Source organism: Anthonomus grandis, chromosome 5 (genome assembly GCF_022605725.1).
Source record: "Anthonomus grandis grandis chromosome 5, icAntGran1.3, whole genome shotgun sequence".
NCBI lineage: Eukaryota > Metazoa > Arthropoda > Insecta > Coleoptera > Curculionidae > Anthonomus > Anthonomus grandis.
The window spans coordinates 14,718,322-15,006,679 of record NC_065550.1 but is presented as its reverse complement, the minus strand read 5'-3'; the positions used below and the strand labels follow the sequence as shown (position 1 = coordinate 15,006,679).

At 32.3% G+C, this 288,358-nt stretch overlaps 2 long non-coding RNA genes across 2 annotated transcripts; one reads left to right on the top strand and one right to left on the bottom strand.

Annotated features, from left to right (window-relative positions):
- Positions 1 to 76,972: 76,972 nt before the first annotated feature.
- Positions 76,973 to 268,749, bottom strand: LOC126736900 (uncharacterized). Its single transcript, XR_007660818.1, has 3 exons — positions 268,516 to 268,749; positions 191,352 to 191,485; positions 76,973 to 77,185 (listed from the first exon to the last, which is right to left on the bottom strand). It is a non-coding gene; the product is annotated as an uncharacterized LOC126736900 (long non-coding RNA).
- On the top strand, positions 180,905 to 188,615 carry LOC126736901 (uncharacterized). The gene is made up of 4 exons (XR_007660819.1): positions 180,905 to 181,098; positions 181,165 to 181,266; positions 184,154 to 184,307; positions 188,431 to 188,615. It is a non-coding gene; the product is annotated as an uncharacterized LOC126736901 (long non-coding RNA).
- Positions 268,750 to 288,358: the final 19,609 nt, after the last annotated feature.

Here is a 288,358-nt window from a genome sequence, read left to right as displayed (position 1 = left end):
TTAAGCAGAAGTTGGTTTAGATAGCGCGTATTAAATATATTTTTTTATGGTTATCATGTTTGTTATTTTTTTTGTTTTTTGTTGATGTTAATGTTTTATTGCTGATATTATATTAATTGTTATCCTCGTTGTTTGCTAAAAAATTTTAAGATTTTTCATTTAAAGATTAAAATGAATAATCATTTAAAAGGAAAGCATTTGAATGGTCAGGCGCGAGAAGTAATCAGAAATGTCTATAGAGTTTGCGATAAAGAGGCTTCTACAAATTGTTTTAAATTACCTTTAAAACGGAAATTAAGCCGAGCTTCCATGTACAGTCCTACAACCGAGAGAACCGTAACAACGGCTGAGGGGGCAGAGGCGAATTGTGTAAGAAATTCGGCTGCCTCAGTGGCGGTTATTCGTGGTCCTCGTTTATTTTTAATTTAATAATATTATTTTTTTAATTAGAATAAATATGATAAATTCATGTAAAACAGTTAAAAATGGACTAATAATTTACACAATGATTAAGTAAAAATAATATGAAACTTATAATAAGGTTATACAAGAAGTTCGTTTTTAAATTAAATATTTATAAAGTTTAAATCGCATATTAAGAGTCAAAAATTGTATCTAGTAAAATTATATTTATAATTAAGGATATATCATATACAATTGTACACTATCGCCAATAAGTATCAACCAAAGAACTAATAGTGCATTTGGAAACTTCAATTAATTACTCAGTTGACGTATTTTGTCGATTTATTCCATAAAGTTTTTTCTGTGTGGTTTTAGGTAAAAATGACTGATTCCATTCGAAAGAGCGGTAAAAAATACAGTCCAGTCGCGATAATATCAATTAAATAAAACATACCTCCTGAAAATATTAAATATTTGTAAATTTGTCACGAATTTGGTTTCGGATTAATAATTTTTGCTGATAAATTTAAATTTGAATTTATATTCGAATTAAATAATTTAAGTAAAATTTCACTGTGTTTCCTTTACCATTTTCAGTCATAAAAAGAGAATATTTAAGGCAGTATTTGGCCTATTCACTGAGTTGTAACAATTAACATTTTAAATCAACAAATTACCAGACCGTAATATAAAAAAGAACTAGCCATTTTTTCCCTATGGATTTTATTTTTTAAAGTAAAAATTAGCTGTCCTATTTTTGTCACTCTTGACTAGTTTTCTAGTTTTGCCAAGTAAATCTAGAACCCTGACATGTGTGTGCCACATTAATAAAGATTAACTCTGTCCACCACACATCCCATATGTACTAGCAATAGGTTTTAACCCGGTTCTTGGTCGACGTTTTCTAAAAAATTAAATGAAATCATATATTGAACAAAAATTAAATAAATCATAATGCAAATAAATACCTAAGGCTTGTATATAATTTTCTGTGTCGCTGTCAGAAGAATCGTCATCACTATCATCGTTACCACCAGCATTCGTAATAATAAGTTGTTCGACTTCCTCCATTATTTGATTAGTCTCCCAGAATTTATTTTTAATCTCCATGACATGTTTGCAACAGTTTGCCCAGTGTAAAGGAGTTATAGACTCAATTCCGTCCTGGACTAACTGTGCCAAATTTTTCATTGCCAAATCACCCGTTGTATTGTGAGATCGAATATAATTTTTTAGTTGCGTCCAAACCAATTCGATCGGATTTAATTCGCACATGTATGGAGGTGTGCGAGGAGCAACATGCCCATGGGTCCGAATTATTCGGTCCACCCACAACATAGTTTTTTTCATCACTGGGGGGCTTGTTTCGTTGAATTATTTCAAATAATTCCCATTTTCGTGCAGCTGAGTCGTGTTGAATTGCTTAAATGAATAATAATTAATTTACAAAAAAAGTCGTATGTAATTTCAGCACAAAATATAATATTTATGGAATTTAAAAATTACCATTCTTAGTGAGCCATTCTGTCATGTCCTTTTTAATAGATGATTTGGTTGGTACTTTGTTTTCTTGAACTGAGTGGTAGGGTGCATTGTCCAGTATAATTACCGAATTTTGAGGAATATTCGGCAACAATTTTTCTTCTAACCACTTAGTAAAATTGGCTTTATTCATTTGGCCATGATAGTCGCCACTAGCTTGACCCGCTTTAAAAACAAGACCAGCGTTGGGTAAAAAGCCACTTTGAGATCCGGCGTGAACAATTACTAATCGACCTGAAAATAGAAGTAAGAAGGAGAAAAACATCTAACTTTTAAATAAAATAAAATAATAACTTTTAAATAAAATTATTTGCCGCTGATTCATATTTATTCAAATTTAACTTTATATCGTAAGTTGTGATAAGAAGCAGTAAATAGGGAGAATTAAAAATATTCTTTTTAAAAATTTTATTTTACTTTGAAAATTATGGAGAAATAAAAAAAATTAACAGTATTCTGAATACGTTTCAGTACAATTTTTAAAATGAGCATACAAATATGCTTACCATTTGCTCTTATGTTGCTAACAACCCCAAAAACGTCATTGCTTTGCCAACATTTTCCGAAAGATAAGTCATTATCCACCCATGTTTCGTCAAGGTACACAATATTTCTTCCTTCTTCCCTATATTTTCTAATTGCTCTTATATATTTATAGCGCCAATGAAGAATAGCAGGTCGCTCCACCAAGATTTTTCTTTTATTTTGAGCCTTTCTAAAGTAAAATCCTTCGGCCTTTCTCAAGGTTTCTCAAGGTTTCTCTGCTATACGGGAAATTCATAATTTCTCGTAACTTAATAAGCAATTTATTAATAGTGGGAACCATCTTAAGCTGTAAATAAAAATTGTTGATTGAGCGTCTTATAATTGGAAAGTCGTCAAAATCCCTTAAGAGACAGATTCGAGATTTTTTATTAGGTGGGGAAGATAGCATCTGATCTGGGTGTTCTGCTGTCGTTTCATATCTTCTTTATGAATTTGACTTACTCTATCTTTAGAGACTCCAGTATACACAGCAACTCAATCAATCTTTCTTTTAAGAGGCAATTTAAATGGGTTGGCTAGAGCTTCTTCACTGCAAACCCTATAAACATTTGCTATTATCTCTCTAGATTGACCGCTTAATGCCTGTCTATGTAAGAATTGGTTTCTTTCCATAATGAATAATTGAAAGTAAAATAAAAATTACTTTAAAACTCTAGAAATAAATATACCATTTTACTTATAAAAATCGTATTTGGTAGCTTAATCTATACTTACTTTATTTTCCGCTAAATGCGTAATCAAGGAAAATAAAATATCTAATGTCTTTAACAAAAAAAAAAACAACTCACAATAACCAATAATAGAAAAAAAATCGCAAATAACAAGAACAAAAACAATAACAATAACAAGAGCAACAACAACAAATAACAGTTAAATATAATCGCAAATTAATAAACGCCGAAATCGCAAAATCGTCCAAAATCTCTACGCGCGCCTATGGCAAGATAGCCAGACAAGGAGTCTTTAAACCTAAAATATAGAAATGTATCGCGTGCCAAACAACCATTGTAGGTCACGTGTATGGCTGGACGAATCAGGAGACAGATACGAAACGTCGCCGCTCGGGGCCCGCCTCCATTGCGCACCTACAAGATCATCTTTACGGTCTGTTGCCAGCTGAGACCAGTGGTGCCAGATCTACCGTTTTTGAGGTAGATCTACCGTTTTAGCGTTTTGTCTACCGCTCTACCGCAAAACATAAAATATCTACCGTTTTTTGTACGGTCTTAAAAAATGAGTAACTATACAAAATTATAAAAGTATACTCTTAATTTTTTAATAGGAAAACGAAGAATGTAAATTCAAACTTTATTTTTAACAACCCGTGTAAACTTCATGTTTAACAAGCCGAAAATGCAATAAGTGCCAATACTGATCACTCTACCTGATTGGTCGGCCGTGACTGTAGCGGGGATTCACAAGAGCATTAGTTTGCTGTGTTTGTCGACACTTGTTAATATTGTCGAATTAAGTTAGATTTATGCCGTTTATTTACTTACTGTATTTTAATTAGAGATATTCGATGTGTTAACAGAGATTAGTGCAAAGTTATTAGTGACCTTTTTTAATATAATATATCTATTAATAAGCATTACAAAAAACTGAACTTTTAGAATAATCAGGTAAGCGATTATTTGTAAATTTATTATAAGGAATTTTCAATGTAGTCTTGAATAATTAGTTGTAGTTCGGATGAAGAAAATAAAGGCACCTCATCAAAAAATATTAAAAAGCGAAAATATAACCAGCAGTATAAGAAGGAATGGCAAATTGAGTTTAAAAACTGGTTAGTGCCTAGTGCAAATAAAAATGAGGGGTATTGTACAATATGTAATAAAAGTAATAATGTAAGTTCAGGAAAATTACAGTTAGTAAGGCACCAAGATAGTGAGGCGCATAGAAAAAAGTGTAGGGCGGTTGATTCTACTAGTCAGGCAACATTAACATCATTTATTGCTCAAAGCAAAAATAAAACCACAATAGACACGGCAACCAAGAAAGCAGATTTATATATTTCGGCATTTATATCTGAGCATAACTTACCGTTTAAGCTGACCGAACATATTCTTTCTCTTTTAAAAAACATTTGCACGGACTCGGAAATACCAAAAAATATAAAATGCAGCCGAACTAAGACAACAGCTTTGATAAAAAATGTCATAGGCGTATCCAGTTTTGAAGAAACATGCAGGATTTTAAGAACTGTAAAGTTTTCGCTGATTATTGACGAATCGACTGATTTAAGCACCACCAAACATTTGGCAATGGTTGGTAAATATTTTTATGAAAATAGGTGAGTTTTTTTAGGAAATATTAGAGATTTCTGACATATATAACAATAATATAATATATTATAATATATTATATTTTTATAATATATTTTTTAGGGTTCATGATAGATTTCTAACACTCGTTCCAATGAAAAATGCAGCAGCTTCGGATATATACGGAGAAATTGTGAATTTCTTTAAAAAGAATAATATTCCCCATTTAGAAAATCTCATAGGATTTGGTTCGGACGGTGCAAGTGTTATGGTAGGCCAACAAAATTCGGTTGTAACAAGACTAAAGAATGATATTCCCAACATTTTTTTAATGAAATGTATATGTCCCAGCTTCAATTTGTGTTCCTTCTATGCCTGTCTAAAACTTCCAAGAGCTACGGAGGATTGTGTACGTCATATTTACAATTATGTATGTAATAGTCCTAAACGAGTTGAAACTCTTAAGGAAATTGAGAAGTTCACTCATACTAAAATTCACAAGATTTTACATCCGTCCCAAACGCGCTGGTTGTCCTTAGAATCTGTAGTGTGTAGAATAATTGAGCAATATAATGCTTTGAAATTATATTTTGTCGATGCCATTGCAAGTGATAAACTTCAAGCGGCCGAAAATATTTATCACAAATTAGACGATCCCTTAACATTAGCATTTCTGTTGTTTTTGGAACATGTTTTGCCATTATTTAATAGCCTTAATAAGGAAATGCAGTCTGCTGAGCCTAAATTATACAATTTGCACACACGTATGTGTGATACTTAGAGAACCATTTTAGATTTTTTTATTAAAAAGGAAGTTTTAAATCAATATTCTATTGAAAAAATTAATGTTAAAAATCCAAACAATTTCAAACCTTTAGAAAACATTTAGGGGCTAAACTTATACAATATCTCTTGTCAAACAAATTATCTGTAGAGCAAAAACATATATTGCAAACCCGATGTTTAGATTTTTATATAGAAGCAGCCCAGCAGATTTTAAAAAGGTATGACTTTGGTAATGATATATTAAAAGCTATGGATCTTATAAATCCAAAAATAATATCTAAGGGTGAAAAAGAGTCAATTGTTCCCTTAGCTCAATATTTTCGGAATTTAATTTCAAATTCGGAACTTCAAAAACTTGATATTGAGTGGAGACTTCTTAGAAACTCTCAGTTGGCCAGAGAGCATAAAGATGAAGATTCAATAACAAGTTTTTGGTTCAAAGTTCATAGTGAAAAATATGCAGATGGTACATGTGTATATCCATTACTTTGTTCTTTTGCGTTTAAAATTCTTAGCTTGCCGCATTCCTCAGTGAATGTGAAAAAAATTTTCTCGCATATAAATTTGTTAAAAACAAAGCAAAGAAATACATTACCTACCAGTTCCATTATTGGACTATTGCACTCAAAGCAGTATATTGAGAATGAATGTTTTAATTTAAACATAACACCAGACTTGATGAGGCTTCACAATAGCCAAATGTACAAAAAATCAGACACATTATCTGATTCGCATTCAGAATAGTAATAAATATAATAATTATTATCTTAGAAATACATATTTTTTTAGATTAGAATAATATTTGTTTGCGGTTTGCGGATCTATTTGCTTTTGGCGTTTTTCAGTCCACTTTGTTTTTTTTAAGATTTAATAAAAACAAAATTAGTAAAATGGCCTTTTCATGCATTTCCTTTCCTCGCGAACTTATAATACGTCAGAATATATTTTCTACCGTTTCCTAATTCAAATCTACCGCTTTTTCGCCACTCGACTACCGCTTTTCCAATTATACATCTGGCACCACTGGCTGAGAAACTTTTTCGGGTAATGAAAGAATTATGATGCTGGTGATTTTCGCCTTCGCTGCATAAATCATGTAGATTACGTATGAGTATTAAGTATAATTATACAGACTGCGTGTTTTGGTGAAATGTTATAAAATATGTAATTTTAAGTAAGAAAAAAGTAATAATAAATATATAAGACATATTAGTATAATAAATTATGAGAAGAAGTGGTAACGTTGCAAAAACGAAAATATTTTTTTGCCGCATTCTTTCCGCGAGGGTTCTTTGAGTGGTAGCACCGTATACTGGGGTTAGTGAAAGTTCGATAAAAAGAATTAGAAAAGAAGTTGAACAGCGTAATATAAATAATCCCAATAGAATGTTACTATCTTCCGGTAACCACCGCATCCGCTCATCTGTTCTCACGAATTTTGAAGTAGACGTTGTTGTGATTAGGAGAATAGTACAAAAATTTTATGTAAAGCTAAAACAAGTCCCAACTTTAAAAAAAATTAAAAATCAACTAAATGCCGATGGTGCCCATTTTCCTTTCTCTACAGAAACACTTCGAAAAATTTTAAAGGCTAATGGATTTTTTTGGCGAAACTGTCAAAATAAAAGGAAAATATTAATGGAAAAACCACACATTTTGCATTGGAGGTACAAATATATCCATGCTATTAGGAAATATCGCCAAGAGAACCGCAATATTATTTATATGGATAGAAACGTGGGTGGATAACGATCTGACCGTAGGAAAATGTTGGCAAAGTTCTGATATATTTGGAGTTCCGAGTAAGTTGGAGTTCAACTGGTAAGTTGGTGAACATAACTTTAATTATGATGAAAAAATAACTTTGTGATGCTAAAATATGTTTATTTTATACATTTATTTACAGGGCGTCTTATTGTTGTACATGCGGGATCAAACAATGGATTTTTGGAAAATGCTTCTTTAGTATTTAAAGCGGGACAAACCTCTGGTGATTATCATGGCCAAATGAACCAAACTAATTTTACCAAATGGCTTACAGAAAAGCTGCTACCTAATACACCTGCAAACAGCATAATCGTTTAAGATAATGCCTCATATCCCTCGGTGCAAAAAGACCCCTACGAAATCTTCGCTTAAGCAGCATATGATTGATTGGTTATCTAAAAAAGGTAAATATCTTTAGTTACCTATTGCATACTGTAAAAAATACATATTATAATGATGTATTGCATACGCATGCGCATTTCTAAATATTGCTTCTAAGATATTTTAATTTTCGGTTTTACGTTTTACGTACAGAAATTAATTCAGACTTTATTTCACTCGCTTTTCTGAAAAATTAGCAAAACTTGTTTAAGAGAAAAAGGTACGGTTATTTCTTAATTATTTAACTCATGAGACTGCCGAACTACTTTTATACTGCTCTGTATAAAACTAGTTCGGCAGTCTCACTGTCATAATTTTATTTAATTTTGTACAAAAATTGTTTTTTTTAGGAATGACTCATGATCCGTCGGCAAGAAAATATGAGCTTTATGATTTGGTACAAATGCATAAGCCTCCTAATGACCAAAAAAATTATGTCATTGATAATATAATACGGCAACATGGGCATACGCCGTTAAGGACACCACCATATATGTGTGAGCTTAACCCAATTGAACTGGCTTGGGCTCAAGTTAAGCGCCATATACGATGTCGAAATACCTCTGGAGACCTGAGCCTCACTAAATTAAGGGAAGAATTGGATGATGCGATAAATTCTGTCACCCGTTCGGATTGGGAAAAATTTTGCCAACACGTTATCCACATCGAGGAGCAATATTGGCAGACAGACTATATGATGGAGGAAATTGAACTAATGGTTATAACTTTAGACAATCAAGTGATAGCGACCTTGAAACTGATAATGATACTGATGGTAGTGACAGTGAAACTGAATGATAAAAACAGCATATTTTGTATATTAGATATATATATTTTTAGGGTCAAATTAAAGTTTATTTTCACTTAATTCTGCGTTAATACATTTTTTTAAATAAAAAAATTTAAATATTATAATTAGTAAAGTATCTTTCTTTTTGATCTAACATTATTTTAAATTTGTCTCTATTTTTAAAAATTGCATCCCACAAATAACGAAACTGTAAGAAAATCATTACTTATATGAATTATTTAAAGGATAGGCTTGTAACTCGTAAATAGATTTCGGATTTTTATACAGGGTGTTTGGAAGGTCGATGCAAACTCTTGGAGAGATATTAGGGCAGCTCATTTAGAGTCTTTTAAACCAAAAATACCTTAGTACAAATTCTTATTGTTTTCGAGATATTTGAGACTTGCATATGAAATATTTGATCATAAATAATTAATTAAATAAAAACACTCGAAAACCGTATGACTTTTTACTAAGGTATTTTCGCGTTAAAAAACTCTAAATGACCTCGCATATTATATCCCCAGGACAATGCATCAACCTTGCAAACACCCTGTATATGATCAAAAATAACAATCGAAAATCTCAAATATCTTGAACACGGTAAGACTTTGCACTTGTTAAATTATGCATGTAATAATTTATTAACATCAATTTGTATGAAAAATCTATAAAACAAAAATAAATTACATCTATTATTTTGTTCGTGTAAAATCATATCGCACGCCACTGAACACACGCGGAACGAGCGGAGTTACCTCCCGTCTCACCTACGCCCCGCAGCTCATTTAATATTTGTCAAGCTGTACTAACACTAACAATAGTGTGCCACATATCACCAATTGCACAAATGGAAATAAAACATTGTTTTTCTTTAATACATTTATTATTTAATTTTCATGGAAAAAAAAAATTACTTAAAATGATATATATAATATCAAATAATTTATTATAACAGACATTATATAAATTAGAATTAATCTAAATGTTTAAAAGTATTCTGTTAGCACTGAACTACCCTAATTTTAAAAAGATCAGAAAAGGTTGTCAAATTGTTTGTGTTATTTTCTCATCATACATCTAAATTGTAAAGGCATTCCTATTAGGTCAATAATATCCCTATTTTACTAACTCAAACATCGATTCAATAAAGGATGAATTATCCTTGTTTAATATGTACTTTTATCTGTTTACTAAAGAAAAATTAAACAGATGTTAAAATTATTTAAATTATAATTTAAATATTCATTTTTAAAATTAATTAAAAATTCTATAGCAGAGGATTATCGAAAGAAACAATATATCCATTTAAAAAACAAAATAAGCTCTTTGAAAGTGAAAACAACTTCTTAGTATAAACCTATATCACTTACAGTATATATTTGTTGGGCTCTTATAATTCTAACAATACATCTTGGAACTACAATATTAATAAAAACTTAATTCAAGGACATAATAAAATAAAGAGAAACTCCTAAAAAAACACAAGCTGTAAGAAAAACATTAATTCTGATCCATTCCAGGTGCTCAGGTCTCTATACCTATATCTCGTCTCATTGAACACAGGAAGTGGTATGATACGAGCATGAAATAAAATAAAAAAAATAGGCAGTGCAAACGTTACGAATCAATTTACTAAATGATTCATGAGAAAAAAAGACAAAATAAATGTTTAAATAAATATGTATTGAAGTGTAAAGCCAGGGGTATCAGCATTATTAAAATTTGTAGAGAACTGATCAGAAGAAATTCTATAGCTCAAAGTGTTAATAATATTTACATTGCATATCCCTCTCCATGTTTTTCTTGTAATATGAACTGAAGCAAATTAAAAAAATCTTTTATTACTGTTTCTCAGAAACATTTAAAATATACATACTCTTACATCAAGGTCAGGAAAATTTCAATCAATTTTTAATTGTTGAATAGAAAATGAGAGGCCAGACATTTTGTAATATGTATTTATAATGATCAAGTTAAAAATTAAATACTTGAAAAGTGAAACTTCTTCATTGAAATCAACTGAATTTGATTTTATTAAAGACTAAAGATTGACAACACAAAAACATAATAGTAATAAATAAAATCAGATTTTCTTACCAGAAACCTGGAATTGCTTGCCGCAAATTAATTAAAACACTACTCCCAATATTGAAAGAGAACTTTTTAGAAAAAAAAGTCATAAATTTAAAATAACATCCTTAAAACAAATAGCAAACCCAACCCACCCTATCATTCATTGAAATGAAAAACAAACCAAATCAAATGGTATGACAATGACAAATGATGTTCTATCAGTCAATGTCAACAACTGTCTGGCTCTGGCAGCTCCCTGTCGATTTTGCCAAGCAAGATTACCGACGTACAATTCCGATTTTCAACCTACAAGCTTCATACATGTGAATCAGACTCTAAAATTTATTGTTTCTTTTGAGAGAAGCACATTAAAATAACAAAGTTCAAAATTAAAATGGGAAGATACGCAAAGTCGTGTTTGATTATGGGTTTAAGCTCGCTTAGTTCAAAAATTTGTTATGCACCGTATGAAAAGAATCGTTTAAGCTTTCGATTACAAGATCCATGGAAGAGGAAGGTTTAGTACCGCGATTAACTGGTTTTCTAACCTAACTTATGTTTTGTTGTGGTTTCCCGGTTTGTTCTCAGTTTGCTCGAATTGAAAATATTGTTAATAAAATTGGTGGCATACCGCATGTCCTTTTAGTTTACTGTCTACCGATATCGTGGAAAATGCAAGTTGATGAGGCAATCTGTTTCTGGGTTTTGTATCGGAGGCTGAAACGTCGACGTCGACGAAGGGAAAGAAGATATTGGGTGCATCCAATTTTAAGCGAGAGAATCACTTTAAGTCTATATACTATCTTATATCCAAAGCTGAGATAAGATATAAAGATAATTTTTTCAACTATTTCAGGATGTCGGTCCCGTCATTTAACTATTTAATGAGCATTATTGAAAACGACTTAAAGGGTAGTGATATTGCTATACGATACTGCATATCGCCGAAAGAAAAAGCCATTATGAAGTTAAGGTAAGCTATTAATTAAATAAATGTAATAATACAGTGAATAAGGTATACTCTTATTATAAATGAAAAACATTTTTACACTTGTTTGTTAAGTACTGTTTTCATCGTTATTAAACAAATCCAGTTCTTGAGTTTCTGCACTAGATAGTGGTGATGGAGTATTTTGTGAATTTGTATTTGTAGTATCTGTCTGAGTATATATCGTATATCCATACTGAGAATGAGGATGATACTCATAGTGCCGCACGGAATTCTGTTGTGCAATTAATCTGTTGTTTCTAGACAACAGATTAACAACAAATCAGTCATCTAGAACTAGATGACTGATTTGTTGAATACGAAATATCATATTGAGATGCGCTGAATTGCGAAATTGAAGACAGTAGCTGCTGGCGTTCCTGGGGTTGTCCATTGTATTGATTGTATGAAGTATGAAGTAGATGGCTGTTTTGTTGACGTAGAAAAATCGTAAATAGAAGATAGTGGAAATATACATCACGTAAATTCCTCCATTTCTTCTGTAGTGTTGATCCTGAAAAAGAAATGATAATTATTATTTTATTGCAGCTATCTGTTAAGTGGCTGTTTGTTAGCTGAATTGCAGTATGGTTATAAAATTGGAAAGTCTACATTATCGGGTGCAATTCAACAAGTGGGCAAGGTGATATGGGAGAAGTTAAAAGCAGTTGTCATGAATGCACCAAGTAAAGAAAAATTGATACAAATAGCTGAAGAATTTGAACCAAAATCTTATTTTCCTAACTGCTTCGATGCATTGGACGGAAAGCATATTCGATTAATCCAGCTTCCAAACTCTGGATCTATGTACTATAATTTTAAACATTTTTTTCTTTGGTGCTAATGGCTTTATGTGTCGCTAACTACTGCTTTATATGGGTCGACGTTGAAGCCTATGGTAAAGATAGTGACTTAGGAATTTTCAAAGAAAGCACCTTATACAAAAAACTCACTGAAAAATCGTTAAATATTCCTGAACCCAAATCGATAACAAATAACTTCTCTAATAAGTAACCGTATGCAATAGTGGCAGATGAAGCTTTTACATTGATGGAAAATGTAATGAGGCCGTATGGTGGCAAAATGCTGCCACACGCAAAAAAAATATATAATTACAGTTTATCGTTTGCTCGATATATAATTACAGTTTATCGTATGCAATAGTGGCAGATGAAGCTTTTACATTGATGGAAAATGTAATGAGGCCGTATGGTGGCAAAATGCTGCCACACGTAAAAAATATATATAATTACAGTTTATCGTTTGCTCGAAGATATGTTAAATGCACGTTTGAATTTATGTGCAACAAATGGCGAATTTTGCACTGACCCATAGATGTTAAATTTGACTTTGCTGAAAACATTGATAAAGCTATTTGTATCTTGCACAACTTTGTCAGAATTAAAGATGGTATCACACACGAGGATACAGTTCATGCTACACCATTGTTCATAATGAATAGGTCAGACTGAGCGCGCAGTTCGAGACGCAGATAAAGTTACTGCATTTACACTGCATTTACACATAACTTTGTAAATGATGGAAAGCTAGACTGGCAGGATGGAATGGTCTAAACGATATTGCTTCTGTAATAATACTGAAAGTAAAAATAAACTTATGTTCTTCTTACCTTAATTCTTTTTCTTTTCTTCAGTGTCATCACCATTGCAAAAGATCAAAACTAATTGCTCCCAAGCCCGTTTCTTCAGTATTTTATTAGAATATTCCTTCGAATTCAAGTTAGTGATCTTTTTTGTACTTTATCGATAAACAAGTCGGTGTTGATATCATCGTCCATTTTGCAGCTTCGTAGGTCTTACTGGTTCTAATCATGCTAATCAACTAAACACATCTATGCCTGATTGTTGTACGTCAATGATACTATATAAAACCACATTTTAGAAAATTCTTCTCTGTATATCAAGCAAATCACATCCAAACTCCTCCAAACTCCTTCTTTGTATCCTTTGATGTTTCGAATCTATTCCCAAGTATTCCTCCCGATGAATGCTTATCCCATATACGAGATTTATTGTTCTTAAATTCTAATCTACCTACCTATACTATCCTAGAAATTGGTTCCCTTATAGATATCGTTTTAAAAAACTTCTTCAAAATTAATGAAAAGTTCTATTCTCAGAAGACAGGTTTGGCCATGGGTTCTAACTTGTCACCTTTTCTGGCAGAAGTTCTCATGTTTTTTATTGAGAGAAAATATCAGAAAGCAACTTATATAAAAGTTTTATCACATGTTGAATTAGGTGCGTGGACGATGTTTTCACTATTTTTACCGGTTCTGAAAAAAGATCTACAAGATTTTTTAAAACATCTTAATTCCGTTCATAGGTGCATTAAATTTACCTATGAAAAAGAAAGTGAGGATCGTCTACCCTTTTTAGATTTTTCTTCTAACCATCCTTTCAACCCAAAAATTCGCAGCATTTAATTCACTTTTTTATAGACTTTTTAAGATTCCTCTTTCTTCAAATGACTTTCAAAAAGAATTAAAAACTATATTTCAAATTTCCAAAAACGACGGATATCCTGACAATATTATTAAAAAAAATTATTTTAAACACCTCAATAAATCGCTAAATAAAAAACTTTCATGAATTATGTGTATGCTATCATACTTCTAATAATTTATCTAAGCACCTGGGTAACATCAAAGATAATATTTCTGCAACCCACAGACCAGGGGTTTACAGACTCAAATGTTCTCATCCTGACTGTAATGTGTGCTACATTGGACAAAGCGGAAGGAGAATTGAAACTAGAGTAAAATAACATACCAAACTAATAGAAAATAACATAAATAAGTTTATTAATAATACTTCTTCACCTTTCGTCAACCATATCATCGAGGCTAGACATAGGTTCGTACCGAATGCAGACACAGAAGTTCTTCATGTTTGTCAGAAAGGCTTGAGGTTGGACCTTTTAAAGATCCTCGAAATTAATAAAGCCATAAAATCACCAGATTTTGTTTGTGTCAATGAAAGTTTGATAGCAATCTATTATTTAACTCCTTAAGTACACACAACCTTCCGACTTCCAATAAATAAATAATATCCTTCTTAAGAAATACTGATCATTCACGCCTTTCCCTCCCCTTACTTCTTAATTTACCTCTTTTCCTAAATAACCTCTGCTCCCTGCGCTGCTATGGTACTCTGTCGACGTTCAATAATAATTTGAGCTTATTCGCCTTTATCGTTATTAATTTATCTTTCACTTATCTTTTATTCAAGAATAAAAACAGAAACAACCTGGTCTAGTAAACGCAATTTTAACTACGTTTACTAGATGTCGCGCCTTTTACTATTTGGTAATTTTATTATCATAAGTATTGTTTTTGATTTAAACATCACAGCTATGTAGTGTAAGGTAAGGTTTTTTAACTTTGACTTTTATTTATAATTTCATTAATTTTTGTTGTGCCTTTTAATCTTGACTTACTGTCTGTTATTTAAAAGTGTTTCTCTTAAAAGAAAAATAAATTTTAGAGTCTGATGATGATGAGTGAACTCATCTAAATCCATGACAAACTCTTGACAAAAATATTGGCATTTTCATTTATGGAGAAAAGTCTTTCCGCCCTTCCCAACCCGCTATATCTAAATATCTTATTATTTTATTCTATTGTAATTTAGGGTGAAAAGAGTTGAAAGTTTGTAAAACAGTTTGCACTTCATTACTTGGGACACAAGTGTGGCACACACACACATGTGGAAGGGAACTTTAAAAGGCATTTGTGACAAATATTTATTGAGTAGTTCCGCCATGATTATATCGGCACAAATTGAAGATAGAGAATTACCCATTCGTGAGCCAAAAATTTGTTACCCTTAAAATTAAAATAATTACCTTCAATGGTGAAATTTGAAGAACTGAAGAAATTGATCTATTGTCAGATTGTAATGTGATTGCAATTTTGACCAACGCGTTTTATAAGTTGTATAGTTTAGACTTGGCAAAAACATAAAAAAATGTTGGGTCACAAAAAATACAAATATATAATTCGTTAATGAAATTTGTGTAGGGTTTTTGAACATTATAATTGTTATTTATAATTACTTTCCATGTTTTTTTGTCTATATCCTATTTAACTAAATATTATTAATATTGTTTTATTAATTTCAACCTCAGATTTTTTCTTACATTTTATTTATTTATAGATAGTAAAGGTAAAAATATTATCAGTTCATTCCACAATACCATTGGTTTCATACCTTACGTTTTTTTGAGTTAATATTCTCAATTTCGGCTAGTGACAGGTCTTTTAACCGGTCACTGGCACTTAAGAAGCCATCTCCATACTATCGGTATTGCGGACAACCCGGAATGCCGATGGTGCTGTGAGGAGGATGAAACCGTTGACCATGTAGTCGGGGAGTGCCCAGCACTCACGCGCGACAGGCTCAAATACTTGGGTAACACTTTCAGTGTACCGAGCGACTTTAAGTCGCTATATTTGTGTTCTGTGCTTTAAGTCCTTCAGACCAGAGAGCCTTATCGGTTTCTTTAAGGCCGTTGGGCTCTGGTAACCCCCGGTGGGGCATGAAGGGTCCATCAGGAGACCTATATGCACAACTGCCTTGGCAGCCCACTGTTTCGTCAATTCAATTCTCAATTTTTAAAATATTTCATTATTTCAGGTAGAAAAAATGCTTTTTGTAAATTAATTCCACCACCTTAATTATTACTGTGCAAGATGTAAGAGAGTTTTTCTAATATTATGTAGACCACTCTAATTAAAAGCGATGATAGTTTACTCTTGCTCTGCTTGCAGTATTTGTTGTTTTGTTTATGAAGATTATATTGAATATAAATAAAATGAAGTATAAATTGTTCAATTTTCTCTTCATTTTATAATAATGATTTTTCATATTAATTATCATTTATAGCACATTAATATTTACCTGAATCTTAGTTTAAGCTTTAAGGGTGTCTTATTTAAATTAACTTACTGACAAACTAATGGTTTCCAATAAACCAATTTTAGCCTTTATGCTCTTAATAACTTTGAATTTAGATATAGATAATATTTTTTCTAATAATATAATTGATGCATTAATGTTGCTCTCTCACGTACCTACAAAAGGTAATAAGATTTTTTACTTATCATTTTATTCCTCATAGGTAATATTAATTTGAAAGCTTCATTAATCACCTATGTTTTACAACTACTTTTCTATTAAGTAAGATTGATGTGCCAATAGAATATTAAAATTGAAGTTGAATTAGTTATTAAACATTTCTTTGTGTATATCAGTTAAAAGTATTTCTTATCAGATTTCAGAAACCAACAATAGTCAACTATTTTATTTAACTAATTGATATTGTTTTAATTATGTCATATTTAAAAGAATTAATATATTAATATTTTTTTATGATATTAATTCTGAATAATAAAAAAAGTAAATTTAATAGAACATTATTAGACTTTGTTTTAAAGCCCTTCATCCAGTATTAAACCTTTTAAAGTATAATATGTATGCATATCCATAGTTAATGTTGTAATTAATAACTGTTTATACTTAAAGCTCATTTTCATTAAATTACCTGTTAAATCGTCTGTTTGATTCTCGGTTTGTTATTTATTAAATAAACACTTGTTAATTACTTAGTCATGCATCCTAATTTGACTTGAATGCATTTTGCAATAAATTTGCCCTGTCTGAATTAACAAAATATTTAATTTAATCTATATTTGAATTTAATGGAAAATTTGTTCTTAAGGTTTTTATTAAAATCTAAATTGTGTTATCTCATATTTACTATCTATTTATCGATATTATATAAAAAAAGAATATATATTAAAATGGAACAATTTACATTTATTTTCTTTTATTTTCTTATTCAAATCAGTGTATACTAAGTGTACAGGGTGTCCCATTTTGGGAACCGCCCTTGTATCTCCGTTTTCCTGAAATGTTGTGCTTGTTAAACACCCAGAAAGGTCGGTATGCAACCTTTAATTCCTGTAAAAATTAAAAATCATGTTAAATTATTATGGAAACTATCCGAATTTTCACGGAGAATAGCCATGGTTTTTAAATGCCTTTCTGATCAAAATGTATCATATGTTTAGGTAACTACTGATTCCAGTAATAATTCCAAATTTAACAGCGAGTCTTGAGTTTTATGCAGGGCTTACTAATATTTCTCATTAAGAAAATTCTCCAAGGAAACTAATTTTAACACTCTCTATTACAACAAAATTATAAAAAACCACAAGTTGAAACTGTATAAGATGAAAATTAATCAGGAGTAACATAAAAATGATTCATTCAAAATGAATCTTTCATTGTCTCACTTCCGTGACAATGAAAGATTGTATTACTTAGGCTCCAATTTACTAGAAATTATCGTTTCATGTACCTTTTTTTTTAATGGAAAAGTTAATAAACAAAACTGTCGGTATTGGTCTGACGAAATCCCTCAGTTTAGAAGACATACATAGTACCCAGAAAAAATAAATGTTTAGGTTGCTATTTTAGGAGATACTGTGATAAGTCTGCTATTTATTATTATTAATTTAATTTATTCGCACCGAACTGCCCTAACAACAGGCTTCCTAAATATAAGAATCCTAGTAATCATTGAATACAGAGCAATTACATTGAAACTTGAATTGTTTATATTGCTGTTTGGAGAACTATAGATTTATTTATTATTTAAAAATATTACTGTTAGAAATAATGTCTTATTTAATATCAGCATGCTTTTAATTGTCATGCTACTCAATAACTGCCAAATTAGTTTTAATTTTGAACCACCTTATTGAAATAACTTTTCCATGAATCGATCATAGGATTAAAAAAATCTTTTAAACGTTCCCTTTCTCATTTATTATTTTTGTAAAGGGGCCCCAGAAACTCAATTTTTAAACGAAATTAATTGGCCTTCAATAGTATTGTTCACGTGTCACTGCGTTTTCCTGAAATCTTTTGTGATATAATTAATAGCGATTGTAAATTTAAGTTTGTGTATGCCCTGTTGTAGACAGTATATTGGAGTGAATAAGGTACAAATTTCTTGTTTTTATTATAACTGATTATAATCAAAATTATTATTAATAATTTTGAATTATAATCCCTAAATATATATATTATTTGAGTCGCCCAGGAGCAGAGTGGCCCAAGTGAAAAAATTACATATTTTAGATAGACCCGTATTCGTAGATATCGTATTATTATTTACAAATTAAAAGTAGCCCAATTGACCTTTCTCTAATATTCACTAGATGGCGCTCTTAGTACACTTGGGCCGGCACACTGGATTTACATAACATGTAGCAGTAAAGTGGCCTAAGTGACAGTTGGTCTAGCAGTTGGGCCAATTTGACTTTTCAAAAGTTGTCGTTTTCGTTGTCAGTGTTTTTCTATTTTGTCGAGTGTAAACGGGAAATACATATTTTATTATAACAATTTTTGCAAATCTGTTGATGTGCTAGCACAGGTAAGTTATAAATATTAAGTTTACGTATGGCATGCATGAAATAAGCTAAGGATAATATTTAAAAAAAAAACATAACCTGAAAATAAAAACAAATTACAGGGAGTGACTTGGCTTCGGCTTATCATAACCATAATAATTATAACCATAAGTTATAAGATAATTTTCATTTGTTTCAGGGGAGAATGTCAGATATTTCTAGCATAGCCGAACCCAGTGAATTTGATATAGACTCTGGTTCGGATTTTCACCCGCCAACGGATGACGAGTCCGAAAGTGATTCTGGAGAGTCGATTCAGAACATTGCACCTAATGCCAACATCATGGAGGAAAAATGCCAACATCATGGAGGAAAAAAAAGGTAGAAAAAGAAAGACAAAACATGAAGGTTGGAAAAGGCAAAAAAGTAAAGTTGCAAGAAACTCCGGAAAATCTTATCTTAACTAAAGGGGAAACGAAGTTACAGAAAACACTTTTTTTAACAGAGAATGCAATTGTTCCAGACAATGCCACTTGTTACTAAGTATCCAAGAGAGAAAACGCATCTTCGAGAATTTTTACAGTTTATCAAACTTCAATTTACAGACATCTTATATCAATGGCCAAGTAACAGTATCTAATAAGGGTCGTTTCGCGCATTCTCAAGACCCAAACAAACGTAGTAAGACACGTATTTATAAACTGCCCAGAGAAACTGGAGATGAAGTTATTGTCTGTAAACTTTTTTTTTTAAATGCTTTGAAGGTTTCAGATGGTCGCTTGACCAGAGCTCTAACTAACTAAATACCGAGGGGTGGCGAGCATACTACACCGCCTATAGATAGAAGAGGTAAGCATCCCCCCAAAAACAAAACTAATCAGGTGGATATTAATAATGTTAAACATTTTGTTAACAAATGTGCCAAGTATAAATCGCACTACAGCAGGGTTAAAGATCTAAACCGGGAATATCTTTCACCAGTTTTAAACAAAAGCAAATTATACAACTTGTATTTACAAAGTGATGAGTGTGAACAGAAAGTGTCAAAATTTGTGTTTTCAAAAAATTTTTAACGAAGAGTTTAATCTTCATTTCCGGTATCCTGCAACTGACACGTGCAAAAAATGTGATTCTATGAAGGTAAAAATAAATAGTTTAAATAGCGAAGATAAAAGAAAAGTGGAAATGGAGAAAGAAATTCATTTACGCAAGGCAGAAGCAGCTCGAAATGGAATGCGAGAAGATCCAAAACAAGATCCAAATTCCACAACGATCATTGCATTTGATCTTATGAAGACATTACCTACGCCTAATATTTCTACAGGGGTAGTCTACTACAAGAGGCAGTTATGGACATATTGTTTAGGTATCCATAACCTAACTACAAACCAGGCACACATGTACCTCTGGCATGAGGGAATTGCATCACGTGGACCTTAAGAAATAGGCTCATGTATCATGCATTATGTCAAAAATTATGTACAAACTCCCAATTTAATTATGTACACCGACCAGTGCAGAGGCCAGAATAGAAACATAAAAATAGCTAAATTTGTGCGTACATGACTTATTCTGATAACTTCAGTTCAAAAGTTATCGATCATAAATTTCTTGTGTCCGACCAAGATTTTGGCCTGATTGAAAAGCAAAAACGCTACTTCCAAGACATTTTTTTGCTAGATGATTGGATTAAAGTAATTTTAAGTGCCAAAAAGACCAATAAATTTAAAGTAGTAAAGATGACAAGTGGTGACTTTAGAAGTACAGTGAATTTGGAAAAACTTTTAACCAATCGAAAAAAAGGAGAAGAAAATGTAAGTCTTTAGCCATTCGACTAAAATTTAAATCCGAGGAACCTTTTAATATTTATTTCAAATATTCTAATAATGATGCCGCTCTTTTCTACAATGTGAATGTCACTAAAAAACGCACAGAGCTTTAACAGATGAGACAGGATGCCTTCCAGCTAGATGTTTTGTATCCCAGAGGCCGACCTATCGAAAAATTGAAGTATAAAGACCTTCAAGGACTTCTGTGCTATATACCCCCAATCGCCCAAGAATTTTATAATAATTTGACAACCAGTGAGAATGCTGTTGATGAAGATATTGCGACAAGAACAAGACGTTGAGGCTCAAGTGCTTTAATTTGTTTTTTTTTTTAATAATTTTAAAGGGCAGAGTAGCTGGTTTTTTTTACAGAAAAACAATGTTTTTTGAAATTATTTTGTTCCAATATAATGTTATGTGCCATATTATTATTATTAAAATTGTAAACTTATAATAAATAAATCTTTTACGATACAAATTTCCGTTTGACTTTTTATAAAAAAATTTTATGTCAATTATCTCAAAACTCCTTTTTTGCACTTGGGCCACTCTGCTCCTGAGCGGCTCATTTAAAGTGTTAATACACGTCGTAACCGCAGCTTCAATAAGTTGATAAACTCAATATAGCTACGTTTAAAAGTAAGAAAAAAATTTGGTTTTTATATAATTGCCTGTGTTCATCACATATTCAAAAGGTCAGTTGTAATAGCCGGGTACTAAGGGCAAGTAAAACAAAGAAGATTCCCCATCTAAAACTGTTTATTGAATGAATTGAAAAATATTTCCATACAAAAGCAATTGAACAGCGTCACAGTTACCTAATTAGACACGAGCCGCGATATAGCTTATTTTGCAAATAGCTGCTATACTAGGTCGATTAATTATTGCAACCAACTATTAATGTTTATAATAAATAAAATGTAACCTACTTTGCTTTTAAAGAATTTGCCTAATAATATACATAATTCCTTTACACAGTTAATTGAAATATTTAGGTTTAATATTGGATCAATTTTTAAGTTAGACAGAACATATTACAGAAACTGCTAAAACTATTCAAAAAATGTATCAAAGTTTTATCAACCGAGAAATATATTAAACAAAAAGTTACTAATAACTTCGAACCTGTATTACGAATACTGTGTTGCGTCCCCATATTAGGGACACTTTGACAATAATGCGTCTTCAATCCTTAAAATATGTTAAAATATGATAGCTAAGATTGTGTATAAAAAAGACTCCTGAAACTCTATTGATTTACTTTATAAAAAGACAAAAATCATCAAAAACATCCAAAGCCTATATATTTATAACTCCTTGATCTATTTTCCAAAAATTAGATTTTCCATAAATCATCGCCGAACGATAACACTATCACAAAACAATATATCTTACAAATGAAAATGCTAGAATTCCTTTGTTCTAAAACTCTAATCTTCAAAGAAATATAAATATAATTGCTTTTTTGCACTTAAGCTCTATAATATCATTTCTATTAAAATAAGGCAACTGAGCATAATTAAAAACAAATTTAAAAACACTATTACACAAATTATCAAGCCTTTCACTCTGTGCTCTTATAGTTTTCTTACTAGGTTAGCTGATCAATTTTACTTTTCTCCTTTGTGTTTTTCAGCTTTTTATCTGGCGTGTCCCTCTCTCTCTTTCGGTTATTCATTTCCATTAACTTATTACGTAACGTACATACCTTAACTAGTGTAGAATTAGATTTCCTTATATTTTTCTTTTTAGGTTGAAATTTAAGATTATTTATGAAATATACAGAGTTATTGCATTAGACTATGTCTAGGGTGTATTTTGTAAACTTATTTCAATGCAAATATTAAATAAAGTCAATGCTAACATTAAGATACATATTAGGGTCCCTTAAGTACAGGGTATTCAGCTCTATATGAGACATCAGGTTAAATTTTCGTCTAAATCTACAGTAGGAACATAGGCAGAATATATATATTATTATAGAGTCTACTTGTACAGTGTACTTTGTAGTTACTATATAATGTATAATAACCAATATTTTATGATCATTTGTTAATTTGCCTACTTTGTTAACTTTTACATTTGATTTGATATAACTTAAATTATGGCAATTTCAATATTTTGATTCTACTTTATCTGATTTTGAATACAAATTCCAATTTTTTGGTGCTCTCCAGATGTATTATCTAAATCCAAAAATTAATTTCTATGTCTATGAAATATTAATCTGTCACGATATTTATTGCTTCCTTATAAACTCATGACTGACTTTGTATAACTTAATATATAAAATTGAGTAAAATCCGAGCTTGTACCTGGTTGTCATGGTTTAGACCTGTTGCCACCTATATATTGACTTGGTAAAAAATTGAGTTATCTATCTAATCTCTAAAAGGGTTTGTTCAAGATAATAAGGCTCAATTGTTTGAATCTGATGTTGAAGACGCCACTACGGGTAAACATCGTTTTAATAATATAAAAGATTCGGTACGATCATATTTAATTTAAAAATGCCTGAGCTTTCCTAGTATGGCAGAAAAGCCCAGAGTGATCGCTCTAGCAAACCTTTTTTTGTATAACAGATATAGGAGAGTTCAGTTTTATTACATTTTCGTACATAGTAAATTTGATTTTTATAAATATTCTTATATCCTAACGGCGTATTTCTTCTTGCAAGAATTTGAAAGCCCTTTTAAGATCTGTGGTCCGTCAGCATACCCGATACTCTAATATACTAAATTAGGGATTCTATTACCCCTTTTAGGCGTTATATCAGTGATGCAGGGTTTCAAACTAAAGCTACACAAAATCAAATCAAAATGATGATAACTTGGAAACCATGTTGACTGGAATATGCAATATCTGGAGACTATCTAGATTGGCGTCCATAAGTTTTTTATATTAATGCAAGTTAATCTTCTGTATAGGACAAGATTTACAGTGATGAAAAATAGTTTTAAGATGTACAAGCAAGTTTCTAATGTACAGGAAACTACAGGAAACTTAGGCTTTCGGAAAGTTTTGTTTTCGTTAGGTAGAGGTTCAAATCGGTTTTTGCAAAGATTTTATTAATATTTGCGCCATGTCTTTGTATGCTATTTATTTTCTAAAAGAATGAAGGTAAACGTAAGAATGGCTTTCCTTAATATAGAAAAATAAATAGATGATCAAATTACGCGTTTCGACTATAATATGTTGTAAAAATGTTCCTTTGTTCGCTATATCTAGAACAAATATTGAATTCAAAGGCGTCATTGAAAATATTAAAGTTAATCTATGAATCTTTAATCATCGCATTAAAATAAAGAAATTAATAAGTCAGTGCTTTGCTATTTCCATAGGTGTCATTTCGTTCAAGTGCAAACCGGACTTTAAAAAAACTTCAGTACTCGTAAATATCACTTTCATGTTAATCACGGATAAGTGGCCATATCTATGCTATATCTGTCAAAGATAACTTACTACAATGATCAAAATAGAAAAAGAATCACTAACATAATATTATTATTAATATAATTCTACTTATACCTAATTAATTACTAAATTAAAATTTATAAATTTATGTTTACTTGTAGTAGACATACAATTTTTAGAAGGCCCAAAACATAAAAATCTTATTTATGCCCTTTCATTATATTTAATAAAAAAGAGGATAATTTAGAAATTAAAGAACTTTCCTTTTATTATTCTAGACTTCTATCAGTATTCATATTAACTTATACAAGTCGTGCACAAGAAACGTAGGCTTTTAACTAATTTATTAGTATAAGGATATCTTTATGATCCAGTATAATTTTTATAATTAATTTCACTAGGAGTGATGACCGCACAGAAGTACATGAACGAAGTCTTTCTTCTATTCACTGAAAATATTATCCCATCTGTTAAAATATGATAATATACTATAGGCGTCATATTCAAATTATGGATTGGCCAGCGAGACGACCGGAATTAAATCCCATTAATGGAATTTTGGAGATTTTCAAGAAGTTATTAAGATCGTGAGAGAAATGGAAACTAGTCAATAAGAAGCTATTCGGAATGTCAATGAAAGCATGCATAAACCTTGGAGCAGAAGGCGAAAAAGAGGACCTCTTATATGATTTTAGTTTTGTTTTAAAACCATTCTTGTTATTACCATCATTAAAACAATAAGTAAGATTTTTCCACATTTATTAGATTTTTTTAACTAGAAAATTACACATAAATAATTAAACGTAATTGCGCAGAAAAGCATTAGATGATATATAAAATGAACTATTGTAATGAAAAGCGTTTTTTATTATTAGCTTTTATATAAGAAAAAATAAGGCTTGTATAGCAACAAAATTAAAGGAAAACTTGATATATAATATATTTTTATAAAAGCACTACAATAAATACAGTCTAAACTAATTAATATAAATCTAAAACAATTAATGCTTAGGTAAGAATCATTTTTGATCAAATTTTTACTTTATCCATGGTATTTATTCATTTTGGTTTAACATTAAGGTGGCATAAGAGTATGCTGCTTTTAGAGTCTAAAAAATATATTTATTAATACTTTTATTAGCCTAAAAAATAAATGTTTATTTAATTTTTAAGTTATTTTTTGTGCATCCGGAGCGGACTGGTATCCTTTGGCCTTAATGACAAAGTGATTCCATAGCGTCTTAAAATAGTCAAAAATCATTAAGTTTTTTATCATTTTTACTATAGTTATTAATGCTGAGTTTTTGCACTTTTTCCTTAAAAAAACTAAGCAGCAATATTAAAAAGAAATTGAAAAGCGTCTTTAATGATATATTACTTGGCTCCTATTATATGGCTTTATCACATTTGTGAGATCTTTTTATGCTTTTTACGACAAAAGTTACCCCTCAGAACAAACTTGATGCATTTTTTGATTATGTCAATAACTATGCCGACCTGTATAAAGTGCCTAAAATATCCTTTTCGCTTTTAGATTTTTACTCGTTGGTTTGTATCATAAAATGTACAAGTTCAAGTACAGGTACAGTAAAATTTCTTGGAGAATATGATGAAACTTTTCAGACAACTTTTTATTTTATTTTTAGAGCTCCCCTTAGATCTTAACATAAACACATTAGTAAAACTCAACTCAACAATTTAAAAAATTAAATAAATAATCTTTTGTATGCATTTTAGCAAATCGTATATAGTTGTTTATTACATTTTAAAACGGCATGTCAATGCTTTTGTTTTTATGTCTTCAGTTTTCATTCTGATATTTAGAAGTTCGGTGGGAGACTTATTATAGTCGTTTTTCTTTCTCCCTCCCTTTTATTCTATGGTATTCCTGAATGCTTCCTGAATATTTTTTCCTTGGTTCACCGGGACATTTAACAGTATTTGTAACCTTAATGCTGGGAACAATAGCGTTTTTTGGAACAAGCCTTCTTTACCGAAATGCACGTTTGAGTACCAACTTCACATTTTAACAGAATTGTGGCATTTGAATCGTCATTGATGTCAACTTGTTGATTTGTTTGTGTACCAATTGTTTCAAGAATTTCATTTAGCAAGATTAAAAAAGGCATTAACTATTCTACCTGTATAGAACCTAGATTCTTTGGAATTTTCCAAGTTTTTCTCTAGCTTAGCGAATCTCTCAGCATGACCTAAATTACTTGGCGGATTACGTTTGTAAGCATCAGGGAAGATTTTAGGATTATAAGCATTTTTACGGGGATCTTCTGATTTTTCCCCCCTCAAAATGCAAGCTGCATATGATGGAAGTTTTTGATGGTTGCCACGCTTTACCATTGACACTAAAAGTCATACTTGTAGAGGAAAGCTCTGTGCACAGTTGAAAAAAAAATTGACGCACCTCTGTCGACGTACAACATGAACCCAACTTTGACGGCGATTTATTTCCCATGAATACGAAGGAAACCTATAGTAACTAATTCCAGGGATGGAATATCCACGTGACGTGCACCCAACGACATACAGTGGCGAAGCGTGAAATTTTTTTTCGGGTAGACAAACAATAAAAATCGTTAATTAGTAAAAAATGTGTATTCAATATTATTTACTTTAATGAAATAGGGAATGAAAGCGCATGAAATATTAACTCAGAGAGAAAAATTATGCAGTGAAAAAATAATAATAGATAGAATAAAAATAAATACTACTTACAAAATACACAACTAAAATACAATTGCTAATATCGAACAGTCGTTCATAAATAACAACTAAAATATCCACTAAAAAAACCCTTTTCTAAATTTCTATACACCCAAAAATAAATATACTACTAATTATTAAATTACAATAGTACGCGTCCGCGCCAAATGCAATTCATCAAAATTAAGTTTCATCAAAATTTTTCATTTCAAAACAAAACAAAACAAAACTGAATATCTATTGTAGCCGACCAGATCAAGCGTGTCCGTAAACAATATAACCTTCAATAGCATTATAAAATAGCTGGTCGACTTCGATAGACAAAAGCTCGAATGTCTTTCCCGCGCGTAAATTTCGCAGACGTAATAGGCTGAATTCTGATGCGGCCGGACCTCTGTCGCCTGCTTGATGCATTTTTGGTTCGATTAGATGCTCCGAATTTCGGAAGACAAATATCAATGTGTCTTCTGTAGAGATCCGTGATTCTAATTGGATTTTAACACAATTTGATTTTAGAGGATTTATTATATAATTGGAAAATTATTAACTAACAATTAGAAAAGCATGATAAACATAAAACATGACATGACATGACAAGTGATAACTCCTGACAAGACAGATCAATGATCAATGATACATGACATAATTACATTTTGACATTAAAGCCGAGTTCACATAATGCACAACGGAAACAACTGCACTTATGATAAATAATAAAAGAATTGTATTTATCAACATCTTCCTGGGGCTCGTATACATTAACTGAGTGTCAGCCCTGTATTTTTACTTTCATCGGTGCGGCAGGCGGGGCGCGCCTTCGGATTAATCATGTTTAGATACTATATAATAATAGTAAGGAGAGCGACTACGTCCTGTGTTATTTTTTTTTAATTTTAATTCAGCAGTTACATGAAATAATTACTGGATAATTTTGGGTAGACAGTGTCTACCTTGTCTACTCGTACGCTTCGCCACTGACGACATAACAATTCGTTCCACAGTTTTTTTTCCCGGATATTGTTTGACAATAGGATTAGGATTGCATACAATCGCAGTATTTGCTTGCTCGTATTTAACGCAACAGCTGAGCGGAGTCGATTGACTCGAGCTGTTGACGTTGTGTGCCGCGCAGCGTCGCTACTAGAGGTGCTTTTGTAGGGATTTGGCATTTTGAATCATCACTATCTTTTTCCGGAGTATGTTCTCTGTCTCTCGAGGGAAAAAAAAGGTTGGCAACAGTGACAATGTCAGATGTTTATTTTAATTGAGTCAGGCTGTGAATAGTGATAACATTGAGGCTGTATGTTCCTGAAGGGCGATAATAAGTAACTAGCAGTTTTGCATAATTTAGGTTTAAATTCAATGTTTTCATCATATAGCTTATAATTGAGCAATAATAATTTAGTTAGGCAATATTTCTTTTAAGAACAATATATGCAAAAGATCACCCTGGGCCAGACCCATTTGGACTACATTATATTAGGCAATATTTCTAAATATATGATAAATAGGACCACGCCTAGGTTATAAAAAACCGCTTGGAGAGGCCAAAAAATATCCTGTGTGGCGCAGTCCTTGAAAAAATTACATTAAATTTACGCGGGTTAAAAATATATATACCGGGTGATTATGTACCAGGAAAAACGGAACACTTAATAACTATTTTCATTTTCGAGATAAACAAATGAAATTTGCTTACCTTTTCACGTATCAAGTTATTTTCCATCACTTTCGGTTTAACCGGAAGTGATGGAAGTGATAAAAAGTTGCGCAACCAAGTGCCTATAAATAATCGGTATTCTACTTCTTTGGAATTCGGAACAACGAATATGGCAACGGATTCACGGAAAAAAGTGCATTTTATAAAATCCTTTATATCTTGTTTATTATAAGGGATGCATAATGAAATTTTCAGGGTGGGGGTAAGAAATGGGCGTGAATCTGAATATCCATACCCACTATGTTGAAGGCCGCAGCCAATTTTTTCTTCTTATGGCCATCTTGATTTTTGCATTTTTAAATTCCCATTTAGAAATGGTCTTCAACCCTATATAACATGTTAACATGTTTGCCCTTTTATGCCAATGTATTTTGTAAACAAATAGTGGTCCTAGATTACCTGTTACCTTATTTTCAAATTCACGCTCATTTCTTACCTTCACCCTGAAAATTTAGTTATTGTAATTTTTATAATAAAAAAGATGTAATTCGCCTGCCTGTGTAGTGTGCCAAAAATATTTACTTGGATTAAGCTAAAAGCATAAAACTTTTTTCCTGCTAATGTTCTTTTTATGGTCCCAAGAACGAACGAATATTAAACTGAAAAAGTCCATAACCCTCCTATAGACAGACAATAGAATTTTATTGCTTCTAAAGTAATACAATATACAGATCGTGTTATCGTGAGCTACGTATTACCCAAAATAATGGCAACACCGCTTGGTTGCGGCTTGCAGGCGGCGGAATTTTTCGTTTTTATTTTTTGAACCGGGAGTCAGCAGACCAGTTTGCTGTGTTACTGCACGTTGCATTAATAATTTTTGAGCGTTATTTTCGTGTTTTTCCCTATGGCTGTTTATACCCCTTCCGAAAGAGTTCAACTAATTAAATTCAAATTCAAAATAAATTTATTTATCATGAAGGTAAATAAATAATCATATACAAAATTGTAGCATAATAATAATAACAACAAATGTTGTACAACCTACCAAATACATGATAAATAGGACCATGCTTCGATTATAGAGAACCGTTTATATAGGTTCATCATAAGATAGAACCTGTGTGGCATAGCCCTTCAAAAACCTTAAAAGTAAAAAGTAAAAAAAAAGATTTTCTTAATTAATCGAGACATGCATGTGTTGAGTATCATATTTAAGTATTTAAGTAAGGCGAAGCAGGCGGGGGTTCTGGATATGCAGGAAAGGTAAATTAATTAATATTTATAACAATAATAAGTAGACAGCAATAGAAGATCGAGCGGCTCAGCTCTTTTAATTTTTATTGTAGATTAAGTATTGTTTTTTTAAGAATCAAGCAGTTTATTACGAATATATTTTTTATATGCAGTAAACGGAAAACTTTTGCAACTAGCCGGAAGTCTATTCCAAAGTTAAGAGGCGACAAAAACAAAAGATTTTTGAAAATTTGCTGTTCTATGTTGTGGTATTCTAAATAAATTTATAAATCTAGTATTATGCTCATGAAGAAAATTTGTAAAATTGTTAGCTAAATATAATGGCTCCCTAGTTTTTATAACTCTATATACAAAGGAGTAGAGAAAAACGTATACAACAATTCTGAAGTTTTTGTATTGAGTAAGCGGAGTCTTCAGTCAATGAATCCGAATATACCACATCACAACAATCAAATAAGGAAAAAACAAGTGTGTTACATAAAAAATATTTAGTTTTAGGAGGTAAATGATTTTTTAAGCCGTAAAGTTGTCTTAAGCGCATGTATGCAATTTTGAGCTTATTCTTTATATGTGTTTGAAATGAAATACCGTTATCAATGCATACTTTTAAGTTTTTGACCTCTCGTACTACTGGTAGCTGCTCATTACGAATTTTTGCATTTAAAGTTGTTGCTGCATTAAGGGCGTTCTTTCCACCACCCAGAAAAATTACACATGATTTAGACGAATTTAATTTCAAATTATGGTCGCAGGAAAAGTTATCTATATTTTCTAAATCCTTATTAAATTGTTCTTCTATTAAGGGTAGAGTTTCACGTGAAAATGAAGTATACAGCTGGGAATCGTCAGGATATTGTTGTAACATTGAGTACTTTATGCAGGATTTCATATCTGCAACATACAATGAAAAAAGCAACGGCCCCAAAATAGAACCCTGGGGAACACCGGTAGATACAGGATAATAACTTGATTTTTCAGTTGTAGAAGCCTTGTTGATTACTACGCAATTCGCTCTATTATTAAGATATGACTTAAAGAAATCAATCGCGTTATTCGAAAAACCAAAATAATAAAGCTTTGCTAATAACATTTCGTGGTTTAAATGGTTTTATGGAGGCAATTCGGCAGTACAATGTAGAGATTTGTTTTCAGTGACATTTGAGAATAGACCGATTCCTTGTGCAAAAACGGTTTTAAATGTGGTTACAAATTTTGAGACATCTTTTTGTCTTTAAGATTGTAAAAAATGCTACACAAAACGTCAAGAACCACCTGTTGAAGTAGTCCAGGATATAGAACGGCGGGAAGAAATGGTTTGCAGTACCCTAGAACTTGATTCTAGAGAGAGGAACTGGGAATGAGCAATAAAACTGTTGCTCGTATCTGGAAAAAATATGGGTACAAATGTTTCAAGTATTCAAAAACTCAGGAAATATTTCCTGAAGACCAGTGGCGAAGAATGGAATTTTGTGAAACCATGATGGAAAAGGCAAATGAAAACGAATATTTTTAAAAAAATATTTTGTTTTCTGATGAATCTTCTTTTTCTTTACATGGCAAACACAATCCTTCTATTGTTCATTATTGGGCTCAGAAAAACGAGCACAGAAGTTTTCAGTTTCGTACCCAGTATCCTCAGAAATTGAATGTTTGGGCAGGTATTTTGGGCGACAATGTTATAGGGCCATTTTTTATTGATGGCACTTTAAACGCCCAAAAGTACCTTGAGTTGCTGCAAAACCAAGTTCTTCCTGCTATTCAAATCCTATCTGATGTAGACCTGGGATCGGTTTATTTTCAGCAAGATGGCTGTCCTGCTCATAACGCGGCTAGGGTAAAAGAATTGTTAACAAATACTTTTCCTAACCGCCTTATTAGTGGGACTGGCGATATTAAATGGCATCCTAGATCTCCAGATTTGTCTTTAAATGACTTTTATCTGTGGTGTTACCTTAAGCAGACCATTTACAAGCATGAATTTAGTAGGCCAACAAATTTAGAGGAGTTGCGAAATAAAATTGTCGAAGGTGCCAATTCCATTTTACCTGAAACTCTTTTAGAGGTGCGAAATAGCTTTTACGATAGGTTGAGTTTTTGTTTAGCGAAAGAAGGCGGTTTATTTGAGCCTTTTATTTAAAAAATGATATGTTGTTAAGTTTGTTTATTAGAGTTTTATTTCTGATTTTTTATTATCAGAGTTTTTCAGAGATATTTTATTTTTTATTAAATAACGCTTTAATTTTCATTATGCAAAATACAGCATATTAAACATTTTAAGATTACAATTCTATGCGGATTTCACACATTGTCATGTCTGTAAAACCCGCATTAGAATAAATATTGAAAATGCCTGGATTTTCGCGTAATATTTTGGGACATTTTGTCGCTAAACCACCTAGTTCCCACGAAAGTCAGATGTTTACTAATCCTGTCCTCGGGCCGGCCGGAGCGGTGCTCTGTCGCAGGCACTCGTACACGCGCGACGTTGCAAAATTTCGCCTCTATGCGGTTTCTTATAAGTAACGAACGAAAACACGATCTGTATACTTATAGCAATAGAGTACAGGCATTACAAGGAAAAATATCTTTCAACAAAAACAAAATTAAGAAATCTGCTGAATCATAAAGCACCGTTTACAAAAATTACAGTTATAAAATAGGTAGCGAGGCAGAATTACTTAATATAAAAAACTAAAAATAGTAACGTAAAAAAATTGCTATAGTTATAACCTATATAAACTAATCACTAATCTAATTATACAACAATATATAATTACATAAACCAAAATCATATTATGCGCATTACAAGAAAAATAAAATACTAATTATTGATTATAGAACCTTTAGTTAAGAGAAAAATAATACAACTTAGGCACTAGCCCCAATAATCAGTCCCTAATACAAAAAGAAAGTACAACAGGTTTAACTTTTTGAGGTATTCTATTGTTTAAAAAGCATATAAAGTTGTGCATACTAAATACAACCTCATCATAAGAAATTAGACCCTGACGAAGAGGGGCGCACTCAAAAAATATGTGCTGAAAGGTCTGCTTTACAGAGTAAGAAAATCTATCAAAAGTAGCCTTAAAAAATTGCAAAGGCAATTTGCAGTCCGGACTTGGCAAAGAAACTTTAAATACTTAAAAGAAATTCTCTTAAACTGTAAATATTTTTTCGGCTTTTGAACGTTTCAAAAACAGCTAATTAAGAGAGGAAATGCTAAAGCAGATGCAAATTCAAGGCCTTTTTGAACACAAACCTGTTTAAATTTATCCAACAACAAGACCTTTTTCTTCTTTAGATAAATTTTTTACTTGCTATAACCCTCTTATTATACTAAGTCTTCTATTTACAAATTCGTTCAATAAGGGCAATAATTTCTTACTTATGAAAAATTAAATTAAAATAAACAATTGCTTTATACAGGGTTTTTCATTAAGGGTTGCTAAGTATTATATATCTATATCTTACCTATGATTAATCCATGAGCTTTGGAGAAAAAAATCGGTTAAAGGGGAGAGGCCGTGCCTTGAAAAATCAATTAGGTTGGGTTTGTTTTGTTTATGTTGCCGTTTTCCCAATTATGTATTTTTCAATTCGTTAAACTTTTACTACTAATACTTTAATTTACTTATTAAAATTTGCAAATCATTTTATCGTTGTAAGGTACGTGTATGCAAAAATATATTTGAACAATGATTTGATTTTTTTTTATGGAAAATAGATGAAAGATGGAACTTTGATTCACTTCCACTAACAAGGGTAACCTTTTATGAAACTTATCGATAATGAACAAGAGTGCCTTTCCTTTAGTTTAAGGTTCAAGCTATGCATATTTATTATCTCTGTCTTTAACAAACAGGGTGCTAAAAATTGAAGCATTATAATGTACAGTATAGTCCGCCCCTGGTAAATGTGTTTCTTAGAAGTACATCAAAGTTTTTCAAGAAAAACCGATTTTCAGCGACGCGGTCATCTTTAAGGGGCCGTAGGGAGGGCCTATAGGCAATTTTTTTATAAGAAAGTTTAATTTTTTTTTAACCTGAATCCGAGAAATTTCCCGCATTTTACCAGTAACTTAAGTAATATGTATATTACTTGTTGAGCGTGGTGAAAAAACCACGTAATCGACAATTACATAAATATTAGAAATACCGGGTTGGGTTAAAAGTATGCTCTTGCTAGACTGCCGGAAATCCGTTGTCATGCAGAATAAAAAATAACTGTTAAACCTAGATATGCAATGTGTTCGCTCGCAATTTGTTCATCTAATGTACATATTTAACTAAACATCATTCGGGTGAATCGTTATGAACTTTAGTCTCGTAGTCGACGTTTAAAGGTTAAATGTATTGTCTCACAAATATATTATGTGAGAAATTCCAATTAATAATATATTGATAATTTAATTTTATTAATTCACTTATTTTTCTGTATAAACATAATATTTGCAATCTGTTTGGATTAAACATGTAACAACTAAACAAAATAGGAAGTAGTTATCATAGCGTAGTTAAATAGATAAAGTAGAATATTAAAAATCCTTCGTAATATTTTTGACGATAAGATTTATAAGTCATTATTTTGGATATTGGTCATTTAGATAGGAATCTAGAGTAGCAAAGTGGAGTCATAAAAACACTACAATTTTTGCATGACAAGTTTTGTTAAATATATGTTATTATGCCTATTAGTCCATATCAAACGATAAAATATAGCTAGTAACTTAAATTTAATAAAAATTAAAAAAAAATCTGAATATTAAGTGCTAATATAACTACAGTATTTTCCTTATTAAAGTCTTATTGCAATGCCAAAAGCGAAAAAAAAGCTTTAGAAATATAATTTTATTTTAATTCTACCGTTTTCTTGCCTTGTAAGAGATTTTTTAAATATGCTTGGTTCTTTTCATATTTCATATACATTTCTAAACGACTCTTCGCAAAAATCCATGCCTTTAATTGCCTTTTATTTTCTATGCAAAAGTTTATGGTGATTTAAGTGTATCCGAAAGTAATAATACCTTTTTTGCGCAATAGTTATTTAACCAGAGAAAAACAAACCACCTTTTTGGTTGTTTTTTATTTTTTTTTTTTTTCTTTTTGTTTTGTTTTTGGTTGTTTTTCAAACCACCTTTTTGTTTGGTGGTTTGTTTTTCTCTGATTTAACTATTCTTATTGTTTTGAGTCGCTTTAAAGCTAAAATATAACTCAAAATCTGCCAAGAATCAGAAATCCAATCCAATATATTTTTTTCTAACTTATATTTAAAACAAAAACCGTCTTTTTTCTTAAGCATAGCAATTACGCTCTCTCGCAGCCTGAGTTAGAAACTTAAAAAATATTTTTAGCAATTTTTTTTTGGCAACTTTTACCTACAATTTATTGCTTAGAGATTCTGGATTATTTCATAATTTAGCAGTAAATATTCCAGAATCTTGGGAAAAAACTGCCAACTATTCTTCCAACTTCAAATCAAGATGTACTTTTACGGCGGAAAATAATTGACGTTGCTGGCCGGTTTTTCTGAAGAAGCAAGGAATAAGTAGGGTTAAGGCCTACCCCAAATTCATTATATTACTATACGTAAAAGAATGAATTTGCGAATTTTTCGACCTTTGAACCTTTATTTGGACCAAGAAGGAAATTTTAAATCCAACTAACGAGGACTCTGGCATTATAGTCGCAATCGGGTGGATGAATAGAATCATTAATCGGTACTTGGTCAAAATAGGTTACTTATTAAAGAGACTGGGATAGTTTTCTTTATTTATTCCTGCTGGCTTATCCTGCGGCCATCCGGTAAAGGAGAGTCTTCTGCTCGAATACTGAATAAATTTGATCGCCCGCCAGGAACCGAAGTTGCCGGACAGGACTACCTCAAGGAACTGCTTAGAAGAATGAATTTTATTTATAGTCAAAATCGGAGTTTTATTCAAGATTCCAGCGCATGAAGGACGTATATGATGCCAATGTCAAAGACCAGATGTAGAATAATGGTATCGTTTTTTGGCTTTATGACCCAAAGAGACGAAAAGATCTGTCACCAAAATTTCAAATGTCCTAGGATGGGTACACACGCAATTTTGGAAGTCATCAACGATGTTCTTTACTGGATACACAAACCGTAGCGTAGTGAAAAAAACCTTAACCGACTAGCTCCTTATTGTGAAGACCACGAAGACCCTGAGCTGCAGTAAATCCAACCAGATTTCAGTCCGATTTCATATTCGATGAATTCATGATGCTTTATTAAATTAATGGTCGAAAAAGTCGCTACCGCATCACCTTTGACCTGCAGTCAGACCTTTTTACTACTCCAACTGAGTATAGTCTAGTACAGTGTCTGGAGGGAGAGCCACTGTTTCCCGCAGAAAGTTTGCAAAAATTCAAGAGTTGCGGCGGTCTAACCCCAGAGGCACTTAAAATAACTGTTGAAGATTATCAAAGAGGCGCCATATCAGGACTGGGCCGAGTCTAGAGTTTTTGCCGCCCGGGTGTAAGAACCAAATTTGCCGCCTGATCAGCAGTTTTGGAAAACGTGTATAAGAATACATCGCAAATTAGGGAAAATTAATAAAAACCCAATTTTGAACATTTAAATTATAAAAATATAATTATTAAGTCAACGAATAGATACATAATTACCTACAATATAAATATGAGCTTATACAACAAATTATGTACATAAATATAATTTGGTATAACCAAAATATAAAAATTTTTCATCCAGGTATTTTACGAAAAATAAAGTAAAATAAAGAAAAAAGAAATACAACACAAGTTTTGAAAATGATCGCTTGCAGTAGCGGCAGTCGTTGGCATAGTTAAAAATATTCTAAGAGCAACAAATAAATTAGGAATTATGCCTTTTGGGTCCTTAGCAATGAGAGAAGCTAACACTTCTTTGGCCTACATATTATTTTTATTAGTAATATAAATAGACAATAAATCAATCTCATTATAAAGATCTATTGCATTTATATTTAAATTTTTTGTTTCCGGGTAAGTTAGTTTACTTTTTAAATTGGTACAATATTTTATTATTTCCTCTTTAGAAAAGACACTTAAGTTATTTACAAAACCAAAAGATTCAACAGGTGTTTCTAAATCTTGAAATCTCTCATCTAATTTTGAGATGGCAATATCAAGAATATAAAAATACAAATTTAATTTAAAATGTAATTCTGGAGATTGAGATGGCTCATCTTATGGTCATATTCATAAAAAGACTTTTTTCTTCTTGGTCGAACTGTATGAACTACAGGAAATGATATTTCTGCATTCATTTCTTGACCTATTTTTTTAGATTCATTAAGCAAATTTATAAACCTATTGTCGAATTTCATGTCTGTTAAAAATATTTTAATCCATTTAACATTTGTATATCTTCTGGTAAAATATTGTCAGATTTTTACATGATTTTGTTAACTACATTTATTTTTCATAAAATATTGTACCAGATGAAAGAATATATAAATTTAAATGATTTAATTTTATTAATCAGAGAACTTGCAGTATTCCTTGTGTCACTATCTCTAGCTGTATCATCATTATAAAGGGCGATAATAAAGGCATCATAAACTTTTTCCAATTTATACCTCAGTCTTTACGATATCAATTCGATTCTCCCCCGGGTATCAAAGAGCGGTTTTATCGTTAAGGTACTTTTTTTAAAAGAATATTCCATCGATATGTTGATGCTAAAAAAAAGACAGAATAATAATACTAAAAAAAGCTGAATATAGTAAAAAAATTGGGCACTTCAAGCGAGCTTTTTGCTGCATCATTAACGACTAAATTAAGGCTGTATGCCACACAAGGGACAATAATACAATTAATATCTAAGATTTTTTTTGTAGGTCATTGTGTTTGCCTTTATTGGTACCATTGTTATAACCCTGGCCTCGCATATAGGCAATATTAACAGATTCCTTTAAAAAATTTAATATGAAATCAGTTAAACCATGACCAGTAGTGTTGGTAACTTCGCAGAATCCTAAAAAATGTTCTTGAACATCTACAGTCTTAGAAAGATCATCAACAACAATAAATCTAACAACAATTGTGATTTTTTCTTGATGACTAATGTCAGGTGTGCAATCAAGGATAATTGAAAAATATTTGCACATTTTTAAGGATTCAATTATATTTTTCTAACTAAGTTCCGCATAAATTCGATAAAAAATAGAGGCATGATTTTTTGAGAAAACGCTTGGACCCGTCGATTTTTATTTTAAGTTGCGCATTATTTCACATAAATTTTTGTGTACAGCGTGGAACAAAAAGAAAAGATATGACGTCATTGATAATTTTTTTAAATGGAATGCTATGTTTTTTATTGCATTTATGAATTATTAAAACTCAACTGTTTCCGAAATATTTACATTTAAATAACAAGAAAACAAATAAGTACATCTATTTACAAATTAAGGTAAAATCGAGGATAAAAATAATGTTATAAACACTGCCAATTGTTTCTATTTCCACGGTTGCACTTGTAAAGAATCTCCATTTTCGAATGTCACTGTCAGTTCGAAAATTAATAGTTTTCATCAGAATAAATTATGGCTAATTTAACGAAAACCCAACGAATTGAAATTTTGATGATGCTAGGGTACGGGGATTAAAAAAATAAACGTTCTGCTCTCCGTCGAAGAAAATCCAAACAATGCAACTACACAAATTTCAGTTGATAATAATATAGCCGAAACGTCAGTAAGACGCATCTTAAGAGCAAATGAATACCACCCTTATAAAATTAGACTAATACACGAATCAAATGAGGACGATGCCCTACACCCAGACGAACAAGACCGGGAGTGACCGGCCAGGTCACCAGACCTAAATCCCTGCGACTATTTTCTATGGGGGGTACCTAAAAAGTAAAGCCAAACAACGTAGAAGATTTGAAAAATAGAATTAGATATGAAATTAGACGTATATCACCCGAAATAATTGATAGTGTTTTACATGAGTTTGTAAACCGTGTTGCTTTCTGCCAAGAAGTAAATGGGGATCGGTTTGAACACTTGATACATTAATAGGAGTTTTCACAGTTTATAACATTTTATCCTCCATTTTATCTTAATTTGTAAATAGACGTACTTACTTGCTTTCTTGTTGGTTAAATGAAAATATTTCTGAAACAGTTGAGTTTTGAGATAATGTGTTATACGAAACTTGCTTGGAATTTCGTCTATATTTCATAAATACAATAAAAAATATAGCATTCCGTTTAAAAAAATGACCGATGACGTCATATCTTTTTTTTTTGTTCCACCCTGTATACAAAAATTTATGTGAAATAATGCGCAACTTAAAATAAAAATCGACGAGTCCGAGCGTTTTTTCAAAAAATCATGTCTCTAATTTTTATCGAATTTATGCGGAACTTTAGGCGGCCACTGTATAATTTTTTTTTAAATTTTTTCATTTATTTTTTAATTGTACTGAATTGTACTATGTCTAAAATTATTAGTCTAACAGTATCTGTCAGTACTGCTGGCTGGATGCTAGATTTATGTTGGATCTTTAAATTGCTCGCCACTTACATCAATATCTGCTGTTTCGGTTTGCACCCGGTCCAGTGTAATATTTTCGGCGGTCGATTTATTTTGGCCCTGTTCTTCTGCATCGTTTTCACTTAATTTAAAAGGTTTATTAATTTACACTTAATTTAAAAAAATCTAAGGCTTGGCTTGTTGAAGGTTGACTCATCGTGGATATAAACAAAATTTTTTAGTGAGCCAGCTATTCGCTTGTCATCTTTCTCTTTTTCTATCCTTCTTTTTCGATATGGTCAACTTTCTTTCTTTCTACCATCACCCATCTAAATCAGTAAATAACAGTTAATAATATAATAATATAATTTGAAGGAAAATAAAGACCGGAAGTTTTGATGCAAAAAAAATTAATCAGTAAAAAGTGCAAAATACTACTTTAACTTTTTATAATGTATTATGTAGGTAATAAAAAGCTATTTGGAATTAACTTACCATTCACAATACACTGATAACAGTAATAATATAATATATAATTGAAGTAATCTTTTAAAAAATTACAATAAGAGGCAACTTGTAATTAAATTTGCAACTATCTTTCGGTAAAACTTACTCGCATGAAAGAAAACACAGAAAACACGTATAGATTTCGGCTCGAAATATTAATTCCCCAATAATTTCGAGAAACCCCCGAAAATATCGGGCATGTAATAGCATCGGTCACCGCCAGCCACGCACAATTTTGGTACGATTGGTTTTATTTTACTAATGTATATTATACACCACAGCGAAAGGCCGCACTATCTTCTTAATAGCAACTATTTGGTCAGTTTTTTTTGCACTTTGCTTCTTGGCGTTTTGATTTTTTTGATATTTATATTTTTGGGTAAGGATAAATTTTGCCACTCCAAGCGAGCTCCGCCTGGGTGCCACGCACTCCTTACTAAGGATGTGCGATACGATACGATTTTCTCGAGTACCGGTATTTTTTCTTCCGATACTCGATATTTTGTATCGGTACTTTAACGTACGATACGGTCCGATCCGTTTGAGTTTTATGCAGTACCTATCGTATCCCGTATCGAAGAATGCTATGAAATAAATTTAATTTAATCAAAAAGATACCACATAAATTAATATGAGTGAAGCACGGATTTACTCCTGTTTCCTTCTGTCTTTCTGTTTCTGTTTATCCGTAGTGTTGGCAGATGCAACCCATTTTCTGAACGCCTATTTTCAAAGGCTGATGCGATAATGGATGAATGCCGTAACAGACTTCTTGGAGATAGACTTTCAAGGCTATTATTTTTAAATTCGTTAGAATTAAGTTACTGGAATTTGTAATTATTTTTCAATTTCTAGAATAATTATTTTTGTCTTACGTTTTAATGTTTCTGTTGGTTTTAATTTAAGCGACGACAAATGTCAAATTTTCACTTGTAGTTATTTCGAAATAAATGCTGTTATACTCTATTTCAGAAGTGTTGCTCTACACACCATAAAACCTCATTAGGTATGCAAAAGTGGTACCTGGTGATCCACCAATATTTTATGCCACTACCTTAGTTGGGTATTAGTTTCAATGTAAAATTCTTTCTTTTCGTTGATTGCAGGTAGTGCCACCCGGTTTTGGGTCAATTTATGAGTTTTGCCCATTGTTACCCACTGATAAACATTGAAAACGGTTCGCCAAAGGCGTGCAACTGGGACTTGTTTTTTACCTTATAATTAATGTACTTAAATGCTATTTTATTTTAGAAAGTTACTTTTGTTTAAATGGAATAATATATTTTTTTCACAAATTTATTGAACATAATATGTAGAGTAAAACAGTTGAAAATGTCACTTTTGGATCTGGCACTTTTTGAACAGTGTATAACAATTTTAAATTATAATAGATTGTAGTCTTCTTCGTCATCTGACGAACTGTCATCACCTCTTGACATTATAATTAAAGGATCGACTGTCTGATCGATGAGGTTGTCAAGATCCCACATTTTGTCCTCTTGCTTAATTACATGCTGGACTGCTTTTCGCCAATTCTCTGGTGTCGCTTCCGTAATGGCTTGATCAAACAGTAGCTTAACATCTTTCATTTTAAATATTATAATAAATAATACTAAAAATATCAGTATTGACCATACCAGTCCGCGCTAATTTAACATTAAAAAAAATATATATATTTAGTTAAATCCATAGGTTAAATCGTACCGGTACTTGGAATATCGGTACTGAACTTGTCGATATTATAACCAACCGGTACTTTTAAAACGATACGATACGATCCGAAATACCGGTACTTTCCTCAGTATCGCACATCCCTACTACTTACACCGCAGCACGGCTCGGCCCTGTATCAGAAGCCAACCTTTAAGAATGTTTGGGACGCTTTGTATCGAATCGATAAAAATAAATTCACATAGATAACGAACTATCCACATGAACTACTGTTAGGAGAGTTTCCTAAGCTTTGGCTATTTGTTGTTAAAATTTTTTTGTTATTAAAACACCTTATTAAGGCTAAAGACCAAACTTATATTCAGTGAGAAACAAGGCACCTCTTTACAACACCATTTCTTGCTCGAGAGAGAGAGATGACAATTGACATAACTTTTGTAGCAATTCATGATTCGAGCGCCACGTAGTGGCGGGTTTTAAAAGTAATAAATTTGCCACACTGACTTAAATTAAATATTATTTTGTCAAAACACAACACAAGTTACTAACAACTACTTTACTGATCAACTCGAATTATTAATTCATAAACAAATAATTTCTTACTTTAAAAACATTTTTTTTAAACGAACCTAAAATAAGACATCGAGTTAAATCATTGGAAATATTCATGCTTAACTTCCCTGTACTAAAACCGTACCAAAATTTTTGGCTAAAATTGCATTGCACAATTCACCGCTAACGGGCTGAATTTATATATAACTCAAAAAATTTGCTTTTAAAGTGCCGAATTATATTTTTCAAAGTCTTGTATCCTGTTTTTATGTCTTTGCGTTTATTAATAGATCAATAATTTGTTTAAGTTGAATTAAATTGTTATCTTTAACTACATAAGATTGTTTTCGAACTACAGGAAATCATACATTTTTCGCTTGATATGTTTTATTTTATACTTTATCTTTATATGCAGGGTGTAATTGGGAAAATGACATATTTTAAATACGAATAGAAGTTATACAGGAAATTCCCAAAAAACATAATTTAGGGATATATCGTCTTTTATAATTCAAACACGGGGTAGTTAAGCAAAAATGAACGGACCGGTATTTTTTCTACATTTGGTGTACTTACTTATAGTATAGCTTACCGATTACTTAGCAAAATAAAAAAATCCTGTGGGAGTATCCTAAGAATTGGGGAAAGTTATACTTTCTCTTACGCGGATTAACGCTTCTCGTTGTTTGGGCAAGCAGTTATGTGCGGTAATTCTTAATGAATAACAACGTTTTTGAAATCCCGGTATATAACACTTGGCATCGAATAAAAAATATAGAGAGAAATGTATTCAATCTTTAAATAATAACGATATCAGTCGCAGATATTTTTAAAATCTTAAATGTAAAAAACATCTGAGGTTAATCAATTAAAAGTTAAACTTACTAAACACAGGATTATTTCCTACAATATTCAAATAATTTTTAAGGCGTAGATAAAATTTCTAGCAGATGTCGCTCAGAAGTCTTTTGAACTAAACCTGTTAGTGAATTAACTATTATCCATATTCGAATGTCGTCGAAATACGTCGAAATAATCTTGAAGAAATTGAATCAATAATGAAAAATTAAGAAAAAAAAAACCTTTGTTTCGTTTTGTAAATTTTGTGGGGACAAATATATACATAAGTTTAACATATAAAAATACATATTAGGGTTTCGCTCTAGTTTGGTCCCTTGTTTTTATCCGAGCCTTGCCAAATAAAAATTGAATTTTCTGAGAATGCTATTATCCGAACCCTTATTTTCTTTCCTTGTGCTTTGTTGGAAAATATTTTCATCGTCATTTTGACAACAATAGGCATTCTACAACTTTCAAACTTTGTTAAGGCATATTCAGTTTACGATTAAGTAAAATTATATGCGAGTTATATAACCGCTATATACTCCGTATACTACCGCGAAGTAGTAGAAGGAGTAGTCGGATATGCAAGTGCGATACCTCATTTTAAAGGCAATTAAAAATACTTCTTAAAAATGACAAAATCCAATATGGCGCTTATAAGAAAAAATAAAGTTGATGATGATAGAAAAAAAAAACGTCGGATTAATTTTTTTTTGCGTCATGTTGTAGGACATAAAAAGTGGGAATGAAAAACTGTTTTTAGTTTTCTGAAGTCTCTTTAAATAAAGTCGATAGAAGATAAAAACGATTTTGACAATTTTCGATTTTTTGTATATTATATCAGTTCGATATTCTAGTCTTTAATCAACGTTTTTTTTTATAAATGTATTTACAAATTTTTACTCCCTTTTAAGATATTTTTTTGTCTGTAATCTGTCTTGTTTTTGACATTATAAGGCAAAATACCTTAATAACTAACGATAATACTAATTATTAAGCTAAAAGTCATTTAGTTATTTTATTTAATTTGGATCCTAAATATTGACGTTCCAACATTACAATATTTAACTTAAATAAACTTCGTTTTTTAAATAGGACATCGTATATTTTTTTACCCGTAAGTTATTTAGACTAGCATTTCTCTTTCATTTGATCGGCGAATTTTGGATGAAGCCGCTCAACTTGAAGTTTTGGGTCATTTTGGAATAAATCCTAATACTTCATTACGCTAAATTGTTGCTGCCACTGGTATTTCATTAGACTCTGTTCACACAGCTACGAAACTTCATAAATTTCATCCATTCAAAATGAAAATATTGCAAGAGTTAACCGAAGACGATTTTGATAGGCAAGTTGAGTTTTGTGAAAAAATGACTGAAGCGATTAATGATAATACTATTCATGTAAAGAATATCTGCTTCAGCGATGAATGCATATTTTATCTAAATGGATTTGTTAATAAGCATAACTGTAGATATTGGGCATACCCAGTACCCTCAAAAAATTAATGTATGGACAGGCATTTTAGGAAATAAGGTGATTGGGCCATTATATCAGTTCGACATTCTAGTCTTCAACGTTTTTTTCATAAATGTATTTTTATTATTATTATTATTAATTATTATAATATATTATTATAATAATAAAAAAATAATATAAATTATTATAATATATATTATTATAAATTTTTACTCCTTTTTAAGAATTTTTTTGTCTGTAATCTGTCTTTTCTTTTAAATTATAAGGCAAAATACCTTAATAACTAACGATAATACTAATTATTAAGCTAAAAGTCTTTTAATAATTTTTTTTAAATTTGGATCCTAAATATTGACGATCTAACTTTACAATATTTAACTTAAATAAACTTCGTTTTTTAAATAGGACATCGTATATTTTTTTACCCGTATGTTATTTAGACTAGCGTTTCTCTTTCATTTGATATATATACCATCCTTTTAATAAAGGCTTGCAAATTGTCAAAGTCCAGATCTTTCCGTTAGAGTGTCGTTGCTCAGATACCTAGTATGTGGTACGAAGTTTCTTCCCGTGTACCGCTATTCGGACAAAGCGGACTTTCTCTTATACCAAGTGTTGAATATAATTTTATAGAACATATTTTTTGTAAGTATTACAACAGTGCTTGGCTGCCCATTCTTTATATTTCTTCTGCCTCGTATATTCAATCTTTTATACAAAAAAATAAATATTTTTACATATTTTATATCATGCACTTTTCTAATTTCAGCTATATACAATGTATTTCTAACCATTTTCTTATGGTAGAAAGACTTTAGCGTCTTTGGAGTTACTATACCAAATTATTTCTTAAAATCATAAGAACTCTAGTAATAATCAGACTATCAAAATAGTAAAAACGCTAAAAAACTTATTAGTTCTAGCAAAATACAGAAATATATGCTAATATACAAAATAAATACCTCGAATAGCGAAAGGTAAAGCATTTGCTGAAGGCGTACGCTAAAACTAACACACAAAATGACTTAAAACTCCAAATAAGGGCTGAAAATTGAGAAAACTGACATATTTCCAGCGGTTCTACTGAAAACACTGCAGATTTTCGATATCAATTAATATCGAAGTTAATATGAAATATTTACATCTGGCTATATTGTTTGGTTAATGGTATTAAGAATTTATATCTTTTCAACAATAAAAGAAAATTTGAGAAATAGTTTTAAAATTAATTTTCAAATAGGATGAAAATGGTTCCATATAAAATATTAGCAATTAAAATTTTTTATTAATGACATTAAAAAAGAAACCTGCTTGGACTACTAGCAGCACCTTTGATATACCAAAGGAAGCGCCAAAATATCAACTACTATATCGGCTAATAAAACTCACTATTAAAATGTTTTAAATTTAAAATAGTAGCTTAAAGAAATAGCTATATTTGTTTAAGCGTTCTATTTTGGTTGGCCAAACTGCTTCAGTTTATCAGGGCCGCCAACTATAAGACAGGCCGCTCCAGTACGTTTCTTATACTTAATTTTAATTTTTGTACTAAATATTAATTACTGTTGTGATCGTATTAGTGGTCATTGGACCAAAAGGTCCATTATCCATAGTAAGTGGTCTTTGAGCTCTAATCATTATTATATGCAACATAATCCCTACGTCTTTGTTCTCGTTGTACCACAAAGACTTATAGGCAGAATCAGCTATAGCCGAACTCTTAAAACACAAGTTTAGTTCTGGACTGGTACTATATATACATTAATTTACCCATTCTTTTATCTCATTACACATCCAACCAAAGAAAAATACTTCTGGAATGAGTAAAAAAGCGTAAAAAATTGGAAACGCAAGTTTAGAAAGATCTCGGATCTAAAACAGTCCATTAATAAATTAAACGCATTAGCTGATTAAATTCCAGCACTTACAGCAATTATTTGGATTAAAACAGTAGCTATTTCGATGGAATTTAATATGAAACTTATAAGTAAAACGTATTTTGTCGCACCATTGAAATCATTTATGAATCTAAAACAAAACTTTTGTTAACATAAGAACTTTTAACATAATTTTTATTTTTTTTCATAGTGAAACTAACAATATAACTTAATTTGTAATTAGCAATACTATGTTTTATATAAAACTCTTTTAAATTCCTTAAAACAAAAATAACTTTTAATAAGTTAATAATAAGTTTTTAATACAGCATGTTGTGGGGGATATAAAGTAGGAATGAGTAATTAGGGTTGAGTAATTGTTATTTCCATTCTAAACAATTGATTTATTTAAAAATTAGCAATGTGTGATCAATAAAGAATAGGTATTTGTATAGTGCGTAAATACTGTATGGTATAACCGTTGAATGATTATTTGAGAAAATACGCAACCTTATGGACGAAAATGTACCTTCAAATATACCCGACAATGGGATGGCGACACCGTCGCGTTGGTCTAAGTGAACCCGAGAATTTTGCCAAAGGCGTGTGCCTACAGTGACTGTTTGCCTGCTTTGCATCATCCGCCCTGAAAACGTCTTGAGCTGATATCTATTAATGTTTTCGACAGGTCTACTTCGAAAGATAATAAAAACAAGAATGTAATTTTCTTTAAATATCAGGTTCTACGTCGAATACCTTTTGAGTGGATTCAAAGCCGTGGAAATATGGATATTTTTTTGATGGGGAACACACTGCTAAAAAATACTAGATACGCGAAAATAGTTTTTTTAAAAATGATATTTACGTAAGAATATATCAAACTAAACTACTAAGAAGAAATGTTGTACAGAAATATGGTATCTTCGAAAGGTTCATATATAATTATTCTTTTTTGAGATTCATTTATTATAAAATTTAGCAAATTTAAAACTAGATATGTGATTGAGTATTAGATCAGAGATAGTTTTATAAAGAATGAATTATACGTATTTCAGTCAATTAATATAGTTAAAGATTTATTGATCATGGATTGTTTAAAGTAATTTAGATTTAAGTTCTTATTTTTTGTAAATTTGGTCTTAAGTATTTTAGCTCAACTGAAGTATTTAAAAATATTCACTGCATTTAAGAATTTATTTATGTCCTTAATTTAGTCATTGTTTTACTTGAATATTTGACAAAGTCGTTTCATTGTGAATATGTTTTAATCAAGATCTCCTAGATATTTTATTTTCTGTAATAAAAATGAGATGTCCAAAACTTTTCACAATTGCATGAGAGTCAATGTAACTTATTGTTATTCCGAAATTATATCTACAAGCAATATAAGTAGTTTCACTTCTTCCAATCTAAAAATATCGAATAATTCAAATAAAACCGTAAAAAGTTTGGAAACATGTTCTAATGTAATGTTTCTGGATATTTCGCAAAAATCTTAATGGAGAAAAATGAAAAAAAACGTAAAACGAAATGTGAAAACAATTGTTAATATTTTGTGAAAAAGGATAAATCAGAAATAAGCGATAAGAAAGAAATCTTTCAAATTCATAAAAATTACTAAGTCAAATAATGTATTTTCGCTAATAAGATCATCAGACCATTTTTTAAATTTATCTCAAAACAACAAAATCATTTAATGAATTTCATAATGAATTTGTAATATTGGGAAACTCATTCATGTAATAATGGGAAACTCAAAACCTTATTAGCAAATCTAAAAAAAAATCTAATGATGAACCTCACCAAAAATTATTAATTTTATCTATAAGAACTAAACCGAGGTCTTAATAACAATTGCTTCTCAATTTTCTATGAGAGCCACTTTGTTGAGTCACCACTCTGTTTTTCTTCCTTTTACTTATTTAAGGAAATTGTTAAGTCTTTAAGTAATAACTAGTTCACTAGGATTCACCAGGAAAATTTTGATATATTATTGCTTTTATTTGAACAAGCCAAATTAAATTTTTATGATGTATTTATTTTTACTGAGTGTTTTCAATTAACATCTTGTGAATGCTTTAATAGTGAAGGTAACGCACATATTATAATGGAGGAAATTTTAATACAAGTTATGCGCTCTCAAATTCTAATTAAAAATATGCTAAAACTTGTTGCCAACTATAAGTTATATAAGTCAAAAATAATAATAAGCAGAATAACTTTTACTATATTAGAGTAAAACTATGGTATAAATAACTATATAGATCCCCAAACTCAAACATTAATTTATTATTTGAGGATTTACAGGCGTGTTTTTTAACAAATTGCAAATTAATATAGACATTTTTATAGGGGATGTAAATATTGACTTGAAGGAGGTTAGCAGTCCAGTAAATGAATATTTCTGTCTCATGTCAAACTATGGTTTTTTGTTCTATATTAAACTAACAACTAGATAGGACTCAGATTCCTGCTTAGGGCATTTTTTTAAAACAGTCTTTTTAATTACTTTTTCGACAGTGTATCACACTTGCATTTCCAACACGTAATTTTAGTAATAGCACAGAGCTATTGACATCTATGGCAATAGCTCCGCGAGTGAAAGAGAGATCGGTATACATATATATGTATAATATTATAGGGTAGAGGTATTCCTAAATCCTCATTCGAAATAAAAGATACCTCATTGAAAAGGTAATTAGAAGGGCTATTCAAAACTGTAAATGGTTAATATAGCGCCGACAAGGAAAAACAAAGTTGATGATGGCTCTCTAAAGACAGAACGTCGTATTTTAATTTTAAACGAGTCATCCTATAGACGAGAAAAAGTGGTCACAATAATGTATTCATTTAATAAATAATTTTTTTATTTATTTTCAAATAACGCCAGGAAAAAATTTGAACCGATTTTGCTAAATTTTAGTTTTTCCCAAAATTTAGGAGTTATTTGGAATTTATAATATTTTATTATAAAAGGAAGCTATATTGCGCAACTTTCGTCTAATTATATACCACTATTTTGGACGTCCTGTATAACCGTGATGCGTATTAACCATTTTTTTTTGTTCTTACTAACTTTCTATAGTTTTAAATGTAACTGGTAATTAGGGATTTGCCTGTATCGCGATTTAAAATTTTCCATATTTTATCGAGTGCTAGTATATCCTCACTTTTTTGTTTATAATTGCAGTTAAAAGTATTTATTTTTCAATATTTTCATCGAAAAAAGGTGTATTTTACAGAGCTCGCTACGCTGCAGTTTTTCAGATATTGAATTATGTCCTAAAATAGGTCATTACTTTTTACAAAAGATTATTGACTAAGAAGTTATATTACCATAGATATTAAGTTTTATTAATTATTTCAATTGTTCTTTATATTTACGTGAAACTTATATCTTAAAATTTGTACACATATTTTTCATATAGTAGTTTTTAGTAAATTAAGTGCAACAGGCTTTTTATTTTAAAACTCTCTTGAACACAAAATGGGGCAAACATCATATTTGTTGTTGAAATTATAACTTGTAGTAAACTTTGTTGGTCAAAATTATCAAAAAAAAAATTAAAAAATAGCTTTTTATGTATATATTTCTTAACTTTTTCTCTCAAAATCATATTTAAGTAATTAATTATTTGTTTATAAAATTTAACTTGTAAGAAATTTCAACATGCCTCCACCTTTAAGTTCATTACTTGTCTTAGAAACATGTCTTAAATAAAATAACCAACACGGCCGCGTAGCCGGAGAATTTAGCGTCGTTGAAAACCTCACTCAACTCAAAGAAGTCCAAAAGCCAAGTCCAAGCAGCTTAAATGAATCGTTCCTAGACTTGCCGCTTCGGCAGCACCACACGGTGAACGAAACTGAATGGCAATCGATAGTCGACCGAATACATTTTAAAATACAGGATTACGTAACTTCCCAAATATTCAATCAACGGTATAACTATAGAGTTATGTTAATACAAGAATTAACTAGAATCAACGCATTCTCACTCCCTTTTACGAATGAAATACAGACATTAAGCAGGCTGAACATACTTGTGGACTAATGTGCTCTCAGGAATTGTGTTGCTTCTTATTTATCAATATAAATCGAAAATTGAAATGGTGAGTTGGGGAAAAAATTTAGATCTAAATGTGCTGCTTTCTCTTGATTATTCTAATCTTGATCACCACTCTAATATAATTTTACACCATAATTACCTTATGGTGTTTTGATGTTCCTTAATAATACTTTTCAGCTCCTTTTCTATGTTTTTGTGTTGCAAATGTAGATTTTCTAAGTCAATCATAAGGACTTTTAGCCTTAAAACAGCAAATGCCGTTAAGCCAAAGAATGTAGTTTGAATGGCTGCGTTTAAAACTACACTATCAAGCGCTGTAAATATATTTAGAATAATTATAAAAACGATGTGATTACTTTTGTTAAATGGTAAATAGAGTTCATGCATAAATGATGCGTTATCATATGTCCAAAATGCTGGTCCCGTATTAGCAATATCCACTAAAGATACAAATACGAAGGCCAGCATAGTACAGCATGATGAGCCAACCATCCAAATACTCATATACCGATTTGTTTTTAATATATTTTTATAAACCATGACTACTTTGGTCTCTTCGCGTGTTTTTAAATCTGCCTCATATTTTATTGCTTCCAAACATTTTGCAGGGACTTTATTTTTTAAAAATATAGCTCCTTTTATAACCATAGCAAGTAAAGTGACCAATACGGATAAACATTTGCTAATTCGTTCAAAGGGTTCATTACGGACAAATAACCTAAAACAACATAAGCTTTGTTAAGATACATATTTATATTTATAGGGTTACTCAAACGTATGAAATTCAAACGCATAAAATTCATATTTCTTTAACTTTATTATTTTATTATAGTTTTATTTTTAGCAAAACAGTGAAACACGGAAAACACGTTTAAAGTTTGGCGACCTTTTGAGTCTTAGACCTTTTTGTTTCAACGCTTTGAGCAGAGTGAAATTGACTCTTAAAAACTTTTAAATTCTCGTTTCAACGCCGCCTCGTTTTTTTTTTTAATTTAAATTATTTGTTTTTGAGAAAAAACGTTGTTTTGTAAATATTCAAAATACTAAATAATGTATACTGTAGATAATTTCTCCCATTAATATTATCTGAGGCGTAAATCTGTAAGTTCTAATTGCCTTGACACAAGTTTGTTAGTAAGAGGTATTTTAAGGTAAACCCAAATAGGCATACTTGATCTGTAATTTTTTAAAAATTTCTTATATCCTTACTCATTTTATTGTAGCATTACTAATAGTTCAAGTTGAAGGTGGTATTGGTCAGAAGTTTTGTGTTACTTTATTTTGTAAAAAAATTGTTTTGTCGATAGAAAGTCAAGCAGAAGTTTAAGCATTATTTAAGGCAAAATATTCTGAAAATCATATTTCACAATCAACTGTTATTGGAATATTCCAGAAGTTTGAAGAAACTGGTTCAGTGAATGATTTAGCAACAAGTGGTCAACCTTCTGCTTTGAGCAAAGATAAAAAAATCGATATATCTCAAGAAAATCTACACTAAATATATGAAGTGTGTATGTGCTGGCATTATCAACAATATAATATTGGGGCCATACTTTTTCGAAAATAATCTTACAGCTAAACGATGTTTAGGTTTTTTGTCATTCGATTTGATTCTTTCTTTAGCAATTTGTTTAAATGCGGTCGAACCGGATATATTTCTCGACCGAATATGGTTTCAGCAAGATGGTGCTCTTCCACTTTTTGGTGTTGATGTTATCTTGAGTTATTTTCATATTTGGAGAAAATTAGAATAGCATTCAAAAATATACTAATTGAAGCTATTCAGAACTCAGTCGACGGTTTTTATCATCGCCTTGCGACTTGCCAAGTTGATAGAGATATTCATTTTCAACATATAGGAACATCATCGATAAATCGCGAAGGTATGCCTATTTCATCTTTATTCTAAAATACGTTTCAATAAAAAAGTAGGGTCAAGGTCATTAGAAAGAGCGAATTTAATGGCTCAAACGAAATCAACATATAATAAAAATTATCTAATTTTCGAAATATAGTAGCGGCGTTGAAATTTTTATAGTCTTTCATATGAGGTTAAACTTGAATCATTATTCCATTTAAGTTTTTAGGGGTCAATTTCATACTATTCTCTTGAGTAACAAACAATCCTTGGTTGAAGTAGCAAGGTCCAAAATAGCTCGCAAAATCTTAATAAGACTCAAACATCTGCCAAACTTTAAAAGTGTTTTCCGTGTTCCACCGTTTGGCTAAAAATAAAACCGTTAAAGAAATTTGAATTTTATGCGGGACTTTTGAGTAACCTTGTATATACTTAAAATTTAAACATATAATTTAATTGTAAATATTTACTCAAGATTTGGTTCAGCATGAAGTTGCTAGTCATTTAATCGAGAAATTAAAGCTAAAGTGACTTCAAGAAGAAAGAATATTAACTGGCCTCCTTAGGAGGTCAGTTAATATTGTTCCCTAAGTGCCCGTCGTTTCTAGATTACTTTTAAGGTATTGTACAGAGAACAGGACATATAGACCTATAACTCAGCAGGGTTAGTTTATTTTTTATAACCGAGTAGAAGCCATAGCTTTTGAGTGACTATTGACTTAGTGAACTAAACAGAAGATATAAATCAGGAATTGAATAGTCCTATGGTTGGAACCTTTGTTAACTGGTAAAATTATTTTGTGATTTCAAAAATTTAATATTTTTAAAGAGGCACTAGAATGCGCATATCTAAAAGCTTTTTCTGAAAAAACATGCCATATCCCAGAATCAGATAAATAGCTAGCTCTTGTTGGTTTACTAATGAGCTAAAAATAATGCGCGGCCAATGCTCTCGGACAGCTAAATAAGCAGTATAGAAGCTTGAATATTAGTATGGAGTACAAATGTTTCAAAAATACATATTAAAATGCAATAAAGCATGCAAAAATTTGCAAAAAAGTGATAGGGCTATATATTCTGCAAATAACACAGCAAAAAATGTGAATGTTACAAATAAAACTATAAATGTCGGAAACCATAACTCAACTCCCTCAGATTTATAAGTCTTTATATTTATAAATAATTTATAAGTTTAAAGCCAGATACTTTTAACGAATTTTTAACCAACATAGCACATAATCTTTTCTTTTTTGCAAATTACAAAACTCTACCACTATCCCTTTAGATAATCTTAAAAACATCGCTTCCCTACTGATTCATTCTGTTTATTCGAAATTTTAACGAGATGAGAGATGTGTTTCATGGCATCAAAAATAAATCTGGTCGTAATATCGTTTTAGTGTAAATCTGTTTAAAACAATTAAAAATCAGAAGTTGAAGAAGTAGTCCATCCTTGCAGTGGAGTTAATAGGTCAACGGGTAACTAAAAATACTTCAGTCGTCCTCTACTAAATTTATTTAAAAATTATTAATCCGACATTTTTCGGACATATAACATGTCCATCATCAGGGGTAACAAATAAAGGGGTTCCGTCAATACATCTTATAGATTAAGATCTAGATATAAATTAAAAATCTTATAAAAGTACCACTAACCAAACTGGTCAATTGGTGCTTCTCAGAGAGGGCTTTCCCCTGATATCTTAAAACAAGATATCAATACCTATACTAATAGTAATATTTAAGAAAAGTGACAAAAATGATCTCCGAAGTATCGAAAAATTAGCTTTCTTCCGGTGATCTCTAAGATATAAGAAAAGCGTGACGTGCTGAATTTTTTAAGAAAAGTAGTCTTATTTTTTGGCAAGGTCTCAGTTTGAGCTAAGAAAAAAACATAGAGTTTTAGGTCTAATGGACCTTATCAACAGAATATTGGATTCATTTGAATAATTAAAATACTGTGCAGTCTTTTTTTGTGATCTAAGCAAAGCCTTTGACTGTGTGAACCATATGCTCTTGATCAATATACTTAAAAACTGCAATTTTAACACTGTTGCTGTTTCTTTTAAAATCCTATTTAGAAAATAGGTAATCAAGATAAGACGAACAGAGCATCTTTCATAAAAGGGAAGTGCGCCAAGGAGTCTCACAATGTTTAATTTTGTGTTCTATCTTTTTTATTTTATTTATCAATGACCTGTGCTTCTCTAATGTAGAAGGTGCTTTTAGTTTATTCACAGACGACATTACCTCTTCTGCAAAAAGGTGATTTTCTTAATGATGCACTCTTGATTGGCTCCACAACTGTGGAAACTGACTCTGTTACGTTCTTGGTTCCATCCACAAAATATTAACCTACGCAGATAGAAAAGAATCCTTTACGACCAAGGTCAAATGAAAAGATTAGTTCCCGGCCGAACCACGAAGTGAGGGCGCTTCCTCTGCATTATCGATTTTTCATGGCTCCTCCCACTCCCGCTGGGGAATCCCGAAATTGGAATCGTTTGGTTGGTTTTCGGTTTTGTTGTTGTTCACCCCTTATAATATTTGTTATGTTTGCCCCTTATAATATTGTTCTATGTTGTTGTTTGTTTGTCCCTTTGCGAATGCGAACTTTTGTGATTTGTGTTTTTCCATCGATTTTCTTTAGTATTATTTAATTAGACATTTTAGACTATTTGTGATAGTGCGATACTACGTGGGCGATCATCCAATCCAGTTTGGTTTTCTAAGTAGGAAAGTGTAAATAGTTACCTACCTACCTACTATATTAGGTTGGATTTTACTTATATTTTACTCCCTATTACTTACCTATTGTTTATGCCTAAAATTTTAAATTATAGTTTAATTATAAATTAGTTCCTTTCTTTTGCTTGCTTAGTCATCATACAAAAAATAATAAATTTTTTAGAACAACAATTAATACTAAGTAATGTATTAAACAGTGGTGCGCTGAAGTCTTTTGGGGCCCCCTCACAATTTTTTTTTTATGGGGCTCCCTCTTTTACGTCTAGGACTTTCAAAATCTATTTTAGACAGTATATTTAGTTGGCTATTGCAAAGCGATTTTTTTTTCTTTTTTTTTTAATTGGTCGATCAGGGCGAAGCCTGTTAGTTTTCAGTGTCCATAAATTTCATATGAAATAAGTTTTCATAAAAGGTCAAAAATTGCAGTCAAAGTTAGGACCTATATCAGCGGCTTTATAGCTAAAAAAGTTTTAAAAGTCATAAAATGTGAACTTTATAAAAATAAATTGGTATTTAGGGAACATAATGCAGATGTAGAATTTATAAATGCAAGACAGTATAAACATTGTAAATTAAACGTTACAGGGACATTTTTAAATTTTGTTGTAAGCGACGCAATATCAAGACTGTTGCTGAAAATTTTGGACGAGATTTTAAAAAGCAAAATGGATTCATTTAAATTTCTTAATTGTCCAAATCACCCTCAACAGGATGCACTTCTTAGAAAAATTATAATTAAATGTTGCATATTTTGGTGGCGCAAGAGAATAAATAAAATTTGTAGGGGCATTGATGAAAATTTTAAATATCTAGTAAACTCAAAATCTTCTGCGGCCAACTTTGACCCTGTAAAACTACATGCCTATAACATGCATAAACAATTAGAGAAGAGAAGAAAGAAAAAGTAGTTCTTACATCCATATATTATAATAAATAGATACGTTTTCATAATGTGTTTTATTTAAACTCATCCTAATTTGATAATTTTCTTCTAGTTTCTTGTCAGTAAAATTGTTGTTACGTTGCACTTATTTCTTGTGTAATCCTTTTTTATTTAGTTATAAAAAATGGTTGTAATAAAAAGGTCTGGGTTGACAAAAAATACTTTTACTCTTATTTTTTTTAAATTCTGCTAGTTTGCTTTCGATTTAATTTAGTTAACGTTTACAAGATAATTCTTTCTATATCATAAAATGGCTAACTTTTAATGCTGATTAAGAATCTTAAAAAAAAAAATTGAACGTCGCGATTTCAAAATATAGTATATAATTTAAATACTTTATTACCTAATATTTTGAAAAAAAAAATTCAATCGGACACCCTTTATAATGTTTTTCCAATCAAAAGATAAATTCTTCCTGATTTCAAATATTTAGTGTTTATATACCAAAATTTTTAAATTTTTTTGGTTTTATCGCGATGTTTAATTGTTTTTTTTTATTGCCACTTTATTAATCAACATAAAAAAAAATTAAAATTTAAACCTTATATTTTTAAACAAAAAAAATGCCATTGTATGAAATATAAAAATCACTTCGGACATAATGTAGATACTTTAACATTTAATTAATCGATTCAAATCGAATTTAAACTGAATTGGTCCAAAATTAAGTGCGTGAAAATAATCACGAATACAATACATTTAAATTGGCACCAATTCAGTTTAAATTCTTTAAAAAAGCGATCTTAAAATAAACTATAATAGATATCATGGTTTCAAAATTCCCGCCAATGCGATCACCACGCCATGCGAAATAAATGCGGTTCGGCCGGGAACTAATCTTTTATAATTTGACGTTAGCATTGCAGTTCCCCTTCTATTTCCCCTGGGTTAATATTTTGTGGTTCCATCGCTTAAATTAATTGGGACGTTCACATAAATTATGTAGTTAAGAGGCTTAATTTTAGCATTTATGCACCATGCACTTTGCGTGAGCTTATCAGTGTTAAAAAACAATCTACTATGCCCTCTTCATTCCGTTCGATCATATGCCTTAATAATGAAGGGGAAACGCGGCGCGGAAAGCTTTTCGCATCTTTGGGCTACAAAGGAGGGCTATTCGAGTCATAACAGGAATGATTTATAGAGTTGACTGTAGATAGACTTTAAGGGATTGTGGAATACTGACACTACTACTTTCAGTACATCTTTGGCTCCTTTATTTTTGTAAAAAAAGAAAAACACAGACTTGCATTGCATACTGATTGTTACTCTCATAATACCAGAAACACAACCTAATTCCCACATATTGCCTGCTCTTGAAGTGTCGCCGAATATCAAGGTATGAAATTTTTTAATCATCTGCTGGAGGGTATCAGAGATATGCCTCCAGGCAAATTTCAGAGTACCATTAAAAGCATTTTAGTCTCTAGTGCCTTTCACGGTACTGAAGAAGTCTTGAATTATGTGATTGTTTATTAAATTTATGAGTGACTGTATTACGTTTAGAAGTCTTACTTTGATATTTTAATTATTTATTCTTCTTTCTTATGATGATTGTATTTTTAAACTTTTAAGTATGTATATTCAAGTATCTATCCGGTAATTCAGTCTAATTAGTGTTATTTTAGCATTATAACGTCAAAAGACAGATATTACGTTACATCCTTATCTTTTTTTTGACGTATGTAAGCCTAGTTAATAGAATAAATGAATTTTAAATTTGAATTAAATGCAGATTAATATAAATCGCGCTAACATAACTAAGCTAACAAAGATCAACCCCATAAGACATAGGCCAAATAACATTTTTATTTTCCTCATTCCTCTATCATTTAGTCAGACGCCAATATTAAAAGAAAATAAGAATCATTAAATTAGATAATACATACGGTGGCTATGGCAAGAAAAATGACCATGAATGAAATGGAGTGAAAAATTATTTTAAGCATCGACAATTAAACGATGAAATAAAGTTTTTTTGGACTGTTTTTATACACATTTAAAGCATGTGAGTATTTGTTGCTTGTTGTGTGTATTTGTCAAAGGGCCATTTATTTGGTAACATTTTTATGAAAACCATTTCATGAGAAGTTTATTGATTAAGAAGCTACAGTATTCTACAGAAAGCTTAATGACATTTTTAATATGACAAATATGTGAATGCCATCTTACCTTATACACTCTATTGTTTGGCAAACGTTAAAGCCAACATAATAGCAAAACACACATGCCCTGTAGACAACATACATTTGCCGATGTATTTTTTTCTTAAAAGATTCTATGGGCCACATTCCCCAGATTTTTAGAAAAATCGATGATATTGCCATTAGACTCATGTTTAGTATTTAATTAAATATTATATTAATACATAGTCTCATTTAGTTATGTCTTTTTAAAATGACATGTTGCGTTTTATATAATTCTTATTAAATTAATAGCAGCAATTATAACGACTTAATTGCATAGTATAACTTTTCTTTATTGTATAACAAGAGGCCAAATAATAATTGCAATGTAGAGGGAAAGTTTTCTGATATAGGTACATTTACTAATTTTTATAGTAGGATGTGATAAATTACCTGGATAAAAACTCGTTTATAACATGTTATAATGATTTTTTTTTTATTGCGAATTACAAAAAAAACAAAAAAAAAAACATAAAAGAACAAAGAAACGGCTCTGAATACGACCAGTATCAACATTAATTTTTTTTAGACGTACCTAAATGTATTAGTATAGTCGTTTTATTTCACGTCGTCACTTGAATGACGATAAAAACGATGAAAGCGTGCTGTCGAAAAGACCGGGGTGAGTTTTAAACCTACTTTTTTCCTCAGAATTATCTTGAGGTCGTGGTACACCGGCAGCATACTATGCCGCGGCGGATGTCCAAAGAGAGACCGCCGGATGTAGGTGTGCGTCGGCATCGGTCCTTAATTCGCAAAAAGACAAACATATTGCCAAATATCGGTTTCTATCTTCGGGTGAACGTTTTTTACTTTTAAAAGTACAAGAATATTTTAAACAAGAAAATTTTCTGATAAAATATATAAAAAAAAAAAACTCCGAAGATCCCAAACAATTTGTGTTTCTAGAGGAAACTTGAATGTTTGCCAAGGGGAACTCATCAAAATCATCATGGGACGATGGTAGCACACAATGCTATCCGAGCAGCAGTTCTAGTTGTGGAAAAAGGTACATTGTGCTACATGCAGGAAATGACGAGGGCTTTATCTTCGACGCTCGTTTGATTGTCTCTTCGACGAAAAAAACAGACGTTTACCACGGAAATATGGATGCCGATATTTTTGAACATTGGTTTAAAGAAAAACTTCTCAAACGGTTGGAAAATTCTTCTATTATATTCTTGGACAACGCCTCATACCATTCCAGAGTTAAAGAAAAATTTCCCACTCGCAGTTGGAAGAAAGAAGAAATAAAAACGTGGCTAGAACAAAAAAATATTGCTCATGACCATATATATTTAAAGGCTGATTTGCTGCAGAGATGTAAAACGTACAGGTATAATAAGAAGTACGTGATCGATGAGATGGCTCTTAAATATGAGCTTGAAGTCCGGCGATTACCGTCTTACCACTGCCAATATAACCCAATTGAGCTGATTTCGGGCATAGCAAAAAATTATTATGATAAACACGCATCCAAAACAACCGATGAAGCCAGTGTCCTTAATTTATGGCAAGAATCCTTACATCAAATAAAGGAAGAAACATGGAGAAAGTCTATAAATCACGCAGAAAAAATTATAGCTGAAAACTATCAAACCGAGCAAGTGATAGACGAGATACGACCCCTATTATAATTATACGCCCAGACGACTATTCAAGTAGTATTGAATCTAATTATTCCGACACTCACATATCTTCAAAATCAGACTAAACTTCCTTTAATGTTATATTTTTTTATGTTTATATTTTTGCTCCTCTGTTTATATTTTTTTAACGTTTTTTTTAAATATAATAAGTCTTTTTAGCCTACTTAGGTCTTAAATATTATTACTTATACCCATAGAAATTAGTACTAATACCCATCAAATTAAAAAAAAAGTCCTTTAAAAATATAAATTAAAAAATTGTTGAGAGCCGCTGGTTTCTTGGCCGGGGAACTTTTATTACTTATGTGTTATACCTCTTAATTATCTAATTAACTTATACCTCTAATATTTTAATATTTAGATAATTTTAAAACAGTGGCGCAGTATTATGTTATGTCCTGAAACTATAATAAAACTGAATATCCGACGTACAAGTAAATAGACCTACTACATACTAGTATAATATATTTAGAAGAAACGTGGTTAGGTACGCTAGATAAATACGGTTGGGTTGATAATTACATGAATTGTGTTTTGAATGCGCCATGGTCAAGAGCGAAAAGAGTCATCATTATACTTAATGGCAGCAGTACAGAAGGATTTGTTAAAAATACGTTATTTTCGTTTCCTAAAAATAGCTCTTAATTTTCGGCTGATTACCATGAAGTTATGACTGCGGCATTATTTGAAAAATGGTTCTCTAATCAGCTCTTACTAAACATTCTTCCAAACTCAGTAAAATGTCATGGATAACGCATCTTGCCATTCAAGAATTTTAAATAAAATACCAAATAATAGTTTAAAAAAACAAGATCTCATAACTTTTATAAATATAAAAAACATTCCTGTTCGCGACAAAAAAAAAGAATTGTTATGTCTTCATATTATTATGTCTTTAATCCAATTGAATTAGTTAAAGAGTAAATTAAAAAAACAGCTTCAAAAGTGCAACACTTGCAATATTGACTGCGGTAAGTATTGACAGAGATTGCAGAATTCGAAAGTGATGTATAGAAAAATTGGGTAGAACGCGTAATAAAAATAGGAAACAAATATACGGTTTTACCATCCACACTTCAACATAATAATTCGGCCTGCCGATGACGATTCTAGTTCTGACGAGTCTTTTAGAGCCGCTAACGATTTAGCCAACCAACGGTTGAAATCTAACCGGCGGTTCAAAACTGTTCCATGTTATAAACACAAAACACAAATATATAGAGAAGTGGTGGTTGCATACAAACTGATAGAAATTCTTCTGACAAAACAGCTAGCGTCCCCTCGCTTGGCAACGAAAACTGTTGTAACTAACTTGACAGTTTAACGTGCCTAATTGGACCAATCAAAGTGGTAGAAAGGCGTGGCCAAATTAAGGCGGGAAATCAAATTTCATTTAATCTGACTTTTAATCTTATCATTTAATCGTAATATCTAAAGCAAACGCCTAATCAAAAAGTTTACTCATAGAGAAAAGAGCCTTTTTGATTAGGTGTTAGCATCAGATATTGATCTGAATAAAAATAAAACTTTTCAGCTTTATTTTACTAAATGATTTAATTTACTGCAATAATCAATTAACAATAGAGTACGACATATCACCAATTGGACAAATAAAAATAAAAAAAATGTTTCTTTAATACATTCATTATTTAATTTTCCTAAAAAAAATACTTAAAATGATCTATATAATATACAATAATTTATTATAACACACATTATATAAATTAGAGTTAATCTAAAAATGTTTTAAAGTATTTTGTTAGCACTGAACTACCCTAATTTTAAACAGATTAGAAAAGGTTGTCAAAATTTTTGGGGTACTTTCTCATCATACATCTAAAGCCATTCCCATTAGGTTAATAATATCCTCATTTTATTTACACATAGATTCAATAGAGGATGAATTATCCTTATTTAATATGTACTTATATCTGTTTCCTAAAGAAAAATTAAACAGATTTTAAAAATTAATTAAAAATTCTATAGGAGTGTATTATCTAAAGAAACAATATATCTATCTACAAAACAAAATAAACTCTTTGAAAATGAAAAAAACCTTTTTGTATAAACATATACCACTTACATAGTATTATATATATTTGTGGGTCTCTTATAATACTAACAACATATCTTGGAACTATAATATTAATAAAAACTTAATTCAAGGACAGATGCTTACATAAAATAAGAAGAAACTCTTAAAAAAACACAAGTTGTAAGAAAACATTAAGTCTGAACCATTCCGGGTGCTTAGGTCCCTTAGTCTCTATACCTATGTCTTGTCTCAGTGAACATAGGAAGTGGTATAATACGAGCATGAAATAAAATAAAAAAATAGGCAGTGCAAACCTTATAAATTAATTTACTTAATGATTCATGTGAAAAAATGACAAACAAATGTTTAAATAAATATGTATTGTAGTGTAAGGCCAGCAGTATCAGCATTATTAAAATTTGTGGAGAGAACTGATCAGAAGAAATTCTATAGCTCAAAGTCTTAATATAATTTACATTGCATATCGCTCTCAATGTTTTTCTTGTAATAAAAATTGAAGGAAATTAAAAAAATCTTTTATTACTATGTTTCTCAGAACCATTTAAAATATACATACTCTTACATCAAGGAAATGTTCATGAAAATTTTAATCAATTTTTAATTGTGGAATAGAAAATGAGAGGCCAGACATCTTGTAATATGTATTTATAATAATCAAATTAAATACTTAAAACGTGAAACTTCTTCATTGAAATCAACTGAATTCGATTTTATTAAAGACTAAAGACTGACAATACAAAAACATAATAGTAATAAATAAAATCAGATTTTCTTACCAGAAACCTAGAATTGGTTGCTGCAAATCAATTAAAACATTATTCACAATATTGAAAAAGAACTTTTTACAAAAAAGTCAACCCAACGCTTGCATTCATTGAAATGAAAAACAAAGTCAAATGGTATGACAATGACAAATGATGGTCAGTCAGTTAATGTCAACAACTGTCTGTCAGTTCCCTGTCAATTTAATTTTGCCAAGCAAGATGGCCGACATACGATTCCGGTTTTCACCATACAAGCTTCATACATGTGGTTATAAACGGATTTTAGGCTTACGTTGGCTAACCTTCGGTTGTACTTTTTTTGTAAAGTGTTGCCAGATGTATTCAATAATTTAACCAATAGCAGTAGTTTATTTTTGACATTGAAAAATATGACAATTGTATTATTTCGCGGGTATTTTGGATTTTATTGATATAAAATATTTGGGAGGTTTATAAGTAAATAATTAATATCAGTGGTAAAGAAAAAAGAATTGCTTATACCGATTCGGGCTGCCATACTTTAGTAGATTTGGTAATTAAGTTTAAGGATATAGTAGAAAGTAAGAAAACTTATGCTGTAATCTGGAGGCAAAAGGTAAACACAATTTTTAATACAAAGGACTGGAATAATTATTTATATTAATTAATTTTAGGTTTCTGCTTGGGAAATTTTTTTTCTGAGTTATATAATGCATCTTCATTGGAGCCTAGAACACAAGAGCAAGTAAGGTGCAAATTTAATAATTTAAAAAAATATGTTCGTAAATATGAGTCGAAGAAGGCAAGGCCTTATGAAGAAGTGGTACTAAAGAAACAGAACTTAGGGCTATATTAAAATTGCTGTACGAAAAATTCATTAGTAATATAAGTTTGTCGGTTAAGGGCTTAGATGCATCTGAATCAGCCAAAACCTTATTTTAAATTCTTCATCACTCCACTGGGTGAAATGATCCAGACGTACTCCAAAGGTTCGTGGTGCTCTTACAGGTTGATTTTGGTTTTCATCACTAGTACTAGATAAATCGTCCTCATCACTGCTAGATTCCCAAAGAAATCTACTTTTTTCAAGTGAAGATGAAGATGAAGATGACATTTTTACATACAAGCAAAATTAACTTTATTAGTTTCCTTTATAGAAAAATAAATTAGAATCTTTAATTTCTCTATCTTTTGCCTTGCACCAAAATAAACAAAAAGCATTTGTGTGATGTTGGGGAAAGGTTCGGGTTAAATCATCGTAAATCGAAGGCGTTAGAGTGGTGTTTACTTGCTTTATTGATGTCAAAATTACAAGTAACTAATATCACTTTTAGAATACCCCTTAACTAACAATCTTAACAACTCAGCATCTACATTCTGGGTTTATGTGGTAATAATAACATAATTTATAAATATGTTTGCTGTTGCATTGATAATCTAAAACAACTTACTAACCTACATACCTTGGACTGATTCACTTACTAATGACTAAATAATAATTATGTCCTACTTATTACATCTCACCTCCGCAGGGAAAGCAAAAAAAATGTTACACATTTTTTTTTAAACTACAATATTTTTTAACTATATTTTAATATACTAAAACTGACTTGTTATCAATATTTAAAAGAATATTAAGAAAAATATCAATATTTAAAAGAATTTGGCGCTTGTTCTTTTATTACCGTATACGGTCCATTATAGATAGAGTCCATTTTAGCACCTGAATTATTTCTTAGAAGCACTTTTTTACCTTCCTTATAACTAACTATTTTGCTATTTACATCAAATTTCTCTTTCCTATTATTTTTTAACGACAATAAGTTATTTTGAGCATTTTTCCATGATTGTTGTAGCCTATATTTTAATTCGATCGGATAATTATCGAAATTATACAGGGTGTCCCAAAAGTCGACGATCAAACTTAAGGGGGGGGGAAGGGGTAGGTCATTTTGAATTAAAATAACTATATATGTTGTTATCCAATTGTTGACACTTAAACAGTTATTTAATATTTTGTACTTTTTATTAAAATTGAATCCTGGCAACAATAAAAAAGTTATGCAAAATAAACGGATTATTCTACTGATTTGTTTTTAGTCATGTTTAATTCTTAGAGTGTCCTTTTAATTTTAAAATAGTAAATAGCTTTGTTTTCAAAAAATATGAATAATTTTTTTTAATGGATGCTGATTCAATGAAATTAACCTTTAAAAAACTGACCCGTCCTTGGAAAATCTTGAGAAATTAATGTACAACTTGCCCATATTGAAATGGCTTTTGAGATGTGGGAAGAAAGAGTGAGAGAGTCAGTGTGCGATGAAGACAGAAAATGATAAACCAACGGCCTAAAATGGGCTTTCGAGGATTTTGCCACTGCGCACCCAAATTTCACTGGCCATTTCGATATTTCCGAGCTGTAGTTTTATAACATAATTAAAGACTTGAATACAGATTTGTCTTACCCAATTTCTAATGGAAAATACTTTATTTGTACCATTGCCACATTTTTTCAAAAATACAAGAAATTGTAATAATATTTGTTTTATTTAATTATTAATAAGGTATTAACTACATTAAATGTTCAAAATGTCTGCCGCCTACCCTTACACATAATCTACATCGTCGAATAAAATTTCTTTTTAACCTTTGGAATCACCGCTGGTTGTTATTGATCACTCTGATCGCTTCTTCTATTTTTTGACGCAATTCCTGTTCAGTGCGACTTTCTGTAGCGTAAACTAATTCTTTAAAATAACCCCACAAAAAGAAGTCCAATGGGTTAAGGTCGGGGGACCGCGGTGCCCAGCGATTTGGAAACTGTTGGTTGATATAAACTCTCACTACTCGAGCGTAGTGTGGAGGAGCTCCATCATGCGGCAGCCACATGTTTCGACGTGTTTCTAAGGATACCTCTTCTAGTAAGCCATTTAAATGATTTTGTAAAAAATTGAGGTAGCTTTCGCCATTGAGTCGTCTTGGTAATTCAAAAGGGCCAATTAACTTACCCTCAATTGTTCCAGCCCACATGTTTATTCCAAATTGATGTTTGAAACGGGAAGCGCACCCAATTCTAGGATTAACATACTCCCAATGATGTAAATTGTGAATATTAAATATTCCTATCCTTTGAAACAGTGATTCGTCGCTCCACAAAATTCCTTGGAAAAACTGAGGGTCGGTTCTGTTGCGACGTAACATATCCCTGCAAAATCGTACTCTTATGGCGTAGTCTCCGGGTAACAATGCTTGCACCCGTTGCACATGATATGGATGTAACAGAGATCTTCTCAAAATACGATGCACCGATGAAGATGATAATCCCAAATGCATTGCTATACGACGAATACTAATGGTCGGATTTTCTGCTACCATATTTATTATCTCATCTTCACTATTATCAACTCTAGGCCTTCCTTCTCTGGGCAAATGCTGGCCAGGAATTTGACCATTCACGTATATCCGATGAACATTTTGAAACACTCTGTAATCAGGATAATGTGCTCTGTAAGGAAATCGTGCCCTATGCTCTCTAGCAGCAGCCCGAGCATTACCGTCACAGAACCCGTAGACATATAGCATTTCTGCATATTCCTGTGGTGCATAAGGCATCTTTAATAGTTGAATTAACAAATAAAAAAAGTAGGTACTTATTAATCGCAAAGGTCGAAATGTAATAGCCCAGTATGGAGGAAAGCGTACCTAAGACTGATTTGAAAAATACCAAATCGTTTGTTATTTTTATCTTAACAAAAAAGGACAATGCAAAATATTCAAAATATTTTTAAACTGAACTTTAACGTTCACCTAAAATTTAAGAATAGGTAAATGGTAAATACCTACCTTAATAATATTGGTAATAAATAAAATCCTTTAAAAGTTTTCGTGATTTTTAAAAGAATTGGCAATGGTACAAGTAAAGTATTTTCCATTAGAAATTGGGTAAAACAAATCTGTTTTTGATTATTTATTATTATGTTAAGAATCTACAATAATTTCCCAAGATTTTCTAAAGGCGGGTCAGTTTTTTAAAGGGTAATTTCTTTTTATCCCCATATCCATTAAAAAAACTTACTAAGATTTTTTGAAATCAAAACTTGTTTTTAAACATTTTTTTTTGGGACTAGAAGACATTAGAGTTTTTGAAACTATTTTAAAATTAAAAGGACATCCCTAAGAATTTAACATAATCAAAAATAAAACAGTAGTTTACCGCGTTTATTTTGCATAACTCTTTTATTGTTCGCAGTATTCAATTTTAATAAAAAATACAAAAAGGTGAATAACTTTTTACCCATCAATATTTTGATAACCACATATATAGATATTTAGATTCTAAATGATCTCCTTCCCCTCCTTAAGTTTGATCGTCGACTTCTGGGACACCCTGTATATCGGATCGACTTTATTTAAAATATTTGAAAGTAACTTGCTGACTTGCCAAAAACGAGTTCATACGGTGTGTATTGAGTTTCGCTATGCACACTATTATTGTACGAAAAACACCAAAAAGATACCCGAGTACTCCAACTTCCGAGCTTTTCGCTATTTGCATACGTAAATACGCGCCTAATGTTTTATAAGAATTTTCTAAGGACCCTATGGTCTGATGATGATAAGCAATTGAATTTAATTGCTCTATTTGTAATATTTTGCAAGTTTCCTTAAAAATAGACGCTAAAAACTCAGTTCTCTAATCTGATACTACCTCTTCGGGAATTCCGTATCTTAATATAAAATTTTCAGCAAAATTCTCTTAACGATGCAGCGTTAATCTTTTACAAAACGTGCTAAAACTATTTTCAGGAACTGGACAGAGTACAAGAGTCCTCTGGTCGTTTAATTAATTTTACTACCTTTGGGTGATCAAATCATTGTCTGCTGCGAATCAATTCTGAACTACCGTTCAGAGAGTTGAAGTGCGCCTGCTGTGACGTTTGCTTTATCTTTAATGTACTTTATTACGAAGTCGTACTCCTTAAGGACTAATCTAAACTTTGTGAGTCTACTGGATGGGTTTGTGATGCCAAATAAATAAGCAAGAGGTCTGTGGTCTGTGTAAATGATAAATTTACGTTCAATTTACGAAAGAAGAAGTTTTTAACTGCCCATACTATGGCTAAAAGTTCTTTCTCTATAGTGCAATAATTTCGTTCTGCCTTGTTTAATGACCGACTTGCGTAGGCAACAGGTTTATCATTGCCGTTTGATAAAACAGCTCCCTGTTCTGATTTCTTTTTTTGAAAATTGACACTTTCGCTTACTAAATTATTTCCAAACACAATCAAGTCACATCTATATAAACAAAGCAACTTTGATAGTTTAAACCTGACATTGCGATTGTCATAAGCTTTGAAAATGTAGTTGGACTTATTTTTAACCCCATAGATAGCCTTGTCATTTGATACTGTCCCCGTCAGTTTCAGTCGTAAAAGCAGTATGGTCTACTAGTGTCTTTAAGTTCTACTTGATAATATACCTGCAAGAGATCCAAATGTAAAAAGCACATTGCCCCTGATAATAAATCTAATATTTCCGCAATAGAGGGCAAAGGAGGTTTTTCATCGTCCTTTATTCTAGAATTAAGCAATCAAAAATCTACCACCACTCTACATAGCACTTTATCAATTTGTCGATATATCTCTCTTTCTGGGCATGTGGTAGTCGATATAAGCCGGGGAAGCATCCGCCTTTAGACGAGATTTTTGTTTATAAATAGTAATCGTAGTAATAGGATAACCTTCTAATTGAAAAATATTGGTATATTTTGCACATATTTTTTGTACCGCATATTTTTCTTCCTTAGTAAGATGATTCGTATTAATAAGTCCAATCATTTAGCAACTCTTTCGACAGAGCACCCTGTATCTGCAAAACTGCACATTTCATAATCGCTTAAATTTGCTAATTTCGGACATACATTTTTTAACGTCGCCGTCGCCACAGTGTCTCGCGTGTTTAATATTTTTATTGGTATCATATTACATATGGGTCTAGCTAGAGCACCCGTGTAAATAATCCTTCGCCTAATTCATCAGGAAAAACAGCACAGTCCTCGTTTTTGTCTACCCAGCAACTTCCACTTCCTCTTGATATCTTAATATAAAATTGTTGTTTTGAAAACATTGGTACTGTTATTAAATTATTTTCATATAAAATACTTAATTCAAATTTTTCATAATTTATTTTTGCATTGTATGCTTGAAAGAAATCAGAGCCTAAAACGCCGTGTACTCCACTTTCAAAACTGCTCATTATATGAAAAGTATGTTGTATATAGTATAAGGGTCAAGTTAAAAAATAAAAGACCTTAGAACATTGAAAGGCCTTTCAATGTTCTAAGTAAAAGACAATATTATATTATTGACAACAGAAAACATTTACTTATTAAAAAGAACTAAACTCGGCGTGACCCGTCACAAAACTAAATTTTTAATATTTATTCTGGCCTTACACCCTCTCTTCTGTCGCCATAGTTAACATAAACATAAACAAATCCCAATTATTATGGTTATTTGATGTTTTCTTTCATTCTAGCTGACAAAGCACTGACAAATTAGAACGTATTTCTTAATGTAGAATCAATGGCACATTTATAAAAAAATAAACATTAAAAAACCTTACATTTGGCCATCCTGCTTTCTGTCCTCTCCTCAGGAAGCTTGACTTAAAACATTACATCTAACATCTTATTTAAGATTTTTTTTCGTGCCAATTGCAACTTAGACTAAACATACTAAGATGACCTGTCAACAACTAAATGTAATGTTATATAAAGTTATTCCCTATTCTAGTACAAATATTGACAGTTATATACAATTTTACAGATAGGTTTGCAAACTGTAAACACTTCACTAAGGAAGACTGCGACTTATAATAACTAATATTATGCTAACTGCATTAATGTTTTCCAACTGCAAAATGTTTTTATCGCCAACTGCGAAACAAATACCAATGATATGCCAACTGCAAAATAACTTAGAAAATGCAAACTGCATTAAAATTTGGCATCTGCAAATAATTCTAAATATACATCGTCAGCTGCGCTATAATTTGGGTCTTAGTACAAACAGTACAAAAGTATAACAAACAAACAAACTGTACAAATTGAAATAATAAATAGTACTAACTGTACCAAAACTTTAAATAACTGTTTTACTGTATTATCAAAGAAACACTATGATTACATTGCTGTATTGCTAACTGCACAATTTTAATTGAATGGATTTTCTTTTGTTGCATTTTAAAACATAACCCATGGTTTTATTTTATTTACCGCCACTACGGTTTTATAATTTTCAAATCCTTCCCTTAGGTCTTGCACTTCATATCTGTCATTTAAAAGAATGACCCTTTAAACTTAGGAAGAAGTTTACGACTACGACCTGTAGCTGGGTTATCCGTTCTAAAAACCATTACCACATCATTCTACTCGTATTAGTTAGCTTCTGGTCTTGTCATACCTCTTTTTCTGAGCCAACTGCTCTACCGTTAATCGGATACTTAATTCTAAACGTTGTTCCAAATCAATCGGATCTCAAAAATTCTTAATACTATTTAGTATTTTGGATTCCGCCATAGCCCTGCCTCTATATCCGGTAAGAACTTCTAATGGTGATACCTTTGTAGTCTTATTACTTGTATAATTCAGAACACTTTGTATCTCCTTGACATAGAAATCCCAGAGATCTTCTGGTTGACCACCCGCTGTAGCAGCTAAACAATTTAGGACCGTTCGATTCACACCTTCACATTGCCCGTTAGCCCTTGGAGTTGCAACATCATTAAGGATATGCTTAATTCCGTAAACTGAGCAAAATGTCTTAAATGTCTTTGAGGTGAAAGTAGTTCATTGGTCTGTAATTACCCTTATAGGGGAACCAAATATATACATAATATTCCGCAAAGACTTGACAACATAACGGACTTTAGTGCTTTAAATGCTTTCCAAAAAAACAAATTTTGTAAACCCATCAATAATATCTAAAATATATTAATTTATCGTTGTGCTACAAACAAATGGGCCTAAATGATCTAAATGTAGTGTGTGAAATGGAATTGGAGTTTTTTCGATGGGATGTAGTTTACCTTGTCTTTTCCCAGTTTGATGTTTATAATAAAGGCAATTGAGACAATCTTTAATATATTTAGAGGTAAACTTCCTCATTTTTGAGAACCAGTAATTCTCTAACATCCTTTCTAAAGTCTTTTCCAAGGCAAGGTGTCCCTAGTTTACATATTTGCCATCTGGTATCTTTAGGCACCACCCATGCTAATTTTCCGTTCACCAACTTCCTATATACTTTACCGCCTCGCAGACTATATTCCTCCCTATACTGCTTAAAATTCGATTTTTTTTCTGTTTTATCTAAGATTCTTTTTATCTGTTGTATCTTCTCATCCTGCATTTGCGCCACTAAAATCCAATCAGATTTAGTCAAATCTACTGCATTAATTTCTTCTTCTTTATTTTCCAACATACAGGTGACTTAATGCATCCACATGTAGCATATTTTTACCTGAGCGATATTTTATCTGTAAATTATAGTCTCTAACCACCACCGGCCAACTCGAGGAATCAAATTTTTTTTTGAAAATATTATTCGTAATGCATTACAGTCTGTTTCTATTTTAAATTGGATTTCTACTAAGTAAAAAAAATTTAAAGACGATACTACGGCTAATGTCTCCAATTCGTAGCAGTGATATCACTTCTGGTCACCAGTTGTTTGTTTACTGAAATAACCCACAACCTTTTTATTCTTAGCTACTCCTGCATTAGGATTCCTCTAACGCCCATAGCACTGGCATTAGTGTGCAACTCAGTAGGTAAAGTTTGATCAAATATGGATGAGGCGGATCTAGATGACAAATGTTTTTTTCAATAATATTTACAGCTTGTAGAATTAATACGGCTGCTTCTTGTTCATTAGTCCAGGAACATCGGATTTCTCTGTGTGTAAGACGCGTTAATGGTTCAACTGGATGCAAAGTTTTGTACAAATTTCCGGAAATACCCTGCCAGGCATAAAAATTGCCTTACTTCTTTTACATTCTTAGGTGAAGGCATATGTACTAAAGCAGCTATCTTTTTACTGCCTGAATATACATTCTTTACCTAATTCTCTGCCCAAATAATCAATAGATGTTTTAAAAAATTCACATTTATTTAACTTTAACGTTAAATTATTTTTGCGTAAAGCGCAAAGTACCAGTTTTAAACTTTCTAAGCTCTGTTCGATGATTTTATTTGGAATTATTATGTCATCTATATATGGAAAAGCTATAGTATTTTTCAAATCTCCTTAGGCGTTATTAACTAACCGCTGGAAAACTGCAGGACAATTCGCTAAACCGAAAGGCATTCTTAGGAATTCATAATACCCTTCTGGCGTTATAAAAGCTGTTATTTCAATAAAAGTCTCATCCATAAGTTATCTCTCGTAAACGAACATCCGGTAAGGATTATAAACTACTGGTTCTTCACATTTTAATTTTAATGTCATTTTTGTGGCAGATGTTTTACCAAGGTCTCTTAAAGAAAATGAAACACAATCACGATAACTATTCATTAAGGTTACCAGCATTCATTTTTCTACTTTTTTCACTTTCTTGCCCACTTTGAACATATCCAGGGATATGGCATCTATCGTATTAACAGTTATTTGGTTTACATCAAAACCATTTAAGGCAGCCGTACAAAGTGGTTTTAACAAATTGAGACTTACAGTTTTTCTAGTTTTGCTAAGTACGATATGTTCTTAATTTATGAAATAGGCACCTAGTAGTAAGTCTTAACTTAGCTGACAATTATCTAATATTAAAGCTGTGACAGTGGCCGCCACTACTTCCACCTTTTTTTACGTTTGCGCTCCTTAACCTTATTTTCATAAGAAGTTGGCGTACGGGCGTAGTTCAAAAGCATTTTTAATTGGCGGAAAATTAGATTTTACCACACTAAAACTATTATTTTAGGAGTTAACATTTCCTACACTACTTAAATAACTGGCTAGTTCCCCAATAGACTGGAAATTAGCAGCTGTAGCCGCTAAAGCTACATTTTTGTCAGTGATACTTTCTATAACACTATCAATCTGGAACAAACTAGGAATGGACAAACGAAGTTTATTTAATTTTGAAATTTTTTCAAAACAATAATCTCCTAAATTTTGGTTTGGCAAAGGAGAAAAATTCGCGGCTTCTTTTAATAATTTACCAAATATTATAGTTCTTGGAAAATTAATTTCCAGTTGTTTCTTAATGTCTTCCCAACCCGAACTAGCTACATTAGCACTATCATACCATCGGCGAGCATTCTATTACAACAGAAAACGTTTACTTATTAAAAGAACTAAACTCGGCATGACCCGTCACAAAACTAGATTTTTAATACCTATTCAGGTCTTACATCCTCTCTTCAGTCGCCAGTTAAAATAAACATAAACAAATCCCGATTATTATGGCTATTTGATATTTTCTTTCATTCTAGCTGATAAATCACTGACAAGCGAGAACGTATTTCTTGATTTAGAATAAATGGTATTATAAAAAAATTAAAATTAGGAAATCTTACATTCTCTTTCTTTGATAGAAATAGTTTTCAGGGATTTTTTTTTGATTCCTTAGGTATAGCCATTTTAAGTTTTCGAAATGTCAGGATGTATATCAAAATAAAAAAATGGACAATCTATAGATCTGCAATGTTCAAAAATTTGAATACTATATTCGTGAACGAATAAATAACAATAGTTTTGTCAGAACAGAAGCTTTACGACCATTTTTTTCAAATGAAATATCAATTTTTCCCATGAGCTTCTCCAGAAATGCTCCTTTACTGAATCCAAATAAAAATGTGTTCCTAAAGCAAACTTTGGTACTTGCTCGGACTTACATAGCAAAAAAAAATCTACAAGATCCTCATTTTTGTGTTTATTTTTAATAACGTTAAATGCTTTACTCTTGCTACATCATACTAAACCCAGCTATTTTAATTGTTTTTAATGAAAAAAACGACAAAAATGTCTGGCTGTGTATCTTTCAAATCCTGCGCGTTCATACTCTGATATGATCTGCTGACATGGCTAATGATTTCACCAGTATATCCTTTGCCACCATCTTGGAAAACATCAAATTCACCGGTTTTTCAAATGAAACATCAATTTTTTTCACCATGAGCTTCTTGAATTATTCCTTTGCTAAATCCTAATAAATTGTCATATCCTGAAACAAATCTTGAAATTCGTAAATTAAAGTAAAACTTATCCTATTAAGTGAGTATCATAAGATTTCCTCTTCGTCAATAGTGTAATGTATTAAGGCTTTAAATAAATCTTGAAAGGTGAATAATATGTATTGTTGTTTTCTTTATTGTTATCATTATTGTTAACCTTATTCAGAGTGATTTACTATTAGCTGCCGTAGTACTATATTCATGAGATAAAGTTGTATATATCTGGATCACAATAGATCCATATGCACTACGGTCAAAGAACATCAAGCTATTCTACCAGGCGTCCAACTTGCATGCTGACCAACAAGCATATGAAAAATAGTGATATTTTTATTTTTGATGTTGAAGAAATATTGAGAAAAGTTTAATTTTTAAGGATACCAATACCATATATTATTACTACGGCTGTTACTGTCACTGCTCCTTCCAAGGAAAATGACCATGGCTTCATCGTCGCCTATTCTAGAAGTAGGAGGAAAAGCTCTGCTACCTCCGGTCCTAAGTCCTCAAAATAGACCACATCTCGCTACAATAAATATTTTAAAATCAACCACCTCTAAGTGGCCACCCCTAAGCCCGGCTACAAGAACTAACGACCCTAGAGCCTCGCTATATCTTAAAAAGGTAAAGATTCCCGCAACAAGGAATAAGGTCCGCTATTAAGCTACTAGTCACCTTATTCAACTTAACGTTAATTTTGCTGATTAACATCGATATAGCGGCATAAAAATCCATCCAAGCAAATTTTGCACGGACTCAGAGAGCAGAAAAACTAAAGGTGATACTTCTCTATACGCGTTTCTGTTTATTAATCTGGCTTGGTCTGGTTGTCTGACAAAAGGATCTACCTATTGAATCTCGTTGAATCGTCGCTGCTATCATTATGTATTCTGATGTTATACGAAGAGACCTATAGAAATTCAGGTTAGCGCTTGACATTTTGGTAGCGTTACTAGCATTAAATACTGAGGTCATAAACGTGAGTCATAAAAATTCCACGGTTGTTAAATAAAATAAGGCAATATCAGGCACGTAAATCACTCGTCTGAGTTCGGCTTATAGGCTACAAATGCTCATTTACGTGTTTTAAAAGTGGACATATATCTTCAAAACGTTTTCAAACATCACTCGACATCAACAAAATAATAATAAAAACACGGCACGGGGTAAGCCATTTTCCCATAGCCACCGAGAGCCGGTATCAATGCCAATGGGCATTTACGGGATGAGGTGGAGGCTGAGGAAGCGTGGGGTAACCTTTAGAGCTTAAAAATCTTGAGTAGTTTTGACATTATTCCTATGAACTTTTAAATATTTGTTTTACAAAATAGAATGTACATTAAAATCTACAATGCTTTATATTATTTTTAGAAGCTACTCCTATATGGTTCGTAAATTATCCAAATTCCTAAAAAACATGCTAACCTATAATCCTTGGCTTCATTTTAAGAAAAAAAAAGTGTTATGAATGTATGTCCTAAACGTCTTTTCTTCCTTCTAAACTTGTGTGTGGTAAGACTTTAAAAAAATAATTTTTTTATAGTGGCGTCCACACAGATTTTGCATTAAATTTTGGAGAAGACAATACTACGCAATAAGAATTAATTCAAATTATTTTTAAAATCCTCATTAATTTTTTAACGAATTTAATCTCCAGTTTTTTTTGGGCATTCGCTAAAAAATAAAAATCGGTTTACTGCAGGAACAATTTCCTAAAAATTCGATGCGGTATGGAAATATTTGTGGATTAACAAAAAGTAAATTCAGAGATCTGACCAGATACATTTATTTTAAAATTAATGGAATCCATAAATTTTTTTTCTTGTCAGATGCACTGTTCTTGATTAAAATATTAAAATTAAAAAATTACTTTAGATATTATACGAGACATTATACGTCTACTGGGTAATAAACCAAAAAAATTTTTATGTGCTTCGTGTCTTTACATAGCATGGAGTTTAAATAATAATAATATTTTTTTTATTTTTACTTTTTACCTTTATTGAATAATTAGTTAAAACTTTTCCCTGTAAAATAAAAATACTAATTTTTACATGTAATAAAAAACAGAACAAGCTGATGAAACAGAAAAGGAATTTATACTATGAAACTATCAGGAAACACTTTATAAACACAAATGAATATCATATAAAAATATATCTTATAGAGTTTTTATTAAAAAAAACTTTTTTGGAAATTTTAGAGAACACAAATTTTCTATTATTTTTTATTTTGCTTTTACATTTTTATGATGAGTGGAAAAGTTTGCACAGTTTTTCTATTCAACCACCTTTGTAGCTTAAGCAGTAAACAAAATGACACTAGTGCCGAGTTTACAACTTCGAAGTCACAAATTAAAAAGAGAACGATAGTATTTATTTTACTCTTCCTCTACTAACTAGAGTTCGACTGAACGTAGACAAACTAAACGTAGACGGGATCGACTTTCTGAGAGATGATTGGTGAGAATGTGCGATGCAGTCGATCATAAGTTATGTTACATGCAGTGTTATACTAGGCAAAAATACATTTCCTTTCTCATCAGCCAGAAGATCTTTCGTTATCTATCTTTAACTAACTGACTGACTAACTTGGCTATAGTTTTTCCATTTGATATTAATCCATGGGTATTTCGGCACCCAACAAAAACTTTATAATGTATATAAACCGGTAAAGGTAATAAGTAAGATATACATGAGTTTTTTTATTTTCTGATTAATAAACTATAATGCCATTAACATTTAGAACTTTATTCAAATAAGGTTGTAAAATTAATACAACCAACTAAAATGTTTTTCCAAACCCGTAAATAAAATTCGCTTTTAAAGTTAAAGAGATAAGAAAAATGAAGAGTTTTTCTAAAAGGAGTTTTAAATATGCTCTCATATTATAAAATTAAGTAAAAAAGTAATATTTTTCGAAACATCTAAATAAAAACGAAACGGGTTATAAAAAATTGACATCTTAACCTAAAAATTCGACTAGCTGGTCGATTTTTACAGGAACTACCTCACTATTAATTTCTAAACAGAACTATATATGTTCCAAAAAATAATAATCGCAAGTTCGTTTTTCGTACTTCTCAATTCCTCCTAATTTACATCTATTTTATGCACTTTAGTAACAATATCACATTTTTACTAGCTATACTTGACTAGTGTCAGTAGGCTGACTACTAAAATGGGTCATGTATTTTAAAGATATTGATTCTGGACTCGGTTTGTCGTCGTCTTGGGGTTGTTTCCTGCGGCGTGGGGGGCAACATAGCTGTCTGAAGACGCAGCAGTAGCAAAAGAGTAACGAACCAACGATGCACCCACCGACAAACAACGTTATGACGATCTCCATGTATTGCCAAAAGTTCATGGCATGATGCTGTCACGGCATGGCTGATGGCGGGTTAGGTCCCTGGAAATAAACACTAATTTAGTATATGACTGGCTAGTTGATTTGCTTAACTAATGCATTGTCAAGTTGTTTAAATAATATAACTAATTTAAGTAATTGGAATAATATAATAGTATACTTCAAATATAAAAAAAATAACACAAACTATTATAAAGCATAGTAAGTTAAATAGGTTGGACCTAGGTTTTGGGGAATCGGTAAGAGAGTTGCAATGATTTAATTCATAAAATATCCAAAGGCGTGCGCAATTTTATAATCATGATCATAGAATACTAAACCTACAACTTTAAAGAATATTGAATAAAAAGGAAACCCTCGTCACTGATTACTTCAATATTAGTCAATACTTTTAAACACAAATAAATTCCATGTGGATGCACGCGAGTCTATGATTATCTATGTCTAATCGTAAGTCAAATATCTAAAGGGCAACGAACATAGCAACCAATTAGGTGCGATTACATCTTATCGCATTAATACACCGTTTTCGAGTAGCATCACCAGTTTAACCAATGCAGATTTTTTGAAAAATGTAAACTTTATTATATCCAGACATTAAATTATATTCAGTAGTAAGAAAATATCACAAATTACATAAATTACTTTATAGATCACGTTACAATCTCCATTTTCTTCTATATTTTTTGTAATTGTATAACACTGGACTCTAAATTTGTGCAATATTTAATTGAAATTACACTGGTTCTATTTGCTATTTCTCGCATTTACATCTTATTTCATTTAAGGCCCCAATAAAACGCCAAATGTCACTTTTTATTATTTTTATTGGTTTTTCTAACTTACACAAACAACAAAACTTATTACACTTAAAGTTACGTATTTTAATTTTTACTATTTTATTATTTTACAAATTGACTTATTAATCTAATTAAAAAATGGCTTCTTGACTAACAAGTTAACAACCAAGACGTAACTAAACGTTTACACATTCATGTAGGGAAGGGATAATGTGGAGAGCCAGGGCAGAGAAGATTTCATATAGCGAATTCCATTGGAAAAAAAAAGATTTAGCCTTGAACAATTAAATTTAATAGTAAACTCTACTTACTACTAGGTGTTCTAGCTTTTAACTAAACTATTCTTAACTATTAAGCCAAGGGCAAAACACACAATTTTGCAATGGCGCGTTTAAATTCACCATGATTGGTTTTAACTAATATAACACGTGTGACGTTATAGCTACCAGGATACAACTTTAATATACGCCCTAAAGACCATTTTAGTGGAGGTAAATTTTCTTCTTTGCATTAACACAAGGTCTCCTATTTTAATCAACGGATCACTAGAATATCGCCACTTAGAACGCCTTATTAACTCACTAGGGGATTCTCTTTGCCACCTATTCCAAAAGTTTTGCTTCAGATGCTGGTACCTATTTAGTCTATTTACAGTTACATCGCGCACCTCCGGCTCAGGCAAAGCCACCAAAGAATTTCCTATTAAAAATTATCCTGGACTTAATGGTAATAGGTCATTTGGGTCATTTGACAATGCACTAAAAGGTTGAGAATTTAGACAAGCTTTAATTTGTGTAAAAACTGTTGTTAACTGTTCAAAAGTTAAAGCAGCATTACCAAGAATTCGTTTTAAATGATATTTTACTTGTTTTACGCTTGTCTCCCACAAACCATCGAAGTGTGGAGATCTAGGAGGTATAAATTTTTAATTAATATGTTGTATATGTATTATCTCGCAATCAATTATTAATTATTTTATTATTGAATCTACTACTTTTAATTTAAAAATCTCATCAGCTTATGATTTGCGCCCAAAAAAATTTGTACCACGACGGCTAATAAACCTCTTCAGTGCATTTAAAAAAGAATTATTTCATATGTCAGAAACAACCTCTAAATGTACAGCCTGAGTTACAAAGCAAACAAAAATACACAAATATGCCTTTAAAATTTTGCTATTTCGTAAAGTTCATGTTTTAATATTAAAAGGACTCGCATAGTCCACTCCACAGTTATAAAAAGCTCTAGTAGGCGATATTCTTTGCCCAGGCAATTCACCCATTAAAGCAGTCATATTGTATGGATTTACCATAAAACACATTAGACAATTGTGAATGTATTCGTACACTTTTGATTATAGTAATACCCCCTAAAATCCATAAAAATTATGTCTTAAATTTGCAAGTAAATTTTATGCACCCATATGCAAATTTCTCTTATGTTCATAATGAATTATAAGTTTACTAAAATTTTAATTATGCAATATAATAGGAAATTTTCTATCATAAAAAATTGCAGCCTTACTAATACGGTCACCAACACGCAAAACAGACTGTTTATCCAAAAAGGGATATGAAGAGATTAGTTTGCTTGATCGAGAAGCTCTTTTGCAATACCTTTATTTCATCTGAAAATTCATATGACAGGTGACAGGTATTTTATAAAGTATTAGTAATGCTTTATTTAAGTCATCTAAAGTTAAATTCCCATTTATTATATTTTCTGGTTTTAATTTTAAATTATTATAAAATCTTAGACATAGAGCTGTTAATCGTTTAAGTCTTAAAAAACTTAAATATTTATTTAATAACTGAAATCTTTCCCTAGAACAGTGTAACTACTTGGACTTTTCGTATCCGGTAAGTCTTGTACAAAATTCTCCACGCTATAAACAGTTGGCCAATATGAAAAATCTAGTCTTAAGCAGTTAGTTTTTTTTGTAAGTAGAAGTCCATTCTTAAAGTGGAGTGGCTGTAGTATAGCGAGTTGGGAAGGGCGCGAAGACGTTTCTCCACAAATGAAAATGCCAATCTTTTGTCATAAGTTATGCATTTCATTGAGTTCACTCATTATCTACATAGATGTAATGTTAAGCAGTTAGGTCCTTGCCCCTATAACCTGGAATTTATTAAATTATTTACAATGCTACAATTATATCAGGAGAATTTTCTTCACTGGAAATATAATTCCAAGTGCTTATTAATTTATTTCTTTGAATTTCAGAGAATCTGTGGCTCACAAATTTATTCCATTTAGCTGGAACAGAGGATAACCATGCAAGAACAATTGTCGAATCCGACCAGCATTTAACATCTATTTGCATTCTTAAAGCATGTACCGTTTTTATTATTAAACGAGAAAGTAGCAATGCTCCACAGGAGCCCGCCACATATGAGTAGTTACTTTATTATTTGAAGGTATAGGTCTCAAAACTAAACAAGCACCATATGCTTTCTCGGAAGAGTCACAAAAATCATGTATCTCATTTCTTATAGAACTCCAATTTATTGCATGCCTGGATATTACTAAATTAAAGATTACAAAATGGGGAAGTCTTTATCTGCAAGAAAAATGCATGTAGATCATTTAGTTAAATGTACTATGCATTTCGGCTGTGTAAACAGCCATCATCAGATACAGAACATTACAACAAATATATACGTTCAACAAATAAAACTCAAAAAACAAAAATTACCCGTTATCGGGAATAAAAAGTCATGTAAATGTAATTACAAGTAAATTTTTATGTCACAAAAAATACTACTTTACATATTTCAAAATTTTATTTTTTAATTTTTAGACTGAGCCCATATCATATGGTTTTACATTACAAGCCTTGAATCACAGTGACCAATAGTTAGATTATTGTCATTGGATGTTGGGCAGCATTAGGGAAAATAGAGAATTTTTATCCGAAATTCTTTGGACAGATGAGGCCACTTATAGGAGTGATGGAAACATTAATTTGCATAATATGCATTATTGGTGTGACAACAATCCTCGCTGGTTGCGGGAGGTCCAACATCAAGTCCATTGGAGTCTCAGTGTGCTGTGGCATTTCTTTGATCAACCACTAAATGGTGTATTTCATGATTTCGTATTTCTTGATTTTCTGGTGAACCAATTGCCTCTTTTATTAGAAGATATACCCCTGCAATTACGATAAAATATGTTTTTGCAACTAGACGGTTGCCCAGCACATTTCTCAAGAAATGTGCGAGAACATGTAGATTTAAGATTTCAACAGAGGTGGATTGCGCGAGGAAGTCTATTTCCTTGGCCTCCCCGATCCCCAGACCTCACCTGATTGAACTTATACCTACGGGGTCGATTGAAAGATATTGTTTACCAAATTCAACCAACAACTAGAGACGACATGAAAATATGAATAGCCATTACAGCCCGTCAAGAGCAGAAATTGAAGCTGCTATAATGTCCACGCATAAGCGGCTCTAACAATGCATTAAGTTTGATGGAAGACAGTTCGAGCATTTAAGAAGGCATTAGTTTTATTTCAAAATCGGTAATTTTTGTTATTATGCCTATACTTTTTTTTAACTTTTTGAACAAAGAATATTTAAAAATTATTAAATTAAGACATTTTATCATTGAAACTTGAAAAAAGACAAATAAATAACAATAAATATCGGTGTAATAGCATCTTATTATAATTAAATAACTAAATATTTTTTCTTCAATATTTCAGGCTACGAATAAGATATCGAGATACGGGGTTCACTGGCCTATTTAGCTATCATTTTACTACATTTCTATGCAAAAAAGTCATACTATTGCATTTAATTTTTTAGAGAATTTTTCAATTTTCTGTTATTAGATCAAAAAACGCGCTCTAGCGGCATTACAAGTTTGTTAAAATCCGTTCAGCCGTTTAGGAGTTACAGCTATTTATTTAAAAAAACATTGAATTATCCCCACCACTTTTTTTTAACAGATACGTCACAAAGTTAAACAAAAATTACTCGAGTAAAGTAGAGCTTTAAAAAGCATATATTTTTTCGTAACATTTACTGGGTAAATTTCAGTGAAAAATCACTTAAAAAGTTTAATATGGCGGTTACGCTCGCTGGCGACCATCTTGGAAATCTGAAAAGATTTTCCACGGTATTGTTTAGTCATAAAGTTTTTTACTGCAAGTCTCTACGACGAATAGTTTCCAAAATACAGCACTTTGCATTATTATCTGGTCACCCTGTACATCTTGTACTTACATGATTTTGTTTAAAACAATTAAGGCACAAATGCAATTTTTTTACTTAGTTATTCGCTGGTGCTCAGTTATCCAATTGTGCACAAACTTGTTTCCTATCACTTTTTAATTTTTTAATAATTCTTTTCGTTCTTTATTAGAAGCCATTATTACATATTTATTACTTGATTTTTTATTCCAATCATTTATTTTAATTTTAATTATTAATATATTGTCGTTATTATTTATTTAAATATTATTTCTATTTATTTTTGTGTTACTACTGTCAATACTAGACAATTTATTTATTATAAAATAATATAATGCCAAAAAAATACCATTTATACCATTATTATTAGAGTCAACAACAGTCCTAACTAAAAGTTTCGCCCTATTATATTACATATTCATTCAAAAACTTACTGGGCCGCTACCGACATGCCTAACTCTATTAATAAACACTCCGTAGTGACGGCTGGATGAACAACTGCTACCGGGTACCGTGACACTGAATCGACGCTATTACCAAAACTTGAAATCGACCCTGGAATCTTTTCTATTTTGAAAGCCCTTGGTACTGATGTATTTTCTGAACTTTGTCTTATTCACGGCGGGGTCACCAAAAAATGTGCAAGATTTAATTAAAATTGCACTGGTTTTATTTGCTATTTCTCGCATTTACATCTTATATCATTTAAGGCCCCAATAAAAGCCCAAATTTCACTTTTTATTATTTTTATTGGTTTTTCTTACACAAACAACCCAACTTATTAGACTTAACGTTACATATTTTAATTTTAACTATTTTATTATTTTACAAACTGATTTATTCATCTAATTAAAAAAACGGTTTCTTGACTAACAAATTAACAACCGAGACGTAACTAAACGTGTACACCTACGTGAAGAGAGGCGACAATGTGGTGAGCGGGGCGGAGACAGAGAAGATTTCTTAGAACTAAATCTCGACTTTCGAAGGCGCATTTATGCTTACGGACTATTTTTGTGATTTGTTTATTTACGGAACACGGAATCCATTTACGGAATTAATGTAATTTAATCTTTCTGCAAGGGCGTACCCAGGATTTCAGCTAGGGGGAGGCAGCTCATACCTGTTTCGAGAAGATGGTCAGTCGGGTATATTAAAACAAAACATCATGAAAATTGACTTTTATTAATTAGTTTAATTCACACAAAACGTGGCTCTAAGCCACGTTTTAACTTTTCGCAGCGTACTGAAGGACCGTCCTACGGTCGCCGTGGTGCATGGGATAGTGCTTAAAATAATCAATGCCTTTCTGACAGCAGGGTAAAAAATGTTGGCTTCGTTGAACAGATCAACTACTGCTATGTCCTATGTAATTGATCATCTGATAAAGCCTTCTTTACCCATAAATTATGCCAAAGGTTCAGTTCTCCGGTGATATCCAAGATATAAAATTGTTAGAATGATTCTGTGTTCTTGTGTAAGTCTGTAATGCTGCTTTTGGTCTTGGTTAAATACAAGGGATGTAGCTTACTTAAAGCAAACACCTGAGTATTTTCTTGGGAGAATCGAATATTCAATGATGAACTAAGTGAATCAATGTATGGTATTATCAGGCATTCGCGCTTTTTGAAGCATTTTATTACTTATTCTATCAGGAAACTCGCGGTCATTCTTGATATGTTTGATGTGTTCCCCCACCGAGATCATGTCGATCGATTAAGCTTGCAGTGCGCTAACTACTGGTTCTAAAACTGCTGAATATTTGGCTATTGTTTGTAGAGCAATAATAAACATATGCTAGATATCCATTTGACAGAGTTATATTTCCAGTCTCCAATTGTTGCGCAGTAAATGTGAATTAAATCTCGTGTCGCCGCAACTAAACTATAAGACACTATGGCGCATGAAATATTCGCTAGTATTAAACTCCAAACTGAATTGAATTGTATTCGTTGTCTCGTCGTCTCATTGAACTGAAGTGCCTTGCTCTGCCTCACGATCCCGCTTATATATTCAAATATTCTTGCTCCCGACATACGTAGAAAATACTCGACTCTATTTCCGTCCTTGTCTCATACTTGCTATCACTGCCTTTCCCTTTTTAGCTAGAACGTTCTTCGTGGTATTGCTATTCAATAGAAGATGTTGCTATTGACCGTATAAATTGATCCTATTTAAGATTTCTCTTATTCTCTTTACTGGAAAAAGTACTGTGGTCCGTAGCGCTAGATATAGTTTTCTTCCAATTATATTCGGGTTTAATCCTAGATGCCTCCATCTAAATTTGTGAATGACCTCTTGGCGATGATAAAAATATTTATCGGTATTCCTTTCGTAGCCGCAGATACAATAGCCAAACAATATCTTGTACGCTACTTAGAAAAAATTGAAATAGAATAAGCGCACATCCGGTTATATGAAAAAATAAAGTTAATAATGGTTTTTTGAGAAGAAAAATTTGGATAAAAAATCTAAAAATTTTGCAGTACTCTAAAATTGCCAATAAAAAAATAGTTTTTTGATGTGTATTAAAACCAAGTCAGAACAAAATAAAATCTATATTGTCAAGTTTTCGTTTTTCCGAAATATTTCGGCAGGCCGTGAATATTTTCAACGATATGTCAAAACGCTTTAAAGAATGCAACTTTTCGCCAATTTAATCTAAGCTGTAGCTCCAACAGATACCGAGATCCTCATGCTTAGAGTCCTAATATTCGGCATCCTGTATACATGTTCTAGAGTGCTTTAATTTCAAAACGACAACACCCTTAATAACTTCCTTTAAACAAAACATGTTAATTTAGATATACAGGAAGAAGGTTAATTTAGAGAATTAATTTTCAGAATATATGTCATCCTTTTATGAGTAAGTAATTTGTAATTTTGTATAGTTGTTTAATCTTGACACTTCCACAAGTGTTTATGTCTTCCATAAAGAAATAATCTAGAAGCTATTATGCTGAATACGTGCTGTTATTATTCCATTTGACTTTCCAATTACAGCGTCAACTGACGCAATTAAAATAAATCATTGTTTGAATATTAAAATGACAGTAGCCATAGAAATTTAATGAAATAAATAAATACTGACAGTTACAGGATAGCAAAGTTTTTGATATTTGTAAAATCCAAATGATTAAAATGCCTTTTACGCATATCGAAAAATGTGATATGTTAGTATATTATGTTGTACGCCGAAAAAATACTGTCACAGCGCTAAAAGAGTACCGCCAGAGATTCCTAATTCGTAACTTGCTTACGAACCGAAGATATTTTTTAATTCTCTACAAAAAATTTAAAAGCGAAAACGAGTTTAAAAGAACTAGAAGAAGGAGCCAATTTATAGTAAGCGAGGATGTTAAAATTTCGATTTTGGCATATTTTAAAGCTTATATGGAACACTCAACTAGAGATTTAGCAAGAGCTTACTGTGTGGGCTTCGTAACAATATGGCGGGTCTTAAAGGAACACACATTTGTGCCATATAAGTATCGACCAGTACAAACATTGTTGCTTGGCGATAACGAAAGAAGATTTGCTTTTTGCAACTGGATACGTTAAGCATATTTTTAACTTTTAGCAACGAAGCTATGTTTTAAAACAAAGGGATGTTTAACCTTAAAAATTTATCCTATTGGTCTCAAAAAAATATTTTCCTTACTGATTCCAGAAACCCTGAAAAAATCATTTTAGTATAAGTGTTTCGTGCGGCTTAGTAGAAAGCCAAATGATAGGACCTGTGTTTTATCATAGCACTTTGACTGGAAGGAGATATGAAAGTACATTTTTCACATTTTCTCGATAACGCGATGTTGTGACCATTTTTTTTTCTATTTTCACCATTTTAATCAACAAAAAAATTCTACTAGTTTGCTAATATATATAATAGATACTGTATCTTAAATATCAACAAAGATACCAATAGTGTCGACTTAATCGAGGGCACCCTATATAAATAAATAATGTTTTTTTTATTTGTAAAAATATTTATAAGTGAAATATAAAAACTGTAAATGCAAATAAAAGGCAAATATATTCAGATTTCTGCAGTGCAGGAGTATATTTTAGAAAGTATACAATTCAACTAGTAGATTATTAAGGCAATATTTTCGGATAATATTTAAGATTAACGATATTATTACTTACTATGCATCCATCTGCTTAACCTAGACAAGCTAAAAGAATACATAATCTATATTACTAAAAATAATAAAAAAACAAAATATGCAAGAGTTACGCACCAAGAAAAAAACAGATACATATAACGTAACTACAGCTAAATTAAATATTTTATATTTATAATAATATTCTATGTAAAAAAAATTTCACTGCTGACTCATTCGATCATTGTTATAAGACACAGTTTTAGACCTGGTAATTTTTATTTAAATTTCATTATAAAATATATTTTATTATATTTTATAATATATTTCATTATATTGCTGCAATTAATCAGCAATAATTGTAAAACTTAATAAAATGATAACGAGCATAATATCAATTAATAAAAAAGCTAGCAGTAAAACTCCTTCATATTTATTAATCTAAAATATGAGTCAATCGATCGGTAATCTGATAGACTGTAACGGTGTTTGAAGAGTAAATAAAATTTAATGAATTGGCAATCAATTAATCTATCAGGGATGTTTTCTCGATATTAAATTATATATAGAGATATTTTTTATATTTTTTGTGGTAATTGAAATTTCATAACATGCATCGGCCTATCTTATTTTTTTTAAAGCGTTTGTAGGTGGTCTGGATGATAAAACAGTTTTTTTTAAAACAGAACTACTTCTACCAGAAATCTGATCGAAAACATAAGGCCACTACAACTAAATAAAATCATCTATAAACTAATGAAAAAATCAGTACCTAATTTACCAAACTCACTAAACGGAGACTTCTTAGGTACCTTCCACCGGTGTCGCCGAATTGCGAATTTAATTCATAATTAATTAATTAATAATAATTTAATTAAATTAATAATAATTAAAATGTAATTAATAATAGAAAAAGTGGACTGTATATTTATTATTTTAGAAAACGACGAGAACCAAACTCTCAACGTAAAAAATGGAAATTACATGTGGTTCCCAATTCCATCCAACAGGGATTTCTGTCGCTGATATTGTCCATTTAGCACAACCACCTTTAATTTTACATAGTACTTTACACAGTACTTTATTGTATTGATTGTAATTTGCAACTTTAGTGTATAAGTTCAAAACCCAAAATTCGGCAGCACGATTTTATATGTATGTTTAAGTAGCCATTGCTTTTAGTACTCTCTCTCTGCGCGTAAAGCGTTGACGTGACATTGTCGTGCCTTACAGGATGCGCTGAACGTTTAAATATAAAAATAAAAGAGTGGTTCGCAAAATTTATTTATGTTATTAAATTTATAACACAAAAAATATTCATTAAAAATGAAAGAAAATGATGATTGCCGTTTTTAAGTCCCCAACTCGGACTATTTTATCCTGGCCAGGATATACTCGTGTAACAAGCCCCAAGCCCCACTGCAAAGGGTGCTTTTGCTCGTTGCGTATGATATAAAAAGTATTTTCCGTAATATTTGGGTTAACTGTAGACCATATGTGACGTTCTTTTAAGGTATTCACGTATTCGTGAGACCACCTTTTCCAGTGTATTAGAGTGAAGTGACTCAGTACATTGCTTGGCTAATTCGGAGCGCAAAATTGCAGCTCCTTTGAAATTTGTTCCCTGGTAAATAACGTTGAAGTGAAAGATTACAGTACATGATCTTCAGTTTTCACCGCAGTGTAAAGAGCTATAATTGACCGTTTTGTCCTTTTCTCACAAGGACGAGGTTTATATTCACCTAACACTTCCAAAATATCGTGGTTATCAGGTAGCGTTTGTATGGGCCAGAAATTAGAAGACTGATAGAGGAATTCTGGACCAGACCACCACATTTTTGATTTCAATGATTGATTAGGGTAGATACCACGACTCGCACAATCAGCAGGATTATCAGCGCTGGATACATAGCGTCATGATCATAGTGTTATAATCTCTTGTACTTGTGTTACGCGATTAGCAATGAAGGATTTTCATCTATGAGGAGATGAATACAGCAATCTTAAAGCTACTTGAGTATCGGACCACGTGATAACTTCATCGAAAATGAGTCTCTCACTATATTCACCCTTTATTAGTTTAAATAGTTTGCTTAGTAATACAGCTGACATCAGCTCAAGTCTAGGAATAGATTGAACTTTTAAAGGATTTACCCGGCATTTAGCATAAATTAAATAGACATTTACAAGACCTAGTATACTAAACGGAAGGAAACTAAACAAAATCGCTTGCATCACAAAAGGCATGTAGTTCTAGTCTAGAAATTGAATCTGCAATGAGTCGACAGGGAATTTTAACATATGCCAACTCAGGAAGTTGACTCTTAAAACTGTTTCAAATTTCTATTATTTCCTGATTAGGTTCAGCATCCCATGAAATATCCTTTAGCCAAAAGCGCTGTAGAAGTTTGGATATCACCAGGAGGTAAACTTACCAAGAGAGTAGGATGATTAGCAGCCCATTTGCTAAGAGTCTGAAGATTAAGTGTGGATTCCAAAGAAGAACTGCCTCTGTGGTAATCATCAATATAATTGTCTCTCCGCAATACTTCTACTTCTGGAAAATTGACTGTTCCTGGTTTGCCAGTTCTATCAAAGTACGCAATGATAAAAAAGGTGAAGAGCGATTGCCATAAAAAGAGTGACTAAGTGATATTCTTCTAAAGGTCGTGTAGGGCTAAACCTCCACAGAATGTGCTGATCATAATATTGAGGCTAAATCAATATTTGCCTATACATCTGTTTGATGTCACAGAAAATCCAATACTTGTGAAATCACTCACTTGTTTATAGTCTCTTACTGCGCATACAGTGTTGACATGACGTCGTCGTGCTTACATGTTGCGCTGAGCGTTTAAATATAAAATATATTATTTGAAAATAAAAGAAAATTATGATTTCCAAACAACCAGAAATTAACAAAATATACAGCGAGGCTAAGGCGATATAGAAACTGCAGATAAAGAAAGTACCAAAAAAAAGTACAAAGCCAATGAAAAGACAGTCGCAAAAGAAAATAGGATACTAAAATCAATACCAAAAGAAAATGATGAACAGAACCTAAAAAGACCTGGCTAATAGATACCAAATAGCCACATACTGGTCATCAATCTTGCTACAAAACACCGACTGCAGACTCGAAAACAACTGGATGGAAAAAGAAGAGGAATAATATACAGAAACTATGATTACCTTAGCAATCCTCTCGGATGTAATAGCTGAAAAATCCTAAGAAGCGATTAAATATATTACTTAAAAGAAGAATTAACCAGGAGCCGGTTCCTATTGGTGGAAAAACGCTTCAAAAATATTTGTATGACCTTTAAACTAAATAAATATAGCTATATTGATAGAGAGAATGCCTGACACAAGACGCATAGTTTTTAAATATAGACCTCATAGAATTAATAAACGGGAACGAAATGAAACGAAATACACACTTAATTAGTACCTTCTCTATATCGATATTAACTAATTTGGCATAATTACGAGACGAAAACGGATCTCGAGAGCCTCATGAACTATGAACTTCAAACTATTCTAACCACATATCGGAAACATCATCTCAAACCGAGCACAACAAGAATCACAAAACCAGAAGAGAAGAAATTCGAGGACTTCACAAGCCTTAACATTCATTTAATAAGATAAAATAATAAGAGCCTATTTCCATAAAAAAAAAGAAAGTCCAACCTATATCTAACTGAATAAAGCATACACACGACAAAATCTGGCTTGCAAATCTCAATAAACTTGCAAACCTGCTACTGAAACTGCCAACTGAATAAGACAATTATTAGTAGTTAGGAGAAGCACCAGAGTGGCGAAGTAAAGTTTTAAAATAAAGACGTGTCGATACTTTTGCGTCGACTTATCGCTTGTGTGCCATATTATGGTTGAAAGAAGAAACACCCAAAACACTTTTTACAAATATGGACCATCACAAATTATCGAGGCGAGGCAAGTCACAGTTTTTACATCTAGTAAACTCAAAATAATCAAGCTTTACATTATATTGGATTTAGTGGATGTCAGCTGTGTCCCCTGTGAATTACCTCCTTTAGACAGATAATACTTAACTTTGTGACTCATTCTTTTTAAATGAATTTGATGTTATGCTGAAGATCATATACGGTATAAGCAATGAGGCTTAAAGAGCATTGCCTTAACCTCCGACAGACGTCATCTAAAAGTCAACCTTCCAAAGTCTAATTTCATTCTTTGTGATAATAAAGTTATTTAAAAAATTGGCCAAGAATTATTAAAAAAGCCTCGAATATCCAAGTCGATAATGTTTAAATTTGTTGTCGACTTACGCCTCGACTTACGCCAAATATTTGAGTTTAAATATTGTTAATAATTTGCAGTTTCAAGGTCATATAACTAAAAGCTAAGGAATGCCAATCGCCATTTTCTACAGCAGGATATGAAAATATTATTATGCTATTCTCTGGTGTTGAGCCACTTGAATCATTGCAATATTACAGGCTATCTTTTAATAATTTTAACGCAGGACGGATTCAAACAGTGCAAATTTGATGTTTGGGTATAATTTATGGAATTCGTCAGCACGAACATATTACCATTTTACGTAAGACTAAGTGGCATAACATATCCTATCCTAGAAGACTAGACTCAAATACGTTTTGAAATTCTGAAAACTAAAACATCTAGATATCTCTTTAAGAAGATTGAATTTAGGTGTGGGGGTATCTCCTTTCGCGTTTCAGTTAGGTTTCTATTCTAAAGCACCGAAAAGAAATCTTTAACGGACCTTTTTCATACACTGCTGTTAAAACTTTTGTTATAATTTGTTACTGCAAACGTTATTGGGTTGGTGGTATACAATATCTTAAACCCAAATTGTACAGTCTGGTAGATTTTATCTTTATGATTTCTATCAATATAAAACTATAATCACATCCTCATTCCTACCTTTTCTTTCTATTTTTGTTTGAGGTTTATTTTATTCTAGTAGTATATATTTATAGAAACTTGTTTTCTTTATATTCGATTTAATTGTTATTTGTTTTATGCTTCTTGGAAGTTATTCTATATACTTAGAGAATCTGATGGGGTAAGCAGTTAGGGTATTGCTAGGTTAAGAAGTTATGACATAAAGTTAATTTTCGGCTAGTCTTAATAAAGGTTTAGCCTAAATTGTACTCTTAACTCTTCTGTTTTCGGACAACTGAAGATATACTTAGTATACTTCGCTACTCCTAATACAATATAAAGTAATTTTATCCGAATAAACACTTGATGTATTATTATTATTATTATTTTTAACTACAACTTATGGAATGTTTAGCCATTATTACTTTGAGCCAGCCTGACGATATCTTTTTCATTTTCTAATTTTAGAATTTTTAGTTCTTTCAGAAATTTTTTTTATAGAGTTTAAATATTATCATACTTCCTCAAGTATGAGCTCGAGGAAGTATCTATACTCGATTTTATATTCACAAAGGCACACTTTTCTGTTCTAAATGTCATTTTAATTGAGTTGATCTTTGTTAGCTGCATAATTAAAGTTTTAGGTCGTCCTTATGTATATATATATGTTAAAACTTGAAAAACTATTTTATATTTTTAAAAACAACATTTTTACTTTAAATTATATTTATTCAAAAATTAAACGGTCAGAGTAACGTGCTTAAATTTATTATAATACTACTGTGCTTTTTATTGGAAAAGATCCTATTTATATTTAAAATTGATTGCTTAATTGGCATATCTCACGGTAAATTCCATATTTCCAAATATGCTGAGTAAGTTCCGGCGGTCGTTGCTATTGCGACACCGTGGGATAGTGACCTGTTACATAAGGTCAATATAATCGCATATAACAACTCCCTCTTTTACTAAAAAGTTAATACCGTGTATTAAGTTTTTCTTAAAATTAAATTATAAAATAAAGTCTAACTAACACTAGGTAAATACAAAATAAAAAAAAAATAATAAAATAATAAGATTGATATTCTTAATATTAAAATGGAGTCTCTTCATTGTCTTCTTCGTCATCTTCGGGATGGATCGATGGTCTTCTTCTTGCTAAGATACGACTTAGCTTCAGTCTGGTAGATACTTTGGGATGCGGCCTCGACGGTGATGGGAAATCGTCATCTGTTGGACTCATGGAAATGCTAGGTAACAGTCTCCTGCGTCGACGACACTTTATCAGGACATAAAGACCAATTAGGACTGAAATTAGAGTCATTAAAGAAATTATGAACCAAGATTGATGTTTCTCGATAAATGGTTTTCTCATCATTTTCTCTAATTCTTCTGAATACTGGTCCAGTTGATGCTGCACTATGTTAAGGTCTTCTATGTCTAGGTTATTTAGCTTTATCGGTTTCAGATCTGGAATCTTTATTTTCTCGGGAATGTTTTGACAGCATTTGTAAGGAACCATGACTTGGTGATTTTTGTAGGTGACATTTTGATCTCTATCTATGATCCGTTTTGCTTGGATTCTTGTGACGCCTACGAAACCATTGCAGTAAGGTTGGAGTTTTAGGAGCGAGTTAATTTGGATTATAATCGTCTTTACTTCTTTTCCTTCACACTTTATTGTTATTGGTAACGGATTGGAAACTGTGATTAGCCAGAGATTTAGATCAATTTTTTTGACGTTATATCCTTGTACCAAAAGTAGAGAAACTTGACAGGTTTTTGGGAGGTGACTTGGTCCTTTGAGCAGCTGCGCTTCACAAATGGCTTCGCTATCTATTGGATAAGGCAGAACATCGGAACAGATTTTTTGATGGATGGCTAGTGGTTTGCAGTTTTTCATATTTGACAACGAGATGTAGAGCATCGAATCATCGTTCTGCGCGATATATTTTTGGTGTGTTGGAATTACGTAGTGAAATTCTGTTCGATTATCAAAAATGGGGGTGGTATAAAGATGATATAAAGTGTAAGTTTCTGGTTCAACCAGAGGTATCTTTAGGATAAAAACTATTCGTGTGTCAGTTTGATAGGCTTCAAGACCTATTATGTCGATATACTGAGCAACAGATGATGAGTAAGTAGGTAAAGGAAGATTATTTTTTCTTAATGTTTGTGAAATTTTTTGCAATGCATTTATTAAGTCTTTGGGTGTGATAATAGAACTGTGCAGCATTTTTAATCTCGCGAAAGCTATGGCGTTTAAGAGGTCATTAAGTGAATTTTCTAAAAAGGAATAACTTTCCATTAGTGACTCACAAATATCTAAAACTTTAACCTGAGCTTCGTAAAATGAAAAAGTATTGCTAATATTAAATATTGACTTATGGATTTCCTTGAGATCTCTATTAAATGTTTGTTCGTCTATTTGCAATGTTTGTATTGTCGTATTAAAATATTTTATGACCGATGTAGTGACAGAGATTTGGTTTTTTAGTAAATTTTCTAGTTGATGTTCATCTTCAGTAACTTTATTTATTCAATTATTAAAATATTCACCATCGGAGGCGTCCAGAGATAGCCTTATTCAAAATAGGGTTTAAGTCTATCGAAGTTAACTTTAGAAATTTGTTTAGTACGGGGATTTAATAACATAGCGGAATTTTGGGAAACTTCGGTTATTTCAAACGGGCCATTAAATTTGTTCTCAGATTTATTTTTGATCTGAGATTCCCTAACATATACTCTTTCACCGACATTATACTCTTTGCTTGTTGTAGGGGCGGTTTGATCAAATCTAACTTTAGCTTTTTCTTTTTGATGATTAGTTTTGGCACGTGCGATTTTATAATAATATTCCATTCGACTATTGAGATCTCTGACGTATTTTGAAATTAATTTTTCTTGGTTATATAGAGCTTCAGAGGGTCTACTTGAGGTATGACCAAAGATAAGTTCGTAAGGTGTAAAACCGTGCGTCTTATTTTTTGTGTTATTATAGCATATTACCGCGTAGGGTAGTACATTAAATGGATATTCTGTAGGATTTTCAGCTGCATTTGCTCGAATCATTTCTGCTAATGTAGTATGAAATCGTTCCAAAGAACCATTAGATTGTGGATGGTTTACGCTGGAAAAAGTTAATTTTATATCGTACAGTTCACACAGGTCTTTTACCAGGTTATTGTCAAATTCACGTCCATAGTCACAATGTATGCGAAGTGGAGTTCCGTAGTGTTGGAAAAATACAAGTAGGGTATTCACGATGGTGGAGGCCTTTTTGTCGCTTATAGGGTAAGCTTGCGTAAACTTAGTCAGTTCATCTCGAATCGTGAGTGCATGATGTCGCGTGGGGTATTCGAAAATATCGATGTTGATCCGCTCGAAAGGAGTTTTTGGGGTTTCTGTAATTACTAAGGGGCTACTAAGATTTTTCCTACAAATTTTGACTTTCTGACAGATTTCACAACATTTGATTAATTTTTCGACATCTTTAATTAGGTTGGGCCAGTTATATTTTTCTTTAATACGTCGTACCGTTTCGTTTATTCCTCGATGTAGATTGCTTTTCCCTACATGGTAAAAATAAATGAAAACATCTCGAGAATTGGAAGATCGATGTTATTTTCTACACAATATTTTTTCGAGGTGTCGAATTCGTCCTGTCTGTTAAAGAGGTTATAGAAAAGGTGAGGTGCTACTCTTCCAGGATCGAACGGTAACAGTATGATTAGATAATTGCGATCTTTTACTGATTTACTGGGGACAATATTTATTTTGGTGTCGCTAAATTCGATGTCTTCTCCTAGTATGTCGTCTATGATTTGGTGGTGTATTTCTTCAAGTTTATTGTGCCTAAAGAATGTCACAATTTGTTTATGAGATTTATCCAAAAGTTGGGAGTTAGATATCTCAATTTTTGAATAGTCTATTAGTGATTTTATTCCATACATAGTTGCAAATTTATTGTATTCGGTTGTCAAGACGTCATCGCCTATATCTAAGTTTTCAGGAGTAGGTGGGCTTTCGGGTTCGTCTTCGATTTCTGTCCACTCATTTGAAGCATAAATCGGAATTTTAGATTGAAAGTTAGCGCATTGTTGAAAATGATTAATTTTTATTCTTGATAGCGCATCAGCGTTTTTGTTAATTTTCCCGGGTTTGTGTTCAATCTTATAATTGTACTCTTCCAGTTTGAGTCGCCATCTGGCTAACCTGCTACCGGGATCTTTTATGGAGAATAACCATGTTAGGGGCCGATGATCGGTAATTAATACAAACTTTCTTCCAAACAAGTAGGGACGAAAATGTTTGACGGCCCATACAATCGCGAGTAATTCTCTCTCGATTGTCGAGTATTTGGTCTCTGCAGCACATAGAGTTCTCGATGCAAAACCAATGGGTAGATCTTTACCAACCGGTCCTTGTGAGAGGACGGCGCCTATGGCAAACGCGCTTGCGTCTGTGGTCAATAGGAAGGGTTCCTCGAAGTTAGGGTAAATTAGAATAGGGTCGGATATGAGTGTTTGTTTAAGTTCTTCAAAAGCATTTTTACAATCGGAATCAAAAATAAGTGTCTTTCTTTAAAAGCTTAGTGAGAGACTTCGAGATTTTTGCGAAATTCGAGATAAATCGCCTGTAATAACCTGCCAGGCCTAAAAAGGATTTTATATCCTTAGCACTTTTTGGCTCGGGGAAATTTTGGATGCACTCTACTTTGATGGGATTTGGTTTGACACCATCTTTGGTGACCAATCAAGATGACCAAGATAAGCAACCTCTTTTATTAGGAATTCGCACTTATCTGGCTGAATTTTTAGATTCGCTTTCCTAAGGCGTTTGAAAACTTCTTTAAGACGCTCTAAATGCTCATGGATAGTGGGCGAATAGATGATAATATCGTCCATGTATACCAGGCACCTTTCGTTTTGAATGCCCAAGAGGATATTGTCCATGACACGCTGGAAGGTGGACGGAGCATTCTTTAGTCCAAACGGCATACGTACAAACTCGTAATGACCGTTCTTAACTGAAAACGCGGTTTTCGGGATGTCTTCAGGATTGATCTCAATTTGATGAAACCCGGACGCGAGATCTAGCGTCGAAAAATATTCGCATTTGCCAAGCTGGTCTAACAAATCAGAGATATTTGGTAAAGGATACTTATCATCAATACTGAGCTAATTTAGTTTTCGATAGTCTATGACTACGCGCCATTTTTGTTTTCCTAAGGCGTCTAGCTTTTTGGGTACAACCCACACAGGTGAAGACCAGGGGGATATTGACGGTTTGATGATCCCTTGGTCCAACATCTTGTTTACTTGAGTCTTTACTTCCTCCTTGTGAATTTGGGGATACCTATAGGCTTTGGTGAACACGGGCTTTGCGTTGTTGGTGTCAATAATATGTTTAATCTTATTGGTAAAAGTTAGCTGATCTCCCTCTATATAGAATATGTCTCCGTATTTGAGGCAGATATTAGTGATTAACTCTTTTTCTTCACTATTGAGGTGATCTGTCCTTAATTCATTTCTTATTATGATATTTCTGTCAATAGGGTGATTCATGGGGTCAGCAAGGTTAAGATTAAAAATGGTTTCATTTGATGGGACATAAGGTTCAATAGACAGGTCAGAAAAATCGACAGATTTTGAAATAACGTTAGCATTAATTATTGTTGTATAAAATTCGCCGTTTTCATTTACATGTACGAGTGCGTTAGGTAACCTAACTTTTTCCTTTTCTTGTGAATTGAGAATGGCATTGATATTCGAAAGATTGCATTTTAATTTAAATATTTTTTCGGTACGCCCTTCTATCGAGATTTTATTAAAGGAATTATCGTAAATTTTTTCTACTCGATTTTCTGTTTCTTTCACTTTGTGTAAGGGAATAGTTTTAAAGTTTGTAACTAAAGTTTTTGATTTAAGATCTATGACTGATTCATAATGTTCTAAGAAATCGAGGCCTAAAATTCCGTCGAATTCTATGTCAAAATTGTAAACATATACTTTATGAGGGTTTCCGATAGCAAACGGTACAAGAGTGGATTCTTTTATAAGAAGTTTTTCATTTGTTATTCCTTGAATGGATACGTTTTCTGGAAATCGGGTAGGAAGATTTTTTACCGTATTTTCTTTAAATATAGAAATTCCTGCTCCTGTGTCGATTAGGAGTTTAAAGGTATTTGTTAAGTCGTTAATATAGTAGAGATTTTTGGGATTAACGGTTAATAATGGGCTTATAGAAATGTTTGCTCTGGAAAATTGAGGTTCGAATTGAAATCGTCGAGATTCATGGTATTCATTTGGGATTGAATCTGGGCGACAGGATCTTGACTGTCCGGGGGTTGGTTCTCTTGAGGCAGTGACAGAAAATTTTGGTAGTCGTTGGTGTCAATCATTTGATCATTTTTGTCTAAATAAAATTGGTCATTTTCAGAGGAATATTCATTGTATTGATGTGGATAATCGAAGTCGTCGATATTTACGCTATCAGTAAAGGAATTATTTTCGAAATTAACATGATGGGTCCGCTGTTGATTTTGCGGAAAATTAGGATTTCTTGTATATTCTAAGGGTCGGAAATTGTTGCTTTGGTGTGCATTAGGGTTTCTTTGAAAATTGGGAAAGGTTCTTGGTTGTTGAGTTTGTGGAGGAGAAAGTTGTCTTTGAAAGTTTGGTATGCTGTTTTGTGAAAAATTTGGCCTTTGCTTTTGTTGATAATTGGGTCTTTGGTTTTGCTGGGATCGACATTCAGAGGTCATATGACCTAAACGGCCACAATGCAGGCACTTAGGAATTTGAGGTCGGGTCCTCATTGGCTGCACTGGTTTTGAAGGTATTTGTGTTCTCTGAGATTTCTGGGTTTCAAAATAAGATAACTGAAGCTCTCTTCTAATACGAGTATGTGCTTCTACGAGGTTACGGGGATTTCCTGCTCTTATTATTTGTCCTAATCTAGGTTCAAGTCCCGTAAGGAGAGTATTTAATGCCATTGTTTCAACAAGGTTATTTTGCGCGACTTTTTGATCATTAGTAAGATTAACAGCTTTTTGAATACTTGATAACATTTTCGCATTAAGTACTTGAACACCATTATAAAAGGTTAAAGCGGATTCGCCGGGTGTTTGACGTAATCTTTGTAAATCCTGAATAAGGGATGTGAGATCTCTAGAATCTCCAAAGTGCAAATTTAGTAATTGCTTAATTTTATTATAAGAAGCTGGATTTCGGGAGTTTATTAGCTGTGCTGCTCTTCCCTTGAGTTTATTTTTGACATGTATAGTTAAAAGAAGTTTCTGATCATTATTGGCCATTTTAAATGCACAATCACACGCATTTAAAAAGGAGCATAAAGAAATTTGGTCACCTTCAAATTCTGGGACAATAGAAAATATTTCTGAAAGTTTATATGGTTCTACTTCCTCTTCACGTGTTGCTTGAGAGCGAGTTTCAGGCATTTTTATTTATTTATGTTATTAAAGCTCTTATAGTAAAATTGAAATTTAATTAAAATTAATTATTGCAAAATTCTCTAGTAATTCTTATAATTTATTTATTTGTTTATTTTTTTTTTTTTTTTTTTTTATTTGCTTATTGTAAAGGAAATTGATTCAGACTTAATTTTCTCTAAAGTTAATTAAAATTGAAAATTATTAATAATAAGGTTAAAATTAGCAAATTGTTAAATAACGTATGGTTTAAATCGTACAGTATTTCACCAAAATAATACAACAATAATAATAAAATAACGGGATGATTCGATTACTTACAGAATCAGCAACATTGATCGTCTTGTTCTCTAGATCGGGCTGTCAGGGGTTTCACTCGGTGTTCCTTCCACAGCTCTCTGAGTGAGGACGTCTTTTCTTTCTGGTTCGTTTTCTTTAAAGGATTGGAATCCACCGTCACTAGTTAGGCCTTTTCCTTGTTCTAATGACGTTGAAGAATCCTATGCGACTGCGCCAGTTGTTAAAACTTGAAAAACTATTTTATATTTTTAAAAACAATATTTTTACTTTAAATTATATTTATTCAAAAATTAAACGGACAGAGTAACGTGCTTAAATTTATTATAATACTACTGTGCTTTTTATTGGAAAAGATCTTATTTATATTTAAAATGTATTGCTTAATTGGCATATCTCACGGTAAATTCCATATTTCCAAATATGCTGAGTAAGTTCCGGCGGTCGTTGCTATTGCGACACCTGTTACATAAGGTCAATATAATCGCATATAACATATATATATATATTGTTTGCATTTGCATACATTTTAATAATAATAATTGACAGTTCAACAAATTCTGTAATAAATTTGTAAAAGTGTAAAGCTTTTTTCAGCAAAGAATTAAAAAAACAATAAAAAAGAAGAGAGACAAAGAAAGAAAAAACTGTCAAATTCGATTAAAGCATCACAGAATTTCATATAAGTATATTACATTTAAGGCGTTAAGGAAAGTATTTTTTTTAGTAATCTATCAAATATTCATTCGTTGTCATGATCATGAATTTTAAGACAAGTCGACAACTTTAAACTGCATTTTTGTGATTTTTTCCTTCCTATTTATTTATTTCAGTATCTCTCTCGTTTTGTTCGTTAAAAGTACCACCATCTTTTCGGGTACCGCAAAAACCTTAATTCTACAAACTTAAAATTAGTATAAACAGAGGCGCCTCAAATTCATGAGAACTATAAAGTGCACGAAGATCCAGCAACTAGATCCTCACGGGTAAGTCGTTAAGGCCCCTTTGTTTCGCCGCTCAATGGTGAATAATATCAAAATTTATCTTTTTATACAGTCCACAGTTTTATCTCATTTATTAATCGATTATTCACCATTTTTTGGTGTTTTTTTAGTATAAAACATACAAGATGGCGGGTGAGTCAGACGGTGAATCCGATGCGTGCTCAAAAGAGCCAAAAATTTCTGGTTTTAAGTGTTGTGCCAAGAAAAACTGTAGTGTTAGTGTGTGCATCAATTGTTTCTCAATTTACCACAATAGCTGTATAAATCGATCAGGTAGTATTATTCGAATAATAGCTAAAACCAAAATTGTTTGTTGCTCGGCGCCGGTTGATCTGACATGCGCTGACAGCGAAAATAATAACACCTCTATCAACAAATTGCAAATAGAAAAGTTGTCTATGGAAATTATTTACCTTAAGAAAATTGTCGATGAAATGTGTGATAAAAACAACATTTTAAAGCAAACTAATTCGCTTTTATGCGAAAAAATTACGATTTTGGAAGCAGATCCAAAAAATCAGAAGATAAACAACAACAGACGTGAAGTTAGCGGTCCGAATGTCATCGCCGCTGTCGATGGCTGTGTCGAGGGTCCTTCTGCGCGGCTGTATAGAGATGTAGCAACGAGATCGACATCAATAAACCAACGTGCTTCAATTGGCGATGCTAAAAAAGACCAACATTTTCAAACGCTTTCAAACGCAACATTTTCATCTAGTCCAGAGGCGCAAAAGAACTAGGAAAAACTTAGGCACAGGTGAGTGGGATCAACATTTTGAGGGTGGAGACCGCAAAGTTTGGCTCTACATAAATAGGGTTAAACGAGCCGCCACGGAAGAAATAATTATAAATTATATTCGTAATAAAAACGGGTTTGATAATGTTAACATATTTGTGAAAGAAATTCCCACTGAGGAACATAGACTTAAACACTTTTTAGTAATTGCACCCTTAGAAAAAAAAGACCTTATGTACGAAAGTTCCTTCTGGCCAAAATTTGTAGTCGTGAACAGGTTTGACTTTAAAAAACATGAGGACTTCTTAGATAGTATAAATATAGAACTAGGTCAACAAGAGGGGGGCAATTTTTTATAAATATAGATAGGGGTATTGAACGCCAATACGGGTTAAATGGATCAAATTGCAATGATATCCAATCAAGGCCCGGCATTGATGGTGTCAAAGATGGTTTATGCTATTTCCAGAATGTTCGGGGTCTCCGGGGAAAAATGAATTATTTATATTCCCAATTAACGGTGGCTGAATTTGATGTCATTGGCTTAGTTGAAACTTGGTTGTCTGACGACATCAATAATTATGAAATTATACCTGTCTGTTATAATGTGTTCAGATGTGATAGACGATTTGATGAGTTAGGCCTAACTAGAGGTGGAGGCGCATTATTGGCCATACGTTCACACCTAAGAACCGTAATTATTGATCTTAGTAACCTGTTGATAGTGTCTGCTTTAATTGATTTAGTAGGTTGTAAATGTTATATCAACGATCATCTTATAGTCCACATTTTTCTTATATCCACCTCAACTTTCCAGTTTAGCCTTTGAACAATTTCTGGATCTGTTTTCACACATGGTAAATTACTGCAAAAATATCCTGGTAATGGGAGATTTTAATGTACCATTACCTAAAATATTTTGCAGACTTCACAGGTCTTACGCAGCTTAATTCAATATTTAACATAAATAACCGTAAGTTGGATCTCATATTCACAAACATATCCGGGATTGTATCTCATGACACTGCACCTTTGTTGGTTGAGGATAATTATCATCCCGCACTTTCAATATCTTTTGATTGGCAAGTAGCTAAACTATCCAATTTTACAACAAATAATTTATGTAAGTCATATAACTTCAAGAGAGCTGATTTTCCAGGTCTTTATACATCTTTGTATAGTGTAGACTAGTCGTTTCTAAATAATTTAAATAACATTAATTTGGCCTGTCAACTATTTTATGATAGGCTTTACCAACTGCTTGATTTGCATGTTCCTTTATTTAAAATTAATATATAAAATAAAAAATAACACAATATAAAACTTAAAGCAAAATATCACAAGGCATTTAAAAATTCAGGTAGTAACTACCACTTTACTGAATTTAAGAGATTTAGAACTGTTGTTAAATCACAGATAAATACTTGTTACGCATCTTATATAAATGAAATTCAAAATAGTATATCTACTAATCCTGCTTTATTCTGGTCATATATACAGACAAAGAAGGGTTGTTCAAGAATACCAGGTAGTATGCATGACCATAACGGAGTGTATGACGAACCGAATCACATGGTAAATGCATTTGCGTCCTATTTCCAAAGTGTTTATACCTCTACAAACAATTATAAAACTGACCATCTGTCATTCAATCCAAAAGATAACCATGTAGTTTCAAATCTCTGTGTGCATACAGATGATTTTTCTGAGTTGGAAATTGAGCAAATTTTGAAAAATATGAAGAGTAAGTCTAGTTCGGGCCATGATCTTATTCCCTGTTTTCTACTAAAAGATTGTAGTGCTGTTTTCGCTGAGCCTCTTAAATATCTTTTTAATTTGGCCTTGAAGACATGCACATTTCCGTCATGCTGGAAACTGGCTAGCGTATGTCCGATATTGAAAAAGGGGGATGCTTCTAATATTGCCAATTAAAAGCATCATTGCGATCATTCATATTGCGATTCTCAGTAGTTTTGGAAAGGTCTTTGAGAAAGTCATATACAACCGTATGTTTGCAGCAGTTCATAGACTCATCGCCACTCAGCAACATGGATTTATGCCCACACGTTCTACAATGTATCTGCTTCAATTTACTCAATTTTTAAGTGATGCTATTGGTGACGTCGGCCAGACTGATGTAGTTTACACAGACTTCTCAAAGGCCTTTGACTGCATTGATCATTTTACTGTACTTAAAAAACTATGTTCTTTTGGATTTAGTCCATCACTTGTCTCTTTTTTTAGATCATATCTTACTTCAAGGCAACAATTTGTTTCTTATAACGGCTTCAAGTCTGAGTTGTATTTGGCTTCATCTGGGGTGTCTCAAGGATCGAATTTCGGGCCTTTACTGTTCCTACTTTTCATCAATGACCTTTCCCGCGCCTTAACTTGTGAAAACTTACTGTTTACCGACGATTTGAAAATATATAGCAGAATCAATGGTATTGATGACTGTGTATTTCTCCAACATCAACTTAATATTTTACACACCTGGTGTATAAAGAATAAACTTAAAGTAAATATATCTAAATGTAAAGTAGTGACATTCACTCGGAAACGTAAACCATTAAATTACGTATACAGTATCAGTTCTGAAGAATTAGAGCATTGTGAAAATATACTACTATGATTTATATTACTATGACTTGGGGGTTACATTTGATACCCAACTGACATTTATTCCCCACACTCAGTCAGTCCTTTCATCCGCAAATAGAGTTTTAGGTTTTATAATGAGAAACTGTAAACAATTCACTAATATTACATCTCTTAAAATACTGTTTTACTCACTAGTTCGATCAAGACTTGAATATTGCTGCTTAGTATGGTATCCAATATATCAGATTCATGTTATGGCTCTAGAGAATGTTCAAAGAAAATTCCTCAAATTTTTGCATTTGAAGGAAGCTGGTGCCTATCCTCAAAGAGGATTTGATAATGCTCTTTTACTGTCTCAGTTTAATATCGATTCTCTTAATTTTAGAAGGATGCTTGTTTCTAATAACTTTGTATATAAGCTTACTCATAATCTTTTATCAATGTTAAGAGTACCAAGATGTAACTCACGGCTTACCGAAACATTTTATTGTCCTCATTCGAGAACTAACATTGGTAAGAAGTCACCAATTTTTGTTATGACCACAAATTTTAACAGCATCTCTGCTTTGTGCGATATACATAACTGTTGTCTTAGACAAGTAGGTATTTTCACTAGGGAAATTTTCTTCCCTCTTATTTAAGTTAGATGTGTAGGTCTTATAGCTTAAGCACATATTGTATTTTTCAGTTTTTTTTTTCATAATTTATATCTGTTACTTGGTGTGCTAGCTTTGTTCTGTAAATGGTTTTGTACTGTTGAACAATAAACAATAAATAAATTTCTTAATAATAATTTCGAACGATTGAAAATTTTGGTTATATAGGTGTAAGTTTCCTTCCTAAATATTTAACCACGTCATTCACCGTTATGTATCCAAAAATTATTTTTAGCACACTGAGTGCTGAATCAATTAATTAATCATGTATAAAGAATCGAGTATCAAAAGCCATATATCGAAAATCCCGATAACGGGCATTGCTGATAATTTGTTTAAATATTTACCTATATTGTTCATTTTCAAATTTATTCGTTCACGTGCCAAATTGCGATTGTCGATGTACTTTATCAATGATTTTTATGCACAAGGAAGCGTTAAAAAATATAGGAAATTCCATTGTCAGTAAAATTCAAGGGTTTTTTATAATTTGTAATTAAATATATCTGCTCTGTAGCACAAAAATATTTTTTCTTTGACTCCGTTTTATGAAAATATCAAGGGTCTGCGCCATTTGCATTTAGGCCCCGGGCTCATTAAAACTATAAACCGCGGGAAAGAACGAAACCACTTTAAAATAACTTCAGTTAAAATGTAAATATTGTTCCCAGACCTGGTAAATGTAAAATCCCATTAAACTTGCGTATAGAGAAAGGTTTGCTGGCGTCCTGCATGTTATTATCTCTGAAAGTAATTGTATTTATTCTGTTTTATTTTTTATCTGTGTATTTTCTCTTTATTTCAATTTCATTTTGCAAATCTGCGAAAGTATAAATTATATTTGAAAAATATGTCATCAAGGACAATATTTTAAAATTAACAAGTATAATTTGAAACATAAATGGCTAAATAAATATAGATACAATATGCATTAAGATAACTTTATCACTCTACCAGAATGCAATGGCATTCTGTCATTACCTTAATATTCGTTGATTTGGCCCGACAAAGATCTAATCCTTATTACAGCCGTTATATCAGTATTATTCCGCCTTACTGCAATTTTGTTAATGCTTTCTGACAGTATCCAGTGCAGCGTGAGTATAGACTATGCGATAATAAATTAAAACTAAACTAATATTTCGTGGATGTGTACATCTGGAAATATTACTTACTATCATTTTCCAGGATCATTATTTGCTTTCTGAAAATCGTAATAGATACAGGGTTGGTCAAATTATGGCAAAGTTGTGTAATTTGATGCTGAATAAATTAAATTGAAACCGATTTTTCTTCTGTATAAGATTATTTTTTTAAGTATTAAATCAGATTTGTCATCTTCCGAAAACTGTTTTTAATTATATTCAATATAATTGAAGATTTTTTTAAATATTTTATATAAAAATTTAAAATAAAGCTGCAACCACATTTCTCATATAGCATATTCTTTATAAAATTATTGTTTTTTGTCAAATATATTATATTAAAGACAGGGCATAGAGGGCCAAATCAATTTTTTATTATTTTATTTATAGTTATCATATTCTGTATATAATCTCTCAAATGTGTAGTTCAAACTAAAGCAGGTGACAGAGCATATTAGAGCCTTATTCCTTTCTGTTTTCGATTGTATGCGAGTTTCGAGTATTTATTATTATCGTAAACTTGATTTTCTACAAAAAAAATTGTAAAGACATTTTTAATAATTTTGTTTGAAGTAATTAGCAGGATCGTTGGTTTTTTTATTTGCGGTATTTTTGTAAAAATTTCATAGCCTGCAGAAAGTCTGTAAACTTCATGTTTTTTTTTAATTCCAGTTTTTAAAAAAATTGTAATAATTTTGTAGAGAGCATTTGAAGTATACTAAGTATATCTAAAGACAACACTTTAAAGATAAAAAAAACTTTGTTCTTTTAGTAGAAAGCACTAGTTTTATTTGTTTTAAGATGCCAATTTTTTTTAAATGATAGACCCTATAGTTCATAATATAAAAATAATATTTTTATCAGTAACTTAAGTTTATATTGTTTATTAATTGCATAAAAAATTATTTTGTTCTCATGATAAATTTTAGAAAGAAGCTTTAACTTGTGCTCTTAATGTAATTTTCTTTCTATTCTAGTAGCAAAGACGTTTGGATGTCAACTATGATACTAAAAAGATTTAAATTATAAAACTAACCCAACTAGCTTAGTTATTTCTTTTTTCATCAAGAAAAACATAGTTTTATTAATCTTAGAACTAAATACATAATTTAAAAAATTGGTTTAGAAAATGTTTAGAAAGACTACCAACATTTTCTTTAAAAGTGCTGAACCTTTACTCGATTCAAATGACAACGTAATGAGATAAGTAATCGGAAGGCGAACACGTGTTACATTTTATTGTTTTTCAACTTCAAGTTTAAAGATAATGAGCCGTAAATGACTTCTAGCGAGGTAATAAGAGAAAAATTAGCCTGGAAAACCTATTTGCAATGATTATATCTTTGTTGCTACGCTGTTTCGAAATTGTATGAAATTTTAGACAAAATCTACCACTATTCCAGACAAGGTAGGGAGTAATATTCTGACAATCTTATATTCTTAAATAACAACCCCCTTTTTGAGATACTTTGTCTCAAACTTCTTGCTTGGAAATGCAGTGTTATATAAGATACCTTCGATAGACCAGACATTAAGATACTATAGTCAAAGTATATAGATTTCAACTGTTAGACTGTGCTATAGTGTAGGATTTATCTGCAACAATGGTGTACAAATAATTTTTCTTTATGGTCAATAAGATGTGTTTGTTAAGAATAGCTTAGGTATTTGTTATTGATTTATTAGTTAACTAGGAGCATCCGGAGTCTTTCGCCAACGAATGGAAATATTTCAAGAAACTCAAAAATAAAAAAATTTTAAATAAAAAAAATATTTACTGTCGCAAATAAAAAATTGGATAAACCAAGATTACTGTACGAAGCAACTTAAATTAAAGTACTCGAGCCTACCTTTTTATTTTAGTTCATCGACTCATCAAGCAGCTACAGCAAATATAATATCCCTCAAATATAGGCATATTATAGTTGTTATAAGAACCTTGAAATGTATATAATTTAACTACTAAGAAAGTCTAAGTAGGTGTAAGTAGCTAAATTTCATACATTGTGTTTATATAAAAAACAAATCCTTCAAGAACCTGGTGGTGATAGAAGAATTGAATTTTTTGAAATTGTGACAGCTACAATTACTGCAGAACTTCGGCTTATCAAAAATATTTGCTTTAATAATAAGAAAAACGCATACAGCAATTTATTTTTAGACGAAAATGTATTACATTTTCAACAGGATAAAGCACATCCTCATTATGTAGTTAGAAAATAGTTATAAAATAATTATCCTCATCTATAGATTGAAAGAAAAGCTTTTATTGAATGGCTTCTTATGGATCACCGGATCTATCTCTAGCTACAACTACTAGCAATAAGTTAGCTATTACATTATCTTCTTGTCCCTACCTATTATAGACATTGTTTTCAGTGATTATTTTTATCCCGTATACTGTGCTTTTCACATTGCTTCAGCATTAAGTCGATTTCCAAATATTACTTTACTTTACTCTTCAGTTCATAAATTAAAATATTGTTTGCATTCCCTACTTGTACCAATTTTTCTGCAAGTGTCTTTTTGGAAGTGGACTCGGAGTTTCTATTGTTGAAGAAAGGGAAACATATGAGACAAAATAAGAAGATAAATAAAAGCGAATGAACATCAACTTATTTTAAGGAGTAGTTATAGATATCAATCCATAAAATACTGTCGATAAAATGATAGTATTGAGAATTTTGTTTTTTAGTGGAATTTTAATCAGTTTATTTGAATTTCTTCGATTAATGTAGAATAATAATTTTTAAGGAAAAAGAAATAACAGTATCGTTGCTGTACCATTTACTCTTTACTTTATATTCCGATCAATTTGGTTAATTTCAGTCACACCGATCGATTAAACGAAGTTGTTCAGATGTTGAAACTACAAACCTCTTTCTAGCCTGTCATGTTTTGCAAAAATCTTGAGTCAGTGGGCAGCTCTTCTTCAAATATGACAGTAAGCAATAATAGGGATTTCTAAAATGATGTTATCAGAATAATTTGGCCATCTACGCGATTTATTTTAATCTTCAAAAATCCTTTAATTGCTTAAAACATCAGATCTATTATTAAAATTACAGCACCATGCTATTGAAGATCTCTCATTACCCTGGATTAAGAGCTACCAGTTTGGATATATTTAAACTGGTACACAGTTTAGTATAAAGGTTTCATATTACACACCTTGATCGTCTCTAAAGTATTTTGTAACAACTATTCATCATTAATAATCTTTGTAGGTCTTAAATACTAATTACTAAAATAATTAAAAAGACAAATGACGATGAAGCTTTCCAGGAGTATGTAAATCACTTGGCTGAATGATGTAAATGATGATTATGTGCTTGAATATTCAAAAACAAAAAAATTATAATTTTTGCTTGAAAGAGAGAAGATATCCAAGTCTATGAAATTTCACTCTAATTCGGCATATCTAAGAACTAAAGAGTTTCTCCGTTTTCGACATCTTCGTATGTTAAACTCCTTGAGAGTTTAAAGAGGTTAAAAGAATCAGCTTAACAATGGCATTTGACCATAGGTTATATCTTATGCTATAGACCACATATTACAGAAATTTATATAGCGGATATCGGAATCGTATGTGGGCCATCTCGCTTGGTAAAATTGACAGGAAGCTAATAGAAATGACATTGTTTATATTGAATGATCGAACGTCATTTGTCCTATTATTCAGGTTTGTTTTTCAATGTAATGTAAGTTTTTCCGAAAGCGTAAGCTGGGTTTGTTTTAAGGATGCTATTTTAAATTAACTTTTTTTTTTCTTAAAAAGAAGTCATCCTGTAAATATTCTTTATGAAAGAGTATGTATATTTTAAATTGTTCGGATAAAAATAGTCATAAAAAATGTTTTCAATTTCTTTCAGTCGCCATTACAAGAAAAAGAAAGAGAGAGAAATGTGAAATGTAAATTTTATTAAGGTTTGGAGCTATAGAATTTATTTTCCACTTCCCTCCTACAAATTTTAACAAAGTTCCTCAATATATCCTCTCTCCAAATAATAACGCTGATCCTGCTGATTTTACACTACAACACATATTTATTTATTGTTTGTCATGATTTTTCACATGAATTATAAAGCGAATTTATTGATGAGGTCACATCTATCTATTTTGAATATTATTTCATGCTCGTATCACTAAGAGAACTGAGAACCCAGAATGGATCGGAATGAATGGTTTTGTTATTAACTTGTTTTTTTAGTTTAAAGTTTATTTCCATCTTATGTAGATATTTGTCTTTCAATTAAATTTTTTTTATATTATAGTTCCAAGATATGTTGTTCGTATTATAAGAGACCGACATGACGCGTCCCAAAGCAAAACTTGTCTTATCCATTTTTGAAAAATCCTTAAAGGTAGAGATTGTCAAAATATATAAAGTGGGTTATTCTTCGACGCTAAAATACATGAAAAATAATTAGTTTTTTCCAACTCATCTCGCGATTCTCCTAGCTGTTCTCGGGCTTCGATTCGCTTAGAGTACGAGACTGCTAGAAGAATAATTACCTACGAAAGGGTGAAATGGGCAATCAAGATATTCTCCCCCTTCAAATCTCCGGGCATGGATGGATTATATCTATGCCTTTTGCAAAACGAGTTAGAAGTACTAACCCTACACATGGTCAGACTATTCAGGACCTCCCTTACTCAGGGCTACGTCCCAAAGTTATGGCGTCAAGTGAAAGTACTCTTCATTCCGAAACCCGGAAAAAACGATTTTACAGATCCCAAATCGTACCGACCTATCAGCCTTACCAGCTTTATGCTAAAGGCAATGGAGAGGCTGATTGATCGGTACCTTAAGGAAGAGGCCATACTCTCGAAACGTCATGTATCTGCCCAGCTTAACAACGAGATTATCAAAACGTTGGTGGCTAGGGGCTGTCCGCAGGGAGGAGTATTGTTCCCTACCTTGTGGTCGACAGTCTGATAAATCTGTTAAATAATGCTGGCCTATACACACAAGCCTACGCTGATGATCTGGTAATCCTTTGCCCGAGGAAAGACGCCGTCTCAATGCGGGGCCCTATGATAAGAACCCTGCGTATGGTGGACATGTGGTGCCTCTCGGGGGTCTCAGGATTAACCCCAAAAAAGCAGAGCTTCTACTATTCACGAGAAGACGGAACTTTGGCACGCCCCCTGTTATATCTCGTGGCATGCAGCTGCATTACTCCAGTACAGTTCGATTTCTGGGAATCAAGTTAGATCCCAAACTCTCCTGGTACGATCATGCAGACACCAAAATGAAGTAGGCCACCTGCGCACTATGGGCCTGCAGGCGGGCTTTCGGCAATATCTGGGGTCTGTCTCGTAAGATCCTCCACTGGATCTACTCGCGCATTGTGAGACCCATTCTCACATACGGGGCTATCGTTTGGTGGCCATGTACGGAGAAAACGAAAATTCGTGCTCAACTGGACAGAGTCCAACGTCTTGCATGTCTCAGCATAACGGGTTCCATGTGAACGGCGCCAACAAGAGCACTTGAGACTCTGCTGAGCCTTTCGCCTCTTGACCTCGTTGTGCAATTCGAGGCAATGAGGACTGCGTACAGGCTATACGTCCTCGGCGAACTACATGTTGGCGAGACCGGTCACGCAAAAAATTTGGTCACGGGCCATACAGGAATGTCCTTTCCTTCGGATCGGCAGTGACTGCATGGCTCCAGTGACTGTGGACTGCGAGGGGTTCGTGACGCACATTGCAGACAGAGAGGAGTAGCAGCATTCCAATAGACCTGCATTGCTAAATAGGGGGACCATCTGGTACACAGATGGCTCCAGAATTAATAACAGAGCTGGATCAGGGCTTTGTGGAAGGATCCCACATACCTGTAGGGCATACTCGCTGGGGGAGCACGCCACTGTCTTTCAGACCGAAGTATTCGCTGTATTAAAATGCGGATAGAAAATCCTAAGCTGCGGGCGGTATCCTAAGCTGCGGACACCGCAATACAGTCGTATCAATATGCTCGGACAGCAGAGCTGCCATTAAGGCTATCACGGCCGCAAAGGTAAGCTCCAAGCTTGTACTAGAGTGCATAAAAGTCCTAAAAAAATTGGTGCAGGTTGGCTGCAGGGTCTAGCTCGTCTGGATACGTGGCCACGCAGGCTATGCAGGTAATGAGGAAGCGGACTCTCTTGCCAGACTGGTATCCGCAAATGTGCCAATGGGGCCGGGACCCATAATTGGTATCGCCAAATGCGTAGCGGTGGCATCAATGAAGGGTCTGCTGGACAAGTGGACCCACCGAAGATAGACTGAGTCCCCTGGTATGAGACAGGCCAAAGCGCACATAGGTGGGCCCTCTGCCTGTCTCACCAAAAATCTACTACGCCTAAAAAGACGCGAAATTCGGCTAGTGCCAGGTCTTTTAACCGGCCACTGACTCTTTAGAAGCCAGCTCCATACCATCGGTATTGCGGACAACCTGGAATGCCGGTGGTGCTGTGAGGAGAATGAAACCGTTGACCATGTAGTCGGGGAGTGCCCAGCACTCACGCGCGCCAGGTTCAAATACTTGGGTAACACTTTCAGTGCACCGAGTGACTTTAAGTCCTTCAGACCAGAGAGCCTTATTGGTTTTTCTAAGGCCGTTGGGCTCTGGTAACACCCGGTAGGGCATGACGGGTCCACCAGGAGACCTATATGCACAACTGCCTTGGCAGCCCACTGTTTCGACAATTTCAATTTCATTTCAATTTCAATTAGTTTTTTAGAAAAAAGAAAAATGGATAATACAAGTTTTGCTTTGTCAGAATTGATTTAACAATTTGATTTTTCCGCTGTATGCATATTTGGCCATGCCTTTCTACCATTTTGAATGGTTTAATTACGCACAACTGTCAAGTTAGTTACAACAGTTTCCGATGCCAAGCGAGAGGATGCTAGCAGATTTGTCAGAAGGATTTCAGTTTGTATGCAACCACCACGTCTCTGTATTTTTGTGTTTTGTACACACACTTTTTATCTCTTTTTATATTTCTATGTTCGTGATTCTATGATTGTGTTCTGTCTGGCTTAGAATCTAGTTTAAATTATTCGATTGGCAGCATTGATTACTTATTGAATGAATGGATGTCACTTTAATTATGCCTACTTTTAGCCCATCAATACGGCTGTCTAGGCTTATGGCACGTAATCTTGGCGGTTGTTGTCTAATTATTTTTTAGAGTTTTCCTAAATAAAGGAGTTAAACTTTAGAAAAAACTAAAACTAAGAAGTATTTCTTACTTTAGTATACTAAAATTAAGAATTTAAAAAACCCGTAAGTTTTAAATTAAGGTCTCGTAAAAATATAAGTATCTATATTTACACTAGCAATTATTAATAACTTAGGACCAATTAATTGTTAATTTTGTTCATAATTTGGAAAAAAAATGGCGGGGAAAAAATATTTCTAGAATATTTCATTCGTTCTTGCTGAAGAAAAATGTATGAATTTTCATCGACCAATAATCGGAGATGGCTCGCACAAAAGAACCGTATTGGAAAATATTTAATGTTTGCTTACCACTCGTATAGTGAACGTTTCTATTTTTAGAGAAATTGAGCTTATTGCATTGCGCGATATTGCAGCCTGATCGCTCATTGAGGACAAAAATATAATGAGGTATGAATGATTTCCGTTATCTAGTAGTACATATTATCATAAGAATTTTTTCCAAGACAGTCGGATCATGAATCTATTTTTCCTATTGACAGCATGTTACTGCAGCATCAAAGCCATATTAATATTAAGTTATACATGATAAAAACTGTACACCAACTGTAACCTTTAACATAAGTAGGCTTCCATATATTTCATAACATTGGTGTCGCAAAGAGAATATTTTATTATTTATTAAACAGGATTATTATATAATGTAAGATAATAATACTAGAATCAGCTTTTCTCTAGGCTGTGCGAAAAAACCTTTGTACTTGTTGCTTTTTTCTGAAAAAAAAAATAAATAATTACGTTTTGTAGTCAAGCCTGATATTCTTAAAAAACAGTGCTCGGAATAATATCTCAACTGTGATTCAGAAAAAACATCATGCGAGTAGGTACTTAATTTTAAATAACATTTAATATTGAAGTTGTTGACACGAGATGGTGTTTAAGAAACCTATACATATGTATATACCTATATGTATATATATACCTATATATATGTATATATATATATATATATATATATATATATATATATATATATATATATATGTATATATATATATATATATATATGTATATATATATATATATATATATATATATATATATATATATATATATATATATATATAATATATCAGCTTCTATTTGATCAGGAAAGTTTAAGTGGATGAAATTTTTGTGCCTTCACAACCCTTACTACTGAAGGCTGATTCACTTCTAATTCACGCGCTACTTGTCTAGTGGAAAAGAAAGGATTTTCTTTATTGAATTTTAGGATTTTTCTTGAGCGTATACTTAGGAGAACTAGTTATTCTTCCATAGCCATTTTCCTAAAACTGATTTTCAATTTTGCTTACGGTACCTTGTGATATCGGTGGTAAATCAGGATACACGTTTCTGAATAAGTCCTTAACCTGCTTTTGGCTTCTTCTTGAGTAAGATTTCAATCTGTTTTTGAAGGTGGTAGACAATGGTACAGTGAAAACATCTTGTCGGACTTGCATTGTCTTATTTATTTATTGTAACATGACGTTTCGGTTGGTAAGTATCTCCAACCGTTATCAAGTGTAAACTGAAAGCAAACTACTATTCTATAGGCTTATATACTAGATGTGTGCAGCGATATGGAAGGGGAGGGAAGGGAGGGAAAGTCATCCGTGAAAAAGAGTTGGAGGGGGGAAGGAGACGCGTCTCTCTAGATCCTACACTGTCCTGAGAGTAGAGGCTTCCAGATGTTGGGTATATCGACGCTTGGCTGGCTGAAGATCCTCTGATTCTGTGAAATGAAAGCTGCCTCTACGAACTTCCTCTTCCGCCAGTGCTGTTCCTTGTGCAGAATCTTGGCTTCTGACCAATGGATATTGTGTCCATTATGCCACGCGTGCTCTGCTATCCCGGATTTGGAAACCTCTCCTCTTTGGGTCCAGCTGCGATGTTCCTTCGCTCTGATTTCTAGGGGGCGCTTCGTTTCACCTATGTATGAGTCACCGCACTCACATGGGATCCGGTAGACGCAATTTTTGGTATCCACCATGCCATCTGGTTTGGTCTTTGAAACCACGCTTCTGATAGTGGTGCTAGATCTAAAGGTAGTTCTAATATTGTACTTGCTGGCAATGCGTCGGATTTGTTCCGATGTACCCCTAATGTAAGGTATGGGTAGAAGTCTGGTTGTCGTGGTGGCCTCGTCTCTGATTTGATTTGGACGCGTTCTTTGGATGGTCCTACTTATTAGCTTCTTTGGATATCCATTCTGTTGTAGGTCTTTGTAGATGGTATCCACTTCAGTCTTGAGATCCTCGTCGTTTCTACAGATGGTTCGAGCTCTATTGTAGAGGGATCTTATGATGCCTACTTTGGTGGTTGCAGGATGGTTGGACTCATAGTGCAGATACTGGCCCGTGTGTGTTGGTTTTCTATAAACTGAAGTTCGTAGATTTCCGCCGACCTTTTTAACGAGAACATCTAGAAAAGGTAGAGCTGAGTCCTTTTCTGTCTCCATCGTGAATTTGATTGTTGGTCTGAAACTGTTGAGGTGAAGCAGAAACTCCTGAAGTGCTTTTTCCTCTTTGTCCCAGATGATGAAGGTGTCGTCTACATATCGAAGCCAGAGCTTCGGTTTGCACCGGGAGGCATCTATTGCATGTTCCTCAAACCATTCCATGAAGATTTTTGCTATTACTGGGGAAAGAGATGAACCCATCGGAAGTCCTTCGTCTTGGGCGTAGAATCTATCCTTGACCTGAAAGTAAGAATTACGAAGACAGATCTCCAAAAGTTCCATCACCCCGTCCAGAGGCAGTGTGGTCCGAGTTGAGAAAGCTGCATCCTTGCTTAGTTTGTCTCGGATGATTCAGCATCGGTAAGGGTTCTTTTTGACACATTAATGATGGTGGCGGGGAGGTTAGAGGTTGGTGCTGGTTGAGTCCTGTTGGTTCGTCTGGATTTAAGGTTTTGGAGTTTTGAAAGGTGGCTTGCTCTTAGCTTTTCTCTTAGTTTTTGGCAAGTGAAGTCTATTTTGTCAAAGATTGGTTGATAGTCTTCCTCCAATGTAACTTCTTTGATTTCTTCGAATCGCTGAATGCATTCGATTTCTATTTTTGCTTTCTTCCAACGGTGGTAGCTAAGTTGAGATCGCAGCAGCTCCATACTAGCACGTTCAAGAATACGTTCTGATCTTCTACCTGGTATAGCGGTTTTGAGACGTAGACCAGTAGGAATGACATTGGCGTCTCTTGTCTCATCACGAGCTCTAGAAATTCGCCGACATCAGAACTCTCGAAATTCCTTTTGGAGATCATTAGACCGATCCAGGGAAATGCAGCGTCTTTCGTGCGAAACTCTGCCCACTTTGTAGACCTTCTTGGAGGGATCGAAGTCGAGACCAATGACAGATTGGTGAGTTTTGATGTCGAAAGTCTCTACACCAATGTACCCATAGGAGAGTCTCTTAACATCATCCGAGACAAACTAAGCAAGGATGCAGCTTTCTCAACTCGGACCACACTGCCTCTGGACGGGGTGATGGAACTTTTGGAGATCTGTCTTCGTAATTCTTACTTTCAGGTCAAGGATAGATTCTACGCCCAAGACGAAGGACTTCCGATGGGTTCATCTCTTTCCCCAGTAATAGCAAAAAACTTCATGGAATGGTTTGAGGAACATGCAATAGATGCCTCCCGGTGCAAACCGAAGCTCTGGCTTCGATATGTGGACGACACCTTCATCATCTGGGACATAGAGGAAAAAGCACTTCAGGAGTTTCTGCTTCACCTCAACAGTTTCAGACCAACAATCAAATTCACGATGGAGACAGAAAAGGACTCAGCTCTACCTTTTCTAGATGTTCTCGTTAAAAAGGTCGGCGGAAATCTACGAACTTCAGTTTATAGAAAACCAACACACACGGGCCAGTATCTGCACTATGAGTCCAACCATCCTGCAACCACCAAAGTAGGCATCATAAGATCCCTCTACAATAGAGCTCGAACCATCTGTAGAAACGACGAGGATCTCAAGACTGAAGTGGATACCATCTACAAAGACCTACAACAGAATGGATATCCAAAGAAGCTAATAAGTAGGACCATCCAAAGAACGCGTCCAAATCAAATCAGAGACGAGGCCACCACGACAACCAGACTTCTACCCATACCTTACATTAGGGGTACATCGGAACAAATCCGACGCATTGCCAGCAAGTACAATATTAGAACTACCTTTAGATCTAGCACCACTATCAGAAGCGTGGTTTCAAAGACCAAACCAGATGGCATGGTGGATACCAAAAATTGCGTCTACCGGATCCCATGTGAGTGCGGTGACTCATACATAGGTGAAACGAAGCGCCCCCTAGAAATCAGAGCGAAGGAACATCGCAGCTGGACCCAAAGAGGAGAGGTTTCCAAATCCGGGATAGCAGAGCACGCGTGGCATAATGGACACAATATCCATTGGTCAGAAGCCAAGATTCTACACAAGGAACAGCACTGGCGGAAGAGGAAGTTCGTAGAGGCAGCTTTCATTTCACAGAATCAGAGGATCTTCAGCCAGCCAAGCGTCGATATACCCAACATCTGGAAGCCTCTACTCTCAGGACAGTGTAGGATCTAGAGAGACGCGTGTCCTTCCCCCCTCCAACTCTTTTTCACGGATGACTTTCCCTCCCTTCCCTCCCCTTCCATATCGCTGCACACATCTAGTATATAAGCCTATAGAATAGTAGTTTGCTTTCAGTTTACACTTGATAACGGTTGGAGATACTTACCAACCGAAACGTCGTGTTACAATAAATAAATAAGACAATGCAAGTCCGACAAGATGTTTTTTTAAGATTTCAATATTGTGCTGTTCAGTTAAATAGGGCATGCTTAAATCTGATTATTTGACTTATAATGATTAATTAAAAAGTAACAGACTCTACACTCAAGACAAGTCATTGAACAATGTTAAAATTTACTACTTTTACTGTTTGAAAGAATATGGAACGCCATATTTTTATAATCTGGAAACTACAGGTCACAAAAAATTGAAATTTTGCAGTCAATATGCTCTTTCGAAATAAGCAATAAAAGCCATTTAAAAAAATCCTTGATAACATTATAATATGTATTTAAATTCTTATACACACATGTATATTAATTATGACATATATCGTTAAAAATATTTAAAACGATTTTCAAATACGCAATAAAAATTGGCGGTACTCTTTAAAGCAATTGTCGATAACTTCATATCTTATTTTTGGGATACACTGAATAACGTTGTTTTCAACTTAAAAGGGCGCCACAATATTCAAATCGATTCCGAGTCCGACGATTTTTTTGAGAAAAAATTTTTTTCTCAAAAAAAACTCTTTTCTTTAATGATTTCATTAAGGAGAGACACGTATCAGCTTCTAAGTACTAATCTAATTTGTTCTCTTGCTTTCTAAAAAATAGTCTCGGCTTTGTTAGTTATTTTTTTATTTCGAAGTTCTTATTCTATGCCTTGTCCTGTAAAATATACCAACATGATGAAATTCGACAATAAGGTTTCCAAACCTTAATTATGTCGAGGTTGCTCTGACGCTATCCGAGAGTTGATCGACAATACAAAGGAAACTCCGCAAACAATATGCATTTACAAAGACAGTTCCTGAACTTGAGATTCTACACCATCTAATCAATTTCTCGATTTACTAATGTTGGGGAGTTTATTTGTGTGAGAAAGATTAATTTTTTTTCCGGCTTGCTCTATAATCTGGAATTAATTAACAAAGCGGTCAAGTTCAACAACCGAGTTAATGAAAAAATGAAACTATAGGGTGTTAGGAGTGCTTGGCTAATTTAAATTCATTTTAGCTTATAAATTTGCCTCATTATATTCTTGACTGAAATCAAATAGCACGTAATACCGAGTAGTATAGGGAGCACCTGCAATCAGTATCTGTTTCAATACAGTTAAAATTTAATAAGGTCATTAGTTGTGAAAAGTAATTTTACCTAATTGTTTGCCAAATATACCTGTGTTATAAAACGTATTTATATTTTGCGGTGATAAAAATATAATGTCTTGTTGGTCTTTAGAGTTCAATATAATTCTTCAGTAGGCTTTGGTTCACCAATAAGCTGAAACTACATGACAACCTAATTTGTCGTCCTCCTCCCAGGCTTTACATTACGTGTCCATTTCATGGTTCTATCTTTTGTTTGTTTTATTAGTAATGAGCCTGATACTATTTTTATTTATTTTCTAAGGAGTCTAAATACTACGCAGGTCGCGTTTTTTTTAAACCTCTTTTACCAAGATCCCGAAATTCATCTAAGTTTAACCAGTTTCTAAAGCAATTTTAAAATATCGCTTAAACAACTTATACACAAAGTTTAAACAGCTTATACTCCTAAACTTTTTACTTCTCTTCAGATATGAAGTTATGCATGTTTGGTAAAGTGCATCTTATGGTTTAACTTAAGAACAAGTAAAAATCAATGTAATTAGTAAGTGCTGTCTTGTGTGTTTTAACAATTACAATAGATTAGAAAATACACTGCATTCTCCAATACTTAACGTTGGTATTTATTCCGCTAGGAAATCTCTTTTTTTGTTTGTCTAAACGAAAGCCCTTTAGTTCAATTTAATCGTATGTTCTGGCACAACCCATTTTAAATAAACATTATAATAATTGATTTATTGATCGCGTTAAAGGTTACCCAGATTTATTACCAGTGGCCGCCTGGTATATGCCCAGCGCGCAAGTAAAGTACCAAACAGCGCGACCTATCTATTTTGGGCCAAGGATAGTCGTTTGTCGTTTATTGAGCCTAATACTATGTATACTATTGTAGCCATTAAAGTAGAAATTAGAATGTAGAAATTAAAGTCATACGATCCAACTAAAATTAATCAAAATAAAATTATACAATTTAAAATCTATAAATTTAAGAAAATTAGTTAAAAGGTAGACCTTGTATTTTTATATCTCTAGGTATTCTCGCCTTTTTTTATTATTTTATCTTTTTGGGTGTTGTGATATATAACGATCCGCTATCGAAGGAATTAACTTAATTAAATTAACTTTTAATTTATTTTAATTTTCGCGACAACTGATATCAGTAATCAATCACCTCAATTGGGAATATTCTCAGAGATAACACTGAAACATACTCACTAAAACTCTGCCTTAAATCTGCGGTTCTTGATAGAATGCCGGATAGAGTTATTATATCTTAGTAAATAAAGATATTGACGCAAAAATTAACTTTTTGCGTCAATATCTGACTTCTTAAATACTATAAAAGTTAATTGCGCCAAACTTAAGGTCTTTAGACTTAGTAAAACGATAATTGGTCCTACTAAGTCTCAAAATTTTAAAAAATAATTTTTGTTAAGTTTATATTAACAGTTTCAATTTTGTTTTAGTATAGTGATTACATTTTTTTATTTTTATCATAGTTTATATTGTATTTTTATTAAAAAAATAATACTTTAATTTTCATTATGCAATTTTCAGCATAATAAACATTTTGAGATTACGATTCTACAGTGTGTCTACTCTAAAGTATCCCCACCCCTATAAAATTTTTCTTTTTTAAACGATTTTCACAAAAAAAAATATATAGGGTTTACCCCTCTAATGTACAGGATGTTTGAATAAAATATTATTAATTGCAATAAAAATCGTAATAAGACCTATTTGTCGGGCCATCCTGTATTAGGTGTCGTTGTTTTTTTTTTGTTTAAAATTCCCTTTGTTTGATAAATAAACTTCAAACTTCAACGACAATTATGTCGTAAAATGTAATAGACAGTATTCGTTAAAAATAATTTTTTGCGTTTAATTTTAACACACATTTTGTTACAATAATGCCTGGTTATACTTTAAATCAAAAAGTTGAAATCATACGATTAGTAGGAGACTGCAATCATAGTTTTCGAGAGGCTGCATATTATTTCAATCGGCAAAAAGTGTTTGTCGAGCCCAATCAAACAATTGAAAAGCGGTTAGAAACAAAAACTTTATAGGGATGGGGACGCTTTAGGGTAGACACACTACTGTATATGGGTTGCACACTGATATATGTAAAGCCTGTGTTAGAAAAGTATTTTAGAAATGCCTGAACTAATATTTTTTGAAATTTTTCTGCAAGCAACCTAGACATCAAACTCAGACCATATAAGCAGCGTTTAGCTTTCATCCATTTGCTAAGGGGTTAAACTTCTTTAAGTCTCAAATAAACATGTACCTTTAATTCTAAATCTAATATATAATTAGTATTCCAGTTGTGTTTTTTTATTTTATTTTAGTTGATACGTTGTATTTAACATTAGGCCGATCTACATTTGCTATTTAATTTTAATTTTATTTTCTTAATATTTATAAAATTGGCTTTGGCGTTGGTATGAAATAAATAAGTAAATAAAATTTTCTACTAATTCTGGACATATTTATCGCCTATGTTTTTGTCTTCATGTCTCGTTAAATGCGATGGCCATTCTACGAGCGGCATCGACCTTTAGCTCCATAGAGAAAAATTATTTCTATTTTTTTGGCTAACGTATATACCATTTTATATTCATTTTCTGAATTTGTAGCTGGATGTCAAATATATCGGTGAATTAATTGTACCAGATATTTGTAGAAGACTGGAAAGAATTAGAAGAAGTAGAGGAAGAAAACCACCAAATTTTTTTTTACTTCTAGATTGCTTTTTAAAGCAATTTTTTTGATGAGGTAAGATAATTAATAATTAAGGTTAATAAAATACTCAGTATAATTACGTATTGTTCGCTTGTATTTCAATCGATTCAATTTTTATTGGTACAATTTTTTAGTGGAAATCGATTTAACGTAATTCGCATGTATCAAGACCCGTAAATCGCTTTACCAATCGTAAGCCGGTTTAAATAAGTGGATGAGCCGGTTTTAAACCGATTTAAAAAACTGTGTAAACAACTGGCACTACTCAACCGATTTAACTCCCAGTGCTACCAACACAAATGTGCAAATGCTTTCAAGAAATAAATAAACATATTTTTTAAGGTTATAGTTTAATTTTTTGTTAAATCATTTTATTATCACTTGTTAAACTAGTCAGCTCAACCATTTTTTAAAAAATTTCCAGGTAGGCAACGGTAAACAGCTATTTAATCTTAATGTGGAATCTCTTTCTTAATCCTTTCACGTAAACACTAGCCAAAATGACATACATATCTCTAAACGGGTTTAGCCGTCAAAGTGGGTGAATTGTTCGTACAAACTTGGTAAGTAATTGAATAGGTAATTTTATGCTGCTTACAATAATGTGTCACACAATGAGGGCTCGCATTTGATATATCATAGTAAGGCTAGTTATAGGTGAAAAGATGGTTGACAGAACTTTTCCGCATTACCTTTCACCTAGTCAATACGTGGTCCTTCTTTGTCCTTACCTTTACTCCCAAACCCATTCCCAAATCCCTTCTGACCTCTGGCCGGTGGTTAGTTGAACCCATTCACGCCGGTAACCAAGCTGGATAATTTGTGAAAGAAGCAGACTACTGGGCCCGGAAACTGAGAAGCCCTAATCTACATAATAGGGCGTTGGTGAAATTTATAGAAAGATAACCTCTCGCTCCGGATACACATACTAGAGTCAACGGTCTAGTGGTTTGAATACCTATAGCTGCTTAGACTATAACAGTTGATCGAATATTTGGAATACTCAAACTTACCACTCAAATATTTAATCAACGCTATAACCGTCTTCCTGATCAATGAAGCCAATCAACCAAACTCCTTTTGTTCTCTGTTTATCTAAGTATCTTTGTTTTTTGTTTTTTCAAGAAAGTGGGGGTGGTTCGTTTTAATATAAAAGCACAGTATGTAAATCCCGGAGCGATATTATAGCGAAGTATCAAATACTGAAGTTTTATTCAGTGTGTGTCTTGAATGTGACCTGAAACCATGTTGCAGGGTTTGCAGCTCTAAGATTTTTAAGGTACTATTTTTTAATTAATTAAGTTTTTTTATTGTTTTTTATTCGTTTCTTCGTTTTTAATTATTTTTAGGTCTGATAATCCTGTTAGTAGACTAAAAAGTTAGTAGTGCAAAATCAATCAAGCACTAAATAACTTGTAAGCTAAATACGCATAAAATGCGACGCTTCACCTATACGTACTTTTCTTCTTTTGTGCTTTACATTTTTTAATTATTTAATTAATTGCAGTTTTTTACGTCATTCTACATAATTTTACGTTACGTAATCACTAAGAGTCTTCGTCGTCTTAATCAGCCCTGAAACATTTGGTTTTGGGGAAATTCTATTTCCATCGTGTACACTTTCTTATCTATGTAAATCATTACTTTACAAAAAAAGACAAAGAGCTATATAAGCTTTTTTACATTAATTCTTTCATAAATGAATTTTAACCACAAAGAATAAATAACTTGGATTTACTCTAATATTCAAAATAAAACTTATAAATAAAATGTTAAATTTACGTTGGAATTTATAGTCTGATCTTTCATATACGTCTTCGAATAAATGTTTACAGTTTTCGCAATAATGGGGCCAGCTATCATGCTCGTGCAAGAAAGCAATTATTGCCTGCTTTAAATCTATTTTATTTCACTGACTAGTATGATTCCGCATACCCAGCTTTATTAAAGAACTATATATTAATTAATATGCATTTTTCATACATACATCTATTAATATGCATTTTTTGAGTTTGTTTGAAGTAAATTTTGAAAGAACTTATTATATATAAGAACTACTACTTCCACAACACATTTTGAATGGTGCGGAAACACGTAATACATTTTAACTTAGAAAGAATACGAATTTTCCGATAATAATTATTATTCATTGATTTATGTGATTGAATTTTAATTGATTTTATTTGTTAAATTATTTGATTGAATTGTGTATGGTCAAGCTTTTGAGCATCAGTGTGTTCTTGTTCAGGAATTTTACGTAAAGAATAAGAGATTAAAAAAACTTGTCTTAAATCAATTAAAAAGTAACTCACTAATGAGGGTTTACAAACTGCCACTAAATCATTTTATTATATTTATTTTATTTTATTATATTTTTATTTTATTTTATTTTACTACTTACACTATACAAAAATATAACTAAAGTTCTTAAAAACTAAACTTAAAAATAATAGTTCTTTAAATAAAAAAAAAAAATTACTTCTTTAAATAAAAGACTCAAATAGATATTCTTCTTTGGCTTAACAATAAGTCAACCTATCATAAAAGCCATTTCGTACTTCCAAAAGAATTTTTGGTAAAATGGAATTGTTTGCAGTTCATTGTTGAATGAATATGCTTTAACAATTATCTCTGGCAACTCCTCTAAAATTTGTTGGTCAATAAATTCGTGTTTCTAAATGGTCTCCTTAAAATAACCCCAAAAATACAAGTCATTTGGGTACTAATCTGGAGATCTAGGAGGTCATTTAATATTGCCAGTACCGCTAATAAGACGATTAAAAAAAGTATTTGTTAAAAACTCTTTTACCATAACCGTATTAAGAGCAGGAGAGCCGTCTTATCAAATATAGACCAATCCCACGTCTAAATCAGGAAAGATTTGAATGGTAGAAAGAACTTTGCTGCAGAAGAGCAGGAGAGCAGGGAGGTTTTGCACCAACTCACGGAATTTTTTCGCGTTTGAAGTACCATCAATAAAAAATGGCCTTATTATATGGTCGCCCAAAATACCAGCCCAAACATTCAATTTTGGAGGATGCTGAGTAAAAAATTAAAAACTTCTGTGCTCATTTTCCCGAGACCAATATCGAATAAGGGAAGGGTTGTGTTTTCCATAAAATATAAAAAAGATTAATCTAAAAATAGAATATTTCGCAAAAAAAATATTTTCATTTACTTTTTCCATCATGCTTCACAAATGTTAATTTTTTCTGGTCTTCGGGAAATATCACCTGGGTTTTGGAACATTTAAAACATCTGTACCTATATTTTTGTCAAATATTGGTAACAGTTTTATGGTACATATCCAGATTCTTTTAACACTTCTATTTGATGGTGTTAAATCCAGTTCTAGAGCACTAAAAACCATTTCTTTCAGTCGCTCTTGCTCCTGGACCCGTTCGATAGAAAGTTTTTGCACTTTAGTGCGGCATTTATGACAATCTTGAAGACAAAAGATGCCTCAAAATTTGAAACCACATTTAGAATGATTTTTCGCAAACAATCGATCTATTTTCAAATATAATTCAATACAAATTCCTACATTTTACTGCCAAACTTCCTATATAAAACTATTTAAAAATGTTTAACTTTTTGGGAAAGAATATAAACAGCCATAATCGGTTGAGAAAAAAATTACATCGCTTTAAAATTTAAGAGTGCAGCTTACAATCACACATTTTTTCAATGTACTAAGAATGTTTTTAATTTTTTTTCAATTTACTATATTGCAGTTGTGTGTAGTTATGTGTTTAGCTATAGAACATTTTATTTGAATCATCGCAAGTTTTCAGAAAACTAATAAATGCATTTAATACAAAGTAATACATTTTGAAACAAATTTTCTGACACTGCAGTATTCATCTGCAGGGGTTACGCAACCTATCGAGCGCGTCTCCGGGTGGCGGAAAGGAGGAAGACCGGAAAGCCACAAATGGAACCCCGGTTAACGATGATTGTAATTGAAGCCAACAGTCTGAAATCTGTTTGAGATGATTGAAGATCATCATCGTGGACCAGCTATACATCGTAAACCGCCCATGGCGCAACGACCCTCGCGAACCTGGAAGGAGATCGCGAGGTTTGTCGTGCTGATGGAGGGCACGAGGGTCTGGACTTAGCAGCCTGAACCGTGTGGCGAGAGCACTATAAAATCTCTCAACTCTTGCGGAGTGGTGCGCGCCAAAGAGATGCAAGGCTGGGCGGAAGCTTAGTTAAAAGTTACCGCGGATCACCTTTACTCTAGCGACTCGTGGGAGCATTCATGGAAAACAAAAAAAAACACCGAAAGCGCGTCCAAAAAAAAATTGGCACAAAGCCGAACGGCAAGCGGCAGTGAGAAATGAGGAGTGCATTTTCAGGCATCGTCCTCCTACCTCGACCGAAGCCTCAGCAACCTAACAGACGGTGAAGGAAAGAAGCGACACCGTTCTGAGGGTAGCACACCGAGATCCCAACAAAAGAAGCCTACGAGCCCAAACCGGGTAACGGAGCTCTCATATAGAGATGTGGCGTGAGGGATAAAAATGACCATAGCAGCCAGAAGTTTCCCCGAAGCACACATCTTAGACAAAGTGCTAATACTCTATAAAACTGGCTTCTCAACCCAAACTTGCAGGTGCAAGGTATGGTGAGGGATTCTTCACATTACCTGTGTCGGTTCTTCGGTAAAATGATTATGCTGTTGCGTTATGCACTCCTTTTATGCAAAGGGCTTTAAAAGTACCTAGAGTAAATGAAATGATGTCAGTCGACTCTTCTAGAAACTGTGACGTCCAGAATTATAAAATCTATATTTTCATTATGCAAACGCCGACTGAAAGATGACCTATAGGCTATATCGTATCAATAAGCCTGAAATCCAAATTATTTGTTTCTGCTGTTCGCAAGCTCACAGAGATTATTCCTATAAAAATTTCACCTAGTAAAGACAGATAATGCTAACATCACAGATGAAAAATTAACCGAAATTAATGTTTTCGCAAATATTGTCCATTTCCATTTTTTATAATGTACTTTTCATGTTCTGAAAGCTGCTTGGAAACGGATTCAAACTGAATCTCATGGCATTATAAAAGATGACCAACAGGCCACATATAAATTGTTTCTTAATATTGTATTGAAGCTTTAAATATCTTTCAAGATAGTTGCAAATATCCATTGTTTGTGAAGTATGTTGAGAATCTGTTAAAAAAAAGAAATGTCGTCTTTGGTATACATAACTAATCTGCTGTTAAGGAGTACCAACACAAATAACTAAACCGAAGTTATTTTCGTTTATTAAAAATTATAGCTTTAGATAAGATAAAGGCTTTCTTGACACAGTTAACTGTATTTATTTTAAGAAATTTTGAAAGCTACTACAAGCAGCGCGGATTAGATTTAATTATGGGACGAACGTCAAAAATAATTTTAAATCACTACGTTACATCTAGCAAAAATGCAAATGAAAATAAGATTAATGATAAATAATGTTGGATATTACGTCCATAGCAGCAGCAATAATTCAATCACTTGCCCTGCTGGTTTTACCGGCAAACTTAGCAAACACCAAGCTGCTGTAATACTAAAGGATAATTAAAATTTTAATATTAATACTTCAACTTTAAATACTAAAGATCAATTATATGAAATAGCAAGTGGTGTGCTATCAGAAAAATGTATTTACCATTATAGTGTACTAGCAGTGATCAAGACATGGATCTTATTACTGCAGGGAATTCGCATAACAAAAGTCACATGTAAAGCAATAAAGTTTCCGGTGATATAAATTCAAATTATACTTATAAAAAATATGCCCACTTCTCAGAAAATTTCAACTCTTAATAATAATTGGAAAAGTTGTTGCACTGACCTTTCAGAAATAATTGACTAAGATTCTGTTGTTTTTTTTGCTAAAGACAAACTAATTTGCGTCATGGCAAAAAAATATCTACTACCATCTCAAGGAGAAAGTCAGTGCTGTGTGGAAGAAAAGCTTTAAAAGGTTTTTAAATACGAAAACAAAAACTCCTCATTCTCTTACCAAATGTATTGAAAAAATAAGGGTTTTGGCGAATGGCCTTATATATTAGACTTACGTTAATAAAATGTATTAATTTCCTTTTTAAGCAATTTCTAGTTTTATTTAAATTTTTATAAAATGATACGAGCGCAAGGTTACAAGCTTACAGCTATATACTATACAATATTTTCTTATATCATATTCATTTATCCCTATAGGAGGATAATCAAAAAAGAAAACTATTTATCAATATTTGCTTAAAAAATCATTTAAATTCGCATTATCAAACATTTAATTTTTTATACCAGATCGTACAAAGGGGCCAAGTGAGGAAAGCGAAACAATATGCACAATACGCTATACCTCAAATTTGGTAGAATAAAGCTGAGCCTCCTGAGTAAGCTTCAATAGAAGGAGGATACAGGAACCATGATGGAGGAGGAGGGACCCACGCCGTAAACATCCACCCAAGCGTAAATAAGAGGCCTGCATGGGAATAAGGTTATTACAAATAAACCTACACCCTGGAAGACAGCAACCGCGCCTTTGAGTAAGTACATGGCCAACTAGCTTACTAGAGGATGGACAACAAGACAGACAACTTACGTTGAGCCAGCGACTGGAAACAAGAGACTTACAGACAAACATAATAGGAATCCAGACCGATATCCAACTGATGAGAGACGGGGCACCAAACCTTTGTAATCGGTTCAGAAGACCAGGCAGCAACAAACGCCTTAAGATAGTTTGGGGCTAGATCAAGGATTGGACAAAACTGCTGGGAGGATATGGCAGATCTAGCCAAAGAGCAAAAAAGACCAGAGATAATCTTATTATCGAATATGAGCAACCAAACAATAAAGGGGGCCAGCAACAGCTAGTATTCTATTATTCTAAGACGTGTAAAATAATTTCATACAATGTTAACCTGATCTCCATATAATTATTAAAAAAGGGTCGAAAATTGCATTATTTGCGAGAAATCGCTGTCAGACAGAGCAAATTTTTGTGTCGAGTACGGTTTTAAAACCACGTACGTGATGCCAGTGCCTATCAAGCGAAATGAAGACTTCATGATGTAAGGTTTCCTTCGATAATGGAAGTAAATGATCACTAAGTCGAAAACATTGATTATTGTCAATTCACATTATCTGAACTTAAAAAGGTATATATAGGTAGAACAGTTGTGCTCATGAAGATGTTACCGTAAAATTAAAACTCAACTCATAAACTCAGAACCAACATAGTGTGTTAGCAATAAAAACCTGGATATCAGATACTGGTTGGAACTTGAGCATAAAAACTACTGCTAAAAGCTGGAACTCCCCAAATAACTTTGAGGCAGCCCGCTCTTCAGGAAGGGTGAGAACATACTGGGCCACCCCAAGCAACAATTGCAAAAGGTAGAAAGACTTGGGAAAGTAGATATACCGCTATGTATAGGTGGTAAGGAAAACGACGAAACCACTCTTCACATTCTATGCTTTTGCATTCATACAGATCAGGGCGATAGACCTGGGCGAAGCCAAACCCTTATCAGATAAGTCAAGAACTACACTACGGGGCAAAATACTGGACTTCCTAGAAGCAACAGAACTAAACATGTGGGAGTACATCAATAATGCACAATAGGACTGCAAAAGAGCAGAAGAGCAGAGAACCAACTGGTACCGCCCAGCGGAGAAGTTTTAGTGGTCAACCGGGCACAGTTCCCACACTACCGGCGGTTCAAGAACTACAGGTGTTAATAAAGTATCTATTCGCCTAAAAAACAAAAAACAAAAAACATAATTATAAAGTTGTAATTTAGTACTAATCATATCTAAATAATTATTATTTTTACTTGACGAATATTGCCGAAAGTAATAAATAAATATATTGAGTATTATAAATAATTCTAAATGATTTTTCAGAAGTATATATTATAGTGTATCCGAATTTTAGAGCCGTGCATATTTAAATATGGACAATTTAATTTATATCTTATGTTTAATAAACAAGATAAATTATATCAGAATGCTGCACACAGTTATATATTTTATTTGAAAGACCATGGTAAGTGATCAAATGTATGAGTGTTTGAAAGCAAATGTTACATTTGATATTGCATTAAAATGTTTCGTTTGCATCATCTGCTCTATGATGTTGATTAATCAATGGATTTTGTGTCTTAATCGTTACCTTCCAACGTTTTAGCCTGATTACTGGTAGATTTAAAAGCAGCTAAATAAAAGTTGACAGTAAATTTAATTTATTTTCAATTTATTTTTTTCTGTCTGAAAGTAAAACATTGAAATTGAATTTAAAATTATTCGATTAAACCAAAAAGGCTCGGAAATATTTTGTACCAAAGTCAATTTTAGAAATATTTACTTAAAATGGAGCACTGAAAAACTATTTGGAGTGGAGCAGCAAAGAAACTCACGTAGTTTCCTAAAAGTAAAGGAGCTATCTCACTGAGTACTGTCGGCTTCGGAAAAACATGTCTTGATTTACTTTGTTTGGTAAATATCGAAGATGTATATAAAGATGTTCTAATAAAATAAGTATTGATATTTTGTATTCATTTTTATGGTTAGAAAACTGCTTGAGCTTTTTTTTTGAGTTATAGTATATTTACTTTTCTAGTCTTTTTTAATTATATGTTTTCCCCACTAGCTGATGTCAGAGGTAATTTAAAGATATTCGTATATAAATTACAAAATTTCATATATACATAGATAAGATTATTTGTGAATAGCTAGTTAATAACATTCATTAAGGAGAAATACAGAGTGCAAAATTGTTAATTTATCACATAAAATGTTCTTAAGAGCTTTACATTTTGCAGATCCAATAATACAAAGTAAAAGGTATTCACTGTACTTGATCTTTTGTAACAATGATCTACGTAGTATATAATGAGTTGGAAAAAATATTTTATTTAAAAAATAATTCAAAGACAAAAATCTTTCAATAATAAAGCATCGTTGGACTTCAACACTTTCGATTAGCGGCCCTATAGACCGTCAGCAGTGTACAACAAGAACAAAATGTATGCTAATACAGAATTTATAGGGCTGATGCGCCTTAATTTGATGGTTCTACATCATGGAATACTTATTAGCGTTAGTTTAAAGCGACTGCAAACCAAGCGGTTGGTAATCCAGAGAGAAGGCGACTGTCTTATATTCTGTTGCCATATTGGAAAGAATATTTCTCAAAGAGCACAAAGTGTATGACCACCTGGTGAGGCATTTAAAGATGCGGTCTGGCTAGTCACTCCTAGAACATGTCTACCAAACGCAGTTAACAAATTGGTGCCAAACGTCAGAGGAGTCTTTGTTAGAATTTGAAGCTGTCATTGCACGTTTTGTTTGTCTGGCATATTAAGATGCTTCGGAAAGGATCATGCATCGTTCGGCAGTTTAAGCAGGCCTTACGACTAATACATCCACCTAAGATATTAGGTGCGCTAAGACGGACCCTTAAGTAAGTAAGACCCTTAAATTCGAAGGTGCCTAGAACATGAACTAAGTCAAACTGTCAAACTAAGAAAGGTCTAGGGGCAATCGTCACATGATTTTATCAAATTGTATTAAAAAGACCCTGTCCGGAGGATTGTAAGCGTTATCATCAGGCAGCAGAGAAAGATGCTCAGTTGTTAAGAATCACCATAGTCAATGATACTTAGCAAAGTGGGATATTATAAAATATTAGACATACCTAAACTGGATAAAGAAAGGGAAGGAGCCAACTTAGAAAGAAGTTGCCAAGTGTTGTCTCAATGTCAAGTCATATTGAGAACAATGGGATCCCCTAATTTTAGAAGATTAGATCTTGCGGCTGAAAATAGTTGACCACGATGGCAAAGAGCAAAGAGGGAAAATCTATTGCTATAGAAAATCTATTTTGGTGTGCCAGAAGGACATCTTAGACTTAGAGAGTAACAGGGACTCTGGGAAAAATAACTAATTTACTAGTCCAATAGCAAAGTACTAAAGGCAGAAAATAAACCAGTTTACAAAAATATATCTGAATGTCCAAATACTAACTGAACACCATAAATACTTCATCTTAATCTTATATCAAGTAGTGATATAACCCTTAATAATAGTCCATTCAATTCATTCTTCTTTTAAAATGTATACAAGAAATAATCCAAAAAAAATTCCAGAATTTTTAAAGATACTGATTGGTTGTTACATTAAATAAAACAAAAATACAACATCACCTTATCACAGTAAATTAAATAAAAATTTTAGTCAAATGGTCGCCCAACAAACACTTACGATGACTAGCAGAATCATATTCAAAAAATAGGAAGAGAAAAAATACTCTTACAATCAAAATCGTAAGCGGCGCATCTATCATGTGTCACACTGGTGGTTGGTTCGACCTAAATTTATTAAAGAATCAAAAATAATAAATTGTAAAGATAAACTAAAATAAATATATTTTATGAAGCACTTCACGATAACTCAATGTGGAAAAAAATAATAAACTGTTAACGAAGTGAGAAACAAGTTAAAACGATATTACGGTCTTCTCCTTTAGAATCAAAAGTGTTGTATTTACATAGTAATAATGCAGGAACACATTTTTTTATTTTTACTCTCAACATAAAACTGTGTCAATTACCCTACCTTAAAACTGTGTCAATTCTTTCTTTACATTCCTCCCTAATTGTATGTGAGTTGCTTTGATTAATCAAAATCGTGTTGAAATTCAATTTAGCTATTTGCCTACTACCAAATTTACGGGTAACCTGACTTATTTAAATATTGATTGTAAAAATTATTTATTTGACAATAGTAAAGAACATGTACGGTGGTGAAAAATGGTGAAACAGAAAGTATGAAGGTCATAAGATGAACTTTATTTGCCAGACTTCATACCTTTTACTATTAATTATCTCCTACAGTTTTTTCATTAACATCAAATAAAAATTCTATTCGAAGCAATAAATTTCGATTCGTAGAAAAATTAATATGCCTTGATATTTTGACATTGACAAAATCTGTGACTAGACAAGATTCAAGTTTCTGCTATCAGAATTTGAAAATTTACCCTCAATAGAAAGGAAACTTATTATGCAAGAATGAATTTTCATTTATAAACGTAGTTTCCTAAATAAGATGTTTAACTCAAACAAGTTATAATTCTGGGATAAAGTTTTTTTGCATACCATCATTTTATTTATATATACACACAGAAAAATCCCGATGGATTTTTTCACATTTTGTTGTGTAAAAAAAAATGTTTAATTTTAATACACAATTGTTAGATAATATCTCACAGTCCTGTATAAAAATTCTCAGGCATTTTGTATATGTTTTAATGTGTATATTTTATACAATTATTGCATATTAAATTAATAACCATAAGTGGATATTAATTATTTAGATAATGTGTATAAATATTCCACATTTTTTTTTTTAAATCCAATGCAGTTTGGTAAAAAATCTAATAACCAAGTATATTTTTACTACAATTTTTAATTATTTTTTTATTCTGGCTTGTGTTGATTTTATTTACAATTGTGTAGAATAAAAACGATTCTTGCTAATAGCCCTTCACAATTATAGAATTTTAAACTATGTATTGTGTAGTTATAATACACAATTGTGTATAAAGGAGGACGCGCCCGACGCCCTTGCCTTTGCCGCTAGAAGTTCGTTGTTAGCGTCAATGTTGCCAGATTCAATATTAAACAGTTGTAAAGGTATGCATCAAAATTTGCAGTCGATTTAAAGTTATTAATTGAAAATGATTTAATAGGATATTTAAAAATAAGCCCAATCAGCAGTAAGTTCTTATTTTATTTATTTAAATAATATCGTGATAATAACACGCGTAAGGAAAAAGGAAACGTAACTTTTTTAATTGGCGGTGTAATCTTTAAGATACATTTGATGGCAGCATTGCTATAATTCCCAGTGCCACAGGTGTTCAACTGTTCATTCTGCAGTCCTTCAATCAATCGGCCGGCATTAATTTGTTTTAAGGTTTTTTCGTTTCGTTGAGTGTTAAAATTGCATAAGAAAAAAATGGATATATTCGTTGAAGATAAACTTAAGGAGTGGGGTTTATTGGACCAACTCCAGGAGCAGTTTGTAGGTAGGTAATTAGGTAAGCACCATATTTTTTTTGCATTTATTGTATACTTTGGAATTTACTGGATATTTTGATGTTTAGACAGGTAGCTGGTACCTATTTAGTTTTTCAGTGATAACTGATAACTTTACAGTAGAATAGATAAGTAGGTATACTTACTTTTTTTACATTTTTTTTTATCTTTGTACCTATCCAATTTTAATGTAGAGGTCGGTTAAATTTGTAACCTTTATTGCATTTGTATTTCAATTTGTATTAGAAAATGGTATCTACTTAATCATAGTTTGGATATGTTACTATGGTAATTAAACTATTATCAACAAACTAAAAACCTTTTAAAATTAAATTTTAAAAATTTCTTAAAAATTACCTAGGCTATGACTATTAAAACAAATAATTAAGATTTTTTTTATTGGATAGGAAGGAAGGCTCCTGTAGATATATCGTGTCCACCAAGATCCCCTAAACTTACATGGAGCTATAAAGGAGACAGTGTAAAATATCTATGGAAAAAACTTAGGTTTGAAACGATTGAAGAAAATATTTAATACATTGCTTTAATGTATTAATGGTGGAATTTTCGAAAATATTTCATACAATTAAATAAATTGTTAAAATAAAAAAACAGCTTTTTTTTATCCTGTTTTTCCCAGGCTCACTAGAATTTATTATTACACAGATTTATGACGAAATTCTCTAAAATGTATTTTAAATTTTTAAACAATTTGTTTATTTTTTTTATACAAATATATTGATTATTTTTAAATTTTTATGAATATAAACACAAAACATTGTAATAAAAAACTCCAGTTCTTATGTTAATTTGATATACAAACCTAAAATAAGTAACCTACACTATATTTAAATTTATAAAACAATATATAGTATTATTATACACAATTTGTAATAAAATTTAATAGTTGAAATGAAAGAAAATAAAATATATTGTTAAAACAACCTACACTAACGTGTGTATTTAAAATGCACAAATTGTGTTTTTTTCCTGTACATACCATGTTAAAAAAACACTAAGAGTTTGCTTTTTTACTGAACAATTATATTAAATAAATATAAAATATTGTCGAATTTAAGTACACAAATAGTGTACTATATATACAATAAAATAAATCAAATTGATACACAATTTGTTGATTATAGAACCACAGTTGTTTAAACACAATAGCATAGAGAAATTCTACACAAATTGATTCTGTACCATTTCCAGAATCAAATTGTATGTAAAATCTATACAATTGTTGAATTTTTATTCACCTATTTTTAAGAGTGTATATTTAGTAATATTTTCATTTAATTTTAGTATTTTTTTTGTTTAGTATTCATAAAAGTTGATCAACGAGAGAGTCAAATTGCGTTAATCTAAAACAAAGTATTTAATGTATTCTGAGCTCCTTCGCTTAGGAAGATAATAAAAGTTAATTGCATATTTATGTCGCATGGAAAAGGCGTGTTAGGAATATTTTCTTTCTTCCAAAAATACACTTCATTTTAGTACCTTTGAATTTTTTAAACCTTATTATAAGCTATAGAGAAACGAAACTCTTTCTTCATCTAATAAATTGGTGAACAAAGCAGAACCCCAATAGTCCACTAAATTGATAAACAATAAAGTATTAAGTAAAAAGTTCCATCACCAGTGCTTGCACCGTTTTTTGTTGCAGAGGTGAGTGCGTCAATAATAAGGTGATTTTAAAATTGTCTCAATAATGATTTTTACACATCCTCTGTGATACTCGGCATTTCCATTTTTTTCGGAGTAAATAGTGGTTCTTTAACTATTAGAGTTATTGTTAACTAGAGTTATTGATAGTTTAAAATAGGAATATTGCCTGTCTAGACATTCATTTTGATAACTTTGAAGTAATCTTTATTACTTGGAAGCGACAATGGCATTGCAAGTTATAGGTGTTAACTTTTGAGAAAGAAATGGTAGTGGTCGATATTTTACAATGCATTGGATAGCTTGGTGATAAATGCGTGGAAAATTTATAATTTAGTAGATGAAGACAAAAAGTTCTAAGTAGATTTCAAATTATATACAGAGTATCCCGTATCGTTATGTTCAAATTTTGGGGCATAAAGTAAGCTTCATTTTAAGTAAAAAAACGCAAAACTTGTAGGTCCCTTTTTATTTGTTTCAAAGTTACACGCCCATGAATATTATAAGAAGATAAAAATTAGAAAATTTAAAAGCCCTTAAGCCAACTGATGACGTAGTTATCCGTATTTAACCCTTGTTTTGTTATTATTTATTCAGCGGCTTGCTGAATACCCTCCAATAACTCTTCCCTTGTATTTGAAACTTGCGCACAGAACAAATCTTTCATGTACCCCCATAAATAAAAATCAAGGCAACAGGACTACCTCGACCAATCCATCTTGGATAGTTGGCCGTAACCCAGTTTCGGACAGCAATTCCGAAATCCGGTGGAGCCCGATCCTTTTGGAACCACATTCTTCCATAAGAAACTGAAGGTAACTGTCCACATTTAACCTTGCAGGAAGCAGAACAGGACCAATCAACAAGTCATCGATTAAAGCAGCCCAAACGTTACCAGAAAATTCATGTTGAAAATTACAAGGACGTACAGCTTTTGGATTTTCTGATTCCCACCTATGCAGGTTATTTCTCAGATTTGTAATACCACGCCTGGTAAATGTCGCTTCATCTGTCCATAGGACTGTTCTGCAGAAATGAAAATTAAGACGGGACTGTCTTAATATCCAGTGAAAATAAACTAGACGAGGATAGTGATCTTCCTCAAGCAAACCTTGTACCTTACGATAATGATACGGATGTAAGCCTTCACGTTTAAAATTCGCCAAACAGTCATTCGCGGTACTCCGACTTGTATAGAGATTCGACGTACACTGATAGTTGGAGTACACTGACACTCGTTGATCCAAGTCTGCTGGTAAGTTCACTCCCCGATCAAAATAATAATCACACAGTCTGCATTCCCGAAATTGTCTGTATACTTCCAAAAATGTTCTGTAATGAGAAATGCGCCTATTTGGAAACTGATGTTCATATTTGATAACTGCTTGACGAGCACTACCGTTACAGTAGCCATTTACAAAATGCATGTCTGCATACTCTTAAGAAGAAAATCGATTCATTTTGATAAAGATACCGTCGCTCAGTAAAAAACCGGGAATAACTGCATTGTTTATCATAAAACAATTTTGTTGGTATTTATTGTGATCTCCGAAAAAAATGTAGTAGTTTTTATTAACTATAAAAATTTATTTTTAGAATTGCCTCCTAATAACATTCATGGGCTTTACTTTTATAACTTTGTAACAAATGAAAATAGATCTACAAATTTTGCGTTTTTTTTACTTAAAATGAAGCATACTATGTCCCTAAAATTTGAACATAACGATATGGGACACCTTCTATAGCTCTACGTTTTCTAAAAACTGATATTAGTATACCTCTAAGAAATGTTGGTAATGGTATCGATGAATTGAGATTTGATAACCAGATGTACAATGTGTCATAGTCATAAACTATACATCTGTACTAAGTGTAAAATTTATTTGCATACTAATTGTGTTCTATAGTATCATCCAAAATAGTGAGCGAATTATACCCCAGTTAGTCTAAAAGTTTGGAATATTTTAGGTTTTTATAGAAGCACATCTGGTAAACAATAGCTTTAGATTAGATCAAAACAATGAATTAGGTTAAATTTAAAAAAAAAAGTTTTATATTTGTCTCCTTGTTAATGGTAGTAGATTAAACTATCGAAACGTTGGTTTAAATTAGTAGATTTTCGTATTCAGTAAATATGTTTTTCGTTGTTCACAATTTCAATAAAAAATAAAGCTATATTATCAATAATAATAGCTTCGATGTTCAATAATTATGTTTATTACAAAAGTAACAAATAATATTCCGAGCAGCGTTTAACCAGAGCATGGAGAGAATAAAACTAATAAATTATTTTTTTAAACATCAACAACCTTTTTACATTTCAATGATTCTGCTTATTATAGTCTCCTGACCGACGGCGCGGGTGGCTTGACAAAATTTCCTTATCGGATGATGAATTACGATTTTGTTTTCTTACAATGTATACAAAATCTATCACAAGTATTAAAAAATTATTGGACTTGAATTAAATATAATATAACAAAAGGTATCGTTAAAGATTTAAGTATAAGATTTTCTAATTTTTATTTTTTTTTATAAATGTACCATTATACTAAATTAAGAAATATGTTCTCATTTGTTAGTGCTTTGTCAGCTAGAATGGAAGAAAATATCAAATAGCCATAATCATTGGGATTTTTTAATGTTTTTGTTAACTGGCGACGGAAGAGAGGATGTACGACCAGAATAGGTATTAAAAATATAGTTGTGTGACGGTTCACGCCGACTTAGTTCTTTTAATAAGTAAACGTTTTCTGTTGTCGATAATATAATATTGTCTTTTATTTTTTTTAACTTGAATCTTACATAGCAGCGGTGGGATAGACTCATGTTTTCGACTTGTGTGTTCTATTAAATTACTTCGGCTTACTCTTGGTGTTAAAAAAAGATTTTCAACAATTGTCAATAGTTATCTGTTTAGTATTTAGTGAAGTTATAAAATGGGAAAATCTAAGCGAAGTAGATCGCCTTCCTCCAGCTCGTCCTCATAGAGTTCCACCCGAAGGAGGACAATCAGAAGGCTGAAAAGAAAGTTAAGTAAGCTGTCACAACAAGTAAATTCAAGTAATAGTAGTCGAGTTTCATCTATGAATAATTATTCAGCTTTTAATGACTCTTATACCGATATTTGACCTTAATATATGAGTATATGAGTGCGGAGACGTTGATAGTTACTGAGTGGATTCAGAATGTTGAAGAATTGGCTACATTTCATAACTTGGATGAATCATTAATATTAAGACTAGCTACTAGTAGATTTCGCGGGAATGCTCGCCGGTCGTACGATATGAGTCTAATGTAGCTGGTTCGGGTTAGGAAGACATTAGAAATAGACATTAGACACAGAAACAATTAGAAATTAATTTTCAAAGAACTAAAAGATTTGGTAAATTATTAAAAGAAGCAGCAAATTTTTCTTCGGTGCCAAACCAAAATTTATTATTGTTTTTTGAGATTATTGTTTTAAAGTTAAATAAACTTCACTTGTCCATTCCTAGTTTGTTGCAAATTGATAGTGTTATAGAAAATATCACTAACAAAAATGTAGCTTTAGCGGCTAGAGCTGCTATTTTCCAGTCTATTGGGGAACTCGCTAGTTATTTAAGTAGTGTAGGAAATGTTAACGCTAAAAATAATAGTTTTAGTGTGGTAAAATCTAACTTTCCACCAACTAAGAATGCTTCTGAATCAAGCCCATCAACTTCTAATGAAAATAAGGTTAAGGAGCGCGAACGTAAAAAAATTGTGTATTATAACTGTTGTGGTGACCACTTTTTAAATCAATGTAGAAATTCTAAAATTAAGTGTAGGTTATGCAAAAAGTTCGGACATATTAGTGAAGGTTGTACACGCATGATCGGAAAAGACAGTAAGAGTGTTGCTGTTTGCGACGTTTCTGATAAGGTTGCTACATTATTTTTGAAAACGGCACGTATTAAAGGACATAAAGTTAAATGTCTTATTGATTCTGGAAGCTTACTATAGTTAGTGGATCTTTCAAAACATTAAAATCATTTAATAGTAAGTCATTATTAACAAATAAGTCAGTATTAATCAATGTAAAGGTGGAGGTAGTGGCTGAAACTGTCACAGCATTATAAGTATATAGTTTATAATCCTTCCCGGATGTCCGTTTCTGAGAGATCAATTTTACGGAAACTTATTACTACTTAATATAGTCCGTGAATCTATTTCACCCTATGCCAGTCCGGTTTTTTTGGTGAAGAAGAATACTAGAGGCTATCGACTATAGGAGACTAAATCAAAAATTAGTCAAAGAGAAATATCTCTTACCGTTGATAGAAGATCAGATTGATCGACTTGGGGGTAGTGATTATTTTATAACTCTAGATATGGCTTCCGGATTTTATCAGGTACCTATGGATGAGACTTCTATTGAGATAACAGCTTTTATAATGCCAGAAGAGCATTATGAATTCCTAAGAATGCCATTCGGTTTAGCAAATTCTCCTGAAGTTTTCCAGCGGTTAGTTAATAACGCTTTAGGAGATTTGAAAAATACTATAGCGTTTCCATACGTAGACGACATAATCATTCCAAGCAAAACTATCGAACAGGGTTTGAAAAGTTTAAAACTGGCACTTTGCGCTTTACGCAAAAATAATTTAACGTTAAAGTTAGATAATTGTGAATTTTTCAACATCTATTGATTGGGTAGAGGATTAAGTAATGAAGGTGTACGACCAGGGAGTAAAAAGATAGCTGCTTTAGTACATGTGCCTTCACCTAAAAACTTAAAAGAAGTAAGACAATTTTTAGGCCTGGCAGGGTATTTCCGGAAATGTGTACAAAACTTTGCGTATATTGTTGAACCACTAACGCGTCTTACACGTAGAGAAATCCGATGGTTCTGGACTAATGAATAAGAAGAAGCTGTAAATAATATAAAAAAGCATTTGTCATCTAGACCTGTCTTATCCATATTTGATCAAACTTTACCTACTGAGTTGCAAACTAATGCCTAGTGCTATGGGCGTTGGAGAAATCCTGATGCAGGGAGTAGCTAAGGATAAAAAGTGGCTTGTGGCTTATTTCAGTAAATAAACAACTATAAGTAATATAGTAAACAACTATAAGTATTATAGTAATCAGAAGTGTTATCACTAAAAAAAAAAACAGAATTAGAGACATTAGCCGTAGTATTGTCTTTAAAATTTTTCAGAGTTTATCTAGTAGGAATCCAATTTAAAATAGAAACAGACTCTAACACATTTCGAACAACATTTTCAAAAAAAGATTTGATTCCTCGAGTTGGCCGTTGGTGGTTAAGGTATAAGACTATGTTTCCAGATAGAATATCGCTCAGGTAAAAATATGCTACATGTGGGTGGATGCATTAAGTCGCCTACCGATGTTGAAAAAGAAAGAAGAAGAAATTAATGCAATAGATTTAACCTTTTAACCTTTTTACACTTAAATGATTTAGCTTATTATAATCTCCTGACCGGCGGTGGCTTGACAAAATTTCCTTATCTGATGATGAATTACGATTTTGTTTTCTTACAATATATACAAAATCTATCACAAGTATTAAAAAATTGGACTTGAATTAAATAAAATATAACAAAAGGTATCGTTAAAGATTTAAGTATAAGATTTTCTAATTTTTATTTTTTTTATAAATGTATCATTATACTAAATTAAGAAATATGTTCTCATTTGTCAGTGCTTTGTCAGCTAGAATGAAAGAAAATATCAAATAGCCATAATAATTGAAATTTGTTTATGTTAACTGGCGACGGAAGAGAGGGTGTAAGACCAGAATAGGTATTAAAAATATAGTTTTGTGACGGGTCACGCCGAGTTTAGTTCTTTTAATAAGTAAACGTTTTCTGTTGTCGATAATATAATATTGTCTTTTTTTTTAACTTAATCTTACAAAAGTAAGTTTATATTTCTTTTAAATCCGTGTATAAGTCTATTTTCTAAATTAATATTTAGTGAAAAAGGGACATAATAAATACCCAACAAAATACGTAACTAAAGAATAAAGTGAAAAGTGAGTATTTTTGAAACACTTTAAAAAATGGTGCATATTATCAAAGTAAGTTTAAAATGAGGTGAAACAAAAATTCATGAATCCTTTAAATTGAAAAAACGAGTCGAACGTTGAAGTTCATATGTAACAAAATATTTTTTAAAGTTACCTTTGATACAAAGAGTATCTAGTACCTTATTTATAACACCCTATATTTGTATAAAAACTTGAAAACTATGAAACCTTTAAAATAAGAAACTCCTTATTGAAAAAAATGTGACTGCTCAGCGCTCAAATACGATATTATCGTCGATTGCATATTTGAATATTATATACCCAAATATTTAATCAACGTTATTATTTGCCAAATTAATAGCCTTATTTTAATTTGCCACGACTGTTTATATTCCTTCAAAAAGGGTTCAAATAATCAAATGGCATTACGGCGGCAATTCAACCACAGAGTGTACGAATTTATTTGCAATCACCTTTGACGATAGACTCGACCCATTCCTTATTCAATAACCAATTGAAATTTTATGGAAAATTTTGAGAAACGTTTTTGTCTCAATGACACCAATAAATGCCACAATAAATAAGCAACTGCAAATAAGTCCCTTTACACTCTGTGGCTGAATTGCCGTCGTATCATTGGATAATTTGAACCCTTTCGGGAAGAGTATAAACAGCTATGATGAATTGGCAAATATGGTGAAAAAATAATGCTTTTAGTTTTAACAGTAGTGCAGTCACCCAGCAAATAATGCCGTACTTGAGTACTGAGCATGAGCAGGCTTGGGCTATTTTCGATCAGCGTTCGGCGCGCTGTTGCCTGGTCGTTGGTTTGCTGGTTGTCTCTCCAAAGAAATCTATAAGAAGAAACACGTATCTATTTATAATATAAAAAAATAAAACACTTTTAAATGAAATAATTATGAAAATGTATAAGTTTTATTTGAAAAAGGTGGTAAGAATTTTAATCAACCAAAATTTATAAAATTTACAAGATCATTGATTCTGCATGCAAAAAAGAGCAATATATGTTTATTTGCTTATTTTTATCTTATTACCTTTTTTCTTTGGAACATATATTTCTTATCGCAATTATTGTAAGAATTATTTTTAGAATTTACAAGATACAAATCTGCCTAAATCGTAAAATTATTAATAAATATATGTTGTAGGAATATCCATTGCAGGAACCTCATTGTTTACGACAGTGACTACTGTGAATTCTTTCAGGTAAAATCAGGTTAGCCTAAAAACTATCTTAGCCTGTTAGTTACAGTTAGTTTAAAGTTATACAGAAGCTCGTCAGCGCCAGCAGTAAGTAAAACGTTCACTGGATTGATATTTTACTGAAAGTTAGTGTAAAACTACAACTTATTAAATAATAAATAATATATAAAAAATATTTAATATATAAAAAATATTATAATGCAATGAGTTGGAAACAATTCTCATGATTACCATGCTAATTAGTTAACATGCTTAATATTTTCTGCTCAAACTTAGAGCGGTGTTGCTAGCCATAACATTGCAAAATGGCAAAAAAGTTAGATAAATGATCGAAATGCACCGCCCCTCATAGTCGATATTTTTGAAAATTATGAAACTTATGACTAGTAAACACAAAGCAAGCTCTATATCTTTCCAAGTAAATCCAGCTTATCTCAGTTGGATATAGATAATGAGGCAATTACCTAACATATTACATGTTCCAGCTCGTTTTGCCATTACAGCAATCACGCGCCACTTGGATAGCCTCTGATTAAAATTTTCCGGTTATAATTGTCTATTAATGGAAATTCGCTCCTGAACGGTTGACTGCACCTTATTGCGCTGTCATTAGGTACTGAGAGTGAGATTGGGATTTAATATTTGGTCATTGGTCCTTGGAGATAGCACAAGGAGTTTCAAAGAAATATATAAGATCAACTGTGAGTTCCTTAGATCACACTTTTTCAAGTAAATAGATTTAAAATGTGATATAGAGGGTGTTAAGAACATATGAATAATTGTCTTAACAATTAATTTTTTAATATATAACGTACCAGAAACTTACGTAAAAAGTAAATATTCTACAGGAAACACATGCCGATCATCATTTAATTACATCTGATACAGCATATTATTAATATTCTAAACATAAGAATATAAAACTAAATAAAATTGTCAGTCTCTATTTAGAAATTTTACAACGAACAAACTCATTTACCACCATTCGGAATAAAAAAAAGAGACGAAAAAAATTTCACTTTCTGTACTAAAAATTTAAGATGTTAGCTGAGGCATTTATTTCGATAATTAAAAATAAATAAATATGAGGTTTTGAAAAAGTTAGTTATAAAGTCATGAATAGATTTACAATCTAATGAATAATAGGAACTGCAGATAACAAGAACCACCTTAATAAACTTCTATTAACTTTTTTGAATCTGTTAAACCTGTTAAACTTAATCGATGAGATCTGATTTGATATATTTACATTCCCTAAGCGAGAAAAAACAAAAACATTCAGTTTGGAAACAATGAAACCATAGTTTACTTTTTCGCACGCTTTTTGATCTATCGTGAGAACATCTAGCTATAGTATATCATTCATTGCACTACCAGTTAAGTATACATCAGTGTACAAAATATAATATGAATTGTTCAGCATATAACATCATGCCTGACTCTACTAATGCTTTTTTTTTAATTCTCCGTTACTGAGAAGTCTCAGTAATCCTTGTTTTCAAAAGACACGATAGAGAGGCCCCTACAGATTACAGGCCAATTTCTCTCATATTCATCTTTAATACATCCTCAACATATCCATAACAAAAAAAAGTGTACAATAACATATAGTCGAAATTATACCCATTTGTAATGACGTAATTTTTGTTTATCTTTGTTTAGCATATTCCAAACAGTGGCGACAACAAACTTTTGAAAAAAATTGGTGTCTGATGATTATTCATCTTTTATATACTAGGTTATGCGAAATAAACGTCACTGTCAATCTGTCAATCAAAAATATTGGTTTGTCAACTTGTTCTTGAAAGTTATTTCGAAAAGTGTTAGATAATGCCTAAAAAAAGATATAATAGGTATAATGAAAAATCGCAGCTGATGATTTTAAATATATTGGCTTATTTTCAACTGGAAAAGGAACAAGTCCGAAACGGAATTGCACTTCAAATTAAGAATGTGATACAGCGAGCCGCAGATGCAACAAAATTGAGCACAACAACATCGCAAATATAAAGAAGAATGGGATAAAATCAGATCAGGATTACGCAGCCCGTTTATCTTCCACGCAAAAGACAGCAAAAACCAAAATTACAACATATTTGAAACATAGAATTCGGAACACAATTTATTCTATGTACGCCAGAAAAGAATATGTAATATTGGCAACAATAAGAGAAAAGTTCAGGAAAGAAATTAAATATTTTGAGTTTTTCATTGACTCCTTAAGAAGATGGATCAATAGTACAGGCTTCAAGTGGAAAAAATCAAGGAAAAAAGAAAAAATCAAAAAGTCCATCAAACAGAAAATATTTGATGGACTTGCCAAATATTTTTCATAAAAGAATCAATTTTTTAAGGGAGTATATCAAAAATAGAAATGTAGGTCCGGAAGGTTTTACTCCAGTTTTCATTAACGAGACGTAGATTTTTAGCAAGGGATCATTTCGTAGTAGCTGGCAAGATGACACCAAGCACACGGATTCAAGGAAAAACAGTGAAGGTAAAAATTATCTGGTTATCTTTTTACATTTTTTTTTAATAAAAACTATTGCCCTTGTAAGGGCCCTCTAACTTCATAATTTCATCTGTTTCATAGTTTCATATAATTTCTCTCTAAGACAATATGAGGGAATTTAACTCCATACACTACTCGTATGTGCATGGAACATTACTTATTAATTACATTAAATTTGTGTTCTGGAAGAATGATTTCTAAAAGAAGAGAATTGAATTATCTTTTATTTTTAAGGTCATCGTTATATCGTGGTCCACGCCGGAACCAAAGATGGCTTCGTCAAGGGTGCAAATTTAATATTCAAGAGTGGATTAAAGACGGGAGATTATCATGACAATATGAACAGGAAAAACTTCGAAAACTGGTTTAAAACTCAGCTGGTTCCAAATCTTCCCCCAAAGTCATTTATAATCATGGACAATGCAAGTTACCATTCTGGTTTATTAGAAGAAATCCTGAGAGAATCTTGGACAAAGCAGAGACTGACCGAATGGTTGAAGAAAAAGAATATTGGTTTTCCAGAAAAAGCCATGAAAGATAAAATATGGAGTATTGAACGCAGAAACTGCACTAGTGAAAAAAAGTACTTCCTTGATGAATATGTTAAACCTTTAGGACACAAAATTTTGCGACTGCCACCATATCATTGCCAGTTTAATGCAATTGAAATGGTATGGTCGGAATGTAAACGAAAATATGATCAATATATCTCCAATTTTAAGGGGTCACCTTCAGAAGTTCTGACTACATGGGAAAGGGTAATAAACGAAATTTCTATAGATCATTGGCAAAAATATGTTTTTCATACAGAAAAGGTAATTGAAAAGGCTTGGGAGTCAATACCAGTGTGTGATGCCTATGACATTCCGCCACTTGTGATTACGACTGACGAAGACGACGATGACGAAGACAATATCTCTGATTTCAGTTCTGACTCTGACAATACTGACGAGATTGATTAAGCTTTTTTTGTTCTAGCAAATTTTATTTTATGATCGTCGTTTAAGTATTCAATCATATCGTTGCAATTTCATTAACTTGGTAATGCAATATGGCGTGTTTTTTTTGAGTTTGAATGTTTTATTTTTTTGAATGGTATTTTCATTTTAATGTGTTAACATATTCCTTCAAGCAGCATTTTTTTTCATGAACAAGTAAATTAAATTGTCAGTATTTAAATTTTTCCCAGTGAGTTAAAATAATTTTATACCATTATTCACAATTTTTGTAAGCTCGGTTTTGTTACGTCTACTGCTCGTGCCGAATTCTACTTTTCAAATATGTTGTAGATTTGGTTTTTGCGGTCTTTTGCTTGGAAAATATATGAGCAGCGTAATCCTGATCTGATTTTATCCAATTCTTCTTTATATTTACGATCGTTGTAGTGCTCAATTTTGTTGCATCTGCATTGGTCTCTTCAAAAAGTTATCTTACAATTTTTCTGTAAAATGTACAGGGAAGCCAATAATTGACCCCCTTAAAATTTACATGGAATTTCCTATGTTCCGCTCGGCGACGCAACACCCGGTATGGTTAGTATATAGTATAATATAATTTATAGTATATTAGTATATTTGGTATATAGTACATAACTTTAAGTGAATTGTGAATTAAATATATTGTTTTCTTAAGATTCAAACACTCTGAATTAAATAATAAATGAAGACCTGCATGAAGTCAATCCTTGAAATGATTCAAATAACCTAACAAAAGTGTTGTTCAAAAGGAAGCATTTTGCAGTTTAAATGCAAAATATTTTTACAAGTGAGATCAAATATAAGCAAGATGTACTTATTATCCTCTGGTTGTTATGCCATTAAAAAGGTTAGGAGTGAGGTTGGTATTGTGATAGCTAGTAATATATATTTCACATTATTCAAATCACATTTAAAATGTGGAATTTGCTTTTGGGGTCTATCTCTAGCTGCATTGTTTCAAACTTTATATGTGCTTCAGTAGAGCGTAATATTTACAACCTATATCTCAGAGATTTGTGTCGGCCATATTAGTGATAGGATTTTGACCTTGCCATGTATTTTTATCAAGGATTCAATCTCTATAATTTATAGAAAAAAATACTTATACCATATTTTTATGCCACTCATGATCAGACAGAACTATAATTTCATGAAATTGAGGGTTTATGTTAGAATATTGCTAAACTCATTAGCTTTTTTCCGGACTGATGTATTGTTTGTTATCTTTAAAATTTATTTATTTTTTTTAAGAATTTATCTGTTTTATTTTTAATTTATTTTGTTTGTTGTTTAGTTACATTATAATACAGTTCAATTATTAATTTTAAGTACTTTTTTTCTAGCTTTTTCAAAAATGTGGGGCAAATTAGTTTAAAATAATGAAACGATGATTTAATAATCTACATATTTTATTTACAAACGCTTTAAATTCCTTGTGGCCTTTAATGTGGCCCTAAAGAGTTTTAAGAAGATTTGGTTGGATAAGTTGGTTGGCTGTTCTTTATAGGAACGTTTAACCTCGAAATTGGAAGTTAGTAGATAGCTTTATTAGTGAGAACAAATATGTTTTTTAATCTGGGAGAGATACTACCTTGAAGATACCTGAACTATTTTGGTGGGACAGATTGGATAAAGAACTTTGAATAACGATTTGTAATAAAGGGGGCGATATAAGCTTCGTTATCAGTAAATGTTGATTTAGTTCCCGCCAAAACCAATTTATTTTGATCGTCGTTTTCGTTATGATTTTACGATTAAAGTACATCGATAAAGATATTCTTTAGACAAGTTTGTTTTCCAGAGATAAAGAATAAATGAAATATTTGTACATCTAATTTACTCTACTATAACATCTCTGAAGTCAAGTCTTAAGCTATTTTCAAGCTATATAAAAGTAGCTGTAAAAAGATGCAAAACTGCTAAAGAGATGAAGGGCCTGAGTGACTTTGATTCAAGTGTCGATCTTGGTGAAAGATTCACTACAGAATCGATTCCTACACATACAAATACTATTAGCTAAGATTCACACTGAATCTCGCGCTTTTGTCTCTCTTTATATTCTTCACGAACGCTGTATTTACGACAAAGGTCAGAAAGAGATGCGAGAATACTCATTTTCGCAATAGGTACATGTAGCGTCATCTAATAGTGGGTTTATGCACCAAATAAAAATAAGAAATAAATGAAGAGTTGCCGAACTTTTAACTTTTTGAGCTGATTTTATGTGAAAATCGATTTGCGCATGACTAAATCTTCAACCTCATTATTAATTTTAAATTGTTTGTCTACATTTTAGGTTAGCGGATATTTTTAATTTTATTCTAAAAACTTTATTTTCAAATAACTATTAGCTTGTATGTTGTTTTTTCAATAAAAAATTTTGTCAGAGGAGGATATGATTGTTGGGTAGCGGTTTTTTTAAATGTGGAACAGAAAGAAGGTATGCTGTGAGGCTTATGAATAAATATATTTATAGGTGCAGTGTATACGAAGGTATCGTAAAGTTTTCCTTAAGTCACGACAGAGAGCAATTTTTTGAATGCACCCGAATGACGCTAGAGAAAATTGAAACTCTTTATACATCAACCGATTTTGTTTTTTTCGGTTTGGTTGTATACGAGATTGTATGCCCTTTAAAATAATGTATCACACTTAAGGTAGCCATTTGAAATACAGTTTGAGGTCGAGAAAAATCCATTATTCCCAGACATTTTTGGTCACTATTCGCTAGTACCTTAACCGATTTAATTTTTTTTTGGAACTGCTTAATAGATATATTAATGCTGCTTACAATGATGTGTCACCCAATGGGGATTCCAATTTGAAATGTCAAAGTGAGGTTTACTGAAAGTGAGGAGGTAATTGAAGAACTTCGTCAAATATAAAATTAAACGTCCCTCTATATACCTAAATTAACGTGATTTTGTTTTCTTAAGAAGATATTAAGGGTAGTTTGTTTTTAATGAAAGCACTGTATGTACATATTTGAATATTTCTATGTTTTAGTAGGAGAGAAACTTATTGCTGTACTTAATTGAACAATTTTCCAGACCTCAGTAATGAACTACATTTACATTACGCGGTTACAAATTTTTTTTGAAGCACCATGTATGAATTCCGGCATGAAATTTAAATTCTGTGATCCTTTCTTTAGCTGTCTGGTCTCTTGCACTATTCTCGTATGTTACCGTTTTCGATTTATTTATGCAATAATAGCCATCAATGGGAACTAAGTGTAGGTGAAATAGCAAAATATTAAATAAGTATGTGAAAAAAACGTAGGCTGGCGCAGACATATTTATTTTATTAATTCTGCTTATTCTCGTTCTGATATTTTGTAACAAATATATTTATATTCTCACCACAACCAAAGTATTGGAGCGCCCATGTGACAATCTAATTTTTACCAATGGTCCTTACAAAATCTGCTATTTGAAAACACGATTTTATTTAGCGATGAAGAAACTTTCTGAAGGAATGCTATAAAATATTTTCACAATTACCGTTCTTGGGCAGAAGAGAATTCGCATGCGATATGCGAAGGTAATATCCAGGAACTCTTTTTGATAAATGGATATTAGGAATATTTGATAGGACCATTTCTGTTACTACTAAAGTTAAGCTAATAGTTATATTGTCAATTTCTCAAAACCACACTTCTTGATTTGAAATTTCGAATCAGATTATCCGTGACCCACTTTTCGCAGTTCTAGTCATGATGATAATCGCCACTTGTCGTATTTCATTTCCTATTTACATATGCTTTAAGCTAAATATGGCCTTTTCCAGCCACTGATTCAGTTTCCATAAAATATAATAAATTGCTAATTATTTTACGACTTTGACCGATTAATAATTTATTTTTTTAATTTACTTTTAAAAGGCATTTTAAAATTAATAAGTTTCGAAAATGTACAAAAAACAATTGCCACTATCACTCAATTGATCCCAAATATAACACTGTGATGTAAACTAACAGGCCTATACAACCGGAGCTCTTTAAATGAGCTACGGTCACAGATGTAAATAGCTCCGCATAGCCAATAGGTGCGGAGCTATTTACATCTGTGCTACGGTCAAAGGGTTTTGCCACTGCGCATCCAAATTTAATCGGCCACTTGGATATGGTTAAGTAATAGGTGCTCTTTTTAACCCACCTTTAACTGTACCACCTTTTTTTACGTGAAAAATGTTAACTTTAAATTATATTCAATAGTAAGACTATATAGTTATTAAATAGCAAAATAAGTTTAAAGATCATATTGCAATCCTCAACATTTATTTTTTTATTATTTATAATTGTATATACAACGTTGAAAGTACTTGTACTCCATTTTCTTTCCAGTCTCTTCCGATTCGATCTTTGACTTTCCGGTTTTGTCACGTGACACCAAGAATTGTACAGAATTCAATTTTGAATTTTCATGATAATTTTTTCGATTTATTTACTTTATTTAAGAAAAATACATGAGTGTTACACTCCTGGCTTACGCACATCATATAAAATTCTTATTTTATTTTATTTTAATAATATAAAATTTTGCACTTCACGATTCTCAAAATGAGGGTGCTTCCAATATTTCTGTCGTACTGGGAGTAAGTTCATTTTAGAAGTAATTAAGAGTAATGATCACATTGTTTCGGCATAAATGTTTGGGATAAACTATATTTTTAACATTTCCTTTTTGTGCATCCGGTTTTGGCGCTGCATGTACCGTCCGGTAGCTTACTTGGCAATACAATTAGTTTTCATCATAGATTAATACTTCTTAGATAGGAAACTTCTTTTTAGATCAGAAGACCCAATAGAACAATCAACGCCAATTGACTTTTGCGTCCTCTAAATGTCGAGGAGTAGTACTCACAGGAAGAGAAAATGGGTTTGTGGCGTCATAATAGCGGGTAATTTAAGATTTGATTATGACCCCAGATTTTAAATTTCGCTCTACTATACCGTGCGCTTAAAATTAGTAGGAAATGTATGGACCTTTCGGAAATTATAAGAGGCAGATTGAAAAATTGTTAAATCGGGACTTTTAGTGTCCATATTAAATAAAGTCTTCGACTTGTCACTTTTTCTATTTGCGTAGTATAATTTCTGAAATACCCATACATTTCCTACTAGATACATAGGTCTGGCTCAAGAAATTAGATAAGAAATATTTACAAAATGTATTACTATATTATAACAAAAAGAGATTAAAGCAAATAATTCACAAGGTATACAATAAAAATTAATAGTTGTACACGCTTGTTGAAACATTAAATAAAATTTAAAAATTCTTTCAAACTCCATAGCGTATAAACTTATAACTTAATTTAATGAGGAACTTTGTTGTACGAAGAGCAAAGTTTGCAAAATAGAATTTATACAGTGTGTGACAAACGTTATAATAAATGTACAAAGGCAATAAATTTTTTATAAATTTACTAAGAAATTACTGCATACTCATTTGATCAGTAATGTTCCTTAGTAGATATTATAAATTAAATAACTCTTAACAAATTAGTAATGAAAAAGACCACAAGTAAACATTATAGCTGCAGAAACAAAAGATAACCAAATCGCAAATATATTACTATATTGTAAAAAGGTTATAGAAACAAAATCACAATTTATACAATCAAAATTAACAGTTACCTATACTATACATACTTGCTAAAATATTAAATGAAATATATAAATTCTTCCAAATTCCATAATGTATAAACTTACAATTTAACTTAAGGAGAAATTTTGTTGTCGGAAGAGCAAAGTTTGAAAAATAGAATTTATACAGGGTGTGGTTATAGTAAATGTACAAAGCAATAAATTTTTTATAAAATCACCAAGGAATTACACTCAACTAGTAGTGTTCCTTAGTAAATATTATAAGTGAAATAAATAAATTAGTAATGAAAGACGCAATAAGTACGTATATGTTAAAAGTAAAATTTACAAGAATTACCGTTTTTCTATTTACCTTTGAAAATATTAGACATAATTGTGATCTGAAAAAAGACATTTTGAAATGGAATGTCCTATACATTTTGGAATCAAAAAAATAAAAGGAGATTATATTACTTATTTCAAATATATCATACAAAATATCACTTGGCCACACAACAGTGGTGTCAATCTAATAGCGAAATCCATTGAAAAAATTGTGGCATTAGGGCGGCACCGACACTGTTTACTTTTTCCAGTATAAGAACACACAGTACAGGTAAAAGACCGCACTGTTGCATTGTCAATGGTTTAAGGGAAAAATTCAAAAATTGGCTGTTGTTAGGTTATGTTTTACGTTACCTGCCCTTAAAATTTAGTTTTGCTTATATGCAATTATTTATCAACTTTCCTAAATAATAATCGCCATGTTTTCTACTTACGGGATAAGAACTAGAGCCGCACGACATCCCATAGTTCGTGCGGAAAGGGTGCACTCAGGGCCACAATTGTGCCCCAATGGATTACACAAACCTTCACTAATTACACCAATCGTTTGTAAATTTTGCCATGGTTCCGCACTCGAAACATTACTGAGTTGAGTATAATATGGACGAAGATCAAGCCCCACCCGAGATGGTACGACGTCTCATTTTATGGTGTAAAGAAAGGAACAGACACTACATCATCGGGGCCGATGCCAATGCACATCACAACATTGGTTGGGGCAGCACCGACATAAATCCGAGAGGTGAGCATCTTTTTGAATACTTGAATTCTAACAACATAGACATTATCAACAAAGGTAGCAAACCCATTTTTATCAATGCAGTCAGAAAAGAAGTCTTAGACATAACCCTTTCTGACTCATTCACATCACACACAATAACTAATTGGCATATGTCAAACGAACCCTCCTTTTCAGACCATCAGTCTATTTTGTTTGATTTAGAGGCAAAAATATGTCACTCAGAAGAGACGAGATTACCAAAACTTACAAATTGGGACTCCTATGTAGAGGGTCTCTGTCTGAGTTTAGATGAAACTCCTACCGATTTAAACACAATTGAAGAACTAGAAGATTCATCTAACAATTTAATCAACGCAATCAGTAACTCCTTTGAGAACAGCTGTCCCGTAAAACAGAAGGCTATCCGAAGGGACGTGCCTTGGTGGAACGAAGAACTCGGACGTTTGAAACGAGAGGTCAGGAAACTGTTTAACAAAGCAAAAATTACTGGAGACTGGGCGCACTACAAAACAGCCCTCACTGTGTACAACAAAGAACTTAGAAAATCAAAAAGGAAATCATGGAGGCAGTTCTGCAAGGGAATAGATGAATTAGCCCCAGCACAACGTCTGCAAAAAATCCTTTCAAAAAATCATTCGAACGGAATTGGTCTACTAAAAAAGCCAAGCGGTGAATACCGTAACGATCAAAAAGAAAGCCTAGAGGTACTTCTTCAGACTCACTTCCCGGGATCGCAGATTATTGAAGATAACCAGAACCAGTCAAACCTCCAAAACGAAGGGCTCCAAAACCCAAACGGGAGAAGTAAAAGGCTGGCAAGCAAAATCCTCACAACTAACAGAATCAAATGGGCAATGGAAAGCTTTAAGCCCTACAAATCTCCAGGCAAAGATGAAATTTTCCCAGCTCTGCTACAAAGAGACTATGAGATACTAAAAGTACACCTACAAAAAATCTTTAAAGCCAGCCTCATTTTAGGACACGTACGACTAGCTTGGAGAGAGGCTAATGTAATATTCATACCAAAAACGGGGCGTCGTCCTGAAAACGAAGCAAAATCATATCGCCCGATTAGTCTAACCTCCTTTCTTCTAAAAACAATGGAGAAAGCAATCGACCAATACAAAAGAAGCGTAACTCTTTCTAGAACACCGCTCCACCTACCAAGTTGTACCAATTTGCCTACCAAGCAGGCAAATCTACAATAAGTGCACTGCACTGCCTCGTAAGAGACATAGAAAAGTCAAACGACTGCAAAGAAATTGCTCTTACTGCATTCATTGACATAGAGGGAGCATTCGACAATACCTCACACCTGTCCATAACAAAAGCCTTGCAAGACTGGGGGGTGGAGGCCCCATCGTAAAGTGGACAGGATCAATGCTCAAGCACCGCTCCATCACAGCAGAAATAAATGGAGCGACAGCAACAGTAACCACAGTAAAAAATGTGAAGTAAAAAAAAACTGTATATGATGATCTATAATGTAATATTGTGATAATAAGTATTTATACAGTATTTTAGACGGAAAAAGGGGTCAGAAGATGAAACTTATTCTAAAAAAGATCATAAAAGTACTTATGGAATAAATTTTAACTGCTTGTCAAATATTGAAAACCAAAACACAATTAGATGCTGGTCTTTTGGTATTCCAGAACTATTCCAGAAAGGAAAAAAAAAAGAAAAAATTATATGATTTAGGTATTTTATCAGTTATATTTAGAAATTATCTTTCACAAAAAGATTTTGGAGATGCTTTATGATGCTTAAACATTTAATAATAATAATAATAATAAAATCTTCTTAAAAAAGTCTGAAACATCACACATTCATCGCGCCGTATGTAAAGCAGACATGACTGACTCAACACTCAAACTTCAAGAGCTTGAGCTGCCCATACACCATAGCACAAAGCAAAAAAAAAATTTAAGCTTGGATGGGAAAACCACTACATGGAAGATATGATCTAGTTGCCAAGATACTGCATCAAGAGCTCGCAGAAAAGCTAAGCCTCTTATTAGCAGCCAAGATACCATATTATAACTATAAGCCGGAATCAGTTCTTGAAAATGAGCAACACAAATTGTATTGGGATCGCACTGTACTTACAGACCAACGAGTAAGTAACAATAAGCCTCATCTAATCATAAACGATAAAATTTCTAAGAAGATATTAATGTAGCTATTTCTAATTATAACAACCTAAGTGCAAGACATAATGAAAATATTGTTAAGTATAGGGATCTAGAACACCAGATACGAAGACAATGGAAAATGAGAGAAGTGCAGACACTTCCAATTATTGTGTCAACAATAGCAGTAATACCAAAGAGCCTGATCGAAAACATGAAACTGCTCAACTTTAAGGAAAGCATCTACAAACTTATAATCGACGCTATTTTCCAGATCTCAAATCGTCAGAAAGTTCATTGGACATGCAGATAATGTCAACTAGTTTAAGAAACATATGTAAATTTAGTGTATTATGTGTAAATAAAGGTAAAAAAAGGAGTCCGATAACATGGAAAGGACTCCATAAGAGCTTCATCCGTCTGATATCTGGGATAAGTGAATGATCCCCCTTCTCTAGGAGGGAGTAGGATTGCCGTTTGGCATGAAATTCAGGAAAAAAAATGTAATGCTAAACAATAATTTGTTAAAAAGGATTAATAATGATTAATAATCACAAATTTAAAAAAGTATAATATTGAAAATTTTATATGCAAAACAAAAAAAATATGTAATCAATATTTTACAAAAAGACAGAAAAGAAAAAAATTAATATGGAATGTGACTTCCTCTTGCATTGATTGTGGCTCTACAGCGTCTTTTTATGCTTCAGGGGGAGTTGCTATCCAACACTATTGAAGAACTTGAAACAGCTGGTTCTCGGTTTTAAAACTGATTCTGGTCCCAAAGAACTCTTCGCTGAAGCATATCGCAGGCATGCTCTATAGGATTGAAATCTACTGATTGAGCTCACCAGTCTAAAATACCACTGCTCTGCTCTTCCAAAAATTTGTAGTTTTAAAAATTTAGATTCTAATGTGTGGAATGACATTATCATGCATTAAAATAAAATTAGCACCAATATTGTGGGCGTATGAACTAATATTGGGTTCTAGAATTTTTCTAATATAGCGGTCTGCTGACAAGAAATGATCCAGAAGAACGAGCTTAGTTCGACTCCCAAGAGAATCCTTCCTACTCATACCATAATTTTATTGTGCCTCCTCTTTAACTCGTTTGTATGATGGATTCTATTTTTTATGCCAGGTGCCCTCTACACATATACTCTTCGAGAATCTGGATACAAGCCAAAGCAAGATTTATCAGTAAATAAGACACTTTGCCTTTGATTTTGTTCCCAAGTGATATCTTCCTCAGCCCAAGCTAGTCGACTGGCGCGATTCCTTTGATTTATGGCTTGGCATTTCCAAGGCCTTCGGCTTACTAGATATTTTTTTCTCAACATTCTGTAGATGGTATGTCTTGAATCAGTTACATTATGAGCTCCACGCAGATATCTTATTAATTGTGGCGCTGTTACTGTGTCATTTCTTAGAGCTGAACATATCGATACATATGAGGAGTAGTCATATGGATCGATATACTTGGTCGACCCAAATGCCTTTCGCGTGTAATTCCAGTTTTCCGATAATGGCTCAAGAGGCGAGAGATAACGCTCTGTGATAGCATTGGCTACATCAATTTGACGCATTTTAGCCTCAAGCATCCCCACAGTCCTTAAAATCTCATTATCTGCCAAATGACGTCTACTAGACTTGACAAAGAACTAATAATATTGTACATTATCGATAATATGTTCTTTAGTCACCTGTACTTTAGAAACTTTAGCAGAAACTATGAAGTTCCGCCTTGGTGCCTGTCAACTTGTTGAATAATTTGCAAGCAAGACACTTTGTCAAGTGTTCACCTTCTTTAGTCTTCTTGGATCGGACGTAAACCATCTTGATTCATTAAAAAAGACTGCATGCCCATTCACGTTCTTACTAATTCTCATGTTCTTCGTCCCATCCTAATCTCCTTGTGCGATTTCTACGGGATAAGAGCATCATTGGAGCTTTAACGAGACGTCTGGCGTAAAGATTGTTTTTGTGTAACCTATTCCCTATTGTTTGAGATATGACATTAATGTCATAAACATTTTAAGGTTTAATTATTAATTTTTGTGGTAATAAGTTAAAAAATCTTGCAATGTTAAATGAATAACGATGCTTGAAAAATGCGGTTCTATTATAGTAGAAAAAGAAATGGGGTCTAGAAGTTAGCAGAAAAGGCACTATTATGCTGCAAGACTATTATTTCAATTTAAAAATTGAATAGATTGGACTATGTCATTGTAATATACTTTATATTTATAATTTGGGAATAACAAAATGTCAAAATACATAAAAAAATATTTTTTTGTTTACGTAAGACAGAATAAAGTCAGTAACAACAGTCGTTTCATAGGATTTTCCTTATTTTATAAAATATATTAAGGGATCCATTTTCTCCTTATCCTTTTGTCTTTATTCCAAGTTAATCTATGTCTAGCCGTTGCTGTTCAAAATAAACCACATCCACTTCTTCGTAATTCCACTTACGCCCGCCGCTGTCATGTTAAACCTCGTCGTCTGACCCTAAACTGGATGGAAGTTAATCCCGTAACCAAAGAAAATTGCTGGTGTCACTTTGATTCCAGATCTTATTACCCTCTATCCGTCTTCGGGCTCTTGTTTACGATTTTCTTTTATATCGAGTTCAATGCCGGCCGTGGTAAATTGAATACAGTTTATATGTCGAAGTGAAACCAGCTGGATTTCTTGTACAATGTTACCGTCTTAATGTTGAAACCGGGATATAAATAGAAACACTACAGCAACTATAAAATTGGACTTGTGGCTTGATTCTCAGTCATGTTTTTCTTAATAATTCCTAATTGGAAAAGCATGTTAAAGGATAAATTTTCACTTACCCCTGTCAAACGTTCATATTCTAAGTTAGGGCTACAGTGTTACAGCAGAAACCCACTGGTGAATTAATTCGGGGTTAAAAGTATTATCAGATATTGCATATCTTATAAATATATATAATTATTTAAAGAAATCAAACTTGCAAAGTAGCCAATTAATAAATGATCGAAAAATAAACATTGCATATTAAAGTAGTGTAATTAATTTTTTCTTTATTATTATGAAGACACATTACAACTTATACATAAATGTACCCTTTTTGAAGCTCGAAAGCACTTATTAAAAAAGGACACATAAATTCAATTAACTCTAATTCTATAGAGCTAATGGAACTTTTAAATTGGACATTTTAATCAATAAATATATTCTAAAAAGCAAACATTTTCTCATTGAAATTTTCCATTTGAAAGGACGTTGCGTCGTTTTACAATTTTAAGTATGTTTTATGTACCACACCTAACCTTAATACATATAAACAAAATAAATCAAATAACATATTTTATTGCGTTTTTCTGTTTAATTCTGGTATTGATCTCAAAAGTAACTAATAGTAGTAGGAGAGAAGAATAATAATTTGATATTTTGCTTTTTTGGGTGGAAAAGGCATGGAAAAGGCATACAGATTAGCGCTAACTTGGTGATGTAAAATTTGTTATTTACTGAAATTAAATCGATACGAAAAATTTTTTTTGGAAATATTATCAAACTATGTGTAATCTAAATAATAATTTCAAAAAAATATTATTATTGATGAGATTAAATAGGTAATAATTTTAAAGAAATAATATTCTTTGTATTGGTCAACGAGTACTACCAAAGATAATACTACTACGGGTAGTAGTATTATCTTTACTATTATTATCAAAGATAATACTACGGGTAGTAGTATTATCTTTGGTACTACTCACCGAAAGATATGTTAGCAGCCAGTTCTTTTGAATAAAAAATATGTACTGTGGAATTGTACGCGAAAGTGTAATAGGCTTTTGTTTGTTACAAGTCAGTGAATATATTTATCTCCAATTTCTCGAAAATAACTGAATTAATTGCTTTATATTGAATATTGATGCTTTATATTACGTTTCTTGAATCCAGAGGAAAAATTAATAATCCAGCAATATGGACCTTACCTTCACTATATTGCTATTTTTTTTAATTGCTGGATAGGGAGAAGAGGATCCATTGATTAAATCTAAGTTTTATTGACGTCCTTTTAGCAAAGTTACCTCACATCGATCAATTAGCATAGTTGAAATGATGAATGATTTACTCATTTTGTATGTTTTGGTTAACGCAATTTTTTTGCTATTTTTTTTTTAATAGTTTTCCCTTAATAAAAAAAAATAAGTCGAAACACATAAAATAAAACCATGACAACTGATCCATGAATAGAAAAGAACTGTACTATATTAAAATATTTAGAATTGATCTTAGTTGAACCGATAAAGAAATAATGTTTAATAAATATTTTGCAAGTTGACTAATCATGAAGGTTTATGTTGTGTAGTATTTTAGCTCTTATTATAAATTTAGAATTGTAAAGATATATTTTTGTCCTGATAAGCTGAAATGCTCCATTCATTATAAAATAGTTAGCGAGCTATACATTTCCTATTAACCTTTAACAAATTTTACTATTAGATTTCAGGCTTAGCAAGGTTTTACTCATTCTAAACCTAAGGAAACGGCATTGTGTATTAGAGAGACTTCGTTATTTTTATTTTCAGAATCAAGCTAAAGAAAAGGAATACAATTTTTATTTAATTATAATACATGTTATATAAAAAATTAGCCATTATCCTTTCAGTATCAGTTCTCATATCACTCAGATAATCCTATGATTTGTTTACCATAAATGCAATTCCAAGAATATGCAGGGTTGCATCCCCACACCTTTTAGTCTCAAGAGGAAACCAACAACCACTTAATTTTTGACCAGTCAGCAGCGTCAGTTTACAATTTTAATATAAATAGCCTCTGTAATTTTAGCATTAGTAGAGTATTAAGTTTGAATTTGTAACTTTAAAATAAAATTGTATTTAAAAAAGGATTTTCTATATATAAATCCTAATATTGGCGCAGTCGGAACGAATTAGTTATACGCCGCGAAAACAAGGGCTTGCCTAATTCGCGTATGAATTCAACTAGTAGAACGAACCAAGTAGCACCCTAAAAAACCACCCCAAGGCACACCAGCAGCGTCCTTACTCAGCAACAAGTGAAGCCCCTTGTGTCCAACAAACAGAGAACAAGACAATTCTTAAAACGATTCTTGTGTAAGTAAAACATTGAATTATTCGTTTTTATTTTGTTTTGCTATTTATTTTCTTGAACTGGTCGATTTTCTAAACTCTCTTCTCTGATTTTCGAAATATTTGTACCTTTTCTAAAAATGTCTACAACAAATGAAACTTCAGAATCACACAGTTCTAGTTCTAATACGGAACAAAACCAACGCTTAAATAATAATGCAGAAGCGCAAGCCCCACCAGAGCTTATTGAACCATATCGGTTATCTAAAATTTTTTCAATTATTTCAGAATTTGACGGTGATGCAATATTTTTATGTACATTCTTGCATGCTTGTGATTGTGCCTATAATATGGCAGTTGGTGGACAACGCGAACTTTTAGTGATTTTCATAAAAAATAAACTGAAAGGTAGAGCGGCACAATTGGTGAGCTCAAGCAATTTATTTTCTTACTTAGAGATTAAACGGCTCTTAAATCTACATTTCAGCGATAGCAGAGATCTTTTATCGCTAATACAAGACTTACAAAGACTTAAGCAACTAACAAACGAGTCCCCATTCGTTAAATTGTTTAGCAGAATACAAACATTAAACTGAAAAATAGGCTTAAGCACTTTACTAACAGGCCTAGATCCACGTATTAGTCACATAGTTTGTGCTAGTAATCCAACTAGTTTACTGGAAGCACAAACGCGAATAAGAAGAGAATTACAATTATCCTATTTCGAAAATCAAAAACAGAATAGGCCCATGCAGCAATCTAGACCTAACCTACCCTTAAGAAAACCACAGCCCCAGCAAATAAAATGTTTTAGATGTGGTCGAAATGGTCACATTTCAAATAATTGCAGAGTGCAAGTACCCAGACCCAACGGTATAGTAAATTCCATTTCAAATCAAAATGTATGAGAAAGTTTTCAAAAGCCATTTTACGCAAATTAATCAAATTCATATAATTACCCACAAAATAAACCTCCAGTCAAGACCTAATAATTTCAGTCAATACCAACAAAATCAATTTCGCCTTTTAATAAGTCGCCACGGAACCCAAACCATCAATCGCAAAGAACTCATTTAATGAACTTTAAAGACAGCTTATTGTACGAAAATTATTACGACGAAACCAATTATCCTTATGATAGTTTTGAAAACAACGACTATTATTCTGATAATAGTTACAATAATTTTCCTGGTCAAAGTTATGACGAATTGATTACCACATTGATTACCCGATTGAACAAGCCATTCAACCAATTGAACATCAGCATACTGACAATTTCATGACTCAACAAAACCAAAATGCTTTAACCTTAATAAACCAGAGTTTTCCACTGGTAGCAAACCAAAACCATCCACCCAATCAAACCTAAACGAAACTAAATGTAGCGCAGATTGCAGCGCAAATTCAAACCCTACGAATCGATAACCCTTTATCGGAACACAATCCCGAACAAAGCTTTCTTTAAGCAATTTCACCAAAAACGTATACTACATTCATGATGCTTTAAAAAAATACAAGTTACTCATAGATACAGGCGCAGGAATTTCTGTTTTTAAAGACCACATTGCAGAAAATTTTAAGGAACGTTTTCCCGAAAATATTGTTGTTCAAGGCATAACTAATCAGAAAATTTTAATTCAAGAATCCACCTTGATTCCTTTTAATATTAACGACCCTTGTAAAGTGTATATCTGTAATCTAGACATCAAATTTGATGGTATTCTAGGTCTAGACTTTTTGGATCATTAGGAATGCGTAATTGACTTAAAATCTAAATTACTCACACTGTAGTTCACATAAATGAACAAGGTAAATTTTTGACATCCATACTTAACCCCAATGCAATTCATAAAAAAGTCGAATTTTCGGATTTGTCTTTTGAACCTTTGCCTGACTTGAAGCCAATAAATAATTTCAACTCCTATGATACACCTCAACCTGTGGACAGACGACAACTAATAAAATAACAATTACGAATCGATCACCTTAATGACGAAGAAAAAGATGAAATAATAATCAAGCACTCAATTGACACCAAAAATGCTAAACGTTATAACGTTAACAATTATACGTAATCTTACAGATACCCTCATATTGACAAAGAAGAGGTTGACACAAATTTCAAAAATGCTTGATGATAACATCAAGCATTGCCAATACTTTACGACCTTAGATTTGGTGTCAGGATTCCAGTAGATCGAGATAGACCCCAAGGATATTTCAAAAACTGCGTTTTTCGTGGAAAATGGGCATTATGAGTTCGTTTGATGGTCTTTTGGTCTAGAGAACGTGCCAGCAACATACCAACGTGCGATGGACAATATTTTAATGGGAATTCTAAGCCAAAGGTGTTTGGTGTACATCGACGACATCATAGTCTACTCTCCTACTATTCATGAGCACATCAACCGCTTACAGGAAGTATTTAAGTGACTTAAAAAATCTAATCTTAAAATACAACCTGACAAGTGCGATTTCCTACGGAAGGAAGTAGCCTACCTTGGACACTTAATCACTGAAAACGGCGTTAAGCCCAACCCGGCAAAAGTTGAATGTATTCAAAACTTTCCAGAGCCTAAAAGCCAAAAAGACATAAAATCATTCCTTGGATTAGCAGGTTCCTATAGGCGCTTTGTTTCAAATTTTGCCAAGATTTCAAAACCCCTGACGAGACTTTTTCAAAAAGATACTCCTTTTGCTTTTGGCAAAGAATGTCAAGACGCCTTTAAAGACTTAAAGAACTCATTAATTTCTGATCCTTTTTTAATTTATCCTAATTTTGAAGAACCGTTTATTTTAACCAACGACGCAAGCGCGTTTGCTATAGGAGCAGTTCTACAGAGACCAATCGGTAAAGATTTGCCAATCCCTACGTGTCTCGGACATTGTGTAGCACAGAAACTAAATACTCAACAACAGAACGCGAACTTTTTGCCATTGTATGGGCCGTAAAATGCTTCCGTCCCTACTTATTTGGAAGACAATTTACGCTAGTCACTGATTATCATCCAATCACATGGTTATGGTCTATTCAGAACCTAGGAAGCAGGCTAAGGCGTTGGTGTCTAAAGCTCAAAGAGTACACATTTAAAATAGAATTTAAACCCAGGAAGTATAATAAAAATGCGGACGTTCTTTCCAGAATAAAAATTAATCACTTTAAGCAATGTTTAGATTTTCAAAACAAAGTTAAGATTTTTGCACTTGAGGAAGACAGTTAACCTTTCTTGTTCAAACATCTTTGAAGAAGAAATAGATTTTCAGCAATTAAAAATCAATATTGCCACCAGCAAGACGGTAAAATATCGAAAATATTTGATTATTCTTTTACCATTTGTCACCGACGTTTGCTTTCAACATTTGTTTTACTGTTTGTACAAATATCAAGAAATATTTGAATTAAACAAAACCTACAGCATCGAAAATAATTTAGATCAACCTTCTTTAGAAATAATGTCCTTTATTTTTGCAGATAAGGAGATCAAATTAAAAATCTGTCAAAATATGGTAACTACACCTGATCAAATTCCTATTATTTTAGAATAATATCACCTCGGCAAAAATAACTTGACTTATTTTCCATCGCGGAATTAACGAAACTTGCCGTCGAATTAAACAAAAATACCATTGGCGAGGTATGAATAAAAATATTGAAGATTACATAAAAAAATGCGAAATATGTCAAAAACTCAAAGTAGTTAGGAAAAATCTAAGTAAACCGCTTGTAATTACAGAAACACTTCGAACACCATTTGAGCAAATTATTATTGATATCTTCGAGTACCCTTCTCGAAACTATGCATTAACGATTAATGATGAATTAACCAAATTTGTTCAAGCCTACTCATTAATAGACAAAAAAGCTTCTACCGTTGGAGATACTCTCATGGTTTATTTTCAGCACTACGGCACCCCAATAAGAATTCATTGCGATTCTGGTAAAGAATTTGTTAACACCCTCTTAAAAGATCTTTGCCATCTTTTTGACGCGAAAATATCATTTTCAAGGGTAGGTCATCCTGAATCAAATGGTTCTTCAGAACGCTTTCCCCTAAGCTAGGAGAAATGATTAGAATAAATCAAGCAGAACACCCTGAGGATCATCCTTTTGTTGGATTTTTCTACCCGAGTTTAATGTTGGCAATCAAGTTTACATACGAGAATCATAAACAAAATCAAAATCTGAAAACAAATTTAATGGCCTGTATGTTATAACCAATATCTCTTAAAATCAGCCGTACTACTAAACCTAGAAACAAACAAATCAACTAAAGTCAACTTTGATAGGATAAAACCATATTTTGAATAAGGTTTTATTTCCTTACAGATTACTGGGATTGTCCTCGATCACTAGCTGCCATTACCAAATCACACCTATTAATAACACAATTGGCCTGTTTTTCAACGAGGAACTTAATAATGGACGCTTCTAATCTATCTTCCTAAGACTTACTTCTGTTTAAGGGTGCAATTGAGCATAACAATAAAATTTTCAACGATTTTTTGATACTCTATCAACCGAAAAAACCTATCGAATGATGGTAGCTTTTAAATCGGAAATTTAAACGCATATAAGTCTTGAATAAATTTCAAAATGTGTAAATACAAAATATCAAGAATTGATGCTAGATACTAAGGATATTAGTTTCAGATATAAACGCGGAATATTTAACGGTAACGGAACTATTTGGAAAACATTAACTGGGAACTTAGACGCATCAGGCGGACAATACTATAATGACTGCATTGACAAAATCAAGCGTAACAAGGGAAACATTGAAAAGCTTATCCAGAAACAAATTTCGGTAACAATATCGGGTATAAAAAGTTTTAACTCTACTATACAAAAATTAAAAATCGATAAAGAGACATTTAACAAAAATATCGTTGAAATTGAAGACAAAATAGCTGAAATTTCAGACGACTTAGCTTTTTATCGGGCACAAATCAAAGCGTTGGATTTATGTGAATCATTGATGGAAAGCTATTCGCTTATCAGGGATACGTTAAATGATGTACTAAGCGCAGTGACTTTTACATGTTTAAAAATACTGCACGGCACTATAATAAAACCCTCTGTCTTAAAAGAATCTCTTACACAAATCTGGAATTCTCTTCAGAAAAACAATTTACCCCTACCAATTTCAACTTCGGCCATTGCCCAATATATCGACATAATCGAATTGGAAGTCTACCAATCTGATACAAAAATAGTCTTTTTATTAAAAATACCACTTGTTGAGCACTCTTCCCATACCTTGTACCGCCTATATCCAATGCCAATTTTAAACAATCGAACAGGTCTGTATCACACAATTTCAACTGTAAATAAATACATTGCTCGGCGATGATGATTCATTGTTTTTCATAACATTTCAAGACACAAACCATTGTAAAAGTTATTAACAAAAAGACCGAAATTAGCTCCAATGTACTTCCGTACCCCATTGATAGTGATGCCATCTGTGAGGCGCAACTCCTTAGGCAACAAACAAAGCTGCCCAAAACATGTACGACTTCAATTTTCTACGCCGAGGGTTACCATGTCCAGTCAACTCGTCAAATTCATGGTTAGTTACAACATCCGGTTCGATCCCAATTACCATAAAGTGTGAAGGCAAGGAAATAGTCACGAACATCGTTAAAATCAATAGCATTGTCAGCCTCAGACCTACTTGTAATGCCTTTGTTGGAAGTACGACAATCCAAGCTTAACCTTATTCCAATAGATTAATGAAAGACACCTCTTCCCAAGTAAATCCATCGCCAGTATTGATTCCTTACACATGTTATGAGCAGTTACCAGAAAAACATAAAATGCCAAAACTGAAGCCATTACACATCAACGAAATCAACGTTGATAATCTGAACATCGCCGAACACAGCCTCAGCCAGTACTCCGAACAACTTGATAAGATAATCAATCAACCTTTTATTGAAAAACACATCAATTGGTTTACCATTTTGACAATCATATTAATAATTCTACTAACTATCCTGTACATATTCTGCAAAAGCCGGAAATCCAGAGCTTCAAGACTTGGTATCACTGTGAGCAATACCGATGGCAACGATTTTCCGCCGTTCCCACCGAGATCTAAAACAAAATTCGTTCGACAGCAAATATCCAATATTCTTCCAGGGAGACGTCCCAGTATCCACTTGGGAGAAGACATCGAGGAGGAAAGCCTAATTTAAATAAAAGTTCTGCCTAAAAGTTGTCGTTTACCCAACACCAACTGTTTCTAAAAGGGGAAGTTATTAATATAACAACTTAGTATAAAAGACTTAATACAAAAAATTAGCCATTATCCTTTCAGTACGAGTTCTCGTATTACTCAGATAAACCCACGCCTTGTTTACTACAAATGCAGTTCCAAGAATATGCAGCGTTGCATTCCCACACCTTTTAGTCTCAAGAGGAAATCAACAACCACCTTATCTTTGCCCAGTCAGCAGCGTCAGTCTACCATTTTAATATAAATAGCCTTTGTAATTTTAGCATTAGGAGCGATTAAGCACGTTACTATGTCATGTCGGTTGGAATTTATAACTTTAAAATAAAATTGTTTTTAAAAAGGGATTTTCTAGATACAAATCCTACAAACATACATATTTGTTAATATTTAAATATTTTTTTGTGGTTAAACTACGCAAAACAATGTGACATATCATTTTGCATTAATAAATATTCTAATAAGTGTTATACTGCTCAGCATACTTTGAAGTAGGAAATAACTTATTTGATATTCCGGAAATTTCTAATAATTTTAATTTTAGGCGTGTATCTTTATCTTGGAAACTTCATTTTTAATCAAGTAGTTATGTAAAGTTTCAGGTGTCTGCCAACGTGAGAGTCTCTTATTCCACAATATAATTAAATAAGAGAGTTATTTTCAGTATTCACTATCAATAATAAGCATAAATTGCTAGGAAACATTTTCATTTTTGACTAATAAAGTATTTATAATTTTAATTAATATTTATTAGTTATATATATATGTATTATGAAGGAAAGGTTTTTTTCGAGAGTAAGCTAAACTTAGCTTACTCTTAATAAAGGATGACGGTCCCGGACTTAAGTAACGAAACCAAGACTAATGCTCCATTTAATCTTGGTTTCTAGGTTTTCTAGAATATTAAAAGGTATCACCAGTTTTAAAAATTTTAAACTTTTTCAAGACTTAAGAAAAATCGATATTCTTTCTGTTCTTCTAAAGCAATTAGTTGTCCCAAGCTAATTGCTTTGGAAGAACGGAAAAAAGAAACGAAATGACAATTTATTTATTTTAATTTGAAAACGTTTTAAATGCGGTACTTTATTTAAAATGGACTGTTTAAACATATTCTACTAATAGAGATCGAATTACTAGAGAATCGTTTAATCAAAATAGCTAAATTGCATTTAAAAGTGAAGATTATCAGATATATATTCCATGATTTCAGATTAAGAGATAACGTGTGATAAATAACTTAGACTACTTTTCTAAATACCTTAATATAACCACGTGATTAGTTTAAATTATGACAATTGTATTTTATTCTATGATATTATAATTGGAAATAATAATAACAATTATAATCATGAAAAGTTAAATTTTTTATTGATAAAACTAGAACACCTACTTTTTAGTTAGTTTCGCTTTTCCTGAATATTTAAATCGGACGTATTTTTTAACTAAATCTGCCAGAGAGCTAATGGGCCTGCAAGACCTCTCGACTTCACCCCATTTTTTACAGTGTCGTTTTAACTTTTCGTTTAGGTGTGATTTAAAACACTCGATACACAAAAATAGGCAACTAATTTATTACACGCCTCTAATAGAATTATTACACACATACAATAAACACAATAACTTAGGATTACTAGAAACATTTATTAAAACTGTATAACGGACATGAATAATAGTCAATATTCCAACATGAATTAGCCTCCTAACAGCGAGGACTTCTTATATATTAGGTAAACCACGGTTCCGGAATATTTTCTGTGGGATCATCTTGGGATCAAACTTGTGTTTTTGTAAAATTCATAATATTGATGACTGACATGACCAATTCTTGAAATTCCGCGAAAAAAACATTTATATTATTCTTTTGACCACCCTGTATTAATGTTTATCGAAATTTCATATAAAATGTTTTAAAATTGGGTCTTCTCTACAGGAAACGTAATAAAATATAATAAGGTTTCCTTATAGATAATTAATGATTATTATTATTGATATTACTATTATTATTATTATTATAATTATTGATAATTGCTGGATGGTCTGAAAACTTCATTTTTGACATAATAACTTAAATATGTCAAAAACGGTTAGACTTTGATACTTAAAGGACATTATACACAAAAAAAATTTAGGTTCTAATGTAAAATTTAAAAATACTTTAATGTATAGGTTATTTTAATCTTCTAAAAGTTCTCAATAATTTTACTCCCATATCAAGCTTCTTTGTTTAACTTTTTGTGACGTGTTACTTTATTTTACATACTAGTTTGTAACTGGTAGGTTCGGTAGTTAGTCTTGTGAATTATATATCTTTATTTTGATTTAATTTTCTACATATTTATTTTTATTTTATTTATACCTGCTTTACATTTTAATTCACCTGTGATCTAAAGTTAGATTATAAGGATCAAAGAGAAAAACCAAAACTGATTCATATGTAGCAAAAGAAATCAAGTTTTTTAAGTATATGTTCATCAGACACTTGAATTAAATCGCTAAGTTGACCTGGAAAATTGAGGATGTATTGGGAAATATATAATTTATAATTCACTGATACGTCAGGATATTCAGAAGGAAGCGGTCATAGAATAAATTAAATGATATATAATCCAAAATCCAATAGATAAAATACACGCACGACTACATATTAGCGTGGAAACAAGGACTATACGAAAAAACTCGAAAACATATTTAATTTTATGCAATTCTTATTGGGATTTAGATTATACATAGAGCATTATCAAAGAAAGATAAGATAGATTAGAAGTTAGAATTATGTTTCTTCCGAAATCAAGAAAGTTCGGCTATACACATTCTCAAAGCCTCTCATCTATCGTTTTGCTTTAAATCTATCGAAAGGCTGTGCAAAAGTTACATAAGGAATAAACTCGTGACAAACAACCCGCTTCACCTTAACCATAGACTAAGAATACACATACTTCATAGATCGGAAACTCCCATAAAAACACTGTTAACACATCAATAGAACACTGAACATCGGTTGACTGTTGCGCCCTCTGAATGTCGAGGAGTAATGTTACCCGCAAGTAAAAATGGGTTTGTTATGCCATAAAAGCGGATAATTTAAAATTTGAGTATGGCGCCAAATTTGAATTTCGCTTTACTATACCGCGCGTTTAAAAATAGTGGGAAATGAAAAATAGAGGGAATGAAATGCGAGGTTCTTTCGTAATTATAGTACGTAAATAGAAAAAGTAAAAAATCGAGGACTTTCAGGCAAATTGAAAAAGTAAAAAAAAATGGACTTTTTTTTGTCCCTTTATTAAATAAATTCCTCCTCCTTCAATTAGGCTTAAATAAATTTGGAGTAAAATAATTTACACATGCATAGAATTGTTTTTACTGAGAACTTCATGATTTCAAGGCTTAAGAATCACCCAGTCAACACGTGGTTATTCTTTCCTTTCCTGCCCTTTGCCAGTGGTAGCTGAACCTATTCACGCCAATAACCAGGCCCGCTGATGCCGAACGCATCGTGGGAGAAGCGTCACCATGCATTTCAGTATTAACAATTGTAAAAATTATCGATTCGGGGAACAGGGTACATACCCGACAGTTTTCCCAAATCTCCAAATCGTGCTGGCCGATTGCCTCGTAGAAGAGCTAATAAACTAGCAAGCAAACAACAACTTTTAAAAGGCAGTTTTTTCCTAATAATTTGAAATTATTATTTTTAAGTCGGTTGTTAAATAAGCCTATAAGAAAAAAAAAACAAAGACTGGTAAATTTGAACGCTCGCTTTAAAAACGCATAACGTAGACGGGTCTTCAAATAAAAGAAAAATGGTATTCGGAATACTATTTACTAGAAAAAGGAAACCACCACATCTCTACCGGCACGTAAACTATCTTTTATGTCAAGTATCGGTGTGATACGCAATAACTAAATTGGAACTTTTAAATCAGAAAAAGAAAACAGAAAGTGTACATCACTTTTGAACAGTAAAGGCGCACAATTAGTGGATCTACAACAACTATCATAAGACCTGTGCTAACGTACAACGCTATTGTCTAAGGCCGTAAAGTAGATCAGCTCACAGATAAAAAAAAAAGCATCCCTCAACATAATAGAAGCCATGACACTGTATCGGACAACTCAGGATATTTATGTCAAGGCGGTGATCTTGCTCACAATAACTCTCTTGGGCATTTATTTTATTTGAAACTATGCACGCACTCAACCACAAATCGTTACCACTCTCGTTAAAATGTGGTATGATTCTCGGTGTATTTCATTCATTTCTTGGAGAGATAAGATCAGTGAAATCTCCTCTGTGACGATCCCAAATAGATGACTAGCTGAAAGTAATCCTCTAATCTTTTACTAGGTGCGCACAATGGGACCTACTGAGATCTAGGTGCAGTGGTGTTCGCACCTCTTTCTGCACGTTACAGATCGATTTAGATCAATTTCAGTTTTTACTTAGTATGTACTAGTTTCGTTTACCTGTACTAACCAACACCATTTATGTAAAAGCAATAATGGTAGAACGGACACTCTGTGTATCAACAATTTTTTTGTTTTCAATATAACTAGCTATTAATCTAAGTAAAAAGTAAATAAATACGGTATACTAGAGAAGTCAAATGAATAAGGTGTCATTACGATATGATCAAAGTTTCATCAATCAATTTATCATAATCTACATCAAACCTTTTGTTACACCAGCAGCATAAACTTTGCATTTCTATGCCAAAAGAGTTTTATTCTGGAATATTGGAAATATTTGAAAAAATAAATGTTTACAAAATAATGTTTACATATTATGAAAATTAAATAATTTATTATTAAAATTTATTATAGAAAGTTCAGAAAAGAACATACCGCAGCACCATCATTAATAAAAGTGATTGATGATATAGTAGAGCAAGTTGACAGCGAAGACTGATGCGTTAATTCTTTTAGGTTATAGAACGGCTTTTGATACTCTTCTAACAACTAATTAACATACTACAATTTTCGTGATAAAACAGAGAAGTTGTTTTTTCAGGATTATTATTAATCTTATATTTTTAATGTATTTAGATTGATGCATGAAATGTACGAAAGATGAACTTTTGTAAAACTTCGGTAGTTTGTTAACTGTTCCATGTAGTTTGAGTTTATAATATTATAATGCGATCAGTTTTTAGAACTATAGTGTAACTATCCGCATATTGGGTGTAAATATATAAATGTTGAAATTGAATATATATGTCTTTTATGATTTAGAAAAAACTTTGAAGTAAAGTATTATATATGTATAGGATCCAAAAAATAAAGTTGAAATGTAAAAGTGCTTTAATATATCATTTTTGGAAAACAGGATAGCCTGTTTATTGAACAGTTGCTGTTTGCTGAACATTATTTTTGTGACTACACTAATGATGTCTAAATTTTTGAGAAATGAATATTCTATCTTAAATTGAGGTAATAGGCAGGAAAAAGCTAATGCGTACATCGCTCACCAGATTTGTATATGTCACCACATTGTGCTACGCATATTGCTTTGTAGATCTTTATATTACGGCCGCTATTTTAAATTATCTCTCGAACGCCTGTTTAACAATCCTATTGCACGTCTATGCATTTAATAATACAGGCTAAGATCGAGGATATAAGTCTAATAAATATGATCGTCTGATTATTTTCAATATTTCCTGAGTTACTCCGACATACACATCACTTGAATCATGCAGCGGGCCTTGAATTTTTTATATTCTAGTACTATAATAGTTCTCATCGCTCTAGGCTCTCTACTTCAGCTATAAAGAATATTATTGAAAACGTTATTGCCTGTCTGGCTATAATCATCATATCCGTGTGGTTAACGAGCAGATGCAACCAAGCTTCTGTTTTTCAAGTTTGTGAATATCATTCGATCTACCGAAAATATTCCAAAATAATGTCAAATAAAATATTAATAATATAAAAATAATAACAATGGCAATACCGCTTTCTCTCATCGAGAAGTCACCTCCGGTCGTCTGATAGCTACTTCCTATTTTTATTTTTTATAGAATAATAATAATATCGACATGCTAAAGCGGAATTTTGGGCGGTGGCTATCTTAGAATGACTTGACATTAGGAAAATTTGACAGTACAATTTTTAAAATAAGAATTTTTCCTTTTAATTTTTTGTTTAGGAATGGCCTCGCCTCATGTGTCAGGAAAAGTTTGCTGATATTATGATGAATCTTTATTTACCATAATTTATAGTTTCAAGTTTTATTTTTGGTTAAATTAAGGCATAGAATTTGGAAAGGGGTATATTTTGTAGACATAGGGTTCCTTGGTGGAGACAACATGGGCTATAGAAAGGAAAAAGAATTAGCTGGTAAGAAAATTTAGATAATGTACTTAAAAATTATTATTTACTTAAAAGTTAACCGGCCTTTGTTTTAAAAATGGATTAATATAATTTTGTCTGTTTTTATTACTTTCTTGCCTCTTAACTGCAATAAAAATGATTTAAATATATATTTATTCAAAATTTTGCTATTTATCCAAAACTAACAAAAATGTCAGGATTATCTGTTCCTTGGTCACAATCTAAATCTTCCTTGTAAAACAAAACTGTTATGTAAATATCCCTTGTGTAAAGGTATTTATGTTATTAATTGTCTATGTACTTAAATAAAAACATCCTTACATTTCCTATAAACACCATGTTAAAGAAAGCATGGATGGAGGTATGCCAAGTGAGTAGCCAAGAATTGCAATAACTTTTTTGAAGAAGTTTATCCCAACCATTTTTTTGCCTCAAATTATAATAATTCTAATGATTTCTCTAAGAATTACATCAAACCTAAGGCTTGATTTAAAGAGATTATTAGATTCAAGATTTAGGTTTGATGTAATTCTATGATCTCCGTTAAAATATCAGGTTCTGTTCAACTCAACTATTCTTTATTTTTTCCAAAAGCAAAAAAAATATTTTCTGATGACTAACTTATTGATAACAAAATTCAAGTTCCAAGTTTAAAGATTGTAAATACTAGTGGTATGTCCATTTCAACTATCTCATCAGGTGATGTCCGGTCGAATTGTCCACCATCAATACCATCAGGGAGCTCTGGTTCCAATACTCCCACAAACTTTATTGTTATAATGTATATACTTTATTTATATAATGTCTATAAATGGAAATATATGTTAGGAAGGATTTTCTGTTTAAGTCGATTGAATTAACAACACCTTAGAGTTTTGAAGATGTGGGATTAAAATTTTGTCATAAAAACCAGAACTCTTTTTTTATAATTTTATCGCCCGGCCTCGTCTCATACTGATATTTTCATAAATATTCTCGAGGATCTGCAGAGCTTGACTGTTCCACTTTATGATTTTATTATTCTCATTGGTGATTTTAATGTTAATTTTACACACCCATCTAATTCTAAGCTTAAGCTCTCCAAAATATTAGAAACCATGTCTCAGATCCTACTCATATAAATATCAATAATAATACCGAGAGCACAATTGATTTAATAATCACTAGTAATAACCTTCGGCTTTTAGCTATTAAATCACAACCTGTGTCAGAGCTTTTAACCGTTATTTCTTTTCATCTAGCTTTCAAAATCCGTGAAAAACTTGTTGAATTTCAAAATTAATCAAACATTGTATATGAGGAATTTAATTGAGAAGCGATGCAATTACCATGAGAGAATTATGATTACTCTAATAACATAAATAAAAAAGTAACTTTTAGGAAAAATAATATTTTATATCTCAATAATAAATATGCACACCTTAAAAAAAAGATTAAAGAAAAGGCATTTGTTCTGTGGATCACCGATAATATCTTGAACAAGAGACTAAAATTAGTAAACAACAACTTTGTTTGAGTTCAACATGTCCTCAGGGGCATGTTGAACTCAAACAAAGGGAGGTGTTTTGTTTACAAATATATTCACCGATTCTCTGTTGTCAAGTTTACACACATTTTCAAAAGAGGAAATTTTAGCTATATATTAACACATACAATATTGTTAATTTAACTTATTTCTGCTATATTTTGGATTAAAAATAAAAAGTAGAAATTGATCTATCTTATACTAAGCGCAAAAATAGCTAAAAGGAAAAAAAAGTATTAACATTCTTGTTTCTAAAACCGCTTCTAAATAATTTGGAATGGCAACGCCGCAAGCGAAAGGTGATGTCATATTGCGAAATGTCATCATGTTAAGCAGCTTTGTGTTTACAATCGGCGTTTAGTTTTTTGTTGAAAAGGTAAAAAAGTCCCATTTAAGTGTATTTGTAAACTCTTACAATAGTAAAAACTTGTGCCGTTATGTTCTAATTATAATAATAAACATTTAATGAAATTACTGTATTGCCGCATTCATTCAATTAAAAGTCAAGTAAGTGGACAGGATGGTATAACGATCAGGGATTTAAAATTGTGTTTGCCTTTCTTTAAAAATGCATTTTTAAATATAATAAATACGTGTATTCATAAAAATGTTTTCCCTTACTTTTGAAAAAAAGCGATTATCATTCCTCTATCAAAAGTCAATGATATATAAGAGTTCGAAGATCTAAAGCCCTTATGTATTTTATCACTAATATCTAAGATTTTGGAAAACACATCTGTGAACAAATGCCGTAATTTTGATATAAATGCTCCATGATTCCCAGTAGATAGTGTTGCTTTCCGCAAAAATGTAAGTAGTACTACGTCTTGTTAAACTGATTGACGACATCGCGATTAAATCAAGAAAATCATGGTGTTAAATGCTTGTGGCTTTTGGATTTTTGTGATACATTTGATCACATTTAGATCATAATATGCTTCTCGCAAAATTACATTACATACTTTGTTTTTTCTCTCGCGTGTGTTCGGTCTACTTTAAAACAGTACAATGTAGGGATTTGTTTACAATTACATTTAAAAATAGAACGCATTCTGGCAAAAAAACAATTTTAAATATGGTTTGGAACGACTAAAAGAAATTATTTATAGTGCCCTAGAAGTGGATTTAACACGATCAAGTAAAAGTGTTGGAGATGAACTAGGTATGGACTATAAAACTATTACCAGTATTTGCAAAAAACATGGGTACAAATGTTTTAAATATTCCAAAACTTAGGAGGTATTGAAGACATACATAGATGGGCCATCCGCTTGTCTCAACTACTGAGCTAAAAAAGACGCGAAATCCGGCTAGTGATAGGTCTTTTAACCGGACTCTGGCATTTAAGATGCCATCTCCACACCAAAGGTTTTGCGAACAACCCAGAATGCCGCCGAATGAATGGCGTTGGGTGAAGATTGAATGATCGGGTAGTGACCAGCACTCACGAGCGCTAGGTTAAAAGATTTGGGCAATAGCATTAGTTTACCCTGCGACATTAAGTCCATCAAACCAGAGAGCCTCATTGATTTTTCCAAAGCTATTGGCCTCTGATAACTGTCTGAGGAGGACGACCTGTCCATTAGGGGGCCTTTGGCTGCTAATAATATAATAACCTTAATAATAATATGCTTATAATATTTACATAAATATAACAAAGCAGGATACAATATCCTTAGGGTCCTATGACATCCCCTGGAAACGTTTTTCACGTCGTCTAGAAGTTAGGCTAGACTAGAAATTGATGTGGAAAGAACAAATAAATGGTTTTATCACTAAGGGCGTAAAAAAATTTAATTTAATTGTGATGCTGACCCTACGATGGATTTAATATTTTACAAGACATTTATAAAATTGTAATCGAACCATAGAATTATTCATTTTAGAGAAAGAAAAATTCTCCATCAGAGTTCACAGTTTCATTAATTTATCAACACTACAAACTAATATTCATTCCTCTTAAAAAATTAACCTTTTATAAGGCTACCTATAAAAATATGTTATGGCTCTTCGTCGGAGTCGCGAACCTGACACACGAATCCTTATATCATGAGTTCGTCTTGCCGATACCTCTTTATTTCTCCCGGTCTTTCGTCAATCTTGCACATTCTGATAGTGGCACGTCAATTATTGCGACAATATGATCATTGTATCTTGTGGAAAATCTGCCTCGGCCTCTTTTATCTTCTAAGCCTTCCTGTATCGCACGTTTCTCAAAATCGTTTATCTGAAAGACATCTCGAAAATACCCTGTATAGAAAATCTGATCATATATAGAATCTGAGACATCTCGAAAATACCCTAATATCATTTGCTCTGTTATCTGCATTCTCAGTATTTTCTGAATATTCAACTGTATATTTTAGTTAAGTTAGCCATTGCATTTTTAGAAATAGCTCATCTACATTTAATCTTCTCAGTGTATTCGCTAGTATTGATTATTTCAGATGCCAGGTATACAAGCTGACTTATAATGTCGATATTATTTATTTCCGTTACTTGGTTCTGTTTTGGTTGTTAGCTCTATCTATTACCATAATCCTTGCCTTTGTTCTACCTCTGTCGCTATGCTCATGTTTTCTATTATTTCTAATAGTTGGCACAATTCCTCTTCAGTCATCCAAAAAAGAACTTAAATGAATTTTCACATATGTTGTTCCTTTCAGTTAAACAATGTTCCAATAATTTTCTTAGTATTTAATATATTTGACTAAAAGTTGATATTCCAAGTAACTATCACACATAGGAAACAAAACTCCTATATTATAACATACCAATTTAAACCGATGGCTTCGCTCGCGTCTACGTATGAATGAATTATTGACTTGTAAGTACTTGTAAGTAAGTACGGAATGTAAATCTGTTGTTCAATAGTCGCGTAATGTTACAGCAAAATCGTCGAACCCGTAATTAAAACCATCCCTATAACCTTCCTTGGACTATAACACATAAGTGTCCTAAAAGTGATACTCCGGACAGACATTCACATTTATATATGTATATATGTTATGGCTAATTTAATAAAGTGGTTATCATGTATCAGTAAATATATAAATAATCACCAAAGGCAGTGGTAAATTTGAAAATTATAAATACATTTAATAATTTCACCGGTCATTCTACATATTTTCGAAAGGATATTGGGTTGGGTTGGGTTGGGTTGGAAACGACCGGTTAATGTAGCAAATTTATATTATTACAAACAAATTTATTACATTCGCCAAACTTGCTGGCTATTATGAATATTTACCGCTTATTATATACAATATCCGGATTAATTACATTAGCCGTAACATATAGATTATAATATGATTCTCTAATATTTTTCGCCCAACAGTTATGCTTATTATCTTATATAAATACTGTCTTATATCAATCCTTTCTCATATCATATTCCATTATGAAAATAGTTCATAAGTTTTGTAAGCGTTTTAATTAACGTTTTGATTGATCTCCTCTAACACAAGAGTTTTGACGGTAATAGATAGGAAATGTGAAACTTTCACAAAATCCTTTAACATTTACGAACTTGAGTTGCTGCAAACCGAGGTTCCATTACCGTAACTTAATTCAAGCTAGTAAGTTTCTTGCGCCTGAATCGGTATTGTCGTCATTAGAAAAGTTTAAATTCTAAAGTTTTTAACATACTTATCAGATTAGAAAACAATGAGATGATTTTCATTTCAATGAAAATGAGATTTTATCTGATTTGAGCTATAAACATGTACGGATCACATAAATAACTAATGAGAAATAAAGAGTTACAGTTAATTAGTATACATAGAATAAATATACTAATCTTGAAAAAATAAGCGGAAAAAAAAGGGTTTAGCATAAGATCTAAAATACCAAATACTCTTTTAGTAGGGTTTTTAAAAATATTCGATATGAAGGAATGATCTTACTATTTTATATAAAAGATGTTAGAAAATAAGATGTTAATCCTTTGGTAATTTTAAGAAGAAAATTTCAAATAAAGCTATGTCCTAAACTCTGTAACTTTTGAGCTAGAGAGTGTTAAAAAGTTATAACCTTTAGAACCAAATTTAAGAGACCTTGTATGAAATGGTTAGAAAATATTTAATATTAAAGTACCGCTAGACTTCTAGAATTAGAGTTGTTTTACTGTAATGGTAAAATAATGTACATATGTTTATGTTTTTACATTTGTTTATAAAATAAATTTGGTTTATAAAAAATGTTTATTTAGTTTTTATTTATTTGGTTTATATAAAATAAATTTTGTTTATAAAAAAATTTTTTTTTACTACCGTGCGTAAAGTACTCACTTTAAAAACTTACTTGCCCAGGATGTGTAAAGTTTCACTAGTGCCTAACAATGTTTTTTTACGCACTAGTACATAAAAAGTAATTTGGCATTTAAATCAAGAAATCTTAAACACAAATTTTAACAAACAGTCAATCCTATCTACTGTTACACAAGAACTTACTAAAAATTTAGGAAAAATTAATTCTAACCAACAAATCACATTGGAAAAAATTAATTTATTTGAAAAATGGCAACTAGATTTGTCGAATGCCCTGTCTTTAATTCTAAACAATATAATGTTACAATTAAATACCTTAAATTCCATAATTACCAATATTGAAAATGCAAGATCTCCTTTGCTCATGTAAATAAAGTGCATAACTCGATTCTTTATCCTAATCAACTTTTATCCTTAATAGAAAACATAAAAACAATATATGGTCCAAATCGAATACCCTAATTTAAAGAGTTAATTAGTGTTTATAACTATTTATCTGTCCAAGTTATTATCAAAAATAACTCAATTTTATTTTCTATACACACACCAATTGTTTTTTCCAACCATTATATCCTTTACAAACTCTACTTCATACTTATTGCAAACAAAACCATTCTTATATCCAATCTCTATATCCTGCTCACGCAAAAAGACTACTGGACCACGGAAGAACAATATCCGCAACTAGAAGACCTTCTTATCTGCAAACAAACTACCCTAACGAAAGATGAACGTTGTCTCTTCGACCTGCTAACCTTACATAACAGATGCACGTTAACAAGCATTAACTTAAAGAGGTACAATTCAACGCCTAAATGGAAATCAAATTTTGGTAATTCATGTGAACGAGATAGTTGCCCAGGATAAATGTCAACAAGTATAAAAAGTTCTTCAGCCCAGTATCGTTACCTTATCTATGTGCCCTGTAGAGATAGGTAACCAAGCTTATGAAGGTCAAAGCACATTAGAGTTCTAATGTGTTTTAGAACTACCCAACTTTTCGTATATACCAAGCAGCATCAACATCTCAAAACTGACCCTGCAAGAAATAAATTTAGATGAATTGAAGACTGTCCAAAGGCACCGGAAAAATTGACCCACTTTTGGATCAATCAACTCTCATCAATTGCCGCCCTTGTATGTGAAATCCTTTTGTACATTGGATGGAAGAAATGGAGGAAGCCTGTTTCATCCCAAAGAAACCACTTCTACAAGAACGCTCCTATGGACCAACCTTTAGAAGAGTCGGAAAAACCAGCCCGTGCTGCTCTTATTTTCCGACCTTAAAGAGGGAAAAGTTATGTGATGCAACCACGCGAACAACCCCGATAACCGAACAATCATGCTTATTCATATAATATTAATATTATTGCATTATTATTGTATCGCAAAATAAGCATTTATAAGTTAATATTAGTTCCCATAATTCCCCGAAGAAAACATAAAAAAAATCAAAAATATTAAATTACTTTACGCATTTAAACAACTTTACGGTAAAAAAAAACGTCAAAACATTTGATGACAAAACTATATATTAAATGTCAAATAAACGTCAAATTACTTTTTACGCACTAATACATAAAAAGCTCAAGAAATCAAATTTGCCCTAAAATGAATGTGAATTATAACAATAGTTTTTATTTTATTCAAAAGCATTGACGTATTAAATATTTTAAATAATATTTAGAAAGTTATGAAGCGACTTCTTAAGATTTTAACACCCTGTAGCTCAAAAGTTAAGGGGGTTAGGAAACGGCTTTATTTATAGCTTTCTTACTCGGAGGGTGTGTGCTAAGTTTCATAAGCATATCTAGGAGGAAGCTAATAATATCTAGAAAGTTAGGAAGCGACTTCTTAAGATTTTAACACCCTGTAGCTCAAAAGTTAAGGGGTTTAGGAAACAGCTTTATTTGAGCTTTTCTTCTTAAAATCACTTAAGAATTAACACCCTTATAATATATGTTTGCAAATAGAACTCATAAATTGTCTATTTTTATAAAAGTAATGGAGAAGCTGGGTATCATCAGCATGGTTAGGACTGTACATACATATGAGTTTTGAACTAGATTTTTCATAGATATCACAGATAAATAAGATATAAAATAGCGCCCAAGATTGAGCCTTGTAAGACATCAAATATGATGTTTCTACAAGAGGAAAAGTTGTTTAGACGTATAGATATGATGATAACGGATACGTAGGCTTTTAGAAAACCTGCACGATATCTCATTCTACCGACCTAGCGATATTTTAATTTTACACATAGCGGGTCATGCCCTAACACATTAAAAACCTTAAAATAGGCAAAACAAAGAAACACACCTGACATATTTTTAACAATTGCTCTTATAATATTGTCAGTAAAAGTCAGTAGAGCTGTTGATGCGCTGTAGCCTCCCCTAAAGCCAGACTGATGCAGTGTGAAGGATTTATTAAAAAAAAATAATTGGAAAATTTAATTGGAAATGTACAGCAAATGTATCGCCGCTCCAAGCAACTATTTTCGATATGAGTCAGGTGATTTAATATAACTTGCAAGCTAAGTTTGAGCATCTGCACTTATCAGTTCATCATTTCCAGCAGCACTTGATACCTTATATTTTTTTTATTTCAGGGTGCATTGTGAAGCTGAAATCGTTAATTATTTTTGAAGTATCGTAAAATGCGGTTTTATTTGCACAATTTTTGCTTTCTTAAACACACCTTAGAAGTATTAATTATTATATTCGGGATCTTGTAGTACAGATGGGATATCTATATCGTTTTTTAAATGTACATTCTATCTATGTACTTATAGTGTACATCTTAATTCCTTCCAGAGATTCCTTATATTTTTTTTGTGTTTCTAAAAATTATAAATAACCGTTTTTTTTCTTTTCGAACAGACATAAGAGTAAAGTTACGTAAGTCTTTGAAATTTTTTCAGTTTTGTGGTTCTATTTTTTATACTTTACGAGAGCCTCTCTAATCAGTAGCTTTAAAGTCGGAATTAACCAAGGGATAGAAAGTTTTCTTAGTCACACTGCCTTTAGGGGTATATGCTTTTTAAATAATGTCGATAGATGAGAAGTGAATAACTCAACTTTATCACCTATTTCAGTAATATAATATACAGTGCTTCCATTTCAAAACCAACCACTCTTAATAATTTAAAACAAAAAAAACTTTTGATATTTGACAAAGTTCTGTCAATCACTTCCCGCTAACCTCACTTTGACATGTCAAGTGGAAACCCTCATCGTGTGACACATTAACAGTGACACAAAAAAATTAAATCGGTTGATGTACTACCGAATAGTGAGCCAAAATGCCTGGTAATAATGAATATCTTATCGATGTTATACTTTGGTATGTCAAATAGCTATCCGCTAGTATGATACATAATTTTAAAGGGCATAAAATCTACCACCGAACGGTGCATAAAAAATTTAAGTTTATAGACTGGAGTAAGGGTTTAAAAAGATGTATAAAAAATAAACAATTTAATCAGTTCACAGAATTTATTTTATTAGGTGCTCCAGATGTGCTCCGTTATTCGCGAGACAATAATAAAGTCTGTTTTGAAATTCCTCACGAACATTGGCGAGTATTTGTCCGCTAATATCTCTACATTGGTGAGTAATTCGATCCTTTAAATCATTCATATTTTCAGATGGGGTCTTATAGAAAGAAAGAAAGAAAGAAAGAAAATGTGCTATATTACGTAAGAATAATCTTGTGTACAAGCATCCTACAAGCTAAAAAAACAAAACAAAAATACAATTTCAAAAATTGACAAAACAATGAACCAAATTAAACACAAGAAGACAAAACTTTTTGAACATACTTGAATTAAAGATAACTAAATAAAACAATCAATTACTAAATAAAGATAAACTTGTTGACAAAACTAGAGAGGAAAAAAGGAAAAAAAACTTTCCAACATGTCCAAGGTTAAAACCTATCATTAAAAAAGTCATCCAGGTTATAATATGCCTTAGCCAATAAAAACGTCTTTAATTCTCTTTTAAATTTCTTAACATCCGATATATGTCTAACACATAGAGGAACATGATTGTAAGTTTTTTTACTTGACTATTTTTGATAGACTTGACGAAATTTTTCTACATGATGTAAATTAATGAGTTTTTGGTAAGGGAAGATGTAGGAATAGGTAGGGGAACATCATTTACACGACGAGTCAAATCGCCAGTGTCAGAGGGTAGTTTGGGAATTTTGTGAATAAGAGCAGCTGTTTCTAAGATAAAGAGTGAAAAAAGAGTTAGGATTTTTTCAGAAATGAAGAGGGGTTTGCAAGAATCTCAAGCCATACCGAATATGAGATTCAATAAGTGTAAAGAACACTGAACGTGCAACCACCCCTACCAGCTCTTGTCTTGCCATTCTTACTGCAAAACATCCAGAAGATAATTGCGCAGCTAAATGTAAAATATGATCTTCAAACCGAAAGCGACTATCAATGGTAATTCCTAGGAACTTGCAGCACTCTTTATTCTGCAAGAGGGAACTTTTGTCAAACATCAGACCCTGAACATCGCACTTAAACCCCATAATAGACGTCTTTCTTACATTAAACACGAGCTTGTTGGAAGCACACCACCCTGATAAAATCTGAAGGTCTTCAAGGATACAAGTCTTAATATAATCAGAATTTTTATGGCTCCATAGTATGGTGGTATCATCAGCAAACTGAACCACCTTGCCCTGCAGTTTCAATGAACTCAAGTCATCCACATACAGTAAAAATAACAATGGTTCCAACACTGAACCCTGGGAAACGCCGCATTTTAGGGATCTAGAAGCAGACGAACGCCCAGGCACTGTAACCTTCTGAGTACGATTTGATAGACAGGACTCAAGCCACCGCAACGCTATGCCCCTTAATAATCGACCAACACTCTCTTTGCCTATTTGATGACATATTTAAACGATCCCTATAATAATTAGATTTTGCTGCTTTAATTGTCTTTCTGTACAGACTACGGTATTTCTGATGATATACAAGGATATTTTCATTTGTGGTATATTTGCACAATTTAGTCAAAAAATTGAGGTTTTTAGCTGAAATTCTAAGACCTCTTGTAACCCATGGTTTCCGTTTCTTAGTTTTAAGCCTCATTTTAGGAAAGCACTGATTGATCTTATCACACAGAACTTGAAAAAATAAAGTAAGTGGGTCAGAAGCCGTTTCAAGTGCATTTCAATTTGCCGAAGCTGTAGCAGCAGGAAAAGCATTGAAATTTCTCCTGCTGAAAATTCTTCCCATACAATGAGATGAAGATAATACAGTATTATATGGCATTTTAGCAAGAATAGCTTCATGGTCAGAAATACCAGATGGGAGTACTGTGCATAAAACGTCATCAAAATTTGTACAGAAATAGTCAATTGTAGTTGCAGATGAAGAAGTTATTCGTGTGGGAGAAAGAACGTGCATTTTCCAGTCGTAAGAATTTAAAATACTTAAAAGAGAAGTACGTGGCAAGGTTTCATCAGTGTAGTTGATATTAAAGTCACCAGCCAATATAACCTTAGAGTGTAGGGACAACTGGGATAAAAGAGAATCAAGTTTGTCCAAAAACATAGCAATATCTCCTGTAGGTGGCTTATAAACACAAAGAATATATAAATTAAAACGCTTACAAAAAGAAAGAGAGAATTCAAAAACATTCTCTAACAGAAGATTATCATACTTATCAATATTACAAAAAATCGTTTCAATTGTTTGCCTAGCCAAAATCATGGTTCCTCCATGTATAGATTGTTGACGACAAAAATTTGATATGGGAACATAATCAGATATTAAAAAACATTCAGTAGGTCTCAACCAGTGCTCAGTCAGAAGTACAATATCAGGAAAATTACATGTGTCCAGCAAAAGATGAAGCTCATCCATCTTATTTCTTAGGGATTGTATATTAAGAATAAAGATACTTAAGCCTTTCGAAGAGCTAATTTCAATCTTACTAGTAGAATATGAACATGAATGAGATTCAACCTTCGTGGACATGCCTATAAAAAAGAAGAATTCAATTTACGATCAGTAATCGGTTTAGACTCATTAATTTGATGATTCAAAGACAATTTATTCGATAAAATATTAATTTTAAAATATTTGAAAATATGTGCATGTAATAATGATGCCAAGTTTGAACCAAAGTTACTGGCGTGATTAGACTCTAAAATCCCATACAGATTAATATTATTTGCATGAAAAGTACGATAAAGGGCCTTATTACTATTATAGATAACATTATGGTTTAAATAAGTATAAGGGCTTGTCATCACTAAAGTGTTTGTATCAACATGATTTTGAATTAAATTTTTTAAAACATCAGATGAAGAGCAAATTTCATTTAACATTACTATTAAAAAATCTTCTTTCGTAAAGTCCTTAACTAAATTTGATGCTGTCCTAATCACTTCACTGCTTGAACTGTCCAGCTTCAGGAAACACTGGACCTTGTAGTAAGCTTCAAACTTTAAACGTAAATGTTTTAGGAACACTCTGCTACAATTTCCACCAACAAAGAGAAGCCGAGGTCGACTATCGTCAGGTGTATTTGGCCTAGTTGGTAGCTGTGTTGGAGAATTAATAACAACAGATTTAGATATCTGTAACTGTTCCTTCAATGCACAAATGTCGGAATAACAGGTACCTTTTTTAACTTCCAACACCTTTACGGAGTCTAACATCTTCTTATTTAAGTTAGTTAAGTCGTTTACGTCTTTTTGTAGCAAGTTTATTTCAGTCTTATAGGTTGAAGACTCTTTTTCTAATGTTTTTATCGTTACAATTACATTTTTATTTAGGATATTTAGCTCGCTAATTTGTGAATTGAACTTAAGACTTGCCCCTTCACTTACTTCCAGTAATACCAACAATTCACCTTCTTTAATTTTTAAGTTTTCCAATTCAACTTTAAGTTCTTCATTCCTTTTATGCAGATTTTCCAGCGATGAGGAAAGCTTCTTTTCGTCCTCCGACACTTCATCTTCAAAAAACATGCTGTTTCTTCTCATTCTCTCTATATGTCTATCCTTCTCTTTCAATTCTGTCAACAAATCATAAATCTTTTGCTCATTAATTTTTCCTTCCTGATCTCTTTCATTAAAATCATCTTGACATCTTTGTGAGCATAAAATCCTGTAGCCTCCCAGTTTTATGGCATTTCTTTCCAGACAATTTGGGTGGAACATTGAAATACAAGAGATGCAGCAATAATTTGAAAAATCCCTTTTTTGACAACATTTAAAACTGCGGTTCATTTTAGATTATAAAGAAATATTATTAAATTGAAATAAATATTAATGGTAAAAACAGGAACTGCAAGTAAACAGTTGAACTTAAACCCAACGCTGGAAACAAACGTACAACAAAACACACAATTGCACGTCCTACGGTTAATGTTCAATTATTTCAAGTTAAGGTCAATGGTAGCCAGATAATTTTAAATTGAGTCAAAACAGGAACTGTTTATAAAACAAAAACATTTACTGATGCAGGAACTTAATTAGTTTTTTAGGAAATACTTGTACCGCGAAAATATAGCACGTTAATGTAAACACGCAACACTAAAATCAAAACAATTTAAATTAAATCAAAACGAATCAAAACAAAACAAAACTGAGCACCGGCGCCTCCTTACGAGTATAAACGTCTACTCTGTACGACTGCTAAACCGATGGTTTCGAAACTTTGGTTTTTAAATACAGCCAAAGGAAAAAATCTAGTGCTGTTTGGCGAAGTAAGTTGGAAAATCGTTTGCCATTTAAAATAATGGATGGCACTATGAGGCAACCATTTGACCTACCAAAGTTTACGTTGATAAAATGTCTTTTATTACCACACATTTTATTGCTATTCGCATTATTCGCTTAAAAACCAACCAATTTTGTTTTTTTTTTGTTTGGTTAGATAAAATACTGTATGCCCTTTAAAATCGTAAGATCGTAGCCATTTAAAATACAAAAAGTCGATAAAATATCTATTATTCCCGGACATTTTTAAGCACTATTTGCTGGTACGTCAACCGATTTAATATGTTTGGCACTGTTGAATAGACATTAATTTATTATTTATTACATTAATTATGCTTACACTGATGTGTCAAAGATAGGTGTTCCTATTTGACAGATCAAAGTGAGGTTAGCTGAAGGTGAGGAGGTGATTGACAAATTTTTGAACTTTGCCAAATATAAAATTAAACGTCCCCCTGTATATCTAAATTGACTTTTAGGAAATTATTAAGGGTGACCCAATAAAACTTTTCCTCGGCCATATCTCGGGAATCGTTTGTCGTATGTCTTAGGGTTAAAAAAAATTGGGTAAATCGGTCGTGAAGAATCGCTGGAAAATATTTTTAAGTTCTAAAAATTACCACCAGAGAGCGTAACTGCCATCTTAAATTTTAAAATTGCATTTTCTTTAAATTTCGCATAATAACTATTTTTTTTGAATAATATCTAATTTTTTTCCATATTTTTAAGGAGATCCGGTTTACCTATCATTTTGGTCAAAAAAAATCCAATTAATTCAACATAAAAATTGGTTCTTTTATGTGAAAAGTTATGGTGTGTTGTTTTTGCAATAACCTGCTTTGCTCCTTAACGGTTTCACCGATTTTAGCAAATTTGGTATCGTTAAAAAGAGCATTTCTTGGGCAATAATAATCTACCAAAATATAGTTAATTTAGTTGAATCTTTCTCCGGCATGAAGGCTTGTTTTAATAGCATGATCCAATATCCTAAAAAAATCAAATGGAATGATGACTTTTTCTTTAAAAGGGATTAAACGCATCTTGAATTTATTAAGCCATCCTAATATTAATCTCGGCATTCTTACCTTTAATTTAAAAAGGAAATCTAAAAACCCAAATAGGTATACTATATCCAAATTCAATGAAAATACAACTTTAAAAACAAAATTAGATAAAAATCCTTAAATTGTATCTTAAATTTATGCTGATGTCATAAAATTGTTATTTAACTTACCTCTTGGTTAACTTTAGTAATTATTAGTATAAATTACTCAGGTAACCCATAGATAACATACTTGAGTTGAACAACTTTGCCAACCAATACTAAAATAACTCTTAAAAAAAACATGAAACTTAAAACCAAAATAACAGGTATTTTCTTAGCTAGTATTATCACGTTTTTGTCAGTAATATGTAAAAGACCTAGAGTTCCTTCCAAAAATCTGGCTGATGACATATTTTTACTGATGTTATTAGAATTTAGATATTGTTATGTAGAATTTATTGCTTCTATTTTTTTCATGAGAGCAATTTTTTAGAAATCTTGGAAATTAATTTATTTGTACACAATAATAAAAATACTTACGACAAAATATACCACTTTTGTACTCATATCTTTAACTCCTAAAATTTTTTATAAATTGTTTTCGCCAGTAATATCCTTTAAAATGTTGTTTTGCCCCTTTCATAAAACTTTTTATTATTTTTTCTGTCTTAAACTTTTTAATCTCTTATTAAGTACTTTCAATATAGTTAAATTTTGAATACCTTTGTGACCTCTACTTTTAAGTTGTATTTTCGCTGTTTTTTTACAACAAAAGTCGTTTTGCCTTTTTATTCTAAACTTTTTTACAATAAAAATCGTGAATGGTAAATTCGGCAGCTATATCGCGCTTAGTACTTATACCTTAGTACTTAGCTTAGCTTTATTCCATTTTTTACCTTGCATTATAGCAGCTTTGTTTCTGATTGTGTTCAGGTTCAGCTTTTAACAGACGCTTTTAGTATATGCCACTGGTGCCTTTTTGCAGGCTCGCCGAGAGGGGGGAGGGTTGGGAGAATCCCCTCGGTTCACGGTTTTTGAAGGATCCAGGAATTCTGAGGTGGTGATTTTTTTCTCATTGTAATAGTTATTAATAAGAATTATTGAAACATTATATTCAATATTAAACATTATTAAATAAAAAAATAGTTAACGCATACCGTGTGTTAAAAAAATCTCGGATATTCAGGGATTCCGGAAAATCCCGGAATCCCTTAATATTTTATTAACGCCCCCTTTATTAAGAAGTGTCCTAAATAAAAGTTAATAGTTCTTTTTCAGATCTACATTTGAAAGATAACAACCTTAGTAGAGACCAAAGCTACCTTTTTTTTTAAATGGTATATTTTTTAATGTATTTTTCCAATTGTACGCAAACTTCTAACACAATTTCATGTTACATATGCTATACTTAACTTTAACAGCTTAAAAGATACAATAGTTTAAAAAATTATTACGTAAAATTTATTATAAATAAAACATACAAATACTAACCCAAAAAAAAGTATTTAAAGGATTCGGAAATCGCGAGTGATTTTAACAACAAACCCAAGACCTTTTTAATACAATATTTCCCACCAATTTCGAAATCTACAGTGATAAGAACAATTCAGAGATAAAGAATCGAATCTCTGAATTTGCCAAGGAAGTTGCAAAGACAGTCGGCCCAAAATTGTAAGCAATGATTAAAAAGATCTAGAAATACTATAACATTTTAAAACCCAATGAAAATGAATAAAAGTTGAAAACCCATTTCAACATTCAAAACCCAACAAATTTATCATTACGCCAACCAGTCAGACGTTGGTTTTATATCGGTTCGAAATGTCCTTAAATGCAATAAATTTCATCCTTATAAAATCTCCTTAATACAGGAATTATTTGAAGATAATTTTGACCGCCGCTTAGAATTTTGTAATATCATGATGCAAAAATGTAAAGAAAATCGATTTTTAAAAATCATTGTTTTTTCTAGTGAATCGACATTTATATTAAATGGCACAGTGAATCGGCATAACTGCAGATATTGGTCAGATGAAAATCCCCATTCGATGCGTGAAACACATACCCAGTATCCTGAAAATTTTAATGTTTGGGCAGGTTCACTAAAGCTGAGTGGATTTAAATACAATTTATAAATAAAATATTATTAAAATAGTAGGACTGTTTATTTATTTATAGGTTATGTATTTATTAACTAATGATTTTCTTAAATTTAAGTTAAAAAGTATTTTTAAATTTATTTTTAGTTTCAATAGCCAATGATGACATGTCGTTCTGTAAAATTTTGCAACGAACATGTGCCAGAAAAGGGCATAGCAGCAGAATTTACAGGCAAGCTTCAGTTTACTTGACAGTGTGTTAAGTGACTTTTTGTAGGTACCTAGGTACTAATAAATAAACTTTGTTTTTAGAGAATTTTTTTATTACGTCATGTAATCCAACTACTGTTGGCCTAAGTACAAGAAGTTACTTTAGGAAATAAAAGTCTTAACTGTAAAAATATTCTTTAAAAATGTATTTATAAAAACCTTACTTTAAGTCTTATACTCGATTGGTAAAATTATTATTAAGATTTTTCAAAAAGATAAGCTTTATAAGTAATTTTTAATTAAGTATAAGGTTTCATTTTATTATTTGCATTGTTTTAAAATTAGAGGTAAACACGTTCCGGGCGTTGTTAGATTCGTACGAAAGAAAGCGGGACTTTATTCATGGTTATACAGAAAAAAAAATGGCATACTAAAGAACAGTCTAGACATCAAAACACAATTTTCTTCTTTCTAAAAAAAAAATTCAAATAGAATTCAGGTTTGTAAAACGATGTTTATTAATTCTCTAGGAATACGAAAGGGAGTTGTGGATATTGTAAAACAGAACTAAAGAAAATACAAGTTTGGAAGACAAGTGAGGTAAATATAAAAAATAGTTCACAGCTCCCGAAATATTAAATAGTGTAAAAAGTCATTTCGAAAAGTTCCCTGTAGTCAGCTCACATTATTGTCATTCAAAGACACGACGTAAATATTTGACCTCCGATCTAAACATAACAATTATGTACTCTCTATATAAAAAAGAATGCAATGAAAAAAATAAAGCGCCATCTAGCTTCGCAATTTATAGAAATTTGTTTTGGGAGGAGTATCACCTACCCTTTTATTGACCTCTCAAAGGTCAGTGTCAGATTTGTATGGCCTATAACTCCTCTTTAAGTGATAAATCATCTATGGAGTATTTAGCTCATACAGAGCGCATGATGAAAAGCGATTAAGCAGACGGCGGAAAATTCAAAGGGAAAGCTCATAAGTTGCGCAATTTTGATTTGCAACAGGTGCTTCTGGAGCCAAATGATCCCACTAATAATGCTTTATTTTATAAGCAAAGATTTAAAGTATTTAATTTTACCATTAACAATACTGTCTCCAAACATGTGATAGCTTTATGTGGATAGAAGTTGAAGGTAAACGAGGAAGCTGTGAGATTGCAACCTGTTTATATAAATACTTTGAAGTTTTGCCTGAAACAACAAATCAGGTTCAGTGTTTTAGTGATAGGCAATTAGTGATGTAGTGGGCAAAATTTCAATAAATTCGTATCTGGCATGTATTTACAACCAGAACAAATATTTGATTGGAAAAGTCATGCAGATAAAACTTTAGAGACAAGGACGAACATGGAAAGCAAGTTGCTTGGTAGAAAATGTATTGAATGCTTTTTTCTAAATCAAAACTAACTCTCATTTTAAAATTCAAAGAAAATTTTGATGATGAATTAAAAATAGGAGTTAATTGCGAAAGGAAAGGAAAAAGCATATCTAATCAAAAACAAAATGCCCAAGTCTTTGTATAATAGCGGAATACCTATAACTAAAAAAAATACAAAGATCTTTTGACATTATTTAACAGTAAACCTCCCGCAATACCCATGGAAAATAAAGCCTTTTTAAAAACCTTCCATTTAAGGAAACAGGTAAAGTTGTTCCTGAATCCGATTTAAGTGAGTGTAAGTGACAGATTAGTACATAAGTTACATTACTATTGTTGTTCAATTTTTTTTGTTGCCTTTAACAAAAGTGTCAATAAAGGTGTTTTTGATATTAAAATCTTGTTTTTACTCCTTAGTCAACAACTAGATATTTGGTTTTTCTTTTTTAAATTTTAAATGTCAAAACTGGATATCTCATTTTTTATAAACAAAAAAACTAAAACAATGGGTAACACTCCCTAAAAATATTGAGTATATACATTTATTTAATGTCCATGAGGTATAAAAAAAATATATACGTTATAATACAACATTTTTAAATTTTAAACTTTTAAAACAGCTCTCCTGAAAAATTACAATTTTGTGTTGTAAAAAGTTAGTTACCTAGTTGTAGTATTAAGGGGACGATATAGTGTTATTTTGCAATTTATATATTTATACACTTAATATAAATAATAAGCATTTGCTTTGTCAAATACTGTCAAATGCTTTTGTTTAAAAAATTCCATTTAGAGGTTGAAATTTTTGAATCTTTTGAAAAAATCTTTCTCTTATAAGATGGAAAAATCATTAAAATAAATAAGGCTTCTGGCACCAATCGAAAGCATAAAAGTTAAGTAATTTACTGAGTTCATTCAGTCTATTTCCTCCATAAAAACCTTTTACCTTTCAGCTTAGGTCACTAAGACTTTTTCTAAATTTTGCATTTTTCATGTTTCAACTTAACTTATTAATATGTTAAACTTTGTTTAGTCTATTAATTCTAGTGTTTTGTGGTTTTTTTATTGAAAATTTGGAGTTTGAATAGTGTGAAAAAAATCTGAGTCATTAACTACTTTGGTTGAGCACTGTCCGGAGTAACATTTTTATGAAAAAATAAAATACATGCTTACACAATAATAAACAACTTACCTAATAAAATTTTAACAAATAATGTCCTCCACAAAATAAGCGTTTACAAAAGGCACCTCACAAGCGACGTACTAACAGCAGGTCCATTATCGCACTCTTCTTTTCACCCGCTTTCATATTCTGCGTAAGCCGACCTGCGAAACAACACAGAAGATATATTATTGTATGCAAATTTTTTAAAGCCCCGAGGAAAAGAAGTCAAATATGCATGCTGAATGTATTATATAAAGCTTTTTTTTTCTGGTTACATAATGTTACCGAAAGGGATGATATATATGTAATGCAAGGTAGAAAATATAATTTTCCTATATTTTTTCTATTTTAAATTGCCTACTTTATGACAAATGTGCTTTTCAGAAATATAATTTGGAACATATAAAGAATAAAATAAAGTGCCCGTGTAAAAGCACTGGATAGATTTTATATAAATTTGATTTATTGTGTTTGCGTTTCTGAAAGGGGAGCTCGGAATTAGTTTGGTATTCACCTGAGATTTATTTTTATTATATAAAGCAGTATAAATCATTAAAATGTTATTTCTGCGGTTAAGATATAAAAATGTATAGCCCCGAATTTACAAATGAGAAATATTTTTAAATATCGATAAAGAGTTAGCAGTTACCATATTTTTTTATAAATAATATGAATCCTAAATATTTAATAAAACTAATTTTTAATAAAAACTCCGAGTTGTTTCGGAAATAGGTCTCAACTTTTTTTAAAGCGGAATACTCTTATTATTATATTTTTGAATTTTAAAGCAGAACCTAAATACCTTGCATATAATGATCTATATCTTAGTCTTACAATTTTTTCACCTTTATATGAAGTGTCTATATTTATTAAAATAGGGTGGTCAAAAAAGAAAAATAATAATGAAATAAACCGTATTAAGTGACTTTGTCCAAATAGAAACCCCCTTATTTTTGTCAATTAATCGTATTATACATTAAAAATAAAAATAACCTTATATAAGAATACCTATTCTGAAAATTCATAGCTTTTGAAATATAATGAGCTATTTAATAGTTTTCTATTGTAAGAATACTATACGGTGTCTAAATTGTATCAGATGGCCATGACGGGCCGCGGCATTAATAAACAATCAAGTGATAAAATGATTTCACAATTCGTCATTTGCAAATTGTCAATAATATATTATGCCGGAACAATTGAATAGTACACACAAAGATTATTTAAATTTATTTACTACATTAAAGTTATTTCAAGGACCTGTATTATATTGACGACCCTATTTCCCAAAAAAAGAAACCATGTGTCGAAAAAGTATCACTTGTCCTTGAAATATCTTTATCACATGCTCCGTAAATAATAAATGAATTTAAATAATTTTCGTTCATGTAATTTAAACATCACGGCGTGATTTATTATTGACAATTTGCAAATGACAGGTAGTGACCTTATTGTATCACTTAATTCATTTTTAATGCCGCTCCGTACAGTACTCTTACAAAACGTTAAAAAATTATAAATTGCAAATATTTTAAAAACTACAAATTATTGGAAGAGGTATGATATCTTATACCGGGTGGTGCGTCGCCGAGCGGAACATAGGAAAACCCATGTAAATTTTAAGAGGGTCAATTATTGGCTTCCCTGTACATTTTATAGAAAAAATGTAACAAATTTTTGAAGAGACCAATCTGGCAAACCCCTGTGCAAAATTTCAAAAAATTTTAATAAGCGAATCTTGAATTATTCAATTAAATGTAATTGCAAAATTAGCAAATTTTCGGTTCAGGTAAAACCAAACGGGCACCAGTAAAATGAATATAATATAAAATGAAGATGGTTAGTACGAGGGTTCTTGGGCAAGAGGTAAATAAACATCATACAACGGTATTGCACACTTTAAAAAAACACAAATATTATTCGTATAAATTCGAAAAACATCAAGAGCTGGAAGGAGATGAAAAGCGAAGAATGGCCTTTTGTTTTGAAATGATGGAAAGAGCAAATAATGATAGGAATTTTTTAAGAAATATTTCTCTCAACAATGAACCAAATGTTCAGAATTGCCGGTATTGGAGCCAAGAAAATAAACATCTCTTTGTTCATACTCGGACACAAGATCTCCAAAAAACAAATGTATTCGTGGGAATTATCGGACACCATATCATTGGACCCTTTTTTATGGACTAGAACCTAACAGCTGAAACCTATTTGGACTTATTTCAAAATCAAATTGGACCCGCCTTGGAAGAAGTTGTTCAGGAAGATCAAATGATCTGGTACCAAATGGATGGTTGCCCGGCTCATAATGCCCATATGGTTAGAGACTGCTTTTAACGGCAACATTATTGGTCTACGGTACCGGATACTTTGGCCAGCCAGGTCACCTGATCTTTCACCGAATGACTTCTTTTAGTGGGGTCATTTAAAAAGTGTCATTTATAAAAGTGTAAAATTTGAGAATCTAAACCAGTTACAAAACGCTATTTCGTTAGAATATAATAAAATTTCCCAATATCAACTTAGTAAAGTTAGAAATGAATTTTATGATCGGTTAGGATATTGTTTAGCTGTTAATAGGGGGTTGTTTGAACATTTGATTAATTGATGTTGTTATGTAATTCTCTATTATTTTTAAAAAAGTTATTGTATTTTATTTTATTTTCTTTTATTTTTCCACACTTAGTAAAATATTAAGAGTTCTGTTCTCTCTTTTTTCGGCTATTTTCGATCTTCTGAGTTAAACATTTACAATTATTTATTGCAATTTCTTTGGACTCGAATTTACTAACAATAGGTTTAATGGTTGAAATGGACCAGATAGGCTTGATGGGAAAATAAATTGAAAATATTTTAGATACTGCTATTGGTTTAATTAAATTCTAAGAATAATAAAATTATTTTTTTAATAATCGATAATAATAATTGTTATTGGTTTAACTTCATCGTTATATTAAATAAAAGTTTAGATAAAAAAGTAATGTTAACGTGTCTTACTTTGAATGTATGGTTGTGAGATTGATAAAACGAAAAAAAAAAACATTTCTTGTATTCGGCTGTACGTCAGATTTGACAAAGCCTTATAACAAATTGCTAGCTGGTGGCTGGTGTCTGGTTTTACCTGAAGCGAAAATTTGGTAATTTTGCAATTACATTTAATTGAATAATTCAAGATTCTCTTATTAAATTTTTTTGAAACTTTGCACGAGGGTTTGCCAGATTGGTCTCTTCAAAAAGTTATCTTACATTTTTTCTGTAAAATGTACAGGGAAGCCAATAATTGACCCTCTTAAAATTTACATGGGATTTCCTATGTTCCGCTCGGCGACGCACCACCTGGTATATATAAAGTTACCCTAATTTTAAATGCTTAATACAATTAAATTATAAAAATAGGGGATTTTTATTTGAAAAAAGTCACTTTAGACGGTTTATTAGACGGTAATAGATAGGTAATAGATTTATAATTTCATTTATATTCTTCTTTTTAAATGAAATTATAAATGAGGAACGGGAATGAGGTATCCATATTGTAAGTATTTTAGCCAAGTAACCTCCATCAACTTAAGTATATGGTCAAATTTTCAGATTTTTCTAAAATATAATTGTCTCACAATCGATGCGGTTTCTGGAGGCTCACCATATATTAGGGCTATTTTAATAATGTAGAGAAAATACAATCATTAGCCTAAGAGCAATTGATCGACATTTTCTCTTTAACTACTCCGTGCATTGCGTTTATCTCACCATGTGCATCTCAAACATTTAGAAAAATTATCAACCATACAGGGTGTCCCATAATGCTAAATAATTTAACAGCAGATTCCTTTTAAAAAAAGAATGAGGTTAAGTTAAATTTTCCTAGTCCGAAAGCAAGGACAACCAGGATATAGGCTCATAACCTTAATGTAGTTCTTTTGTATTTTGGCCATAAATTTAATATTTATTCTTCGTTTTTCACAAAATATGGACAATGGGTTTTTTTATATGGTAAATTAAATTAACCTATTTTAAAATTATGTCCTAGAGGTCGTCATCAGCAATATTTTGATATATTTTTTTTAACTTCGCAACTTGTTTAGACTTAGCATAATTAATTTTTTTTATTTAAATTATGCATTGTGCATATAGTTTTGCTTAAAAAAGGTATACTTCAAAAATCTCGCAAATATTCACCTTTTTCGAGATATTTATAGTTAAAGTTTTTAATGCACTCAAAAAAAGACATTCATAAACTATTTTTAAATTGCTTTATTACACTTCGAATGAATAATGAAATATAAAAAATAAATTTAAAATAAATATTATGAATATTTGCCAGTAAATGGTTCGACATGATTTCCATTTGACATAAAACATTTTAAAATTCTGTTACTGAAAAATCACAGAATCTTAAAAAATGGCTCAATATTTTTATCATTAATTTCATGTATTACCATGTGCAAAAATTAATTGGGTTAAAGTCTGAACTTCGTGCGGACAAAAATTTTCGACTTCCACGTCATATGCAATAAGTAACAATAACTAACAGAACTAACAATAAGTACACAATAAAAGCTAATAGATAATGTTACTAAATGTGTAAGTTTGAATTTTTATATTTATTTATTAAAGTAACTGTGAAGAACATAAATTCTGACAATGACAATGATATTTATAATAATCTTATATCTAATCTTATAATTATCTTATTAGACACAGCCTACTTAACAAATATTTTAACCTGAAGTAGGATAATAAAATTTTATCTTAAGCGCATTGAGCACTTTAATTCTAAATATCTTGAAAAAGGTGAATTGTAGCGAAATTTTTGAAGTGTACCTTTTTTTACTAGAATTGTTTGCACAATGCATATTTTATATAAAAAATTAAATCATGCCAAGCCTAAAAAAATTACGTAAAAAATAAAAATGCTGCTGATGGCGCCCTATATGACATAATTTTAAAAAAGGTTAATTAAAGATTTTCCATAAAAAAAACTTGTCCAAATTTTGTTAAAAACGAAGATTCAATGCTAAATTTATCGTCAAAATTCAAAAAATTATGTTACGTTACGTAAGTTTATCATCCTGTATCTTGGTCTTTAACTTTCGGACTAGGAAAATTTAATTTATAACTTCATTCTTTTTTTTTAAGAGATCTGCTGCTTAAATATTCTGCTGTTCTATTTATCCCAAGAAATAATGAAATTTTATTTCAGCCTGCTTTAATGTTTTATTTTCTATAAGCAGTTCAATACGTCAACCCTATAGATTTAATATCAATTGCAATTTTAAAACATAATTATACCCAGACAATACACATCCTCCAAAGGATGTCCAGTATATTTTGTCTAAATTAAGCCGAAATGTCTGCGAATTAATGACCTTCCAAAAGATGCATTAAAAAGTATAATTAGTTTACTTGAGTCCAGTGGATAGATTTTCTTGGGCAGACTCTTATTTTTATAGATACACAAAATGTCCATCTTTGGTTGAAAAATGTTTCACTATTTATTATACAGAACATCCGCATGTAATAAACACTGACAAATTTCTTAAACTATCGGTTGAAAAAACAAGATAAAAATAAAAAGCCATTGAACTACTATTTTTAAAAATACCTTATCCATCTTAAGTCGAACGACGCGTTATTGAGCAGATTGATTGGCGTTATTGATTGGAGTAAACTTGCTGACGGCTTCGCAGTCTTATTTAGATTTTATGACTAAGTAGGTGTATTCGTCATTTTTTGAACGACGTATTTCCTGAACGATTGATTGGCTGGAGAGGTATCGTAGAATGACCCGCTAGATTTCCCGATTTTACCTCTTTGGATTTTTTTTGATTAGCTTATCTAAACACCTAAGTCAAACTTGTGGCAAACTAAGCCTGACGCCCTTAAAGATCTTCGAAATAGAATTGTTAACGAATGTCAGTAATGTCCTGAAATGTTCGCTAATATATGCAGACGTTTTGAACAGCAATTGTATTTTTGTATGGAGGTCAACAAAGATTATTTTCAACATTTAATAAAATAGATGTTAGATACCTTTTGTTTTTTTCATTTAAAATACGGTTTATTTTTTTATCCACATTTCTTGATTTTTCTTCTGAACGAACCGATAAAATAAAAAAATAAAAATAGGGCTATGTAGAAAATTAAATTACCTTTAATTCCAGGTATCATTCGACGTCTATTCCTATTTTTAAAAAAATGACATGGGAGGTCTGAGGGATGGGGGGATGACGTGAGAGAAACGGAATTTCTGTCAATAAATGTCCTCGTCAATGTTAAATTTGACTTTTAGTTTTGCAACGACGTTTATTTTCGATTAAACTTAAATTGATTAATCTCAGACTTAAATCTAACTTAACTGTTGTAAAACTCAGCTATTTTTACAACGTATTTTTTTGCTATAGATGGTAGCAGTAGTAATTTACATTGTACAATAATTTACGTGTACAATTTTTTGAATCAAAAACCCAGTTAGAACAACGTTACTTCATCGTTAGCGAATGGGTATTACATTGCCTGATCGTCTGTGTTAAGCATTTTTCGCTGCAGAGGGAGCTCTCTGACATGTTAAGAGTTTTAGGAAGAAGATGAAAAACAAAGGTAGAGAGAATAAGAGGAAGAAACAAACAATATTCAATTCAACAAAATCTACTTAATAAATATTTCTATTTTTATAATTCATTTTTTGCTTTAAATTTTTGGGATTTATTATTTTCGTTTTGCTTTAAAAAATTAAGAGATATAAGGACTATAAATATTCTGCAACATACTACAGACGCAAAAAAAAACTTGCAATGGAAGGAAAAAATGCCTACAACTAGCTTACCTGAAGTTGAATGTTAACATTACATTCTGAGTTTATATTTTTCGAAGAGCTTATGAATTTTTTTGGAAAAGTTAAAGTTTTTGTTTATTAAAGTTTGTAAAAAAACGTGCTGCATACAAACTGCAAACAGTAAATGAAAATATTAAAATTTTAGGTTAGGTCCATCCGTTCTTCCTCTTGCTTCAGGCCAACCACAGACAATGACAACGGATTTCTTATGTAACCAATAAAAAAAATAACCTATTATTTTTTTTTAGAAATCCGCTAGACGTTCAGGGCGCGCGCGTTATTTAGGGCTGAAATAACATCTTTTTACAGTAAAATATGTTCCGTTTATAAATTAAGTGCTTATAAAACTTTCAAAACGGGTATTTTACCCGTATAATTCACTATATTAAACTACATACAAAGTAAATATTAATAAGAACTGTTCAAAAGATAAATTAAAAAGGTTGTATTTTTAGAGTAGCTGCCTACTAGCTGCCTTACCTATTAGTTTATTGTTAAAAAAGTAATGAATTTTTTTGTCGTTATGGCGTCCATCCGCCCAAAAATCAGTAACTCTAAAAACGTTTAGAAAGTTAACGGGTAGTCACTGCGTATCGTTGAGACAGCCAAAAAAATCTGTTTCAAATTGGTGTAAAACGAGGTTGTCTCTACGATTAAGATAACGTAACAATGCAACGCAACGTTGAAAAATTGCTAATTGGGGTCGTTTTTGGCTAAGCAATTTATTTTTCAAGATTTTCAGGGCGGACTGTTTTGTCTGAAACATCCTGTAAATTTTATTATGATGCCGTTTATGAATTATTCTCGAACTGTGTCAGTATAAATAGTAACAATCATGTACTAATTAGTTTGTATATGCATATTCTTTTCACATATCCGGAATTTTATTGCAAGAGAAAATTGTGAAATTGAAATAATGAATAATTTTTATCCGACTCTCTGGGTAAGTACAATAAATTTGTTTGTTTGCATATGAATTTAATTTTATTTATTTTCGACATATTTCAATAAATTTTTATACTTATATTGGAAAAGAATTTATGGTCTGATTATTTTTTATGTCTCTGAACTTATCAAAATAAAGCCTAAAGCTTTATGCCTTTTGTGCACGAGTTGCAAAATAATTAGTTCCAATGAATAAACTAAAAAGTAAAGCTGGTTGGAGCAAAACAATTATGAAGGGGTTTTGTGAGAGTTGAAAATTTGCATATTTGTAACTGAAAATGATTATAAGGAGTCACTTTTCTAAATTTAAGTGGTAGATTTTATAAAGGCCCTGAAAACTTCAAAGTTATGGATAAAAAGGGCTGTTGATGGAAATACAATTATAAAACACTTTTTTACGTAAAGATCCTTTTGTTAAATAATTTGAGTAAAAGAAACTTATTCATTTTATAAGGATTATTTTATAATTTGTTTTGTGTTAATATTCCTTTAATTATTATATGTATGGAGAACTATGTTTCGAGAAGATAGTAAGATAGTCGGTCGGGTATATTAAAACAAAAAATCATGAAAATTGACATTTATTAATTAGTTTGATTGACACAAAACAAAATATTATATATATAATAATCATAATATATATGTATATTAATCTAACAGTAATCTTCTCGGATTTGCCGAAAATTTGTATATGACAGTCTTTTCAATAAACTCACTGCTTCCTTTAAATAATTGCGTTGTATGCTCATCAGACATAAACCTGTAAGCCTTTCTTCACCCACGGTGCTTTTAAGCCACGTTTAAACTCTTCGCAGTGTACTGAAGGATCGTTCTACGGTCGCCATGGTGCATGGGATAGTACTTAAAATAATCAATGCCTTTCTGATAGCAGAGTAAAAAATGTTGGCTTCGTTGAACAGATCAACTACTTCTATGTTCCTTAATTGATCATCTGATAAAGCCTTCTTCATCAATTATGCCAAAGGTTTAGTTCTCCGGTGTAATTCAGGTAATAAAATTCTTGGAATGATTCTGCATTCTTGTGTACTTGTGTATTCTGTCTGTAATGCTGGTTTTGGTCTTGGTCATACACAAGGGATGTAGCGTACTTAAAGCAAACGCCGGATTATTTTCTTGGGAGAATCGAATATTCAATGATGAAATGAGTGAACCAATGAATGCTAAATGTATGCTATTATCAGGGAACGCCACCAATATTCGTTATCATTGTCTAATGGTGGATTAGTTCTATGTGTTTGCTTGTGAGCAAGACGTGGAACCGAAATTTCTATGTTCAAATCCATTGCAACAGCTCGAGCTCTTTAAAGCGTTTCATTACTTATTCTATCAGGAAACTCGCGGTCATTTCTGAGAATGTGCTTGATACTTCCCCATCGAGATCATTTCGATCGATTTAGCTTGCAGTGCGCTAACAACTGGTTCTAAAACTGCTGAATATTTGGCTATTGTTTGTAGAGCAATAATAAACACTGGTTTTGTAACGGCTAAATGCAACTGATATAATTTCCCTCTACGGATAACGTTTCTAGAGATTTCACAAGCTCTGGAAAATTTTGAGAAAACTTTGATTGATTTATATTTTTCAGACCATCTCGTCTCACACAATTGTCATAGGTTTAGAGCGTAGTTTCGACGTATAGTCGATTATCTGAAAAACGTTATAACATCCTCTACAGTGGCGACAGTATTTCTAATTTCTGGCACTGCGTTTGCATCATTCAAAACAAGGTCGAGTTTGTGACTTGAACAATTAAAATATAAAGCACGAGGATATTTTTCTCACAAAGTTGCTTGTACGCCACTCTCTTTCCCTGCCATTGTAGAACAGCCATCGAATCCAAGCCCTACGCAATCTTCGGTTGGGAGGGTAGAACTAATCAAGAAATTGTCAATTGCTTCGGAAATTACTGAAGCATTTTGTGCTTTTAGTTCAACGAACCCTACAAATTCTCCTCTGATTTTCCTTTTGCTTTCGCCGTAGAATCGCGCGCCTATTGACAGCTGTTCTTTCCCAGCTCAGTTTGCTGTTTCATCACCTAAGACTGCGTAGGTCTTCTGAACCTCACTTATTATATTCTCCTTAATAACTTCTAGGCGGGATCCAAGGATTTTGTAACAACTCCCTCTTCTTCTCCGTTGATAGCGGGGTAACCCAACATAACGACCCAGATCATTTTCATGATAGGCATCGTCCACTATAATTTCAGGATCGACGTTGATGTCATAAGTTTGTTGGGACGTCGATAGAGAAGAATAGTCGGCAACAGATATATTTACAGGTTCTGCTGGAGAATGTGACGTTTGTCCAATGTTAGCATGCAATGATCTCTGCATTACATGAGTAGTTTTATCATGGTTGTCATTTTCATCGCTTTCGCTTCCACTGCTACTTTTCCGACCCTTTTTTCTTTTTTCACGTGTTGTCCCTAAAAGATAGATACACAAAATTACTTTTACGGTATTTAGGCATAGGACGAAAATACGAAAAATAGAGATCAAGATACCTATAAGAACATCACATTCAAATATCATTTACTTCGGACTTCCTTCTTATCAGTAAAAATAAAATTGCGATATTTAAAATTCGTTAACTTTGTGGTTTAAACAAAGAAATCAAATAATCATAGTAGGTTTTGTTTTATTTTGACTCACCTCTCTTTAAGAATTTTCTGTATCTGTTGACATAGTAATATATATAATATCCATTTGACAGATTAATATTTCCAGTGTCCAATTGTTGCGCAGAAAACGTAAATTAAATCTCGTGTCGCCGCAACTAAACTATAAAACACTATGGCGCATGAAATATTTGCTCGTATTAAACTCCGAACTGAATCGAATTGTATTAGTTGTCTCGTCGTGTCGTCGAACTGAATTGCCTTGCTGTGCCTCACGATCCCACTTATATGTATATTCAAATATTCCTGCTCCCGAAATACGTAGAACATACTTGACTCTCGACTCTATTTCCATCCTTATCTCATGCTTGCTATTTCTGCCTTTCCTTTCTAGCTAGAACGTTCTTCGTGGTATTGCTATTCAATAGAAGATGTCGCTATTGACCGTAAAATTGATACTATTTCAGATTTCTCTTATTCTCTTTACTGTAAAAAGTACTGTCGTCCGTAACAAGGTAGCGCTAGATGTTGTTTTCTCCCAATTATATTCGGCTTTAATCCTAGATAGCTCCGATTGTCTCGTCGAGTGGAGCGGAAACTACGAGATGCGACGGTTTCGTGGGAGATTTAAATTATATTGAGTCGCTAATAGTATACTATATCGAATGTTGTAGAATATTTAATTATAGATAAATAAAATATCTGACTGAAAAGATATTTTGTTTCTAACACTTCATTTTGCGCAGAGTAGGTAACACGTTTTTAATTCCCACTTGCCACGAAAATTGACGTCTATTTTGTCTTCACTCCTATCTGGGTACGCCCACGTACGACAAATACCGAATATAAATACAAAGCCGTTTGACAAGATGATATTTCGCAAGAGGACATCAGCTTTTGCTTGCGGTGTTGCCATTAGAGCCGTAGTGACACTTTTCCGGATATGGTCCCGCAGTTTTGCAGAATGAGCTAGGGACCAAAAAGTAGATTTAGGTTGCTAATGATGTGGCGCCAAATTTCAAATTTTTATATAAACGCATTCAAAAGATAAGAGGGAGGGAAGAGACAATTAAGCCGCACTGTATATACTATAGTTCAGACTATTTTAAAATATTGTACACTTTGAGAAACCAGCTGATTCTCCGTCATTCCGGGATAATAAGTGGCACACCGCACGTCATCTAGAAAGTTAACGAGAATCGTCCGGAACAGGTTCAGCCGAATATATTAAACGCCGCATCGGTAATAGTAGTCAGTTCAGTGAAGTAGGTTTTGAAATATTGTTGCGAGATTTAAATACGTGTAAATAAATACCGAAAAAATAAATATCTCTAATAGTCGTGAGTGATCGCGTTTTCGTAGTGAAGTGTGTAAATAAATTAGTTGACCATTTTCGATTGTTTTAATTCACACCTCACGAATAGGAAAAAACCCTAAAGTGTGTGAAAATATCAAAGCTGGTGGATGTTAAAGTTGGTCAGCTGAAAAGGGAGCTGGAGGAAAGGGACTGCAATACGGAAAATAAAACAGCCTTGCAGAAGCGGTTCCATAACGCATTACTTAAGGCAGACGATGACCCAGACAACTTTGTTTTTGCTGGTGCAAGCGATCTCGGTTAAATGTTGCAAGATCTGGAAGTGAAGTTGCAAAAAAAGTCTGCCAACCTGTAAGCTAAATTGGAAGAAGGTTTGAAAAAATAAATGTTGGAAAATTGTGCAAAAGTGGAAGAAGATTCCGCCAACCTGGAAGCTAAATCGCTGGAAAATTCTGCAAACCTGGAAGAAATCTTTGCCACACTCACCAATTCAAAAGGTGGGCCTAGGGAAAATAAAAAATAAAAGAAAAAATGTTGGAGAACAAGAACGAATTAAAAGAAAAAAATTTTGAAAAATCTGCTTTTGCACTGAAAAAGCGGATTCTTATATTGGTGGATAACAAAATCCAGGAAGTTCAAAGCAGAAACGCAACATTGGACATCAACACTATCGATGAATCGCCCTGTAGACGCAAATCTGTATTCAGCAAGCCCCAGTTGCTGTAGTTACCTTTTTAATTATTGCAAACGTCTAATATTTTTATTGTTAACTGAATTCAGATTTAATAAAATTCAGTCGTATAGGAACTACCGATTTGATTTTTTTCTTTATCCTAAAAAAAATCAATGAATTTCTACTTGGCGATCTTGCCTTCTTGTCTTCCGGCCGTGACGTAACGATTTAATCTAATACGACTAGTCATCAGTGGTACGAAGAAAAAAAATGACGAAATTTTGTGTTTTTTCATATCCCACTAAGTTTCTAAAAATAATAAAATTTTACCAAAAAATGATAAAAGGTGTATCGAAGGAAAGCGACGTAACAAGTACGGGCGTGGTCACGTCAAATTTTATAGTGGAAGAACAAGGACTTTCTAATACACCGCTTGACATTAAAATTTTATTGTATATCGGGACAATCTGTATAATTATGCTCCTGTTAAAAGTGAGGAAAGTGTATAGAAGGGGCCTTAAACGTGAAATTAGCAGAAGTATATACCTGAGACCCTCCCAAAACTCGACCGCTAAAGATGCCTAGCTAATTAATGGACCTATGGAAATTAACCAAAAAAAAAGTAAAACAGCTGTTTCATTTTTTGTAGCTCATTCTTGGTTTTTGATGTCAATATTGCAAGCAGCAAAATAAGTTACCATTGAAACAAGATGCTTGTTAATTATGTTAATTACGAAATATGACGCTATGTTAATGTTGTTTTTAGTATTTTATTATTATCTTTATTATTTTAGAAAAAAGGGATTTCAGTGTTTAAAAAGTTAGGGATAAATTTTATGGATTTAATTTTATTTAGTGGATTGTCTAATTAAATTTTTTTATTTAATAAAAATAAATAAATAAAATAAAATAAAAATAGGGAATTTATGTCAGCTGTTAAGATTGCTTGGGAGGACATTTTATTATAACAACCATATTAAACCATTATTTAATATAATAAGAGATGAGTTGTTAGATCATATCAAGTTTTACAGGTTGATTATAAAATTCCTACTAATGTTTTAACAAAAATTGACTCATTGATAAAGGACGATCTCGTTGCCACAGATATAATTAACAAAGACAACGACACTTACGGCACAAAAGACGATACTCACGATATAAAAGACGTAATAATAACAAATAACAAGAAGAATTTTTCACACTCCACATGTCCGCCTGCTCTGTCCGCCCTCGATTTTTTAAATTTTGCTAGAAAAATCTTGCCTAATGAGTTTGATGCTTCTAATAATAAGCTGGTCTCATTTTTGGATGCCTTAGCTTAATTAAAGGAGAACGTCGGAACATACGAGGAAAATGCGGTGGCTTACGTGAAAACTAGACTTATTAGCAAGGCATGAAATTTAGTAGGTGAAAGTACAACCCTGGAAGAGATTAAACTAAAACTGAAAAATAGCGAGAGTTTCAGAGATATAACGTCATTTAGTACCAAGTCAGCTTCGTACCCTTTCACGACATTCCCATTTGGTCTAAAAGTCAGTCCAAATAGCTTTCAAAGGATAATGAATGCTTTCGCAGAAATAACTCTCGAGAAGGCATTTATTTAAATGGATGACTTTATTTGTGTTGTATGGTTAAAAAAACATGAAACTATAAACTATAAAAACAAAAATATAATCTTTTTAGTTAAATCCGAAGTTAAGTCCGAATAAATGCAAATTCGTTCAAAATAACATCACTTATCTAGATCAGAAAGTTACATCAGACGGCGTACTGCCCTATGATATGAAATATGATATTATTCATAACTACCCAACACCAAAGACAGCAGATGACGTAAGAAGGTTTTACGCATTTTGTAATCATTATAGGCGATTTATAAAATAAATTTGGAGAAATAGCGAAACTTCTGCGGAATAAACTTCTTTAAGCCACACTTACAAGGAAATTTTTTTGTCAAATCAGACTATAAGCCGCTAGTTTATCTATTCACTATCGAAAATCCTTCTTCAAAATTAACAAGAATGCATCTGGACCTAGAAGAGAGAGATATCGAAAATGAATACATCAAAAGCAAAGGAAACGTATTAGCAGACGTATTACCTGGAATATCAGTGGAAGATCTAAAGAATATCAACTTGAAATCTTCTTAGATTTTTGTCACCACGAGATCTATGGCAAAAGAACAACAAGCATTAGAGGAAAACGGCCTAGAGACAAGACACAGGAGATCTAAAACATCTATGAAAACATCTATTCAACTTCAAAAATTTTACAAACCAACGACAAGTATGACTTATTTACATTTCCTAGCCTAAAATTTATTATTAAGCCAGATTATTTGAGGAAAGTCATGGAAAAATTTGGAAAGAAAAAGTTCAGCGTTGAAAGGAAAATATTTTTCACTAATAGTTATTGTACCAATCCAAAATAAAGAAGCGCTTACAGTTGCAAAAATAATTGTCGAAAACTTTATTTTAATATTTGGTCTCATAAAATAAATAAGAATTGACATGGGAACAGATTATAGAAATCAAGTTTTAGAAGAGCTATCGGGTATTCTGAACATTAAACAGACATTCTCAACAGTGTACCATCAAGAAAGTATGGGTGGGTGCGAAAGAAATCACCGTGTACTAAACGAATACCTTAGATCTTACATTAATGACGCTCTTACAAACTGGGATAAGTGGATAACATTTTATGCTTTTTGTTATAATACGACACTAGGAGTTTACTAGGATTATACTTTTTGTGAACTTATATTTTGAAGGCAATATGATCTTCCTGAGAAACTTTGAGATAAAATTCATCCTTGGTATAATATTGACGCATATTATCAGGCAGTTAGGTATAGATTAGACAGATTTCATATCAACGAGCTAGAGATTTTATTATTAGAGCAAAGCAAAACCGCAAAACTAGGTGTGATTTACAATCTTAAGGTGAATCCAGGTGACTTGCTTATTCTAAGCAATGAAAACAGAACTAAACTTGGCCCTTGGCTTAAAGGCCCTTTCGAAGTAATTAAAACGGATGGTGTAAACTGTGTCATCAAAAATGATAAAGAAAAAACATTCACAGTACATAAAAACCGGGTTGAAAAATTTAATAATGCGCAATAGTTTTTTATGTATGCATACGTATATAGGTATAGCCATAACATTTTATATACAGTGCGGCTCTTAATTGTCCCTCCCTCTTATCTTTTAAATGCGTTTATATACAAATTTGAAATTTGGCACACATCATTAGCAACTTAAATACTACTTCTTGGATACTACTTCTTGGTCTCTAGCTCATTTTGCAAAATGGCGGTGGGACGCCATTTTCAAAAATAAAATAGAATAGACAGCGGGATCATGCGATACATAGTTTGAAAGCTCCTATTAAATGCTTTATGGTCCTAGAATATTAAGTCATTACTTCTACCTATAGCAAAATGGCAGCCTTTTAAAATCTCACTTTTTGCATTTTCATTCAAAATAATTCAACTTTAGATAATACAGAAATGTAACTATTTTACTACAAAATATATTGAAAATGTGCACCATTAGCTTCAAGACAGTAAAATAATCTATTGAAAAACTCTTCACGAACATTTTGGAAAGTGGCAACATTAATATTATGACATGCATCAATTATTCTTTGACGTAAATCAAAGATAGATTCTGGCTGGGTGATGTAGACTTTTTGTTTCAAGTAGCGCCATAAAAAAAGTCCAGAGGTATAAGATCGGGCGACCTGGCTGACCTCATCTTGTTGAAAAACTGTTTCCAACTTAAATTCATGAGAATTGTCTTCAATAATCTCAAAGGTCAGTAGTTCTACTACATTTTCCAATATGTTTAATATATAATATAATAATTTCCAATAAAGGGTTAAATTTATGTTTTTTAAGTAGGATTTTCATAGCAGGAGAAGATACATCACATGTGTCACCAATCTTGGAAGTAGACTGTTGTGGATCTCTTAATACTATTATAATTAAGCTGTTATAATATCTACCTGTTTTTCTTCTGGATAGCTGGGATGCCCTGGATTCCTCCTACTGGCAACACTACTCGTTTCGGTAAATTTCTGAATTAGCTAATATACTTCCGACATAGTGGACGGTCAGGAAAGCGAACATTAAGAATTCTTTCCGTCTGGTGTACATACATTCCGATTTCCACCGTAAATGAAAATAATTATTTTTTTAGCAAGGGAACGTGGATCAGGCATTCTCAATTAAATCAAGACAAATAAAATTGCACTGAACGAAATTGCAAAAATATTTTCTCCTTTCGGTATTATTCGCTTTTAAAAGTATTGGTAAACCAAACAAGTTTTTGTATGGCTTTTATGATAATAATGTGACATTGACATTGACAAAAAATACAAACAATACAAATAACAACACACCTACAAACAAATTATAACTGAACAGGTGTGGTAAAGAAAATAAAAATAAATAAAAATGCGAAAAATAAGATTTTGAGAGAAAAAAAAAAGGACTTTGCTATGGGTAGGTGTAATGGCTTAATATTCTAGGGCCATAAAGCATTCAGTGGGAGCTTTCAAACGATTTATCGCAGGACCCCTTTTCTATTTAATTTTGTTTTTCAAAATGAATTCGTATTTAAGTTGCTAATAATATGTGCCAAATTTCAAATTTTTATATACCCGCATTCAAAAGATAAGAGAAGGGGGGGACAATCAAGAGCCGCACTGTATACATTTTTACTTATTTTGGATTTTATTAAGGTTATGTCAATTTATTTAAGATTGTTCGATCGATTAGTTGGGTACTTAGTTAGAATTTGCGATATAAAAACAAATATAGTATTATATAGATTTATAGTTTTATTACATCTTTCTTAATCCTGCCCAGGCATGTTTTGAAAATAAAATTGATCCTATAGATAAATTTTATTCTTTCGAAACGGAAAAAATGTGGTGCAACATAAAAAATGCTTACTCTAAGCTTGTAATTAATTATTACTCGTTATAATTCCCTGCTTAATTATTGCAAACAGCTTATATTGTATCAATGTAAACTAAATTCAAATTTAATAAAACTCCTATAGAAACTACCAATTTGATTCTTTTCTTTACCCTAAAGAAATACGAAGAATTTCTACACTGCAGCACCATAGCAGCAGTGTCTTTGTCAACGCGTATATGGATGGAACACTCCTCACTGTGCTGCTGGATACGGATGCGACAAAAAAAATCATAAGACCCGACTTAGTAAAATCCGCAATAAGTTGGGCAATCAAAATGGCGTCTACGAACAGCGACGGGGAATCGATCAAATTTCCATGGAAAAACAAACGTCACGTTCACCATAGAAAAAGCCACATTGGAACATCCTGTGATAGTGGCTGAAATTGAGAATGAGCGGATCATCGGAACGGACATAAGAATACCAAAGGATATTTAACTTATATCAAAGCTGTTTTAAGCAGGGAGTCACACGAGGAAGCTGTTTTGCATCGCGTAAGGGATAACAAGCCCATGGATGTTAAGGTAGTCATGTTTGAAGCTGCATAGTTATGAGACTTGTCAAAAGATAGCGGTCGGAAAGACCCTTGTATGCGCTCAGCGGAGTATTCCTGTGAGCGTAATTAATGTCAATCATTAATTCTGTACTGTTAAAGAAAAGCACGGTCCTAGTTCCGTGCTTTTCTTGCTCTGCACTTTTAGCAATACTTCGATAACTTGCGGCTATGAACATCCACCGAAAAGCCATTCCGAAAGAATTAGAAAAGCTAGTATCGTCGTCGGTCTAAGACCCGACCAAAGAAGGAAGTTGCGGCATTTGGTCCATAGATATCGGGCCTTTTTTTGATATTGGGAAGAAAGAGAGGACCAACATACTCGTCATATCCGGCAGACAGCTCGAAGACTACTACTGCCCAAGAGAGAAACGGTTGATAAAATTATTGAGACTATAGCCAAGAAAGGCGTTATAGAAGCATCTAGCAGACCATGGTCTCCCCAGATAGTACTGGTAAAAAAGAAAGACGGCTCGAGTAGATTCTGCGTAAATTGGCAATAAATGCCGGCAGCCTAATGACGTGATTAATAGAAAGGCTATCCTCTTCCTCGTATTTAAGATACTTCTTACATTATACATCTTAGCTGGATCAAAGATCTTTGCCACACTAGACCTTAAAAGTAAATACTGGCAATTTGAGTTGACCCCTGAAGATCGAAGAAGACGGTATCTACTGTGAGTGCAAGATTATGATAATTTAACATGATGATATCTGGATCATGCCGTTTCCTGTTAAGGTTTCTGTTAAGTTATAAGGCAGTTCTGTTATAAGGCAAAGGTCCAGACTATTAAAGATTGGCCAGTTCCCAAATACAAGCATGAGCTATGCAGGATCTTGAGATAATACACTTACTACCAACGGTATGTGAAGTGATTTTCTCACATCGCAAAACTATTGACCAAGCTGGCAGAAGAAGAACAAAAATTCCAATGGTGCCAAGACTATCAGGAAGCTTTTGATCAACTAAAAGAAGCTCTGAGAGGCGCACCTATCCTGAACTATCTCCTACTTAAAGGAGAATTTGTACTGTATAATACATACAGCTTTAAAATAAATCCTTTACTTTAAAAACTCGGAGGCTCAAGTAGCAAAATGGATAGAGATGTTACAGGAGTTTGACTTTGACATTGAACATCGAGTAGGAAGATCTTGTCTAATATCTTAGATTGTCTAAGACAGATCTTAGATCTTAGATAATCTAAGATATTAGACACAATCTGGATGAGACGTTACAGGAGTTTGACTTTGACATTAAGATCGAGTAGGAAGATCGTGTCTAATATCTTAGATTGTATCTAAGATAGATATTAGACAAGATCTTCCTACTCGATGTTCAATGTCAAAGTCAAACTCCTGTAACATCTCTATCCATTTAAGAACTGCAAATATTGCCAGCGGCTAGAGGAAAGATGGTCAGTTATTAAGAACCACGTCTATGATGCTTGGCAAAATGGGGATCTTATAAAAGACCAAGAGGATCCCGATATCTAGGTAGTCCTAACTTGGGTAAGGAAAGGAAGGAAGTCAACTTGGCAAGAAGTTGCCAACTTAAGTATTCTCTCAAGAAGGGTCAACATAAAGGACGTATATGATGTAAATGTCAAATACCTGAGGTACAACAACGGTGACTTGGTCTGGCTCTATGACCTTAAGAGATGGAGAAGTCAGTCACCGAAATTATGGAAATCACGAAGACTCTGACCTACGGCAAATCCAATCAGAATCAGATTTGACAGTCGATGAATGACCGATATCTAAGATAATAGCTGAACTTTAATGCGATTGTTATCAGATATAGTAATAACGCGAATAATTGTATTGCAAACTAATATTTGACACTGAAAATTAATTGATGGTTGCCTCACTTCCAATATCTTGGTGACTTAAAATGAAGCCTTTGGATAATTCGAAATACATCTTTATCCAAAGATACATTACTTAAAAAAATACAACACAAATTTTGGTTTTGTAGATTCAAAGCTGCGCTAAAGGGAGTCGGTTTTCACGCATTGAAATCTTGCAATATAGATTTCGCCATCTCTTTTTATGAAGGAAATAGCGTCTTTTCTTTTAACTACGTTTTCAATTACGTTTTAAGACTTTTCAATTAACTTTTATTATCCTTCTCAGCGGGGAAACTCGGATACATTAAACTTTTTTTTAATTTAAGATTATTGCAATTTCTCTCTTTTTTATCAAGTTTTATGGTACATCAATAGCTTTTAATTTTACATTTACTATGGTATTAATATCTGGTCATAAAAACCAAATTGGATCGCGTCGAATTTGCATATTAATTTTGGCGTACGTAGAAGACATGCATTACGTAAAACCAAAATTTTCCTCTTAAACTGATTTTTCAACAATTGATTTTTTCCGAAAATCTGTTATTGCAGGGGCCTATTTTTATTACGAAGAAAGTATTAAATTTTAGCAAACAAATTTCAGCATGATTGAAGTTTGGGAAGATTTTAAATTAAATCTTTATCGTGCTTAAATAAGACAAAGGATTCAATCAGGCTCTTAAGAGTTAATAAAGATGAATTCTTAGTTAAATGTTAGGTAAGACAGATTCACTGAATGCAATTTTATAATAATAAAAACCCGTAATTATAGCTTGTAGGATAGCTAATAAAGTGGGTATAGAGCTGCGGCGCGGCGTTAGGCTGCTGGAAATGTATACTTACATTTTTAGTAGTTCGCGCCAGTTGGAGTCGGTATGAGTAGATTTGCAAATATTTTATTAAAGTATGTTGTGCCGTAGAAGAAGTCATTAAGGAACAGTTACCGCAATTTTGATATTACATTAGTTTCGGGTCCATTTGACTCTCTTACATTTAGATTCCCAATTTTTACAATTTTAGTGTTACCTGCCATTTTGCTGAAAATATTTGCAGCCATTAAATTATATCACATTACACTGATTTTTATTTCTAATCTCTGTTGGCACTTTCCCGGATTGTTTTCACATGAGCACTATCCTTTATTTTAATCGCCTTATCTCCATCGGTTCTCTATATGAACACCAAGTTACTCCTGCTCTATATATATTTATAGCCCTTTTGACAAAGTTGCTTGGCATCTTTAAGCAACTGGTACGTGTTTTTATTAAGTTCTTCATTAACAAAAACACGCTTCATTTTTTTGATTAATTCCACAGGCAGTTGTATTTAAATCCCCCTTTTCTCTTCGAATTTTATATAAATCCTGCATTACAGCCCTGTATTTTAAGTCACACTTGCTAGTGGTGGTTTTCCTTTGAGTATGATAGGTCTTAAGTCCTCTATAATACTCTCCGAAAATTCTGGACTTATAAATTTAATTACTTGACAAGCTTTTTTCTTTATAACATCAGGATTATCTCCAAATTCAAATGCGCCATTAACTAAAAGGGACTTTTCGCATTTTTTGTTTTCCATATCAGAAAACTTATTTTGCAACAACGTTAAGTCAGTATGAAGTTTGGTATTCTCCTTTTTTATTTCCCCCATCATTTCCCCCATAACTTTCTTTCCTTGTTTTTGTTCTTCATATAAAGAGTTAAAGAATTCAAGGGATTGCTTCATAGTTGCTCAATACTTATTTTGATCACTCATTATTCGTACCTCAAGCTCACTTAAGTTTGCACACTCAGAATGATGCCACTATTTACAGATACTACATGAGACCTTATAGGCTGACTTGGGAATATTTTTGTCACAAACCACACAGGACCGTGACCTTTTGCTTCTTTTAGCTGCCATAACAAATTTAAAAAATAGATCAATATATTTAATATTGATACAATATAAAAAATATAATCGACACGTAAAAATCTACTGTCATACAAATAGACAGGATACACCAATATTTAAATAATTAATTGATAAATTAAATTAAATATTTTAATGTACAGAATAATACGAGTATTACAAAACCAAAAAAAATTCTTTTGACCCAGCTAATATCCTAAGAAAAAATTAAATATATATAATATTAAAGCGTCCTTAAACCCAGGACTTTTTGCATGTAACTCGTATATCATAACAACTGCGTTAGAGAAACTGACAAGCAAGTTTTTAGAGGAAACCTATCAGCAAGTTTTATTATTTGTATTTTTATAAGCTTATTTTCTTATTAATCGTTCTAACCAATATATACAAAATATTGTTAGAATCATTCGCTAATATAACTTTAAAATATTACTTTTTATTCCTGTTTACAAAAACTACACAAATATAACGAATAAACATGAGCAGCTTCTGTATCCAAGCACGGAGAAGCACCGAATGAATTCATAACATTCTGTCGAATCATCCCCCAAAACTAAAAAACAAAAATCTGTCGATACCTTTCGACCGGCGGCGGCTCAAATATTTCTTATCGGGTGAATAATTTTTACACGGCCTTCCTGACAGAGGCGACGCTCTCGATGTATTTTTCACTAGAAAACAAATCTGTAAAGCAAAGATACTGCTCGAAGTGCAATGTGAAAGCGTAACACTTACATCATGAAAAGAACTCAGCTTTTCTTTGCCTCTATCACTATGAGAATAAAAACCACCTCAGCCGTCAGATGGCTCTATCACTAGCTAAGTAGAGACCAAAATAGAAGATTTCTTTCTGAAAATGCCAGTACGAGACAGTGTTACAGAGTTTACTCACCATAATTCATTTCTGAGTCAGTATCTGACTCTAAAATCTCCCTTAGGTCATCGTTTAAAGACCACTCTCAGGCCATGGTCTAAGCTATTCCTTGGCTGCTTTGGTGATAATATAAGACTACTTCACTACTTCTACATACTATTTCATGGGGTCTAGTGAACTTATAATCGCCTTTGCTAATGTGCATCTGGAAGTCGCTGTGCAGTAGTATAAAATCACCTGGTGAGTAATTCACGTTGTCTGGCTGTGATGTCTTGTTGCGAAATGTGGACAGTCTTTCAGCCACCCTTTACCGGTCCAAAGAACGATTGCGTATTGGTGTTATATTATAAACACATTTTTCAATAAAGCTTGTATTAGCGGTATTGAACCTTAGATTCTCAGAAGAAACTACAGCGGACTTAAATTTGTTTACTTCTGAATATTCGAGTTAAGAACAAGTTGAATTTACCACAATCCACTCGGCCATTCTGGTTTCACTTTAGTTTCGATTCTCAACAAGTTTCTAACAGTTCGCATGTACCGTTTAACTGGGCCATTTCCTCTACATCTGGAGTCAGAAAATGATAGTCAATGTTCCATTAAAAAGTTGTATTCTTAAACCAAGTACCGGCATTTATCACTATTTGTTTAGGCGTCTCAAAAAACGATAAAACATGTTGTAACTTCTCATGAGACTCTGTAGTAGTTACAGTCTTTATAGGCATGAGGATGCAATATTTGGTAAACGCCTCCACAATGACTAAAATGTGCTTAAAACTCTCTATTGACACGGGTGATGGTCCCAAGCAATCTAAGTGCAATGAATTGTTCCTTGGGAATTTTGACTAGTGGTTTTGCATCAAGAGTATCATCCCTCAGTTTTTTTAATAAACTTTGAACCTCATCATTTCCTTTTAGTTCAATGTATGCCCAGTTGTGCATTACACGAAGGAGGCTATTTCCCTTACGGTATACAATCTCAAAATTAAAATCCTTGAGATAGACCCACCAACGAGCTACTCGGGGCACCAGATCCTTTTTGTTATCATAGCCTTAATAAAATTGCAATCGGTAATAATGATAAATTTTATGTCAAGTAAAAAGGTGCGAACGTGCCTCCTCCTACTCTTGCCTCTAATAAAATGGTACACCCGGTTTCGTTAAACGAGTAATGCATGTTGTTCCGTTGGGACAAATTAGGAAGTAAACTTTCAAAAGTACCCTGCCAAACTTAACTTGCTTGATATTCTCAGGATTAGCTGACGTCACTAGTGGTTCAACTTTCATTTTCCATGGTCTTATGCCTTCACTTGAGACTTTCCTTCCTAGGTATTAAAGGGATGATTAAAGAAAACTGCATTTCTTAATATTTAAAGTAAAACCTGCAGCACTAAGTGCCCCCAATACCCGTAGAAGATGATCAATATTCTTTTTCGGAGTCGCACTAGAGATTAAAATATCATCAAAATAAACTAGGGCAATTGAATACTTTAGATAACCGAGAGCAAAATTAACCGCTCTGTTTTTCCGTTTTTTTTGCCAATGCACAGCTGGTGCATTGGCAAAACCATATGGCATCCGTAGATATTCAAAGTTTCCATCTAGAGTAATGAATGCAGTCATATGAATAGATCCTTTTTCGATCTATATTTGATGGAAATAGGAAGCCATATCCAGAGATGTGAGGTAGTGTTCTGACCCAGTCTGTCCAATTAGTCATTGATCAGTGGCAGGGGAAAGCGATCTTTAATTATAATGCGGTTAAGTTTGCGAAAATCTACGCACATTCAAAATGATGAAAATTCATCTTCTTTCCTTATTAGTAGTACAGGACTGGCAAACGGTTATTCACTTGGTCTCTTAATGTTATTGGTCATTAAATCTTCTGTAACGAACTGCCTCTCTTTTATTAATAGCTAGGCGACAGGAAGTACGGTTGACAATCATGTATTTCTCTAAGCGTATTTTCAGACTTACATTATTTACAGGTCCTATTTTATTTCCAATTGTATTCATACCAGCAAAATCTCAAAAAATTATTTATAGGTTACTGCGGAACTCGGCAACTTTACCATCAGATATGTTAGAACTAAACTCTTCAGAAATTCTATGACTGCCTGGTAACTCGCGACGGGATCCTGTATATGTGTATAATGTGATGGCTATAAACCTTTGATCTTTAAATATAAGATCCAATAAGAATACCGTCAGCAAGATAATTATCACCAATATAAACATAACTTACTAGAAAATCGATACCGGAAATATTTTTGTGGCTTGTGAATTTCTTAGTAGCTTCAATGGTGACATTTGCGATGCTTTTTTAGATTACCTATGCGACATGGGATAACCTTACTTTCAAAGACATGTAAAAATTTATCAAAAATCAGCGATAAATCAGCTCCATTATCATTTAAAGCCCAAAACTGTTACTCATCAATAAATACGCTCGTTGAACCCGTAGGTTTTTACACAGTTTTAGAGAGGTTAGTACAGCGCCGTTTGTCAGTTGCAGCTTTAGTGAAATAAATTGACATATTGTGGCTCTTCTTGGCGCACAAACTACAAGTTTAGGAATTTTGTAGTTTTTTTGTGGTATTACAAAGGAAGAAAAAAACTCTAATACATCAGAAATAGTTAGCATTCATAGCAGCGTTGAGAGTTTCCGGTTCAGATATTCCATAAAGAATTAATTTTACCAAGTCAGTCTCACACCCGTTTGCGCGTACACTCTCTCAAAATTGCTGACTTTTCATATGTGTTTACAAAGGCACTTGCAAATTTAACTGCATCTTCTAACATGCGACCAAAATTTTTTTTGTGGTAGACTAGCTTCAATAAAAATCGGTACGAAGAGTTGCCTAGTTTCTGTTATCAGGGTTCCAACGTTCAAACTACCTTTTTGCCTCGTTCAGTGAAAATCGACCAATTCTTAATAATGTTTGAACATCCGATCAGCCTATCTCGATTTAAATAGATTCAACTTGACTTACCAATTTGAATTTTTAAGCTCTATTTTTGTTCAATTTATTATGGCCGAAGGCAATTCGACAGTACAACGTAAGGATTTGTTTTTAATAACATTTGCAAATAGACCGATTCCTTGCGAAAAGACAATTTTAAATGTAATTTCGTAATGTAATTTTGAAACATTCTTTTATCTTCAAGACTGTCATAAATGCGACACTAAGATATAAAACCTTCTATTGAAAGGGTAGAGGAGTAAGAATGACTAGACAAAATGGCTTATAGTACCCTAGAGGTGGATATAAAACCATCAAGTAGAAGTGTTGGAGAGGAACTGGTTATAGACCATAAATCTGTGACTAGTATTTGAAAAAAACATGGGTCACATGACCTAAATGTTTAAAAAATTCCAAAACTTCTTTGAGATATTTTCCCGAAGAATGAGTTTTGTGAAACCATGAAGCAAAAAAAAAAAAAGATCCATCCTTTCAGGGCAGTTATATCGGGTTGCTCGGATATCGGGAAGATTATATTACTGCTGTTCATCATACATAGGGAGTCATATTTTTATGCATATTTTTCAGTTACTTTTCTGCCAGCCACCTTGCACAAATTGGAATGACATAAATTTATTCCTATACTGCAAGTCTCTAGGAACCGGATCGATCGATTGTGGGGGATCTATAATTACGAAAAATTTGAAAATTTAATAATATTCTAAAGTCGATAGGTTCTTTGATCCGGTCATAGATGTCTCGGTTGACCCCTCTGGCCAGAGTCAGTAGATTTATAGAGCAACATTGTTGGAACAATGATCCTTAAATACAAATACAAAAATATATAACATGTCAAAGTGTACAAGCATTCATTAAAATATTTTACTCTCTTTTTGAATTGGTTAGGGAGAAGTTCCTTAACCAGTGAAGGTATTTAAATTTGTTAATGAGTCTGACACCCAGCAAATCAGGTATACTCTGGCAACTCCCCAGTCTACTATAGAGTGTAACTAGATTGAACCTTCCTCTAGTATGATTAGGGACGTTGTCATAAGTTTTGTGTTTATCCCTTTTACTTTTTATATATATTAGATATTCCAGGATATATGCAGAAGGAAAAGTTAATATACTTCACTGTGTAAAAGCAACTCTACAATCTTTTCTGTAACTTAGATCCGATATGAACCTCATAGCTCTTCTCTGGAGCACAAAAACAAGGGTCCATTTGACGAACCACCCCACGCTAAAATAGCCATAGGTTATTTTGCTGTGGAGAATAGCAAAATATACAGTTCTCAAGGTTTCCTAAGATACATTCCACTAGACCCGTAAAGGCAAAGTATGCAGAACTAAGTTGATCGCGTAAGGGGCTTCCAGAGCAACCTCAAATCCAGTTTCACTTCAAGAAACCTGTAAGATTCGCTTTGGTCGCTATTAATTTCTCTTAATGAAAACAGCATATTCTAGGTCTTTTCTGCATTTAGAAGTAAGCGATTAGACAGGAGTCATGCCCCACAGCTTCTCGAGCCGCGACTAAATTTGTATGTATATCTGAGACAGTTTTACCACTCAGTCTAAAAGTTGTATCATCAGAAAAGAGCACACATTTAGCACCTTCAAAACCATGAGGAAGATCATTTATGAAAATCAGAAATAGGATTAGGCCTAATAACAATCCCTGGGTTACCTTAATATAAAAGTAACTCCGCTTTTTTATTTTTTAGTTTTGATATCGTATCTTCATTTCAATATAATTAAATAATATATTCAAATGTGTTAGGTATAAAAGTCACATTTCTCAAATATTGAAGTAGTGGGGTGGCAGAAGTTGGTATGTCATTTATCAAATTATGAGCTTTTTCTGCAAAATAACCATTGAATCTTGGGAGAAATATCACCCTCAAACAACACCTCTGATTTTTTATTTTTCCCGTTTGGAATTTATAATTTGTCAGATGCATTTAAAGGGTTACTGCAGGAGTCTATTTCTCTATCATTAGCTGCCTGTTTGTTTACATATAGCAGTCCTATATCTATTTTTAAATTTTTTAGACTCTTGAAAGTATGCATTCTCGAGAATTCATTTTTATTACATGTTAAACTTTATATCACCAATAAAATCCCAAGATACTTTTTCAATGATGCTATAAAATCTATTTAAACCACCCTAAGATAGAGATCGAAAGATTTTTTTTAGTTAAAAATTGACTTTAGATTTAATAGAAAACCTAATTTGTTGACCCAAATGATTTATGAAGTAAGGATTTAAAATCTTAACTGAGAGTAGGTCAAACTCAAAATTAAGAAACACATTATCTAAGAAAAACTCCCCACATGTAGTGGCTACATGAGGCAATCTTCAAGCCCCAAAGATTGCCTGATGTAGCCGCTACGACCCCAAAAGGTTAAGAAGCGTGAGAGTGATATCCTGACTAGTGAAAGGGCATGTTGAAATCTCCAGCCAGGACAATATCGATCCCATACGTAAAAGAGTCCAAAAGATCGTTCAAAGAAGACAGAAAGGAACCAATATCACCTCTTGGCGTTCTGTATATATTAAAATTTTCCTTAAGTAAGATTATGGCACCTCCCCCAATACTATTTACTTTTGTATATTTGTAGTATTCTAGTTTAAAAAAATTTACTTCATTGGAATTTAGCCAATGTTCAGTGAGATACAAGAAATCAAAATTTAGTTTAGCTAAAAATGTTTCCAATTTATGCATTTTATTTCTAATTGACTGGATGTTGTAGTGAAATACGGCTACATTTTTTTTAAACTCCTATGTTCTTGGAGTTACATTTTGCCTCTTTTGAAACATTAGAGTTCTTATGTATAAAAATGTATTTATTTTTACACCCTTAGACAATAGGTTTCATTCCATAACTAAGTTGCTACTACTAAAAAATATTTTGATTGCAAATAAACAATACATTTGCTCATATTTTGTTTTAAGTAATTCACATAAAGAGTTGGATATACCCTATATATTTTCATTGCTATTATTTTGATTTGGTCAGCCGAGTCATTGTTAACATCCTTGGTAAATTGGTAGTTCTTATAATAAAATTTAATATTTTATATGCTGCCTTTACTTTAATAATAACTTTAGTGAAAGTTAGAGGAGAGTCATATATTACAAGTAGATCCATTTGATTAGATATTTAATTAAGAGGTAAGCCCCTACTTATACAAATCTCTCTACGTGAATTTTTTTAACTATCACTATATACTGTCTGTAAACTATTAGATTATCTACGATGCACACACACTCTCAATAAATAATTTCAAATAGTCCGCAAACAGCTTTAGGGTAGTCACTTAAAAGACTTGTTAAGTTTGATTCTTATTTTACACGTGATGATATTCTAAAATAAACGTTTGGGCTAAAACTAAACTTAAATTTTATTAATTAAAGTATTAGATCATTATCATGTACCAAAAAAGAATATTATTTGGGTAATGCTTAATGTTAAATTTAATAACTTCCTTCTTTTATATTATGAACTACAAAATCAAGAAAAATTGCATTGCCTTATAATGCTGGTTAATCACATTGATCAACGTTTCGCCGTACGTACAATTCCCAGGTTTTCCTTGTAAACACTCCCAACTTGTATTTTAGTGACATTTTCTTTTAAAGGTTATTTTTCTTGGAACATAATACAATTAAGCTTTTCATCCCCCAAATACAATTTTTCAGATCGAAAAATTAATTTTGTTTTCTGGAAATGTTTGCCAGTAAAAAAGCAGACTTAATTTTATTTTTTGTACCTTAGTATTAATTAAACACACAATATTACTGTTTACAAGCAACTAGTATTTTTAATATTTATTACCACTAATACCCATTAAAAGTCTAAATTTATTTTTATATAGCACTAGCTTCACTAAAATTAAAAAAAAATAAATAGAACATTTATTTCATTTTTAATTTATCATTTAACTCACTTTAATTTCATGATGGGTGAAAAAATTAGATACGGTATCAATCACATAAAACATTATTAGGTCAGGTGTATCAATATATCAATGTAATGTGAAACTGTAACTTAAAATAAATTCAGTAGTTCATATACATTTTGTCTCAAAAGAATCCGCCGCCCCGTCACGTCGATTAGTATTTTTAGTTACGCTCTTTTTGTTGAAAACAACGTTATACAGTGTGCCATAAAAATATGATATGACATCATCGACAATTTTTTTTAAATAACAACCCTAATTTTTTATTGCGTATTTTTAAAGAGCGTATCAAATTATGACAATGTACAATTATATACAATGTGATTGATGATCGATGGTACTATTACGACCGATTCAATAAAAATCTATGCTTTACTTTAACGTTCGACTTATTCTGCCCTTCCTACATTTCGTGGTTCAAAAATGCAAGGTCTTTTTTAATAACATAAACAATTATGGCCTAATCCCAACATTCGGCCATCCTGTTCACTTAGACGTCCTCATCTTCTGCCGAATTTTTGGATTACCAGACCTGTGAAACCAAAAGTGGTAGTACATATGTATTTTGTATAATATTTTATAAATTGTTTATATTTAGTTTTATCTATATATTTTTGTTTATATTTTTAGATTGTACTTTATGCTTTATGGAGCTCTATTATTTTTTTATGCTCATTTGAGCTGAGTTTTTTATTTATTTTTTTATGCTCTTTTGAGCTGAGAGATTTTCGTTTTATTTTATTTCTTTTTGTAAATAAATATAGTTATTTATAAAAGAAGTTTATTGTTTTAATGCTTAGTTTAAGCTACTCATTTTTATTATGGTTTTATGCCTACTTAAGCTAGTTTTACCCTCTAATAAATCTAATAGTTCATCTGTACTATCTAGTTCGCTATCGGATTCGGTACCTAAAAATACCCCTCCTTTATACTATTAGTTGATCAACCGGTACTGTTAACGATGTTATTGTATAACGATTGTAACCCTTTGGAAACCTTATAAGGTCCACCAAATTTAATACCTGTTTTTCTGCACACCTCTTTCCTAGATATTGTGGCGTTAACTTTACAGTGTTACTATTTTGCCAAGAGTTTGCAGACGGTACCTCAGAAGTGCCACTTAGTTTTTTTGAATGAAAGAAAACTAAGAAAAAGACTTGGTCTATAGGTTTCAATTAACAATTAACTGACCCTGGATACAGTAGATTTAAAGAAGCAAAAAAAATACCTTAACAATACAACCAAGTTATATTTACATCAAAGATATGTATACACCTCATGTTCTAATCTGTTAAATGTTAATAATTTATTATGAATTAAAATATGAATAATGTTGATATGATTAAAATAAGTTTGACAAAAGTAACATTTAAATTACCTTGAACCTTTTTACCTAAGGCATATCAGCCTTAACCGAATTATATCTACTTAACTATCAAGAAAAAAAGGGACTGAAAAATACTGTACAAAAAATAACTAAAATTATAGATAAGAAATTGACGTATTAAATTATAATATTGATTAAATATTTGTAGCAATTAATTGAAATTAAAAGTATATTAATAAAAATTTAAATAAGTGACACAAATCTATGGTAATAATAATATTTAAATAAATGGAATAAACTGGCCTGTATATTCCTCCAAGAAATGAACGGCTAGCCTTCAAAACCGAGGCTGTGAATGTATGCCATTTGTAGCTCAGCTATCGGGACTGGGAATCTCTAATACTAGCTCGAACCCTAGCTCCAGCTCCACCGCTTTCAGCAATTTCCCGGGGAAATCAAAATCCTGCAGCCATCAACAATTGAAGAAGAATAAAGAGGAAAACGGAAAAGTAAAACTCTTGTACGGTTGCCATTGTATTCACTGTCGATAAAAAAATGAATGGCGTTAAAAATGTGACACACTTACCTTGCTAAGTTTCATTATCTATCCATCAAAATCTTGGGCATCCTGCACCAGAATTATGAATTTAACGGTTCCCTAAGGGAACAAGATTAAGGACTATACATTACAAACCATATTGGCCACTTCCTGCTTTACAGACTTCGGAAATAAAAAACTGGCCTTTTACGTGCGCTTCTACTTGCGACACGGGAACAAGTCCTCGAAAAATGGATGCAGTACCGACTAAATAAGTAACGCCCCCTCCTCTTGCCTGAGCTGTCAATGTCAGCCAGAGAAAACATTAATTAAGACCAATCAGAAGAATGACGGACCGTCAACAGAAAGCATGAATAATTAAACCAGGAGAGTGATGCGTTACAGTAGTAATGTGCCATTGACAGTGTGAATTTAAAGAAATATGAATAAAAGAAGTTGACTGAAATTATTAATATAATTATTGAAATTAATGAAATATCAATGGAGCGTTAGTGAAAATAGGAGTAGAAAAATAAAACGCTACATTTACCCCTTTCCTTGAAAAAAAAATTAGCTATGAAATAGTTGATTCTTTTTTAAACATCAAAAGTCTTTTAACAAAAAAGTTTAAAGTATACTAGTTACCAATATCTAATAATACCAAAGAAAAATTCCCGGATAATAATTATTATCCCTTAATAAATAACAAACAATTCTGTTAATTATCTGTTCCACAATTTAAATATACAAATTATTTCTAAAAATGGCATCTTCTCATATTAACTCAATTCAGGATAACTACGTGTATCACCTGTTCCTGAAGGAAGACACAATCAGTATGGACATAAATTAGAAAACTCTTAATATCGAGGAAGGACACAAGTTGGTAAGACAATAGTGATCTTGAGAATACAGAAGTACTATAAAACTAACTTAAATTAAACTTAAATCAAAACTTAAACTAAAATTATGTACACTCACGACATTTAATTCTACCATAGAAATCAGTTAGAACTCCATAGAATTCCAACCTAGGGGAACACTCATGGAAGTTGCAATCAACTTCTCACCAAGAGATGGTGTTGTGTGTAACAAAAAAAATCTACCCTTTTTAGATGGCGGATTCCAGCAACTAGAAAGAAAACTGGCTGAGATAACTCAAGCACCAGATAATAAACACATAGGCAAAATTTGTAACAGCAATATCGATTGCCACATTAGTTACCCACTACAAAATTCTGTGTGCCCACAAATCCATTTCTGAACGGCACTAGAATATATCTTACAACATATACAGCCATAATCTAAAGTTTTGATAGGATTTGTTTTTCATTTGACTCACCCACATAAATATCCAAATTAATTTGAGGTGAGGAAGCATACCTTCGTATAGTCCTCTAATAATCCGACCATAGTCGAGACCACACCAACTAAAAAACAAATCTACTATTGGTTATTCATCACAGCATTCTGTGATAAAAAAAATTGGACAAAATCCAATAATGAACAGACTGAACAGTAATGTTCATCCTCTGTCAGGTTCACTGACCCCGACAAGGTAAATAGGCCAAAAATATAACCTCAAACAGTCAAAGTTGTCAATGGGTTTATAACCACCACTAGGTTATAACAACCCACAAAATACGGCCAAGAAGAAATAGTCAAAACTGACATAAAGTGTATACTAATTTATGGAGTATGACAACCATCAATTGTTGGCCTTCTAAATAACGTATGGTGTATAACCATATACAGTTTATAACAACCATCAAAACATAGCCCTCGGCTATAAAAATTAAAATGTCAAGTTTACCAAAATAGGTTATACCAAAAAAATTAAATATGGCCCAAATGACCAGATTATAACATCAAAAAAATAACAAATGGTAGGAATTCCGGAATGATGTCAATACTAGAAGCAGGAATCTAAGTGAAGATAACAATATATATATATAAGTTCCAAATACAACTACTCCAAAGAATCGGAATCATCATCAAGACCATTATTAAAAGGCTTTAAGTCTTAAATATGCCATTTACCGGCATTAGAACCATCTTCATTAGACAAAATATAAACCAGATTTGACAACTTTTTGCGGACAATACTGTGTATATACTTGGGAACTAGTTTAGAAGAAAACTTATCAACAGCGCTAGATAAAACTTTATTCTTACGCCAACCATAATCACCTACATTAAATGAGACATCTCTCTTATGCAGGTTGTAAGCTTTAGAGTTTCTCTCATAGGCAGTATGAAGTTTATCTTTTACTTCTGTAAATATCTCTTTCAAACCTTTTAGGTTTTCAGCATAAGTATACCTATCTCCTGGGTAAATTTCCTGATCAATTGAATATCCAAATTAACGTTCTTATAATAATTTCTTGATAAAGGAATATGCCTCCCATAAACTAAAAATGAAGGGGTAAAGCCAGTTACTTCATGCTTTGAAGTATTTATTGCTTGTTGAATTCTTGGTATATATTTGTCCCAATGATCATGTGAATCTATATAACTACTTATAGCAGTTTCAATTGTACGATTAGTTCTTTCAACAAAGTTACATTGTGGTGAATAAAAAGGATTAAATCTGATATTGAAATTATACATTCTACTAAGATTTGCAAAAGTTTTAGATGTAAACTGATGATGTACATAAGCCTTTTATGATCCAAGGTTTATGTTGTTTAAATATGACAGGCTTAAGAGGAAAGGATTTAAACGCTAAACTAGGTAATGCTTTTATAAAGGTATATAATTCGGTATCAACATCTCCAGAAAGAACATTCCAGCCAGTTATTACGCAAAGGTTCTTGAAAGTAAGAAAATTTTTGTTAGAAAAAAAAAGGCTTAATTTCCGCGAGGAATTTTTGCTTGCGTTTGACGACAACACAAAGTTTGTTAATACTGCTTCATGGTCAGAGAAACTTAAACTTCAGACAGTACTGTCAGCGAGTCCTGAATCAAAAGATGAAACTACATAATCTATGGTGCTGGAGCTAGTTTTATAAATTCTAGCTGGTGAGTTAATATGCATGACTATACCAAATGAGTCAAAAATCGACAGGAGAGATTCTTGAGCAGATACACACTGAAGACGTCAATGTTAAGATCGCCACATAATATTAATTTACTTTTTAAAAGTAGGGACTCAAGCAAGCTCAGTCATTTCTAAATTTTTCAATGTAGCGATCATAATTATCATAATACTAATAATAATACATAATAATAATGTGAATAATTTTTCAGATAGCAGATTATCAAACTCTCTGGTAACTGTTGAAAAATCGTTGTTAGTAGATATTATAATCGTACCTCCATGAAATAAATTACTTTTATTAAATCTGGCGATTCTTGTACAATTTTTAACAGAAATCCATGTTTCAAATACAAAAAATTTATTTTAGTTATTTTAAAAACGGTTAATCACATAAAATTGAAATTTTGCAGCTATGTATAATTTGATATGCCCTTTCAAATACGCAATAAAAAATTAGGGTTGCTATTTAAAAAAATTGTAAGTGACGTCATCATCTTATTTTTTGGACACACTATATAACTTTGTTTTTAACGTGTTTATAACTTGCTTCGATAGAAAATCTTGCCTAAATTACAATAAAAGAACATATATAGTTAAATTATCACAAAAAATAAATGACTGGTTGATGGCTACTATACTAATACATAATTAATTAAAGAAATATAAACATTTTGTTGTTAAAGCACCATTTTTCTGTAAAATTTATGTATAAAATAAGTAACATTTTTAATTTTCTACTGAAATTTCTGTACTTCCTGCATAAAATCTTTTTAGTTTAAAAGTTTGAGCCAACTGAATTCTCGTAATTGACATAAAATCGCAGTAATTGGACCTTACCTCTTCCACCGCACAGTAGATTTTAAAAAAGGATTTGCGAATGAATATACGTATACAAACTACAAACATTATTGCCTAGGGACCATTAATAGTGGTCGGTGTTTGCCAAATCCTTAAGAGAACAATAAGTATATGTTTTATTGAATATCATATTTAGGGAAAGTGCACAATTTCACCTTGGAAGCATCGTGAATTCGCATAGTTGCCGTATTTTTTTTTAGATTGGAACATCCAAAATTGTATAAAAAAAAATGAGTTTGTTATACACTTTAGTTTAGAGGCCTATCCACAGATATAATATTTATTTTTTTGAGGATCATGCGAATAATGCTGTCACGAATAATGACGTTGCTGTCGGAATTTTAGCAGAGGGAAGCTCAGTCAAGCAAAATCGAAAAACCTTGACATGAAATTACTAGCCAAGAAGATCAGTTAGTAGTAGTAGATCCAAGGGAATTACATCATGTCACATGTGCCGTAGTAGTCATTAACCTAAAATCAACTCAAAGATTATTCTCTTTTTTAATTTTTTGTTTCTTTTCATTAAATGTGAATATCCAAATTAGATTATCCGTGCTTTTTACAAATAAAAAGTTCAGTTCATCTCCTCAAAGTTACTTATATACTTAATTGCAATAAATCTTCCTTTCCTTCGGATTAGGCGTCTAACTAGAAATAAAGTTCTGATTCGTTTTTACAGTCTATTGCCCTTTTCTTACTCGATCCCTTTTATATAACTTTAACAGACCGGAACAATAATTCTGTGAATATTATTTGGTGAATATTTATTAGTGAGAGTTTAAAAGTGGGTATATATCTTAGCTATTACGTAAATATCCCATTTAAATTAAGTAGAATTTAGTAACTTTTAACATTTTCTTACTTGCTAATCTAGAAGAAATATTTTGACTTCTTCACACTACTCTGAGAACACTCGTACATAATTTTAGTTGATCTTGGTAAAAAACTATGTTTACAGCTTAAGATCTAATATGACTTTGATCTAATGATATTTTCGCCGCCAATGCCGATATTTAAACCAAAACCAACGTCGGTCTGGCGCTGAAAGGCGAAAATCTAAGTTATGCCGACATTGGCAAGACGGTAAATTGATAATAACTAACATAATAAAAGCCAGCTGACAATGTTGCTTTAATTAGATTGAATTATTAATTTTGCCTAACGAAGCCTGCTCTCTAATAGAATGAATCGGCCGTTGTTGAGAGATTTTATAACAAACAACAAGTTTAAATAAGGTTTTTAATGAAATTTGTAATCACCACTTATTTAACAATTAATGTTTAGTATTTATTTTAGTCGCTATTTAAAAGAACTATATTGGTGATTCGCAGAATTTGTATTATATAATAAATAAGTCTAAATTTAAATAAATACATTCTGCAGTTTGCCTGAAAAGCCTGTCAATGAGGTGAATCTGTAGATATGTTATCCCAGCTAATCTGTAGCGATGTATAGATATTTTGCAGACGTATACAAATTTTTGATGGGCAAAATATTAGGCGAACATGGAGAACTTGTTAACTGCAATATGGGCGGAACCTTACCATTTGCCTCTTGAATGTACGGTATAGCATTTTGCCTTCAACCTTGAAGATCCGTAGGAATTAATTCGATAATGTATATGTACATATATGAAACGTTTTGTAATTCTATTTTAATATTAAAGTATTTATTATATCTATCTCCAAATGTAATTTATTTTAAATACTCTTGTTCTCATTATCATTATTGTAGATCATCCAGAACTTCTTATTCTATGTGGCCTACGTTGCTCTGAATAGCTTCTAGAACAATGAATAATAGTGGCACTATTTCTTTTTATTCGTTTCCGACTTTAAAATTTTACATTAATAGGAACCCTTGTTTCCAAAACGTATTTAATTAATTGTGATTTCCCATTACCACCTAGGAATTCGGTATATAATTAAATTGATTGAAATCATTTTTCAGTCACATCTTGGTACCATCCATTTTTGGTAACAATTATGCGGCTGTTCTTAATTCTATTTCTCCAGACATATCTTTTTCAATATTTAAAGCAATTTTTGTTTTTAAAAGTATATTATTACTATTGCTGTAAGTTAGTACTAATATACATATATACCCTTCTACTAAGTAAGTTCATAAAATTTATACTCTGATTTTGCCCAAAATCCCAAATAAACTCATTTGCTTAATTATTTCTGTAGACTTAATTCCGCAATAAAGTATAAAATAAAGGAAATTTACCATAAAATTCTTAATGACTTATTGTTAGTAATTTTTGCTCTATTAGCTTCAAGTGGAAGCTCTGACTGACTCTTTACACGCCTGATCTTTTTGCTTAAAACTTATCATACCAAGGCTTACAACTAAAGCAGTTGCTGCGATGCGCAAAACATTACTTATAGAAATTCGTTTCCCTACTGGAACATCCCCCATTACGGTGCCACTATTTCCTGCTTGGGTGACTCTAACCTCTGCTTTGGATTTGTTAGTAACCATTTTCTTTATACCTTTTTTCGTCGTCATGTCGTCATGGTCGTCATGTGACATCCTTAACATAGGATTTCTTAAGTACTTACCAGTTCTGTGTATTCAAGGAGAGAAATATTAAAACGTGGAAAACTTTTATGTTGATATATTTAAGTCATAATAACCATTACGTCATAATAATCATTCTCCACTTACCCCTAGCAACTAGAATCAGAAAAATCTGGAGGTTACCTAATAGCAAAAGATGTAAAATTTGGTAAAAATATTTTAACGAATAAAACTGTATTTCATAGACAATCAATATCCAAGGATAACAGAAACTCTGTTGTCTATCATGCAAATAGACACGGGATAATATGGTGTTAAAGTTATTAAGTTACTGATAAGGTATATCCGAATTGAGAGCTTTTTGTTAGGTGTTAAAAACTCAAAATAATAAATGTTTTTCAAAATAATATATTAGTTCTCAAGTGTCTCACCCTATATAAAAGCAATTTAGATGTGGAAGGACTATGTTTGCCGTGTTCAACGTATACTCTTCTCCGTTGTTTTCAAAAAAGGCTTGATTATGTTCCAAGCAAACAACAACCGATAAGCATATGTCAACTCGAATGTCAAAATTTTAAAAATTTTTCACTAAATGGTTTGCTGAGCTGAATTAAAGCCTATTTTTGCTTTCTGATATTGTCAGAAAAGAATCTTGAAATGACAAGATTCTTTACAAAAATCTAATTTTTATATCCCTCAATTTCATAAAGGTTTATTTAGAAAAAAACATAAACAATGTGTAACTAAAATAGTAAATTCTATTTATGCCTTTTGATAAATAACTGTTCAAAATAAGTAAATTAAATTAATAGCCTTATTTTCCAGAAATTTCCTAATTTTAAACTGGAATAATCAATAAATCTTTATACTTTAAACGCGTTTGAAATTTTATTTGGTTTATTGTTTAAAATGGGTTAAGTAAGCTGAAACATATTTCGGTAATTTTAGTTTATAATCATAACAAACTAAGGCGGTCCGTACGTTGGGCTTCTTCAATTTTCTTTATTACAGAATATATCCTGAATTTATTAAAAAGTTTACCATACATACTTATTAAATATTCTGGACCCATCTACACTTAAACATGATATATAACACAATTTATATTAATGAAGAGTCCCCTGTAGACCTATTGAATTAAATACATGTAAGTAAAATGGTTCATGAATAAGCGGTTCTCGCTTCTGACATTCATATATGGAAATTTCACATGGCCTATCCGTTGCTATACTGGATAATATACACAGTCGGCTTCATTACAAATGATGAAATTCGTTATCCAGATTATTGTGAGCGGCGTTGCATATAAATTCTTTAGTTTTAGAATATAAAATACCTTATTTGGAATTTTAATTATACCTAGTAACTATTATTTTCCGTGATGTAAAGTTTAAAAGATTTAAAGACTTTTTTGTTAAACCATTGCCTCGTTAGGTTGATTGTTCGTCTCCTCCACTTTTTTACAAATTCTAATAAGGGTTACTGAATGTGTTTTGAATATTATATTGTTGACGTTCATATCTAAAATAACAATGTTTTAGCTTTTTAGTAGTCTCTCAAACACGTTATTATTCTTTGCCCTAAGAACTCTTCAGAGTTAACTTTAATAAACCTATTTGTAATGAATAAATAAACATTAAAAAAAAAAAAATAGGTCTGTAGGGATAACCACTATCATCCCTGGTCGTCGAGATCCGATGAAACTTATAGATGATATATGCTTGAATAATTGTGCATTTCACTAAACTCTTTTCATATATAAGCTGGAGACCAAACAGCAGGTCAGTATGCGAAGCTCTCACTTATGAGTGTTATAAGAAAGTTGAAGGCGAAACAACCATAATAATAAGAAACTGACTATAAAGATTACTACATATTTATTAAAATATGTAGTAATAATATCAGACAAACAAGCTTCAACTCTTGCAGGAGATATTGCTTGAAATTTAATTGTTATTTATGGTCCCATGCGAGAAATTAGGACAAATATGGGAACTGAATATAAAAACCAGGTATGTATTTGAAAATAGAATTCCTAAAAATAGATCTTTTTTTACAATTCACAATTTCATTAGCACGATTACCCGAAATGTTCACAGCCAAAGAGTTGGAGGCTGTGAACGAAATCATCGCATTTTAAATGAATATTTAAGAATGTACATTAACGATTCGAAAACAGACTGGTCTACATTAACTTGATTGCACGCATTTTGTTACAACACGACACCATGTTTTTATCATGATTTCACCCGGTTCGAGCTCAAGAATCATTAAATAACTCTTGTTGAAGTTGATCCATTGTATAATATAGATGCTTACGATCAAGAATTTCGTTATATGCTACAATTAGCACATAAAAGGGCACGGGAATTTCTTAATCGAGAAAGTTGGACAGAAAAGGCAAACTTGACATAAACGCAAATGTATCCAATTTGAGCCCAGGTAATTTAGTTTATCCTTTCTCAGTTATCGGCACAGAAGGCTCAAACTGCACTATTATATTCATAGTTATATTATATTCATGTACTTATAATTTATTGTTTATGTACTTATGTGGGTATTTTTATGTACAGAAATTTAATCATGTATACTGACTTTGCAAAGTCGCTTATAGGTTTTTTAGTTTTTTATTAATTAAGCCTAATTTTAAGAATTGGTATTTTAAATAATAAATGTAATTCAACATTTAAAAGATTTTAATGTTTTCTATATTGCCCAAAAAGTGACCTATACAAGTAGCCATAGTAAAGGTCCTTCTCTAAAAGGGGATGATGTAAAGGAATTAGTAATAATATTAGGCGAATTCTTTTAAACCAAAGTAGGATACATTTTTATAATAAACATTTATAGTTGGTCGCAATATTTAGTCGACCTCTGTAGTTTTATAGCAGCTATTGGCAAAATAAGCTATATCGCGGCTCGTGTCTAATTAGATAACTGTGGCGCTGTTTAATTACTTTTTTTGTATATAAATATTTTCGATTCATTCAACAAATAGTTTTACATGAGGAATCGTCTTTGTTTTATCATCATGTTATGCTCTAAGTATCGAGTTATTACATATTTGTGGCACTGCTCAAACAATAACAAATAGGTTATATGAACACAATCCTTACACCAGAGGTTTCGTTAGAGCTTCAGTATTATCCCATGAAAATCGCACAATAAAGGAAATTAGGATAAACCGAAGAACATCAGAAATGGCAGGACTGTGAACAGACATGAATTATTTTTATTGATGAATTAAGGTTTGGTTTACGTCCTGATTCAAGAAAGCTGAGGACGTAGCGAACATCTAGCAACGCGTCTCATCTGCAAACCATTCAAGATGTTGACAGAACCAACGCAGAACTTTGATTGTTTAAGCTGTAGTTTCGATAGATCTTCGGACTAATCTGGTTCTCATTGAAGATGTGATCAAATTCTGAAACCCATTGTTTACCTCTGCCCTACAGAATTTGGTAGAAATATTGAACTTATGTACCGCAATGCACGTCCTCATATTGCAAGAACTGCTAAAAACGTTTTAAAGCAGCATAATATTGGAATGATTTGCACAATTCCTTGACTTAAATCCTCTCAAGCACCCTTGGAATATGAATTGAAAAGGTGTGTTTAAAATCAATGAATGTTCCAGACCAAGGAAAAGTTGCTGAACTGTGTGCAATACTAGGATAAAAATTGAGCGAAACAACATTCACAATTTAATAAGAAGCATGCCAAACAGATGTCGAATTGTTACTAACAGGGGTTGTATTACTATACACTATATTATCAATAACTTTTTATTTTCTATTAAATTCTCAGTCTTTAAATTTTGATGTTTCAAAATTCAATATTTTAATTCTTTAAATTATCAAGCACTCCCGGTATACTACAATGAATTTTTGTATTTTTGATAAATTAATATTTAGCAGTATTTCCAAATTAAATTCAGCTGTTCTTAATTTTAATATTTTCAAAGTAAATTTTCAAATTTTCATTTAATTTTCTTTTCATCTCTTTGTCTACTAGATCATATTATGTATACAGTGCTTTCATTTAAAAAAAACCATCCTTAATAACTTCTTGAAAAAAAAGGCGTCAATCTAGATATACAAAGGGACGTTTAATTACATATTTCTATCAATCACCTCCTCACTCCCAGCTAACCTCACTTTTATATGTTAAATGGGAACTCCCATCGTGTGTCAAATTGTGTCAAACAAGACGTACCAGCGAATATTGACCAAAAATGTCTAGAAATATTCGATATTTTATCGACCTCAAACTTTTATATTTCAAATGGCTACTGAGTAAAGTGTAATACATCATAACCCAAACCGAGAAAAAGCATAATCGGTTGACATCGGTTGACCTTTTTCGGGAGGGTCATACTCAGTATCCTGAAAAAATTAATGTGTGGGCAGGAATTCATGGTAAAGAGATAAAATTTAATAAAGACAAATTTACTTAGACCCATTCGAAAATACAGTATATACTTTATTCGTTCAATCTTTGGAAAACTAAGTAGATGTAAATGGTGTTGGGATACTAACGAAAAATTATTTGTATTTCCAACAAGATGAAGCATACGTTTTGACTGTTCAAGAGTGGCGTGGTGCAATTTAATGGGCCGCACGATAGCCAGACTTAACTTTACTAGATTTTTTCCTTTAGGGGTATTTAAAAACCAAAGTTTATAAAACCCTGCCTAAAATATACAGGGTGTCCATTTAATATCGTGGTGCTCGAATGCGGCTAAATGACTCTATTTGACTCTCTCTTTAACTCTAAAATTATTTTGCCCTAAAATGCGACATTGTCTGGATATTAACAATAATAAAACAAAAAACAACAAGTTTTCAAGAAAATCAATGTTTCACTTACTTAAATATTAATATTTACCACCGATGTTTTTTATTTTTTTTTAAAATCTATGTAGAGTTCTTGGCTGATTTATCTGGGTTATCTTATTTTCGTTTTAAGTTGATTTTATCTTTCAAAATTCCAACATTAATTTTTTTTATACGGGGTGATTAAAATCGTTACTCAAATAATGATATTTTTAATGCAATTTTGCGCTATTTTTTAAACGGAACATTCCTGTATCTAGTCACTCGTCCTGATAGAACATTCTTTTATCTTTAATTTGATATCAATAAATTTGCCACTATCTCTAACTGTTTCCTCAAAATTTGTTTTTAAGGGAAAAATTACATATTTTTTTCATAGGCATTACAACGTTTAATTTTAATTGAGAATTATGAAAGCATACTGTAAGTGTAGAGTACAAAAAACAAACTAAGACAGAAACAGTTTTAGATAAAAAGGTTGTAGAACATCCGAAAATTAGAGTAACACAAACACAGACTTACAAATACAGATACATTCGTCCGTAGGACAATGCCAAAAGAAAAATTATTATTACTCCCATCAAGTTCAATTACATCAAGGATTCACCAAAAACATTAACAACATTAATTAGAAACATTAGAAATAAGTCCTATCACAAAAATTGCTCAAAATGTCAACGATTTTGCTTTAAACACATATTAGCCGTACGTGCAAAAAATGTTCTAACTACACGAAGCGTGGAAGGCGTAATATGTCTAAAAGACTCTTGTATACGCTCCACCATATCATCCCTAGTAGATTTCCACACTTCCCCACAAGAAGAAATCCAGAAGCGTTAATTCCGGTGACTTAGGAGGCCATCCAGGGGGACCTATCCAAGTTTAATAAATATGTGTACAAACGGTTATTTTAATAACTAACCTAGCCTTCCAATTCATCTATTACCAAATTGGTGCATGATATGTTTCCTGACATTTGCAGTGAAGTGAACTGGTGCATCATTTAACTGTAGCCACATCTGATCCCTTACAAACTCGGGAAACGCGGAAAATCCTCTCTTCTTAAGAAATTTAGAAAAATTTCTCCAGTTACACGATTTTCAAAAAAGTATGGACCAATAACGAAATCCTGTACTATTGCACCATTGAAGCTCCATCTGTGTTGAAAATTATTGATAAACACTCGATGGGGCTTTTCTGTGTCGTAAAAATGAAAGTTTTGTCGGATAACAAAATCACTTCTGGGGAACGTACATTCATCATTGAAAGGCACAAATTTTTAAAAAAATTCGTTTTCCGCTGCTTGATTTTTTGCCCATTGGCATAAACTTATTCTTTTTTTAAAATCATTTTTTGGAAGTTCTTGATGTAACTGCGCATGATAGGAATTATATTTCTTTTTTTTTTTAAATTAATAATTTAAGAACTATTTCCAGTGTTGCAACGACCGACATAGTGATTACCAATTAAACTGTTTTCTTTCTAGTTTGCTTTTTGTATTCTACGCTTCCAGTACGCTCGGATCGTTCTATTAATTTCATTAACACGCTATCGTCAGGATGTCGGTTATTACGAAATTTTACCTAATAAACCCTTGAAGCCAAAAAATAGTCCCCTAAAACTTAACATGAATGTTAAGTAAATATTATAATTGGCATAAGTCACATAACAGAATAAATGAATTATGGCCAACTTTTTACTTGTAAGAAAAAAATTCTTATTTTTAAATGAGATAAGCATCAGGGAGTAATATTACTTGTCTCTACTACTATTATTTTATTAGGGTCATTACAACTATTTACTTTTTTTTCTTACTAAAACGCGTTCGAAATTGAAAATTTTGAAATTCGTGTTCGAAATTAAAATTGAAACAGAGTGACAAAGCGCCCCCAACTCTATTTTATTCCATAAAATATCTTTTAATTGTCTTCCGTCGTAAGTGTCGTAATGTTTAAGAAAAACATGTCAAATAACAAATTTTGAGACAAGGCTTAGAAATAAAGGCAAACTTGTCGGTATTAAATTAAAGATTAAAGAATACTCTATTAGAAGGCGTTACTACGATACAGGGTGTTCTTAAAAAAAATAACGTAAAATTGAATTGAAAATGTCATTATTTAAGTAACGATTTTGATCATCCTGTATTAAAATATAAATTTGTGTTGATCGAATTACTCGCGAATGTAGAGGATATTAGCAGACAAACACTTGCCAATGTTCGTGAGGAATTTCAAAACAGACTTTATTATTATCTCGTTAATAACCCTATTTTGAGCACTTAATAAAATAAATACTAATAAAATGGTTTATTTTTTAAACACATTTTTACATCTTTAAGTCTATAAACTTAAATTTTTTTACACCGTTAGCTGGAAGATTGTATGCCCTTTAAAATGATTTATCACACTAAAGGATAGCCATTTGACATACCAAAGTATGACGTCGATAAAATATTCATTATTACCAGACATTTTAGCTCACTATTCTCTAATACATCAACCGAGTTAATATTTTTTGCTACTGTTAAATAGACATTTTAATGGTGCTGCAAAAATATAGGAGACCATTTACAAACACGAATTTATTACGCAAACAAATTTAGAGGAGTTACGAAAAAAAATTGTTGAATGAACCGCCTTAATATTTTGCGAAAATTTATTGCAAGTAATATAGTTAACCCTCCTCAAAGTCAAAGTTACTAACGTCGTACTGAAAACAATGACGGATGCGCATTACCATTGTGTAGGCTTACATTTAACATATCAAAAAGAGGTTAGCTGGAGGTGACAGAACTTCGTCAAACATAAAATTAAACGTCGCCTTGATTATCTCGATTGACGTGTTTTGTTAATGTATTTCTTTATACAGGTTGGGGAATCAATCATTACGCATAGAGAGTTGCTTAAAGGCAAAATATGGTAATGCGCATCCGTCGTTGTTTTCAGTACGATGTAAGTAACTTTGACTTTGAGGAGGGTTAACTATATTACTTGCAATAAATTTTCGCAAAATATTAAGGCAGTTCATTCAAAAATTTCCTCTCGTAACTCTAACTCTAAATTTGTTTGCGTAATAAATTCGTGTTTGTAAATGGTCTCCTATATTTTTGTAAAAGACAGCCCTAAAAGTAAGAGTCTTGAGTGGGGACAAGAGATCTAAAAGGACAGTTAATATCACCAGTCTTACTAGTAAGACGTTTAAGAAAGTATTTATTAAAACCTCTTTTACCATAACCGCATTGTCTAATTTAGGGAGTCAACTTAACGTATTTTTATGCCCTATGATATTGTCGTCCAAAATACTAGCAGAAACATTCAATTTTTGATGATACTGAATTGAAAACTTTTGTGCTCATTTTTATGACACCAATATCGAACAAAGGCAGGATTGTGTTGCCCATGTTATTTTCCCGTTATTTTCATTTGCTTTATCCATTATAGTTTCACAATATTCTAATCTTTGCCGCTGGTCTTCGGGAAATATCTCCATTTTGAGTTTTGGATTATTTCTATCCAATTGTTTTCAAATACTGGTAACAGTTTATTGATCTATACCTAGTTCCTCTCAAACACTTCTACTTCTACTAGAGAACTAGAAGCCATTTCTTTCAGTCTTTTTTGCTCCTGGATCCTTCCGGTAGAAGGTTTTTTCTCTTTGGTATGGCATTTATGAAAATCTTAAAGACCAAAGGTTGTCTCTTTGTGTCAAAATGCAAAACCCAATTTAAAATTTTTTTGTCACTCTTTTTTCAAATATAAATGTAAACAAATTCCCACATTGTACTGCTGATTTATTAAATGCAATGTAATATTTTACCAATTGAATAAACATTTTTAAAACAATGGACAATATTGATATAGACCTTTACACTTCACTCATGAAGTTCTTATTTGTATAAATTGGGATGATCTTTAAATCGATTGATTGATATTTTTTAATTCAAAACTATTAGGAATATTCTTAAATGAGTGAATATCTAATCTTTGTAAAATTATAATTGAGGTTTAAATATATTTGAAGTACCAATAATTAAAGCAATTCTTAATTATCTATCATATTTGGTAAAAGTGTCATGGACTAATTTTTAGGACTAATAGTAATATTTCCTATCATTTCTGATCAATATGGATTAACTTTGTTGATTGCTAAATAGTTGCCACCCTGTCATGAATGTTAAGAAGATTATCAATAGACCTATTGATAGTTGTTCGCCTAGGACTTTCTCTAGAAGCTAGTCCACGGCAAAGTTTTAGTTTCTGATAGCTCCTAAGTTATTTCAAGTTTCTTTTTAGGGTCTATATACTAATCTGCCACAAATTCTTTTTAATATTCATAACCATATTAAAAACTTAACGAAAACCAAACCTATGTACTACTATGGTAGACCTTGCCTGAAATAGTAAAACTTTTATCTTTTACTAGGCTGTGGGTAAGCAAGCAATAAAATTAACAAAAAAAAGTCTACTAGGCCATACTATATATTAGTATTAATATCATAAAGTTAGTGTCGTTCTAAAGGAAATACAAATCCAGATAAAGAGACAAAAGGAAACCAGCCTTACATCACAACGTTCCGATCATCACAAAGTCTTTCAAGTTTCACAAGTTAAGGGATAAGTGGTTGTACATTTTCTTTGCTTTATAAATCAATAATCTCTTAATATTTAATTAGAATAATTAATTATTAGTGGGTGTTGGGAAATAACCCAACAACACCCTTTTCTGTCATTAAGGTGTATTTGTTATTATTTGGTTTATGTTCATAATTTTAAGGATTCCTAGAAGGTTTCCACAGGTCAAAAAACAATTAATTTGAAGTGGTTATTTTTAAACGCTTCAAACTTTTAGAGTTCACAAATATAACCCATAAATTGCCATGAAACTGTCAGGCTCTTAGGTCTTAAGCCCGTTTTCACATCCCTTGCTGATGAAATTGTCACTCACTTATCGAGCATTTTTACACGCACTAAGTAAAACAGGCTGATAAAATGTCACAAGGTCAAAGGTTAGTTATAGTAGTCGAGTCAAGTTACTGTCACAGTCAAGTTGAGGCACTGTCACCAAGAAGTACCTAGTGTGTGAGTCGAGTCGCGAGTCGTAGTCGCGATCGGAGTGAGAAGTTGCTCACAGAGTTTTCGCTATTATTCCTATTACCCCTAATATCCAAGGAGGGTTTCTCTCTCTCTCTCTCTCTCTTTATACCTTAAGTAACCTAGTAAAGGTCAGTAAATACTCTTATACTCTGAACTTAGTTGAAAAAAACTACCTGCATTATTTTCGCTAGTTATGAGTTCGGTCTTCGTGTGTTGATGCAATAGGTTAAAGCAATTAACCTATTGTGATTAGAGTATAGGCACTATTGTTATTAGTTTGTAGGAAGTGAGTAAAGTTACCTGCTAAGAAGCAAAATTGAGTGTCAATAAGGTTAAATTAAGTATACAGAAAAACAGCAAGGACAATACATAGTTTACAACTGCTTTAATTTCATTTTCCTATCATTGTATCTAATAAATGAGCATAATTTGTATAGTAAAAGTTTGTTTCATTTATTAAGTTAATTGGTTCAGCGATATATAAGCCGTATAGTCCTTCGATGAATATAAATCAATCTTGCCGGCCTCCATAATTTTTATTGCCTTTGCTATTGTTCCCTCTCAACACAATTTATGTGTTTATAGTGTTATCACTTAATATTACTTTAAATAATGTTCATGTTAACTCCTTCATTACCCCTAACTCCTAACTCACTTAGATTTTATTACTAAATGTAAAGGAACTCTAGAATCTCTTAAAAATCTTAAATGTCCCGTCGAGCATTGGGATTTATTACTATTAAACATCCTGGAAAAAAGTTAGATTTTGAGACTCGAAAGGGATTTGAGTCAGTTCGAAATTTTAAAACTTAAAACTATCCTAGATGAGTTTTTCACATTTTTGGAAAAACGTTGCATGGTATATATTTATACTTGAAAATCTCTGTTCGCCTGAAACATATTTACAAAAAAACTAATCAAAGACCGTTATGTTCCGCACATAATAAGTCAAGGCCATATCAAAAGCACACTTTCCTTTCTAATAATACTTGTGCTCCACCTTTAGCCCAGGCCAACCAGTCAGGTGTAAAACAGTGCCTGTTCTGTAGAGAAAATGATTATCGAATTTACTTCTGCCAAGAATTTAAGGCTCTACCACACTCTGAAAAATTGAAATTTATTTATTTAAATCACCTATGTGCCAACTGTTTGGGTAATAAGTATTCCATTATAAATTATGGCTCTCAAGGATGTTCCGTGTGTTTTAAAAGGCATCACACTCTATTACACATCCCACCTTCAAACACTCCATTCTCTCACAATAGGTAAGGTAGTTCAGGAGGTTAATCATCGACTCATACAATTCAACACAATGTCTCACATGTTCACATGTCGTAGTCGCGATCAGAGTGAAAAGTTGCTCACGGAGTTTATAAAAAGTGAGTGAAGTTACCTGCTAAGAAGCAAAAGTGAGTGTAAATAAGGTTAAATTAAGTATACGGAAAAACAGCAAAGACAATCCATAGCTTACAACTGCTTTAATGACTAACTATTCCTTTTTCCCATCTTTGGATCTAATAAATGGGCAGATTTTGTATTGTAAAAGTTTGTTTCATTTATAAAGTTAATTGGTTCAGCGCCCTATAAAGTGTTGTCCTTTGATGAATATAAAAAGTAAATAAATAAGTCCACTACTACTGTTCAGTTGCACAATTAAACAATTGTGTCTCCCTCTATTTAGGGAAGAAGCCAGGCAGCAGTTCTGCTTCGAGTTGTGGGTATTAGTAGAGGAATATTTTGTGACTGTCGAGTAAGATGTTCTTGCACAATCAAATTCCTATAAAAATATGAATACACTATCAAGAATAAATAAATCAGGTAGTTCATAATTTTATTTCTCAAAAAGACAGGCTTACATGACTCTCTCAATTCAATATTGTATATGATTCCAATTAGTTTTTTTATAAAATGAAGATAGTTTGAAATAGATAACCACTGCAACTACCCCAAAAGGGAAGATCATATCTTAGGGTACTTTCAATCATAGCAAAATATACCATTTTCATTACATTCTTATCCAAATCCTCAGAAATAGCCCATAAGGCAAAATAATCGGCAGACACTCTTTTTGACAAGGCAATACTGTGATTTTTAAAGTAATTTCTATTGTCCATTATAATACCTAAAAATTTTAAATTGCCTGCAAATAACAAAATACTATTAATACAAAAATATAATAAAGAAAATACAATTAATCATTGCGTCGGATCCAAAAGAAAATGGTTAAGTTCTTAAGACGCAGCCTGTCTTAATTTACACCTAGGTTGGGTAGGGTTGTGTAGTAAGTGTAGTAATTCAAGTACCATCTTCATCTTCTATAATAAAAAAAAAGTTTTATAAGCCAAAAGGTTTACCCTATATAGTTTTTTAAATTTAAATGGCCTAAAAAACCTTATGCAAAATCATATTTGGTTTTTTCAATTACTAATTTGCTTTTGCGATAAAAAAACAAAGATATTTAAAGAAATTGGTCTTTATTCTACCTGATCTCTTAAACTCATGGAGGTTTTTTTTTAAATCTCGTTAAGTTCATTAATATGAAACTACTTTTTCTTTATTTTTTAAGTGAACAACTCAGTATTATTTTATCGTTAATAGCAATTGGTACAGCTTCGCCACTTTTATTATATGTTTTAATACTAATGCGCTCTAGTTATTCGATCATTTTAATTGTATTATATAAAACTATACAAATTTACTTAAAAAGCTTCAATTTATTTCTGCTGGTTTTCGACTCAATCGCCTGTCATTTTTCTCGCAAAGATTTTAATTTCTTGCAGCGATGAGTTATATCCTATGGTAAATACACAAGCAAAAATGTGTATGTCACTAAAAAAAGGGCTATTTGTATATTGTATACGTATTTTGTACGCAATGTAACAAAAATTGTAGAAAACAGTACACAAAATTTTAAAAAATCAATTAAATGTTCGTTAGTTATTTATGAAAATTCGCAACAAGAACAGCATCCTTTTCACACCACGTTAAATGCAAAGCGTATTAATAAATATTTAAAAGTCATAAATTGCATGAATACAATTTTCAAAAACTGCAAGAAATAAATATATAGTAAAATTTTCAGAAAATATATTTAGAGATCATTCTTCTTTTCATAAATATGATGGTGCCAACACACACAATTTTTATTATTATTTTACAAAAAAAAGACATTTTATTATGTTTAATTCCTAAATTATATAATCCTTAAATATTTGAAGAGGTGTCGTCATCTATTTGGATCAGATTATTTTGAAAAAGGGTTAATAGGGAAAAGTATTTTGCAAAATTATTTCATGCTTTATTAACTGCTCAGATCAAAGAAAGAAATAAATCTGGTTTTCTAATGGGACTGATATAGGACGATTATATTTTACGAATAATTATTTAAAAAAAAATCAGATCATTGTAGAGGAGAATCTACTCTATACCCAAACAGCATACATATATCCTCCAGTGGATGTCCAGTATTGGTCCAAATTAAGTCGACATCCTATGGATAATAATTATGAGCAATTCAATGGACTTCAAAATAACTTGGTGCAATGGATTTCCATTGACCTTTCAAAATATGCCTTAAAATTTTTTATTAGTTTACTAAGAGGCCAGTGGATACTTTTTCTTGAGAAGAAATTGGACTCTTATTTTTATAGATACATAACATGCCCATCTCTGGTTGAATAATTTGTCTTAAATTCACAAACGAAAATAGAAGTCATTGAACAAATAAAATGAAAAGACATTGTTAACGATATAGTTCACATATTACGGTATTTGGTGACGGAAACCGAAGTTAAACTAAAGAATTGAAGTAAGGACTGGCGAAAAATTATACTTCAGTTTACCAAAGTTTTTTACATCAGTCAATATTTAGAAGATCGAATAAATTGAAGTAAAGCAGTAACTATAAGTTGGTATTGTCGATAAAAAGATATTTATAGTCTGATAATTTTTTAATCTCAGAACTTAAAACTTTATTTTCAACAAATCATTGTCAACTGGAATATTTCCTAAACCTTGGGCGGTCAGCTATTTCACTGCAATATATAAATCTGGACATAGGAAAGACATTACAAACTATAGGCCAGTATGTAACATTAGCACCATACCTAAGTTATTTGAAAAAATTGTCACTGTATCTTCATCAAACTTATTAACTTGCACTATCATGGAGGAACAATAAGGGTTTCTCAGGGGATGAGGTGAATGAATTTGTTGATTATCTGTCGGAGATTTTGGATTCTTCATCATGCCATGCCATGGTCAATCATGCCATCATAAGTCATAAATTGAAAACTGCTGGTATTGGCGGTAATATGTCAATGTGGATTTAGAGTTACCTTAAAGATCGCACTCAAATAGTAAGGGTACACACATCTAAATAAATCACTTCAGTAGCGGTACTCTCTAACTCGATAAACATAGAAATAGACAAGAAATTATAATATATCTCTCTATGCGCGATTAGCACTCGCTAATCTTTTCTCTGTCACTCGGCATCGTTCGGCTCTAGACATTCTTATACTACCCAATCTACAAACATTAGCCTATTTTTATAGCTAATGGGATTTTTCACAGCCCACAATGTCAATTACTGAAATGTCATTCGACATTATCGATCTTTTAAGTAATAAGCACAGATTTAACTAGCTAACGCAAGCGTTAGCTAATTTAGCTAATTGCGTTAGCTAGTTAAATCTGTGGTAATAAGTATGCTTTATTGTTTCTGTTTTCATCCTCATAAGGGATGCCGATAAGGGAAAAGTTTTCTTATAGATTTTTTAAATAATTTTAGGTATCAATAAGATGGCGAATTTTATGATGGATCCTCCTAATTTTATCTTATCTGTTTCCTAATGTGTATTTATAATAGCTTAATATATTTTCTTTTTTTATTTAAATATATTTACTCTTAAATTTATATTTTAATATTTGTCTTAAAATATAGATTTAAGATAATAATATTATCAATTTTGCCTTAGAAATGGAAGAGAAAGAACAAACGATTGACTTAAGGATAAAAGGATTATATATATATATAGTATTTTCAAAATATGTGAAGAGTAATAAAACCCATTTTATTCCCTTCTGTGGAATCACTGGGAATTTCCCAATTTCGGGGCGTAAATAAGCGTGGATAAACTATATGACCTTATAAACTTAATGATCGTTTTAAACCTGAAAAAAGTAGTTAACAAATTATAGTTCACTCAAAAGATATACCGTTGATTTAAGTAAGTTATTTTTTTGTGGACTTGTATGGTTTAACATTTTCTAATAAAATACTATTCTTTATTTAATTAGTAAGTTTCATTTAGAATCACTTTCAAGCCAACCCTATTCCCTTTATCACTTCTTAAAAACGTTGGTCCTTGCACAATGGGGCTTACTGGCCTAATATGAGAATTCGTTGATTTTCAAATCTGCCATAAAAGCATCCCCACAACAAAGATAAACACATCTTTTTTTCAATGTACTAAAAAGAGACGAAAGTAATAGCAAGACCATACAACCTCTTTCTATATTTCTATTCCGAAGGTTGCCGACGGCAACCCGAACTCTACGCGATCGAAGCCAGATGAGATTGAGAGTAGGGTTTAGACTTTTTTTCTATAATAGAAAGAAATTTTTTTTTTTTATCCTTTTATTTTCCTTTTTTAGGGTTCCTTTTTGTTTAATGTCTTTATTAATGACATTTTTAAATGTTTTCTTTACTCAAGATGTCTTTATTTTGCTGACGACCAGTACTTTATGTCTGTTTCATCCCTTCATGACTGCTTGACTGAAAGGCTGGAGCTGTAGTGTCAATGTAATGGCATGAAATTGAATACATCTAAGTGCCATTTTCTCTGTTTCTCAAATAAGAAAAACAATTTTATTTTTGAGTATAAAATAATCAACAACTCCTCATTGAGTGGAGTACCCTCTATTGGGAGTTTTGGACACTATACCTACCTTGTACCTACCTACTAACTTGGATATAAAGATTATATTCAAGGCTCTAAGGATTTGTGAAACGTTGTACTGTTGATTTTATTGATCCTTTATCTGTGAGAAATAGCATATTGTATACCTAGTAGGAAAAGCTTAACATTCCCGGGCGATCGTAAAAATTACCAGCCGAGGCGCAAGCTGAGACTGGCAATACGGAGTCCGGGAATGTGGCTTTTCCTACGAGGTCTACATACTATTTTTCCGAAAATCGGGAATCATTAAAATTACGTTAAATTATTACTAATTATGTTAGAAATTTCAAATCAACATTATTATTTTTCCCTTAAATAAAAGAAGCCATGAAACATTGTTTCGTAACTACGGAAACGAAGTACATAATTTTAAATTGTCAAACTTGACGAGTGAAAAGTTTATTTGTGGCGTCTTTCCAAAGTGTTGATTTTTTAACGTTTTAAAAAGCCAAAGTAACGTGTAAAATGATGAGTGCTGATGACTGTTCCATTTCTGGAACCCCCCAGAACTCAAGGAGGCAGTAAATGCTGCATCATTGGAATTGTTACCAGTAAAATCTAGAAATAAGTATAACTATGCATACAACCGCTGCATGGACTATTGTACGAATAAAAATGTAACTTCTTTCTCGGAAAATGTTGTAATGGCATACTTCTTGGAGCTTGCTTCCAAGATGAAATCTTCAACTTTATGGACCAATTATTCAATGCTGAAGGCAACCCTTGCAATTAGACATGATGTGGATATATCTAAATATTCAAAACTTCGGGCATTCCTGAAACGGCAAGCACATGCCTATAAGCCAAAAAATCCAAGATTTTAACTAAAGAAGAAATAAACAAATTTATTCGGAAAGCTCCAGATAAGGAATATTTAATGATTAAAGTAACTTACAAAACTTTAAATTATATTTGGATTCTTTACATGCTTATTTATTGTTGTAGGTAGCTGTAATATTTGGAATTTCCGGAGCTTGCAGAATGGATGAGCTGGTTAAAATTACTGTACAAGATATACAAGACCTACTATCTAAACTTTTAGTTACCATAACGGATTCAAAAACCAATACATCAAGATCATTTATAGTAAACGAAATGAACTTAAATCTATACCGCAAGTATGTCTCTTTAAGACCAAGAGACATGAATACCACTCGGTTTTTTTTTTAAGTACCAAAATGAAAAAAAGGTTGTAGACAAGTAGTAGGAATTCACCAATTTAGAAACATGCCTAAAATAGTGGCCAGTTAGTTGAATTTGCCAAACTCGAAAGAATATACCGGCCACTGTTTCCGTCGGTCTTCTGCCACAATGCTTGTTGATTCTGGTGGAGATATTACTAGTTTAAAGAGACTGGGTGGATGGAAATCAACAAACTTCGCTAAAGGATATATAGAAGAGTCTCTTACTAATAAGGAAGAAGTGGCAAATAAAATTTTCACAGCAGAAAAAAATCAAGAAAGTAAATCTAATATTTCTATAATACTGCAGTAACGCCCAATATTAGTTATTGTCATACAAATAAAATTATTAGTTTGTAAAATATTCAACAAAATAATGCTATTAGTTCCCAAGTTCTTTCAGTTTTCAATACTTATACTAATTGTCAAATAACAGTAAATATAACAAATAATAAGTAATAATTTTAAAATATAATGTTAACCTTGTTTGTGCTGAAAGTTTTAAAAATAAAATTGTTTAGGAAAAAACTTGTTCGCATTTATGTTCTAAAGTTTACTGTATGGAAATAACATTGCCTTACAGTACAGAAATGAATATTGTCACACGAAGATAATTCATTAAAAAACATTTTAAATTTTATTTTATTAATATAAAAATCACTTAAAAATATTCGTTCGGTATACCAGGTCATTTACCCACAAATTGTGTAAGTAACAATTTCCTGATTGCATGATGAAATAACCAAGTCATTTCCATCGTAAAAAGATTGCAAAAGTACTTTGTCGACAGAACGATGGTTTGGAAAAAACCGGACATTCTGCTGACAAAGAAAATTAACACTAGGGTACGACGAATGAAATATGGAAGAGTTACGACCGGGTCTCGGGCAAGAAGAGGTAACCGAAAGAAGTGCGGAAAAGCTTTGTGAAATGTTTGCTCCAAGAATAATAATAATGTAAGTACAACATTTTATCATATCGAAGAAGATCACAATTATTGTCACTTTATTAAGTTACGTAACATTACTTTCACTTTAACTATAGAATTCGCTACATATTCCCATGTATTTAAATTATTAATCCTGTTATGTCGATCTTAGTTTATCTCTTATCAAATTAGCTCTTTTATTTGGGTAACTCCACTTAAATCGTTATAATTATATTTTGCTGTCAATACAAGGTATTTAGTAAACTATATTTTGTTTCAATGCTAAAGCGTACCTTAACGTCCCAGTTACATACAATCACAGATATAACTAGCTAACGCAATTGCGTTAGCTAGTTATATCTGTGATACAATGTATGTAACCGTCAAACGGCCTTGTCCTAGACCGGGCCAACCCCCGGTGTGACAATATTTCCTTACTATTATTTTCGGTTGCCAGGCAACAATCAAGTTGGAGGAAATATTGACTTTTTCTTTCAAATATGTTGTCAAAAATGTTATTATTTCTTATCGATTTTCGGAAATAGTATATTGTATACCTAGTAGGAAAAGCTTAACATTCCCGGGCGATCGTAAAAATTGTCAGTCGAGGCACAAGCCGAGACTGGCAATACGGAGTCGTTTCACATTTCCTTACAATACAGAAATGAATATTTCCTTACTGTTATTTTAGGTTGCCAGGCAACAATCAAGTTGGAGGAAATATTGACTTTTTCTTTTAAATATGTTGTCAAAAATGTTATTATTTCTTATCGATTTTCGGAAAAATATATTATTCTTTAATTAAATCTATTATTGAGTACTGTTCTTCTGTATGGAAGCCCGCTCATACTTGTCACATTTACAGAATTGAACTGGTACAAAGAAAGTTTTTACGTTTTATGGCCCTTAAGTTTGATATTATGCCTCTGGAGGGTTTTCATTATGACTATGGAACTCTTCATGAGCGCTTTTCTCTGTCCACTCTACAGGCTAGAAGGAATGAAGCTAATTTAAAGATGTTTTTTAAGCTTATGAACTCTCTAGTGTATAGTCCTCTACTGTTGGCTTTAATAGGACTTACTGTCCCAACAAAGCAAACGAGATATGTTTTAACGTTTAATTAATCCTATAGGCGCACTAATCTGGGCCTAAACTCATTCATTTCAAAATCCTCTAAATTAGCGAATTCTCTTCCTATAGACATTGATCTCTTCGGGATGCCTTACAAGTCATTTGTGAGTTTGATTAGGAGTGTTTCTTGAAAAATATTTAGTTTTGGTAAATATAATGTATTGTGATTATACTATTAGGCATGTGACAAAGATTATTTTTGTATTTTATAACTTATGTTTTGAATGCTCTGTAATATGAATAATATATATAGTTACTTTGCCTGGTGTTTGCTCCAAACTTAAATTTGCTTAATTATTTAACGGCCAAGTTCCGTGAATGAATAAACAAATAAATAAATTCCAGAACTCTGGTAAAACCTGGGTTGGTTGGTATCAAAAACTGGATAACATCAGGGCAGAATCAAGAAAAGCCTTTAATAAAGCAATACTGGAGTAGCGGACTGGTACCTTTGTCGGAGCCACCTCAATGAATATAAAAAGGTTGTTAGATAAAGGCTGAAAGAAACATGAAGAACTGCAATAAAATAGAGAAATGCAGCAAAATAGAGAAATGTCGATGTTGCGAGACTCCGAAAAGCTCTCAATAAAAACTTATATCAGAAAGTAGGCAACCTACGATGCACCTCTACTGGCAACCTCCAAGAAAGCACGGCTATTTGCTACAAATTTTGCTGATTCCGGTTCCAGCGTTACAGAGGACTGGATTCAGGTACTTTACTTACCCTCAGATGGCCTGAAAACGTTATTGCCACACATGAAGGAAATGTTCAAAGCGTCTCTCGCACTAAGATACATCTTTCAGGCATGGTATGGAAGGTATGGAGAAAAGTCAAAGTTGCGTTTCTTTCGAAACCATTGAGGCTAGACTATAGCGGTCTCAAAGCTTATCGCCCTATTAGTCTATCATCATTTAAAATGAAGTCTGTGCAAACTCGACTCAGTGATAGGGCGGGGGAAAAGTTCGATAGCCTACAAAAAGCTTACCGTAAGTGTATTTATTGACATCGACACAACAAAACACAGCACACAGCTAATCACTAGAAACATCTCAGATAAGATTATTTGGTTGATTTTCAGTATGCTTTCCTAGAGAATTATACACATAAATGTGCAAACCGTCAACATTAGGGAAATGGTAGCCATGGGCTGTCCGCAGAAAGGGGTGCTATCACCTTTACTATAGAATATGGTTCTGAACAATCTCATAATTTGCATTAATAATGATTACCACCACTTATTAGCCTATGACTTCAATCATTCTGCAAACGGCAAAATTTAAGCAATCGCTTTGCAAACGAAATGGTGTGCGGAATATACCCTATCTATGTCATTATTACCCCCAAAAATACCAAAATGATGCTATTAACTAAAAAAAAGTAATATCCCTTCTGGGACCCAAACTAACAAAAAACTAAGGCACCTCACTAAGCTAGGTTTGGATAAGTAAAGTACCTCGGTATGATACTTAAAATCAAACTAAATTGGAACACTTACATTGCAAAGGGATTACAGAAAGCATATATATCTTACAAATAGTATACGCGCACAATATTCGTGGGACTTTTCGTCCAAGGTAGTTGGATGTGGATCTCCACATCTATCATATGACCTATGCTAACGTATTGTATTATGTCTAGGACTATAAAGTGGATCAGATCAATTCCTCCAAAACTAAACTATGTTGAAAATATGGCTTACCTCAACATAACGGACCAATGAATCTGGAAGCTTAAGTTAACTCTGCTTCGCTAATCTTTTCAATCACCAAATCCTACATAATCAACATAAACGTCATTGATCCCAATCGGATGACGATATATATTCGGAGGGTTCCAAGATGAAAAAAGGTTTGGGCTGCGGCGTATAGTCCAAAGACCGCCAATTGAACACAATGCTAGTGTTTGGCACAGTACTTAGCATTAAATGCATTAACAGTGTCTTTAATACTGAAATATATGGCATAAATAATAAAACTAAAGATAAAACAGTGATTATTCGTATAGAATACAATACAATACAATACTACACCTCACGTTAGAACTAATGAAGAATGAATGAACGCAGAATGCCATCGCACCCTCGTGGAGGCTCCTTTCAAAAACAGGCTGGGAGCCAGATCAAGGGGCACAACCACAGTAAGGGCAATCGAGCCGCTTCAAAGTCAAGAGGAACACCGCTTTTCAATGACTAGAGCCGGAGCAACTTGTGAGTCTGACCATGGTGAATATCAGAGAACTAATAAAATAATAATCTCCCAGGCCTTCTAAAAATTGGTGAAATGATATTTGTTTGGAATTGGCAAATTTAAAGGGTATTTGAATGCACCGCCAATTTTGTTAGAAGTATTGATTATTTTAATTGACCAATAACAATCCATATCCGCGTGCATGCGTCAATGATGGCTTGGACAGGTGCACGCTTCCTCCCGCGAGAGACGGGCTTTTTGATCGGTACCATCGTACGATACGCATCGAAACATAGAATAGCGTGTGTGTTGAGAAAACTGGCCGGCCAACCATCTAATCTACAGTTCTACAGTATACCAATTCATCGAGTGTCAGGTAAGTCGTTATTAACGCCGTAAATTTGTAATTGTTTTCTTTTCTTATTTTCTTTTGCGTGTGAAGTTCACGCTAGTCCTTCAATACCTATTATTTGTCCTTTCCAAAAAGAGCCCCCCAAACATTTGGTCCTTCGAGCCGGATAAATCGAATCGTCCTTAAAATTTACAGTCTATTTAACTATCCAAAAGTGTTTAATCGCAACCTTGGTTTGAAGTCCATAGCAAGACGCAGATATTTCCGTTAAAAAAAACATTTGTTTACCATTTTTTATAGCAACGCTTGACCAAGTAGCATTCCTATGACACTGGTGTCGATTTCCATTTGTCCGAGTAATGTGCGGTTGCAATAACCGATAACCGGTCAGTTTTTAACCCATTGTTGTGACAGGTGACAAGACATAACGTCAATGTTTTGTTATTGTTTACCTAACCCAATTTTTGATTGTTTACCTTTGTGATTTTGCCCAATAGAAATTTGAACTTTAACTCTTGGATTGATAAAAGTTCATTTTTACCGACCAATATACCCTTTTGTGATTCAACGTTATTCCGGCGTTGTTTATACCAGTGATTTATCCACGAATCTTCCGATTTGTTTGGATACCCCATTCCATTAACGTTTATTGTGGAACGTTAAATTATTAGTGCTTCATTCTTTTGTGATATTCGACGTTATTCTGGCGTTATCTATACCAGTGTTATATACACAAACCTAACGATTTGTCTGGATACCAATTTCCATTAATTCCATATTGTGGAGATTTTATTTAGTATTTACCATTCTTAGTTACCATCATGTCTACAAATCAGCCAGTAGCAGCTAAATTAATAAAGAAGCGTCAGTCCTATATTAAACGCTTAGAAGCCATATATAATTTGGCTATTGAGTGTCAAAACCATCCTTCCAAGTTGAATTTACTGAGAGCCCGCACTGAGGATTTCCCTAGTATTTGTTCTTCTTTTGAGACTTTGCATTTAGACATTTTAGCTTGCTCTGATGATGACAAACAGGATGAGCAATATTCTCTTGGAAATACCTTTGATGAAATGAAATATGTTGTTCATTCCTTGCTTCGAGAGTTACTCCCTCCAGTAGATGTTGTACCAAAAAGTGGCTGCAAAGGCAACAATCACTCCTTTAGTGAATTGCCAAGTGATGATCATGATCATGATCTTGATCTACCTAGAATTAAAGTCCCTGTCTTTTCTGGGAACAGAAGAGACTGGCCTGCCTTTTATGATCTATTTCGAACCCTTGTCCATGAGAAAAGATCCCTTTCTGATATACAAAGATTCCAACATCTCCAAATGGCTGTTCAAGGCGAAGCAGCTGAGCTTATTAAAAACATTGCCTTAACTGAAGCTAATTATCCTGTGGCTTTTAATGCTTTAATTGAGCATTTTGAGAATAAGAGAGCCCTAGCAACTGACTATTGGCTAGCTATATATAATGCACCTCCAGCCAAAACTCACTCTGCCGTTGATCTGAGAAGACTTATCACTACCTTTTCCCAAAATATGGAGGCTTTAAATTCCTTGCAAAGAATTGATTTGTGGGATTTTACCAAATTAAATTTGCTATTGCAAAAAATTGACCCTTCCTTAAAAACCCGATTTAAAATTGAATGCAGTGATAAACCCATTCCCAGATATGGAGATTTAACTAGATTTTTAAACAAAACATGTAAAGCCTTGGAAAATAGTGTCCTTCTTAATGAACCCAAAGTAGTATCTCAATCCAATTCGAAACAAAAGGAATCTTATGACCCTAATAGATCTAAAAGAGTGGTTCCAACCAAAGCTTATATGACCAATACCTAGCAGAAATGTTTGTTCTGCAACCTGAGTTCACACCCCCTTGTAAAGTGTACCAAGTTTATTGAAGCAGAGGTTTCAGCAAGATATTCCTTTGTTAAACAGCAGCATATGTGTTTCAATTGTTTCTCCAGGACTCATAGTGTTCCTAGATGTCTTGGAACCAAGGTTTGTAAAATTTGTTTCAAGAAACACCATACTTTGCTGCACTTCCAACCTATCAATGATGTTCCCAATGTTAGTGAACTCAAGGAACCCCCTACTGTTAATGCCACTTCTGTAGTGCCTTGCTTGACAAGTGTGCTTTCCCATGAAGAACCTACTTTGTTTGCTACAGCTGAAATATCAGTGTACAATATTTCTCAAGATTTGTTTCCTTGTCGTGCTATGCTTGACTGTGCTAATGTGGCTAATTTTGTGACCTTATCTTGTGTACAGCAACTTGCTCTACCCATTACACCTAGCCAAATTCCTATTCAAGGCATAAACAATATGTCTACAGCTTCGTCATTAGGTACGGTTAAGCTAAAGGTTTTGTCCACAACTGGCCCATGTTTGGAATTTGAAGCAATTGTTGTGCATTCCATTTGTGAAAATACCCCAACCTTTCCAATTAATCCCTCCAAGTGGAAACATTTGAGAGGTCTTGAATTAGCTGACAAGAATTTTGCTGTACCCCATGGTATAGATTTGCTCTTAGGTATTCCTTTGTTTTCCGAGATTATTCTCCCAGGTTTTAGGAAAAGTATCAATGGTAGTCCATGTGCTATTAAAACCATATTTGGATGGATTTTAATAGGTGGCAATAATACTCCCACTAATGAATTTGTGTCATTGTGTACCTATGTGCCAAGTACCATCCCAGTTGAAAGTCCTCTTGATATCAATTTGCATAAATTTTGGGAGCTTGAGGATGTTCCAGATAAGGTTCTCTTGAGTCCTGAGGAACAGAAATGTGAAGATTTCTTTGTTTCCACTTGTTCTCAAAAACCTGATGGACGCTATGTAGTGCGTCTTCCCTTTAAGCAACCAGACATTGACTTGGGTGATACCAGACATCAAGCCTTGAGACGTTTCAATTTGTTGGAGAACAGATTGATTAGAAATCCAAGTCTTCGAAGCTTGTATAACGATTTTATGCAAGACTATTTGGATCAAAACCACATGATACCCTGTACTTCCGCTGACAATCTTTCATATTATTTTCCTCACCATTGTGTTGTCAAAGATGACAGTGGAACTACTAAAATTAGAGTTGTATTTGACGGATCCTCAAAAGGCTCTAATAACCTTAGCTTAAACGATGTTTTATTGCCAGGTCCAAAACTCCAAAATGATATTGTTACCATTTTGTTAACCTTTAGATTTTTCCCCATTGTGTTTAGCACCGATATTTGCCAAATGTATAGAATGATCGGCATCCATGAACAAGATTTAAAATACCAAAAGATTTTATGGAGGTTTGATCCTTCAAACCCTATTCAAGAATATACCTTGTGTACTGTCACTTATGGTCTAAATTGTAGTCCATATTTGGCAATCCGAACCTTACACCAATTAGCCAAGGATTATGGAAAAGAATTCCCCCTTGCTCGTGACATTCTTTTAAAGTCAACTTACGTGGATGATATAATTGGTCTTGGTCATTCAGTTAAAGGAATCTTAGAACTTCAGAAGCAATTAACAGATTTACTCTTTTGCGGTGGGTTTGAGCTTCGAAAGTGGACCTCTAATTGTAAGGAGTTGTTATCCCTAGTGCCTGAATCACATCAACACAATATCTCCTTTAATGACAATGCCAATTGTACCTTAAAAATTCTTGGGTTACAGTGGAACCCAGTGTTAGATGTATTTTCCTATTCAGTAAAACCAATCGCGCGTGAGTGCACCAAAAGAGTTATCTTGTCCGAAATAGCCAAGATTTATGATCCATTAGGGTTTGTAGCTCCAGTTGTATTAGTTGCCAAGTGCCTTATTCAGCGTCTTTGGATTCAAGGCGTTGGATGGGATGAAGTTCCTACTTCAGATGTCGTTAGCCAATGGCAAGTGTATGTCTCCCAACTTCCTTTATTATCCTCATTTGCGATTCCACGTCACGTAACTATTTCTGATGCTGTTTGCACTGAATTACATGGTTATTATGATGCATCTTTGTTAGCCTATGGTGGTGTCTTATACATGACACAAATTGATTCTGAAGGTAACGTACATGTAAATTTACTATGCGCAAAAAGTAAGGTGTGTCCTTTAAAGGTTCTATCCGTTCCCCGATTGGAGACATGTGCAGCCTTGCTTCTTTCCAATTTTATGCATTTTGTGATTACCATTTAACTCCCATTAAATTTGACAGAATCTATGCTTGGTCTGACTCCAGTGTAGCCTTGTATTGGATTAAAAGTCATCCTTCCCGGCTTAAGATTTTTGTAGCCAATCGTGTTCAGCAGATCCAAGATAGAATTCCTCCCAATAGGTGGTTTCACATCAGTGGTGTAGGAAACCCTGCTGGTTGCCCAAGCAATTGCTTGACCATCCGTTATGGTTCAATGGCCCCCCATAGTTAAAGTTGTCTCACGAACTCTGGCCAACCCCTTTAGAGTTCGATCCAAAGGATAATTCGATTGCGCTTCAAGAAGAACGCAAAGTTACTTGTAATTTAACCATACCAGAAAATTCATGTGTTGTAATTAGGCTGCTTGAGCGGTTTTCTTCCTTAAAAACTGTTCAACACATCGTAGCATATTGCATACGGTTCCGGGATAAAGGTCTAAAGAAAAGATCACTTCCCTTATCCCAAAGTTTAAGTGCTGATGAGATATATCAAGCTACTTGTATCATTGTTAAATCTGTCCAAGACAAAGTCTTTGTTGAGGAAATTAAATGCCTAAAAACCAATTTAGCTACCCCTAAACCCTTTAGAAAACTTGCCCTGTTTTTGGACTCCCATGGAGTCGTCAGGGTGGGCGGACGTCTGCGCCATTCTGATTTACCATTTGATGCCAAGCATCCCATGCTTCTTCCCAGAGATCATCGATTGACCTCGTTAATTATTGAAATGTTTCATAAAGATCATGGCCATCCTGGTCCACGTCTTTTACAATATCTTTTAAGACAGCAATTTTGGATCTTATCTATTGGTAGAGCCGTAAATTCTGTCCTATCCCAATGTTTTAGATGTCATAGAGTGAAACCAATTCCGTTTTCCCTCTTCATGAGTGATATACCCAAAGTTCGTATTTCCCAAGTTAAACCATTTTCACAGTGTGGAGTGGATTATATGGGCCCCATACCACTTACCATGTCTAGGCGTAGAGGTGTTCAAAGCCAAAAGGGCTATATATGTCTGTTTGTGTGCATGGTTACCAAAGCCCTACACCTAGAAGTAGCGTCCGATTTGTCCTCTGAATGCTTTTTAGCGGCATTTAGACGCCTTTGTTTCACGTCGTGGCAGATGCTCTGATATGTACAGTGACCAAGGCACCAATTTTGTAGGTGCTTCCCGAATGCTTTTGTCCTATCTGCAGGGTTCGGCGGAAACGTTGCATATTCAATGGTACTTTAATCCGCCTTCCGCACCACACTTCGGAGGCCTGTGGGAGGCAGGTGTTAAATCGGTTAAAGCGCATCTTGCGAGAGTGATAGGTCAACAAGTATTATCCTTTGAGAAAATGTCCACTGTTTTGGCGCAATGTGAAGCCATTTTGAATTCCAGACCACTCTGTGAGATGAGTTCCAACCCCAATGATTTAGAGTGTCTGACTCTTGGTCATTTCCTGACCATGGAAGCTCTTACCGCCCCTCCTGATGAGGCACTAATCGATATCCCTTTTCATCGACTGAAACGTTGGCAATTGATTCAGCAATTGCACCAAAGCTTCTGGAAACGTTGGTCTTTGGAATACCTAAATCGATTGCAACAACGCAATAAATGGACTCTCCCTGACCGTTGTCCAAAAGTTGGCTCTCTTGTCGTAATCAAAGACATAAAAGACATCAAAGACAATAACCAACCCCCTCTTAATTGGCTTATTGGTAGGCTGGAAAGGATTTACTCCAGTCCCGATAACGTTCCCAGAGTTGTGCAAATTCGTACAACGAAACGACTATTGGACCGACCCCTAATAAAGGTTTGTCCTTTGCCATCTCAATAAGTTTAAGACCATTCTTTGTTTATTTTATTATTTCCTTTTTTTTTTCCTTTTTTTTCATTATTTTCTCGGTTGTGTGTTGTTCTACCAATGAATGAAATTATAATTTGAATTAGCTAACCATTTTTATTTTGTTGTTTATTGAGGAGTTTTGCTATGGAAATCCTTATTAGGTGTGATTACACACTTGACCTTTTAAGTTGCCTAAGAGAAAAAATTGTATTTTTTGGTGGGCGGAATGTTTGGAATTGGCAAATTTAAAGGGTATTTGAATGCACCGCCAATTTTGTTAGAAGTATTGATTATTTTAATTGACCAATAACAATCCATATCCGCGTGCATGCGTCAATGATGGCTTGGACAGGTGCACGCTTCCTCCCGCGAGAGACGGGCTTTTTGATCGGTACCATCGTACGATACGCATCGAAACATAGAATAGCGTGTGTGTTGAGAAAACTGGCCGGCCAACCATCTAATCTACAGTTCTACAGTATACCAATTCATCGAGTGTCAGGTAAGTCGTTATTGACGCCGTAAATTTGTAATTGTTTTCTTTTCTTATTTTCTTTTGCGTGTGAAGTTCACGCTGGTCCTTCAATACCTATTATTTGTCCTTTCCAAAAGGAGCCCCCCAAACAATATTCAAGACTGCAATTTGTCTGAAGAGTTTCTCAGCTACCCTGACAAATCGGAGGCAATTCGCAAATTGTCGTTGACTAAAGAGAAAGTAAATCTGATAATAGCCATCCCATTTGGTGACTGTCAAATACATTTATTTGACAGTTTTGAAAAGGTAGCTATTGCCGCAGCAACATTTTCTTCGTATCCCATTCATCCCTTGGAGACATCAGAGGGTCCTTAGCCACATTGTCCTCTCCTCAATGATTCGTTGGGCTCGATGACGAGCTAAGGGAGAAATCCCTTACTCCTTTAACAAAGCACACACTGGTCCTATTGAGGCCTAAGTGCAGTGATGTTCGCACCACCCTCAGATATCAGCAGTTATAGATTCCGAATAGACTAGAAAATCGGCAATGGCTTAAAAAATTAACCAAATATAGTTTTGTAAAGAGCAATAGGAATATGCAAAACTATATTTATATATTGACCTCCTAAGACTATTGTTGTTTCACGCTTTAACGCTTTAATTCTTAGATTGGAGAACTTTTCACCTAAAAGAATTTGGTATTTACATTTTTAAGTATACAAAGGTAGGAATATCTTGTATTTAATACAACTAATAGGCTACCCTGTATATGTCAAGGATAATAACTATCCAAATAACGGGCGCCTAAAATAAACGTTTAGGTTTCTGCTAGTCTATTATAGGTTTAAAACAAACATTTGATAGAAGCAGTATTGTTTGTATATCAGGTTAGTTTTCCTAGCAAATATCTGAATTGGACATAAAATGTATGATAAAAGCGCTACCTCTCTGCGTACATTTTTTGTATGAATATATTTTATGTATGAATATTCCTAGCAGAAGTATACAACAGCAGGAGCTAATTCTACATTGTTATAGAATAAAGTTGTTATTATGGTTTTTAACTAATTTGTTAATGTACCGACTGTTTTATCCACTACTTTTCCAGAAATCATATACAGGGTGTGAGTAAATAAGGGCGACAAACTTCAGGGGGTAATTCTGCATGGAAAAATAATGATAGTTTGCTATAGAAACGTATGTCCGGAAATGCTTCGTTTTCCGAGATACGGGGTAATTTATTTATTGCTCTGAAACTGGTCGAGATATGCAAATGAAATTTAGAGGGTTTTAAGAGGTAGTTATCACGCATTTTTTGGCAATTAAGAATTTTATGTTCACCATTGGCGAACATACGGGTAATGATCTTCATTTTTTTAAAGAAAAAATAGTACGCCACTGAGATATTTTAAATTAAAAATAATTTTTTAATTCCTTAACATTTAATTTGTGACAAGAAACCTCTTTTACCTTTTTTTCGTATGTGGCGCCGTTTTTATGCAAAAAAAACATGACGCGTATTTTTAATTTCTTTAATACATTATTAAGAACTATCTAATACAACAACATTAAACCAGAATAATAGAAAATAACAATACTAAAATTTTAAATAGGCGCAAAGCTACAACAAGTGTTCAAAATGACCTCCCTTAGGCTAGTTGCACACACACCGATTTTGGACAGCCGGTAAAAAAATCGGCCGTCCAAATTCTAATAGTTAACCACAGGTGGGAACGGAACCTGCCACACACACCGCTGATCCGTGCCGGTAAAATGCCGGTGAGCTGCCGGCCACTGTCACAGTATCACCGACATACCGGCAAGTAGGTGGCCTACATGATTAAATACAAGCTTGCACACGCACCGATTATTTACCGGCCATTCAGTCGGGCAAAGTTTACTAGAAGGTACGTTTTAGATTTTAAACCGTTTAAAGTAGTTTTGGTAGCAGCGTGTGAGTGTGTGCTAATTTCATTCCTAATTCAGTTCATTCTTAATTAATATTTAGCTGCATACATTCTTGCAATGGGTGATTCTATTGACAATGATGTGCTTATATCCTTAGTGGAGGCAAAACCTGTTTCATGGGATAAAACTCTAGATGCATTTAAAGGCAGGAATCTCACCAAGGATGCATGGAGAGAAGTTTGCTGCGCTCTGAAAAGCGATTTTGAGTATATGGAGGAAAAAAATGCATTTGGTAAGTATTTTGTATATTTTTATATTTGTATATTTAAGTATATTTTTGGTAAGTATTTTCAGTGTGGGATCGGATAACATAAGTAAACTGATACAGCATATGCTGTATATTCAAAGGCAAATGAAAAATTAAATTTAGGAATTGTCATATTTTTTTAGTACTCATATCTTACTCATTTGCCAGGGAACTGCCCCGACATGTGTTACAAAATATTTATTTAATATTTTTCGAACGTTGTTAGCTTCTAGACCACCCCGTACTGTTGGGTCTCTTGGGCAATCTTCCAAATCACATATTGTTGTTGTGTCTTCTGGCAAATAACCGTCCCGATCACGAACAAAATTGTGCAGAACAATGCACGCTTTTACAATTTCAACTGCAAAATCCGGTTCAACGTTTATAGGCCTGTGGAAGATGCGCAATTTGTTGCTCAATATCCCAAAAGCACACTCGACATAACGCCTAGCCCTACACAAACGATAGTTAAATATTCTCTTTTCAAGCGTTAGGTGTGTTCCACCATAGGGCCTCATTAAATGTGTATGAAGACCAAATGCTTCATCTCCAACAAAGTAGTAAGGAACTTTAGGAGAGTCTGTCCCCGGCAGGCATTTTTCTTCAGGTAATTGTAATGAGTTTGTCAGTATCGATTGCCAAAGAGTAGATTGCTTGAAAATGGAGGGATCACAATCTTTGCCAAAGCTTCCAACATTAACATACACAAAACGATAATTTGAATCAGCTACTGCCATTAATACCACAGAGTAAAAGTCTTTGTAATTAAAAAACATAGAACCACTTCTTATCGGGCAAGTTATACGAACGTGCTTGCCATCGACAGCACCTACGCAATGTAGAAAATTGGCAGTTTTTTCAAAATCAGAAGCAATGGTTTCAAAATAATCTTTAGAAAGTTCATGTATACACTCATTCTTCATAACTAACTAGATGGCTTGGCATATTTGTTTTACTATATCCCTTGCAGTAGAAATCCCAACTCTAAAGGAGTAATGTAGGCCGGTAAAGGTGCACACACTAGCAAGATATCTGAAAAAAAAATTGCTTAGTATCAGTTACTGATACTATTACCATACAGGGTGTTAGGATCTTGTGTTTTATTTTTTAATGGGTGAGTTAACAGCGGAAAAAAAATGTGATTGACACTAAAACACCCTAATAAAAGTCAAATAATAACAAGACCGTAAACACCCTGCATATTATTATTATACTATTTATGTATCGTGTTGTATGAAGAGGTTTGCAATTTAAAACACTATTTAGATATAATTGTTTCAGCAAAAGAAGTAACAAAAAGATGGGGCAATCTTCGGGATGCGTACTTAAAGTCGAAGAGGAAGCTTAAAGATAGTAAGAAAAGCGGAGCTGGTGCCTCTAACATTAAGCAGTACGTCTACGCTAATCAAATGCAATTTTTAAATAAATTGTTCGAGACGAAGGAAGTTGCAGAAAGTTTAGAAGGTAGAACAGAAAACAATGAAGAAGAAGACGTTGATGCTTTATCCGAAGCCCCATTACGCTCAAAGGAGACTATTCGTGACCAAACCTCGAGAACACAAAAGACGTCACCAGCCTGATGAGGTTGAGCTAAAAATGATAAAAGCATTAGAAGATCCACCACTTAATCCTCATATGTCTTTCTTTCTAGGGCATTTGCAACATTTGAACAAGTTCGACGACAGTGAAATTCTTTAATTTCAAATGGATTTTCTAGAAGTAATTTCTAAAATAAAGAAAAAACGTATTAGCACTGCTCAACCTCAATTCCTTCCACCGCAAACACCTTCCTACTATCCTAACAACTACCCCTTTCCGCAGCATCAATCATTTTCCACTCCGCCAATGTCTTATTCCAATCAGTTCAGCGCAATTAACAGCTTCCAACCACAACAGCCCCAAACCTATCAGCCCCAAATTGCCAAGTCCATCAGCAATTTAAAACTCAAATAAAAAAAAACAAATCATATAAAAAATGAAAACAGAATCACAATAAGAACGATTCAAACCACCAACAGGAATACACTTCGAAAGGCCAGACACTTGAATCACAAGGACAAACCACTGCACAATATTATCAAGATTTTGGCCAAACTTCATTACCCGCATCTCCAGAGACCTTCCCATCAACAGCGAGCCCCTCCCCAGCTGTATCTGTGTATTCAGATTCTACCTATGACTTATCTTAAGTTCATTAAAATCTTATTTGCAAGACAAAAAATTTTGGTTTACATTAATTTTTTATGTATACATTTTTAATTTAAAATGTACATACAATAAAATGAAATTAATTTTGAAAAAATAACTTGTGTCAATTTGTTCTCTATACTTTGGACAGTGATTTCAACCATTTAAAAAAAAATGATTAGAAAAGATATCAGAATTGTTTGGACTTCTTAATTGTGGTAAGGATCTTGTGGTTATATTTATTTAATAATATTTAGTACAATGGGAACATCAGTAAAAAGTGTCAGGTCAATATTTTATTGAGAGAAAGGCATTGAATTACTTTATATTGATTTATTACTTACCTCAATGTTAGAGCAAGCCTTTCTTGTGAAGGAACAGAATTTGTCATTTTAGTATTCTTATGTTGGTTTTCATTTTTTAACTTCTCATGGAGTTCGTCAAAGGATGCAATAGACATTCTGAAGAAGTTGACAAACTTACTACCATCACGCCTTAGTTCTTCAAAAAGTGTGTTAAATGTCCCCGTGTGTTCTTTACTTTGATGGATTGGATGAATCCAGAACTTGCGCTTAATTCTACGGCGCTTAATACGGCGATACAATAACCACATAGCATATCTCGTATTCGCGCAAATATTCCTAATGTATTTCTTATTATCTCACAGCCGGCTATAATTCGATTCCTCAGGTCATCAATATTTTCGACGGGAGTGGAATAAACTAATGACTTAAGAAAACCCCAAATGCAAAAATCTAGAGGATTTAAATTTGGCGATCGAGCAGGCCAATGTTCTGTACCTCCCCTACCTATCTAACGATTTGGAAATACTGTATCTAACTGATTACGTACATTGATACTAAAATGGGCTGACGCACCATCAGGCATGAACCGTAAGTGTTGCCTCAGCTGTAGAGGAATTTCTTCAAAAAGAACAGGTAACTCTTCCTGTAGGAAATAAAGGTAAGATTCTCCTGTTAGGCATTGTGGGAGAAAATATGGGCCGATCATATGATCGTCGATTAATCCAAGCTATACATTTACTGAAAACTGATACTGAAAATGAGCCTTAAAGATTCCATGTGGATTCTTCTTAACCCATAAGTGAATGTTATGGAAATTTCGTATGCAATGTCTTCCAAAAGTAGCCTCGTCAGTAAACAAAATACCATTTTTAAAATTAGGAATTTGAGCGATTTGATAAAGAATCTATTAGTAAAAAAATAGACGCGGAAAAAAGTCTCTAGGTAGTAGAGCTTGCACAAGTTGAATATGAAATGCATACAAATGATTTTCTTTAAGAATTCCAAATACAGTGAAGTTGCTCACATTTAATATATTGGCAATTTTTTGAGTACTTCTTTTAGGTGACTCCGCAATTAACTCTAGAACTGCTTCTTCTAGTTGCACCGTTCATACTTACTACGTTCATACTAAGGCGCCCGCAGTTAGCCGTTTGTTTCTTAAACGTACAATTTTTACACAAACGTTGTTGAAGATGAGCAAATATTGTGTGATGGGGTACTATGTCCTGGATACAACTCAGCATACAATCTTCGAGCTTGCCGACCATTTCCATTACTTCGGCAATAAATAAAATGCATATCTCACAGTTCCGGATTTGTACAATTTTCCATTTTTTTCGATAAAAGAAAAATTAATTACTTATTAATAATAACTAAAAGCTTAATAGTGAAGGAACGCTAATTTGACATTTCGTATTTCGCAGATGAATGTTGACATTTTGTATTTAATATTAGATAAATGTTGACAGTAGCCTGCTAGATAATGTATTAAAGAAATGAAAAATACGCGTCAAGATTTTTTTTGCATAAAAATGGCGCCACATACGAAAAAAATAAGAGAGGTTTCTTGTCACAAATAGAACGAGGAATTCAAAAATTATTTTTAATTTGAAATATCTCAGTAGGGAAGCATTTTTTCTTAAAAAAAATTAAGATCATTATCCTTATGCGCGCTAATGGTGAACATAAAATTCTTAGTTGCATGCCAAAAAATGCGCGATCTACCTCTTAAAACCCTCCAAATTTCATTTGCATATCTCGACCAGTTTCAAAGCAATAAATAAATCGTGAATTTTTAAGAAAAACTTTAGCACCCCGTATCTCGGAAAACGAAGTATTTGCGGACATACGTTTATATGGAAAACTGTCATTATTTTTCCATACCGAATAACCTCCTGAAGTTTGTCGCACTTATTTACTATCACCCTATATAACAATGCAACTATAAAATAAATCTCTGTAATTATTTAGGAAAAGGTTCAAAAATCCTCATTTAAATGTAAATGTAAAAAACCCGCACATTTTATAAAATAATAAATGTTCTATAAGTTACCTTAATTGTTTCTAAATAAATATAAAATAAATACTGCTTGTAAATGTAATAGTCTATGAATATTTATGTAAATCAAAAGCCTCACGACAAAAAAAAATTATATTATTGTCAAAATTACCTTTGGTATTAATGAACAAGAAAACATCAAATGCTTATGATTAGATTGAAAAGTTTTTAATATTTTAATTGTTTTTACTAATTTGGCATAGCAAAAATATCTCATACTTATATGTAAAATTTTTAATTACAAATAGCACAAATTAACCAATGATATACATTACAAATCAAGTTGTAATGAACCATTTATTAAAAAGGCTGCAATCTTTTTTTGATGCTCCAATTAATGGAGTAGTCATTTCTTAAAACTCATGTAACGACATTTCTTATTTATCGAAGAAAATAGTAGTTTAAGAAAGACGTTAGATGATTAATTGAAACGAATTTATTACCAAAGATACAAATTACTTAAAAGCGCTAATTAAAAGAGTCGTGCTTTGTCATTTTCATTTAATTGACAAATTTTTAGTCTAGAGTATCGTTTAATTTGCCGCAAAAATCATACCGATATTTATGCACAAATTTTAACAGTAATTTATATGTTTTCAAAACTCCTAAAATTATTTTATATGAATTTTGTTATATAAATAAAATATTTTTGTTAAATAGAGAACAAAGCAACTTCTCATATGCTTTATTTTTAAAATTTTTGTTCATATAATCTTTACACTACACTTGACACAAAGATGGCTTTAGTAAATGTTTATAAATGTTGTTATAAGCTCCTTCAATATATAACGTGTTTTTAATGCAATTCTGTATTTTTAATCTAAAAAGTCACGGCAAAATCACATCGATGTCAAATGTGACAATAAAACTTAATTCCGCACACTAACGAGACTATTTCACTGGTGTATTTGGCTGGTGCCATAACAAAAAACGAGTAAAATTGGACAATGAAATTCGCCGAATCACTCTCAACGAAAATATTGTATCTACATATTTTGCTCGTTATAACAAATCGAAACCAATCAAATAGTATGATGAAATTTGTCTCATCATACTGATACATATTATATATGGACATATTACATATAAATTGCAAAGTCTAATGGTGAGTTTGGGGCCTTTAAGACTTTTTTCTTTGGGCATATTTAATTAACAAGCTAAATTTAAAACCCTACCTTAAAATATTAATAATATAAAAGGTTTTAACACATAATCAAGTAACACACAAATCCTTACCAATGTTTGTAAAGACTTAATTTTCAAAATAGGCTTTTTTATTGTCTCGTCAGTGGCACACATTTTGACCAATTAATAAAATAAATTATTTAAACCGAATAAACTCTTTTTTTTTACACAGCTCTTTACACCCTAATTGCTTGAAAGTCTTTTAACTTTTTTTTTACACAATTGGGCAGCAGATTCTATGTTCTTTAAAATTTGCGTAATTTTAAAGGACATTTTATCACACTAGAGGACAGCCATTTGATACAAAAGTTTAAGGTGATTAATAAGTATGTAAGCCCGCATGATTTTCTAAAAATTTTTTTTCGCAGCGTTATTTTTGAGAAACAAAAACATTTCTTTATCATCAAAATTTCGAATTATACACTACATGAGAGCGACGGTACAAAGTACGGTCCAAGTCCTTCAAGAACTACAAGGCTTGACATCCCGAAGATCGTTACATCGTTTATTGCGTTTTTATATCACAATGAATATAATTTTTGAATAATATTGGTTTCGAATAAGGTATTTTTTACACGCGAATATTTATAGTAGGAACAGCCATATTTTCCATGTTGAAAATGTTGGCCGTTTGAGAGTAGATATTTATCCCCTTAAACATCAACGATTTACGCAATGATGGACTGGAAAAGCCTGATTTGCGCGTCCTCCCGATCTCCATCTCCTATATTTTATCTTTTGTGGTTATCTAAACAGTTTAGTCTGGGAACAAAGGTCCAAGTTAGTCTAAGTAGCAAGGATAATTACGAATACTCCAACAAATTTAAAAGTCAAGGAGCACAGTGAAACGACCTAGTTTAAAAATAGAGACATTGCGAATACAATTAAAAGTTTATTTATCATCCAACTTTTTAGAAAACTTTGCACAAATATTTAGACAAAATGTTGGAATCAGTGTATATTTTTGTCTTATAATCACCAAATTTTGGGTAATGTTTTTTATATTTTTTACACTTACAAACCGTTTTATTTATCTGAAATATATAAATTACAATAATAAACTAGGTAAAGATAAATACACGTCAAAGTTTTAGAAACTATAGAATTTAAGGTTGTATGAAATTCGCTTTACCATTAGTATCAAGATTGGGCATTGCCTAAGTGACTGAGAGCGCTGTCAAATTGGTTGTCAATGAATGCTATTTATACCGGGCTTCACGAATAATTCCAATCATGCTGCAGTCAGATTTAGAAATAACTTCTATTTTACAAACCAGCGTGGCATTGAAGTAAGTTTCACATACTTGCTTGGAGACATGTGCTTCTTTGACATTAACGGCGCCTCAAAGGTCATCCAAGCCCACAAAACAACTTTCATGCAAACTGAAGCAAGAGTTTGCGAGGCTCTTTGGTTCGGGCTGAACTGAGTAAAAGGCACTTTTCTCATATCTTAACAAGTCACTGTATAGCCGGTACCTGCATCTCTTTGTGGCTAAGTGTGGCTTCCAGCTCACTGTGACCTAGTTGCAGCGAGGAGACCGCTTATCAGGAGCAGCATTTCATAATGCAATAGGTTGGCTAGACTGTGAAGTGAAATTCTGGGATTGTCAGGAAGACAGCTGATATCAATGACCCAGACTGGAAAGTCATGCTTTTCTTCATTACAAGGACAGGTCACCTGGTTGGGGTTATAGAGGGCGGTCAGGAGTGATGATAGGGATTACTGAGATTTCTGGAATTGCCTTTTTATGCTTACCCGCTGAACTTGTTGCTATCACGTTGCTACTACTACTACAATAAAAAAGGTTTACAGTATTATATTTGGATAAATATAAACTTGTTCTTGTAATCAACGTAAATATTTTGGGAAATATGATACTGTTCCGATAACTCCGTCTAGCCACTTAACTGTGTGACGGTGCAATTTTCATATTTGCACATATATGACTACATAAACAAAAATGTTTGTTTTGAAACATCCCATAAAGTATGCGGTATATTTTCGGCAGATCATATACACTTTGTATTTGGCACGAGATGTGCCAAACCTTAAGGGTGATATATGATCATTTTCTTTCGTTTCTTAATTAATTAGCAAAATTTTTAATTTTAATTTTTTTGTATCTATATCTAACAAAAAGAATTAACCAAATTTAATAATATCCTTAGCAGAATCCCCCTTCCTTATCAACCTAGTAGTAGGAATAAGGTAATAAATAATATAAATAATATATCTCTAGCAATACTAATTGATAAGAACTTTGAGCTAAGAATTAGTAAAGTACTGAATTAGTAAGTACTGATTTTTAATATTTGACTGATCCCGATACTATGCAACTATTTGCTCTTTTAGTTTTATTTCGTCTTCTTGAATTTATTATTATTAGTTTTGGATTTCTACCACTCTTGACGTTGACAACTTTAGTTATGTCTAATTTCTCATTATTCTAATTACTTTATTAGTAATAAATACTTCTGGTTTTTTATTTAATTTCTAATTGCCTTAAACAGCAGGCATTTAAAATGTAGCTTTAAAGGTTCTGTCCACTATTATTATCGTCGTAGTTCTCTATAATATATTTTATCTTTTCGGGTTGGCTCATGTGTAATTTAACTGGTAAAAGAGTATAATTTTCTTCTAATTTATATTTTTTATGTACAGCGTAATTTAAACAATAGTTAAGCACATTATTATTAAGGCCTTTATGATATTACTAATTTTTAAATATTTTCTAATTATGTCGGGATATTATAAAGTTAATATCCTTCCTTACATTAAGACTTAAATTAACGCTAATATTCTTTAATTTTTCGACAGATCAGCCTATCTTAAACCTAAATTTTATACATCCTTTATAGAGTAATATATCATTAGAATTACTATTCACGTGATAACTAATATTCCAGTTATTATTAAATTAAGTACAGAGTTTCAAATATTAACATGTTTTCGCGATCCATCCAGTATCCATGGTAGCCGAAAGTTTTCCATTAAGCTCTTTACTAAATATGGCTCGCTCTTTTAAGAGCAAAATGCCCTCTTTCTCGACTAACTTTTTTCTAAGAATTATTTCCCAAATTGATAATATTTGTTTGTTCATATATTTATATAAACTTTGTTCAAGAAAAATAGTTAAAAGTTAAAATAATGTTGAAACATCATTAATACAATAATGCAAAAAAAAAATACAAAAACTAAACTGGAACATTTAATAATATAAAAAATACTAAATATTTCACCAAAATATTTATCAATATTATCAAAAAGTTAAACGCTAGAAATTTTCTTAAAGCTACTTAACACAACTCACCTGTCTATTTTTTACTAAAAATCTCCTTTACTTTCTGGACTTTCATCCAGAAGTACAGATTACGCAAACTTCTCCAGAGAAACCAACTGGAATTAAGCAGCTAGGACGCAACTGCCGGTAAGATTTAAACACGAACCGCGGAAACTAAACTTGTTGCGCCTGTATCGTACGTTACACTGAAGTGTCCTTGCCGCACGCAAGCCGATTTTCAACTGGAAATGCTGGACCCCTCATCGCGAATAAGATGATAAAACGCTTCGGGAGCGCTTTTTCCAGAGGAAAACGGAAAGCATAAGCCCGAAGGATTACCCCACTGTTTAATTGATTCATTTGCTTTGTGTTGGGTTCAGTGATAAATTACATACTGTGAAACTATTTTGTGGCTATTTCTGCCAGATATTGTGGTAAATTGGTATATATTATAAATATTCTAATGCGAATAAAAAGGCTCTAATCTTTTGTCAAATGGTTTTTTCTAAAATATATTAGATGCCTTTAAAAAAAATTGATCAATTTCTAATTTATAAAGACAATTATAATTTTAAAAAAATGCACATTTATTTCCTGATTGGCAGACAAAAGGGTTGCAGTATCCTAAAGGACCCATTATGTCCTACCGAGGGTTACCAGAGGCCAATAATAGTCCTAAGAAAAATGAGGCACTCTGGTAAACTGTACGTGTTACCCACATACTTGACCTAGTGCGCGTGCTGGGTGTTACCCGATAACATGGTTTATATTTTAATTCTCTTTCGCGTCTTTTTAAACGCTATCCTACAGTTGCAGTCTAGTCATACAGGCAGAGGTCCCTATGTGTGCCTTAGCTCACCTAATGTCAGGTGCTTTCGCCCGTAGCAGGGTCGTTGACAACGCTATAGCTTTTGCAAAAAAATCTAAGTACGAACGAACTATGGGTGCATCAACCGTAAAAATTATAGGAAACAGGAATAATTATCATGACAACGAACTAGACACAGCAATAATAAACCTTAGCTAAATCCCCGTATACAGTATACACTATACTCCGTATATACAGAGTGTCAATTTGAAAATTTTCCGTGCAAATATCTCTGAAACTAAAAAAGTTATAAAAGCGCAATTTGGTACAAATAGTACACACGTAGGGGGAACTACAACCACCAGTTATAGGGTGAGTGACACCCTATAACCATATTTTGGTTATAGGGTGAGTTACTCATTGGGCCCGATGCACCCTAACCCCAAAATTTTAAATGGCAGCTCCCTTTTTGTGATACCTTAAATTAAAGTCTTTTAGAGGAGTTTTCACCTGGACAAGAATTTTTCCTAAATTTTATAGGTCAAAGAAAGGTATATGTTAAATAAAATAAACTTTGTTTTTATTAAGTGTTATTTAATTTAATTAGATGCTCAAAATGCATTATATGTTGCGCTAAACAAAAGTATAATCTATTTTCAAACTCGTTTCTCATATTTTGAAACACTTCTCTTGGACCAGATGCACATTCTGTTATAATCCATTGCCGAAGATTATTGAGTGAAGCTGGTTGCGTTTTAAAGACAACAGTTTTTAAGTGACTCCAGAGAAAAAAAGTCAAGGGCTATTAGATTTGGTAATCTCGCCGGCCATTCTATTGGATCTCTTCTCCCAATTCACTGATCTGGAAACGCATCATGTAAAAATTGACTCACAGGAAGATCATAGTGGGGTGGCACTCCATTTTGTTGAAAATGTAATAAATTTTAATCTTTGTTTAGGTTTCTACTCCCATGAATATTTAACTGATTTCTTATTTCTTCAACAATCTTAGGTTAAATAGAAGTTTTTTAGCATTTCCAAGTAAGTTTCGCTATTAAAGTTACCATTAATAAATAAAGGCCCAACAATAGTATCATCGAATAATCCCTCCCCCCACATTGATTTTTTCTGGATATTGTTTGTGTGTCCTTCAAGTTACTAAGAAGGAAAGTCGCTAACGTCACAGTCTATTCTTAAATACGCTGCAACAACATGTATCTATCGAACAGTCTAAAGACAAAAGAAAACAAAAGAAAAGTCGAAGAAAGAAAGTCTTTGGTTATATTTACTTTGCAAAAATCATTTAATTCTTTTGGAGCTCAATCATGAAGGTCAAATATAGAAAAGAAGTAAGCAAGAATGGGTTAGAGAGGGCTTTGATGAATTCTATATGAATACTCTACAACAGTGTATAATAAAGTGAACAAATTAATTTAAATTGTATGACTTGATTATTTTAACTTGAATTCATGCTGAAGTTTATTGATTATATTTATCATAGAAGGACGTTCGGCAGTATTTTTTTTGTGTAAATATTGCTCGATTTTACCAGTTTCTTCAACAAAATATTATCTCTAATAATAAAGCATTTTTGATTTGCAAACTTCTATATTACTAACTTCGCACATGGTGAATAGAGGACAGACATTATCGTGCTATGATAACAAAGTTTCTTGTTTCTCGTTTGGAAGCTATTGATCTTGACGATATGTGGGTTCAGCAAGACGGTGCCGCATGTCATACCTCCCGTGAAATATTGACGGTCTTACAAGAGTTTGCTCCTGATCGTGTCATTTCCGGATTTGTCGACCAGAATTGGCCTCACGTTCTTGCGATTTAACGTCTTTAGACTTCTGGCTGTGGGTTTATCTGAAGTGACAGTTTTATGCCAACAAGCCTATAACCATCGAAGCATTGAAAACCGAAATTAAATGCTGTATCATTTAAATACCACCAATTGTATACAATACCCTTAGAACATTAAAAGCCTAGAATCAGTAAAGAACAACTTTGTTTTAGTTCAACATATGCTCAGGGGCAAGAGGGTATTTTGTTTGTGTTTTCTGTTCTGTGTTTTTTCTTTCATTTGTGGTTAAAAAAGGAAAAAGTTTGAATGTGAGCGTTTTTGTAAACTGTCTCAATGGTAAAAACTTGTGCCGTGTATGCGGCACCATGAAAAAAAAGCGATCCAAGCCGATCTTTTCACAAGGATAGGTACCTGTACTCTTATGAAGTACGTTAACAAATACACAAAGGGTTCATAAAATCACTTATATTTAAAGCATAATCTACTATAATAAATATTTATCCTGTAAATATTTTTTTGACGATGTCACTGGTAAAGATTTCTTGTGTCGGTAACATACGATTAACACAATACGATCGAGCGACGTTGAGATGTTGCCCTTTTCTCTAATATCCGTTATATTCATTTGACTTTTGTATAGAATCTTACCATATTTTTTTTTAAATGCTTCATATTTTATTAAAGGGGAACAGTAGTATTGTTTTGTGCTTTTCAAAATAAGTGACAAATTTTTATGATATTATAAAGTTTTTTTTTGCCATTTCTACATAAGCATTTGGCATCATTACATGCGAGATGTTGCAAGCAAACCAAACTGCCGAGGAGTGGGAAAACATTCCGCAGGAAAGTTTTTGAAATTTGATACGAGAAATGCAGTGAAGACTTGAAGCACTCATTACAGCTAGAGGTGGCAATATACACGATAGTAAGAATTCATTAATATTTTTCTTGGGTCTATTGTTTTATTTTTGTATCAAAATTGAAGTTAGTGAAAATCGATGATTTTCCTTGTATTGAATTTAGTTACTTAAATCTTGCTTTGTTAAATAGAATATAATTTTTTTTGTTAATAAATAATGCATAGTTAACAACGCTTATTTTTTTTATCTTTATTAAAAAAAAATCTCTAAAAATCAAGTACTGCGATAATTTTGTCCAGGAGTTCTGATTTATTTTAAGAAAAAGCAGTTGATTGTTTTGCAGTTTTGACTGTTACTCTGTTTCACTCCTTTTTTTCTTGTGTAACCCATGTAGTAAATACAAAAAATTATCAACACTATTCATCGCATAGATTACCGATATTTGTTGATTGATGAGAGTAAATAATAGCTTAAAAGTGAGTGTTGCTTAATCTAAATCAAGAATTAAAAGCATAAGGATGCTTCAGGTTTGTGCTTTAGGTCGAGGAAAATGCAGTGTGTGATGCGGAAAAGACTCTAACTATTGCAGTTATCTACTCAACTTATAAAAAAAAAAACTTTTATGAAAGGTAGATACTCTTTATTTTATTTATTTGTTCGAGGAATAGAAAAAATCGAAAATATGAAAAAAGCAAACTGATATTGCATATGATCAACTCGAATGTGGGATTTAATTACCATGATTCCATCTCCATGATTCATCTCCTAATCATAAAACATGATCCATTTTTTTCGTAGCCATAAAGTGAAATACCAGACAAAAAACTTTAGCATCAATACTCATTTGTGTTAATTAGTCAAAGTTGACAACCTATGAAGGCAGTGGCAGGCAGACGTCAAGCGGATATGGATATTACCTTTTAAAATATAATTTATGCATTTTAATCAGTATGATTTATCTATTTGCACTACATTTACTCGTAAAGAACAATAGTAAGTTAATAAATAATTAAAAGTTTTAGTCAAGTATTGTGGTACGAGCAACAATAACATATTTGTAAAAGTCTATGAATAAATCAGGGTTTCTAAAAGAATAATAAACAACCATAGAGTAAAAACCAATAAAGTCATTTTCATCAAGTTATAAGAAAAATCAATTTTAAGAAAAATCCTAAGTGTATTGTTATTATATATGAAAAAAAATTAATTATCTATTTATCTTCCAAGTCACAATTCTTTTAAGCACCAAAAACAAACAAATCCAAAAAAAAAAAAAAGGATAGATTTATCAGGATTCTCCGTAAGACGGGAAGCAGAACTATTCTCTTGCTATTTAACTCTCCGTGCTAGCTTTTATTCTTCAAAAAAGGATTTCCAAAAAAAATCTCTAAAAAATATCTAAGCTTACTACTAGGTAACAAAAATATCCACTGTCTTTACTTGTCCGCTATAATATTATACAGATATAATATATTCTTAAAATTATTATGCCTAATAGAAATTTATGTTTTCCAAAATGTGTTGTTGCTTTAAATTTTCTAAAAAAAAAAAAAGATGTTTTAAATAATATCAAAAAAGTAAGCTTATATCAAATTAATTATTATTAAATTATTGTACGTTTATTTCTTCACGATAATCCGTATTAAGAACTTACAAGGATCTTTTAATCGTTACGTTAATTTATGTTAAGATATTATTGGGCATTATAATTCTATTTTTTGCAATTAGGTTTCTTGTACAATAGTCCAATACTATATTTTTAAGAAATTGGACATAATTTGAGAAATCTGGAAACGAACAAGCCTGTTGTTATTTGCCATTTGTTATTCTCCATTCGGCTTTTGTTTAAAAATATTTATATTTGTGAAAAACCGTAGAAAAACATTTTTTATATAGCTACTAGTACGTAATAATCGCAACAATATGTGGGCAATTCATTTCACTTTGGCTCTTACCAGGGGAGTGCTAGTTTGATACTAACGAACAACTATTGACAACAGCTGTTATATTGATTTTTACAAATATGTCATGCCATATAAGAGATACTGAAGTCCTTCTACTACCTCTAACCTCTAGGATATTCTGCTAAAAATAAGGATGAACTAGAAAAAGTTACGAATGATGATCTTTTAAAATACTTTGAGTGGTTGTGCTATAACTAAGTACAAATTTTGAAAAGATACTGTACATGACCTATACCGAAAAAGGAAAACGTAACATAGAGCCAGAAATTAAACTGAATAATATGCCTCCGAAAAAAGTGGAGGACCTAGGTATATTAGGTATATATTAGTACTTAAGTATTTGTATTCCAGGTGCCCAAAAAAGATATCTTTGAAGTATGCTGACCCAATGATAAAAAAACGAGTAAAGGCAATAGGAGTATGCTGACCCTGAAATACAAATAACATTGAAGTATGCTGACTCAATGATAAATAAATGAGTAAAAAAAGGTTCTGCAATGTTAAACAAAATTTAACATTACAGAACTTCACATTTTTACATAATTCTAATGCTACGTAAATACTTGTTTATTTTCTTTTTCAAACATATCTAATAAATTTGTCAAGTCTAACCCTACAAACCACTCTTTTGGTCACAAACGTAAGTGCTCCTTGTCGGCTTTTAGAATTTTATATTTTCCAGTTCCAATCCTTTTGATTTCGTACCTGCCCTCAGTGGTTACACTGACTACTTCATACGCCCCATAAACTCAAAATTAGTCTTACTTGGATATAATTTTTTTCCACAATATGCTTGGCCATTCTGCTTTCATTCGAGTTTTGATTCAAAAAAAATTTACAATCGTACGCATATAGCGTTCAACTTGACCATTGGCTTGATGAATATCAGGTTTAATGAAATGGTAGTGATTTATCTATTCATCGAAGAACTTGCACAAGCTTTGATTATGAAAATTGATTCCACTATCCATTATGAAAATTTTAAGTGTGCCAAAATTACAAATAAATATTTGCAGAGCTTTTTTTGTCTAGTCTGCCATAACAGATTTAAATGGAATCAAATTACGAAATTTACTAAATGCGTCAACTAGTACTAAAGTTTATTTATACTTATCAGCTGTCTCGGGTAAAGGACCCAAGCAATCGACATGAATAGTCTGGCATGGGTTAATGTACCCTGCAGGGGTCCGGTACGAGTTTTTTTCATAGCACATCAAGAAAGTGTTTAACATATCGTTGAACAAAATCCCTAAGTTTCGGAAACCAAAGATGTAACAGTATCAATAGAACAGTTTTTATGACTCCAATGTGACATTGCTCATCATAAAATAATCTTAAGACCCCAACCTACTTTGTCTCTCTAAAGCTTATTTTTACTTATCAGCTGTCTCGGGCAAAGGACCCAAGCAATCGACATGAATAGTGTGACATGAGTGTTTATCGTACCCTGCAGGAGACCGGTACGAGTTTTTTTCGTGGCACCTTAAGAAAGTATTTAACATATCTTTTAACAAATTCCCTAAGTTTCGGAAACCAAAGATGTAACAGTAACAATTGAACAGTTTTTACGACTCCAATGTAGAGAACCTTACGATAAATAATATTAAATTTAAAATCTTGCGGATAACTACATCATCTGGCGATTTGCGACACAATTTTTTTTTGTTCACGGTTGCTTTGACAGAGTTACAGTCAGTTACAATAAGAAATTTAATTCTAACCAAATAAACTTAAAAATGTTTGGTGATATTCGTTTACTGAAATAGGCTACAACTCTATTCTGATTACCATATTTTTGCATTAGGATATCTCCATAATCCACACTGCTCGCATCGTTGTACAACTCAGGCAAGTCTAGATTAAATACAACTAAAAAGGTTTTGAAGTAAGACTATTTATAATGTATTTTCTGGCTTCCTCATGTTGATCTGTCCAAACAAAATCAATGTTTTTTTTTATCAAATTTTTAATAGATGCGGTGCGTACCGCAAATTCTGGAACAAATTTTCGGAAATAATTGGCTAAAGTTGAAATTATACCCATTTGTAATGACGTTATTTTTGTTTATCTTTGTTTAGCATATTCCAAACAGCGGCGACAACAAACTTTTGAAAAAAATTGGTGTCTGATGATTATTCATCTTTTATATACTAGGTTATGTGAAATATCCGTCACTGTCAATCAAAAATATTGGCTTGTCAACTTGTTCTTGAAAGTTATTTCGAAAAGTGTTAGATAATGCCTAAAAAAAGATATAATAGGTATAATGAACAATCGCAGCTGATGATTTTAAATATATTGGCTTTTTTTCAACTGGAAAAGGAACAAGTCCGAAACGGAATTGCACTTCAAATTGAGAATGTGATACAGCGAGCCGCAGATGCAACAAAATTGAGCACAACAACGATCGCAAATATAAAGAAGAATGGGATAAAATCAGATCAGGATTACGCAGCCCGTATATCTTCCAAGCAAAAGACAGCAAAAACCAAAATTACAACATATTTGAAACATAGAATTCGGGACACAATTTATTATATGTACGGCAGAAAAGAATATGTAATATTGGCAACAATAAGAGAAAAGTTCAGGGAAGAAATTGAATATTTTGAGTTTTCCATTGACTCCTTAAGAAGATGGATCAATAGTAAAGGCTTCAAGTGGAAAAAAACCAATAACAGAAAATATTTGATGGACTTGCCAATGATTGTTCATAAAAGAACCAATTTTTTAAGGATATTATATTTATTCTTAAATTAGGTTAATTGTAGTATTTATACTTTTTGTTTTAAATTTTCCTATAAAATACAACACAAATAAGTTAAATTCATGCTAAATTTGCGTCGACTTGACAACAGATAATCGGCAAATATGTTTGTAAACAAAACACCCCTCTTGCCTCTCTATGCACATGTTGGACTCAAACAAAGTTGTTGTTTACTAATTCTAGCCTTTCAATGTTCAAAGGTTCGGGAACATGGAACTTGGTTGGGAAGCTTTTGCAACAGTCGTACGGTATCAAGACAGGATGACTTCTATAGGTAACATTTTTGTAGACTTTTATTGGGTACTTAGAGTGAACCCTGGTACTACCAATAAAGGAGTTGCATTCTGGTTGGAGTCTGAGAAGGGTGTTCCCTCGGATGACTTTCGTCGCAACTTCTGCTTTTCCACACTGGATGGTTACTGGTAGGGGTCCTGAGACGGTTATTAGCCAGTAGTTTTGGTCCAACTCTTGCACATGATAGTCTGACGTCTGGAGAATGGAAGTTTGACAAGTGATCCGTAACTGGGTACTCTGCCTCAGTAGCTGTGCCTCACATATTGCATCGCTATCTATGGGATATTGTAGGAGGTTGGAACAAATGTAGCTATTGATTTGAACCAGTTTGCACTTATTCAGGCTTGGAGGTAAAATGTACAGTAGAGAATCGTCATCACGCGCAATGTATTTATTTATTGTTGGAATTACATGAGAGAGACATGTTCGATTATCCATAATTGGGATAGGAAAGTTTCGGTATAGGGTATAGGTTTCAGGTTCAAGTAATAGAATATTAAGCACAAATACTATTTTGTTTTCAGTTTGAAAGGCTTGCAATTCTATTACATCAAGATACTGAGCAGCGTATTGAAGGTAGGTGGGAAACGGTAAATTATTCTTTGAAAGAGATCGCGAGACTTCTTGTAGAGAATTGATCAAATCCCTTCGGTTTATGATTGAGCTATGTAAAATCTTTAGGCGAGCAAACGTTACGGAGTTTAAACGATCATTTAAATAACTTTCCAAATAAACATAACTTTCCATTAAAAACTCGCAAAGCTCTAAAGTTTTTACTAGGCTTTCATAAAACTTCAATGTATCTGAAATGTCTATCATTGATGTTTTTATTTCTTCAATAACGTGATGGAATGTTAATTCATCTATTTGAATTTTTTGTATGGTTGAATTAAAACTTTTTGGTTTTTTAACAGGGTTTCAGGTTCTCGTTCATGGTGCGATAATTTGTCTATGCATTCATTAAAATATTCGCCGTCAGACGAATCTAAGTTGCCGGTTATTGATTTAAAGATACTACCTATTCCGTTTATTTTTCCGCGTTGGATTCGATAGGTATAGTCTTTAGTATCAGCGTAAGTTCTGACAATTTAAGATTAACAGAGTCAGCGATGCTTGAACTAAAATGAGTTTGAACAATACTTTTAAAAGCGGTAATACGGGGAGAAGAGTCAGCCGTTAGGTCAGAGAGGATAGAAGGTAACTTATCATTATGATTAATGGCTTGCCTTATGGGCTCTAAATCTTTGTACACAAGCAAGGTCCATTTATTATTCAACACTCTTACTTTTCCTTCTTCGTGGATAAATATGCCAACCGTGTTATTTACAGGCCTAAGCAGGAATTGAGTGACCGCTGCTGGGATCAGCAAGAGAAATCTGAAATAAAATAGGACTGTTCTAGTCATAGTATGGCTTCAAACGATCAAAATTGATTTTAAAAGTCTAATTAGTTGTTAAATTTTTCAATTTTGCAGAATTTTGATAAATTTCTAACACTTCGAAGGGGCCATTAAAGAGGTTTTGCGCTTTGGTGGTGATTTGCGACTCTTTGATATAAAGTTTTTGTCCTACTTGATATTCTGATTTATTTCTATTTACAATGCGGTCAAATCGAATGTTAGCATTTTCTTTCTTATCGTTAGTTCGAGAGCGAGCGAGTTTGTAATAATATTCAATACGATTATTTAAATCTCGGACATATTTCGTTATTAACTGTTCTTGATTATATAAAGTTTCCGGTGGTCTACTGGACGTGTGACCAAAAATAAGCTCGTAGGGTGTAAACCCATGAGTTTTATTTTTAGTGTTGTTGTAGCAGATTACCGCATACGGCAGAACATTAAAAGGATTTTCATCAGGGTGTTCAGCGCTATGGGCTCTAATCATTTCAGTCAGAGTCGCGTGAAATTTCTCAAGCGAGCCATTTGACTGGGGGTGGCTTACACTGGAAAACGTTAGTTTGATATCATAAAGTTTACAAAGATTTTTTATTTTAAAAGGCTATTGTCAAATTCTCGCCCTTGGTCAGAATGGATCCGCAAAGGGGTACCGTAGTGTTGAAAAAATAATAATAGTGTATTAACTACAGAGGATGCCTTTTTATCTAGTAGGGGGTACACTTGCGTGAATTTAGTTAATTCGTCCCTAATAGTTTACACATAATTTCTAATCGGATATTCAAAAAGATCTATGTTTATTCCTTAAAACGGTGTTTTGGGGGTTTCAGTGATTACAAGGGGAGTATTAAGATTTTTTCTATAAATTTTTACCTTTTGACAAATATCACATTTTTTTATAAAAACTTCTACATCGCGAGTTAAACCAGGCCAGGTATATCTTTCTTTTATACGCCTGATTGTTTCGTTTCTGCGTGGTATTGATCTAAGATGATAGGGATTTGGTCTTGATTTGGTGTTAAAACGATACATTGAGATATTCTCAATTTAATATCTTTGTCGGCAAAGATATACGAAAATAATCCGAGAACCGGTAGGTTAAGATTGTTTTCAACACAATAAGTTTGAGTAAGGAAATTCATTACTGCACGTGTAAAGAGCATAGAAAAGGTGTTGAGAAATTAAATCTTTATTAGCTGGCAAAAGAAAAATAAAATATTTTCGATTTTTTATACTTGTGCTTGACAGGATATTAACTTTATGAGTTTCAAATTCGATATTCTCTTCAAGTAAATCGTCCATTAGTTTATAATGAAGATCTTCGAGTTTAGTTTTACAAAAGAAACTTACGATGTTTTTGTGTGATTTGTCTAAAAGTTGTGAATTAGAAATTGCGATTTTTGAATAATCAATAATCGACTGAGTACTGTATAAATTTACGAATCTATTGAATCTATCGTCATCATCGGGTTCATCTTCATTGGAAGGAGGTGTTTTTTTACTAGTAGAGGGCTGGTCTTCATTGGCGGCAAGGATAGTAATTTTTGATTGAAGATCTATACAATCCTTGACATGATTAATTTTTACCCTTGAAAGAGCGTCCGCATTTTTGTTTATTTTGTTACAAAGGACGATGATCAGTAATTAGAAGAAACTTATGACCGTAGAGATACGGGCGGAAATGTTTCACAGCCCAGACGATGGCTAAGAGTTCTCTTTCTATAGTGGAGTATCTCGTCTCAGCACTACAGAGAGTCCTTGTTGCATAGGCTATTGGGAGGTCCTTTCCTACAGGTCCTTGTAAGAGTACAGCTCCAATAGCGAAGGCACTAGCATCGGTTGTCAGAACAAACGTTTCCTCAAAGTTTGGGTATATAAGAATTGGATCAGATACAAGAGACTTTTTAAAATCGTTAAATAATTTCATACACTCAGAATCAAAATTAAAAGAAGTGTCTTTCTGTAAAAGAGTCGTCAGAGGATTTGAGATTTTGGCGAAATTAGGAATAAAGCATCTGTAATATCCCGCAAGACCTAAGAAAGATTTGACATCCTTGGTGGTGGTAGGAATGGGAAACTTCTGGATACACTCAGTTTTAACAGGATTGGGTTTAACGCCTGGATGATGAAATGTCCCAAATAAGCGACTTCCTTACTAAGAAATTCGCACTTGTCAGGCTGAATTTTTAAATTTGCCTTACGAAGACTTTTAAAAACCTCAGTAAGTCTAGCGATGTGCTTATGAACAGTAGGCGAATAAATGATTATGTTGTCCATGTAAACCAAGCAGCGTTCGTTCTGAATACTAAGAAGAATGTTGTCCATAACTCGCTGGAAGGTAGATGGAGCGTTCTTCAGGCCAAATGGCATTCGGACGAATTCAAAATGACCATTTTCTACAAAAAAAAACCGTCTTGGGAATGTCGTCTGGATTTATCTCGATCTGATGAAACCCTGAAGTGAGATCGAGCGTAGTGAAGTACTGACATTTCCCTAACTGGTCGAGAAGATCGGTACCCCAAATGCTTTCTTATGCAGAAATACCTAATAAACCAAAGAACGACCCTACGGCCAAGCCGATTAGGAATATACCTAGACTAATCATAAAGCCTAAAAAGCCACAACTATCAAGAAAAACCAAAGAAGAAATACAAGAAAATGTTAAACCAGAAAAGCTAAAAGTCAGTGTAAAAGATACAAGAGAAGCAGGTAGTGTAGTAATAAAGTGTCAAACAAAAGAAGATATCAAAAAATTGCAAGAAGAAGCTGAAAAAACACTATGTAAGGAATATGAAGTATTTATTACCAAATTACGAAAACCAAGAATTAAAAATGTAGGTGTTGAGGAAGATATATCCAAGGATGAGATAGAGAAAGGATAAAGGGAGCAAAACCAATTTATTGAAATAAATGATGAACTAACAATTACATACATTAGAGAATTTAAAAACAACAAAAATAAAACAATCTTTGCTGAATGCTCTGCTGAGCTTCTTCACAAATTTATGGAATGCAGAAAGTTTTTCTACAGTGGCAAAGATACAGAGTCTATGAGGACATTAGTGTACAGCGGTGTTTTAAATACCAAGAATTCTACTATAAAAATACAGAGTGCAACAATTTAACTATATATGAATATTGCAGTGGTCCACATGAGTCTCGCGAGTATCCAGAGTCAAAAAAAAAATGTATAAACTGTGCTAAAGCCAACAAAAAGTTTAAAACAAACTATAATATTGATCATCAAGCAAGTAATATTGAATGTCCATCCCATAAATATGCGGTTAACATGCTAAAAGTAAAATAGACTATAATGGACATCAATAGACTTAAGACAGTTCTGATGGCCACACTACCAGAAGCAGAAATACTTGAGAGTCTGGAAGAAGATGAAGAAAGTCGTGGAAATCCAGAAGAAGCAATATCTGAAAACATATTAGCATCAAAGCTGAATACAAGTAAGAATATATTAAGTGTATTACATATAAACATAAAAAGTATGAAAAAGAATTTTGAAGAATTGTTAGTCACTTTAGAAAGATTTAAATTATCCTTCTGTGATGTGATAATTTTAGGAGAATTTTAACCACTCTGTGATTCGCATTGCAATTAATTTAATATACCTGGGTATAATGTCTATTATAATGACGCTAAATACAATAAAAACGATGGAATGTTAATTTATACTAAAGTAAATTTAAATGTGAAAATCGTTGACTTTACATTACCTCAATCTCTAGTTACTAAGAGTAAAATAAAATTAGACATCCAGGGTGTATGCTTTGGTATAACTGGTTTATATAGGCCACCATCCACTAACGAAAACGATTTTATTAAGGATATAAATTCCTATTTTATAGATAATTTAAAGAGTGACATTGATATCTTTATTGGTGATACTAACTTTGATATTTCTGATGATCGTAACAATTGATTTGTATCTATCAACATTATACAAATATGAATTTCTGTTCTATATTAATTGTCCTACGAGGGTGACATCTTTGTCTGCTAGTTGTATTGATCATTTATTTGTGGGAAGGAAATTAAAAACAAATAAGTTGAATATTAACTCATTTATATTAAATTCTGACTTAACTAATCACTATCCAATTATACTCAATATAAAACAACCCGGCCATATATAACATATATAATATAACAAACCAGGCTTATGATACCATTAATAAAAGAAATGAGATAAAACAAATAAAAATAGAGCAAATTGATGACATTAAATTCAGTAAAAAATTACAAATAGAAAATTGGCAATCAGTTCTAAATTCTAATGATTTACAAGAAGCCACTGGCAGATTGTATAATTTATGAAATTTTACAACTAATCATTATCCTCAAAAATAATCACTATACGAAACTATGATAAGATAAAACCATGGATTACAAATGGCATCATAGAGTCAATAAAAAAGAGACTTATAAACTTTAAAAAAATGGTTAAAAAATAAAGAAAATAATGAAATGGAAGATGAGTACAAGACTTATCGTAACACCTTGAATAAAATACTTATAAAATGTAAGTATGACTATTATAATAACAAAATAAATGAAAACAAAAATCATATTAAAAAAATGTGTAAGTTAGTATCTGAAACTACAAATGAACAAACAAATAAAAGCAATGATAACATAAATATTTTAAATAACAACGGACAAAGTTTTGAAAATGACAAAAATATGGCAGACTATTGCAATGATTAATTTATTAATGTTGGAATACATATGGCAGACAGAATTGTAAATAGCGAAGTCAATATCGATAGTAAAATTAGTAATACCTGTTCAATTTTTCTATATCCAGTACAAATCAATGGACTAATCAAAAATATAAATTCTTTAAAAAATATTAGCTCCCCAGGAATTGACAAAATACCAAGTAAGCTAATAAAAAATATTCATGTCCATATATTAAAACCACTTATACATATTATAAATTTAATTTTTAAGACCAGTATTATCCCTATTAAATTTAAAACAACGATTGTTACACCAATTTATAAATCAGGAAATAAACATGACATTAACAATTTTAGACCTATAAGTGTTATGAATAACTTTGGTAAGATATTTGAAAGACGTCCTAAAGATAGACTTTTCTTTAGGGAAAACTGCATTATTTAAAAAAATCAGTTTGGATTTGTTGAAAAACTTACTAACCTGTATATTGCATCTGTAGTACGTAGTACAGATGCAATATACAGGTTACTGCTATATACTAACCTGTATATTGCATCTGTAGTACGTAGTACAGATGCAATATACAGGTTAGTATCAGAAATAACAACCAATATTAACATGGGTAAGAAAAGCATTGCAATTTTCTTAGATTTAGCTAAGGCATTCGACACAGTGCCCCATACAAAACTACTTAACGAGTTAGAGAATTATGGAATAAGAGGCAATGTGTTACAACTATTTGAATCATATCTTAATGACCGCAAACAAATAGTTAAAATTAGAGACACTTTCAGTGAGCCGATAAGCATAAAAACACTTAATTTAAACAAATCTAATTACCTACCTTTCTCTGCCTCTGTAGCATATCGCACTAGATATTCATGTATCTCGGTACCAAATTTTGAAACTGATATTAAGGAAGTAAATAATACAAAATATTTGGGTATAATAACAAAAACTTGAAGTGGGAAAGTCATATAATCAAACTAAAAAATAACATCAGGAAATTAATATATACATTTTACATTTTAAGAAAAATATTATCTAAAAAGTTATTGATAGTAATATATAAGGCATTAGTTGAGTCACTTATACGGTACGGCATTTTGGTATGGGGAGGTCTCTATAACACTACTTTAAACCAACTGAATGTCATACAGAAATGTATCTTAAAAATAATTTATAAAAAGAACAAACATTATCCAATCCATTTATTATTTACAGCGGATGTTCTTAATGTGAGATCAATATATATTCTAACATCATGTTGCTATACCTATAAACAAAATAATAAAAACTATATTGACCATCAGCAAAATACGAGATTAAAATCTCATAAAAATCTGAAGATACCACAACATCACAAAAATGTCAATAAACGATTTTTAACATATTTTGGATCTTAAACATATAACTTGTTACCAGTAGATATTAGAAAAATAAAAAAAATAAAAATTTTCTTGAAAAAATGTAAATCTTATATAGTCACCAACTACACAATTTTTAAAAATCTGTTTTCAGGAATAAAAAAAAATAAGAAATTTGATGTATACGTATAGAATAGGTCTAGGTTTAGTTTTAGTTCATAATGATACAATTAGAAATTTATTAAAATTGGTATTATTTGAATACTGTCGAATAAGTTATAATAGATTTATGTAAATTTATGTCAGTACATACAGCTGTTCATTCAGCTAGGTGCTTTACAAAAAATATATATTTATGGGTATATGTTACTATGATTGTAATGCTATTTATTGCTAATAAATTTATTATTATTAGATATACAGGGTGTTCATTTGAAAACTTTCCACCACGGATTTATCGAAAACCACTGTTTAAAAAAAAAAACGCCGAAATCCGTCAAAAGATTTAAATTCCATATTTTAAGTGGAACTCTACTACGGCAAAGTACACACTTCTAGCTACCTCTATACCAACCTCAATGCGGACCACTTTAACCCTATCTAACAGCATTACAAGCAAAGGCAATCTTCCCCTTCAAAGCAACAATGTGGCTCTTTAATTTCAATTTTGAGTCAATAAGAACTCCTAGAAATTTGGAGCAATCTCTCTTCATTATAGGCTCCCCCTTTGAAGGATTTGTAGTAACACCCTTAAATGTCACAATATTCGTTTTGGAAATATTAAAAGAAATCATGTTTGCGTCACACCAATTTTTAATGAGTTTAATATCATTGATTATTATTTCTTCGAATTTATTATTCTTTGTTCCTACCCACACAAGCCCCTTGAAAAAAAAATGTTGTAATAAAAGTGGCGACAAAAAAAGGGTGGAAATTATTTTGAACTTCATTGGTCAACAGCTAGAGGGCGCGACAGCTTCTTTAAATCTTAAAATTGCATTTTTGCCAAAAAACCTCCAATAACGTACACCTCAAAATATTATATTAATATTCTAGGAAGATTTCCTCACAAAAAAGTTTCTACAAAAATTTCTGTCAGTTGTCAAATAAAGTGGTGGGGGGCGTTTTTAGCTTGAATAAAGAAAACAGCTGAAAATCAGCTATGACTGGACCGATTTTTTTTAAACATATTTTTTTATGTCTATTGTTGCCTTATTTTTTCAACCAAAAAAAAATTTCAAATTACTTTTTCTAAAATCCGCTAGAGGGCGTTGACTTGTGACTAACCCTTTCTGTCGGATTATTTCAAAAAACTCAAATGCAACTATATATATTTTTTTACGTCATTAAAAGCGGGAAAGAAAACCAAAGAAACTGGTGAAAACGGCACTTCGATATCATTTCTTAAACAAAAGTTATAAAAAAAGTGTCCATTCGAAAATAAAAATGACAAAAATGGCGATAAACTCCTATTTGCTTAGATAAACTGAATAAACTCCTTTTATATAAGTATTTTTTTAAACAAACAAACTCATAGTACTCTTTTAGAAAATCCGACATACAGGATTGATCGTTATACGTTTATTTATACAGGGTGTTAACTAAGCCAAGTTGACCAAATGGGCCTATTTTGGGAAAACTGTGCATAGGAAAGTTGAGTTAGTAGGCTATGGAAACAAAAGTGGCAGGTAACCATGGAAGCAAAATATGTAAATATTTCAGTTAAATGTCATTTAAGCGTCTCTTCTTGCGATTGTTAAAGCGTTTTTAAGTCTCGCTAATAACATCCAATAGTTTTCTTGTTAGTTCGCCGTATTGTGAACTTTGTTTTTCCAGTTTTCCGTGTTGTTCCAGTTTTTCGTGTTGTACCAGCTGTTCGTATTGTTCCAGTTTTTCCTGTTTTGTTCCAGTTTTTTGTGTTTTGTTCAAGTTTTTTGTTCCTTAACTTTTTATTTCTTTTTTTCGTATTGCTTTGTTTAACAATGCTTTACACAAACGAAGAGGCGTTTGACATAATAGGTACTTATTTTTAATGTATGAGAAATGCCACAGTTGCTGCAAGGGTGTATGCGCATCAGTATCCTGATAGACGCCATCCTACTGCAAAAGTTTTTCTTCGGATCATACATCGTTTGCGAACGACTGGAAACGTTCGGCTGCCCGTGTTTCGGAGACAACGCAGGGGACGCACCGAAGACAACATAATAAATGTTTTACCCTACGTCGAGTTTAATCCTCACCTAAGTACTAGAACAATAGCGCACGACCTGGGAGTAAATCGAACTACTGTTCAGAATATTCTTAAGGAGTACAGGTAAGCGATCTTTTGGATATTAATCTTCACTATACGCGATGAGACTTAATTTTCCTAAGGAGAGTTCATTTTTTGATGATGATGCTTTAAATGTAAAATTAATTAATTTTTACACGAAAAGCACCAAATTCAGACTCAGGTGCTTTCAAACATATTGTGGACAGATGAGGCTACATTTCACAGCAATGGAGGCGTGAATCTCCACAATATTCATTACTGGTCACCAACGAATCCGCACTGTATGCGAGAAGTCCAGCATCAAGGCCGTTGGTCTTTAAATTGTTGGGCAGGAATATTAGGAGGTCGAATTATCGGCCAACAACGCATTAAATGGTGCAAATTATTTGCAGTTTTTAAGGGAGGAATTGCCAATTTTATTAGAGGATGTGCCACTTGAAATTCGCCAACGAATGATGTTCCAGCACGGTGGCTGTCCAGCACATTTCGCCCGAAATGTTCGGGAGTTTTTAGATGCTACCTACCCTGGTAGATGGATAGGACGGGGCGGTACCTTTCCATGGCCGGCTAGATCACCAGACCTAACGTGCCTGGATTTTTATTTATGGGGTCGAGTTAAAGAAATTGTTTTTGCAACAAGACCTACGACCCGACAAAATATGATTGGCCGGATTAGGGATTGCATGCAGACTCTCTCATTTGCTGAGGTAGAGACTGCAGCTTTGTCTACCGAACAAAAGATGTTTCAGTGCATAGAAAATGATGGAATGCATTTTGAACATTTGGGGAGGCACTAAATAAATTATGTGTATAACATATTATTTATTGTACCACCTAAGATTTCTTAAAATTGTATGTAGAATTTAAATATCAAATAACATATTATAGAGTGTTCTGTTTAAAATAAGCAAGTTTTCATCTACATCCGGTATCATCAAAATTGTTAAAAGTGTCAAATTATTTTATTTTTGTATCTTTAATTAACTTTTTTATGGTATGGTATGGTGCCAAATTTTTAAAACTTTCCTATAGAACAACTATAAACTGTATGCACAGTTTTCCCAAAATAGGCCAATTTGGTCAACTTTATTTAGTTAACACCCTGTAATAAATAAACGTATAACGATCAGTTCTATATCTCGGATTTTCTAAAACACTACTGTGTTTGTTTCTTTTTAAAAATACTTAGTTAATACGAGTTTATTCAGCTTGTGTAAGCAAATAGTAATTTATGGCCATTTTTATCACTTTTATTTTCGAATGGACACTATTTTGTTAATAAGTTTAGTTTAACAAGTGATATCGAAGTGCCGTTTTCACCAGTTTCTTTGGTTTTCTTCCCCGCTTTTAATGACGTAAAAAAATATATATAGTTGCATTTGAGTTTTTTTTGAAATAATCCGTCAGAAAGGGTTAGTCACAAGTCAACGCCCTCTAGCGGATTTTAGGAAAAGTAATTTGAATTTTTTTTTTGGTTGAAAAAATAAGGCAACAATAGACTTAAAAAAAAATATGTTTAAAAAAAATCGGTCCAGTCACAGCTGATTTTCAGCTGTTTTCTTTATTCAAGCTAAAAACGCCCCCCACCACTTTATTTGACCACTGACAGAAATTTTTGTAGAAACTTTTTTGTGAGGAAATCT